The sequence below is a fragment of the Monocercomonoides exilis genome, assembly GCF_001643675.1.
Source record: "Monocercomonoides exilis strain PA203 chromosome Unknown scaffold19-1596985, whole genome shotgun sequence".
NCBI lineage: Eukaryota > Preaxostyla > Oxymonadida > Polymastigidae > Monocercomonoides > Monocercomonoides exilis.
In genome coordinates this window covers 797,447-1,041,239 of record NW_027150564.1, presented here as the reverse complement: position 1 = coordinate 1,041,239, position 243,793 = coordinate 797,447, and the positions used below count along the sequence as shown (strand labels likewise).

Here is a 243,793-nt window from a genome sequence, read left to right as displayed (position 1 = left end):
TGAATTATTTCCACAATCAGACGCAACAAATTCATTTCAATGTTCAAAATAAATTAAAAATAAAATTATTGTATTCAAACATGCTCAACGATCCATCTAAAAGGTTTTGAAATTCTAACGTTTTTCTTTTCCATTCTTTTCTATTCTATGCTTTTCTTTTTCTTTTTTCTTTTTCTTTTTCTTTTTCTTTTTCTTTTTCTTTTTCTTTTTCTTTTTCTTTTTCTTTTTCTTTTTCTTTTTCTTTTTCTTTTTCTTTTTCTTTTTCTTTCTTTTTTTTTCTTTTTTTTTTTTCTTTTTCTTTTTCTTTTCTTTTTTTTTTTCTTTTTTTTTTTCTTTTTCTTTTTCTTTTTTCTTTTTCTTTTTCTTTTTCTTTTTCTTTTTCTTTTTCTTTTTCTTTTTTCTTTTTCTTTTTCTTTTTCTTTTTTCTTTTTCTTTTTTCTTTTTCTTTTCTTTTTTTTTTCTTATTTCTTTTTCTTTTTCTTTTTCTTTTTCTTTTTCTTTTTCTTTCTTTTTTTTTTCTAATCAAATTTTTCTTGACTTTTTAACTTATATTTTTCGGGATGCAAAACACTTCTTCTTCTCCTTCTTTTTCATTTATTCATAAATTCACGATTCAAAAATCTTTTTAATTTATTTTTCAAAAGGCTTTTCATTTCCAATAAAACTGAGAAAGGAGAAAAAATGATATTCAGAGAATTAGATTCTTTCTGTAAATGAAAATCAATATTAAACAGGTTCTTTTTTTCACAACGATTCAGAAATTCTTTAAGATGATATTTACAGAAATCTGAACACATTTTGTTTTGTGCAGTTGTCTTCCATTTTGTTTTTTTAATGATATTTAGATCAAAACCCCATTAGCAGCACATTTGTTTCAAAACAGTTCACATATCCTCCTTAGTATATTATGCACAATGAATAAACCACTTCCGCAAACATTATTTATCATTATTGTTTTGTTAAACTGTTTCTTTTCAACTGCTCATTGCAATGAAGCAAATAAAAATAAATTTTCTCAAATTATCACAAAAAGTTATTCATTGAAAGATGAGCAATGCAATACTCGTGTTTCATCTTGTTTCAAAAATGAAGAGTACTTTTTGTTAAACAAAATACAATTATCTTCATCAGAGACAAATGATATCCAAAATTTTTCTGAAACAGAAAATACTCCAACAATTGGCTGTTTTAGTCAGTTCAGAATAGATGATTGTTTGAAATCAAACACATATGAAATCATGAAGTTGAGTTGTGTGAGAGGAGAAATGATCTTGCTGAATTCTTCATTATTTGTCAGAGAAATAATTCTTGCCCAAACAAGCACCCCTTCCTTGTCGCTTAAAAGAGATGCATCGGAACTGTCAATGCATAATTGCTTTCTTGAATTATTCCCAACGCTTGCTGTCTCTCCTTTTGAGTGTTCAAATGGAATTGTCAATTTGATTAATATCTCCATCATAAACACAGTGCAAAGCGATATTTTGCCTTCTCTTGTCTCAACAAGCTCCTCTTCAATTTCTTCAACAGGATCAGTTCTCATTTCTTTCAGCTCGTTTTCATCGTTTTCATCTCAATTCGGAAACCCATTCATTGCAGATATCAATTTTTCGTTTTCTTCTGCTTCACATTGTTGTTTCCACAACATTTCCACTCAAAACAACAACATGCACTCAAAACACTTGCGTTCTAATCAAGAAAGCAAAATTGAAAACTGCTTCATCACTGCTTGCATTTGTCCGTTTTATGGAGTGATTATTTCAGGTTCACTAGGTTATGGTGATTTCTCCTCCACAAACACTTCTTTTATTCGTTCTCTAAACACCTATTCTCACAAGAATTATTCAAATACAACGCAATCATTTACAGAAGGTGATATAGCATTTGAAGATTGTACTTTTTCTGAATGCAGCGCTCTTCATGGAGGTGCAATTGCGGTAAGCGAAAATGCCAAGCTCACTGTTGAAAAATGTGTATTTTCAGAATGCATTGATACGTTTCAAGAAATATTTGCATATGGAGGAGCTGTTTTCAGCAATGGAAGCAATTGTGAGATTACAAACTCTTCATTTTCCAAGTGTGCAGGAATAGGATTGAGTTCAATTGGTGGTGCATTTGCACACATTTCAAATCGATTTTCTTTGATTCTTGGCTGTTCTTTTGAGAACTGCTCAGCAGCTTATGGAGGAAGTGTTGCATGGTATACTGGAGGAAGTGGATCAATTTACAACTCTATCTTCAAAAATAGCAAAGCATTGACATATTATGCTGGAACAATATTTCTTCAAGTTCACAAATATGATTTTGAAATATCAAATTGTTATTTATTTAAAGGGGATGCTCAAATAGGAGCAGGTGGCTTTGATGCTTCAGAAAATGTCAATAATAAGAGTCTTGAAATACAGTTTTGCCTATTTGAAAACAATACAGTTCAGAAATCAACTCATACAGCAGATATTTTTATTGGATCTTGTTACAATGATCGTACAATTAAAGAACACATCATTTCCTGTTTTTCTTATTCAATGGCTCCAAGAAAAGTTGTTCTTTGTGCTGAATATGCAGGACCCTGTAATGATAAAGGTGTTGCATATGACTCATATCTTCCATCTCCTCAGCCAGAAATACACATTAGCAATTCTGGAAGCGATGTGAACACTTGTGGAGGAGCAGGTTCGGAATGCCAAACGGTGGAATATGGAGTAACAAGATGGAATTCATATTTGAAACAGAATGTTTTGATGTCCAGTGAAGAATTCGAAGAAGACATTATTGAAATTGGCTGGAGGAATATTGTTCTCAACGGAATAGAAAGCAGCAAATCAGCAATAAAATCCCTTGAGATTTCGCTCACAGATCATCTCATCTCCATCGGCAATGGTTCGCTGAATGCAAAAAGGATTTCTTTTGTTTGTGTGTTTAACAGATCAGTAATAACAGTCGAGTCATCTGGTTCTCTGCAGCTGGAATTATGCTCTTTCACAAAAAGTGCTGAATCGAATCAGCCTTCAACTCAACCTCTTATTTATGCTGAAAATGGATATGTGACAATTGAGTCCGTAAATGTATCACAGTTTATGTTTTCACAAGGATGCGCTTTTGCAACTTCCGACTGCAAATCCATCACTATTTCGAACACTTCTTTTTCAGATATCGAATGTGTGCAAAATGGTGGATGTTTGAGTGCATCATGGAGTGAAAGATCAGATGGAACATTTTCAACTTCAATAAACAATTGCATCTTTAAGCGTTGCAGGGTGGTTACAGATGGAAATGGAGGAGGAGCATTGTTCCTCTCACTGCAAGATTCGTACGCTGCAACCATTTCATCATGTTCCTTTGAAGAATGCAAGGCACCTTTTGATATACATGAAGGATACGGAGGAGGAATCTTTCTGGATCTTGGTCATTCAGATGCTGCATTTGCCATCACCTCTCCTTCTTTTTCTGTGGAAAAGCCTAACAAAGCGAAACACGGAAACGACTTGTTTGTCCAATCACCAAATCTCAGAGAATCTATCACAAACGAAACACTTCCATTTGCCTATGCACTGGGGCACAACTCCTTCGACAGTTTGCAAGGGTTCACTGGGAATGACCACAAGCATTCAATTCCGTTGGTTTTGTTTTTGGAGGATGTTGGACAAACAATCCATGTTAGAAGCAATGACGGTGTTGATACTGTGGTGTGTGGATTCTCGGATTATCCGTGTCACTCGCTCAATTACTGTGTGGGGAGGTTAAATGAAGAAAACGCAAAGACAGTAGCTGTTCTTGCCTCAGCAACAATTGAAAACGAAACGACACTGCACAATTTGGATTTGAAATCATCAAATACTTCAAAAGCCGAAATCACTTGCATCAAGTCGCTGCAGGCCTCAACAAGAAAAGTGATGGCTTCAACAGGGGATGTGTCCGTCGAATTGATCCACTTTTTGCTTCCTTCTTCATTTGATACTGAGATCGAAGCCTTGATATTCTTGTCTTCTGGAGGAATGCTGACGATGAAATCTTGCTCATTCGGGATGCAACAAGGCGAGCTCGGCCAGATGGGTTACTGGCTGTTTCAGATTTGTGGAGGAATACTAAATATCGACAGCTGCACCTTGAGTTCAGACTGCCTTCAGCGCGCGCCCATAGCCGTGTGCGAGAGCAACACAAGCACTCAAGCAACAATCATTTCATTGAATGTGAAAAACACAGATATTGGTAATCATCCTCTTTTCCATGTGATTCCAACATCAGCAGCAAAACTCCTGAATGGTGCCACAACGAGCAGCGGGATCATATCTCTTGTTTCATGTTCTTTCCAAGGGATGGTCCGTGCAAATGCAAACAGTGCAGTGCTGTTTTCATCCCATATTTCAAGCTGTGTTAAGTGCTCCCATTGGAATGTCACGAATGTCAAAGGCACTCAGAGTATCGAGGGAGGCGCGATGAAAGTTGTAACTGATGCTGATGGCCAATTCAAGATGGAAAACGCAACATTCACAAAATGTTGCGCTGAATGTGAAACAGACGGAAAAGGAGGAGGCATCTATTTTGACTGTTCGGCTTCCAATGTGTTCTCCTTCCAGCAGATGACCTTTGATCAGTGCTCTGCAAAACACGGGAAAAATATGTTCTTTCTTTCATCAGACCTGAATGTTTCCATCACAAACCAGTCTTTAGCGCTTGAAGTGAGTGAGACAGCAAGCGATACAAATCTGTTCATCGGAAGCGACTCCACAAAAGCAAACTTCGATCTGTGCCGATTTCTGATTGGATTTGCTTCTCAAGAAATTCATCTCAGCAAGAACAGCGGCTGGGATGTTCTCCGCTGCGGGAGCGAGAGCGAGCCATGCACAACAATGCAGTACGGCCAGAAGCATTTCTGTGCTTCAGATAATCCAGCACAAGCAAACATGAGTATTTTCCTCGTCGTCGATGAAGTTCAAGTGGATTGCGAAGTCGACATTTCAAACAATACTCTGACCTCTTCCGATATTGACTCTCACTCTGCTCTGTTATTCGCAGCAGCCATTTCGCCGCAACCAGGAAAGCAGCAACATACTGACTCTGTGCTGACAAACACTGGCACATGCTCCCTCTTGAGCATCGATGTCTGTTGTGATCATGGCTCAGGATGGAACCAAACATATTTGATAAGCACTGCTGCTGGCGCTTTCTCTGCTCAAAGTTGCTTGTTTACCAGCACCTCTGGCACAGCAATTCCTTATTGTGTCGTTGCCTGCTTTTCTGGTACTTGCGAATTGTCGCTTTGCTCATTTCAGTCCATCAAATGCGAAGGTCACATCTTCATTGCATCGTGCGGAAGCAGTTCTATCTTATCAAATGTCTCAATGAGTAATGTTGAACTCATGGGCAAAAGCATTGTGGAAGTGTTGCCGCAAGTGATGCCGCCAGCAATGACACAGGAAATCAACGAAGACATTTGCCCAACAGTGCAACTCAAATGCTGCACCCTTCACTCGCTTCTTCAAAGTACCCCTTCTGAACCCTCCATCATCAGCTCCTCTGGCAGCCAGCCTTTTAGCGTGTCTGCCCAAAACACATCCATAAAGAACTGTGGAAGCAGCCAAAGTGAGAGCGGAGGATGCATAACCATGAGGTTAGATGAAAAAGCATTCTTTCACTGCTCTTTATCCACAATCTCGGAGTGCTTCTGCTCTGCGACTGGAAGGGGAGGCGCAATATTCCTGGATTGCTCATCAATCACGAGCGATAGCGCGCTGCCTTTCCTCTTCAAAAACATCACATTCTTGGAGAACAAGGCTTTCAGAGGAAGAGACATATATGTGAGATGCTCCAATGTGGAATCCCAAATAAGGAGCGAGCTATTCCAGCTCGACTTCAGGCCACCATACAACCAGGAGCTCGCCATTTGGGGATGCACTGCACAAAACTATGCTGACGAGCAAGATCTCTTGCTCCTCGTAATTGTATATCAGAGTGAGACAATATTTACCTCTTCTTCAGCAGACAACACCTCAGATTCACGCCAGTGTGGAGCTATCAATGCGCCCTGCTCTTCCTTGAATATTGCATTGTCTCACATCATTCCTTCTGTTTACAGCAACTTGCTCGTTGACGAGGTTTCTCTGGTTTCTGGTGAAATAAGCATCCATGATGTCTCGATCAAGTCGCTGGAGCAGGAAAGCGACAGAGGGACAATCCTCCTGAACAGGAGCATTGAGAGCAGGATGAACAGCCTTCTCACGTGTGCATCCAGAGTGAAAATCGAATTTCTGAAGTTCATGTTCGGAAGCGCGTTTTCTTCTCCACACCCCAGCTTATTATCCCTGACTGATGGCAGCTTGTCAATTACAGATGCACTCTTCTCCCAAGATGATTCGAATGATTATCCTGAAATGAAATTGAACTGCACCATCATTCTCGTGGAGAATGGCAGGCTGCTGATCAACGAATGCACTTTTGCTTGCCTCCATCTCAGTTCTTTATGCGTGGAAGCAAGAGGGGGACAATATTGCTCATTTATGAACTTGAACATTTCTGATGTGAATTCTGGTGCGTTATTGGATTTCCGCAATCTGGCGAACCTCTCCATGCAGCAGGTGCTTATTTCCAGTTGTGAACTTGAACAATCCGCTCTGATCCTTCACAACTGCAAAGATTCTCAGCTCCAAAAAATTCAAGTCAGAAATGTTGAGAGCAAAGCAAGCTTGATTGCGTTTTCCTCAGATGGTTCTGGTGCTTGCTCGAACATCCGGTGCTATCATTCCGAATTTGATGCCATATCTGTGCTGTCTGGCTCCTTGCTTTCCATCGAATGCCAAGATGCAAATGTCGAGATGAACAATCTGTCATCGACAAAAATAGTGCTGACAAATGGTTGTGCTGTGAACCTTGTATCTGCAAATTCCTCATTAAGTATCAGGCAATCATCGTTTCAAAACATATCCAGAGATTCAATGGGCCCATGCTGCCTGGCTGCTTCACTTTCATCACCATCGTTCGAATTGGAGAACTGCTCATTCAGAAAATGCGTCTCTCCCTCAGATAAAGGGAGCATCTCTGCTTTATCTGGCCAATCCAATGCAAGCATAACTTCGTGTGCATTTGATGGAGAAACTGACCCACAACAACTCAGATCCAATGCAGATTCATTCAAAGGTTTGTGCAAGTGGAATGGCTCCATGATCGATCTTCTCAATTGCTCGGGAGCAACAAAAGATACAACAGTTGCCAATTCGTCCAAGGGAGGACTGTCGATCTCTGGCGGAAACATTTCTATTCAGTTTGGGATGTTTTCTGGCAACAATCCAAACGCTGCTGGATACCCATCCATCAGAAACAACGTTATCTGTTCACACAACGCACTCCTGAACATCGTCAGCCTCAAGGGAGGAGATGGCTTTCTCCCCAACACCTCAATGTGGATTGCAGGCGACGATTGCATTCTTGCAGGCTTGGCCTCAGAAAGGTTTTCTCCATTCTTCATCCCACAGCTGCACTCAGTTAACTCACATATCCAAGGCGATGCACTTTCTCTGGATCTCATCGGCTCTTTACTCCTCCCCTGCCACCTGTTCCTCCAGATCGATTTTATCGAAGGCTCCCTCCATCAACTCAAGACATATCCGCTGCAAGCAGAACTCTTTGAAAATGAAACAGAAATCCATGCAGTCATCCCAGCCTCAATCGTGACTTCGGTGCCTGACACCACAGAAGTGGCTGTAAGCATCCTATTTGGAAGCCCAAATGCTACAGCATCTACAGCACAATTTATTTTGAAGAACAGGAGCGAGATTGTGCAAAAAGAAGATGAAAGAATCGTTGAAGGAGGAAAAGAAGGGAAAACATCATGGGCTATGAAAATTGCAGTGATATTTGTTGTTTTGTTTTTGATTGTTCTAATCGTTGCAGTTGCCTTTATTGTTCGATGGAGAAAGCAGAAGAGACGGACAGAAGAGCTTGAGGTGATTGTGGAAGAAACAGTGAAAAAGGATCCAAAACTGATTGAGATGGTGACGATGGAGATGTCTCCTGAGGAGCAGTGGAGGAAAGCAGAGAGAGAGGCAGAAAAGAAGAATGAAGAAAGAATGAAGAAGAGGGGGTATGAGAAAAGTTTGGGACATTCAGAGTCTTCAGAGCATCTTCTCTCTGAAAGTGGATCAACAGAATACATTCTGGGGAGAGATTCAGACAAGATCCCTCAATGGGCTCTGGAGAAGGTTGATGAGAAAGAAGAAGAGGAAGAGATAAGAAAGAGAACACCATCACCTTCCATCTCATCCACTTCAACAACAGACACTTCAGACACTGAATCCACTTTTGTTCGAAGGGAAGATCTGTGTCCAACAACCTCGTCGATGTCTAATCTGGTGGATGCAATGGCCTGCTCATCCCCCCATGAAAAGTTGATTGTTGATCTGAGGGATTCTTTGTTCATGCTGCTGCATGGAAGAAATGAGAAGAAAGAGATGGCGATTGGCTCTCTGCAAGAAAGAGAGATGACAGCTGCCCAAATCCTGTTCTGGGTGGCTAATCTTGCACTTCACTCCTTTGAAGACGAAGAAGATGAACTCTCTTCGCTGGCCAATCTCAGCCCTCACATTGTTCTCTTTTCCGAGCACATGGTCATATGCATTGCACTTCATTCCGATTGCTCCTCAGACTCAGACACTTCATCCATCTCTTCATCAACTGTTGTCACATCAACATCTGATTGCTCCACTGTGAACAGAAATGGGAAAGACTCGCCACCGCCATCATCAGCATTTGAGGATGAGGATGATAATAGAAAAGAATGTATGAGATGGAAGGCGCCAGAACTGCTAATCAACAAAAAGATGGGAGCAACAAAGGAATCAGTTGTGTTCTCGATCGGGATAATGCTGTGGGAGTGTCTGACGCTGGAGATCCCGTTTGGGGAGTATGAGGCAGAGGTGGCGGGACAGAAGATTGTGAATGGGGAGAGGCCAAATATCGACAGGACCTGCAGTTCGTCTTTTGCCAGTGTGGCAAAGGAATGCTGGTCGCGTGCACCTGGAGACAGACCATCGCTCGAAAGCCTCAAGAGGATCTTCATTCAGCACTTCCCTGCAGGCGCTGTCATGCTCACAATGTCTGATGCTGTCGACTTCGAGGCTGACACCGATTATGGATATCGTGGCAGCTTCCTTCCCCAATCTGCCACTGCTTCATCAAATGCAACAGCAACAGTAACACACGCAAACACACAACACAATTGCTAAGCAAGCATGCTCCTAATGATTCCTCGATTCAGTAACGCTCTTGAGCCTTGCTAACAGTGAAATGCTTATTTTCTGTTATTCGCTCATAGGATTCAAAATGATACAATTCCCAAGAATGCTTCAAAGCAAGTCTTTGAAGAGACTGAAATTACAAATTCGCCAAAACACAGCCAGATATATAGTAGCATCAGATCATTCATCTTTCAGTGCATTCCATTGGGTATTTGAATGATCAGCAGCAATCTGCAGGTGCAAATCAGCAGCTTTTGTTTTGAAAAATGAAGTTGATAGTTAAAAATGAAGCGCTGTCAGAACACTTCCAATCGAAAAAGAAGGAAAGTCATGCATATGAATGAAACGATCACAATTATTATCAAAGAAAAGTCAATTCTGAAACAGGTGAAAAAAACCGTTGAAAATTCTGTTGTCGCAGCCGAGATGCTGCACACCAGTTGTTGGAATATCCTCGATTCATTTGTTGTGTTTTGTTGAAAGTTTCATCGCTGTTATAATTATTGTTATTATTTTCGAATTATTTTTCTTTTGAGTATTTTTTGATGTTGGGCATCGAGTTGCTTGCTGCTCCATCTCATCAACTTGCTGGACTCTTTGCTCAATTTCCAATTCAGATCAATTTATAAAAAAAACTTTCTGCAATATACCTGTCATATTTGCCTTTATCTCTCGACTCAACAATCCATGAAACTGCGTAGCTTCTTCTTCAAATGATCACAATCCCCAATTTCATTGACCTCTCAAAACTTCCTTCGATTTTCCTTTTCCATTATATGTCTTTCTTTTATTTTGGCTTTTTCTTCCAACAAGCAGCCGAAAGCACCTCCCCTTCTCGATCTCAGTCGTGCCATCGCAAAATCTCTGGCCAATTGCTTTCGAATTGTTAGAAATTGAAATGAAGGCTGCTGTCCAATGAGGCACATCCTTTGCAAGATGTTTACCTTTTTGTTCATTTTTGAATTAAAAGAAGAGGCGAGGCAGCATTGAAATGATTAAAAAAAGAATTTCTATTCTTGGCATGATAAGTTTCATTTGCTTTTGTTCCTGAGTAACGCTTTCAAATCAAAAATCCAAACTCAAACAAGAAGATATTCCAGTATGATTTCAGCACTTATATCACCGCTGGTCTTTCATTTTATTTTCCCCTCTTTCGGAACTCCTCCCATTGGATAGTTTTTTCCCCTGCTTTCTTCAAGTATTTTTTTTTCCTCTTCAAGATCGAAGGAGCTGAAATGCTTCTGTATCTTGCACTGGTTTCACAAATAATCCAGGATTGCACACCCTTGAACTGCTTATCATATTTCCCGCAAAACGCAGCATATTCTCTCGCGTCATGAATCAGCTTTGAACTACAGCCATCCTTCAAGTCATCTTATCCGTTCCAATAAAAAATTATAATTGTGAAGTTCGCTCGCACCTTCTGTGATTTCTAGCTCATTCAAAAGTTGTATTTCTCTGAAAAATGCAATTTCTGCTGCCATTTTGATCTGAGTTCTGCATTCTAATGGTGATCCATTGACTCTGATGAGGCAGATCAGAGCAAAAGAACAACTGCTTCCACACATATTATTTTGGTTGTTTTTTTGTGTAAATTGCAAGATGTTGTTGCTTCTGTAACCAATTTGATAACTTCGTTAAGTCTTGGCAAAGCCTTCTTCTTACATAAGTTTTTTCTGTTAAAATACAATTTATTCATTCATTCTGCCTTCTACTCCGGTTCGATAACCAAATAGAAAAAATTGTGCATGCGATGTGTAAAGGATTCCAGAAAAAGAATATATTTGACCGCCTTATGAGCACGACAACTCCAAGTTAAAGAACCAAAACTGAAAATAATAAATAGTGGGTGACGAAGTAAAATTGAAATGAAGATTAGGAGAAACCCACAGCACAATGAATATATTATTCTACACAGTGCCCCATGGTTTTTCAAACCGAGAATGCTTTGGATGGATCACAATATTCATATTTATTTGATTCTATAAATTCTGCCTTCCAAAATCCACTTTCCTTTTGAAATCCATTAAAATCGAACAAAAAAATACAAGAGAAGGATATGTTGTGCTCTAAATGCGAAAAATTGTCTTCAATAGGGAAATACATTACAAAATTTGGATCATCAATCCATATTTAATTGTTTACACTTATCTCCTTCCCCAAAATCAGAAATGGAATTTTCAACAATGATACAAGAAGTAATAAGGAATATAACAAATGGATTTATCATGATTCAATTTTTTTAAAAACTATTGGAAAATACTTCTTAAATTGAAAATCAAAGTTTTAAAATATAATAAAAAGAAAAATAAGAGATAATATGAACATTTTGAAATTTGATGTTGGCTCGAACAAAATATCAATTGATTCTTCGAAATCTGAAATATGAATAACATCAAGAACAAATATTATATTACAACACGCAAAAAACATTAAAACAGAACAATAAACTCGGCTATAACTGAAAAGAGAGTGAAAAAAAATTCGTTCTCATAAAACATGTTGTTGTACCTACGGAAAAAGATGCTGCCTCTTTTCATTTCTCAAACGTTATCTTCAAAATCAGCTTCAGCTTCTTTACCTTTCAGCATCCTCTTCAATCTTCTGCACAGAAATTGGTAATGAAACAGGAGGCGAAGGCGGAGGCGAAGTTGGAGGAGATGAAGAAACACTTTCATCAGAAGCCAAACTGTCTTCTCCTCCATTTTCATCTGTTTCTTCTTCTTCCTCCTCTTCTTCCTCTTCCTCTTCTTCTTCTTCTTCTTCATATTCTTCTCCATCATCTTTTTCGGTCCTATCTTTTTTCATTGTGCCTTTGATCAGCTCTTTCGCTGCTGCCGATTTCAATCTCAGCTCTTTTTCCATCAATTTGTATCTGAGCTTTTCTCTAAGTTTCCGTTTAAGGATCTCAGTCTCAATATCATCTGCATCATCATCTTCTTCTTCGTACTCCTCCTCTTCTTCTTCCTCCTCTTCTTCTTCCTCCTCTTCTTCCTCCTCCTCTTCTTCTTTTTCCTCTTCCTCTTTTTCCGTATCTTCAATCTTCTTCTTTTGATTTTCATCTTTGTTGATTATTTCATTCTCCATTTTGATGTTTCCAACTTCATTTTCTTTGCTTGCTCTTGAGCCATCTGTTTTGTTCCTTATTCTTTCTTCATTCTCATTTTTCGTTGATTCCTTTTTCAGATCGCCCATCTCATGTGACTCTTTCTTTTGATTCTCATCTGATAAAGTTGATGTTTGTTCAATTTGCGATGAATAAGACGATGTTAAAGAAGAAGAGGATGAAGAAGAAGAAGAAGAAGAAGAAGCTGACGACGAAGTTTCATTTGGAGGAGAAGGAGTTAAGTTCGAAATGGGAGAAAGCGAAGCAATTGGAGAAAAAGACGAAAGCGAAGGGAGCATTGGTAGGGCAGGAAAGGGCACTGTTGGAGAAAAAAGTGTTGGAACATTTTCTGAAGCCTTTGAGTCACTGAAAGAAACAAATGAAGGGAATGACGAAGTGAAAGGAGGAAGTGAAGATGATGCTGATGAACTGGAAGAAGTCGGAGAAGAGGAAGAAGAAGCAGAAGAAGAAGACAACGATGATAGCGAAGAAGGTGGAAGAGGAAGAGGGAGAGATGGAGAGGCGAAAGAATCTGATCCAGTTGTTAACAAAGGAAATTCTGGAGGTGAAGTTAATGTTGAATGCATTGCTACACCAGGTGAAGACAAAGTGCTGGCAGAGTGCGACGGAGGAGTGGAAGAGTCAAAGCCAGCCTGTTGCACTGAATCGATAATTGTCCTCTGAACTTGCTTTCCAGCTGATGCTGATGAGCTTGCCGGAGATGAGAATGAAGGCAATGGCGATGCGAGAGAGGGAGACGATGTCGAAATGGACGAAGGCAGCAGAGACGCTGCATCATCAGTTGCTCCGATCGCTGCCCACAATTTGTTCTCGGCATCATCTTTTTGCTGTGAATTGAATGCTTCACCGTTGGCTGCTGAGTCTGCTGAATGCTTTTCTTGGGAATGCTTGGCGCTTTTCAATGCCTTGACAGACTCTGCAGTGGATTGTGTGTTTGACGTTTGCTTTTTGACAGATGAAGAAGGAATGGAAGCAGAAGGAGTGATTTCCTGTTTGTCTTTCATGACTGAAGAAGTGACAGCAGAAGAATCTGTGCTTGTAGCTTCACTCTTAGAGGTTATATCGGAAGATGTTGAAGATAACTTTGATGTTGTTTTAGGTTTTGTTGAGTTTGCTGTTGCAGTTTCTTTTGATTCAACCTCCACGGCCTTCTGAGACGTTTCAATTAATTTCTTTTCAGGCCGAGTTTCTTGTTTTTGTGACGTTTTATTATCAACTTTTTTGCCTTCTTTTTCATTGCTCCTTTTCTGAGTAACTTCTTTTTGTTTTGGTTTCAATTTTTGAACAGTTTCTTCCTTCTTTTCTGTTGTTGCTGCTTTGATTATTGAGCTCTTTTGCTCTTTCTCTTTCATTTCGTTGGAATTATTAACTTTCATATTCCTTTTTTTCTCCGCAGCTTTCGCTTTAATCACAATTTTTTGCTTTGACTCATCACTTCTCGGTGGATCGATCTCAATTATTGTAGCAAGTTTTGTGTTATCCCATATTTCCACTGTTCCTTTTGCCTCTTTCAAACCTTTTTTCCCACCAACTTCTTGCGCGGTCCACACCTCTACACACCTCCACCCCAAGTCCTGTTTTTCTCGAGATCTAAAAACATCTTTTGATTGCATTGGAGCATATTTCCTTTCAAGCTTTATTTCCTTCACTTTAACTTTCTCGGTAATTTTCTCGTTCTCGTATTCTTGTTCAATTTTCCCATCACCTTCTCTTGTTAGCTTTTTGATCTCTTTTCCTTCTCCTTTTCGTTCTCTTTTCTTTTTGTGCTCCTTTTTATCTGTCTTCTCTTTCTTCTGCCTCTTCTCCTTTCCGCTCTTCTTTACTTCATCGTATTCATCGTCTTCGTGCATTCTGTCTGTTTTGTTTGCTCTATGTCTTCGAGAACTACTGCGTGAATAATGTCTTGCACGCTTTTTCTTTAATGAACGCTTATGTGACTTTCTATGTGATGTTGAACCTGAATAGCTCGAATCTGAATCTGTGTAAGAATAAGCTCCTGAATATGAAGAAAAAGAAGAAGACGAAGGAGAATGAGAACGAGAATGAGAACGAGAACGAGAACGAGAGCGTGCACGCGAATAAGAGGACGAAAAAGAAAAAGAGTAAGAATAAGTTGATGCAGTGGCTGATGAATCCCTCGAGTATGTCGAAGCAGTCGATGCAGTCTCGTAAGCGCTGAAACGGGATGAATCATCCAATTTGGTTGTTTTGCGAGTCTTTCTGGTGCCCGTGACTGATGCTTTCCTTTCTGTTCTTTCTAATTTGTTTGCCTTTTTGGTTTCTCCTCTTTTTTCAATCCATTCGTCCCACCATTCAATTCTCCCTTTCACCTTCCTCACACTCAGCACTCCCTTCTGAACTGCATGGCGTGCCATCCATGGCTCCTTGAACCACACGGCTATCGTTGCATCTTCGCAACTATCTTCACTTTCCTGTGTTTCATGAGATCCTGCGCTTTGAGGAATTTCGTCACTTTTCATTATTTTTTCTCTTCCTCTTCCACTCATAGCTTTTTTCTTCTGTGCATCGCTTCTGCTTAAAATTGTAAGGTCTGTAATCACATCTTTCCCATTTTCCTCGACAATTCTCCTTTCCATCTCTCGCTCAGAATTTGTGTCGATTATTGGAGCGTCTGCCATTAGAGACAATGCAATCTCTTTGGCTTTAAGAGCACTCAGCATATCCGAAGAAGTTGACCCTTCCTCATGTGATTGAGATGAGAATGTGAAATTAGCAGTATTTTCATACGAAAGTTGCTTTGATTTATCTCCTTTCAACAATTTTCCTGATTTATTAGCTTTTCCAATCAGTTTGACAAGAGCCGAAACAATACTTTCTTCTGATGGTTTCTGAAACTTATCAAACGAAATACAACCAATGGTGCAAGTTTGAGGATTATGAAAAGAAGTTGATGGAATGTTTGCCTTTTTTGTTGTTTCTTGATGCGTTGGTAACGAATTTGGCAGAGAAGGAAATGAGGATTCATCCAAAATTGGCTTAACATCATGCGGCCGCGCTTGTAAAGTTTTGCCTTGATATTTATAATCTGAAATAATCACTTCATCTCGGGTAAACCTGTGTTGAATCTGCCGAATTACAAAAAGTCGATTTTGTGTATCTTGTTCTTGTTCAAGAACGAACGAACTTGTGAAAATTGTTGGAATGCTTTGTGGCTCAAAGATCCATCCGTTAACAGATATCAAAATGTAGTGCTTAAATGCAATTGATTTTACAAAATGTATTTCTAAATCAGTGGGAAGAAGAGAATTGAAGTAATCTTCTAATTGCTCTCCGTCATCGTAAATGTTGGTGACTTTGCTTGTTTCATCTATTAAAACTGCATTTTTAGAATAGAATCGAATCAAATCTGATGGACTATTCTTTAGTGTGTGATAGTATTGTTCCGAAAACTTTTCTCCAATTTTATTAACTTGAAGTGACATTTGAATGATTATAAGTTCTTTAAATTGTTACTATAACAAATGTATTAATATTACTTAATTATCAAAATATACTGTCCAACTATCCTCAAAAATTCGATTAAAAATAATATCCAAAATGAAATTATTGTTGATAGGATCAATCTTATGAGACTGAAGAAGAACAATTGAATTCGATAAAATCCTTTATCACTCTTGCGTGGAAGTACCTTGTTAATTAAGGTATATTTTCTTGAATATAAAGTTTCATTTTTCCTTCAGATTGTTAAAATTCAAAACATTTTTTGATGATTAAAAAAATAATTAAATATAATAATCGTTTGAAAGAGAATTTTTAAATTGCAACGCAATATTGAAATAAGATATTCATGATAAGTTAGCTTAAAAATATTTTTTTCCTTTTACTTAATTAAAACCAAGAAGATTTGAATGTAATCCATTGAAATAGAATGATCATTAAATCTTCAGTGCAACGATTACTCGAGCAATGCAACAAATCAGGTATATTAAGGACTTAACTTCTTGACTGAAGCATTGGCTTGCGCCCAGAACTCGTTCATGTTCACCAACTGCGTCTTTGTGGGATTGACTGTAATCTTCCACATGTTCTTGTCATCAGGTCCTGTGTAGCCCACAGAAGTCATGTAATCCTCCCATGTTGCATAGTTAAACATCGGTGATCGCACCATTGTGCAGAACACCACAAATTGAATAATTATTTTTAATCTTTTCTTTTCTTTTTTCTTTTTGATTCGCATGTGTTCATATAAAACATGCAACAAATCTGATATAAAATTTAATAATCATTCTGTCGCCACTAATAACTAAAATAACAAAATTTTATTATTTTCTTTTTGATTGCTTGATCTACATATATAATAATTAAATGGATAGATTAAACAGATATATTGCAGCTCTGGAACGGTTGGGTGGGGTGCAAAACACAAAAGCGCTGAAAGGTAGCATCCAGGCGCTTCTGAAAACGGAGAGACCATTCCCGGGAAATCACCCTGTAAGTTTGAGGCAAGCAGATTTGATAAAATTTGGACAGTACGAGGTTTGAGGCTGCTATTATTGTTTTAATGTTTCGGGCTGAACGAAAATTTATTATATATCTAATATATTTGATGTGGAGTACTATGTTGCTGAAAAGACGAATGGAGTGAGATTTTTACTTGTGAAGGTTGCCGGGCAGGGAGCAACATATCTAGTTTGCATCTTATAATCTATTATTTTTGCGCCAATAGTGTTGCGCAATTACATGATGTTAACAATATTTTTTTTTAAATTTCTATTTTTTCTTTGCAGTTTGGTCGAAAAGGAGAGATGATTCGAGTGATGCTGCAATACCCCATGTCATGTATGCGCTGAAGAGAGAACATTGGAAGAGAGAACCCAAAGAAAATTAATTATTTTTTCTTCGCTTTTCTTTAACTTTCATTTTTATTTATAAAAATATTTTTTTGTTTGATTCAAATAATGTTTGAATTTACTGTTACATGATGTTGTGGGATAGGCATTGCAGAGCCTCTGATCCTGGATGGAGAGTTGATCCTGGATGAGACTATGCACCCGGATGCAACGATTGGGAAGGTGGTGGTTCCACGTTTCTATGCGTTCGATGCTCTTGCAGTCGATGGGAAAGTGCTTGTAGATCGGGACTTCTCGCGGCGGTTGGGGTATCTTGCGCAGTGGACTGAGCGATTTAATGGGATGCATCATCCGGTGTGGCTATTCCCAGCGAAGGCGCAAGAGTATGTGCTGGACGAGCGAGCAGAGGCGTTTGAGGTGGTGATGAAGAAGTGGAGCCAGCTGAGCAAATCGGAGGAGATCTGGGCGAAACGTCAAGAGCTGCCGCATTCATGTGATGGGCTTGTGTTCACGCCAGTGGAGCCTGGATACGAGATGGGGGTTTCTGTGGATACGCTGCTGAAGTGGAAGCCGCCGGAACTGAACACAGTTGATTTTTTGATCAAGCAGGCTCTGTATGTACACACTGAAGGGCAGGTGCTCTCGCTGTGGGCTCTGTACATCTCGTCACAAGGATCCGCGAAGTTCTTCCAGTATGTTGCTGTTGATAGTACTGGAATGGGAACTGCAAAGGGTGAGAACAGCGGAAGCGGCAGCGGAAGCGAGGCAGGTGCAGGCTCAGGTCCAGTCAGCGCAGAGGAGCAGCTTGGGATCCGGGACTGGTCTGTCGTGGAGTGCAGGTTTGATCCGGAGTATGTGCACCCAGTGGTGGATGTACCTCCGGACGTGCTGGGAAAGCAGCTGTTCAGCGTGCAGCTGAAGAGGGAGTTTCTGCGGAGCCTGAGAGTGGAAGGGGGTGGTGGATGGCGTGTGCTGCAAGTACGTACAGACAAGGAATCTGCGAACGACGAGCGAGTTGCACTGAGCATCATCGACAGCGCCCTGAATCCTGTTTCAATTGAGGATGTGATGCGGCAGTGGCCGGCACAGCAGCAGCACATGAGGATTGTTGAGGAGGAGAAGAGGAAGGAGAAGGAGCGGCAGCAGGCTCTGATGGCAGGGCAGATGCAGCAGCAACAACTCCAACAGCAGCACATTCACCCGCAATTTCAGCAGAACCTGCAAAGTCAACAGCCGCAGTTATTTGGTCAGGCGAATGTTTTTCTATCGCCTTTTGAGATTCCGCGGATGGAAATCCCGGCTTCTCCACCGCCTTCGGCAGCAGTGCGCAACTTCCGATATCCGTTTCCATCTTTTCTGGCAAGCTTTGTCGCGGTTAAAGATGTCTTGGCATCAGGCAAAGCGCTTTATTCTTCATCATCTCCTCTTTCATTTTCTGCGCAAGGATCTGCTGCATCCAGTAAGAAGTTTCCGAACAGAGGCTCGGGATCTGGCCAACTGGGAAGCAGCATTCCTCAAGATTCAAGGAATTCTTTGCCAGGCACATCATCTACGCAGTTGAATGTTCCTCAGACTTCTTTCGGAGCAGGCCAACCTTCGCCAATTCCTGGTGATGACTCTTCTTTCGGGATGGGAGCTGCACAATCATCATGTCAGACACCACACGCATTACCAAAAAATTCTTCCTTTTCTTCTTCTCATCCTCCTCTGCCGCCTCCACCTCCTCCTTCGTTTGGAGGTCGGACAAAAGGGCTTGGCAGGACTGGAGGAGAGGCAGGGAAAGGAATAGGAGGAGGGTGGGAACGAAGGGTGGATGATGAAAGCTTTGGAGGAGACGAGGAAGATGAAGGAGAAGGCGGAAATGAGGAGTTTGAGGATGGATATGAAGGTGATGAAGGATATGAGGAATATGATGAATACGAGGGACATGAAGGGAATGATATGGGAAAGGAAAATAGTGAAAGCATTGAAGGGAAAAAAGGCGAGAAGAAGGAAAAAGAGAATGAAGGAACAGAATCCACTCAGAGTTGGAGCGAAAAAGAAGAGGAAAATATGAAAAGTGCGTTTGAATTGGATAGAATGATGGGAGGGAAGAGGAGGCGGGATGAAGAAGCAATCAAGGAACTGCGAGCACTTCAAGCTCTGAATTCGCTGCGTCCGCAGATGAGCATGGATGGTTTTGGAGTGAAAAAGGGAGAGGAAGAGGAAGAAAATTATGACTAATTTGGGGAAATGAAGGGCTCAATAAGAACAATTTGTGCCAGTATTCGTTTAAGAGAAATATTATTTGCTTTGTGTGTTTAACATCTTCAAAGCTTTGACAATAAGATTTGAGATGCAGAAAATAGCTGTATTGTATTTGTTTCATGTTTGTTTTATAGATGATCAAAATGATTCGAAACTGCGATGATGAAATTTGAAATTTGCGATCAACAGCATAGTAGAAACGAGATTTTGAGTATTTTTTGGAAAGAAAAAGAACTCGATAGAAAAAATGGAGAAACTGTCTTTATCACAAACCAAATCACAAGAATGAAATAAAACAAATGTGAAAAAAGTTTTATTATCTACTCAAAAAAGAATCTTATATTAACTGTGATTAATTCTTTTTCCTTCAAAAAAGGAAGTTAATTCTCGTTGTGTATGTCCGTTTATGATGGCTTTTTGTTTTTTTGACATTTTTACAGAATCATTTCAAGCATTTCAAGGGAATCAATATACTGAATTCATTTCTGATTTTTTCATTCAGTAATCTTCAACCGAATTGCATTTGTAGCACTTCCAAATAACCAACAGTCCTATTCTCCTTTTTGCACATTAGCTTCAAAACAAACAAATTCTGTTTTTTTTTTTTTTTTTTTTTTTTTTTTTTTTTTTTCTTGTTGTTGTTTGTTTTTATTTTTGTTTTTTCTTGCAGCTTTTGTCTCTCAGTCAAAACAAATTTTCTCATTTGCTCTCCTTCGCTTCATCTTATCAAATTAATTGTGACCAATCACATTTGACTTTCAACAAAATCTTTCATTGACAATGTGAGTTTGAAGTTAGTGTGCGTTTTCACATGAACTTTCTGAGTTGTTCGTTTCAAAGCATATTATTCATTTTCGCTGTAAAATCAATTTCATTTGGCCTTGTGCAAAATCGCTTATTTTTTGTGCAATTTCTTTGGTGAATTTTGAACAACTTTGATATATATTTCAAAATTTTCAGATTTTCATTTGTTTTTCATTCATTTTATCTGAGAGCTGTCTGTGTAAGGTTCAAAAATTACACAGGAAAGCAGCAAGAAAAACTTCAATAATCTGTAAGCAATGTGTATTTTCGTTTTCGATCCCACTTTTCCTTATAAAATCAAGAAATGCTTTTAAAAAAAAAACGTTTGGTTGTTTGCAATTTCTTTTTTTTAAACTGAATTTGTGCATCATAAATTAATTCCATTCAAAAATCTAACAATTCAATTCGAGAATGAATGTTATCTCATATGAAATAACAAATAACAATAATTTAGTTTTTTAATGGATCGATCAAATCGAAATAAAACTTGATTCTCGTCTTTTCCAACAGTATCGAGGTTTTTCTTTTTATTTTATTTTTTAACCAATTATATAAAGAAAGGAGATTAGCATTGTATTGATAGTGTATCATTTTTTACAAGATAATTAACGATGTTTGTGTTTATTGTTGTTCAATTAAATATAAAGCTTTACACTTCTAATTGTAACTATTTCGCGATTTACAGAATGACATTGCGCATAGGAGATAAGCATTTTGATAAAATTCAAAAGTTACAAACAACAGAAGAATTTTTGAGTTTGTACAAAAAATTTGATCTTTTAATTGTTCTGTTTCTATTTTTTTATTGATCGTTGAAGAATTGTTTTCTGACCTGGATTATTGCACTGAAATTGATCAAAAACAGAAAATTCTTGAAATGTATCCATTGATAGAAGAAATGAATAAAGATGAATTTAATTCTGTTTTCAACGAAGAAATATTCAACAAAATGGACAAAATGATTGAAGAAAAGAAAATGTCGATTGAAAATGCAATTTTGCTGCTGAAGCATATTGGATATTGCAAAATATTGAAAAATGAACGGAATCCATTCTTTTATGCATCTTCATTGAGCGAAAGACTTGAAAAGGTGATTTTTGATGAAAATGAGAAAAAAGAGGAAAAGAATGAAAAGATTCTTGCTTATCTTTGTGAATGCTATATTTTGTTTGAAGAAAGAATTTCTTCAGAATTTCTTTTTATTTGTGTGCCTTGTCTTCTGAAAGTTGCCTTAAAGAAAGAGGAAAACGAAGAAACTCAGAAAGAAGTGGAAATAGCTTTACTGGCTTTAAGTCATGTTAACATATATAATGTATGTTCGCTTCTATTTCCATTTTGATACTTTTGCATTTTTTTCTGATTTTTATTAGAAAATTGAACAAAAACTATATTTGAATGGGATAACAGAAATCATCGAATATCATCAGGAACATCGCAATCTTTCACGAGTTGCCTATATGTCTGCTTGGAAATTTTTAACGAATAGAATTGGTCTCGCAAGAAGTCTTATTGGAGTGATTGGAGATGAGCTGCATTTGATAAGAGAAGCAACAAGAGAATTGAATGAGCTAACAAGATGTGTCGATTGGACGAAGAAAAAAGGAGAAAGAAGAGGAAAAAAAGAAAGGGAAGAAGAATATGTTGTGATGGCATGGAACTTGATAGTGACAAATGTTTTTTTGTATTTCAATTTTTGGAACGAAGAAAACGTTGCATTGATTCGTTGCATTGTCAGGCTGTGCAGAGCTGCAAGAGAGAATGAAAAAGATATTTGCGGAAAATGCATTTTTGCTTTACGAGCTATGGCAAGAGACAAAAGTTCCAAAATTGATTCTTTTTTGGATGAAGGGGCAGTTAATCTTGCTTTGGATGAACTGAAGCAATCAACATCTGAAGACGAAATTGCACACCGTTGTTTGGAATTCTTTTTGATAATTGCAGAACAACTGATAGGAAAGGCAGATGGAGAAACAGATGAAGCGAAAAGAAAGATAATCAAAAGGAGATTATTTGAAAAGATGGAAGAAGAAGGATATGAAGATATCATAACAAGTGAATATGAATTTTGTAGTTTTTATAATAAAAAATATTATTATTCATTATCATTGAATATTTCTAATTATTTCGTGAATATTTGAGGTTTTGAAATGCTTTGAATTTTACAATTCAAAATTTTTGTTTTTCAATTTTCATCATTTCACAATTCAACAAGCATTTGTAGTTTTATTTTAAAAAAAACTTTATTTTTAACTTCTTCAAAACTCGTCATAACAATTGCAAACACACGTGAAACCTTTGAAAAGAAATAAACGAACTTTTATTTTCTTCAAAACAACATTTTCAAATCTTCACGGTTTTTAATTGAAGAATTTATTTGTGACGTCTTAATTGGCAAAAGACGAGATTGAAAGAATTTTTTTTGTTAATCAACATCAGAAAGAATATATGTTATCAAAATAGTTGTTTATTTTTTCTCTCAATTTTATTATTTATTAATTTTAAAACTTTTTGAACTGTTGATTTTCACACACAAGAAAGGAATATGTTATCCATCAACGATTTCATTGATTAATTTTTATTGTTCACAAAGGTGAAAAACAAATTCAAGTGAATACTCTCATTTTAAAACTTTTTTTCTCGCCCATCAATTTTTTTTATGTGAAGTGTTTTTTGATTTTTGGATCAGTTGGGATGAATGACGGTACAAAAATACCACACACAATTTATCTTTGCATGGGCGAGCGAAATAAATTGATTTATCTGAGTGATCCAGATGTTTCTGTTGTTGCTGATGTTTTGCAGGTTACTCAGATGGTTCTGGAAGATGATCCGGTTGGTGGCGTGACAGAAATGGAATTTGGATCATGGATTTTTAAATTTTTAATAAATGATCAGTATTTTTTAATGGTGGCGACTGAAAGTGAAAAGGCAAAATCATTTTTATCTGCACAGCTTTTCATGATGCAAAAAATTGTGACTCTTTTCTTTGGAACGAAACCAAATTACAATAGCTTGTTTGAATTCTATAATTTGTTTTTTCTATTGATTTCTGTAAATTGAATCATTTATTGATGTATTTAGCACAGTGTTACAATTTGAAAAACTGCAGACTTTAATGGGAGATATTCTTCAGACATATAATAGATTGTTATTTACAGATCCATCTTTTGCTTCATTTTCTTTTGATCGCAATAAACAACTTTTTCCTGCTTCTGCTTTGACAAATCTTTCAAATGCATTTCCTTCTTTTACGCATGCATTTGTAATTGCAAGAACAAAAATTGCAGCTGAAATACATGCCCAGAATCAGGTCTCTCTACCCGATGAAGAACTGATGTTTCTTTTAACGTATGTTGAGGCTATGCTGACTAATAGAGAAGAACAGATTCTGAAAGAGATAAATGAAAAGGAAGCGAATGAGCGTGCTTCGTTGGAATCTAACAGCACTAGTAATAGCAGCGCCTCTGACCCTTCGTTTTCGGAGCTTGAAAAAAGCAGCAGTGGAAGTCTGGAGCCCGCAGAAAAAGATTGTGTGCTGGTTTCTTTGAGCGACGGGTCGTTGGGCAATGAAGATGTAGACAAATCAAATGCAGATATCCTGTCAGCAAAGAGAGATTCTGTGATATCAGCAGATGATTCAACATCAACGATTAGCAGTTCTTCAAGCGTACGTGCTGATGGTGAAGGAAATGAGGCAAAGGCTGAGGGAAGTTTGAAAGAAATGAATCCATCTGAAATGAAAGGAGAAAACAAAAAAGAAGAAAAAGTTGCAGAGGAAGATGAGGAGGAAGAAGAAGAAGAGGAAGAGGAAGAAGAAGAACAAACAGAAGAAAGAGACAAAACAAAGGATGAAGACGAAGAATATGAAAGTGAATACGAAGAGGAAGAGGAGGAAGAGGAGGACGGCAGCGAAAAAGAAGAACTAGAAGAAGGGGAAGACAAAGATTCACCAAAAGAAAAACAAAGTTCAAAACATAACAACATAAGAAAACACACAGGAAAATCACTCAATCAACAGAAGAGCAAAGAAAACAGCAGCGTTCCATCAACTTCAGAAGCATCAGAAATGACAAATGTGGCAAATGCATCAAGTGCATCAAATGATCGACAGGCGGAGTCAAAGAGAGATTCATTGGAAGCAAAAGCAGATGAGTCCAACACAGAAGATTCAGACAGAGCGATTTCTTTGTCAAATCCAGAAGGCAGTTCTGCTGGATTGCAAATGAATGAAGAAGACAAAAACAGAAAAAGCAGGAAAAGCAGCACTGAATCAGAAGCAAAGGAAGAGGCAGAGAAGAAAGAAGCAGAACAAGAAAGCAATCTGAAACTCCTTCTTCCTCAGTCATCTGTATCTTCCAATGCCACAAACACTGCCACTTCCTCGCTTCTCCAGCCAGACGGATGCAAAGGCAGCATCGTAAAGTCCTCTCTGATTGATCCGCCTCGTTCAGTTTCAATGTCGGAGTGCATACAAGCTCGCACACAGAGTGAATCTTGTGCTTCTTCTTCTTCTTCTGTTTCTTCTATTTCTTCTTCTTCCATTTTCAATGCAGTTGCTTATTCTTCCTCTTCCTCTTCCTCTTCTGCATCTCCCTCTCCTCTCCCTTCGCAGCCCAAGCAGCGTCCGTATTCAACCACAAGCGCCATGCCTCCTGTCTCCTCGCTGCTCAGCTACACAACGTCGACGTCAGCTTCAGCATCAGCATCAGCATCAGCACCAGGCAAAGAAAAAAGAAGCAATCATTCATCGAATCTATCTTCTTCAATGACATCTTCACACAGAAGTGATGCAAAAGGGAGAGAAAGAAGCCAGTCGATTCAGCCAGATGCAGAAGATGTAGAAGAAGGATTGAGGATATTGAGATCGCTGCCTGCATGGACACAGAAGTTCCACTTCCATCACGACCAGAAAAAGGAGAAAAAGTATTTTTCTTTTTTTATTATTTTGTTTTTTATTTTCTCTGTTTCTCTTTTTTTTCTTATTTTTTTTTTTTTCTTATTTTTGTTTTGATATTTTGAAATCTTCCTGTATTCATTTTTTCATTTTAAAACGATTATTTTGCATATTTTCTCTTCTCTTCTCTCCTTTTTTTTTAACTTCCTCCTCATAACCCTCACCAGATATGCTTCTATTGCAGGTGATGTAGAAGTCTATCTCTTATCTGAGAATGTTGTTCTTGCTGTCATTCTGAAGCCAATTCTGCCCAAAACGAAAGCTAAACACTCGAAAGGATGGTTTGGCACAACAGTCACAGCACCAGAAGAAGATGCACTTCCACCTGGAATTACTCCAACTGTCAATATGCTCAACAAGAAGCTGAATGATTCGCCTTTTGGAGCTTCTTCTTTGTTATCATCGTCTTCTTCTTCTTCTTCTTCTTCTATTCCTGAACTCACAACTAACACTGTTAATGCACTTGGAAAGCTATTTCATGGACTGAATTCTTCACAGAACAAACAAACATTAGAAGGTCTATTGAAAAAGTATGTTTCAAACGAAATTTTTCATTTAGAGATGAAAATTAACATCAATTATTTGTTGGTCTTTCTTTTCTTTTCTTTTCTTTTCTTTTCTTTTCTTTTTCAACTGATGATATTTCTTTCAATCTCTTTCATTAATAAAACAAACATATTTCTATCTGTAAAAAAAAACATTCATTCTTTGTGTGCATTCAATTTTAGGTTTCATTCACACACCATCGATTCGTATCTATCTTCCAACGCATTCAAAGGCCTTCTTCACTTCCTGTTTGTGAATAGATCTACAAACAATGCCCAGTCTCCTTATCTTTCGCTTCCTAACACAACTATCACTTCACTTCTTTCACCCTCTGCATCTTCCTCTTCTTCTTCTTCTTCTTCTTCTTCTTCATTGTCTTCATCCACATCAGCACATCAACACAACCATCCACATTCACATTCCCTTTCATCTCATCCTCACCCTCATCCTCATCCACCACCTCCTCTTTCTGTCTCTAAGAAGCATCCAGCAGTGGACAAAGAAAATTTAGCGGCTTCTTCAGTTGCTTCTTTTACTTCATCTCCTGCATCTCCTTCAGCATCATCTTCTGCTTCTTCTGCTTCTTCTTCCACTTCTTCTTCAACAGCACTTCATCCAGAACCCCCTCCTTCTCTGATTCCTGTTACGCAAAGTGACAAGCTGTATCTGGAGTCATCCAATTCATCTTCTTTTTCCTCTTCTACTTCTTCTTCAAACTCTAATCGCAACAAAACCTCGCTTGTGGCTTCATCTCAGACTCGAACACAAATCAATCCTGCAACTTCTGCTTTATCTTCCACTTCTTCCCTCTCCCGCCCTTTCGCTTCTCCACCAGCAACCGCTCCACTTCCTCCTCCTCCGTCGATAGCGCCTCTTCTTCCCTCTGTGACCCTCCAGAATGCACTGTGGGATGCGCTTTCTTTGACGCTGCCTGCTTTGTCAACAGGCTGCAATGCCACAGCTGTGCGTCTGCCTCCTGTTCTGATGTGCTATTCAATCCATCTTGTGCAAATAGACAAGACGCGCCTGCGGCTCCTCCCGCCACCGGCTGCTGCGCAGGCGCTGAGGTTTCCGGGGGATCCGAATTATTTGTGCTCGATCTATCGGATTTTGAAGGACACGAAGCAAAAGGGGATAATCTGTGAGGTTGTTGCGGTGTATTCGAATGACACCACGGTGTCTGAGGCACTGGACAAAAACAAGCTGCTGCTTTCGCGATGTTTGTGGAAGGAGAAGAAGCTTGCGTAGCATCTGAAATGGCACATGAATTGGTTGGATACACAAAAAAATAAAAAAAAATAAGCATATTTCTTTATCTCGGCTTGGAGAATATGTTGTTTGTTCAGTTTTTGCTTTCTTTTTCTTTTATTCTCCAGAAATACTGCAAGAACGGGAAAATATGAAAAATACATTAAAATATTAATTATTACATTTCAATTTTTGAATGCTTTCTTGTTTAATTTTTATTTTTAAAATGTATTATTATATTATGAGCACATCGTCTTTGAACATTTTATTTTTGAAAATATGCACGACTCTTATTGAGAATATTTTTTGTGAGCATTTCTTTAGCTTTGCACTCTTAAACTTATGCAATTTATTTGAGCGTAGTAGCAAGTGTGAAACAGGAAAGAATTTCTTCATGCATGGGTGATTATTAAGAAAAAAAATTAAAAAACAATATTCTTTTTGCCTAAAAATGAGATTTTTATTTTAATTATTCAAAAACATGAAAATCAACCCAAAAAAGGATCAATCTTTTTGGTGTATTATTTGATTTTATTTGTCAAAAATATTTATTTTTTTTAAACAATAACGATGAATTGAACATTTGGATGATTGTTAAACGTTTCAATTTTTCTCTTTCAAATATTTGTAGATGTCACCTTTGGTGGATCAACTATTTTTTGCGTATTATGAATGATTACAAAAAATAAGCAATTTGAATGTTATTGACACTTGTTAAATGCATGCGGAAAGTTGTTACAATCAAAAAAAAAAAAAATAAAAAAATAAAATAAAATAAAATAAAATAAAATAAAATAAAATAAAAAAAAATAAAAAAAAAAAAAAAAAAAAAAAAGAATAAAATGATAATAATAATAATAATAATAATAATAATAATAATAATAATAATAATAATAATAATAATAATAATAATAATAATAATAATAATAATAATAATAATAATAATAATAATAATAATAATAATAATAATAATAATAATAATAATAATAATAATAATAATAATAATAATAATAATAATAATAATAATAATAATAATAATAATAATAATAATAATAATAATAATAATAATAATAATAATAATAATAATAATAATAATAATAATAATAATAATAATAATAATAATAATAATAATAATAATAATAATAATAATAATAATAATAATTATAATAATGCAGATATCGCATTAAATACCGGACATCGCACAAAATACCGGACAAGATCGATTTCACAATAACTGCAAGGGGAATAATTCTGACAATTTTCCTCAAAATACATCTCATTAATACAAACTCGTTTGATATACAAAACTTTCAAAGAAGCTTCATTTGTGCTCAGAAAAAATAATTAATTGAAATCTCGGAGAAACTCATTATCTAATTACTCCGAGATTTCAATCAATTATTTTTTCTGAGCACAAACGAAGCTGCCCTGAAAGTCTTTTATGTCACGCGAGTTTGTATTGATGAAATATATTTTGAGGAAAATTGTCAGAATTATTCCTCTTGCAGTTATTGTGAAATCGATTTTGTCCGGTATTTTTTGCGATATCTGTATTTAATAAAAAAAATAGCAAAAGGAAACAATGCACCACAACCAAATTTCATTTTAATTGTGTTCTGCTTGTTAATATTCGTTGTTTTATAACATTTCCGGTATCTACCAACTCCGGGTTTTGAAGAAAAACAATAATGAATTTTTATTGAAAATATATTATTTTGTGTCAAAATGTAAATGAAAAAAATTAATATGTTACAATTCATACTCGGATGCATCGACTCCATCTCCCGCTCCTAAAGAATCAGATTTCATCTTCAGTTTCTTCAAAATTTTCATTTAAAACCAGCACATCACTATCATCAGATTCTTCTGTACATCTTTTTCGGTTTTATCAATTTTTATTTTCAATATTAAAGGGCATATAAACGAGTAATTTTTGAATGAAATCTTCAAATTCAAGTGCTTCTGATTTTTTTCCAACAAAGCTAGTCACAAAGTCATCAATATATTTTTCTTTAATCCCATTTTTCGGAAAAGATTTACGAAAACTTGACCAAGTACTTTCAATCAAATATGTGCGATTGCTTCTTTCTGGATCCACAAAATTGTATTTGTGACAAACAGTGTGATGATCATAACCTGAAAATGATAAAGAGCTGTAGGCTTTCCACTCATCTGAGTGAATAGTTGATCCTGGAATTGTGTTATCTTCGATAATTGGTATTAATGTTTCTTTTTTTATTTTTTCACTCTCACAATTAAACATTTCCCTTTCTTTCCATCATGTTTTCTTTCTATCATTCCAAATGACCATGTCTGTTTCTTTCTTCTTCCTTTTCGAAACATTCTTATTCGTTGAATTGCATTATCTATTTCAATAATAATTCCTGTCCCACCAAGCTTTTCAAATAGAAAGCAACACTGATTTATTTCTATGTTGATCCAGAAACACAAAAATAAATCGATATTTTCTCTATTGGAATTTTATATAATTTTCAAAGGAGTTAATCCCAACAATGAGCAGTATTTTCCGCGTCTGTAACACCTGTTATTTCCGCAATTATATCGAGCTTCTATGGAGAAAATCTTTCATGCACTTAGGGCATCTTCCGTTCACTGCAAATGGCATAAATCTCATTATCCAATTCCACGTTGCTTCATCATCTTGGAATGGTTTTGTTTTTTGAAAAATATTTGATTTGCGATCCGGAATGTGAGACATCAATGCGATCAAATTTGACCCATCCTGTAAAAAGTGGATTTTTTCCCAAAAATTAATAATACCATTTCTCATTAACACGGATGTTTGAGATGATAATTCTTTTTTGCAAATGAATAACAGGTAATTATCTGCTTGAATACACAGGTTTTGAATTGTGGTGTATTGTTACCCTCTGTAGTATATATTTCTTTTAAAAACATCATCATGTGCTGAATATATATAAACCGTGGAAGTTCATTTTTATAAAATCCCATTGAAATTAAATTTTTGATCAAAACTCGAACGAAAGAATGATTTTAAAAAGGATCAGCAACATATGGGACAAAATGTTTTTCTTTATTAATTTTGTTTAATGCAATATTTTCAAAAATTTTTCTCAGTTTTTGTATTTTTCATTTATTTTTTGCATTGTTACAGTTGATTTATAATGAAATGATAACATGAAAAGTTTGGAACAAATCTCAGTGTTTTTCATAAATAAGGCAAAATTTTTTTATTTATGAAAAAAATTATGTTTTGTTCCAAACTTATTCTGCACACATATCACAATGCATATTACATTATGATGCAAAAAAATATTTGCAACGAAATCCGTAATAATAATTTATTTTCATTTTTGAAAACAAATATGCTTTTTAAAGAAATATCAGGAGAATATTCATGAAAGGTGTGATTTGAATATTGTTTGCATTATAATATTATTTGAACTGGTCTTGAAGTTTCACTGAATTGTCTATGCTGCAGATGGAGATTTAATATTAATCGTTAGTATTTTCATCAAATAACTATCATTGAATATTGAAAAAAAACTTTCTCAAACTGATAATTTGATGAAGACACGATAATATGAGGATTTGTTGAATTCTCGAAATTTACATGAAATATTTAAAAGAAGAAGAAAAATCATTGTCTGTATGGAGATAGCTTCATTTCCACCTTTATCATTATCTTCTTTTTTTCCTCTTTCTTTCTACTATTCTTTTCACTCCTTTCAAACACATTCGTCCCTCTCTTCTATCTTCCGTGTTAGTTGTTCACTTTTTTATATATTTTCGTAGAGTGGTCTGTATTTTCCATCGTCTTCTTCATCCTCGTCTCAATCTCAAGCATTACTGCGCAGTCGGCGAGGTTCTGCACAAAAGATTTCTGCTTTTTGATGATCGTGTTTAAAGGCATTGGTATTTCCTTGCATGGCTTGCGTGCTGTTGTGGCGTCGAAGAACGACTGGCTCGACAGAAAAATGGAAAGTGCCACTGATGCACTCTTCTGCTGAGGGAAAGGTGAAGTGCGCAAATGCATGGAAGAAGATTGGGCTGTTGAAGGATGAAATAAAAGACATCAAGAGTGGAAGAATAATGAAATTTAGGTTTAAACAAAAAGGTTTGTTATTTTTTAATGTTTTTTTTAACAATTATTTTTAAAAAAGAAATAGCTTCACGACTTCATTCAATACTCATTAATATTTTCGTTCATTTTCATTTTCATCATCATCATAAACATTTTTATCATCAAAGCCAACACATCACCGAATTTATTTATCCACACTCTCCCACTGCAACACTGAAACCACCAGCATCATCTGCCACTTCGCTTATGTCTCTTCTCTTCAAGCACACTTCTGCTTCCCTGACACTTCTCTTATTTCTCTCTGTCTTCACTCTCTCTGAGATATCTGCCTTTGCAGAATGCACTTGTTCTTCACATGCTAGTTCAGCGCAACCATTAGATGTGTTTGTGGAGCATGTCTTACTTCTTTTAACAGATAAGAAAAACGACAAAATAATATTGCTGCTGATTACACTTTGATGTTTCATCGTGTTGAATGGGCTTGTGCTGTTTGCAGTGGGGAAGATATCTTTTCGGAAGAAGAAGAAGAAGAAGGAGAAGGAAGAGAAGAAGAAGATAGAGGAAGAGAATTTGAAATATCATCCGGAAGAAGAATGGAAGAACGATCGGGTAAAGACTCAATTGAAGGAAGAATAGAGGAAGGATCAGGAAGAGGGAGAGAAGAAGAAGAAGAAGAAGAATAAGAAGTTAGTGAATGTTGATAAAATTGTGAAGTGTTTTTCTGAAGGAAGAGGAAGAAAAGGGTTTTCGAAAGAAGAAGGAAAAGAAGAAGGAAAAGAAGAAGAAGAAGAAGAAGAAGAAGAAGAAGAAGAAGAAGGAGGAGAAGGGGAAGGAGAAGGAGAAGGAGAAGATGATGATGAATATGCTTGTGTAACTGTGCATGTCACAAAAGATAAATGCACCCCCATCCACTTTTCATTCATCTCTCTATTTTGGGTACACAGCAACTCTTCTGACTTGAGGAGCAGCCAGCCAACCCCAATCTGTGTCAAATGCTTCTCCAAAAGCTAAAGATATGACTTATGCTCAGCAACATCGGGACGAATGGAATAAAAACAAGACAAAGCGAGAGAACAAATGGAAGCAACGTGGCTGGGTGCTTTTGTCGAAGAAAAAAAGAACATCACAAAATGACTGCGAAATGATCGAATGAAATGCATCTTCTTGTGAAATTGGAATAGATGGAAGCGAAATTGTGGAAAAGGATGAATCCGAAGCAAAAAGAGAAGTAGGCTTCGTTCCTTTCAAAATCATAAGAATGGAGAGAGAAACAGACGCAGACGGAGACGGGACATTATACAAACAAGAAATGAGAGAGGCCAACAACGCCATTGCTGCTTCACGCGGAACCGGAGGCAGCTCATCCTGATAAGCACTGTTACCATCCAGAGGAGCAAGAGAATACAGCGACTTCACTGCATATGTCCACTTTCCTGACTGCTTTGACAGAGAAGGAGAAAGAAAGTTCTGGCAACGCTGAGGGGAATTGGCGAGGAGGAGCAGCAAAGAGCAAACAGGAGACAGAAAGCAAGCATCGCACATGAAGGCGAACAGATGGACGAATTGGATGGCTTTCTTCTGCTTGGCAGGCAGAAAATCGAGCAGCGATGTGAAGAAGTTGAAGAGCTGATGGACCAAAATGGAGAGGTGTTGCTGTGACAGAGAGGCATCTGTTTTGGACAAATACACTGAGACTGACTTCAGAACAGCAGAAAGGGAGCAGAGGAGCACGCGGAAAAAATACAGACGCAGCTGAGTGTCTTCGCAGCGTAAGAGAAAGGCCTTCGCAATCGACGGCGCACCTGCAATGTCTTCAGCGTCCAGCTTGTTCAGCTCAGGAGCAGTCATTGCACACGCTGCGGTGGATGCAGTTGAACTCTTCTTGTTTTGCTTCCGGGCAAGGCAAGCGTCCCACTCTTTTGCTTCTCCGCTGAGCTACTCAGTTGTGATGTTCTTGATCAGTTTGAACGACAAGTCTGGCGAGCGGACAAGAATCTGCTCCAACTCCATGTTCAACTGCACAAATAGTGCATGATGCACTGAATGGGAGAAGGTGTGAAACAAAAAACGCACCCAGAAAAACATAAAGTCGCGAGAAAAGGTCGGATCTGCCTTTGGCATATTCGGAATACGCATAGCCAGAGAAGCTGAGGCAGATGAGGATGAAGATGATGAGCTTTTGCCAGTAAGTTTTGTTTTTATCAATGATGTGGCAGGTGTTGCAGATGAAGAAGCAGTTGACGATGATCTGGCGTTAGTGGCTGTTGTTGCTGCTTCCTCTTCTTCAGCGTATTGCTCGCATCCAAACTGCTCATACAGCCTTCTCACAAACGCAAAGAATGTGTTTGAGAAGATCTGTCTGTCTCTCACGATGCCCAGCTGTCTCACCAACACACTCTCATCCGCACTACTCATCCCATCTGAAGACGATTTCATTAGCGAATGCTCTGTCAAGGTAGAATCTGCGAACACATCGTCATTTAAAGGAGAACGCATCTTCAGCGGAGACGTGTGGGGTGGTGGAGGATGCATTGCGAAAAGAGGAAAAGAGCCGATTTCTTGTGATACAGTTGGAGGCAGATGGCTCCCTCTTGTCAGTTCATTCAGCTTTGCCGGTGGAATCTGGCTGAGCAGCTGGCGCTCGAGGCTCCAGTCGTCCACAGGCTACTTCCGCTCATAGATGAGGATGTATGCCGAGTACAGCTTGACCGTGTCTGCCTCGCTCAGCAGGCCTAGGCGCTTGTTCTTGAGGATCTCGGGATCGATCAGCGCGGTGTCATCCAGGAAGCTCCCTCCAAAGGCCTCTGCTTTTAGTGTCTCGATAGCAGTTGAAGGGAGCAGCCTGACTCTGTCGTCATTGAACTCATCCCACTAGTGCGGTGCATCTCTTTCTCGTACAAATGAGATGTAGTGTCCAGCAATGGCTGTCCCCGAGTGGTTGATGATGCCCTGCAGACGGTATTTGAAGCAGCTCTCCGGACGCAGCTCGTCTTCACTTTCGTTGTTATGCGGCACCTGCAGATTCTTCAGATTCTCTTTGCGTCCAATCTTTTCCAAGGTGATTGCTGTGTCAGCTATGGAAAACCGCTTCATACTGCTCAGTTTTTCTTCCCTCACCTGCGTCGCCTCCCACGAAAATGGCTCGAGATCCAAGTCCTCCTCAATGGGGAACTCAAACTTGTCGTTGATCTTCACTCTGTTCCCTGTCAGCGGCTGGTAGTCAAAACGCCTGAGGAGAATAATGTGTGTGTTTGGCAGGTCTCTCAGAACTGTCCGGTTGATCACATCAACCGTGTGATTCTTGCCACACTCTTTGCATTCGTAATTCCCAATCTTCGATCCAACAACCATCGACGTCAATGACTCCACCAGACTCTTCTTCCCTTTCACTTCCACCTCGAGCACATTGAAGCCATTCGAATACTACCGCTCGTGCCCGTATCTGCAGACATGCAGGTTCATCATGTGACCCTTCAGTTAGCGCCTGACAATGTTTGGAGCAGCCACTGCGTCCAAATGCATCTCCAGCTTGTCCACAAGACACATGAAGAACTCGTGGATGTCACTATGCACGCCATTCACCACCTGCTTCCTGTCCTGGTAGAGATACACCTCCAGAAACTGCTCAGCATCAATAAACTCCTCCTTGTTCGGATTGTCCTGCAGCTCCCAGAAGAGATAGAGAACAACTCTCCACACAGCGCTGTTCTGCACTTTCTCCTCCTCTGTCACGCTGTGCAGCCTCATCTCTGACATCTTCGTCTCCAGCTCGTCTGGTGGGAGTGTGCTTGTTTATTTGCTCTTCTGCCACTCGCTCAGTACATCTGCTTGTGATGGTCTTGCCAGCTTCTCTAGGGCGCTTCCTTGAAACTGCTCTCCTTCCCACAGAAGAAGCGTGGAGCGCAGCTGAGTGTGCATAAACAGCTGTATAAACAGAGAATTCATGTAGCACAGCGTGCCTGGATTCACAATGCCTCTGTATTTAACCTCTTCGCTTTTCTGAACCCTCTTCTCTTTTTTGTGCAACTTTGCAATCTGCTCGGCTGGTGTGAAGTGGAAAGACGGGTATGTGTTCTTGTCGTTCATAATCTGCATCTCGTTCAAAAGATGCAGCAGACGCTCTGTGTTTGCCTCATTTCCGCTGCACAGCGCAGCAATCAGACTCAAAATGGCCTTTCTGCTCTCTTCGTCTGCCACAAAATGGCTCTGGATGAGTGCCACTTCAGAGTTGCTTCGTGAATGTGACGAGGTCAGCTTCCTCTGCGAATCGCGCTGTGCAATGTTTGAGGGCAAATATGAAGAAGAAGAAGAAACAGAAGCAGAGGGACTGCGCAGCATCTCTTTCCCAGCCATTCCTGGTGGTGAAGCACCAGTTGGAGCAGCAACAGCATCGAATCCAGCAACCAGCTTGTCCATCCACAGATAATCAATGAGCATCAGCCTAAAGGACTTCTCAGGCAGCTTCAAACCAACTTCTGTTTTGATCCATCTTTCCAGTTTTCTCCAGTTATTTTCTGTTGTCCGGTTGTATGCTCAATGAAGCTGAGAAAGCTCGTTTAGAATGACTGTCAGTGCCACTGAAACAGGCAGAAGAGACATCTGGCGCTTCTTTGTGAGATTATTCAGAGAAGACAATGAAGAGGAAGAGAATGGGGAAGAGGAAGAAGAAGGTGATGCTCCTGACAATACATTGATATTCTTATCGTCATCATCATCATCATCACCTCCCACTGACAGACACCTCGGAACATCCATAATCACATCTGCCTGGTATTTTATTACAGCGCCAAGAGACTTAGCCACCCTTGCTGGTATCATCCCTGGCCACTTCGTGTTTATTTCGCTGTTGTTCAGTGCAGAATTCAGCAGCTCAAAGAGCGAAGAGAACAAGACAGCAACGTGGAGCTTCTGCATTCCCCAATGCAAACATGGCCTGCCGAGAACGATGGAGGCAGAGGAGATGTCCAGGAAGGAGGAGAGGAGAGAGACAAGAAGCGGCTCGTGTGGTGTGGAAGGGGCGCTGAAAGGTGAAAGAGCGTAAAGAGAATTGAAGAATGAAAAATGAGAAGGAGAAGGAGGAGAAGAAGAAATTGGCAGTGAAACAATAGCATTTTGAAAAGCAGAAGCAGAAAGTGGCTGAATGACGTCAGCAGCGTCGGAAACAGCGCAGAAGAAGAGAAGGGGAAATGGCTAGAAGGCGCTTGAAAGCAGAAGAGGAAGGACAGAAGAGAAGAAAGAACGGGGCATCACTATGAGCAAAGCAAACAGTTGCTGAATTGTTTCTTCGTCGCTTTCAAAGGAAGATGGAAGAGTTTCAGTAGAAACAGACTTTGACTGCTGAGAGGAATGGCCGAAGGAGGAAAACAAGGAAGAGGAGGAAGAAGATGATGATAATGAGGAGGAGGAGGAGGAGACAGAATGTGAAGATGAGCCATTTGAAGAGAAGCTGACAAGAACTCTTGCAGCATCCAGATAAGATTCAATGAGTGCTGTTGATGAAACTTTTAGTTTCTTCACCAAAGAATAACCAGGAGCAGATAAAGAAGAAATAGATGATGAAGATGAAGATGAAGAAGCAAATGAAGGCAAAGACAACATTTGCCTATTAGCCAAAGCAGAAGACAACAAGGGATTAGCAAAGATTCCGTTGCAATGTTTTCAAACCCATCCTCTTAATGAAGTTTCTTCTTTGATCCTTCTGTCTATTTCCTCTCAGAATCAGCAGTGAGCAAGAGAAGCAGACGAGGCACACGCAGTTCGGGCGGAGGGACACACAGTTCAGCATTCAGAGAGAGGTAAGAGATATTCAATGGCTGGATAGCTACGGGGCATAGGTCGCTGAAAGCGAAAGAGGAAGAAGAGGGAGAAGAGGGAGAAGAGGAAGAAGAGGAAGAAGAGGAAGAAGAAGGAGGAGAAGAGAAAGAAGGAGAAGAAAAAGAAAAAGAAAAAGAAAAAAGAGATAACAAAAGAGCGAAAGTTTCCTCGAAAGCAGAGAGAAGCACACGGAGCAGAGCGAAAAGCTTGCGAAAGAGAGAAAAAGAAGATGGAACTTGTGATGGACAGCCACGACACGCTCGCAAAGGAGGCACAGGTGATAAATATGGCAGAGAGCTCGCTTCTTGCTTGCATTCTGATGCAGCTTGTGAATCAATACGGAAAAGTCTAAATGATCTCCCCGAAGAAGAAGCCAGGTGTGACCAGAGAGATAAACGAAGCTGCTATTTCTTTTGAGATGGAAAAAAAAGCAGGCTATCTCGAACAGAAAGCGGATCAATGCATTCGATTTCGTCTGCCTCTCGTTCGTTTGATTCGCTAACTTCTTCAATTCCCAGGCAGCCTTCATCATCTTCTGCGCAAATGTCGAATTATTTTTCTCCTTTTTCATCATTTTCACATTTGTCTTCGTCTTCTCATTCTTCTTTGCCTTTTTCTGCTTCTTCACCTTCTCCTCTATAGTCATTATAACACTTTTCCTCGTCTTCTCCACTTCTTGCTTCTTAATTTCTTTCAACTGCTTCAACTCCTTCCTCTTCATCCCCGACATCACCTTCAGATGGAATATCTCCAACTTCTCAGGATTTTGCATCTCCACCCCGAGACAAAATACACAAATTATTTTTCTAACTCTGTCGGCGACTCGTTCGAGTTCTTCTACCAAATGCCAAGGATTTTCTTATTCGTCAGGAGGAGCAAATGCTCATTCATCATTGGACTCCTCGACTTCATTCGGGATGCCTTATCTTCTTTTCCCACCGACTGGGCCACTTCCAATTTCCCAGCAGATCCCCTCAAATCGTTACAATCGACATCCACAAGGATCATCTTCACAGAGCGTGTCTGTTGAGAATGTTGTGCCACTGGGTGTCTCTTCTGCTTCATTTATTTCGTCTGCTAATGTGGCTGAGAAGATTCCGTCTGTGATACCCATAGCAGGAATTTCTGGAAACCCTCCGCTGACAGGTTTCACCATACTTCTAACACAAATGACGCAAGCTTTCCTGCCTCCTTCATATCCCTCTCGAATAGCACCATTCTTTTCTCCTTCTGGGCTATTCCACCGCACAAATCACTCATCATTCTCGACCTTTTCTGCTCTTTCATCATATTCCTCCACTTCATCATCTCATCCACCAAATGGAGGCAATTTTCTTTCGAGTTCTCAGAAAACATCTCATCAAGCTAGAGATCAAACTGATAAGAACATCCAAAAACCATCTGCTTTCTGTTGTTTGTCATCATCTGCAGCATCTGAATATAAAAGTATTAATAATAATTATTATAATAACTGCAATAACAACAACATTAGCAACAAGCAGATTTCATCAACCGAAATGAGCAAAGGAAAGGAAACAGAAGCTGATGGCAATGCAAACACTCATATCATCAGCATAAACACTGCACAATCATCTCATGATTTATGATCCACTTCGCAAAAATCTTCTTCTTCTTCTTCCTTGCCTTCTACACAACCCACATCCACTTTGCATGATGGCCAATCCCTCAGCAGTTTATTCTGAATAAAGGAGAATTGATTAATGTGAACAATTACACATATCTGATGAGGTTCAAATTTCATCGAAAAAAAGGAAGAAAATAAAAAGGAAATACAAATGATTCGCAAATCAAAAGTGTGTTTTTATTCACTGTATTTATTTTGTCATTTTCATTAATTATTTTGTTTTCCATAATTTTTTCCCATCAAGCTGTTGATGATTGGAAACTTTTTTGACTTGCCTCGTGCAAGCAAAACTCGTAAAGCCGATAAAGTTTTAGAAGCTTTGGAGTCCGCTGCACCATCCGACCCCGTGGGGTGTTTTCTTTATTTTATTTTTCACTACAAAAAAGGAAAGCCATTCCAAGAGGCAATCCAGACCCGCTTTGAAGGTTTTTTTTATTTTTATTATCATTAAAGCGTTAAACAAATATATGTGTGATTATTTTTGAAATCATAACTTTTTTCGGAGTGTGAATAATTTATTGGTTTTCTGCTATTTGCTCAAAGGTTTTGATTCAAATGTTCCGTGCTTTTCAATTGTGACAAACGCTGATATTTGAGATAAAAATTATATGCAATAATCTGTTTGTTGTATTTCCACTTTTCAAAATTCATTCAAAAACATTTGATGCTTTTTTTCATTCCGAAATTGTTCACAGAAAAAATCTAGTCTCAAAAATAATTACCCATATTTTATTTTTTTATGTTATTATTCTTATTATTATTATTCGTTAAAAGAGAAAACCACAAAATTTTTATCAAATATCGGTGAAGTGCGTAAAAGAAGCCCCTTGAACCTTCGGGTTCAGCTTCTTTGTTGTGCTTCTTCGTTGTTTTCATATCAAGAATTGAATCAAGAAGGCTGAGGTATTTCTCCCGGAGAATATTACTATTCACGGGAGAAAAACAAAGCCCCAGCACCTACAGCTTTATCAAGCAGTGATAAAGATGTTCTTTCAATAAGAAGTTTTTTTTTAATATTTCCTTATAATATTAATTTTTTTATCATTAATTATTTTAATTATTATTTTGTTTCTAATAAAAAAAAATGTGTTTTATTGAATGATATTATTTTTTTGATGAAAAAGAGTTTCGAATGGCAGAAAGCTGGCTTTTTATCCATAGCTCTTGCAGCTGCGAAAACTCAAGAAGAAAAAAAAACAACTTTGATTTTTGTTTAAATTTTTTTTCATTAATTTTTTTTAAAATTATCATTTATTATTGTTTTTGTTGAACTTTCAAACATTTATTAAAGCGAACAATTTTACAGAAAAACAAAATGCAGAAGTTAAGAAGCGATGTTGTGAAGCATGTTTAAAAAAAAATAAAAAAGAAGAATTAGAAAAAGAAAATTTTGAAAAGAAAAAACAAAAAGAAATAAAAAAGAAAAAAAATTTATATAAAAGAAACTACATACAATAAAAAAAAGTAAGAAATAAAATATATGAATCAAAAAAAATAAATTATGAAAAAATAACAACACAAAATAACAAAAAAGAAAATGATCAAACAAAAAAATTAACAATTAAAAGATGTATAGAAAATAAAAATAATAATATAAAAACAAACCAAATCAACATAAAAAATATTCCATATAATATTTCAATCCATGCAAGTAATTCAAATTCATGTGTTTCAACAATCACAAATAAGGATGAAGCTTTTAATACAACAAATCAGCTCATGGATAAAAAGTTATCAGGATGCATTACAATAGTTGATGGAGGGGTTTCTGGGTGCATTACTGGAGTTGATGGAGGGGTTTCTGGAGGTGCAGTTGGAGTACTAAATTCAATTATTGAAATTTTCTTCAACAATGCAATTTTAAAAAATTAATTTGCAAATAATTTTTATTTAAAAGAGAATTATTTCGATGACAGCATGAATAAAGTCAAAACCATGAAAAATAATATATCAATTAATGACTTTTATACAATAAAGATAAGAAAAAAACTTATAAAAGAAAAAATAATAACAGAAAAAAAAGAAAAAAAAGATAATGAATTTAAAGAAGATAAAAAAACAGATAATATAATTAACATCAAATTAGAAAATAAAAAAACCAATACACATGATAATAGTATTTTATCTCAATATTTATCTTTGCAAAATTTTTATTCAAATATAACCTTTTGTCATACTAACATTCACAATTTTTCCTTCGACGGGGCCGATGCAACAAACTGTGAAGCTGCAAGCGAAGCCAATGCTGAAAGTTGTAACTCTGCGAGCGGGGCTGGTTTGGATGGATTTGGTGCATCGAGCGGGGCAGACGTGTTTGGAGCTGGAGGTGGAAGGGATGTTTGTGGGCTTGGAGCTGGAGGTGGAAGGGATGTTTGTGGGCTTGGAGCTAGAGGTGGAATGGAAGAAGAGTTGGATGGAGGAGAAGGTGGAATGGAAGGAGGATTTGATGGAGGGAGGGATGAAGGAAATGTTGAAGGAAATTCAGAAAATAATATGGGTGATTTTTTTTGATATCATAAAAAAATACGACATTTGATCATAACCATATTAAATATTTATCAGTTAAAAAAAATTTATCTTACTGGTTTATTAACAAAAAATTACAACTTTTATTATGAAAATGATAAAAAATAATTGGTTATTTTTTAATGTTGAATAAAGTTCTTTAAAGGTACTTGATAATGTGCATCTTTGTGTTTTCAAAAACTTGAATTTTAAAAATGTCGGAATTATTTATCCAAGAAATTTGGTAACTTCATTTCGGCAAATACGTGAATGAACTGCAACAACAGTACTTTCTTTCAATGAATAATCACTTATAAAAGAAATCCTTGCAACAAGACTGGTTGTAATGAAAACGAATAACGATTTCACTTTCATTCCATCAAATAAAGAACATTAATAAAAAAAAGTCATTTTGTTCGAAAAACGTCACCAAGTTTGATCCAAACAAAAAACTGCAATATCTCATAAACCTTGATTTAACATTAGATGCTATTTGTTGTTCATCGTTGATTCACTCGCTTCAGGAAGTCACAATTCTCGATGAGCTGTTAGTTGAGAAAAAAAATGAAAAAGAAAGAAAGAAAAGCATGACGAAAAATAATGAATTGATCATCAATTCCATTCAACAAATGCATTAATTGTGCAAGGGCCCAAAAGAAATATTTTCAAGATACGCTGTTTGTTCGAGATTCTCTGTAATAACAAAATAACAATAACAAAAAACATCAAATAAAAAATGAACATTTAACCAATCGAATAAATAAACAAATAAACAAAGAGAGAGATAAAGAGATAGATAGTCAGAAAATTATAAACAAAAAAGACAAATATGAATATCAGAAAAACAACTGATGCAATAATAAATATTCATTATTGAGATCGACAAAAACAAAAAACAATCAAACAAATGTTAGAAAAGAATAGAAAATATAATAAAAAAGAAAGTTGTTATATCAATTCTAAAAAAAAAGAATTGATAAAAATACAAAAACAAAAAATGAAAAAGGGAGAAAAAATCAAAGGAGAAGAAAAGAATGAACATAGTAATAAACGGAAAATAAAACACTGAAAGGAGAGGAAAGAGTTAACAAAAGAATAAAATGAAAGAAAAAACAGAGAAAAAATGGAATATTGAAAAAAAAACATGGATTGTAAAAGATAAAAACAGACAACAAATGAAAAATTGGATATTAGATGTTTGGATAAAAAATATTAAATTTGGATATAAAATAAAAAAATAAAGTGAAAGAGAAGGAAAAAATAAAGACTTTCAGATAAAGGTCAATGATAATAGAAAATTTAATAAAATTGGGGATGAAAATAAATGAAGGAAAAAATTTTTGGAAAATAACGAGAAACTGAAGAAATGAAATAAAAAATGAAAAAAAAAAAAAAAAAAACAATTATCGTGGAGACTTTCAGAAACAAAACAAACGAAAACAAAAAGAAAAAGAGAACAAGTAAATTGTTTGGGAAAGGTGATTGAAAAACTATATGACGAAAATTAAGAAAAAAACAAAAAAAGAACAAGTTGAGTTCATAATAAATACAAAAAGAAAAAAAGGAAAGAAGATAGATAAAAAGGAAAGGATAGGGATAATTTTTCAAAAACAAAAACAAAAAGAAAGGTCAACACTGAAAAAATATATGAAAAGATGAAAGAAGAGAAGTGAATAGAAGAGAAGTAAATAGAAAAGAAGAGAAGAGAAGAGAAGAGAAAAGAAATGAAGAGAAGAGAAGAGAAAAGAAGAGATGAGGAGAGAAGAGAAGAAAAGAGGAGAGGAGAGAAGAGAAGAGGAGAGAATAGAAAAGAAGAGAAGAGAAAAGAAAAGAAGAGAAGAGAAGAGAAGAGGAGAGGAGAGAAGAGGAGAGGAGATAAGAGAAGAGGAGAGAAGAGGAGAGGAGAGAAGAGAAGAGGAGAGAAGAGGAGAGGAGATAAGAGAAGAGGAGAGAAGAGGAGAGAAGAGAAGAGAAGAGGAGAGAAGAGAAGAGAAGAGGAGAGAAGAGGAGAGAAGAGAAGAGAAGAGAAGAGGAGAGGAGAGAAGAGAAAAGAAGAGAAGAGGAGAGGAGAGGAGAGAAGAGGAGAGGAGATAAGAGGAGAGAAGAGAAGAGAAGAGAAGAGAGAACAATATTTATTGATAAGTGTTTATCATTATCTGAGTTGTTTTTTGAATAACAATAATTGTTTGAATCGCGCACCTGGGAGGCAACAGGCCGTATCCAAGTCCGTATATGAAAGCAACCACTTTCATATATATTGCCTGTTGTCATGTCTAACATCAAACCCTATTTGAAGTTGGCTGAGCATACGCAATCATGCCTCGTTATGTGTTAAATGTTGAAGAACAGTAAGAATCAGAAGAATTAAAGGAAAAATCTTGAAAAGAATTGTTTGAAATATTACAAAAACCAAAAGCATCACAAACACCGCAACAATTGAAACCACCAAAACCTTTCCCCAACAAAGAATTATTGCATTTATAACAAGAACAATTATTAAAAAAAGAAATCGAATCAAAAACAGAACAATCTCGAACAAGAACATGCCTTTTTTCAAATAATTCTTTTGTAGTCCTTGACAACGAAAAAGCGTTTGTTGGTTTGATTTGGTTATCAAAAGTTTTTCTTTCGTTTGTTGTTTTTTCTTTCTTGAACACTGTTTTCACCTCAATTAAAGCTCGCTGAGATAAATGACTGCTCACCGAAGCAGATATGCATTTTCCTTTTCTTTCGAAGCACAAATAACATTTCATGTGATCAATTATCAATGAGGGCCAAACGGATCTGTTTGATGGTATGTATTCTTCGAAAAATCTTTGATGAATTATACTTTTCATGTCATTTTGAAGGATATTTGATGAAATATGTTGTTGATGTTCATTAGCCAGTCTTCGATTGCCACAAAAATTTGAAGAGTTGAAATGAGCTGAAAAAAAAGACAACAACTGAGGAAGTGTTTCAATATTTTCATCCACGTTATTGTTTATTAAGTTAACCAAAGTTCCGAATTCTCCATCGCAGACATTTTTGCCATGATGCTCTGCAAAGAAATTCAGCTCTGTATTTTTTTTGTGAAATACTTGTGAGTTTGGAGAAAGAATAAAACTCAACAAGAATCGGTTCCTATTATGTGGACCAGAATCACAAAAAAATTTGACTGTTTTCACATTGTTGTAAGCAGGCCTTTTGAAAATAGATTCGAGACAATCAAAAACGAAGCGATGATCATTGGTTAAGCAATGAGAGAAAAAGTTATAAGTATATTTGGATAAATGGCAATCAACAAATTGATATGTGATAACTGTAAACTGAGATATTTGGTTGTACTGGTAGAATTCTTGCTGAAGTTGAACGTTTCGAAGTGGAAGCTTCCATTTTTCTTTAAAATCAAATACACAAACAACTTCACCTTCTTTGACATTATGAACGCATTGATTGTAGTATTCCCTTTGCCAATTTGCAAATAGTTTATGTTCCTTTAAAGATTTCATTGTCGATAATTCCTTTTCGGTCAGAATTTGTGAGGAATAGGATAATTGATGTTTCTTTTCTAAAGATTGCAAATGTTGACAATAACCACACATGTCCGTCCTTTTCCTTGCTTTTACAAAATTTTTTGTAAGTTTGTAAAAGTATGATAATGATAGTTTGATACTTGTTTCATTAACAAAATCTTTCCAAAGCTGATTTTTTGGAATGAATATTAGTCTTTTTTCCTCAGGAGAAAAAATCAGTGGGACATGCCTTGAATTTGTGAACAAATTCTGTTGAAGAAAAGTTGAAGATGTGTTTTTAGAAACAGAGGAAAAAATGTTGCAATCGATTGATGAAAATTGAGCTCCTTTTGAAACAGATGAGATTTTGCGGAGTTAAGAAGAAGAATTGGTAGCTGAATCAAGTGAGGAAGAGAATGGAAGAGTTGAGGATTTTTCATTTTTAAATGAAGATGATAAAGAGTTGATTGCCTTATTATTGTTATGATATGTTGAGTGAATTGATTTGTTAAGTTCTGGTTTTGAAGAATTGTCGTTTTCATTTGAAAATAATGCAAGGGAAGAACATGATGGTTTCCTCGGACAAAACGAATGAGTTGTGTGATGTGATTTTATATTGCCTGAAAAATTCGAATGAAAAAGGATATTCAATGAGTTTTCAATTGATTGCAACGAAGGGTGAAATGAATCGAGCACAGCATTTTGAGCTTTTGGCGAAAGAAATAAGTGAGGTAATTTTGAAGAAGCATTTCCTTTTGTTGAAGTGTAATTCTGCATCTGAACATTGTTTGAGATGAGTGGACTGGTAGTGTGAATAGTGGAAGGTGAAATGATTTCTTTATTATACAGGTAAACAACACTTTTATTATCATCTTCGATTTCATTTGTTGTTTCAGAATCCCTTCTTGTTTTATATTTCAAAATTGACTTGTCTACCAATGGATTTCCAACCGAATAAACAGAGGTGATAATCTGATTGTTTTGGGAATTAAGCTTTTGAGATGGAGAAGTTGACAAAGTTGAAGTGAGATTTGAAGGAGGTGAAAAGGATGTACGTGAGGATAATAAATCTTTTTCTGAATTTGAAAAAAAAGAAATAGATGAATTGAAAGGATTTGGATTATGATCAAAGAATAATGAAGTTGTCGATTTCCCATTTTTATCAGTTGATGAGAGACGGTAATTTCTTATTGGTTGAAATGAAGATTGAATTGATGAAGATGATGAATATGAAATGTTTGAAGAGTCACAGTCTTTTGGTTTATTATTTGGATAATTGGAAGAAATAGTTTGTTGAGTTTCTAACGGTTGAGATGAAGAATCAATTGATTTTGTTAACGGATTTGGAGATATATCATCAATTCCTCCTTTGAACAAATTGTTAATGTGAGTGGAAGATTCTTCAATTAAATAAAGTGAAAATGATGGTCTATATCCTTCTTTGAACAATAATTTCCAACTGGAATCATATTCTTCCTTTCTCAAAGTTCGAGTGCAAGCATCATTACATATGGTCCAATATTCTTTTGATCCATCCTTTGAAAGAACAAATGATATGTAGTGGCCATGGTTTTGGTCTATTCTTTTGAAAAGAATTTGTCCCATAAACTTGTAACATGCATTTTGCATTGATTTAACTGAAGGATTGATTCTTGAAAAATGTTCGTTGCACGACTTGTGAACTGTTTGACAGTTATTTTCGTCTGAATCAAAAATTCTCATCTTTGGGGGAATGACGTTAGGAGAATAATTGTATTCGTGAGATATCCCTAATAGTTTCGGAAATTTTGATATGACATTCCATTTTTGAAATTCACACTTTTCCTGACATTTTTCACAGAACACTTTGTTTGGGTGCCTCATTTTTTCTTTTGCAAAAAAATTGATAAATCCTGTGTAAATTGAAGCATTGTTGATAATCACATAATTAGAAAAACCTAAATTGCTTGACGACAAAGTACCGCATTTCAAACATTTCTTGAAAATTAACCCATCGACGCTCGTCAATTGTTTGTCAACCAAATCGTCTTTCAAAAGCATTTCCATTAAATGATCAAATGCTTCACAAACATTTTGCTGCTGTCTTTTGCCTCGCGAAAACGAAATGTCCCACTTATCAATTAATTCTGATGTCCAAGATGAAATAGGTGAGTGATTGCAAATGAGCTCATTACAAACGTTTATCAACTCCGCAGAAATTCCACTTCTCACGTTGTAATTTTCCTTTATTATACAGGAATGCATAACTGTTGATAAACATTGAAGAATTGATGAAAGGTAACAAGTGTTCCCTAAATTCCTTAGCCCCAACCTTTTGGTGATGAAATGATCGCTATTAACAATTGCCTGCTCTTTGATTGCAATTGATTTATTAGTTTTTATTCCACAGTTTTCGTTCCTTTCCTTTGAATCTTTGTCTTCTTTGCTGATAATTGAGTTCATTGTATCAAAATGCATATCACTCCGAAAACAGGTTTTATTTTCTTGTGATGATTCTGTATTTTTAGTGACCTTTTGAATAAGAATTGGTGAGACGAATGAAGACGTTGATGCTGGATTGAAATATCTTTCTTCTTGAACATCGTGATGAAGCACTAATTTTGAACTGGAAGAATCCGTTCTAATTAAATGATCTAATTTTTTGATTTTGAATGCATTAGCATTTTGATGTTTCAAATTCTTTTCTAAAAAATATCGAAGTTCATGAGGCTTCACAAGTGTAGGCGAAGGAGGAGCATGAAGAAGATTTCCGTCATCAAAACTTTGGTTCTTGACTGATAAATTGCTGGATGTTGAGGATTTTCTGTTGACATTTTTTGACTGATCAGTCAATGAGTTAACATGCTGATGCAGTTTATCATCTTTAATGTGAGCGACATGATGATCTATTTCCGATTTCGTAATGTTAATATGTAATTTGGGTTTCAAATCGAATTCAGGCTTTATCTTGATTTCTTTATTCCAAATTTCTTCGTCCAAGCTCTCTTCATATTTTTCATATTTTTGCTTTTTCTTTTTCGTAATTGATGATGAAATTTCTGATGAATGGTTTTTCATCCATTCATTCCCCACGCACCAATCTGAATAATTCAAGCCTTTAGAAAATGAAAATCAGACACAATCATAGAAATGAAATGAATGAAAACCAAATACCTTTTCTACGTGAAGGAATTTTTGGAGGAATGGGGATTTTTATTTCGTCTCGGTTTTTTTTTCTCGTTTGCTTTGCATGATTTATTTTTCCTTGTGTCACGTCATACCCAAAGGAAAGCAAACGATCGCAATTGTGATGTTTTGATAAAGCTTGCTTCATTGTCGTTTGAGTGTGAACTGGGGCGTTATTGTAGGCTGTTGCTAGCTCTTCAAGAAGTTCATGAAACTCTCCTATTTTCACGTTTGCATTTAATAAAAATAAAAACAAATCAATATAAAAGTGCATATAAATGAATTTTCGCATAACTTTGAAATCAAAAAAATAAAGAACCACACCATTTATCCTCTTTTTCACTTCTTCCGCAAAGGATGCTGCGCGGCGGTTCCTTGTGAGGATATACAGCAACAGTTCCACCTTGTCCTTTCCCCCAATGCGCTCAACCTCTTCCCACAAAACATCTGCTCTTGAATAAAGAGTTGATCGTTGAAGATTTGATGTTGAAACATTCATTATGATTGCGACCTTCTTATGGGATAAAAGATTTTTTTCTTGAAGAAAAGCAAAAAGAAAATGAATAAATATCCTCTTTAAATTAATTAAAACAAATTCTGCTTTGAAAATTTTACGAAATATGATTTTCGCATCCAACTGAGGAAGCAGTTCAATCGAAATGCATTTTTTTGATTTAGACAATTACAGATCAATACGGAATCATTGTTATTCAATAACAATGAACGTAAATGAATATTTGTTCTTTCAGAAGGATTAATGAAATCAGCAGCTGGAGAAGAAATTGGTAGTTGTTTTTGATATGAAAGGATGATTTCACACAACACTCCACGGGAACAGTGGATAAAAGAAGTTCATTCTCTTGAATCACTTTTTGAAAACACTCTTTTCAAAAAAGGTTAATGAAAAATAGGAGAATAAGAGGATGAGACAATTTTGAGTGAAATACATGAAACTGTGACATTTCAAAAAAAAAAAAAATATATGCACTGCTTGAAGAAAGAAGAATGCGATTATTGAAAAGAGGAATTTTCGACGATCTGTTTCGAACGGAACCAGGAAAAGGAATACGAGTCGAATGCTTCGTGAGTATTTGTTCACCTCTCTTGAAATATAAACGCCTATAGCGTCTGCAGAAAGAAATTTCAACGCAAAAGCATTTTTCTCCATTTTCTTTTTGGAATTAACCGGAAGTTATTCGAAGGTATGTTCTTGGACTGTCTGACTATCACGCATCACTAGATCTGCAAACGGCTATGTGAGCTGTCGTGTGAAATCAGGGATATGAAAATTGCAAGCATAAGGTCTAACTGACAAAGTGATTTTGGGAGCAGCATCCATTTTTGCCACATGAAGAGCACAGTCTTCAGCTGTCTTCAGGATTATCGTTGTTCAAAAGAATTCACATAGCTTCTTTCATCACAAAAAGCGTCCACAACTTGTGCAAACAGAAAAACTATCATCTGAGTCATGCATCCTCGTGCTGGACAATTCACAAATGTTTCTTCATCCACTTCATCATTGTCACTTTCGTTCCTTTTTCCATCCTCAATCTTTTTTGATGATGAAAAAAGAAATGATTACTTTTATTTTGATTCTACTGCTAATGTTCCCCTCATTTCAATTGATGTTGGAGACGAAGAGAAGAAGATCGTATGTTTCTTATCTTCGGTTTTTGCTTCCACTTAATTGAGAAAAGGAAGCTTCTTCAGATCCTCAGAAAATGTTACCTCTTTTGTTGCATTCAAAATGTAACAGCAATGGATATGATTCATTGTTATTATCATATTCTTCTTCCTTGACTTCTAATTTTCGCTTTTTTCCTCTTCCTCTTCCTCTTCCTCTTCCTCTTCCTCTTCCTCTTCCTCTTCCTCTTCCTCTTCCTCTTCCTCTTCCTCTTCCTCTTCCTCTTCCTCTTCCTCTTCCTCTTCCTCTTCCTCTTCCTCTTCCTCTTCCTCTTCCTCTTCCTCTTCCTCTTCCTCTTCCTCTTCCTCTTCCTCTTCCTCTTCCTCTTCCTCTTCCTCTTCCTCTTCTTCTTCTTCTTCGTCTTTTCTCCTTCGTTCAATGCCATCTTTAACGGTGACTGTCTTTTCGTTGCGTTCATTTGCCTGCTCATCTTCTGCTTCACTTAACTTCATCTTCTGTTTGATCAACACTATTCCTGCAGACACAAATAATTCATTCTCCAAGGAGGGCTCAATCACTTTCTTGTCAGCTTTGGCCTCCTTTTTCCACTCCTCCTCCTCCTCCTCCTCTTCTTCTTCTTCTTATGAAACAATCTCCTCTTCTCTCTTCTCCTCCAAAAGATCCACTCTTGCGCACTCTTGCTCTAAATGGTAAATCGAAAGTTCTGTTTTATTAGTTGAAAAGGCAGGTATGATAAAGAGACTGGATGTCTGCCGAAGCAACATCCACAGTTGCTTCAAGCTCTGCTTTCTTTCTGCTGATGATTTGGAATGGATCTTTGTCTTTTGAGAAGGTGAAAAAGAAGAAGAAGATAGATAGAACTGGCTCAGAGAACAATGGTTTTGAGACATTCATATTTATGATCTCCACACCAACCATCAACAGTTGCGATAGCGGAACTATTAACGCTGACGCTACATCTCGTTTCCTGAAGAAATATTCGCGGCGATCACAACATCCTCCAATGAGAGTAACCCACTCCCATCAGACACCACAACCACACTCGGTGAAGTTTCTGCTCTAGAGTTACAATCAACTCTCAAATGACTCATTCCAAGATGACCTGTCGTCACACTGAACAGCGCTTCTGCTGTTGAAAGTGTTCCTGTTCCAATCGAACATTTCTCTTTGTCTTTCCCAATGACTGAAATCTTCTTTTCCCCAATATCAATTGTTTCTGTCTCGCTTGTGTGATTCCCTTCCATCAGCGTGACTGACAGGCTCACCTGGATAACGCTCTTTTCAACTGCAACACCAATGGTTCTGCATGCATATGATTCATTCGCCCCACAAAACTCTTCTGCGTTTCCTCCGCTCACAGCCACAAATCGATTGAGAATCCCTCTCTTCAGCCAATCCTTCTTTTCTGTGTGCTGAAATGTCCAACCCGTTGAACTCGAATAATCATGTCCATAACACACTCTCTTCTCGTCTGTGTTTGTGGTGTAGCATTCATAGAACGGATTGTCTGAATTCAAAATGATATTATAATAATCCAGATATACCATATCGTGGCCAAGTAGGGGATTGGCTGAGCATTTGCATCCGTGGAAGAAGAGGAAATAACAATAAACTCTATCTTTTGATGCTGTTGGTCTGTTTGGATGCAATCTCAAACCTCCTCCATGTGATGCCGCTGAACATGAAATAAACTGAATGCTCCTCATTTTGAATTGGACTGGTACATTATATAAACTAATACCCCCACCATATGAATTTGTAACCGAACATGAAGTGAAACCGCAGTCAAACATACAAGCACTCTCCCCTTCTCCATTTTCTGTTGGAATGCATCCTATTCCTGAAACATTAAAATTATCAAGATAAAGTCTTCCTCCACCACTTCTTGCTTTGAAAGTCTGGAATTCACATCCGCTGATCCGAACACACGATGAAATTACATATATGCACATTTCTCCTCCAATCCATGTTTGAGCAGTGCATGCATTGAATGTGTTATTTTCGATATCCACAGAATTAATGCTATAGCAACTAATACCTCCACCGCACCAATGCGCGACACATTCATTGAATGCACAATGCGAAACTGAAACAGCGGCCGACGACTGGCTGTACATGCAGATTGCCCCTCCGCTCGATATTCCATCGGTATACGAGTCGCTTTCTCCTGTTGTCCTCGATCCACTCCACTCACACAAAATAAATGAATTAGCTCCATTGAATGTTTCGTTCTGTCTGTCTGGCTTCAATGGCGCCTCTGTAGTTCCTTTGCATACAACATTCCTTGTCCGACAACACCCAATAAATGAGGTGTTTGAGGCAGACAAGGAGGCCAAGGGATTGTTCAGAGAGGGAACAATTCCGCCATCATATGCATCATAGACCGATGAGAATGAGCAGCTACTCATAAAACATGTGGTTTGGGTTGACATAGTTGCTGTAGATGAACATGCATCATTTGCTGTTGAGATGTTGAAAAATGTCAGGAGAGAGAGATACAAGTGGCATTGAGGGTGATGAGAGGAATGCGGCTGAAGATGAGATAAGAGATTCGCATATCGAAACACTTCCTTCTTTGCCTCCTTCTCTTCTCGTTGCTCTTGTTGCAATAAAACTATATATCCTAATGTGGTCGTATCCCTTTTCCTGCATTTTGCACCTTCTTCATCGTCTGCTTTCCCCATATCCCTTTTTCTTCTGTTGTAATCTTCTGCTTGTTTTCAAAAATCCATTTTCTTTCATTGCTTTTGAATGTTCGCGCAAAAGCCCCTATTATTATTTTTGAAAGATATTCAACAATACAAAAATAAAAATACAAAAATACAAAAAAAAAAAATAAATAAATAAAATATATATGTATTTAAAACATAAAAAATATAATATGAAATATGAAAACCTCTGTACCATTTTCTTTTTGAAATCTTCTGATTCACCTTTCGCCTCTTCCTCTTTTTCTCCTCAAATTCATATCAAATATCTTCTTCAACCATTTCTTCAATTTTCTGATTTTTCTTTTATCACATCTCCTTCTTTTCAAATCGCTGCAAAGATCATTAATTCCCTCCTCTTCTATCAATTTCGTTTATTTCCTCTTGCTCATTCATCTATATACCCTTTATTCGTCTCCTTCTGCAATCTTTTTGCAATGCATGTGCTTGCATTCGCATTATCCCAGCGATAATCACAATACCTGAATAATGCAATGAAAATAAGAAAATATATTGCAATCCGAAAAAATAAAATGATGAGATTTCAAAAAATTAAAAAAAACGAAGAAAGAAAGAAAAGATGAAAGAAAAAAAGAATAATATTGCACACATCCAAAATATGCATAAATTTTGCAGCATCTTTTTCAACTCATCAAATCGAGAATCTTCTTCGGCGTCTTCCGTTATTCCCTCATTTTCCCCATTACAATCTAGCAACCCTCTTTTCTCTTTTCACCTTAATCAATCCATCCCTTCCTCTTCTGCAGCATGCCCTCCTTCTCCCTCTTCCGTTTTCCTCTCAAATCTTTCTGAAGTCTCCGAAAATACCAGCAGATAAAGTAATAATCCTAACTATTTCCGCAGTTTCACCAAAAAGCTTCTCTTGTTCATGTTTCTGCTTCTCTCTCCTCAATCTCTCTTCAAAACAGTCTCCATTTATGCTTTTCTACTCCTTCCTATGCCTCATCTTCCTCGTCTGCCTCTTCTCCTCCAAAACAAATCCAAACTCTCTTTTGATGAGCAGCATCCACTGCGCGCAAACACCAATAGATGCATCGAGCAAAATGCTTCATTCTCTAGTAAAAAATGATATTCAAGCAGAGGAGACTGCAATAGCAGAGGATAAAAGTTGATGATATCTTTCCCCTCTCATTTGCCGAACTCACAAATGCTCTTAACAGTCACAGCGATTCAGAAATAATCAAAAAGAGCACAGAAATGAAGACGATGAAAATAAGTTAACATAATCGCGAAGATGACGAAGACGAAGAAGAAGAAGGAGAAGAAGGAGAAGAAGGAGAAGAAGGGGAAGGAGAAGAAGAAGAAGAAGATGATGATGATGATGATGATGATGATGATGAAATATTCTGATGCGTTGAAGGTGAAATGTGAGATGAAGAGGGGGAGAATGAAGAAAAAGAACTAAGTTGATTTCCAGAAGAAGAAGAAGAGAAGGATGAGGAAGAAGAAGGTGAAGATGAAGTTGATAAGAGAGGAGCAATAGAAATTGTGCGTTTGTGTGAATGATTTGAAGCATAAGTGTTGGATAAAGAAGATGTTGTGTCTTGATGAGAAGAGGAAAGAAGCAGAGAATGAGGAAGAGAAGAAGACAAAACGTAATTTGGTTGATAGATTGGATTATTTTATGCTGAAGAAGGAGAAGTCGAAGATGAAGGCAAAAATGAAACGCGAAACGAGAAAGAAGAAGAAGAAGAAGGAAACATATTGGATGAAGTTGGAGAAGAAGCAGCAAACGAAGAAGAAGATGGAGAATAAAAAGAAGAAGCAGGAAAAGCAAATCCTGAAGCGTTTTTCAAACCAGATGATCCAAAAAACGGCAGCATTGATTTTGAGACTTGATCATTCAGAGAAAGTCTTCTCAATTTGTCTGCATCACACAACGAGCAGACATCTCCTCCGAAGCAGTTCAACGAAGAGTCCTCTCCATCGCTGAATGAGTCTTCCTCATATTCATCTGCATATTCATCGGAATCTCTGTTTTTGCTCCTCTTGCCGTTGTCGCTTCCGCCTTTCTCTTCGTTGCTTTCGTTGTAGAAATTGCTGTTTGCTGAAGAAGAATCTTCACTCAAATATCTTCGCTCTGTTTTCTTCTTGTTGTTCTTTTGATTTTTTTGGTTTGTCTTCCTTTTGTCTCTCTTTTCTTTCAAAGAAGCTCCTTCGCCTTTTGAGCCATTTTCTTTCTTTCTCCTCTCTTTCTCTTCTTCTTCGCCTCTTCTCTCTGCTGTCTGGTTAAGAATCGGGTGGGTCTGCGGTCTATGTCGAAGAGAGGGGACATGTTCTTGTGCACAGAAGGAGAAAGGAGCATGTTTGTGGCATTGGGCAGGGTGCAGAGGAGAGTGAAGGAGGGGAGACAGGAATAGAACTTGAATGAGGAGGAGGAGGAGGAGGAGGAGGAGGAGGAGGAGGAGGAAGAGAAGGAAGAAGAGGAAGAAGAGGAAGAAGAGGAAGAAGAGGAGGAAGAAGAGGAAGAGGAAGAGGAGTTTGACGAACGAAGAACTAAACAAGGAGCAGATGAATGTCTAATCAGCATCTTTCCCAAAGCAGGTGGCTAAGTCTTTGATTTTGGTATGACTGGAATGGAAGAAAAGGAAGAAGAAGGAGAGGAAGAAGAAGAAGGAAAGGAGGAAGAGGGAAAAGATGAAGAAGGAAAAGAAGAGAAAGAAGGAGCAGAAATAGAAGAGAGAGGAGGAGAAAGAGTAGGAGAAGCCAAAGAAGGAGATGTTTGCTGATTGGAAGAGCGAGAAATGAAAGGAGGAGAAGAGGCAGGTTTGATGATTGGACGAGATTTGCTGGTGGAGCTGTTAAGAGAAGAAGAAGAAGAGGAAGAAGACGAAGAAGACGAAGAAGACGAAGAAGAAAAAGAAGAAGAAAGCTGATCCACCTGTTGCAGTTGGCGGCAGATATGACAAAGTCGCTTTGTTGCCATCGCCCGCAACAACTGTAGCAAAACAGCCCAACCCTATATTAGCAGCCGAACAGAGCCTCAAAACATACTGAACTTTGCCTGCAGAAGTCGAAATACCGTTGATGGAGATGGGCAGAAGATAATTCCCAACTCAAATTGTTGAATGCTGCCCATGACAACAAAACGCCAAGCTTTCCACTCGCCCTTGTAGCAGCTCGGTGAAGGTTAAAGAACGGTAACAGCTGCAGGATGCTTCACTTATCTTGCCATTCTTGCAGGAACACAGGCCGAGACTGATGCTTTTGTCACAAATTATTCTTTTTCATTTAAGCACGAATTTTTGGAAAGTCTTGCTTCTCTGCGCATTTTCCACAAAACGCACATGCATCTTTCCAACGGCAGCAACAGCTGTTTTACTCCCATTGATGTCCCTGATCTCCATTCGGATTGTTTTGCAATATTTCCATTCCTTTTATGTGATTAATATCCTTCCCTCGATATTGCCAGCCACTTTCCTTTCCAAAAAACTGTTCCACTGCATTATGCCCCCAAATGCTATATAATTTTGTGCAGATTTTATCCTTCACAGAATTCCATCCATAAATCTTCATTTTATAATATAACAATTGAATTTGTTTTCACCTCTTGAACCAAATAAAAATTTATAAAAATCGTATATCTTCCGTAACTTCATTTATTTCCCAATGCCTATATAATAATCTGCTCCATTTGCGTCGTATTGCTCTACAAAGCGGAGATTGGCCATTTCAACAATAACTCATATTTCTGCGCTTTGGAAAAGATACAGAAGGAAATATCTTCGCAATCAATAGAACAATATAAAATACATACATTATGTCTTTTTGTGTTATTGATGAAATTGTTGTATTCCCCTTGGCCATCCAATTACCAAAAATTATGATTTAGAATTCCAAAAATATTGCATCTCCACCATTGTCTGTTGACACACAGGAAATAATATTTCTAGTTCTACAGATAATGCTCATTCACGGTAGTCTCATTCTGTGAATGGAATAATCCTTTCTTTCAAATCTGATGATCACAGAATCCATTACAAAAAAGACTCAAACCAACAAATCAATTTTCATAAATGTTTATCATTCTTGAAATATGCTCATGGTTGCAAGGTTATCAATTTGAAATTTCATTTACGTTATTATTATTATGAATAAACTGATTATTTTCAAAAAAAAAAAATGCACTTATTCATCAAATTTTTGATTCAAAAAATAAAAAGGCTGAAATCAAGAAGGAATAAAAATAAATGACAAATTGTATCATTATAAATTTCAATTTAGTGAAAAAATCAATTTTTCAAAAATACCATAATTTTATTCCTTTTTTCGAATTTGATCTTTTTTATGATATCAAAAAAGATCACCCATATATGTTATTTGAAAAATATGAAAAGAAAAAAAAAGGCTTTGGAGTTTTTTCTTTAAATGAAAAAAGATAAATAGAAAAGACAAAAAAAGACTTATTTTTTAAATTGAAAAAAGAAATTAATATAAAAATGTCTTATTCAACATTCTGCAAAAAAACAAGAAATTTTAAAAAATCAAAGAAAAGGACAAATTTGTGTGAGATTTGTGAGAGAGGGAATTTTTAGGAGAAGAAAAAGAAAGAAATAGAAAGAAAAGGACTTAAATTGGGCCAAACTGAAGATGATGAATTGAATTTAATAATTCATCATCGAAAAATGGACCAACATCAAAGAAATTATTTTTATGAGAAGAAAGAAAATTTAAAAAAAAATGAAGTTTTTATTTTAATGGATTTTAAAGAGAATTGGTGTTCATCAATTTTTTATAATGAAACTGGAAAATCATTTTTAAACAAGAAACAAATTTCACATTTGTGTTTTGTTGTTTTTTATGTTGATAATTTCGGAAATCTGAAAAAACGTTGTTTTAATTTTTTATCTGAAATTTTATCTTATGATTATCGTTTTGTTTGTGAATGTTTGAAACAACTTTTGCAATTTGATATTTTTTTTTAATGTTAATTCTTTTAACTTTTCTTGCGACAATGGTCCGCATTTTTGTAATTCTTATGTTTAAAATTTAATATTTTTTGATAATTCTTTTTTATTTAAAAATAAACATTGCTCACTTTCATTTTTTACTGAACATCACGGTAAAAATGAATGTGATAGTGAGTTTGGTTTTTTAACAAATTTAATAAATAATAAACTTGGCAATAGAGTTTTAAATAATATTTTTGATTTAATTGATTTTTTTTGTTATAATTGTAATTCTTATTTATTTAACACAAATTCTGAAAATTCATCTTTTTTCATTTCTGATTCTTTTAATAGTAACTTTAATTATTCTTCTAATATTTTTTCTTCTTCTTCTCAAAATCAGGTTAAAAACAAGAATGAAACGAAGCATTATTTTTTACGGTGTGAATTTGTATTTTATTATATTATATTATATTTATCTATTTATCTATTTATTTATTTAGTCACAAAGAATTAAAAGAAACAAACTGGAATGAAATGAAAATAAAAGAGATGAAAAATTATTTGTTTTTTAAAAAATATTCAGGGAAACTTCTCGTTTCGCCAATCAGCTGCGAAAATAGCTCAGGTATGTTTGAAATGGAATATAAAATTTTGAAAAAATAAGAAACAAAAAAAGAAAAGTTTATGAAAAAAATGATAATAAAAAAAAAATAAAATTTTTATTTTAGAAAAAGGAAAATTCGGAAAAGGTGTGAAGAAAGTAATTGAAAATAGAATGAAATTTTTAAATTTTCATAAAAAAAAAAGAAGTTTTGAATTTTAGTATTATTGTTTTAATAATTCAAATAATTCTTTGGATTCAAATAGCTTGACAAGTGAAACAGGAATGTCACATGTGTGTAATTTAAATTCTGAAAATACATTTTCTGATTCATTTTCTGATAATTATTCTTTTAACGATTCTATTGATAATTCTTTTTCAAATTAAAATATTTTTTTTGCAAAATGTTCACTGCATAATTTGTAAAAAAATGGAATGAAGGGTTTTTTTTTCTTTTTTTTTTTGACTATTGTAAGTGATTGATAATAATTTTTGTAATAAACAAACTATTAAATTATTTAGTATTTAATTTCAATTTTATTCATTATTTTTTATTTATTTATTTTTTTAATTTAACTAACTACACCGAAAATAATTCTATTTCGAAAAATAGTAATTCATATTCGGAAAAAAATAATTCAATTTCGAAATTAATAATTCAAAATCGAAAGAAAATAATTCAAATTCGAAAATCATTTGTTTTCAAATTTTTAAAAACTGTTTTTTTCTTAATGATGTTGATTTTTAATAATGAAATTATATTGAATTCATAAATAAACAATAATTAATGATCACAAAAATATTTTGATCGAAATATTTTAAGTTATCATTGTTTTCAAAGCAAATCAATCAAGTGAAGAAAAGAAAACAACAAAAAGAAAAACTTCACTCATTCATTAAAAAATACAAAAAATTAAAATTAAAAAAGCAATTTGTTAGTCAACATCCATATCGTTGTTTTTTTCATTTTCATGAATTGTTTCCTGTGACGAATTTGAATCAGGAACCTCAATCACAGACGAAGGAAATTCGGGGTCTTTTTGAGAAGAGAAATGTGCATTACCATGTTCAAAGCTGTGATGAACGTGACAAGGAGATACAGCAGAAGAAGCAGAAGCAGATGCTGATGAACAAGGAACAATTTGGTTATCTTCTATTTCGTCAGTAATATCCTCAATTCGTATTTCGCCAGAATCCAGTCTTTGAAAGAAGAATAGTTCACTCAAATCCTTTCCCTGTTGCGCCAAAGGAAGGTAGTGGCATTTAACCAAATTTAAACATCTGGAGACTTCCTTTCTTGGAATTGTTTCCAGTGATTTGCTTAAATGCGTAATCAGTTGTTCACTTGTACGAACGGTTGTTGGAATTGTCAAGCGTGATTTCCATATGCCAAATACATATTCAATAGGATTCAACTCACACCTATTTGGAGCAGTGTAAAGAACTTCGTAATTCTTTGAAGATATTAAATCAGTCACTTCTTTTGTTTTGTGTTATCCAACATTATCCATCACGAAAACGAATGATTCTTTTTCAAATATTTGAAGCTTTTCCATTAATGATAACAAGAACACCTGAAAACTTTGATCGTTAACAGTTCAATCAACAAATGTTTCATGCGTTATCCCGAAGAATTCACATATCGATGTAATTGCAGTTTCCGTTTCAACTTTCGTATTCTCACGATACTGAATTCATCTTTGGCCTACTCGTGAATGCCCTTTTGTTTGCAGTTCAAGCTTTTGAAATCCTGTGTCATCTTTGCAAATTATCATCCTTCCGTCTTCCTGGCTTTGTAAAAATCTTTTAACGTATTCTTTACTAAATTGCATAGTATTTTCATCTACCCTTTTATTTTCATATTTTCTTTATCTTTTAACTGAGAACACCTGACATTCATGCTCTTCCATTTTTTTAGATTTTATATGCTTTGTAACTGCTGAAGCCGAAGGCGGTGATGAAGAAACATCTGCAACAGAGCTTGCCAATTCTTTTGCTGTAACCATTGGTTTTTGTAGAATTATTTCTGTCATTTTTTTGGATGCCTCTTTTGTAATCTTCTCGTAAACCTATTTTACTCGCTGTTTAGGAGGCTCATCTTCGTGCACTGTCTTTGAAACTGTTGAAATGCTCACATTGTATTTTTCTGTTAATTCTGCGAGAGTCTTTCCATCCTTCTTGTCCGCTTTTAGCAAATTCCTTATGTTATTAGGTAGCTGATTGTACTTTTTTTTCTCTTTTGCATTGACAATTGGAACCACAGCTTTTTTCGGGTGTCCTCGCGGCATAAGTGTAGAATAATACCTCCTTCAATTTAAAGATATTTTGAACAATAATAGCATGGAAATAAATAGCATAAAAAAACAACACTTTTGGGTGGAGCAGTTCTTTGAAATATCTTCAAATTTTTATAAGAAAATAATTTTTGATCAATCCCATAATTAAATATTTGAATCTGATTTTAAAGTTTTTTGTGCGAACGCGGAAGAATTGAAGGTTGATTGATGTATTAAACAATGCACCGCTTATAGTTACACAAATTATGTTTGACTTTGCTATATTTTTTTCTCTTTTTTCATGTTATTCTTTTTATTTGTAACTTTCCAAACTTTATCAATGACATTTAATTTATTTTCATCGAACTGTTCATTGAGCATTTATTTGTGATTGAAAATATAGAAAACTCCAAACAATTATAATTGGGACATTATTTTCGAAATCATTAATCTGTATTGAAATTTTTCGGATATTAAAAGTTGGAGAAAATTCGAGATAATATGATAAAATTCTAAGTTATTATATAAAAAAATGACATTTTTCCCAATAATTTTGAAAAAGGAATACTTTCAAAAATTTTTTCAAAAAAACAATTGATCAAAGAATAAATAATTTTATAAAATAAAAAGCAAATGCTTTTTTGCATTTTTTCAAGCAAAGAATAAATAGTTCGAAGAGGAGTTATGTCCAATTGTATCAGCTATTAATGATCTTTATTAAAAACCAATTTTTGAAGCATATTAAGTTATCGTATATGAGTTCAAGAGTAATTGTTAAAAAACATTCTTTTGGAGTTTCAATTTCTTACAAACAATTTTAACATAAACACGTGATGAAAAAACATATTTCATTTCTTTCTTTTTCTGTGATTATCCAATCAATGTTATTTATTGAGTTATATGTGAAAATAACAATAATTCTTGTTCGAAGACAAATAGTTGACAGAAATTAAAATTTGTTATTAAAGTGATAACATTTTAAGAATTTTTTCACAAAATCTTTTTATTTTAAAAAGAAGAATTAAACGATTATTGAAAAATGAACATAACTTTTATCATTATATTTTTCATATAATCTGATTCTTGGCATTTTGTTTGCTCAAAGTTCGAAAATATAGCGAATAACAATAAATGAACAATTATTTTCTTGAAATTGCATTTGTTGTGTTAAGTCAAGCCTCGCCCTCATCAACACCTCCTTGTGTGTGAGCCATCTCAACCTCATCCCTCTCACTGGTTGTCCACTCCTCACTGCCCAACACCACTCAGCTGCCACCATCTTCTCTTCTGCTTGCCATATTCATCCAGCAACAAACAATCAACTTTTCCTCTCTGCCCATTCCTCCCTCTCCCTCACAAACTTCTCCCTCACCACCCACCAACCAGCCATCTTCTCCTTCCCCCTCTTCTCCACCCCAAACAATCTCATCCCACATGCCCACTCCCCAATCCCTGCCTCCTTCTCCATCTCCCGCTCCTCTTTCTCCTCTTTCGTCTCCCTCATACAGCCTTTCCTTTTTTCTCCTTCTTCCCTTTCTTCCCCATCCCCTTCTCCATCTCCTTCCCTTTCCCCTTCTCCTTCATCTTCCTCATTCTCATCCTCATCATCTTCTTCCCCTTCCCCTTCTCCTTCCCTTTCTCATTCGATTTCCTCTTCCTCTTCCCCTTCCCCTCTCCATGTCTATCACCAATCCCATCCCCACCTCCAAATCCACCTCCATCTCCATCTCTCAAACACCCTCTTCTCCAACATCTCCTCTCCCCAATCTCATTCATCTCTTCCATTCCTTCCCTCACATTCACTCAACCCATTCACCTCAATCACCTCTTCCTCTTCTCTCTCTTCCACCAACACCAACACCAAAACAATCCCTTCCTTCTCTCTTCATTCATCCCTCTCCATCCATTCAACCATCTTTATCCACACTCACAACCCCATCGATGGAACCATTCTCCCAAATCTCAACAGCCCATTCACTTCTCTCTCTGCCTTCAATGTTTCTTTTCTCCACCAAGCACGATCTTCTCCAAATGATCTTGTAAAATATTACGGATCCGAAACCCAAAGAGCGAAACCTGGTAGATTGTCCTTTACTGAATTGAACAGCTATCTCTTTGAGTGGTGCGAATGGAACGATTCGTATAGCGGAAATGGATCTGCAGGTGGTGCACTCTTTGTTGTCTGTACAAATGCAAATCTCACGATTATTTCTTGCTCATTCGATAATTGTTCAAATACAAATCATGGTGGAGCGTTATATTGCGATTATTTGTTAAAAGTTGATATCGCAAAATCCAATTTCACAAGCTGTTCAGCTGCTCATGCAGGAGCTGCTTATTTGTATTGCAATCAACCTAATTCTGTTTGGATATTCTCAGAAGATAAGGTTGAAAATTGTTCAATAGCAGATTGGTGTGGAACGGGGTGGTATTTCAAGCTCGAAAACATGCCGTCAAATACACAATTCCTGTTTTCGAAATGCAAGTGCATTTCAAACTCAGGTGGCGATTCTGCCGGTTCTTTAACATTTTGAAATCCCCCAGGAATCAACTCAACTCAGTTTTTGGTTGATGATTTCCAATTTACAAACAATAAATTGACTGCTTCTTCGACATATGGAGGAGCTGCAATTTGCTTCCTTCCACCATATTCTTGGATGAATGGAGTAAATTTCATCACATTCTGTTTTTTCGATGGCAACACTGCGACTAATGGAAGGGGGAACGATGTGTTCTTCAGTGGAAGCAGCATCACACAATCTCCATTTGAGAATTGCGGTTCAACAACTCTAACGCAAAGAGTCTGGAATAACAATACAACTGATAACACTGTGTACAATGGCTGGCTCCCCCTCATTGCTCAGAACAAAATCGTTGCCAGCAATGGAACTAATTCTGATGCCTGTGGCAGACACCAACAGACCCCATGTGCTACCATCGAGTATGCCCTCAACGGCTTCATTTGCCTCCTCCAAGATGCCTCTCTCACCCTCCTCACCTCAACATTTGTTCCTCTTCAAACATTTACCTTCAGAGCATCTGATACAAAAATCACTGAAAACGATATCCTCTTTCTAATTTCATATTATTTCCTCAATTATTTCTTATCCTAATTTTTTTAAATTTTCCATATCATCGAAAAATCTTTGCACCTTCATTGCATTTTCAACAAGAGCATATATCATCACTTATCTTTCATAGAGCCCAAAATCAGCACAGGTTATATTATTTCTTCGTCATTTTCCATTTAATTTAACTTTTTCATCAAATGAAAAAAAAGCTCGTTGCTAAAGCAATCATCCGTTTTCATTTCTTCAATCATATCAGAAAGTTCTTCAAAAACATTTATTTCTTTAACTTTTCGATTTCAATATGCATTTATCCGATTTGCTCCAAAAAATCATATGATTTCTCTTCAAATAAGCCTTTTTCCTCAAAAGCGCTTTCCCTTATCGTTTCATCTTTTCAATTCACAGTGGTTTTGAAGCAGTGAAGCATGTCGAAGACTATTTTTGAACCAATCCATTCAAAACAAAAATCATTTCAACGTTCATTTTTTTTTCAAAGCCTCTTTCAACTTCAAAATGAATAATCCGATTTGATCTCCGTTTTCTGTTGCATGCCTTCTGATCAGCTTTACTTGATTAAACAAAGAATTCTTTTTGAAGACTATTTTTTTTGGTGTATCTTTTGAAACAGAATGTGTTAAAACTTCGGATCCACTCCTATTAAAGAAAAATTTGATTTTCTGATCAATAATGTTAAAATAGAATGAGAAGAAATTTTCAGTGTTCCATTATCTAATAGAAAAAGCTAAAACAAATGAAGTGATTTCGTAGATGACGAGATAAAAGCATTGAGAAAGAACAGTTTTGCTTTATAGGTTTATTTCTTTTTGTTCTTTTTAATTAAAAAATGGTTAAAATTCCAAAGAAGTGAAAGATAGAGGTGAACAGGCTCTTTTGTCGAGAGATTTATATATCTTTGTTGTTTGTTTCATAGATACTCTCAAAAAAATTCTTCCGCATATCAAATCAGTCAGACTTCCATTCATTGGAGTTTAATTCGAGAAATATTTTAGCATACTGAGATTATCAAAAATGAAACAATGCCAACTGCAAATATCACAATTCTGCATTATTAACGGGTTGAAAGTGTTGATCAGCATGAAGCTGTAATTGTGCTTCAGAATTTGGACTTGAAAGAACAAGTGTTGAAGGTGAACAGATCTGCGTTGTGTTGTCTGATTCATCATCTGCTTCAGAGTTGGCTTATGGAGATTTCTGCTGAAATGAATTAAGCTCTGACATATTTTTCTTTTCAGCAATTATCTGAATGAGCAACTTTGTTTGAACCAATCTTCTTATCTGCCTCTGATGGCAAGTTATTCAAGCTTTTTTCTTTTTTTTTCTTCTGCCAAAGAGATGGAAGCAGCGCAGAACAATCCAATTCTTTATTTCTGAAAAAGAAGAAATATCTGCAAAAGTTTTCGAATCCAACAAAGATGAAACGATTGGAAAAGTGATCACATAAAACTCATAAATTTAACAAATTTTAAACGAATCTGACTTCTTCTCAGAAACAATCGAGATAAATGTCGCGAAGGCCTTTCCCATTCGGTTTCAGATGGTTTCTTCTGCGATTGATAAACAATGGAAGTTTTGCAATTGCAGCTCATTGTGTTCTGCTTCGCTTTGCAAAATGAACCTTCAAACAACTCCAGATCATTGACAACAACAGTCAAGAGGCCCCATCAGCACCTTGCTCTTCTTGCTCTATCTGAATATGCATCTGTCTGCTTCTGATGTTGCTGAAAAGGCTCTTCCTCTTCTTTTTCTCCTTCTTTCATATTATCTTCAATGTCGTCCCAATCACATTTTCATCTTTTCTTCTTCATTTTCTTTCATCTTCATTTTTTTTCTTTGGCAAAACACACTCTTCTCATTCAACACCTTCAAAAACGCCTTGTCAATCTGAGCCAAACGCAGAATATTTTAATATCGGCTGAATGTCATCTCCTCCATAATTCTTCATATTGCAAATGTCTGACACTATCTCTGAAATCTCAATCTGCTTTTGCAAACACTTGATGAACCTTTTCTTCATCTTCCTTTCTCTCTTGCTGTTGGCACTCTCCATCCCCAAGAACGATTGTGAGTACGTCATCCAAACGAACGAAGATTGCCTCAGTTGAATAAGCTCCTGACAGAATCTCAGCAAATGAAAGTCAATAAGTGGGTTGAGCGGGCATTGGATGGAATCAACGTCTCTTCGATTCCCATCTGCTCAATTGTGATGTTCCCATCGGAAAGCTGGCAGCGCTGGATGTTCAGCAGCGAGCGTTTTGCAGAGGACATCCAGCGAGATTGGAGGGCATTCACAGACTGAATGGCAACAGACAGGAAGGGGTAGAAGGAAGGGAAGGAGCGAGAATGGAGAGAAGGGATGAGATAGAGGAGCTCGCTGTTGAGGGGAAGGTTGAAAGAAATGGTGAAAATGGAAGGGAAAAGAGATATTGAAAAGGGAAGAAGAAATGAAAGAGACAGGTTTATTTTCTGAGGAAAAGAAATTTCTTTCATGACTCTCTTATTTTGCGTTTTTCATTTTTTTCGCTATTGAATTCTGTTCATCAAAAGACGTTGTTCAAGAAAGAGCGCTGCTTGCAGTTTATTGCACAGTTGATTTATGTGCTTGATGATCTCAAACCAACTTATGAAAACAGAAATTCCAAGATTGAAAATGTTGACTCTTGGTTCTTTAATAACGTTTAACAAAAAAACGTTAAAATTTGAATGAATGAAAATTTATTTATGTAAAGATGAAGGAGTGGAAGCCGGGCATCTGCTGCAGAAAGTTAGCGGCTTCAATGGAGAAGTTACAGATGGAGATAGAAAACGAAGAAAAGAAGAAGGAGAAAGAAAAGAGGAAGAGATGATAAAGCAATTGTTGATAATGATGAATAAACATCAATTTCTGTGAAAAACGAAGAATGTTTTGTTATTGAAGAAGACTGTATAAAAAATAAAAAGGAATCTCTTCAACTGAACTGACTGAAATGAATGCTTCATCAAAATCTTTTTTCTGTTTGTTTGCATTCCCTGATAATATTTAAGAATTTGTGCATAATCAACTGAAATTGGAGTCGAATGACTAAATGTTCAGTAAAATGACGAAGATAAAGAGGAAGAATGAGATGAAAACAAAAGTGTATCGTCTATAAAAAAATAGGAAATAGCTATTTCAGTAACCTTATGGAATTCTTTAATTCTTTTCAGTTCATACTTTGTGAAAGCTTAGCAGTCTGAATGAAGTGCTTCCTTTTATTTATTTTTTGTCACTCTCATTGCAAACCAAAACTTATTCTTTTTTCATAACATCGAATGAATGTTATCATTCTCTTTCTTCGGATTGTTTGCTTTTGCGATTATTTGGGCTTTCATTAATATCATTTGCTTTGGAAAACATGTGATTAATAAGTCTGCAAATTGTTTTCTTCTAATTATTTTGAAATAAGATGAATCGATCAGTGAATTGAAAAAAATATTATCATTGACTCTATAAAACACAAAAAGTTAACTAAAAAATATATGTGAAATTCAAGTTCTCCACAAAATGAGATTGAATAATTGCAACACTTCTATGCAATCTGAAATGAATTTCATTGAACGAAATATAAATAATACAACAATTCCCTTTAATTGGACCTCTCGTTTGCTGAGACATTTTTTTCTGAACTCCGAATGGAAAAAAAGAAATTTTCATTGCTTTCTCCATCAAGAAAAAGCGAGAAGTGTAATGCTGTTTGGGAATATTTGAATGACATATCAGGGGAAGATTTAGTTAACTGCTTGACTTACATGTTTGCTCACACAAACAAAGGAAAGAAATTGTTTTCCGAGTTGCAAAATATATTCAACGGTATTTTTTTTTTGTTGAAAGAAATATATTCATTTTTTATTATTATTCACTGTTACATAAAGAAAAGGATAAATACGTTATTATGCGTCTTGCATCGGCATACAATACAGAAGACAACGCTCATACGAAAGTCACTATCCTCAAGACTGTGTGCCATGAATATTCATTTCATCAGCTGCAAGACTTTGGATTCCACTGCACGCAAGGAAATTACAATTATTCTAAGCAAAGCAGCTCTTCAACATCTTTGGAAATATCTCGAGCACAAAAACCAAAAATGCCTCCATCGAAAAGAAGTTTGTTTTTTTGTTTCATTTAATTATAAATTTCTTTTTTTGAAAATTTCATAAGAACTCAGCAACGAAGAAGAAAAAAGATTTTCTGAATTTATTTTTGCGAATTCGACTGAATCATCGGAGACATCACGAAGAATTTTAAGTACAAAACCCAGTTTGCAATATTATGAAATTTTGATTAAATGAATATTATAATTTTGAAAAAATGCATTCAAATTTTTCTCAAAGAGGAAATTATTGAAAATGTCAATGATTTTGCGATATTGAATGGAGAAGACAACATGGAAATAGACATTGATCCATTGGGAGATTATTTTCAAGAAAATAGTTATTTTGAAGAGAATAATATTATCTCTGGAACACACATCGATACACATCCAAATGATAACAATAGCTTATCAGATATACACGACATTTCAAGGACACATACTAATCTTCGAGGAGAACATAATCATATTTCTCAAAGTCATTGTCAAAGTTCACAAATAGAGAATTTCTATGAGAATGAGGAATATCAAGAAATTACGGAAAATAATGATCATAGCATATCAATGGACGTTGAAGAAGATATAATTAGTTACGATTCCTCTGACATAATGATGGATGTGCTTGACAAACATTCAGATCAGAATATGATTGTTGATCAGGAACTTGCTTCTCGGGATAATGAAAACGAAGATGAAGGAGTAATTTTTTTCAGCTTACCAAATTTTGGAAACAGTTGTTATATGGCTTCACAAATTCAAATATTTCGAGCAATTATTGTTCAATGTCCAGATTTACCACTTCGAAATGGAACGTTCACTTCTTATTTTTCAAATCTTTCATATCTCGTTTCTAAAGTAATAACTATCAAAACAAAGAATTCACAATTGAAACAAAGATGGTCACCATTATTTCTTCAACAATTTGAAAAAAGGCATAAACTCAGAGAAGGAACGCAACAAGAATTCTATGAAACTTTCTTGGATTTATTCAATGATTTATCGGTTATCCTTCCGAACTTTGCACATCAATTGAATACAAGATTGTCATTTCCAAGACAATGTTCAAAATGTCATTGCGTTATGAATGGCCCATGTGAGCCAACTCCAATAATTCGACTCGTTGGATCCAGTTGCACCGAAGCGTTTAATGCTTCATTCAAAATGGGGACCAGCAACCAGAACAACAGATATGCTTTCTGTGAGCGCTGTCAGTCAGAAACTTTTCAATATTCTCACATGAAAATGGAACAATTCCCGCAAATATTATCAATAACCATGGAACCAGAAATAAATGATAGATATAATTGTTTCAAAATTTCTGAATATTTATCATTTTTCAATGAAGGTGATTCTTTGCAAGTCTGTGAAAGCTGTGAAGGAAGTGTGTGTTAACACATTTTGATTGCACAACTATTCTATCAGGGAGATAACGAACATGGACATTTTTACTCAATGTGCCGAAGTGGAAAGTGTTCCAATATACCAACAGAAAATTCAAGTGTATGGTTCATGTGCAACGATGAAGCTGTTACGCCCGTTCACGATTACATAAAAGACGTGATGGAAACGCAAATAAATATGGGATCGAATCCAATTCTTTCTGTGTACAAAAAAGTTGACAGCAATGTTGAAGCAATTGTACCAGATATTTTATCGCCTAATTTGCTTGACTATCATTTTTCGAACGATTATTATCAGCCTATCACCTGTCACAACTCTCACTCATTTCATGATGATGTTGCTTTTCAAGTGAGCAATGAAGAGAGAGGGCAAAATAGAGTTCAATCACTTCATCCACATCATTCAATATCAAAAAACTTCACTTCACCAACAGATGTTTCATCCAGCGAATCATCTTTGATATCCCAACCACTTCATAATTCTCAAGTTTCATCAACGTCCTTCTCTTCATCATCACAATCAAAATCAAACAACACTTCAGAAGAAAATAGAGACAATTTTCCTAACATTTCATTTCATGATAAGCATGTTCATCATTCTCCAACAAATCGGAAAGACACAAATGCTCCAAAAAATGCTTCGTCCAATAATTTTGAAACAATTCATTCAAACAATCATTCGATAAACAACATTTCAAAACATGTTCCAAATGAATCAATCGATTCTTCAAAACTATCATTTTCGACAAGAAATCCAGTGAACAACACAGACATCAGAGAAATTGGAAAAACTCTTATTCCTTCACATGAACAAGAAAATCTTCAATGTTCAAAGCAACCTATCAGGATTATCAATGTTCCAAAATCAGAATTATATGAAAAGTTTGTTAAGGAAACAAAGATAAAAATGTCAAAAAGTCAATTCTACAAAAGGACCCTACGCTTAAAAAGAGCAACGAGAAGAACGGACGTCTGTGATTTGTGTGAGGTGTACTCTTCACTAAAGAATAAGGAGAAGCTTTTATTCCAACGTTCTGATCAACTGAACAACGAAGAGAAAGCAACAAAACAACTGATTGAAAAACACCGCATATTGGCCAATAATCAACAACAATTCTTTCGACACTTGAAAAATAATTTAACACAGGATGAGGCTCTTCTATTGTTTGATTACAAAGAAAACTGGTCCTTACCCATCAGAAAGAATCAAATAAGTCGAGATTTTTACAACAAAGTCGAAGTGTCTCAATTCTGTGTTATAGCGTACTTGAAAGATGAAAACGAAAACAAAGTGAAACACATTTTCAACTTTTTTTCTAACGTTTTGTCCCATAACTTCAAGTTCACAATAGAATGTCTGCAACAAGTCTTATTTAATCCGATTTTTGAAAAAAAGAAAGTATTTCGATTCATGTGTGATACAGGATCACATTTCAGAAACTCTCAACTGATGCACTTTCTTCTTTCGAACAATTCTTCGTTTGCAAAGGATAAAACAATATCTTTGTCATTCTTTTGCGAAAAGCACGGAAAGTGCGAGTGCGACGGAGAGTTCGGGCATCTTTCGCAATGCATTAATAACAAATTGGATAACAATACTGTAATTGGCAATATCGATGAACTTATAAAATTTTTTGAAATTTATTCCTGTCACACGGGTTCATGTGATGACAACCATATTTCCAATTGTTCCAAAACTCACCGTAACTTTCTGAAGTTTGCTTTTTATTTGTTTTCATTTTTAATTCACTTGCATTTTTATTTGAAACATCTTTTATATGTTTTTTGATTAATAACAGGCACAACCCATCCAACAAAATTCTATGGAAAAAAATGGTGGTCAGTTCTTTGAAGACATATTTATTTTATGAAAAGCGCGGAAATTAAATATTTCGATCGGTTTCATCTCCATTCAATTCAAAAGGAATATTTGCAACAGCATTTCGAGAAAAAAGAGAAAGAGATGAGCGCCCAAAAAAAACATCAAAGGAGTATTATCATAAATCAACTTCTTTGTCACCTGGAATAAACACGAAAAGAATGTACAAAGAGAGGGAAAAGCTTGATAAATTATAGTTCTTTAATCCAGCTAATAATATTTGAGTATTTTTGTTGTGTTTTTATGAAATTTTGTTTATTTTTTTGATGAGTTTTTTGAAATGTCCGCTGCTCAAGCTCAGATATAAATGTGTAAAGCATTTTTATCTGGGTACCCTTATATTTGCTTATATGCAAAAATGGGGCTAGGCTGATTCCGTCCTGGGATTGTGCTGTGACCGGTCCAGCACAATCCCTTGAAGGCTTTGGGTCCAGAATCAGCCTCCCAGGGTGGACTTTCTCTTAACTCATTGAAAAAACAAACAAAATTCCTCGTTTGCAGTTTATTATTCAATATTATTGTTTTCGTTTATGTATTTTTTCAATGTCGACATTGTTTTTATTTATCATTATCTGTGTTTATCAATAAATTTTCAATGAGAATTATTACAATAACTAATTTGATTCGAAAGAAACATTGGAATCATACGAAAAAGAGTTCTCCAATATGTTTCGATCTTAGCGTTGCTGAAACAAAATCGAATGATAACAACGAAGTGGGATCTTAAGAATGCGCATAATTGCTTGAAAGAGTAGAATGAAAGGCAATGAAGATTCAGGGTATTGCCAAGTTCGGGCTGATTAATTTCATTGTTCCATCGTCATTCGCAAGCGGAGCTAAAACTTTGCTGCACGTTTGTTCAAGCAATGGATTGTTGACTGTGAAGGACTGTTCATTCACAAAAATGGAAGAAAGCGGAGAAAACATGATCAACTTTGGGCTGATCAGAGCAGATGGAGGAACTGTTCAATTAGAATTTGTGACAATACAATCACTTTGTCTTACAAAAGATATAATTTCTGTATTATCTTCAACGATTTTGAACATTAAGAACTCGACAATGAAGAATGTTGAGCTGGATGGGGCAAGCGGATTGAGCATAACAAAGAGTTCAAGAAGAGAAAGCGACGAATTTGAACAAGATGTTGTTATTGAATGGAGTTCATTCGAAGAAGTCACTCAGAATACAACCGATGATACTCCCATCATTCGGAACAAAAATGATGAAGAGCCATTGAAAATGGTTGTTAGAAACATAACGATGATGAAGTGCGGAGGGTTAAAGTGTGGAAAGGGAGGAGGGATGTTTTCTGTGTTGAATGAGGGAGGAAACTTTGACTGCTCGTTTTGCACGATTTTTGAGTGCTTCTGCTCAACCACAGGAAGAGGTGGCTGGCTGTTTCTGGAATTCACCTCGACAGCTGAGCAGCCTCTGAACTTGGTGTTATCGAATATCACATTCAGAGACAACTCTGCATTCAGAGGGAGAGATGTGAACGTTCGATGCCACTCAATTGATGCTCAGATAGTGGATGTACAATTCTTGCAGGATTTCAGAGCTCCGTTTGAGGAGTTAGCGATATGGGGCTGCACAACAGACTCGTTTATTGGCGAAGAGGATCTTCCGCTGAGGGTTGTGAAATACCAGAGAGAGATAACACTTGTGTCCGTTACTGTAAACAATCACGCAGACATCAAATAATGTACAGAGTTCTGTGCTCCTTTTGATTCCAGAATGTGCGAGCGAAGCATATCGTTCCATCGTATTTCTCTCAGCTGCTGATCAAAGAGCAAACTGTTTTTCTTGGTGTGTGAAGTGTTCAAGATATTAGCATCCACTCTCTTCAATATCCTTCATCAGCTTTTGTATGCTTGAACTTAACAACCACCAATGACTGAGAAAGTATCATCACAACGTCAGAGAGAGAGTTTGGATAAAGAATGTGAAATTCAATTTATGTCAGTCATTTTTGTATACGAGCTTATCATTCATTTGAAAAGCAAGTTTCAGACTTTCTCTTTTGGTTGTTTATTTTTCATTTGTTGAACAATCGAACTGCACTCAACCTGTTTTTCCAAACTCAACTTTGTTGAACATCAAACATAGAATTCAGCATGTTGATAACTTTTCAGGAAAGATGTTTTCATTCAAGAACCCTTCTTTTCTGAGTTGAAAGGATCAGATTTCGTTGACAAATGGAAAACAAAAGAAGATTGAATCAAAAAGAAAAGTTGTTATGCTTCGAAAATAAAAAAGTGCTTCATGAAATGGAGAATCTGCAGATGGAGTGAAATTGACTGAAGGTTGTGTCATTGCGATAAACGATTTGTCAACAGGAGCAGTTTCTATTGGAAGCTGCTCATTCAATAAGTGTTCAAGAAATTCGGAAGGAGCTTCTGTTCTCTCAGCTTCTTCCACTTCTGCTCAAATTGTTCTTTCCAATTGCTCTTGCTCAAACTGCTCGTTCACAAATCAGACATCATATTCCACAAATGCACAGACCATTGATCTGTCCAATAATGTTTCCATCGAATCTTCGTTTTTTGAAGGATATCAAAATGATGCAAATATCATTGATAATTCAGCAATTGAAGATGCATGTCATTGGAATGGATCGTTGATGTATCTTTCTGATAGCACCAGCCGCTTGAAGGACACAATCATCACAAACTCTTCAGAAGGTGGCATATCAGTTGATTGTGGGAATGTTGACATCACCATGGGGATGTTTGTGAATAACACGTCTTCCATCCTGCAATATACATCAGCTCGAAGAAATGTTGTCTGCACAGGCTCTGCTATGGTGGATTTGGTGAGTCTGAAAGGAGGAGATGGATGGAAGGATAACTCTTCTCTTTGGATGTTGAATGATGTGTGCAGTTTTGAAGGGATTGTTTATGAGAGGGATTCATCATTCTTCATTCCTGTGTTGGAAAGTGTGGAAGCAAAAGAAGAGACAGATAGAATGAAGTTGATATTCAAAGGAATGCTTTTTATTCCATGCAATATGTCATTCTCAGTTGTGAAGAGGAAAGGAGAAGAGAAAGAGATTGAGCATTATGATTTTGATGCAAGTGGGTTAATGTCAGAAAGAGAAGTTGAAGGAAGTGGGGGAAAAGATCTCCTTAGCAATTGTGGAAATGAAATAGAAGTGAGTGTGCATGTTTTATTTGGGAATTCAGAATCTCCATCTTCAACACAGTCATTCGTTTTGAAGAATGCAAGTGAAGCAAAGGGAAATGGAGATGAAAGGATTGTTGAAGGTGTGAAAGAAGGGAAATCATGGGCATTTATAATTGCGATTATATTTGTTGTTTTGTTTTTGATTGCACTTATTGTTTCCATTGCTGTGACAATTAGATGGAAAAAGCAAAAGAGAAAAACAGAAGAGCTGGAGGTGATTGTGGAAGACACAGTGAAGAAGGATCCAAAAGCATTTGAGATGGTGACGATGGAGATGTCACCAGAAGAGCAATGGAGGAGAGCAGAAAGGGAGACAGAGAAGAAGAATGAAGAGAGGATAAAGAAGAGGGTGTACGAGAAAAGCCTTCAACATTCAGAGTCATCAGAGCATTTGTTGAGTGAGAGTGGATCAACAGAATACATCTTGGGGAAAGATTCAGACAAGATTCCAGAATGGGCATTGGAGAAAGATGAGGAAAAAGAAGAGGAGGAAACATGAAAAAAAAAACACCTTCACCATCAATTTCTTCAGCAGTCTCAACTGATTCAGATTCATCATTTGATCGAGCTTAGAGCCTGTGTTCGACAACTTCTTCAAAATAAAACTTGAAGGATGTGATTGAATGTTTTCATCAACATAAAAACAAAATCTCTCAAGTTAATACCGAGCTTTTCATACTGTTTCATCAGACGAACGTGAAAATGGAGATAGATAAATTTCACAAGTTAAATAGGAAAAAAAAAACAAAACAAGTGACTTTTTCTGAAAGCTACACAAATCATTTCGAAAAACTTCTCCTCGAAGGTTCATTGAATCGAATCAATTTTCAAATCACAATTGTTTTATCCTGAACAACATTGCAAAATACAAAGTGTAAACGATAAATTGTAAAACATATGTATTGAGCAAGTTTTTCTTAAACAAAACATGATTTATTTAAACTTTGAATTTCCAGTAATTTTGGAATAAACTCAAAAAACAAATGAATCCATCACCTTTTTCTTTAAAAAAAACACTCGTAATAAACGAAAATAAGAAATGAACACAACTTAAATCTATATTCTATCCGAATAAAACCTTTCAAAATGTCATATAAGTAAAACAAACAAACAAAAACCGTCTTTGACTATTTTGTAATCGATTCTTTGATTTTTGTGCAATAGATAACTTTAACTTTGTTAATAATAATACTTATTGGTAACTCAATTAGTGAAAATCATATTATGACATGCATTAAACATGATTTCCACACCTGGAAATACTTCTGAAGTTCTTTCATGAAAATACAAATGAGAGTGATACTGTGACTATTCTTTGTTTGAATATTTGTTGGAATTCAAAAAAAAAAAAAAAGATAAATAAAATTCAAAAAAAGAACCAATCAATCTTATAAAATTATTCAGTAGTCAAAGAAATAACAAAAAAAGTTTAAAAACTGTAATGAACTCGAAAAACATGATACTCAGCTATTGAATCAATTTAAAAAAAATATTGTTACCATGTTTTTTAATAAAATTAAAAGGGCTGTGAGACATTAATAATAAATTTCAAACAATCAAACATCAACGAAAATAATCAAGCATTCTCATTTCCTTTGTGTATATAAACATAAACATTCGTGAAGTTAACTTGTTTGTTGAAAATCATTAACAATTATTCATTCACTTACAGCTGACAAAAAGTCCATCTTCAGAAATGAAAAATAAAGTATTCCTCAAATGATCTTTTTCGAAAAAAATATATAATCCAAAAATAATGAACATAAAGATCAAATATCGATTCAATATAATATGTTCTTGCTTTCAAAAGACGATATTTGAGTTTATAAAGCAGAAATCAAGATTCATTTTTCAGAAAAAACAACTGCCGAAATTTATTATGATTTCGAAAATAATGTCCCAATTTTTTAACAAAAATGGAGGAGTGAATTGTATTATTTGGCTGCAATCAGTCTTATTCATGTATTTTCAGTAAACAGAGTGGAAAGTTGTTCAATCACAAATTGGTGTGGAACTGGGTGGTATTTTAAGATGGGAAGTACACCAATAAATGCTCAATTCCTTTTCACCAAATGCAAGTGCATTTCAAATTCTGGTGGTGGTTCTACTGGTTCTCTAACATTTAATTATCCTCCAAGCAATAAACCAGAGAAATTTTTGGTTAATGATTGTCAGTTCTTTAACAATAAATTGACATCAACTTCATCAACATGTGGCGGCACTGGTATTTATTTGGATGCAACCTTCAATTGGACGAATGGAATAAAATTCATCACTTTTTGTTTCTCAGATGGAAATGCAGCAACAAATGGCAGAGGAAACGATGTATTTTTCAATGGAAGAAGCATCATTCAATCTCCATTTGAGAATTGCGTTTCGGCTACCATTTCATCAAAAGAATTGAAAGCCAGTCCTTCTGGAAAAGAGGTTATCAACGTTTGCTCCCTTTCATCTATTCTCTCCATTTCAACTTCAAAGAAATCCCACACGTAATTTTTCCTCCTTTTCTTCTTCTTCTTCTCCTTTTCTTCTTCTTCTCTCTCTCCTCTTCTTCCAATTCCTTCCACTCCTCCTCCTCTTCACTCATATCTTCGTCTTCCTCTTCCTCCTCCTCCTCCTCTTCTCCTTCACCTTCCCCTTCCACAACTTCTTCTTCTTCCTCAATCGAATTCGAAAGATCCTCCAAAATGAAGAAGAAACCCAGCGCTGCTTCTGCTTTTCTCGCTGCTTCGCGTGCGAAAGCTGCTGCCTCCTTCACCATCACTCTGTTCACCACACACGAACACGAAGTCACTTCTGCTTTGTTTGCGCCTTCGATTGCACCTCCAACTGTGTTTGAGCACAAAAAGAACGTGCAAACTTCAGCTTTTGCGCTGTCGACAGGAAGAATTGAGACGACACCTCGCTCTCCTGCTGGCTCGTTGACTTCGCCGTCTGCGGCAACTCCTGCTTCTTCTTCTTCTTCTTCCATCATCTTTTCCGGAGGAAGTGGTAATTTCATAACTTCTTGGCTTGTGACTTCTACCTCTTCTTCTTCTTCTTCTCCTTCTTCTCCTTCTCCTTCCTCTTCTCATTCTCTTCTTCTTCTCTTTCCTCCTCTTCTTCTTCTTCATCTTCTCGAATAAATGAAATATCATCATCTTCTTCATCCTCCTCCTCCTCTTCTTCTTCTTCTTACCCCTTTTCCTCTTCTCTCCCTCTCCTCCACCCCTTTTTCCCGCACAAAACAGCCCCTCCTTTCCTCCTCCTGACCTTCAGCAAGCACAGCGCCTTGTTCACTTCAGACGGAACATTTCTAGGCACATACGGTGTTCCTGTGATGCCTCTGCAGGCTTCGTTGGATTTGACAAATTTGGCTTTGAAGAAGAGCTATGTGGAGATGTGCAGGTTGAATTGGGGTAAAGCAGAGGGGAATAGGGGAGGGGGTGATTGTGGGAAAGGCACGGGGAAAGAGTGCAATTCTTTATCATCATCATCTTATTATTATTATTATAATTATTCTTCTTCTTCTTCTTCCTCTTTCTCCTTTCTCTTCTTCTTCTTCTTCCTTTTCTTCTGCAACATTATCACAGTTATCTTCTAATTCAATTTCTTCTTCTTCCTACATTTTTTCTTTTTCTTCAAATTCATTTATTATTCATAAATAATTGGAGATGAAAAAGATAAAAGTGAAAGCCTAAATGCATTCAATTAAACTCATGCTTTTCATTCTTTGAATTATGTCAATTGTGGGATGAAGAAAACATTGAGCTAAATGGTGGAATTGCGTGTGGTTTTCGATCAGCAAAGAGAAACAACAAGGCAATTTGCATATGAATAATTCTTTTATGAAGGAGCATTGCAGGTAACAAAACTTTGTTTGTTGATTTCTTGCTGTAAAGAGCAATTATCGATTTCATTTTGGATAAGATACAGTAACAAATACTGAATAACAAAATGGAATCTGAATTCTAAACGTTTTTTTAAAGATTTCAGTGAGAAGAAAAGAAGGCAAGAAGATGAAATGAAAGAAAAGAAAAGAAAATCAATTGATATTGATAAGTTTGAAAACATGAACAAATTTATATTTTTGATAAAGTTGTTTGCTTTTCAAATTCAATTCATAGATTTGTTTGTTATTGAATGTTATTGAAGACTTATTTTGGATTCTATAAGTTTTTGAAAACAATGAATAAAAGTAATTATTTTTTTTTTCTCATCATTTCTTCTACGGAAACAACGAAGAAATAATTCCTATTGATTAAAATATTTTATTCTTTTCATTCTGCTGAAACGAATCAACAAAAAAATTGAAATACTTCTTTGATAGCATATTTTTTTGAATACAACAAAAGATATGAGATAACTTAATAAAAGTGAAATGTAAAAGAAAATAGGTATTTTCATACGTAAGAATCTATTGATTGTTATTTAAAAACGATAAAAATGACAGCCTATTTCTCAATACAAAAGAAAAATTGTTTATTCGAATTTCATTGTCATTAAAATAACAAATTTTCGAAAAAATGAAAAATAATTGTATTGAAACGTATATTTAAACTTTGAAATTATTTGTTTATATTGATTTAAAATGCTAATAAATCAAATAAACTTTTTAATGTTGTCAGAGAAGTGAAAGTTACAAATAAAAAGAATAACATGAAAAAAGAGAAAAAAATATAGCAAAGTCAAACATAATTTGTGTAACTATAAGCGGTGCATTGTTTAATACATCAATCAACCTTCAATTCTTCCGCGTTCGCACAAAAAACTTTAAAATCAGATTCAAATATTTAATTATGGGATTGATCAAAAATTATTTTCTTATAAAAATTTGAAGATATTTCAAAGAACTGCTCCACCCAAAAGTGTTGTTTTTTTATGCTATTTATTTCCATGCTATTATTGTTCAAAATATCTTTAAATTGAAGGAGGTATTATTCTACACTTATGCAGTCCTCGCTTCCTTTTTGTTTTTGAAACTTTTCATTCACCTAATTGGAGGCAATCATCAGGAATGTTTATAGGTTCTTGTTCTTTTGCAGGTGGTATTTGCCTTTTTTTTTCCTTCAATGACTTCTTCTAATTCTTGCGAAGATCTTTTAAGTTTTGAGTTGATTTTATCAGTTGTGTAATGCAAGGCTGATTCTTGTTATCTTTGATCCAACTCTTCAATAGAATGCTTTTCCTTTTCGTTAATTTGGCTCATATGTAATTTTTTTCATTCCCATTATTTAGAAATTCAAATATAGTAATTAATTTTCCATATTGATATTAAATTGTAAATTGCTCAGTAGTTGTAATTTTTCATAGAAAATTTTTTGACATGAATTTATGGGATTTAATCACCATGTAACCCACCAGTTTCTTATGAAAGTCAAATGGAGGAGAAACCCCCCCCATTTCCCCCCCATAAGAAACATGTTTCATGTCAAAATACATTTATTTGTGTATATGGAGAAATGATATATACAAAAAATGAAGTGAAAAATATAAATAGCGGGTCGAAAAGAAATTATGATCTAATATGAAAAACACAAAATGAAACAAAAAATATTTTTAAATTGAGTTTATAACAGTCCAAATTTTTGTTAAAAAACATTAATTCAACTTGAAGTTATGGAAAAAAAGATGAAAATTATTTCTGATATCAAATAACAAAGATTGAAAATGATCAATTTCTTTTTATCACATGAAAACTTGAGTAATAAAAATAAAAGTGATTCAAACAAGATAAAAACAAAAATTTGACTTTATTTATCGTTTGAAAAAAGAAATCAATAAATTTCCGAATAAAATAACGATATTCATATCTTTTTCTTTTCTTCTTCTTCTCTCTCAATCACTTTATCGCTTTCTTTCGCATCCAGTCACATCATATCAAATCCGCAACAATCTTAAAAAATATTTGAATCTCTGTATTTCTTGTTTTCTTTCCTTGTTCTCATGAAATGTCAATCCCCTCCTTTTCTTCAGAATTCTCATTCTCTTCCAAAAAATATTCTTCTCCTCTCAAAAAAAAAAAAAATACCCCTCTTCCATTTGAATATTTCACAGTTTTCCTCTTCTGTCCCGCTTTTGCCCTCTTTTCTTTCTTTTCAAAATCCATTTATCCAATCAACAATTGACACATTCCCCACCATCCTCAGCAACTTCTCTATGTATTTGCTATGTTATCTTCTCAAAATCCCCACCCACTCTTCACCACCCCTTTGTCTCAGAATTTCTTTAATTCAAAAACCCCTCTCGAAATATTAACATTCCAAAAACCACTCAACTCCCACCACCTGCCACAAATAATCCTCTTCCATCTCTTCTCTGCACCATATCCCTTTTGTGCGTGGAGTTGATGAGATTAACATCAAATACTGCTTTGTGTTATTGAGAATATTATTAAAGGAGATGATCATGCCAAAAACAGAAAAAACCGCTCTGGACATCAGCCACAATGTGAATGGGCTGAGAAGACTCTCTAATGAGATACACGATGCATTTTGTGGAAATGTATTTTGAGCTACAATTCGACCATTCTGAAATTGAAATGAAGAGATTGCTTTTTGAATGATAATAGCTGTGGAGATGAGGCTGTTGGCAAAATACACCAAAAGGACAGTTTGGTATTTATTTATTATTCTTTATATGAATATTTGTCAAATTTTTTTTGAAAAGTTCCTTTTGTTTAATTTTCAAATAAAGAAAAAATTTCAAAATTCGATCAAATTCATGTTCCAACGAACGAAACTTCACTCAAATGGAAATAAAAACATTGTCAAGATTTTGTTTTTATAACAGCAAAATTTGGTGAGTGGAAACAGAAATTTGATCGAAATAAGAAATTTTTATTCTATTTGAAAATTTAACAAAAAGAACTTTTCAAAAAAATTTAGACATTTATCTGTTGATTGTTTTTGTGTTGTTTTCAGGGGAGGAGGTGGAAAAGAATGAAAATGAATGAAAGCTTTTTTTCTCGTTGTGCAGGGTGGGTATGGAGTTGGGAGAGCGAATTCATATGGAAAGTGCCCAGGATGAAGGGGTTGAGAAGGGAATTGGAGATGATATTTTCAGACGAAAAACAATGATATTTTTCAATGAGAAAGAAGGAATTTGAGCAAAATGCATAAATTTCACATTTTTCAGAAGAGCAAGATATCGATGCACTTGATGGAGAAACAACTGATGGAAAGGATGATTTGCGAATCAGATGATGAAACACTTGAAAACGGAAGGAATAATGAAATTGATAAAGAAAACAGGTGCCAATAGGATAAAATATAGACATTGGCTTAAAAATATGTTTAGTAGGTTTGCTGTCGTTATTTTTTTGAAGTGATTATTATTTTGTTTTAAGAATGTTGAAAGAATGAGGGATTAGGTGGCTTTGAAGAAGAAAAATAAAAGCAGGGAAGAAAAATGAAATGAAGATTGATGAAATGCGAGATATTATGAAGATGCCTGGCATTGTGCTTTGGCGAAGAATTGGTTTTTGAGGAATGATGATTTTTTGTGAAAGAGGGGAAGCGAAAAAGGAAGAGATGGAATGAAAAAGAGATTGACGCGTGCTTTGTATTTATTGTTGGAAAGAGGAAAGAGATTGAGCTGAAAGTGAAAGGATTCAGAGGTTACATCTCTGCAGAAGAAAAATGAACATAAGACGGGAATTTCAATGAATTTTTCCGTTGATATTTATTGGATCTCATCTTCTCAATTTTCAACAATTAATCAACTCGTTCTATTCATTCATCTTCTTCTTCTTCTTCAAACACATCATCGACATTTCACACAAATTCATCCCAATCATTATCATCCTCTTCCTCCTCCTCCTCATTGTTCTCATCATCATTGCTTCAACTGATTGGATCACTTTGCATTCATCATCGGAATCGACGATAAAGAGGAAAATGAAGAAAAAGAGCATTTGTTATGAAATAAAGCAGAAACAAAAATTAGAAAGAGAAAAAATGGAAAAGAAAGAAAAGAGGGAAGTTTGATGAGCAAAGTGAAAGAAAACAAAGTTCCAGATTTTATTGAATATTATGAAGGGAAATGTGGTCTTGAGGATTGAAGGGATTTTTTGAATGAAAGGAAAGAAATGGATTGGGAGATGCAAATGAAGAAGAAAAAGAAGAAGAGGAAGAAGAGGAAGAAGAGGAAGAAGAGGAAGAAGAGGAAGAAGAGGAAGAAGAGGAAGAAGAGGAAGAAGAGGAAGAAGAGGAAGAAGAGGAAGAAGAGGAAGAAGAGGAAGAAGAGGAAGAAGAGGAAGAAGAGGAAGAAGAGGAAGAAGAGGAAGAAGAGGAAGAAGAGGAAGAAGAGGAAGAAGAGGAAGAAGAGGAAGAAGAGGAAGAAGAGGAAGAAGAGGAAGAAGAGGAAGAAGAGGAAGAAGAGGAAGAAGAGGAATTTGAAGAAGAAGAAGAAGAAGAAGAAGAAGACGAAAAAAAAAAGAGGAAGAGGAGAAGGAGGAGGAGGAGGAAGAAGAAGAAGAAGAAGAGGAGGAGGAGGAGGAGGAGGAGGAGGAGGAAGAAGAAGAAGAAGAAGAAGAAGAAGAAGAAGAAGAAAAGGAGGAGGAGGAAAAGGAAGAAGAAGAAGAAGAAGAAGAAGAAGAAGAAGAAGACGAAAAAAAAGAGGAAAAATTGTACGTTCAATTTCAATGAATGAAAAGGGGGAGAAACAATGAAATGGGGCAAACTCTCACACCCTTATTTTTGCAGATGTTTTGTCATTCCACACTATTTTTGTTGGAGTTGTTGAGCCACAATTTTCAAATGGAGATTGAGTGATGCTGCTTCCACCGAAGAACACATCATTTCCTCTTACATTCGTTGCTGATTGCCTTCGAAGAAACAGAAAGTGATGAATTTTGTTCCACTCATCCAGGAAAATGTTTTGGTGCAGCAAATGCCAGCACCACCAAAAGTGCGCGAATTTGTCAATTTATTATTTATATACTGACACTCTTCAACAAAAAATTGCTTTTGTTTATTGTTTGGAGGATAATAAAATGTTGGAGAACCAGCAGAATCGTTACCAGAATTTGAGATGCACTTGCATTTGATGAACAAGAATTGAGCATTTGTTGGAGTTCCTTCAAGCGTAAAATACCAGCCAGTTCCACACCAGTTTGTTATTGAGCAAATTTCAAATTTGTTTTCTGAGAATGAATAAACAGAATTTGATCGTGGCCCACTGACATAAGCAGCTCCTGCATGATTGGCTGAACAATTTGTAATATTCGATTTTGTGATATCTGTTTTTAACAAATTTTCACAGAATATCGCTCCACCATGATAACTGGTTGAACAATTATTGAATGAACAGGAAGTGATTGTGAGGTTTGCATTTGTGCGGTTAACATAAAGCGCACCTCCATAACTTGATCCACCAGTTGAATCATTCCATTCGCACCACTCAAAGAGATAGCTGTTCAATTCAGTAAAGGACAATCTACCAGGTTTCGCTCTTTGGGTTTCGGATCCGTAATATTTTACAAGATCATTTGGAGAAGATCGTGCTTGGTGGAGAAAAGAAACATTGAAGGCAGAGAGAGAAGTGAATGGACTGTTGAGGTTGGGGAAAATGGCACCATCGATGGGGTTGTGGGTGTGTTTGAAGATGGATGAGTGGATGGAGAGAGATGAGTGGAGGGAGAAAGATGGGATTGTATTGGTGTTGATGTTAATGTTTGTGGAAGTGGAAGAGGAGAAAGAAATGGTTGAGGTGAATGGATTGAGTGAGTGGGGGGGGGGGGGGGAAGAGATTGAAGAATTTGATGAGGTTTGGAGAAGAGAAGAAATGTAGAAAAATAAATGAAAGAGAAGAACTGTCACATAAAAAAATCCAAAAAGAATGGTGAATTTTGAAATTGCAAAAAAGTTCAAAATTATCCAATCATTTTTTCAAATATTATTGATTCTGAAACATATAAGTATCTGTATTTTCATCAATGAAATAACAAGAAAATAAGTGAGAAAATTTAATCAAGCAAACTCAATTTTTTATGAATTAAAAACATCTTCAAAATTTCATTTCTCTCTTTTTTTCATCGAATAATATATATTTTTTGAAAAGAAAAAAAACATGTAATGATTCTTCAATAAGCGTACGACATCGGATTTTAATGTTAAACAAAATGATTCTATTCATTTGAGAAATTCCGAATTTGAATTATTTTCTTTCGAATTTGAATTATTTTCTTTCGATTTTGAATTATTAATTTCGAAATCGAATTATTTTTTTTCGAAATAGAATTATTTATGGTGTAATTAATGAATAAAAAATAAAAGTTTAATTGGGTGATTTTTTTTGATATCATAAAAAATTCCGACGTTTGATCAAATATATATTTCATTAAGGGTTGGGCTGATAAGAAAAAATTTAGAAAAATTATGTGAAAAGACGGCTGAAAATATTATTATTATTATTCATTTATAGATATTAATTATTTAATATTTGTTTTTTTCAGTTTTAAAAAAAAATTTTAAAATTATCATATAAATTGCATAACTTTAATGAAGAGAACTTATCACGCGTTCAATCGATTATAAACATATCTGGTATAATATTCATGACAAATAAAACTGTTTTTTTAAAAAGAAATGCGGTGTTGTTGGTTATTGAGGTATTATAAACTTATTGGTTTTTTTTAAACAGTTTTTATTTATTGTAAACTCTCAATATAAAAAGCAGTTTTCATTTAAAATGATTAAACAACAAATACATTATGGTAAAGTGTAACTTATTGGGTCCGAAAATTTTCATAGAAATTATCTTGAATTGTTTCTTAAATATACTTCATTGTTGAAAATTCGATTAATAAATGTGTAATTAAGTTTCAACGATTAACAAATAAGTTGTGAATTTCAGTTTCATTACCAAAAATAAAACCAGAATTTACAAATATTTACAGAATCATTAAAATCTTCTTCATTCTTCAAATTATTTTCTACTTTAATTCACTCAATTCACAAATACCTAAATAAAATAAGTTGCTATTTACAGAATCTGAAGATTTTTCATCATCATAAAAGTTTTCTTTTCATTATCATCAAATAATTTTCGAATAAATTTGTTCCACCTTTTGAGTGATAATGATTTAAAAATTATGTTATGATAGGATTTTTCAATAGAAATCATAATTTTTTTACAAAAAATATCATTTGATGAATGATGATATTCGAATGTGTTAAATTTGGTGAAATATTGAGAATAATTTACAGTTAAAATCGGGACCCAATATGTTACATCTTACCTACATTATCACATCAGCAACAGTTAGTCACTTTTTTTTAAATAAACAAATGTTTCTCAATAAGATATTGATTTAAAAATTTGATCCAAAAAAGTTATAGAAAAATTATTAATGAAAAAATGTTAAGATAAGAATCTATGCAATTCAGGAAGTTTTTCTTCAGACAAATCAAAAGTTCCCTAAGCGTTTTTGCAACTTCCTAACAAACATCCACACTTCTTTTCCATCATCTTCCTCTCTGACAATCCTTCTTCCGCTTCCTCCTTTTTTATGCTTCCTTCTGTTATCTGGACCTCAACATCGTTCAATGCTTTGCTGCGATAGCTGATCTGCCTGTTTGCTAAACTTCTAAATTCACTGATAACTCTGCATCAATTGATAATAAAAATCTTTCTGACTTATCGTTTGAGTCAGAAGTTTAATAGCTTTTGGTGCATTCTACCACTTGCGCAGCTTCCAATACTACTGGCCATACCAACAGCGTAACTCATGTTGCACCTGGAAACTTTGAGATGTGGAAAGACCATTTATCAGGCAGATATTATTAAGCTCTGAAATGCCGATCCTGAGCGACTTCGAAATGCAATAAAATATGGCATGCAGTTTGTTTTTATAAATACAGCATGAAAGCAGCAATGATGTTCAATGAAGAAAATTGATTTCTGAGCGTGTGCCGAAGTGGAGTTGAGATGGCGGGCTGGTGAATATGGCAGGGGTTTGAAGAGGCGATGCAGTGCAGGAAATGAGGAACCAAACGAAACCCAGAGGGATAGGGTTTCAGCTGAGCTGGCGGCAGGGGCTGTCCTGCTGACAAACGGCTCATCCTTTGGGAGTGTGCCTCCTTGGATATGAGAGGTGAGGCACAGAGCCATGGCTTGGGCGGCGAAATGTTCTTGGATGCAGCCGATGCCATTAGGTTGTTTGCCCTTGTGCATGTGATGTTTGCTGGATGCGATACGAGGAAGGACAAATAGAAGTTGACAATATGAAGCATGCTTCAGGCTGTGGTGGATATAAGCCATTTAAACAGGATCAAGTTCTACGCAAACTTGAGCTTTCTCAATAAGCTTAACGGATTTGAGTTGGACACAGCTGATTCGTCTCGCTCGATCTCTCTTGTGAAGTATTTCTGGGCAATCATGGACAACAAGGCATTTGTGAAAGAGGACACGGGCTTCGATTTCCTCGCAAGTGGGCATTCTGCTGAACAATATTAGGAGATACTTCATTCCATTTTACCTGGAGTAGCTGTTGGGCAAATTATCATAAATCCTCACATAATGCATCTGCTCCGGCTTAACCATCAGAGGCAGCGAGATGTTTGTCGACTGCACCGAGTTCGAAAATACTCTATCCATTTCCCTATCTTTATCCACAGCTGTGCATTGAACGACGCCTTCGTGGATGAGGATGCCTTTCTACAGTGCTCCAGCAACCACTACCAAATCAACGTGCACCTCTTTTCCCTCGACTTCACCCAGCCCTCCCTCGCCACAAACACCTCCATCAGCTGCTCCGACTCCTCCCACACCAACACCGTCCCCGTCCTTGATCTCCCCTCCTCCCCTTCATCACCTTCTTCTACACCCACCAGATATTCGTCGAATAATATACTGACTCCTCTTCCTGCCAGTACTGCTCCCCGCTTGCCCCCTGCGCTTTCCTCTCCACAGTTGCACTCCATATCTCCCGCGCCATCTGCAACGCCTTCTGAATCTTCGCCTCCCACTTCTTCGATACGCCGATCTCCCTTGCTTTCATCCGAGTCGTTAAACCTCGGGAAATCTTGTACTTGTTTTCTTTTCCGCAACTTTCTCATTGCTGTTGTCGCTTTTCTCAACAACTGCATCCTCACCTTCTGCAATATTTCTTTTCACTCTTCCTTCGCATCTGCACACTCTTCCCTCTTCTCCTCTCGACGGATCCCTCACTGCATCCTCTTCCATCTTTTCTGCAGCCGACAAGTATGTCCACCTCAACTCCGCACTTTTTTGTGTTTTCATGAGAAAACTTCTTCTATCAATCTTCTTTTAAAATTTCGTCCACCTCTCCTGCCCCACTCTTCGTGCTCTACATACTTCTTCATTCTTTATCTCCCACGCCAACCTCTCCGCCCTCAGCACTTCCTCTCCGCTGCTCGCGTTCGACGATGGCTCAAGCTCCTCCATCCAGCATCTCAACGCCAATGATCTCGCCGTTGCAGCTGACAGCGTTGTTCTTCTCAATACCCTCTGTAATTCTTCTTCTTCTTCTTCTTCTTCTTCATTTCTGCAAAATCAACAAAAGAGCTTTTTTATTATCAGTATCTCCTTCTTTTGTAACTACTTCTCCTTCACATCTTCCTTCTCGTATATTTCTTCCTTCTCAGATACACCTCCACCGACCGCTTTGAAGCTTCGCTATTCTAGTCAGCCAAGCTCACATCACCAGAAACAGAAATCCTCTCTTCTTTCTTGCATTAACCTCCTCTTCAACTCCACCACATTTTCATTCGGCCGTATTAAAACACACCGCCAGCCGAATCTGCGTGCCAATTTTGTCTTGTGCGCCTTCTTACGACATCTTCAGTGAGAATACGAAAGTGAAAGAGCAGAAGAAAGGAGTGAATCTTAAGATAGAGACGAAGCAGCGAAGGGAATGGAGGCTGGAGAAGGGGATAGAGAGAGGTAAAATAAAACCAGGAGAGAGGAAGAGAAGGAGATGGAGAGAGAAAGTGAAAGAAAAAGAATGAATAGAATTAAAAATTTATAAACTTCCTTTTTAGACTTTTCACTTTTCAAGAAACGCACACACAAACAAACAGACAGGCAATTCTGTTGCTACAACAGCGTCTTCATCTTCATCTTCTGCTTATTTTATCTTCTCCTTTATCTTCGTCTTTGCCACCTTTTTCTGCGTATTTTTCAGGAGCCCAATCCCGTCGTTCTCATTCAAACATGATCCTTGCTCCAAACCACGATTCACTTCCTTGACACCAGACACGCTACCAATACCTACCGTGTTTGCGTATTGTCAACCGAGAAATATAAATAAGTCAACATCCCAATCTCCGAATGCCTCTGTTCTATCATGTCCAACAACCGAGTTGTCTTTTTGAGTGATGCTTCTCATGAAGGCGAAGGAAGACTCGTTCACAGAAGCAACAAGGGATTCTCAAACAAAATACATATTACTTCCGACACTGGCTTTGTTGGCTGAAAACACGATATTGGTGATGGAAAAGGTTGTGGATGACACTTCTGAATCATCCTTGTACTCGATCATGAGAGCGCCGCCTCTTCCTCCAGAACTTGTATCCTCGCTCACAGAGCAGGTGGAGAAGGTGGTGTTGTTCACAGAAAATGTGTTGGCAGGGGCAGATGAGGCGAATGAGATGCACCCGCCATTGGCGGCAGTCTGTTGGCTTTGTGGAGCTGTGTCTATGTTGGTGATGGTGCAGTTGGCGAGGGAGAGGGAGAGGGCTGGGGAGGTGGCAATTAATGAAGAAATAAAAGAAGAAAGAAGAGGAAGCAAAGGATGAGCGGAATGAATTCCTTTGTGAATTAAGGAGAGATATAGTGAGTATGTAGAATGAGAATGTTAAAGAAACAATAATGGAGTATTTTGGATGAAGAACAAAGGGGATGGAGATAAAAGTGTATAAGTTATAAGATCAGGAAAAGAGAGAGAAATAGATAAAGAATCTGCATCAGCTATCGTTCTTGACGATATTTTCTTTTCCACAATTCCATCCAGTCACTGAAACACTAAACTGGAACGGATAATTCGTAATGTTGAAACGAAATAAATTAAAGGCGATAAACTATTGTCTTTTTTTGAAAATCAAAAATTATTATTTTTTACAAATTTCAAACTTTTCCGATGTTTTTTGTTTTAATTTTCCAATTGTTGGTATTGCTAAGTTTGTCTTGAATCTTCAATTATTTTTCTGAAGTTTTATTCATTTATTTTAAGTCAATTTTTATTAAACTTGATCAAAAAATTCTCTTTCATAAAAAACATAAAAGAGGTATGTTTTTTGCAAAAGGAAATAAAACAAATATATGTTACAAAAATTGAAGCTAAATACTTACAAAAAAAAATTGATTTAACTCTTTGATCAAAAAATGCCACAATCGATTTTATTTTTTCGATTTTTGATCTTTTTTTATGATTACAAAAAAATCACCCAATTAACTAAGAAATAATAAATATTTGTTTATGCTTATCCAATGAATCCGAATTATATTCGGCTGAGGACTAGACTGATTCAATCCTGTTTCTTAATTCTTTTTTACTAATTGAGAAACTTGAAGGACTTGGGTCCAGAATCAGTTTCCCAGGTAAATTAATATTTGTTATCAAAATTTTCATAAAAATAAAAATAAAAAAATAAATAAGTGTATAATTAAATTACATATTGAAAATTTTGTTTAAATGACGGGTGGAACAAAATTTGGAACAAGAAAATTTGGCAAAAGGGTATTATACAGGAACATTCAAAAGCACTTCCAATCTATAAATAACAATTTGTAATATATTATTATGCTATTTAAACTTGTTAATTTTGTGCGGAAACTCGTTCAAAAAATTTTTGAAAATATTATGATCAAAAAAATTTTAACAATTTAAGGGAAGGAACAATATTTTGTCATGGCTGAACCAAATTTGATCTTGAAAGATAGAACAATTTCATTGATGAATCGCTCAATTTATGACAAAGAGAAAGCATGGAATTGGTATTTCACAGTGCTGCGAGATGGAATTGCACCAATATGTCGAATACACAAAATAGAAAAAAATTGCAGAATGGAAGAAGGATACAGATATTGGATTTGTCCCAGATGCAGTAAATTCAAAAGTTCCGTTCATGAAGGAACAGTATTAGAAAATATGAAAAAGCCCCTTGGAATTACTCTGCTTGTATTACTATATCTCTGGTTGAAAATCCCAATCAAAACTGTTTTAATGTTATTGTCCGTAAACAGAAAAACAATATCATATTGGGCTAGTGCAATGAGGTGCTGTTGCATGCGGATTTGGAACAGAAACCAGCACAAAATCGGAGGAGAGGGGAAGATTGTGGAGATAGACGAAGCAGTCTGGAGAAGAAGGAAATACCATAAAGGAAAAAAGAAGAAATTGATTTGGATTTTTGGAGGAGTCGAAAGGTTGGAAGGTGGAGGAGCAGGTGATAGATTTTTGATGATAGTACAAGACAGAACCAAAGATACACTGATTCCGATAATTCTGGATCACATCAAATTCGGAACAAAGATATATTCTGACGAATGGAAAGCTTACCAATGTTTGAGTACGTTTGGTTATTTACATGAAACAGTCCGCCACAAGCGGGAATTCTTCAATAAAGAGAATAAGGCTTGCACAAACACAATTGAAGGGTTATGGAAGCATTTAAAATCATCTTTTCCTCAGTCCGGAATGAGAATAAAATATCTCGCCGATCAGATTGCAATGTTTTCGGTGAAAAGTTCATTGAAGCTTGAGTTTGAAGATGTGATGAAAGAGTTGATTCATTATGAACCTGTTGAATTGATCGAAGAGGAAAATGATAATATTGAAGAAATGGTTGAAGAATAAATCACAGATGCAGATGATATTCTTCCTGAAATTAAAGAAGATGATGATTTTGATCCATTTGGAGCAGGAGACGGAGAAAGTTCGACTGAATAAAGCCCTTCAGAATAATTTTTCATTGCATTTTCAAATATTTTTTTCATTATTTATATATAAAAATATCATGTCCCAGAATGATTTTTTATTATTATTTTGAAAATTTTTTATTTCAACACAGAATGATTTCCTCACTCTGATATTTTGTATGAATAAATATAATACTATGATAAATACTTTTATCGTAAAATATAGCCAATTCTGATGTACCGGTATATTACCCATTTGCCGAAAATTTTGCCCCAAATACAAAAAATTTGCCCTATATTAAATTCAAATTTCGATCGAATATATTATTAGAAAATATATATATTTTTTAACAATTGAATTTTTGTGTGAATTACTTAGAAAATGGGCAATTGGATATGTTTTTGGAGTTCTAAAACTAAAAAGCAAGCTGATTCATCGGAAAAGAATTGTGATCCAACAGCTATCGATGAAGATGGAAGAACAGAAGCAATGCGTTGGATTGTTTCCAAAAAGTCAATGCCACCTAAACAAATCAGATATAATGCAAAATGGAAGAGGACAATTGCATTGAAAGTTTTTCATCTCTTAAGATTTAAAACGCCAGAAAGTTTGATACACGAAAATACACTTACTGATAAAAATGGATGGACTTTGGCAATGTTCTGGATATATTGGATAAAAACAGAACCACCAGAAGAAATAAGACATGATGTAACACTTGCAGACAAAGAAGGAAATACAATGGCAATGCAGTGGATTGAAAATGTTCAAACAGAACCGCCGAAATGGATGAGACACGATATCACACTTGGTAATTGCGAAGGGAAAACAATGGCAATGCAGTGGATCAAGTATGTGAAAGCAGAACCACCGAAATGGATGAGACATGAAAAAATGCAAAGGGATAAAGAAGGGAAAACAATCGCAATGAATTGGATACAAGAGGTTAAGACCAAGCCGAAAGAATGGATGAAACACGACACCACACTTGGGGATAAAGAAGGGAAAACAATGGCAATGCTTTGGATCAAACATGTGAAAACAATTCCACCTGAAAGCATTAGACATGATAAAACATATGGTGATAAAGAAGGGATAACAATGGTAATGCACTGGATCAAACATGTGAAAACAATTCCACCAAAATGCATTCGACATGAAAAAACTATTGGGGATAAAGAAGGGCTTACAATAGCAATGCACTGGATCAAACATGTGAAAACAGATCCGCCAAAAAGACTGAGACATAATAACATGCATGGTGACTTGAATAGAAGAACAGAGGCTATGCATTGGATAAAAGAAGTCAAAACAGATCCACCCGAATGGATGAGGCATGACAACAAACTTTCTGATAACAAAGGAAAGACAATGGCCATGTACTGGATTGAGAATGCAAAAACAGATCCGCCAAAAAGACTGAGACATAATAACATGCATGGTGACTTGAATAGAAGAACAGAGGCTATGCATTGGATAAAAGAAGTCAAAACAGATCCACCCGAATGGATGAGGCATGACAACAAACTTTCTGATAACAAAGGAAAGACAATGGCCATGTACTGGATTGAGAATGCAAAAACAGATCCACCGGAATGGATGAGACACGGCATAACACTTGGTGATAAGAACGGATCAACTATGGCCATGCATTGGATAAAAGAAGTCAAAACAGATCCACCCGAATGGATGAGACATGATATCACTCTTGGTGACAAAAAAGAGAAAACAATGGCGATGCATTGGATTGAACTTGTGAGGATAGAACCACCAGAATGGATGAGACATTGTAACATCCTTAGTGATAAGGATAAATGTACGATGGTCATGCATTGGATAAAAGAAATCAAAACAGATCCACCCGAATGGATGAGACATGACATTTCTCTGAAAAATTTGGATGGATTCACATCGGCAATGATATGGATAAAAGAAGTTAAAACAGATCCACCGGAATGGATGAGACACGGCATAACACTTGGTGATAAGAACGGATCAACTATGGCCATGCATTGGATAAAAGAAGTCAAAACAGATCCACCCGAATGGATGAGACATGATATCACTCTTGGTGACAAAAAAGAGAAAACAATGGCGATGCATTGGATTGAACTTGTGAGGATAGAACCACCAGAATGGATGAGACATTGTAACATCCTTAGTGATAAGGATAAATGTACGATGGTCATGCATTGGATAAAAGAAATCAAAACAGATCCACCCGAATGGATGAGACATGACATTTCTCTGAAAAATTTGGATGGATTCACATCGGCAATGATATGGATAAAAGAAGTTAAAACAGATCCACCGGAATGGATGAGACACGGCATAACACTTGGTGATAAGAACGGATCAACTATGGCCATGCATTGGATAAAAGAAGTCAAAACAGATCCACCCGAATGGATGAGACATGATATCACTCTTGGTGACAAAAAAGAGAAAACAATGGCGATGCATTGGATTGAACTTGTGAGGATAGAACCACCAGAATGGATGAGACATTGTAACATCCTTAGTGATAAGGATAAATGTACGATGGTCATGCATTGGATAAAAGAAATCAAAACAGATCCACCCGAATGGATGAGACATGACATTTCTCTGAAAAATTTGGATGGATTCACATCGGCAATGATATGGATAAAAGAAGTTAAAACAGATCCACCGGAATGGATGAGACACGGCATAACACTTGGTGATAAGAACGGATCAACTATGGCCATGCATTGGATAAAAGAAGTCAAAACAGATCCACCCGAATGGATGAGACATGATATCACTCTTGGTGACAAAAAAGAGAAAACAATGGCGATGCATTGGATTGAACTTGTGAGGATAGAACCACCAGAATGGATGAGACATTGTAACATCCTTAGTGATAAGGATAAATGTACGATGGTCATGCATTGGATAAAAGAAATCAAAACAGATCCACCCGAATGGATGAGACATGACATTTCTCTGAAAAATTTGGATGGATTCACATCGGCAATGATATGGATAAAAGAAGTTAAAACAGATCCACCGGAATGGATGAGACACGGCATAACACTTGGTGATAAGAACGGATCAACTATGGCCATGCATTGGATAAAAGAAGTCAAAACAGATCCACCCGAATGGATGAGACATGATATCACTCTTGGTGACAAAAGAGAAAACAATGGCGATGCATTGGATTGAACTTGTGAGGATAGAACCACCAGAATGGATGAGACATTGTAACATCCTTAGTGATAAGGATAAATGTACGATGGTCATGCATTGGATAAAAGAAATCAAAACAGATCCACCCGAATGGATGAGACATGACATTTCTCTGAAAAATTTGGATGGATTCACATCGGCAATGATATGGATAAAAGAAGTTAAAACAGATCCACCGGAATGGATGAGACACGGCATAACACTTGGTGATAAGAACGGATCAACTATGGCCATGCATTGGATAAAAGAAGTCAAAACAGATCCACCCGAATGGATGAGACATGATATCACTCTTGGTGACAAAAAAGAGAAAACAATGGCGATGCATTGGATTGAACTTGTGAGGATAGAACCACCAGAATGGATGAGACATTGTAACATCCTTAGTGATAAGGATAAATGTACGATGGTCATGCATTGGATAAAAGAAATCAAAACAGATCCACCCGAATGGATGAGACATGACATTTCTCTGAAAAATTTGGATGGATTCACATCGGCAATGATATGGATAAAAGAAGTTAAAACAGATCCACCGGAATGGATGAGACACGGCATAACACTTGGTGATAAGAACGGATCAACTATGGCCATGCATTGGATAAAAGAAGTCAAAACAGATCCACCCGAATGGATGAGACATGATATCACTCTTGGTGACAAAAAGAGAAAAACAATGGCGATGCATTGGATTGAACTTGTGAGGATAGAACCACCAGAATGGATGAGACATTGTAACATCCTTAGTGATAAGGATAAATGTACGATGGTCATGCATTGGATAAAAGAAATCAAAACAGATCCACCCGAATGGATGAGACATGACATTTCTCTGAAAAATTTGGATGGATTCACATCGGCAATGATATGGATAAAAGAAGTTAAAACAGATCCACCGGAATGGATGAGACACGGCATAACACTTGGTGATAAGAACGGATCAACTATGGCCATGCATTGGATAAAAGAAGTCAAAACAGATCCACCCGAATGGATGAGACATGATATCACTCTTGGTGACAAAAAAGAGAAAACAATGGCGATGCATTGGATTGAACTTGTGAGGATAGAACCACCAGAATGGATGAGACATTGTAACATCCTTAGTGATAAGGATAAATGTACGATGGTCATGCATTGGATAAAAGAAATCAAAACAGATCCACCCGAATGGATGAGACATGACATTTCTCTGAAAAATTTGGATGGATTCACATCGGCAATGATATGGATAAAAGAAGTTAAAACAGATCCACCGGAATGGATGAGACACGGCATAACACTTGGTGATAAGAACGGATCAACTATGGCCATGCATTGGATAAAAGAAGTCAAAACAGATCCACCCGAATGGATGAGACATGATATCACTCTTGGTGACAAAAAAGAGAAAACAATGGCGATGCATTGGATTGAACTTGTGAGGATAGAACCACCAGAATGGATGAGACATGACAGTACACTCTCTGATCAGGATGGAGCAACTTTGGCAATGCACTATATAAGATATGCCAAAGCAGAACCACCTGAATGGATGAGGCACGAAGTCAAACTTCGTGATAAAAGAAAAAGAAGAATGGCGGATTATTGGAAAACAAGTATAAAAACAAGACCACCTCGTTGGATGCAAACTGGTTTCAAAAAGAAAATTTATGATTTTCTTGCACATGTTTTGTTATTTTTGCTTGGATTATCTTAAACACTTAATGAGCAAATTAATAAATACATTCATTGATCCAAATATTGCAAATATTTTGTATTTCCACTTTTCATTTGTAACAATTTTTGATTTTATTTGTTTTTTTCTTGTTTTTTAATTTTTTAGCCAAATACAACAAAAAATAAGTTAAAATAAGAATTTTTTTTATTTGAATAAAAAAATTTTTTAATTTGCTATAAATTACATTTTTCAAACTTTGAACAACAATATCAAAATGGATATAGAAAAATGTTTTCCTTATCAAAATCACAGCTGACCCTTTTAATGACAAATTGTGAAAAGAAAGAGAATTTGCGAAACAGTATTTTCCTTTCACAAAAATACTGTAATTCTTTTTAAACCATTTCTGTTATCAAATCACAGGAAGTTTAAAACAATTTATCAAAAAATGAAACAAATCTTAATTATGGTTGTTATATATTTGTCATTTCAAAAAAATCTTTTTTTTTATTTTCTTGCTCTTCATTTTGCGTATTTCATTGTTATTTTTACATCAGTTTTCTTTTGAAAAATTATATGACTTCTGTCAAAAAAAAAAACTCTATCTTCTTCATTTGCAAAAAATGAGCACTAAAGATAAAAAGAATTTGATTCGCTTTTCAACTCATTACATTTTTTGGATTCAAATTGAAGCCTGTAATTTTTCATAAAGTTTGAAAAAATTGTGTTTCAATAATTTTTTTCAGTAAATTTTTTAATTATTAACCGAAAATGAAAAGCAGACATGTGTTTCAAATAATTGGTAATAAAAAAAAATAAATTAATACAAATTGAAAGATGAGATACAAAAAATAAAAAATAATTTAAAAGTTTTGGATGCTCGCTTTTCTTATTTCGAATTGTGAATAATTACTCATTATGAAAAGTAACTTCATTGACTTAGGGTAGCAATCTTTAAAAAATAGATGTGCCTATATGATAATTCATATAACCATGAAACAGTAGTTTCTCATTAAAAAGCTGAAATTCCTTCTTCAAAAAATTTTTTTATTTCAATTGAAATTTAGGGTTTCATCCAATATGGCAGGCTATCCCCAACAAAAATCTTCCAATACGATGTTATTGTCATTCCATCCTGATCAGCAAGTGAATCATCATGCCTCATCCACCTTGGTGGTTCTGATTTGACAAATCTTATCCAAAACATGGCCATTGTCTTATTATTCTTGTCAGCAAATGAAATGCTGTGACGCATCCATTTTGGTGGATCTGTTTTAACATTTTCAATCCAAAGCATGGCCAATGTCTTTCCATTCTCATCGGAAAGTGCATTGTAATGCCGCATCCATTTTGGGGGTTCTGCTTTCAAATTTTCAATCCAATACATTGCCATTGTCTTATTATTCTTGTCTGATATTGTATTGCTATGCCTCATCCATTTTGGTGGATCTGTTTTAACATTTTCAATCAAAAGCATTGCAATTGTTTTTCCATTCTTGCCAGATATTGTATTGCTATGCCTCATCCATTCTGGTGGATTTGTTTTCGTAGATTGAATCCACTTCATTGCCAGTGTGAATTCATTCGCATCGATATCTACATTGCCAGTATTCATTAGCCTCGGTTTTCCATAATTGAAGTCTTCTATTTGCTTCTTAACTGTTGTTTTTTCATCAAATTCTGCGCATATTATCGAAATGAAATATACGAATATTGTTCCGATAATAATTAATAACCACTTCCATTTTATAATAATTGGTTTAATTTCAGTTATAAATTGTGAAGCAGTTGCATATCCATCTTTTAATAAATCTTTAAAACAATCCATCCATTCTTTCAGCTTTGCTATATTTTCGGAGAACCAATCTGAAGTCTTTGTTCCCTCATCCTTATTGCTAAGCGTTATTTTGTTATCTGTAGATCCCAATTCATCTGTTTTTTCCCCTCTTTGATGCTTCTCATTTCCTCCTTTTGTCCGTTCTTATCCTTATCCTCTGGATCACGATGTTTTTTAGGTTGAATCTGCTTTTTGTCGTTTATATTCTCCGCCGGTGTACTGTTTAAATTCATTCAATTGCTTCAGTTGTAATTAAATCGAAAGTTGAAATACTTTATTTTCAATTTTTGGATAATGAGTGTGATCACTTTTTCGCCTTTTAATAACTGCCAGTTTTCAATTTATTGTAGTTCTAATTTAAATTTGAGTCACAGATAAAATATTTTATGTCTTGTCCGTCAGTTATTTGAAATCTGCGTCAGTGAAGGTTTTTTTTTAAATGAATTTTTTATTTTTCACTGATTTTTGGGGATTTCGTTTCATAAATTAATTTTTATTTATTTATTCATTTCACTTTATTCTTCAAACTTAACAATGTTTCATAAAAAAATTAAAACTTTCTTCCCAGCCAGATACTGACTCCTTTGACACTTCCTAACTTCATTGACGGTCCCATGATCATAAAATGTCAAATTTGAATTTTTATTTTTTTTTTTTTTTTTTTTTTTTTTTTTTTTTTTTTTTTTTTTTTTCGAAAAACCTGTTTTTTTTTTTTTGCTTATTTGTATTTGTGTTTTATTATATTTGCATTTTGAATTATTGATAAACCTGTGTGACGTAATGAATTCTGACGAGAAGTTTTACAGTTCTGACGTTCAGTTTGTACAAAAAATACAGGACATCGCAAAAAATACCGGACAAGATCGATATCTCAATAACTGCAAGAGGAATAATTCTGACAATTTTCCTCAAAATATATCTCATCAATACAAACTCACGTGACATACAAGACTTTCATTTCTTCCTCGTTTATGCTCAGAAAAAATATATATCGAAATCTCGGAGAAACTCAAAATCCTATTTCTCCGAAATATTAAAAATAATAATAACTCTGAGTACGAATGAGGCGATTTTTAAAAGTCTCATTATCAATTGAGTTTGTGCAGACGAGATGTGTGTTGAGGAAATTTAACAGAAATTTTCTTCTTGCTGTAATTGAGATATCGATCTTGTCCGGTATTTTTTGCGATGTCCTGTATTTTTTGCACAAACTGTCCATGGAAAAAAATTTCGCGTTAGTAATATTTTGAAATTAAAAAGTTTCGTTTAAGCTCAAAAAAATTAAATATTTTAATTTATTTTTCCAGAAAATATTTTTTTGCACAAAAAAATGGCATAGGTGTAACTAGGCCTCTGCGACAGACCGACATTTTCAAAACAACTCGACAACTCGACAACTCGACCGACAATTTTAACGAGTTTATATTTTTTGGATATTAAAAAATATAAAATATAAAATTTTTTTTAGAAAAAAATGAAATAAAATCTTTTTCAATATTTTTTTATTTATAAATGTAAATTATTTTATAAGGAAATGAATGATCATAATTTTTTCTTTTTTTTTCTGAAATTCTAATAATAAAAATGAATTATCGACAGATCTTTGTAGAGATCAGTCGAACGACAAAGATCAGTCGTTTGTCAAAGATCAGTCGAGTTGGAAGATATAAATGTGTTTAAATGATTTTTTAACAATAGTTTATTATTTTTTATTTTGAGACTTTCACTCACTTAAAGATTTCACTTTTTTTCATTTTTGATTCATGCTTGCTTTGATTTCTTATTTTGAAGTTCAATGATTTGGTTAAATTTTATTGCAAATGTTGCATTGCTCAAACAAGGCTTTTTGATTATTATTTATATAAGGAAATGGGGTTAAGCGTATTTCAAACAATTCTCTTTTATCTTTTTGGTTTTGATTTTTAATACAAATTTGATCATCGTTTCAAAAATAACATTTGATTGTTGTGGCAATTTTATGAATCGATAAAATGGTTGTTTGAAGACTATTATTGTAACTAACAGTTGAAAAAATCTTTTGTACAAAGTTAAAATTTGCACAAAAACGTATGATGCGATTCTTTTTCTGTTTCATGAAACGGTGATAATACATTTGTGAAGGAATTTTATTTTCTAAACAAAAAAAGTGAATGAAACGAAGTTCAGATAATTCCGTATTATCCAGAGAATGAAATGTCACTCTATTGGAGTGCGTGAGCGAGATGACATGAAAATTAGGAAACTGCAATGGTGATGAAGGATCAGACGGAGCTGAATGCGAAGCCTAAGTGGACTTTGGAAAATAAGGTTGCAGAAATGATAAAATAGTCTGATGGAGTGAAGAACATTGCATTTATCGGAAAGAAATTGTTTGAAAGAAGAGAGAAGGCAAAGGGGGAAGAATGAGAATGTGATGAAGAGGAAGAAGTGGAAGAAGAAGACAATGAAGAAGAAGAAGAAGATGATGATGATGAAGATAAAGATAAAGGAGCAGAAGAAGAGGTGGAGAAAGAGGAAAAGGAAGAAGAAATGATGCTTGTTGGTTTGTCTCCTCTCAGCATCATTTCATTCAAAACGATGTTTTGCCACAAGATTAAATCATTTGCTGATTATTGAGAGTATTTTGCTGTTCCACTTTGCATTCTTCCTCTTGTTTGTTCTCTTTCTCTTTGAGAGATAGAAAGAGAATGAGAAAGAGGACGAGAAGAAGACAATGAAGAAGAAGAAGAAGAGAAAAGAGGACGATGAAGGAAAAGTGTTTTTTTGCTTGAGTTTTTTCTCTTGCTTCCGCGAAAGTTTTTATTTGCTTGGCTTGTTAAATGCTTCATTATCGTCATCATCATCGTAATCATCTTCTTCATCGCTTTCATCATCGTCACTTTCATCCTCATCATTATCTCTATCCCTCTTCTCCATCTTCCTCGTCTCCTTCCTCTTTTTTATCTCTCTCTCTCTCTCCGAACTCGCCTCAATGGCCTGAATTCCTTCCACACGACACATATTTTCCTCTTTTCCTTATCTGAAATCATCACTTTTGGCGCTTCATATCCAAATCTACCTTCCTTCGAAAAGAAAAAAGAGCCGTCTGAAACAGGTAGATGGGGAAGTGGGATCGGAATGAGCAGTTCAAATTCAACTTTAAATATCAGTGTCAAAAGCTGATGTGGACAGCAAAAGCGAACAAAAGATGTTTTTTTGGCTTTTGAAGGAGGGAAGTAATTGACAATGTTCATCTTTTTTCCATCTTTGAGTTGCATCGAAGAAGCTTTGCCTTTCACAAGAAAATTCGAAAGAGGCTTTTTAGACAGCATTTTGTGGGTGTTGTACACGAAAACACGAAGGGTGCGGGAGAGGATGGTGACAGACTGATCATCTGATGGGAAAAATTAAATTTATGAATAAACAAAAAATAAAAATAAGAAGTTAATGTAAATGAATTATTGAACATAATCGCTTCAAAAGCACAAACAATTGTCTATTTTATTCTCTACCAGTCTGATGAAATTCACTTTTGTTCTGATCTGCTCTTCGAGTGATACATCCATCTTCCCACAAACATTCTCCAATTTCAGTGTCGGATGCACAACTTCAATTGGATTCGCAAAGAGGTTTTCAAAGAAGAGCGGGCGCTGTGTCACAACTGCACAAATAGTGCGACAATCAGAAGGGAAGAACGAAAGAAAGAGTGTGCAGAAGCTGAAATCTTGGTTCCTCTCTTTTGTCTGCTCCTTTTCTGTAATGCTGGGCTGTTCGCAGAAGTCGCCAAGCTCCCAAAAACTCTGATCCAGCCAGGATGAACCAAGAAAGGGAACGTATTTTATTTTTGACTTCGACTTCGACTTCGACAGATCTTCGAACTTGTTCTCTTCGCTTGGCGTTGCTTCCTCGTCTTCTTCGCTTTCTTTGCCTTCATCGTCATCATAATCTTCTTCTTCTTCTTCATTTCTTTCATACTCTCCTTCGTTATCTTCCTCTTCCTCTTCTTCGCTTCCCTCATATGATATCCTTCCTTTTATCTTCGATTTCTTTCTCTTCAAATGTGAATTTGTTCTTTTCATCTGCCCACCCTTCTTCTTCTTCTTCTCCTACTCCTTTTCCCTTTCCCTCTTCTTCTTCTTCTTCTTCTTGTTACACTCTTCTTTTTTGTCATGTTCATGTCGTCTTCATCATCTTCGTCACTTCCCTCATATGATATCCTTCCTTTTATCTTCGATTTCTTTCGCTTCAAATATGAATTTGTTTTTTTCACTGCTTGCTTTTCTTCTTCTTCTTTTAAGTTGCTTTCTTATCAGCATTTCCTTTTGCTATTTTCTGCTATTAAATATTTTCCTTTGTGAAGGTTTCGATAATCTTTTGCTTCTCTTTCATTTCTTCTTCTTCTGATTCTTCCAGGACCGATATCATAAGATTCAATGTCCGCTTCAAAATCAGAACTTGAGGAGTTTTTCTGCTTTAGAATGAAGCATTCTCTTTCATTTTTCTTTTTTTCTTTCTTTTTCTTTTTTTCTTTCAACTGGCTCGTCTTCATTTTCCTAGTTCTTTTGTCTTTCACTTGTCATTTTGATGAAAATTTGTCACTTCTTTATTTTGGATTTCAGTCTTCTTCTAACTCTTCCATGTTTTCAGCTCCGCTTTCATCAGCATTTTGTTCTTCTGCTTTCTTTTTCTTTCGCGAAGGATCCAGTTCTGCTGGCTCTGCTTCAATGAAGTCTTTTTGCTCGAGCAATTCTTTCTTCATCGTCTGCTTTTAAATCACTCAATGCGCTGGCGATACGACGCCCATCTGTGACAACGATCCATTTCGCTCGTTGATGATCATATACAAAAGAAACACATTCATGAGCTTTGCAACCATCTTTTGTTAAACAAATGTGAAAGTCAGTTCTGATTCTTGAATTGGAAGGAGATTGGCTGAAAAACAGAAAAAAACAGTCATTTTTTGAACAATGACGCAAATTAGCAAAACAACAAACATTAAACACAAAGACATGCTTGAACAAATATCACTTGCAGCGAACCATATGACAGCTTTATAGTTTAAAAATCGAATAAATCAAATAAGAAAAATAACAACACACTTTTTTTGTCGCCTAAGAATAAAAAAGGAAATATGCAGAAGTTTCAGTGAATGATCAGTCATTTCAGCAAAAAGCGAGTAAACCTCTTCTCACAATATCTTTTTGGCTATTCAAAAATACACTTCGACACATTGATGCTGCTTGAAATAAGCACAACTATGAGAAAGAGAGAAACAAATGGAAGAAAAAGAGGAAAGAGATGATGATGATGAAATAAAAGAAGAAAAAAATCGAAAATGGAGTATAAGATAAAATTCTTTTAAGAAATTCTTTTTTTTTTTTTTTCATTCTTCTTCTTTCACACAGAAAACAAAACAAAAAAAGAAAAAAAGAAAAATTTTCATTTTCTTTATTGTTTTGAAGAAAATGATGAAGATGAAATAGAATTCTTCTCAAAAACGATGGAAAAGCATACGAAAGTTAGTTTTCTTCTGATTTTGCCGAGGAAATGTTTGAGATGAAGAGAAAGGAAGATTTGAGGAAGAGGAGGAGGAAGAGGAGAGTTGGAAGAATTGCGTGGGAGAAGGAAAGAAAGAAAGAAAGAAAGAAAGAAAGAAAGAAAGAGAAAGGAAGAAAGAGAAAGAAAGAAAGAGAAAGGAAGAAAGAGAAAGAAAGAGAGAGGGAAAGAAGGAGAAGAAAAGGAAGAGAAGGAGGAGAAAGAGAAAGTTAAGGCACTTGTGATATGAAAGATGGAGTTGAGGAGTGTAATGTGAAATGCTGTGATGAAGTGGAATGAAATGGAAATTGAGTGTCAATGGAAGATGGCTGTGATGAAGCGGGCGGAAGCAAATGAACTGGTGAAATTGAAGAGGAGGAAGAAGAAGATGATGAATAGAATAATTCTTATTCATGAGTAAATTTTCTTCGAGTATTTAAAATAGCAACGTTAAAATTATCGCAATTAATCAAATCCACATCAGCAGCAATGGTATCCCAAAAAACTTCCATTCCAAATCATTATACTTTGTAAAAAACAACAATCTGTTTGATTCCTTTCACATGTCTTCTCCAGTTTTTTCAAAATTTTCTCATTTGTTTTCAAAACACAAAGTTAATTATTATTATGGTGAAAAAAAAAAAAAAAAAAAAAAAAAAAAAAAAAAAAAAAAGGGTGAAGTTTAGGAAACTTTGATATATCCATGAAGTGCAAAATTAGGGAAAAAACAATCATTTCAAAATTTTCGACAAATGAAAAATTTCTCGACCGACAAATTGCACTCAAAAAATGTGTGTCGCAGAGGCCTATTAATAAACAATGTTAAGCAAGTTATTCTTTTTATATATTTTCAGATCAAGAATGGTGTTAAAAATCTGGTGAATTCAATTATCTAAATTAAATTCTGTTTATTCAGAGGAAAACAAACACATGTACTGCTTTTTCTGAAATGAGATGAACATCATTTTATTGATGTTTTTCAATTATTAAACAACATAATAATAATCGATCATAAGCCTTCATTCAAAAATAAAAATTTGATCAGGTCTTAATTTATTTTGTGAAATTGTTCTTCCAATTAAAAAATAAAGCAAAATGAGTTCTTCACAATCTATTCTGGTTATTTTAGGTGTGAGAATTGTTTTATTAATATAAACCAAGACATTAACAAAACTTTTTTATGAAAATGATGTTAAGATCGAATCGACCATCTTGACCGTGATATTTCATATCAGGGGCTTCTTGACCTTCTCAAAGAATTTGAAAATTCACATTTTAAAGTTCAAGATGAGGATCGTCTTGTTTGTCTTGAATTTTTTATTCAAGTTATTTTCATTTTTCCATAGATACGTTCATTAGTTCCAAAAACGTTGGATACAGGCGTTATCCAAGAGACTGCGCTTAATTGGTATAAATGAATTATTTATTTAAAAATTTACCTTTTTATTTATTTCTCCTTCTTTTTTGATGTTAAAAGTCTTGCACACCTTATATCTGGAGGACTTGATCACAAACTTATCGAACTGATATCACAATCTTTTCTGCGAACACTTGATTCACCTATTCCAATTTATAGAACAGCTGCAATTGAAGGAACAAAAACAGTTATCAATTCAGTTCCATTGCACCAAGCAAGATTTTTCACTTCACTCACCACTCAACCACTAACAGTGCTCGTCATGCAACCAAACACTCAAGCTCTAACACTTGATCTGCTAACAGACTACCTTAAGCGTTTTGGTTCGTTTATAGCTGAAGATCACGAAACGTTTCTCGCACTGTTTTTAAGTCTTTTATCTCCGAGCGTTACAACAACGACAAGAAGAAAGGCAACTGCTGCTTTAGCGCAGCTGGCAATTCATTTGGACGACATCCATTTAGAGCAGCTTTTTGACTTCTTCCTGGAGGAGCTTAAGCCATTTGCCTCTGTGTCTTTTACCTCTGATTCTGCCCTAAAGTCACGACAAACAGGCTCTGGCCCAGGTTCGTCTCATGCGCTTATTCCAAATGCCATGCAGCGTCTGAAGTCGACACAGGGAGTTGTGCGCACGCTTTGTGTGTTGTGTGTCACAGTAGGCAGCAGAGTGACTGTGTGTGCAGAGAAAGTGGTTGGAGTGATGATTGGATGGGTATGTGTAGTAGAAGCAGAGGCTGATGATAGCGAAGAGGACATTGTGGCAACAGCTGCAGATGCGATTGATTCTCTGCGCTGTTTGCTGTGTGCGTGCGACGGGGCAGCGATGGAGCCACTGCTGGCGTCTGTGATTGACTGCTGCGAGCGGACAATGGCGTACGATCCAGACGAGGTGGAGGTGCTGCGGATGGAGCGAATGCGGGAGAAGAGAAGGAGAAAGAAGAGGGAGCTTATGCGGAAGCGGCGCATGAATATGAGGAAGAGGGCTGCAGGGGGTGCGGTGATGGCTGGAGGGAAAGGGAGAGATGGAGCAGGAGCAGGATCAGCATCAGCAGCGATGGCAGATGAAGAGGAATCAACTTTCTCGTCGGTGCTATCTTCATCTGAATGTTCCTGTGAAGACGATTGCTTTCACAACGGGAAGAAGAAGAAGAAGAAGAAGAGCAACGACGGAGAAGGAGACGATGATAATGACGATGACAGCAACAATTCATCATCTCAATCAACATCTTCTTCAGAAGCAGATTCCGACAGTGCAACAGACGAGCTCAGCAGCACATCTCCAACCTCCTCCAGCGACGAAGAAGAGGAGTGGGATTTAACGTGGCGGTGCCGGCGGAATGCAGTGCGCTGCCTGCAGACGTGTGTGGCGGTGTTTCCGGGGCATCGAGTGTCTCTGCGGAGAAGGCTGCTTCCGCTGCTGTCGCTGAGGATTAGAGAGAGGAGGGACAGCGTGTGCATAGAGATTGTGAAGCTGATACAGACGTTTGTGGCAGACTGTGCGGGGGCGTGTGCGTGTGTGTATTCGGGGCAGATGGGAGGGATGAGTGTTGGGGTGGTGGGGAATGGGAGTGTGATTGGAGTGAGAGAAGGAGAATGTGGAGAAAGTGGAGAAGAGGAAGAGGTGGAAGGAGAGAATGAAGAAGGAGAGAATGAAGAAGGAGAGAATGAAGAAGGAGAGAATGAAGAAGGAGAGAATGAAGAAGGAGAAAGTGAGGGAGAAGGAGAGCGAAGGAAAGAAGGAAAGGCTCATTCATCTCCAGTGGTAGCATCGAAGCAGAGGAATATCTTTTGCCAGCTGATGTTTATGAGTGAGAAACAGTATGGATAATTGTCCTGTGATTGACTATATTCAATATGCTTACAATTTCCTTTTTTTATAAAAAACCCAAAATAACACTAATTTCATTTTTTTATGACTTTTTCATTGAACTTTAAATATTTTTCTTTTCCTTTTTTTTCTTTTTGATTTATTTATTTCTACATTATTCATTTATAATTTATGAATATGCATGTGAATATGATATATTGATTTGATTGAATTGTAACCTCAACAGACTTCGCAGTCTCATCCGTCGTATTCTCCGCCGGCACAGGCGATGCAAGAACCAGCCATTGAGCATAGCTCTGCTTGTATGCTTGACTCAACTGGCACCACTCGCATTTGAGACAACAATTGTTGTTATTCCTTCTTCTTCTTCTTCTGTTTCTTCTTCTTCTCCCTCTTCCTCTTCTTCTTCTTCTGATATTGATTCAACATTATCTTCTTCTTTGTTTGCTCCGCTCACAAGCAAATCAAGCAGCCCTTCTTCATTCATTTCATCACCTTCATCATCATCTTCCTCTTCTTCTTCTGTTTCCACCCCAATCGCCACAAGAGAACTAACACCTTTGTCTTCTCCACGCAACTTCTCTTCTCCTTCTATCAATTCATCATCATCATCATCATCATCTTCTTCTTCTTCTTCTTCTTCTTCCTCTCCTTCTTCCTCTCCTTCTTCCCCCACGCCCACACAATACTACACCTTCCATTCTCTCTTCCTCCCTTTCCTTCCTTTCATCTTCACCCGCACCATCCCATCCTCCGTCAAAACAACCCCCAATTCTCTTCCCCTCACCTCTGCTGCCTTCTCCTTCTTGTCTTCTCTCTTATCAGTTCTTCCGTCTTCCTCCATCGTCCCCTTTTCCTCGCCCATCATGCGTATTATGATGTCTGCTTGCTCTTCTTCCACACACTACAAGATCGCTGCCATCGCTATCCGCACCATGTCCCCTTTTATTGCCTCTCTTTCTCAGTCTCTTGTGTCTTCGTCAGCTGACTCACCGTTTGGAGCGTCGCTTGCTACAGCCACAGCGTCTGCAGCGCTTTCAGAAGATGCCTGTGGGAAACAGGTGGAGGCGGTGAATGGATTGGGGTATGTAGGGGAGAGAGAGAGAAAGAGAGAGAAAGAGCGGGAAAGAGAAAGAGCGGAGGAGATGGGGTGTTATGTTTAATATATTTCTTTTTTGAGTCAATATTTATTTATTTATTTATTCTTCTGTTATCTTTCCTTTATTTTCTATTCCGCAATCAGAACCAGAGTGACATCTCCTACACGCAATAGCGACAACACTCCAATCATCCTTTCCTCTCCTAAATCCTTCCACACGCCGCCATCATCAGCATCTTCATCATCAACTCCATCATCATCATCATCTTCTTCTTCTTCTTCCTCTTCTTCTTCCTCTTCTTCTTCCTCTTCTTCTTCCTCTTCCATTTCCTCTTCTTCCTCCTCTTCTTCCTCCTCCTCCTCTCTCAGCACCACCCCCAGCCACGTGATCCTCACCCTCTTCACGCACCTCTTCCAGCGGATGACTGAAGTGGATGTCGACCAAGAAGTGAAGAACGCCATCATCACCACACTCTCTGTGGCTTTATCGTTAGCTCACTCAATCTTGTCTCCTTCTCTTGCTCAGTCAGCGTTCAGTGCGATTGCTGAGAAGATAAATGTCGATTCGCTCAGATTGGCGGCAATTGCAGCAGTTATCCGCATTCTGTCGCCGAAGAACGAGGAAGAAGAGGAAATGGTGCTGAACAGCCAGCACACGCAGACACAAATGCAGATGAATCAAATTGCACAAATGAATCAAATGAATCAATCAATGCAGGAGAAGATTGGGAGTGGAGGGAAAGAGGAGAAAGAGAGAGAAAGAGAAAGAGAAAGAGAGAAAGAGAAAGAGAATAAGAAGGATCAGTTTTATATGTTGCCTTTGAATTCTCCTCCTCCTCCTTCTTCTTCTTTTTCTGCATCTTCTTCTTCTCCTCTCACTCTATCACCAGCACCTTCTCCTGTTTATTCGCCTTCCTCCCAGCTTTCTGTACCCAATTCTATGAACAACTTGTATCTTCCTCCTCCTCCTCCATCATCATCATTATCTTCTTCTTCTTCCTCTTCCTCTTCTAATCAATTTATTTCTTCTTCTTCTTCTCTTCTTCAAAATCCAATATCCACACCTCTTCGCCATTCCTCTTCCTCCTCTTCTTTCTCCTCTTCCTCTTCCTCTCCTCTCAACCCTTCTTCTCCTCTTATTTCTTCTCCTGTCTTCGCTGGCGCTTCTGCTTCATTGTCCTCTAACACAGCCCCCGTCTCTTCTCCTCCTTTTTCCACACCTAACCCTTTGCCTTCTTCTTCTCCTTATTCTTCTTCCTCCTCCTCCTCTTTCTCATCTTCTTCATCGTTGTCTTCTTCCTCTTCTTCCTCTTCTTCTCTTTCAATCCGTTCTACCTCTTCCGCCTCTTCTTCCTCTCTCCTTCCTCACCCTCATTCTCATCTCCACCCCCACCCCCATCCCCACCCTCTTAATTCTGCCTCCACCTCCACATCCTCTTCCACTCCTTTCCCTTCCTCCCTCGTCTCTGACGACATGCTCCTCTTCCTCGTCCAAGTCTCCTGCTCTTTGCTCCGCCAGGCTGACGATTCATTAGTTTCTTCTGCTTTGCTCTGCCTCGACGCCCTCATGTTCCGCTTTGCCAGGAGATTAAGCCTCTCTTTCTTCGACAAGTCTGTTCTTTCGGGCTTAAGCCACGTTCTTTCTCCTCTCCAGCAGCAGCTCCTGCCGCGCCCTACCGCACATATCGCTGCTGCCATCCAGATCTCGTGTGCTCTCCTCGAACACGATGAAAAGGGAAGGAAAGAATGCGTTCATTTGAGTGGAGGAGCAGAGAATGGGTCGCTGATGCTGGTGTCTTTGGGCTCATTGATGGAACGGTCGCTTATGCCGCTGATATTCTCACTTGTGTCGAATCAGAACTCGCCGTTGAATCCAGACAGTGCAGGGGGTGTGGTGTTTGTGGGAGTGGGAGGAGGGATGGGAGAAGAAGAAGCATCAATGGCGATGTGTAAGGCTCATCAACAGCAGCAGCATGTATCAAGATCGCTGAATAGAAGATCAGGAAGTGAAAGCTCAAACGCAAGTGTAAGTCAAAGTGTTGGAGGAGGAAGCTGTGGCAAAGAAACAGGAAGAGAAGGAGGAGAAAGAAGAACAGGAAGTGGAATGAGAAAAATGGCAAGAAATCAACATATTCACTCACCATGTGTGGCATATGACCAGCGCTATTACAACGCATTGCTTCCAAGTGTTGGACTGTCATCTTCTTTCTCTCCTTCTCTTTCTCCTTCTCTTTCTTCTTATTCCATTTCTTCTCCTTCATCTTCAATTTCTTCTTCTTCCTTCTCCTCCTCCTCTTCTTTCTACCTCTCTTCCTCTCATCCTAATCAGTTTATCGTCCCCTTATGCGCTTGCGTTTCCCTCACTGCATTCCCTTCCCCTGCTGTTGCTTTAGCTAACTCCACATGCAGCTCTTATTTCACTTCTTCTGCTTTTTCTCCTTCTTCTTCTTCTTCTATTTCTCCGTTTTCTATTTCTCCGTTCTCTTCTTCTCCGTTCTCTTCGTTTTTGACTGCAACACAATCAACTTTCGGTTCTATACCTCCTTCATTACTGACATCATCATCATCATCTTCCTCCTCCTCTCCTTCTTCTTGTGCTTCTTCTTCCTTGTCATCTTCTCCCTCTCCTTCTTCTTCCTCGTCTTCCTCCTCTTCCCAATCCCTCCCTTCTCTTCTCACCAACATCCCTCCTTCTTCTCTTCTTTCTCTCGTCGCCTCTTTCTTCTGCGCCCTCGTTTCTGCTGGTGAATCTGTCGAATACATCGAATTTGTTCTTTTTTCCCTCCTCACTCGCAAACAGCTTATGAACAATGGAACTTCTTCTTCTTCTTCTTCTTCTTCTCCTTCTCCTTCCTCTTCTCATTCTCCTTCGCCTTCTCCTTTGCCTGCTGGCTCTGCTTCTCCTTCCCCGTCCCCTTCTCCATCTTCGTCTTCCTCTCCTTCTCCTTCTCCTTCTTCTCTTTCCATTTCCAAATCAAATACACCTGTAAATTCATCATCATCTTCTTCTTCCTCTTCTTCTTCCTCTTCTTCTTCCTCTTCTTCTTCCTCTTCTTCTTCCTCTTCTTCTTTTCTTTCTTCTCATTCTCGCACACACTCACACTCACATACACATTCACATTCTTCTTCTCCTTCTTCTCCAATTCCTTCTTCTTCCTCTTCTCCTTCTTCTTCCTCCTCCTCCTCTTCCTCTTCAATGAACATCACCCCTCAGATTGTAGCCACAATCATTGCCTTGTTTGCTATCAACTGCAGCCGTCCCAACAGAGAAAGAACAACATGGCTCTGTTGTTCTTCTTCTACTTCTTGTTCTTCTTCTCTTTCTTCTTCTCGTTCTTCTTCTTCCTCCTCCTCCTTCTCTTCTCCCTCTTCCTGCTCTTCTTCTTCTCCCTCTTCTTCCAATATTCCATCTTATACCTTTGATAACATCACCCCTCAGCCATCTCCCTCACTCACACCAGAATTGAATGGAAGGATGCATTCGCCATTGTCAATGATGGCAAACAGACAATTGGCTTATTCTTCTTCTCCTTCAAATAATTCTTCTTCCTCCTCCTCTTCTTCTTCTTCTGTGAAAGAAACAACAAACGAACAAGAAATGAATGTAATGACACCTGAACCTACTGAAAGAAATTCATTTTCGCCTTCATCATCATCATCATCTTCTTCTTCTTCTTCTTCTTCCTTCACATCCCCTTCTCTTTCCCCTCGTTCCATAACCCCTTCCTCTCCTTCTTCTCCTTCTTCTTCCTCTCCTTCTCTTTCTCCTTCTCTTTCTCCTTCTCTTTCTCCTTCTCTTTCTCCTTCTCTCTTACCTTCTGATGAATATATTCCTCCAATCACCCACCAGATGAAGAGGGTGTTGCATGGCTGTGTCAAACATCTTATGCATTTTGCAACTCGAACACTGAAAGTTAACAGAGAAGCAGTGAAAATGCTGAGAAGGGAAGGGAAGAAGAGGAGGAAGAATAAGAATTTGAATAAGAACAAGAAGAGGGATATTAATTTGAATATAAATAAGATTGAGAATGGAAGAGGTGAGGATGAAGGGAAAGGGAAAGGAGAAAGAGAAGGAGAGGAAGAATATGTTAATAATGAAGAAAATGATGAGGAATATTTTTATTATTATGATGAAGAAGACGAAGACGAAGAAGAAGAAGAAGATGATGATAACAGCTTAATCAAAAATGCCAGCTTAAACTGCAGTTGCAACTGTAACTGCACAGTTGACAGTGATCCGTCACAAACTTCTTCCTCTTCTTCCTCTTCTTCCTCTTCTTCTTCATTGAATGACGAAAATGAACGCAAATTGCCGAATTCTGCTGCATTTGCCGCAGCGACACAAGCAAATGGAATGTCAACATTGTCATTTGCAATGCCAAAACTGTTTATTTCTTCTTTTGCTTCTTCTCATAATTCATATTCTTCTTCTTCTTCTTCTTCTTCTTCTTCAATTTCTACTACTACTTCTTCTTCTGCATCATCAACTTCCTCTTCCTCTTCTTCCTCTTCCTCCTCCTCCTCTCCTATTCTTCTCTCCCCTTCTGCTTACATCATCCCTCCAAAATTAATCTCAACTACACCCAAAAACGAAGAAATAACAACAAAAAACACACAAAACACACAAAATAACAAAAGTACTAAAAATAACCAGAGTTCTCGAAATTCTTCGGTTAATCCAAATTCTCAGGTTAATCGTGGTTCTCAAAGCACACAAGCAACAGAAACACAAAAATCATCATCACAAACAAACATTACAAATGATGTTAAAAATTCTTCTTCTTCCTCCTCTTCCTCTTCCTCTTCCTCCTCAATTGATCAACCTTCCGAAACTGAACTAGAAATTCTTCAATCATCTTCTCCTTCTTCTCTTTCCTCTCCTTCCTCTCCATCCTCTCCATTCAACCCATTCAACATCTTCATCCTCAACCCCCACACCACAAAACCGTCTCAATTCGAAGTCTTCCTCAAACTCGAAACTCAAAGCACAATTGTTGCTTCCTTGTGTATCATTGGTGTTATTGGCACAAATATCGATCTTCTGAGTGAATACAGCATTCCTATCTTGTCAGCGGTGAATCCGTTGTTATCGTCCCAGTTTGATAAGTATATACAAAGTGCTGGTATGTTGTGGTACTTTTTTTTTAAAGTGAATTGAATGAAATGGAATGAAATGGGATGTATATGAATTTTTTGTTAATTTTTTTGATAATTTATTAATCTTCATCATTTTTCATTCCTTCTTTTTTCTTCTTTGTTTCTCCTTATAATCTTTTTGTATTGCATTTGAACCATTCAAAAAAAATGATTTTATTTATTTATTTATTTATTAATATCCTCTTCCTTTCTTCTTCTTTTTTTCTCAGCATCTTTCTGCCGTGGCTCTCTTTTCACATCAGGTGAAGCAGGGCATATGGAGCATATGCTGTCAATTGTGGAAGAAACAATGGAAGAGCTGAAGAATATGTATGGATATCAACAAGGGAATAAAATTGCTAATAACATCTCGAATAATAATAATAATAATACTATTAATTCCATCAATGAAATCAACGAAATCAATGAAGATCCTATTCAACTTTCCAATTCTTCCTCTTCCTCCTCTTCCCCTTCTTCCCATCCTCAGCACAACCAGCTCTTCTATGCCGTCGACTCAGCCACTCTCCCTCTCTTTGGCGATAGCTCCCACGCCACCGCCTCAAACTTCTTCTTCCTCTCTTCTCAGCTCATCCATCTCCTCATCCTCCACACACACTCCATCCACACAGCGATTGTTCAGCTCAGCAGAAGAGATTTCAAATCTCAGCAGCTGCTGAATGCCCTCACCCCGTCCATTTTTGCGCTCTTGTGGAAGCTGGCTTCGCTGAACTTGCTGTTTGCCAGCGAGAGAAGAGGAAGAGATAATGGAATGACGATTGCTTTATCTTCTTTTTCTTCTTCTTCGAATTCTTCTTCAAAATTACTACCACATGTGAATTCTTCATTGAAATCTTCTTCTTCTTCCTCTTCTTCTTCTTCTCAACTTCAATCTCCTTCCTTCCACACTTCTGATTGCCTTCATTTGGGACAAATTGCAATCCAAGCGATCGTCTCCCTCTTCTTCGTCAACCCCACACTTGTGTCGACTCTCATAAACGAAGCTATTTCTTCTCCTTCTTCTGATTCATCAGCATCTTTATCAGCATCAGCATCATCATCTTCTTTGCTTTCTCCTTTTTCTTCCTCTTCTTCCTTATCCACTTCCTCCTCCTCCTCCTCCTCTTCTTCTTCTTCTTCCTCCACTCAGCAGCTATCCTACCTCAAAAAGCTCCGCCGCCGTGAAATTCCCATCACCCTCCAGAAGCAGATGATTGGCATAACCTGCCTCAACAACGCCCTGCGCGCCTTCGCCTCCATCGCCCCTCTCTCCAACTTCTCCTTCCTCTCTTCCCTCTCTCCGTTCATCAACCTCGCCACACACCCTCCTCTTTTCTCTGATGCTGCTTTGTTGCTTGCGTCCACTCTGAAACTGACTGCTCTTTGCTTCCAGCACAACGCAGCTGAGCTGTTTGCGAATCACAATGTGTTCGCGTTTTTGCTGCAGCAGCTGAAAATCGGTGCACCGGGTTCGTTTATGACACCAATGATGGCGTCAAATTCATCAAATTCATCATTGTCTTCTTCATCATCTTCTTCCTCTTCCTCTTCTGCTTCTTCTTCTTCTTCTGATTCTAAACCGACAACCAAACAATCCATTGCTTTTGCCTCCAATAGCTCGCCTGCCCGCTCCTCCGCGCAGTCCATCAGAGACAGCAGCAAAGCAAAGAGCCAACTGCATTCTCAATCACAAATACTGACTCAACCTCAGTCACAATCACAATCGCAATCACAATCCCAGCCATCTTCTTCAGACATTTCCACCCTCCGCCCGCTCGCTGCTGCGGAAGCAACATACAAAACCGCCATTTTGGATGCACTTTATCCTGTTCTGATTCATTTGCCCCATCTTCTCGACATCCATTCTTTGCTCTCTTCACTCACTTCTCTTCTTACTGTCACTTCTCCTCCTTATGCCCCCTTGACATCCTACTTTGCGACTTCTATGCCATTTGTCGATTTGTGTGTCTTGTGCCATGTTGTCCTCTGCCATCTCTGCCAGAGCCATCCACAGCACACACTGGAACACCTGCCTCTGCTGCTGGACCCAATCATCAGAACAATCGACAGCAGGCTGAAGTCGATCCCGTATGATGCAAGTAGCTATCTCCTGCATTCGTCTGTGGGCGGGTCACAGGGTGGTGGTATTTCTGCTTCTGCTTCTGGTTCTTCGTCTTCGTCGTCTTCTTCCTCTTCTTCTGCGTCTAATTCTCAACCTTCATCATCCTCATCCTCATCCTCTTCATCTTCCTCTTCTTTAATTAACCCCTCTTCCTCTCCTTCTTCTTCCTCTTCCTCATCTTCCTCCTCCTCTTCTTCTTCTTCCTCCTCCTCCTTCTCTGACCACTCACCCGATGAGCGTTCCAGTGCTCCGCCCAATCCTCTTTCCAATGACCGTGTGCTCCGCTATGCCCTGAGAACAATAGTGGCAATGGAGAGCATTCCAAACATCAGTTCCTTCACTCCATTCACAGAATTCATAAGGATGAAGATCAACACAGGGATTATATCGTCGATTGTAGCGTCTATTCGGTCGGAGATGAATGCGAGGCCTGGATGTTTTGAGTATTAAATGGATTGTTCTGAAGAATTCTCTAACAAAGCAAAACAAAACAAAACGAACAAACAGAAAAAGCAGAAAAAGCAGAAAAAACAGAAAAAACAGAAAAAACAGAAAAAACAAAATAATAATAATAATAAATAATAATAATAAATAATAATATTAAACAATAAATAATAATAAATAATAAATGTTTTAACAAAACAGAATTGAATTGGATTTAAATAAAGATTTGTTGCGTTTTTTTAATTTTTGTATGGCGCACATTGTTACAGTGTTTTTTATCTTTGCTTTTATTTGAAAATATCTTTAATTATTTCCATTTTTCTTTTCTTTTCTTTCTTTGAATAGACTTAAGTGTATGCTTTTCTTTATGTTTTATCTTAACTTTCAACTTCAGTACATTTCCAAAGCATTGCCTTTTTATTTTATTTTATTTTATTTTTTCATTCAGCATTTCTGAATATTTGTAATCATTGTTACTTTCGCAAATTTATTCATTTTCGATACCTTTTCGGTTTGATATGAAAATTGTTGAAATCAGTTTTTATTTTTTGGCACCGATCTTCTTTTCGCAAAAAGAAAGGGATAATATCCAATCAAAAAAGGAGGAAAATAAAGGACTTGTTTTATGACAATCTTTATTTAGAAACGAAGTACATGCATAGCTAATTTGTTCTCAATCTTTATGAAATATAAACAAACAAACAAACATATTAAGAATTTTTTATGTGGAAATTGACAACTATTCTAAATATTGACAGCTCTTCATTCGAAATACAACAGTTTGGGAAATACAAAATTTTCTGTTGTTGGGCATTTGGATAAATCAATTTCATTAAATAGCTCGAATTTCTTCTTGATTGCTTCGTTTTCTTCAATATTTGGATTCATATCTGGCTTTGCTTCATCTGTCAGAGAGTGAAATAATGGAATTTTTCGATTGAACAACCTTTTGCTTCGATGGCGATGGCGACTTGTTGTGCGTTGTTTGTGTCCTAATGCAAAATCTGTTTTATGTTTTCTAATCTTCATCGAGTTATTTGATTTTTCGGATTCTGAATACTTTTCAGAATCATTTTTAACGCTTGTTGTCGAAGATATTGAAGTTGAACTTAACGAAGATAAAGAAGAATTTGAAATGCTTCTGTCTTTTTTCATTCTATTTGAGCTTTTTTTTATTCTTTTGCGCTTTCTTTTAATAAGATTATTGTCTATTTTTTCTTCATGATTTTTTAAAAAAAACAATAAATAGTGAATATTGTAGATTTACAAACCATTTTTGCATTTTGATTCTCGTTGAATCGAAGAAGTTGCCAGCTTTTCGCTATGCAAAGGGATAGAGCTTTGTTTATCCAATGATTCTTCTTTTTCAAGAAAATCGCTTTCTGAAGATGTATCTGAAATATCAATAAAAGAATTCAACTTTTCTGCTTTCTTTTTCTTACGTTTCTTAACTTGTATATCAGTTTTCACTTTTTGCTGTAAAATTGTCGAGCCAAAATGTTGAAATGATTGCTTGTCGTCTGTAAGAAGTTCAGCAAAAGTTTTGAATGACTCATCTATTGGAAGAATTATGAGAGGCTGCTTTGGATCGATTTTCTTCGGATCAAACAAAGTCATAAAGGGGAAACAAAGCTATTCAATAAATTAAATGATATAAATGCAACTTGCGAAAAGAAAGGAATAAATTTTAGATTTTTAGAAATACATATAAATGCATGCAAACTTTGATGGACCAGTGCTCGCCACAACTTTTATTAAAAGAAAATGAGCTTGAAAATATCAACAAAAATAAATTATGGGATAAGTATTTTTTTATCAAGATGGATATATCCTCAAGATTTCTAACTTTCAGATGTGTAGTGAATATATATGAAACGTGCTGTTTTGTGTGAAGCTTCAATGAAAAAAAAAAGCACGATAAAAATACTTCAACGTTTTTTTCAACCTTACTTCAATTTCATTTAAATGAAATAATGTCAGGAAAAGGACTAACAATAAATAAAATAAGCACTGAGGACCTTTGACATATGCATGTACTTATAATCAAAAAATAGACCATATAAGCTCACAATAAAATCCTCATAACCTTCCTCTTCCAAATTTGTGAATAGCTCTCTTTTAATTGATTTGAACAGTTCAACTATTTCTTTATCTTTCTTTCCTTTCAATTTTCTAACAAGCTTTTCAATGAAAAATAGGCTACTGTTTGTTAATTTCTCTTCGAAGATATTTCTCATTAGCTCCTCCAAAACAATATCAGCTGCTTCTCTCTTTATTATGTCATATGCAAAAGCTAATGACTGCTTTGCTATTATCGCTTCAAACACTCTTATGAATGCTAAGTATATTTCGCTTTGGTTTTCTTTTGCTTTTTTACATATTCGTGTGATGCAGTCAGCCAATTCAACGTATTCTTTTCCTCTCAATTCTTCCAATTGAAAGTATCTTTCAATTGTTTCAGCCCAGCGAATGAGGACTATTGCTTCTTTTGTTTGTTTGGTTTTCTTTTCACTTTGCCTCCAATCCACACATTTTTCAAGCTCTTCCAATTCATTTATTATTTCTTTTGTCAAGCATTTCTCGCTTTCAAACGATACAGTCACGTCTCTACCATTATTCAGCATGTAAACATAAAGGCTCCAAGCTGACTGATTAGCAAGATACGTCAGATTGCGGTGTTTGCAATTATATTTGATTATTTCCACCAGTTCATCGATATCGCATTCTGTTTTCACACTCTATTTCCAATGACGAAAGGGGAAACTGAATGAATTCAAAAAATAATTCATAGCACACACCACATCCCATCCAGCGTTGCTCAAAGCTAATAAAGCCATTTCAACTTCTTTTTGTGCTTCCTTGCTTTCATCTTTTCTCAATGCAATTTTCAAAAGGTATGGAACACAAATTTGACTTAAGATCTCAGGGAAAATGTTATTGTTTTCAAAAAAGAAAAAGTAGCTTTCACAAAGATCAGTCAGCAGCTTTTCGTTCTTTTTCATTTCTCCATTTGTTTCCCAAACAATCAACGCTTGAATTCTATTCCACATTAAATAATGGCTGAAACAAACAGAGTTAACATTTTTCAAAATCTTATAATATCCAAGATGCTTCAACAACAGAATTAGATTTTCCAACGATGTTGTTCTTTCCTTTATACTTAAATAAATATAATTATACATTTCGAAGGAAAAGACTTTATTTAGTTCTTTTTCATCCATCCTGTCCATCAACAAAACCATTTCATAAATTTTCTGCTCTTGGTGTGCAAAAGACAAATGTTTAATCTGAGAAAAGATGTCTTTGAATAAAAAATAAACATATACACCAATGTTACTTTAAAGTCATATCGCAATTGAATCAAACCGAAAAAGCTCCTCACCAACGATATTTGCTTTTCAGGTTCATTTTCTTCGCTATTAATTAAAGCGTTATCTTTCGTTTGCAATTGGCTCATAAATACAAATATTGAAAATAAGTTTTAACTTCAGTAATTTTATTTTTAAAATTATACGTTAAACGATTTTTTCATTTTTTTGAAACAGTCATAAAATCGAAGAGATAACATTAATTGAAAATTTGCAACAACAAAAATTATAATAAAAACTACCGTATTCATGTGGATTGAGGAAAAAAGATCATAATAACCATTTGCAGCACTTTAATAAATGTTTGTGAAAAATGAGATTTATTCAATTATTTAAGATTATTTGGATTTATTTTTTCAACTATACATAATTCTTATTCATTTTTGCTTCATGTGTAATTGTAGAATTTGACTTTAATGATCCGTTTATTGCTCGCGCTTTCGTTTATAATAAACACAGCAGTGTTGGATATTAATGCACCCCAAGAACTGTTCCAGTCACTAGAAAAATTACCGAAAACAGGAATTCCTCCTCCTAAACGACAAGGCGCTGTTTTGGAAATGCCTCTTGATGACAGTGGGCAATATTTTTATTGCTTAAGTGGAACTAATGAAGAAAATGGGTACATCGCAAGTGTATTTCGCTATAGTTTTGGAAGTTCATCTCCTTCATGGGAAAAGGTTCAGAATTGCGGCCTGGAAGGAAATCCTGCAAGAGGATGGTACGCTCATTTTTCCACAAAAACGCGACTATTTTGTTGGGGAGGAGAAAGCCCAGAAGGGCAGCACAATGATATGTATATTTTTGATTATTTGCGGAGTACATGGACACGTAAAGAGTCAGATAAAGCTCCATCTTCAAGGGAAATGATGCAGCATGCATTTAATGCAAATGCTGAAAGGTTTTACATTTTTGGGGGAAGAGGATCAATAGACAATTATGGAGATCTCTGGGAATACGATGCTCAAAATGGTGAATGGAAACAATTGTATGATCCGGAACAAGCAGCGAATTTAAACGCCCCAACAGCTAGATATGGAGGGGCGGCACATTTTTGGAACGGAAATTTGTATATTTTGGGTGGATATCCATCGACAGAAGAAGAAACTTCAAAATTAGTTATTTATGAATTTAATATTGGAGATAAAAGTTGGAAAAAACATGTGTACGATGACATCACATCATGCAGAAGCGAAGTTGGTTACAGTTCACTGGAATCTGAGCTCTTTGTATATGGTGGCGCAAGTTTTCACAACGGTGTTCGGCAGAACGTAAATGAACTTCTTCGAATAAAATTTGAAGCAAGTAAGCCAGTTGTCAAAAAGTATCAATTTCCTTCCGGTGGAAATGTTGATTATTCTCGCCGCTCACCAGGATTCATCGCTGTTAAGCAAAGTGGAAACACCGAAAAGCCAATCGCGTGCTATGTGTTTGGTGGCATTGGGAAATCGGAAGTTCAAGGAGATTTGCTTCGGATCCAATTAACGGCAAGCACTGAAAGCAATGAAAATCTACTGATCGAGCAAGTTACGAAAGTTGTGCCTGACACGCCTCCTCCGAGAACACATCATGGATCAATCAATGTTCTGGGAAAGATGTGGATCTATGGCGGGCTTGGCGAAGGAGAGGAGACATCTCCTCGTTCGTCTATTCCTCTGAATGACTTGTACTCATTCGACTACTCCACAAGCGAGTGGGAGAAGCACGAAGGCCTCGGAAGCCCGCCTGCGCGCTCTGACTTCTCGATAATTGAGCAGGCAAGTCGGCTTTTCCTGTTTGGCGGGTTGGGGACGGACAGTCCGATAGACGATCTCACGTCGCGCAATGACATGTGGCAATACTCAATTGTGCTGAATGAATGGTCGAGAGTTTACCCCACAACATCACTTCTTCCTTCCCCTCGCTCGGGAACATGCGGAATTGTGATTGGGAAGTGGATCTACTACTTCGGCGGTAGGCTGGAAGATGGGTCTGTTACGAATGAGGTTTGGAGGTTTTCTCTTGTGACGAACGAGTGGAGGAAGATGAATGTGTACTACTCTCCAAAAATCGAGGTCGGGGGCAGCAAGTTCGAGGACCTTGTGTTTGATCCCAATGCTCCAGGTACAGTGCCCGTCAACGAGAACTCCCGCGTTCAGCTGCAAAAGAGGGAGAAGATGGCTGCTGTCAGAAAGGATGTGTGGATGGACGGGGTTGAATACCAAGTTGTGGTTATTGCTGGAGGAGTCACCCGAACGCGAGACCCTTCATCTAAAATTGATGTTGTTCTGATTCCACCCTCATTCGACGCAGAGGAAGGGAAAGAACCCGAAAATACAGACCCGTCTATGTTCAAAGTGTACATAACAGATCCCATTGTGCTAAATGACGAGAATCTACCAGAACATCCATTTCGCTATGGCAGTCTGACTGTTGTGGGAGACCAGGGATTCATATCGCTGGGTGGTGTGGATGAGGACATGGCGACAAACAACTTCCACTGGGTGGATGTGTTGGATCTGAAGAATGTGAAGCACACCTGGCACAACGGATCTACAGGATCTACAAAACTGCCATATCTTTGCGGAGGAAGCGTTCAGTACTTCGGCAGAAAGCTCTATGTCTTTGGAGGAAATCTCATGATCAACACATATCCATCCGACAAACAGTATCAAAACGACTTGTATGAAATAACACTGAAAAAGGAGCATTTTGTATGTTCACCAGGAACAAAAGAAAGAAGCAACGGGGATATTGAATGCGACTCTTGCCCAGTCGGCTCGTTTTCTTGGAGGTTTGGCTTGACATGGGACTGCACATATTGCTATGCAGGTTCAGCAAACAAGTACGTTGGCGGGTCTTCTGGTTATCATTGCATTGCGTGTGCTGCTGGAACATACAACGACAAAAGCGGGCAGAAGTATTGCACCAAATGCAGCGACGGAAGCTATTGTCCCATTGGATCTGCCACAGAAAACACGACACGACCCACAAAGACGAAGGAGAACGACATCCAGCCACAGCTGTTTAAGTCGCGTGATATTGATGCCATGTATATTCTCATCGGGTGCTATGTGGGCTTTCTGGTGGTTGGCATTGCTGTTTCCATTTGCTGTGTGTGCTGTCCTGTGCGTGTGTACATGTTCAAGTTCGACTTGTATTCGTCTGAGCACGACGAGGACTTCGACCCAGAGACGCATGCTGCACCGAAGATACTGAGGAAGAACCGTGTCGGTGGTTTTGTCTCGATCATCTTCATCTTCTTTGCTGTTGGCGCTGCTGCCAGTGTTGTTGGTGAGTTTGCGATTAACAACAGAACAGAAGTGAAGTCTGTGATCGCTGCTGCGATGGAGACTGAGGTGAATGTTGAGCAGCTTTCAATGAAGCAGTTCGAGACGTCTGTGACAATGTTGGATTACTGCGGAGGATGTGTGACAGGGCTGAATGACACAACAGTAGAGACGGATTGGATGGAGTGCAACTCACAGCTTTTGATAAAATTGACTAACATGTATCAACTTGGTTTGTGAAATTATACTTTTTGATTTTTGTTAACGTTCATGTTAACTTCTCTTTTTTTTTCTTCATTTTATTTTGTTCAAAATTGTTTATAATTTTGCCTTTATGAAATTTTCTTTTCTTTTCTATTCTTCTATTTGATGGTTCTCAGATTACTCGAAAGACAAGAAAAATCCGACTGCCTCGCCTCTTGTGCCTATGTGCAAGCAAACTCCCTCAAAAAGCAAGATGATCAACCCCGTGGCAAACTGCATGGTGCGAGTGAAAACAGACAAGCCCACTGTTCTTTATTTCCCTTCTGACGGCTCTTCGCCTGTTCTATCCATTTCAACCAACTACGAAAAGGGCCATGCATACTCTTTCCTGGCTGATGCTGTTCTGGACACTGGAATTGTGCACGACTACGGTAAAGCCAGCGACAACCCCATATCTTCCAGACAGCTGCTTGCCGTCTCAGGCAACGGCAAGCCGTTCAAAGGGGTAAACATGACAGAATTCAACATGAAGGTTATTCCGTCTGTGTTTGTGAACGAGAAGCAGGAGAAGACGACGGGATATCAGATAATCTCTTCTTCCACCACACTCGGTACTACTGCGTCTGAAGATGAGCTCAACACGGCGTTTGGGATGAAAGTGAAGCTGACGTTCGATCAGGACACGAACGTGGTTTTGACGACGTTTTCGATGAGGCAGTCTGTTGCAGCGTTTTTTGCGAACATTATGTCGACGGCGATGGGGTACATGGGCATATTTGGGGTGCTTGTATCGTTTCTCGATATGGTGACCAGCCTAGATCTGCCTTGCTCGATGAAGATGCGGCTGATCATGTATGGAAACACAGAAGAAGCAGAAAAGAAGAAGCGGAAGAAGAAAATTGATGAAGATTTGACGAAAGGGGTTTATCACAATACCGACGAAGATGAAAGAGAATCGGTGCCGCATCAGCTATATAAGCCTGTGGACTTTTCGGTAAAGAATGAACCAGACGAAGAATAAAAAGGAATTGATAATGTATTTTGATAGGTTTCTTCAATGTACAAATGAAATTGGTATTGTTAAGGTTTTTTTATTTTGTAGCTTCTTTATTTGTAAATAATATGCCTGTACAATTGTTTTTATTATTCATCAAAATTTGAATGCACAACAGTTATTTTTTCTTCACAGCAACTTTGCTTCACAGAGATTCCAGTTCTCCATTTGAAAAACTGAATATAAAAGTTTCGTTTTCTTTATTATTCGGTTGCTTTCTCCTTATCAATTCACGCTCCGTCTTATTCAGTTTTCAGTTCTTCCATCACTTATTTTTTTGTTCTTAATCCTTTTTCAAGTTCTTTTTGCAATCTATTGTTTTATTTTCATATTTAACATTAAATTTTCATTTTGAATATGTTGAAATTGACTGTCTAGTTGTTAAACTTGTTTTGTGCTTATTTTTTTTTTGATATATCAAAAATGATTGTGAAGCGCTCGACCGTTTTAATGGTTTCAATGCTGTCACACTGTTTTATTTATTATTTCTAAGCTTTCATTTCTTATCTATTGTTATGTACATTATAGCACAAGTTCAATGGCATTGATAATTTTCTTTTATATGTATTGCAGAAGTTTACTGCTTTTCTTTTATTAACATTTTGCAAATTCTTTTTTATTTTGAAATAAATCATATTTGATTTTGTTTTGATTTTAAGTAAAACCATAAAACTGGGAGAAAAAAACGAAATGTGTCGAAAAAAGAAAATAAATTTCTTTTTTCAATCGATCGTTTTTCAAATTTTGAAATTGAAATGTTGTTTACTTTCTCAAGTGAAACAACATTTTTAATGAAATTTTAAGTTGAAAAAAAATAAAAAAAATAAACTCGATTTTATGATTCAGATTCCAAACGAAAAAATGACTGGAACTTTCAAAAAACAAAATTCTTTTGCAAAAGTTTTGATTTACAAAATTTGGCTTTCCTTTTGAGATTGCAGGAATTTGATAAGTGCTTCTACTCCAGGGCTTGGTGGAGTTGAAAAAGAAGGAGGCGATGGAGGGAAAGAATGAGGAAGAAGCAGAGGATTTGTGTGAATAACTTCATTTTCAGTATCTGATGCTTCTTTTTCTGTCTCAGTCCTTTCATTTTGATCAGAAAATGTAGGAACAGATAAAGCCAGATTACTGCTTCCTGCTGGGATTGGTCTTTGCATCAAAGGATTCTGAGACGAAGATGGAGAAGAAGAAAGATTCTCACTTGGTGAGTTATACAACGCATTATTAGAAGAAGAAGGCAATTTATCAGAAAAAGTCTTGTGAAATGGAGGAGGCGTTGGAGAACGCTTTCTTTCAGGCGGCATATCTCTTTCTGGAGAAGCAGGAGGAGACTTCACATTTTTGGACTGCGAAAAACGTTGTGGAGTGCCAATTGAATCAGAAGAGAAAGCGTTCAAATGTGTAGAGAAGGTTTTGGAACGGCTGTCTGGTGATTTTGAAGGTGTGCTAAATGATGGGAAAGAGTTAGCGAGTGAAACGCCTGAAGAAGAAGTTGGATGCTCTTTCTCCCTTTCAATGTTCTCAAAGAAGCTTTTGGGGATTATCTGCTTGTCACTTATTGCAACATATTCATCAAGCTGTGAAGTTGTAAAACCTTCTTTTGATGGATCATCTTTCGAATAAAAATTTGAATTTGGACCAACTTGAAAGTCTTCTTCTTCTTGTTGCTCTTCTTCCTCTTCCTCTTCCCATTCTTCTTCCTCTTCTTCTCCTCCTCCTTGATTCTTTTCTTCTTCTTTAATTTCTTCAATCTCCTCCTCCTCTTCCTCTTCCTCATCGTAATAATCGTATTCATCTTCCATTTCTTCCTGTCTCTCATTAATAATCCTCTTTCTTATATTTTCAACAGGAAGATTTGTTCTTTGTATCATTGAAATGGAATCTAAATGAGTTGAAGGAATTATCGCTGAAGAAGAAGGAGATGAAGGAGAAAAAGAAGAAGGAGCGATTAGTCCAGATCTTGCTGAAGAAAACGAAGACGGTGAAAGTTGAGTCACTTTCTTTGTTGGCTTTGGCTGAGGTGTGTTTGAATGGGGATAAAGCGAAAACGAAGACGATAAATCAGCAGAAGATGGATGTTGAGGACTTGATAATGTTTGTGATGATTCCAAAGGAACAGAAGCAAGCTGTTGAGAAGGCAATGAAGGAGAAGGTGTTTGGAGAATTTGTGGATTTACAGGAAGTGATGGAGAAGAAATAGAAGATTGTGTGGTTACACTTTCTTTAGTTGAGGCAAGAGGAGGAGGAGATGAAGAAGAAGGAGAAGAAGGAGAAGAAGGAGAAGAAGGAGAAGAAGGAGAAGAAGAAGAAGAAGAAGAAGAAGAATCACCTAAGCTATCAGGGATGATAGGTGGCTCCGAAGAACATTTTTCAACAGGAAATGAAACACGTTCAGACGAAACAGTTGGCTGATTCTGTTCTTGAGGAACGCTTGTATTTTCAGTTGGATGAACTATTTCTGCCTTTTCTTGAGAAGGAGCACTTGAAGCAGTTGCAAGCGGAAGTTCAGGATTTGTATCAGTTTTTGTAGGAGTATCAACAGAAGAAGAAGAACTCGAAGAAGAAGAAGAAGAAGAAGAATTCGAAGTGGACGAAGGAAAAGTGGGCTGTGCAGCTAATTCCGTAGTCGATGCAGAAGAAGCAGGCGTCTGAATTTGGGATGCTTGTGGAAATGGAGAAGACGGAAAGGCAAGTTGAGAATGTGGATTGGATGGAGTTGAAGTTGGAGCAGATATTCTTAAAGAGCTTTCAGCTGCAACTTTGTTATGAGAAGGCGTTGCAATCATTTTGTGAACGGAATTAAGAGGAGTGCGTGGTGAAGGAGAATATGTGGGGATAAAAGATGTTCTTGATTCAAGTGCACTTAACGGAAGATGATGTATATCTTGATGTAATGTGGAGGAAGAGGAAGAAGAGGAAAAAGAGGAAGAAGAATGAGAAGAAGAAGAGATTGGCGTTGATGTCGTGGTGGTTAGTGCTTTTTGAGGAGAAGAAGAAGAAAACACTTGAAAAGTCTTCGAATCGGATAAATCTCCTTTTTTGTCAAAGCTGTTGTTATTCAGAACATTTTCAAAAGTTATTGATTTTCTTTCAGTTCCATTCAATTTCAGTCTGCCTTCTCCAAATTGCAGCTCATTTCTTTCTTCTTTTTCTTCAGAAACTGCATGTTCTTTGAATAATCGTGTTCGTGAAGTTAAAATGCCTTCTTCAGATTCTGTCAAAATCTGTGGAATTGTCAATGAATTAATTGGCAGAGAGAAATTCTGCAAGAATGGAGAAGAAGGATGTGGAGAAGAAAGAGAAGGAGAATTAGAAGCAAGAGAAGAAGAATTATGAAATGGAGTATTTGGTGCTGGAGATAAAGAAGATTGTGCTGCTCGTTTAAAGGACAGTGACGAAGGAACAAGAGGAGCAACTTTCTGTACATCTCCAGAAGATGTCACAGGTTGTGCCGATAAAGATGAATCTGGAGAAGAACTTGAAGAGGAAGAAGAAGAAGAAGAAGCAGCAGAAGCAGAACGATGAGGCGAAAGATATTCAACAGGAAGGTTCGAAAGCACACTTTCTGCAGACACTTTTGATGGGCTTGTCATAATCAATGACTTCGAGGAAGGTCCTGCTTTGGAATTTTTGCTTGTCGTTTTCTTTGTCTTTGCTCCTTTTGCTTTCTTTTCGTGCTTTCTTTTTTTGTGCTCATGTTTTGCCTTTTCTTGAATCAAGCCTTCATCAGCATGAGATTTTCCACATTCTGCATTCTTCTTTTCAGTTTTATTTTCTTCTCCTGTTTCTCGTTTCTCTTCGATTCTATATATATCTTCCTTTTTATTTTCTCTTTCATTTTCATTCGCTTTTTCTGTCTCCTTCTTCTCCTCCTCCTTTCCTTCATTTTCAATTGTTTCGTCTTTATTCTTGTAATCATTCCTCATATCTTTTAATAACTCATTTGCATAGTCCTCTTTCTCTTTTGAGTTATCGTTTCTTTCTCTTTCTCTTTCTCTGTCTTTGATGTTCTTATCTTTCTCTATTTCTTCATTAATATCATTTGATGTGGGTGATTTTATCTCACAAAGCAATGGAGGATCTGGTTTCTGTTCGTTCTGCTGGATGTTGGAAAGGCACAGTGGAGTCATTGAAGTCGAAGTTGGAGTGGAAGAAGTGGATGCAGAAGGTGTAGAAGGAGCAGAAGGAGGAAAAGGAGGAGGAACAATTGCAACAGAAGAGGCGGAAGAAGAAGGAGAAGAATTTGTGCGAAGTGAATAAATAGATGGATGTATTGGAGGAGGCGGTGGCAGAAAAACAAGATGAGAACTATTTGGTGTTGCAGCGAATGAACGGAAAGGTGAATGAATTGAAGAAGTTGAGCTTGGAGTGGAAACAGTGTTTGGAGAAACTGGATTTGAAGATGTTGACAATGAATGAGCAATTGTGCGTTGAATCATGGAGGAAATAGGTGGAGGCGGTGGAAGTAAAAGTGGAGTTGAAATTGAGGCGGGCAAAGTAGAAGGAGATTTCGAAGATACAGGTTCGTACGTTTCTTCGGTTGAGGAGAGAAAAGAGGAAAAAGATGGCTTTGAAGAGGAAGGATGTAGATCATCGTGCATAGAGACTGGTATATAAACAGATGTATCTTTGTCTGAAGCCTTTTGTGTTAGAGGCGCTTGAGATGGGACTGCGTCGCTGTTAGATAACGTAACGTTTGAATGGGAAAACAATTGAGAGAAGCTGGAATCGTTGGCTAGATTTAACGAGGCAGTTGATTGAAACTGCTTTGGTTCAGATGTCAATGACACGCTTCTGTCTAGTTGACTGATATCATTTGAATCGCATTCTTTTGAGTCTGCTTTTTGAGCATTTTCAGCAGCGGCTTTCGGCTTTTCGCTTTGAGAAAATTCTGCCTCAAGTTTTTGCTTTGGCTTGTTCTGCTTTTGTGTGGCTTTGGAGTCGTTCACTTTTCGAGATATTCGTTTTGGCGAAGCAGTTTTTCGTCTTTTTCTGAGATGATCAGGCTTTGAAGAAGTGGAAACGTAGTGGAGAAGAGTGGTTTCTAATGCTTCTTTCACTGCTTTTTTGATTATTTTTTCTTCCTTTCGCGATTTCTCTCCGCTTTCTCTTTTGTTTTGAATTTCATTTGAACGATTATTTGAATTCGAGTTTTTCGCAATATCTTTATCTTTATCTTTTATTGAATCTGATTCACTTTTTTGAATATCTCTGAATTTATTATGCTTGCTGAGAGAACTTTCTATTTCATAATCATCAAGAGCGGAATTTTTATCAGTAGAATTTTCTTTTCTTTTTGTTTTATTATCTTCAGAAAATGAAATCATTGAATGATGTTCTTTCAATTGCATTTTATCTGATGCTATGCAAAATGTTGGTGACTGTGACTCTTGCATATAAAGTGAATCCTTTTCCGTTGAAAGAGATGAAAGATGTTGATTTATTTTGTGCTTTGATATTTGATCATTTGAAATAATTAATGAATGTGATGATTTCACTGAATTTTGAAGTAATGGTTTATATGAATAAGAAGAAGGAATAAAAGATGTGTGAGACTTTTCAGATTGCGAAGTTGGTGTTGAATTTTCGCTTTGGGGAATCAGAAAAGAGGAAGAAAATGTTTGAGTGGGAGAAAAAATAGGAAAGTTTGAAATATGAATCCGTTTTTCTGTTGATGGCATTGACCGTATACTTGTTGGCGTTGATGTAGGTGTTGAAAGTTCAGGTTTTGTTGTTGATCCTTGTTCGCAATAAGGCGATGTTGATATTGAATGACGAAATAAAAATTGCTTTTGAGATAATTCGTGGCTTCTTTTCTTTTTAGTTGGAAGCTTATCATTAGATTCATTTTTATTCATTTTTAGTTTCTTGGATTCATTTTATTCATTAAAAAGTCAAAAAAACAAATGAATTATTCAAAAATTATTCAAATACTGAATTTAATAAGTCATACTTCTCGTTCGCTTCGTGTATTTTTTTGACTTTCGTTCATCAAATTTGAAATTTCTTTTAAATTGCTGCTCATAAAGAAAAATAAAGCTCTCTTTTCAAATGAAATTTTATTAATATGGGAGGAGTAATTCTTCCAAAATTTTTGAAAGGCTGTATTCATCATTAAAATGGGAATTTTCCCATCTTTTGAATTTGTTGTCATTTTTCATTAAGAAATAATTAATTTATTTTTCTCTTTCAACTTTAAAATCAGATTATCATCACCGAACAATTTGACTGAAAAGAATCAATAACTGCATCGGTTCAATTTATAACTTTTTGAAATAATCACAGTTATTTCCTGTCATGAATAAGAAACATTATGCATTTCATTCAGAACTTAATTTTAAAAGGAAATGTTTTCAATAGAATGAATGAATGATATTGCTAATCATATCAAATAAAAAGAAATAATCAGTTTTGAAAAAAAAATTCATAATCATCAGTTCATGATTTCTTTTATTCGTTATCAAAACAAAATTGTTATAAAAAAAATCCTGAAGTGCGTCTCAAATCACTAAGCAATAAAATAAACACAAGTCGAAAGGAGATAAAATAATGAAAATAATTAAGCAATTAATCAAAATATTTAAATGAAAAGTTGGAGTAAAAAAAAAAAAAATAATTGATTGATTCAAAAAGATCAATATGATTTTCATTTCAATCATTGCATGGAAATTATTCAGACATCCACATTACAGAACTATCAAAACAATCTTAAAAAAAAAAGAAAAAAAGAAAAAAATAAAGAAAAAAAGAAAGAAAAAAAGAAAGAAAAAAAGAAAGAAAAAGAAAAAGAAAAAGAAAAAGAAAAAGAAAAAGAAAAATAAAAATAAAAAAAAAAAAAAAAAAGAAAAAGAAAAAGAAAAAGAAAAAGAAAAAGAAAAAGAAAAAAGAAAAAGAAAAAGAAAAAGAAAAAGAAAAAGAAAAAGAAAAAAGAAAAAGAAAAAAAAAAAAAGAAAAAGAAAAAAAAAAAAAAAAAAAAAAAAAAAAAAAAAAAAAAAAAAAAAAAAAAAAAAAAAAAAAAAAAAAAAAAAAAAAAAAAAAAAAAAAAAAAAAAAAAAAAAAAAAAAAAAAAAAAAAAAAAAGAAAAAGAAAAAAAAAAAGAAAAAGAAAAAGAAAAAGAAAAAGAAAAAGAAAAAGAAAAAGAAAAAGAAAAAGAAAAAGAAAAAGAAAAAGAAAAAGAAAAAGAAAAAAATAAAGAAAAAGAAAAAGAAAAAGAAAAAGAAAAAGAAAAAAGAAAAAGAAAAAGAAAAAAAGAAAAAGAAAAATAAAAAAAAAAAAAAGAAAAAAAGAAAAAAAGAAAAGAAAAAGAAAAAGAAAAAGAAAAAGAAAAAGAAAAAGAAAAAGAAAAAGAAAAAGAAAAAGAAAAAGAAAAAAAGAAAGAAAAAGAAAAAGAAAAAGAAAAAGAAAAAGAAAAAGAAAAAGAAAAAGAAAAAGAAAAAGAAAAAGAAAAAGAAAAAAGGATTTCAAAGAAAGAATCAAAACCACTCAAATTCAATCATCCCCTTTCATCCACTCAGGAACCTCGAACTCAACATAATTTTTCCAAAATGTCTTCATCGTCCATCCAACCTTGTTGCTGATATTTGTATCATGCCTCATCCATTCCGGCGGCTCGCTCTTAACATTCGCAATCCACAGCATTGCCATCGTCCTCCCGCTCTTGTCCACTTGTGTCGCGCTGTGTCTCATCCACTCTGGCGGAGATGTCTTCACCCACGTAATCCAGTGCATCGCCATAGTTATTCCATTTTGGTCACTAAATACTGCCCCGTGTCTCATCCACTCCGGCGGCTCGGTTTGCACATCCCCAATCTATTGCATTGCCATTGTCCATCCGTTTCCATCCCCAACCGTTACCTCATGACGCATCCATTCTGGCGGTTCCGCTTTGACATATCTGATCCAGTACATCGCCATCGTCCACCCGTCCTTGTCCACTTGCATTTCCTTGTGCCTCATCCACTCCAGAGGTTCTGTTTTCACATTCGCAATCCATGTCATCGCCATCGTTCTCTCATACATATCCCCACGCCCCACACCATGCCTCATCCATTCTGGGGGTTCACTCTTCACATTCTCTATCCACAGCATCGCCATTGTTCTTCCTTCCTCATCCACAACTGTCGCATCGTGCCTCACTTCCTCTGGTGGCTCCGCTTTATTTTCAATTATCCAGTGCATTGCATCTGTTCTTCCATTTCTGTCTGCAACTTTCGCTTCATCCTTCCATTCTTCCAAATCTCTCTGTTTTTTCTCATTTTCATAGCTTGCTCCTTCCCTTATGTTTTCTTTATCCAAAGGCGCTATATCTTCCTTCATCCGCTCTGGAGGGTTTGTCTTGATGTGCTTTATCCACAGCATGGACATTGTCCAGCCATCCTTGTTCACAAGAGTGGCATTATGCCTCATCCATTCAGGTGGTCAATTTTAACATTTTTAATCCACAGCATGGCCATTGTCCAGCCATCCATGTTGCGCAAAGTGATGTCATGCCTCATCCATCCTAGAACGTCAGTTTTAACTTTTTCAATCCAGATCATGGCCATCGTCCAGCCATCATTGTTCGCAAGTGCAGAATCGTGTCTCATCCATTTCGGTGGAGTGCCTTCAGTTATATTGATCCATTTCATGGCTATTGTTTCTCCGTATTTATCGCGAATTACATTACAGTGCCTCATCCACTCCGGTGGATCTGTCTTTACAAATTGAATCCACATCATGGCCATTGTCAGTCCGTTGATGTCGCTCATTGTGAAATTATGCCTCATCCATTCTGGTGGCTCTGTTTTTCATCTTGAATCCATAACATTGCCATCGTTCTTTTGTTAACATCAGTTACTGTAATGTCATGCTTCATCCATTGCGGTGGTTCTGTCTTCACATATTCAATCCATATCATTGCCATTGTTGATCCATAATTGTTGCGAAGTGTGATATCGTGTCTCATCCATTCTGGTGGCTCTGTTTTGATCTCTTGAATCCACAGCATGGCCTTTGTCAATCCGCCTTTATTGTCAAGTGTAATATCATGTCTCATCCATTCTGGGGGTTCTGTTTTGATCTCTTGAATCCACAGCATGGCCTTTGTCAATCCGTCCTTATCAGTAAGCGTAATGTCATGTCTCATCCATGAAGGAGGTTCTATCATTACAAAATCAATCCATGTCATGGCCATTGTTTGCATTTTAATACCGCCTGTAAGTGTAATATCATGTCTCATCCATACAGGTGGTTCTGTCTTGACAGATTGAATCCACCACATAGCCATTGTACGTCCATCTTTATCTGCAACAGTACTGTCATGTCTCATCCACTTTAAAGGTTCTGTCTTTATTTTTGCAATCCACTTCATCTCCATTGTCTGTCCTTCCTTGTCCGCAAGTGCAGCGTCGTGTCTCATCCATTCTGGTGGATCAGCTTGAACATACTTAATCCAGTGCATGGCCATTGTACGTCCATATTTATTTCCGATTGTTATATCGTGTCTTATCCACTCTGGTGGTTCTGATCTTTTCTCTTTAATCCAACGCATAGCCTTCGTGCATCCATGAAAATCTTTATCTGAATTCATCACATCAACTTCGTTTCCCATTTACTTTCTTTTTCTGTTAAATAGATGTTGTTTGTTGCAAGCAAACACGTGATTCAACAAAAACGTTTGTTCTTTTTGAATTCTGTTTTGTTATGGGACGAATTGGAAAGTATATTTTTCTATAAATAAAGAAAAAAAATGCTTCATATCTTCTTCGTTTGCATATTTTTCATTCATTGGAAATGAGTTTTTGTTGTTCATCTGAACGGTGAATTTTCTTCTAATGATTTAGAACAAAGTAGAAAATATATTTGTTCAAAGGAAAAAAAACAAAAATCACTCGTGAAATTTATCAAAAAAATTAATATATTCATATAGATTGCGGACATAATACCGGACAAGATAGTTTTTTCGGCAAATGGAGAGTATACGATCACCTAAAGAATACGCTTCATTATCGATTCGAAGAAAGGTGTTGCTATTCTTGATCATTCTGTCGTATTTTTATTTTGCGCAAATAACTTGTTATATTTTTATGAAAAAAATATTTCACAAATGAAGAAAAATACGGACTTTCAAGCTTTTTAGCACAAAGCATGAAAAAACTGTTTCTCTTTCATCATTTTTATACTTTGCCAGATTTCAAAATAAATTAGTTTATCATAACTGTAAACAAACATCATCGATGAAATAACAAAATGCTTTGTGAACTCACTTGTATTTCAAAAAATAAACCCCTTAATTACTAATTTTTTTTTTGATCACAAAAAGTTCATCTAATGTACATAATTTTTCAATGGCAATGCCCGAAGTCAAATATTTTGTTCCAAATTTTGAATGTAAAATGGGTGTATATAATTTCAAATAAAATTTTTTTGAAAAAAGCGTATGAAATTGTTAAAAAGAATTAGTCATCTGACCATTCTGATGCGTCTGCTCCGTCATCTGCACAGAAATCAGTATCTTCATCAGAAAGATCATCTATATAAGGGATTTCTTCCTCCTCGTTAGCCTTTTCTGGATTATTTTTGTCTTCCTCAGCAACCATTTATATGCTTTCGATGTTCAAATGAATTGCGGATTTAACGAGTTGAACAAAAGTCAGTAATCCCATCGAACGAACAAAGAAAGATGCTATGTATTGTTGAAGAAATCTTGTTCGGATTCCAAATCTGGGAAGATATTTCCGAAAGTGCGCCCAAAAACCTTCCACTGTGTTTATATATACTGATTTATTATCCGGATTGACAAAATGTCTCTTATGGTAAACCAAACTGTGAATAAAACCTTCTTCATCCAGACAATTATAGGCCTTCCATTCATCGCTGTGTATAGTTGTGTGAGGAAAAACGTGCTCTTTAATAGCTGCTTGAAGAGTTTCCTTGTTCCTGTTTGGAACAACCATTACACAAGATCTTTTGTGACTTTCTTCAGATCTTTCTGCACCACCAAAAATCCAAACTTGCTTTTTCCTTTTTCCTCTATTGCATTTCTATCTTCTCCATAACATTTCGTCAATTTCCACCTCGTTCCCTACTCCTCCTATTTTGATTGGATTCTTGAACAGCACATCGACACAAACTTCCCTGCAAATATTTTAATAGTATGAAACGGTGTTTCTATCCAGATATAACAAAAAACAAGTTTGCTTAATGCTTAATTCCAGCCAAAACAGTAGAAACACATGCATAATCTTATTAATTGTTGTTATAGCCTTTGATAATGTTGTTCCTTTTAATACAGATGTTGTTTTTCGGCACTTTTTGCACTTTAGAAAATATGCGTTGTCTCTTTTTGCACAATAATTTTTTCATTTTGCAATGTTTGCATTCCCCAGTGTCAGGAAGAAGTCTATGCTCGAAAATCCACTTCCAAATGCGAACCAAATTAATTAACAAGAAATTCATGTTTGAGATCACGTCTATTGTTTCTGGTATCTTTGACATTTTTTTACTTAAGATTTTTGATCTCACCCGTTTTTTGTGAAAAAATTACTAAAATAATTAAATCATTGTTTATCAACAACTCATTTCCGCAAGGTCAGGTTTGTGCGTATGTTATTAACAATTAGAAATAAATAAATCATCAAAGTTTCAAGCGAATTCGAGAGGAATGCGTATATTCTGCTCATCCCGTTTTTTCAATAACTTCAAGAGGAATAAATCTAATAGTAACTCTCAAAATAAACCTTATCCAAGTTAACTTTTGTTACGCACCAGACTTTCATTTTCGTTTCGACTGAATACTGAAAAAAATATAATAGAAATCTCGGAGAAATTAGTTTTTGAGTTTATCCGAGATTTCAAAAAAATTTTTTCATGAGCACATATGTGGATATTTAGAAAGTTTTGGACATAAAATGAGTATTTATCAAAGAGATATGTTTTGTTAAAACTTATCAGAATTATTCCTCTTTTTTTTTTTTTTTTTTTTTTTCTTTTTCTTTTTCTTTCTTTCTTTTTTTTTTTTTGAAGAAGAGAAATCGATCTTTTCTAGTATTTTGAGCACAATCAATACACCATTTATTATTTATTTTGCAACACAATTTATTATTCGAAATTAATAAACTAATTATTCGAAATTGGAAAACTTCTAATTCAAAATTAATTAAATTGAGTATTTTTATAAAAAAATTTTATTGCGAAAAATTGGTTTTTGGCTGAATGTTAAAAAGTGATTAAAATATTATATCATTTTATAATTCGTTAAAAGGATGAGAAATTGAACCTCTAATTTTATTATTTGTCGAAAAACATGAAAATTTTTGATTTTTCAGAAAAAAAATCATCATCAATGAAATCGGATAATTTACAAATGAATTCACCTCATATTGTCCGATTATGCATTATTCAATCAAGAAAAGTTATTTGAAATTAATGATCTTAAGATAAATAATTAATATCTATATAAGAATTCCGAAAATGCATTCATGGATTTTTCAGTTGTAAAAAAAATTAATACTCAGTTTGTTAAATAGATACAAAAAATTCTTCATGATTGGATAATCTGTAATCCAACAATATGAGATGTTATAATTCAAAAATTATCCGATTTCCATGATGATGATTTTTTTCTGAAAAATTTGAAATTTTCGTGTTTATTCACAAATAGTAATGTTAGAGGTTCAATTTATCATCCTATTTAAGAATAATGAAAAAACAAAACATTTTTTTATCACTTTCCGACACTCAGCAAAAAACCAATTTTTCACAAAAATTTTTTTGTAAAATAATATTCAATTTTATTAATTTTAAATAAGAAGTTTACCAATTTCGAATAATTAGTTTAATAATTTCGAATAATAAATTGTGTGGCAAAATAAATGAAATAGAAAATAAAATTTCAATCACATAAAAACCCGATATTGAAAAACTCAAATCTTTCAGAAAATGCAGCTAGAAAAGGTTAGTATTATTATATCAAGAATTAAAAAAATAAAGTAAATAAAAAATTGATCTAGACCATATAAAAATGAACATGCAACAAAAAGAGGAGGAATTTATAAAAATTACTGGTAAAACTCGGATGGAAGCCAAAAGATTTTTGGCTCTTGCAAAGGGGGATCTAGAGGTTAATTGTTGGATTTTGTTGTAAAAGCATTTGACATTTAAAATTTCTCCTTTTGAAAAGACTGCAATTTCTTATTCTTTTGGAGATGCTATTCCTGACAGTACTCCCGAAGAACACTCAAGCCACATCCAACCTATGTTCTTTTTTTGATATGCTTTTTGTTCTTTTTGATCAGTTTTTGCTGATACTTTATCAAGGGAGCAACCACCTCCGAAATGGGGCTCGAGCAATAAAAGGCGCAAAGGATTTAAAACTATGGCAGATGTTGCAAATGATGATTCGCAGGACGATGATGATGGTACGTTACTTTTGAAAAATGTTCTTAAAATATTATTTTTAAAATACGACATTTGACTTTTTTTTTTGGGAAAGATACGCAAAGATATATGTCAACAGATGGACAAAGCGGAAGATTGACGATTGATCCATCAAAAAAAGAAGGAAAGGAAGATATCTACTCAAAGCTTTTGAAGCAAGCAAAACCGTATGTCATTTTGCTTATTTTTTTGAATATTGACAACGATTTCGATATTGAAAGAATGACCGAAGAGCAAATGCATAGAAGCGCGATGGGCGATGGTGAAGACGAAGATTTCATTGATCCTCATTTCACAAAGAAAGGAAGCGCTGATTTTTGGAAAATGGGAGGCTCGTCACTTGGATCAACAGATACTCCTTCTGTGACCATTGACAACCCTTCACAGCCTGCTGGTGGGGCTGGACGAAGGCCCGAAAGAGTATTCGTTGATACTTTGTTTTTCAATCCATTGGATTATATTTGAATTTATTTATTTATTTATTTATTTATTTTTTTGATTGATTGAATTGAAAAAATTTTGCTTATAGGGAAAACAAAATGTGATAATGATAAACATGTACAAGAATGGATTCACTGTTAATGACGGCCCTCTTCATTCCAACGAAAACCCGCAAACGCAACAATATTTGGCTATGATTTCTGCAGGGTTTGCAATTGCAAATACAACTCTTTCATTTTTTTTGAATTCATTTGCTATCATTATTTAATGCCTTACCTGTACATTTTTTTATTTGAACAACTATTTCTATAGTCAACTTCCTCCTCCTCTTGTTCCAGCTGGAGCAACTCCGCCATTCACAGTATCTTTGAATGATAGACGAGGAGAAGAAGCACCGAAGCCACCAAGAGATTATTTCCAAGAACAGGGGCATTCATTGTGTGTATTTGATATTTGAAAAGAAATGGAATATTTGAGCATATTAAAATAAATAATCTGCTTTTTTATTGGAATGTTTTATTTATTTATTTATTTATTTATTTTATAATGTTATATTACGTTAATAATTGACTTTGATTACACGAATATCAAAGAGGTGGGCAATCGTCTGCTCAGCCAAGCAAAGCATTTGTTGGAGCGTCTGCACGCTCCGATGGCCCTTCATCGACAGTGAAAGCTGCTCCTGCAGTTTCGCAGCCCACTTCACAGCCTTCTTTATCTGATCTGTCACAAGAGGAATTTATGGTGCAATGCCGTTTCGAGTCTGGGCAGACACAACGATTTGTCTTCAACAAATTCAGCAAGTTGAGAGAGCTGGAGATAAAAGCACAGTATGACTAATGATTTTGTGAGAGGAAATTAGTGATTGTATTTTTTATTTTACTTTTTTCTTTCTTTTTGTGAATGCACATGCGCGTGTGCGTGTGTGCATATGCGTATGTGTTGTGAAATGTTAATTTCTTCTTCTTTTCTCCTTCAACTGCTTCATATTTTTACTGATAAATTGATTGTCATTGCCAATCTGCTAATTATTCGATATTTTTTCCAAACTTTAATATAAACAACAACAATGTTTTTTTTTTAGGCAAGTGCTGAATCACACTCGCATCGAGATCTCTCAGCCATTCCCTCGCAAAGTGTACACAAAGGATGACATGAACAAAACACTGGCTGAATTAAACATGAAGAATGCATCTGTGATTATCAGGGCGTTGTAAACAAAGTAAGCATCAATCAGACTTGGTTTATGTGAAAGGCATATTTTGATGATTTGATTGGTATTTGGAATTTAACGTGCATTAAATGTTTATCTGTTGAAAGAAAATTGCGAGATTCGTGGAGAAAACAACAGAATGAATAAAATTTTATAATGTAGAAAATTATACAGAGGAAAAGCCTTTCACAAATCAAGTTTCTTCTTTAAATCCTTTTAACATCTTTCTCAAATCAATTCTCAAATATTCAACGTTTAATTCATTTTTCTATTCTTTTCTTTTTTTTTTCTTTTTCATCTTTTTTCTTTTTTTTTAACTTTGCACGTCATGCAAGATCTCTGGAATTTTTGAGGAAATAAGCATTTGTTTTCTCACTTTTACGAGGAAAAAAAAGGATGTTGATTCAAAAATGAATGAAAGAAAGTGAAGCTAAAATCATAACTGAGTTCACATATATCACAGTGCATCCAAATGTTTGCTTCACATAACATGCAATTAACAACAACATGAAGATCAATCAATTTCACATTGAAGAAATCGTTGCAATCAATTGAAATAAGAAACAATTCAATTCAAAAAACATGACTGACAAAAATGTATCTGGACTTAATAAATAAAACATTCCAATTGAGAGAAAATGAAAAATATATAAAGAAGAATGAGAAGTCATAGAAATAAACATAAAGAATGCAAAAACAGTCTTTCAAGATAAAAGCTGGATGAAAGAGAGAGAGAAAGAGAAAGAGAAAGAAAGAAAGAAAGAAAGAAAGAAAGAAAGAAAGAAAGAAAGATAAAGGCAGTTACACTGAATGAATAATCAAAAGACGAACTTTTGGTTTATAATTTCCATTGCTTCCATAAGCAAATACAATCAAATAATAACATTTTGCAATGGTCAGATTCATAAAAGACTATTTTATTCAAGGCCAACGTCTCACAATATTTGAATGCAAAAAACAAAAATAAAAAGAAAAAAACATTTTTTAAATAAAAATGCATAATAATAATATTTCTCCGTTAGTTCTTCGAAAAATAGAAACAAAGAAGGAAACTCTGTTTATTCTTCTCCTTTGATCAGAGATGCTTCGTCACTTGCTTCGGTTTCCTCTTTAGAATCATCATCGTCGTTATCATCATCGTTTCCAGTCGAAGTTACACTTTTCTCGATCTTTTCATTTTCTTTTCCTTGTTCTTTCTCATCTTTTTCTTCATCATTCACTCCATTTTTCTCTTCTTTCTCATTTTGCTGCTTCTTTTTCTTTTTTCCTTCGGCAGCTGACTTTCCCATTGCTTCTCTCACACCTCGAACTCTAGCTGCTCTTCTCTTTGCCTTGTTCACCTTCGGCATTATATGCCTGTTCACTTTCAGCAGCATATTAAGCACAGCTCCCATCGTTGGTCTTTCTGCTGGCTCCTTCGCCCGGCATTTCTCTATCAGCTCAACCAGCATCGTCGCTGCTTCCTCATCAAACCCTTGCAGCATCGCACCGGTCTTCGCTGCTTCTGCACTCAGCGGCTCGCCTCGCTTGATAGCCTCAACAGCTCCAGCCACATCGAGACTGTCGTACGGAGTCTGCAGCGTCAGCATCTCCCACACAACAGAGCCAAACGCAAAGACATCCACAGCTGTCGTCACTAACTTCGCTTCCTCTGCCTCAAACTGCTTCTTTTCCTCCTTTTCTGCAAGCCTCTCGTCCGTCCTGCCTCTTTCTTTGTTCTTCCCTCTCTTTATGTGGTACTTCAGACCTACAATCTCTGGAGCTGCCCATCTTCTGTTCTCGTCTCTGCCAACTGTGTCCCACTCGCCAACCAAATGGCCCGACTTGCGGATGTTGAGATAGAGCTGCCCAGCATCGTCGTACAGCACCGTGTGTGTAGACAGCGTGCCGTCCATGATCGCCTTTCCGCCCTGGTTATGCAGCGTTGCCAAAGACCTGGCAATGTCATTCAGCGTGGGAATGATGGCAGGGCGACTTGTTCGCATTAGATACGGGATCGCCTGATGCGAACCGATATTTGGAGCAGACGACGATGAGCCAGACGGTGATTGAGAGCGGTGTACAAGAGCCTGCAGATCAATCAGCGATGAGTCAGTGCTTTTCATTGCTGTTGTGTGAAGCAGCACATGAAGAGAATATTCTGGATTGACAGCATAAAAGATCCAAGGCCTGTGCGAAGGGAAGCCGGGAACATACGTAGAAGGATAGGGAAGAATAGGCCCGGGGTCTTCAAATTCAGCTTTTGCTTTTTTGACTCCTTTCTTATTTTTTCCTTCTCCTTCAGTCTCATCTTTTGCTCCTGCTGTGGCTGCCGCTACTGCCCCAGGAGACGCAGAGTTCGCAGGAACAATTCTACCATTTGGAGACGAAGGAGCTTTTTTAGATGATGAAATCCAAGGAAGTGCAGGCTTGACCTTCATTTCCGGGCGAGATTGCCTTTTAGGAACAACTGGCTTTAAAGAAACTGTTGTAATTGACGAAGATGCGGGAGCTGTCTTAACTGAAGGTTTTGAACGAGAAGCAACATTCTTTGGTTTTGATAATGGCTTATCAAACAAAGAAGTATCCTCTTCAACAAGACCCGTTTCATCATGTACTGAATGTTTATTTTCTTTTGACTCTTCAATCTCCATTCTTTCATATTCACCAAGTTCGACTTCCCTCCTATTTCTTTTCAATTTTCTTGTTTCTCTACGCCCTTTCCAGCATTTGTAAATCCAAACAAGAAATGTGATTGTCATGCCAATACCAACAACAACGGAAACAATGGTAATAATCATTGAGATCTGTTTTTTCTTCACTTCTTCTGTGACCCCTGAACGTTTAATTATTTTTCTAATTTCTGACAACTTTTCACTGTCTGTTTTTTGTAAATCTTAATGAGCAAAACATAATTATCATATATTTCAAATTATTTCAATCATACTTTCATTATTTTCAAAAATAAATATTTCAACATAATTAATAATGCAAACCCGTTGTCAACAAATTTTGCATTAGAAGATAAAGTGATGCTTATAATTGATAAAAGAAAAGAAATCATTTTGTTTATAAAAATATGGTGATTATGATCTTGCCCACCATTAAATATCATCTGTCCATCCAGAAACAAATTGGATTTTCTGATGTGAAGGAGTTGATTTCAAATAATCCTTAAAAAAATAAAATATTATTGTCTTTTCCGTTTCGGATATTTCAAAAGCAAATAGTTTTTCTATGTTCTGATTGATATTAGCAGACATCTTACAGATCTGTGCTTCATTTCAAAAGATAATTTCCTTCAACGCATGAACTAATGTTATTAAAAGTGCATTTGATGTGTCAACCTCCTTCTTTAATTCATAAAACAAATTTTCATTTTTGTTGAATTTTTTTAAATTTCATTTTTCGAGAAAAACCTCAAAAAAGATATCATATTCTTCAACATTAAAAAATTGCTCTCTATCTTATTTATTAATTTGCTTCAATGACTTGTTCAATGTTGAAAAGGAGATTTCAGATTATTGCTTGAAGCATTGGTAATTGTGTTATGCACCAAAAAAGTGATGAATGAATTCATTACTTCAATTGACAATTCACTTCGATCAATAATACAAAGTTTGTCGAATTCTTTTCCTGGACAAATAATACCATCCCCGTCTTTGGAAATAAAGTCAACTGTTCACCAACTTTGAATGCTTCTTCCTCATTACAGTGTTTCTTTCTTGTAAATTCACTGCCGGAAATGGTTAAGAGAATGAAATTCAAGGAAAATCGATGAAAAATGGTAAATATGTCAAAAAGAAAAGAATGAAGAAATTGAAAAGAGTTGAAAAATGTGAAACAGGAAATACACTTCATCGGATGGATGTACAATAGTCACTTTTCAAACAAATTTTACAATGAATGGCTTGAAAATAGTCAGATTCGCTCTGTCATCTTCAGTCATAATACTATTCTCCATTTCAATAGCTTCTCCATTTTCTATTGATTTCTTTGTTGTTTATCTTACTACAAATGCAGTTGTTCAATGTGTTAAATAAGAAACATGCAAATGTTTAATTTCCATGTTGCACTTTTCTAAAAATGTCTTAAGCAAACATCGACCAGGATCACAGTTAACTTTTTGCACATATGTTTGATCGAGAAAATTTGTATTCGAACGCACTTCATTCACTATCACATAACAAACAACACAAAAGACCTATATTCTAAACAAAAAGAGAATCCATTAGAATTTGCAGATTTTATTCAAAGATATGAAAGGAAGCATCAAAAAGCAAATCGTGGGAATTGAAGGAGAGATTGTTCGAATGAAATGTAAATTAAATGAAAAAAGTTATTACAGAAAAAGTTAGAACAGACATATTTCAGATGAATAAGTGAATGAAGTACAAACAAATCAAATGCAAGAAAATTTTTTCTTTTTGATAAATGCCTCATCGAGATGCAGAACGTTGTTGTGATGTCATTTCTTTTTCAAATAAAATGGCATTTGAAATGATGATAAAATCTTGCTTCACTGATTAATGGACAAAGATCTATCAAAAGAAAAATATTGCTCATTGTTAATTTTTGCAGCATAACACTAATGTTATGGATTATAAATGATGAAGTGATGCAGCATATTATAAACATTCTCACGTTCTGTTAAATATTAGTTTCATGTTTTGTTTGATGTATCACTTATTCCTCGATGAGTCATTTTTTCGAGAGTATGATTAAACGTTTCGTGTGAAAATGAAGTTGCATTTTTCCTGCAAGCGAGATCAATCACAGCCTTCTGGATGAATGCATTCACCAACTGATAAGATGAGAATGAATGAGCTTCTTTCGTCATTTGAACGTGAGAAGTATTTTCTGTTTGCAATATTTTTTTTTATTTCCTTTTTCAAATATAAAAGTGGATCATAATGTCGAAAAAAAGAATAATAGCATTCTCTCGTCACTGTCAAACTTGAGAATCATCTTCGTGTTATCGATCATTTTTGTTGTTATGCATGTATCCGGTTAGTTTTCTGCAGCTTGAATATCTGGTGTTATCTTTCAAAGAAAGAAGATTAATATCTTTTAGTGAACATTTTATGAATGAACATTGCTTCCAAGTGTTTAAATCTGCTCAATTCAGAGTTCCGAAAACCTATCCAAATTCTTATCATTCTATCCATTTCTCTTTAAATTTTAGGTGAAGGAAGATAGAAAGAAAGAAAAAAAAATAATCTAAGAAAAGTTGTTTATCACTCAAAAAATCCGATAGAGTTGATTTTCATATGCTATTTCAGATATTTAATTTACCAATATTTTTTGTTGAAACTTTTCAATTTTGAAACTCTTTTAAATAGATGTGAAATGGAGTGATACAAATATGACTTGTGGAAGTTCTTGAGACGATGAAATCCAAAACATTACAAGATATCCAATCACCGCATCAGCATTTTTGAACAATACAACATTGATCTTGTACAATTTTGGAAAAGGGGAGTTTTGAGTGAAGTTTCTTGCATAAAAACAAATGATTGTGAAAATAAAAGAATTTTCGATTGAATGATATTAAGAAACACGAAAAAAGAATTCTTGCAAAATATGTATCAACTATCTTATTTTTTCTCTTATCACATTCATAAATATTTCTGAACAACATATTTCTCTATACAGAAGTTGTTTATTGTTTCTGAAACAAACAATAAAAATATGTCACTCTTTTCTTAATTCAAATATTCAAAACAACAAAAATGATATTGTTATGAAAATATTTTGTTTTTTAAATGCATTTTGTTTTTCATTTGATTCACTTTTCATTAATACGGATCAATTTGATTATTTGAAACCACAATTTTTTTGAAGAAATACTCATGGCAGCGATTACGCCTGTCGATGCAGAAAGGGTCGCATCTGACATATCTAAGCAACTTACCGCAATTATCTCAGACGTTAACAGGATTCTTCATGAAGTTTGAAGTTGCTGTAGTTTTTGCATTGCGATTTATTTTCACTTTTTTTCTTCTTGCAAAAGGATTGCAAAATCACAGGTGCGCACATGGACCTGTGCAAAGTTTCAATGGAAGAACTATTGACAGAGCTTACAGAAGATGCAACTCAAATGGAGGGTTTTATTTTTAAGATGCAACAACTTCTAGCTGAATTGAATAGTGTTGAAACTCTCGCAGTGAAACTGTATGAAATTTTCTTCACAATTTGACAGTTTTTTTTTAACATTACAAATGCGATTTTGTTCTTTAGAAATGAAATAAAAGAGACATTGGGAACGTTGGAGAATTTAGCAATGCAAATACTTTAAAAACAAAGCATTTCATGGGTCATCCATTTCACTGATTTAGTATTTTGTTGAATATTTTTTGCTGATGTTTTTTGTTCGAGTGTCTATTTTTATATCACTGTTATTGTTCATTTTTTCATTTGAAGGATAAACGTTTAGAACCTGCTGTTTTCGCTCATATTTATATTTAGGAAAATCGTTTTCTGCTCTTTAAAGTCAAAAACTTCGTATTTGAGAGATGAATGATTTTCATAAATAATAAATCGTTTGATTCAAAATTAGAACATTTGCTATCTCGTTTCAATGCGAAAAAAATACATTTTTTCAAATTTTCAAGACCAGTTTCGTCCATTTTTCAATTCTTAATTTTTTTTAATTTTAAGTTTTGATTGCTTGTGTTTTAATGGGGGATATTCGAAAAAGTTTCTGTGCGTGATGGTTTTTGTTTTTTTTTTTCAATTTTTTCGATGAAGTTTCTTTCGATGCAGTGAATTCGAAAATACTCATTCGTGTTATCATCCATTAAGAGCCATTCTCACGTACTTCATTTTATGGTTCATTGTGAATATGAACAAATTTAATAAAAGGAGTACAAACTGCAAAAGAACTTATATATTCGTTCCCAATAACGGTGAAAATGTCAAAAGATTGTTTCCCCTTTTTTCCACTTATAAATTTGGAAACAAATAACATGTTTTTCTGTCCAAATTGTATTTTATTCTTTGTTAGAAATATGAGAAATTGCATAATATTAGAATATAATTCTTTTCATTTTCTCTTATTAAAGTCTTTATTTTTTCACAACAAACTTTAAAACTATTTAGCATTATTTTCGAAAAAGAAAGAAATAACTAATTTGTTATATAAATCGATCAAACTAATTTTATCTTTTGTTTTAAAAAAGAATTAAAGATATGATTTGGGTTGGTTATTTGGTACTAGGAATTGCTGGAGTATCTGTTTTCTTGCTATCACTTTTCTTGGCAAAATGCCTCCTCCGAAAAGAAACTGAAAGCCAAATTTTAACAATAATAACCATGGCGTTATCTCTAACACTTTCAATTATATGCGTCATGCTTATTCCCGTGGATGTCTATAATGTAACAACTGTCACAAATGCTAAAGGAGAACTTCTGAAGAATGTATCTTTTAAAGACCTTGAAAGCAGACAAACTGCACTTCGTGTAACATACTATGTTGTCTTTGCAGCTATTTTTATTGTTGCTTTCTTCCTTGTTCCTTTTTCATATTGTTTTTATGAAGAGGGCGGAGATGACAAAGCTACATGCGCAAGAAAAACTTGCAGGTCAATGAGATATGTTATAATTATAATAATAATTTTTGCGGTCATCTTCATTGCGGGACTTTTTATGAAATCCGAACCTCGTGCGTCTGCAAAGGACGAGTGGATTAAAAACATGCTTGACTCAAAAAACAAAGGGCAGGGTGCCATTGACTTCACGCTTGCTGTTATGATGTTTCTTGGAATACCATTTTGGGTATTGTACGGACCCTGCGGGATGAGCATTCTGCCTGTCTCACTTCTCGCTTTATGCAATAAGAAGCAGGATGACTCAGATGACGAGACCCTCAACAAAAAGCGAAGGATTAAGAATGAGAAGTCAAAAGCAATAGCTTCAAAGTATGCAGATCGCGGAGGGAGCAATGCCCGCTCCATGGACAAGCGGGACCGCAAGGCGCTGTCAAAACTTGAGCGAGAACGCGCAGAACTGGACGATACGCTGCAGCTGCGGAAGGACTCGTCAAACGTCGAAAAGAAAAGCTGCTTGCGCAACTGCTGCTTCGTGTGTGCGTTTCCGCTGCGCATCATATTGGGCCCGATCTTCCTTCTGCTTGCGATCTTCTTCGTGGTGTCGCTTGTGTTTGCCGGAGTCACATACACAGTGAAGCTTGCGTCGAACGCAAAATGGAGCGTGACGTCATCCGGACAGCCGATGGATCTGGCCTTTGTGGAGATGGCAAAGGTGTTCCCGATCGACTTCATCATGTTTCTTGTGCTGGTGTCCTTTGTGTTCCTGTCGATCCTCACCACGTTTTTGGCCATGGGCATCTCGTGCCCGTGCTGCACATGCTTCCGCGTCCGCATTCGGAACACGCGGCAGCAAGGTGTGCTGCTTCTTGGCGCCCTGATGATGTTCATGTCCCTGGGGTTCCTTTCTGCCGTGCCTTACATCATGCCCCAGTACTACACATTCGGAAAGCAAACATACGAGGCATACGAAGTGAAGGCGGCTGCTCCTCAAGTTGTTGGAACAGAAACATCATTTTTGGAGCAGACACAGTTGTCTGATGGTTCAAGCTCTCTTGCAATGACATCAGAACCAAGCAGCTTATCAGAGTTTATAAGCCTTGCAGTTAGTCAACTTTCTGAATATTCTGAAGAGCCAACAGAAGCTTCGTTGAGCTCAGATCCTGCTGTGGATCAAACAGATCTCTCTTCTTCTGTTTCTTTTTCTTCAACCAAAGCCTCTTCAATTAAGCTTTCTCAACCAGTCAGCAACGAAGAAGATCGAGTCAGAAAGATCTATGCCTGCGATATTCCTCATGCAAACCGCACACAAACTGAGTTGGAGCAGAGTGGATTTTGTGTGATGACCGAATTTGCGATGATTATGACGAGAATCCAAGTTGGAATGGCCTTCTTCGATTCTGTCTTCTTTGTAGCTCTTTTTGCGTTCAGTGTTATGTTCTTGCTGGGATTGTTGGTATGCTGTTGTTACTTGTCTTTGTTGTTTTGAATGCTTTTTGGGTCTTAATGCTATTCGATAATTTTCTTTTGAAATCACTTTTTTTTTGAATTTTGTATTTTGTGTTTATGATTTAATTTTGTTTTATTTTTCATAATTCTTTTTCTATCTCTCTATCTCCATCTGTCTATCTCTCTTTCCTTCTATCTCTCTATCTCTCTCTCTCTCTCTCACTCTCTAAATTTTCATCATTTTCCCCTTCTCAAAGCGTGCAATGTGCCGCTGCTGTGCGCACAAGCCGCTCTTCCGGCTGATTGAAGCAGTGGCTGCAGGCGACGAGGAGGACTTTGACAACGAGTTCACCGACGAAAAAGAGTGGGGCAATGAAAGAGGGGCAAAGCTGTTTTCGAGGGGAAAGATGAGAAAGAGGGCAGATTATGACGACGAAAGCGAGCTGACGAGGAATGTGAAGAACGGGACGGGCATCTGGGCGTCTGGCTCGAAGTTTAGTAAAGACACAGGCAGCACAGCTTCTTCTGGCTCTGGCTCTGGCTCTGGCTCTGGTTCTAAATCTGCGTCTAACTCTTCGTCTCGTGGATCTTCTTATGGTGATTCTCCTTCTTTTTCTTCTTCTTCTGCTTCTGGCTATTCGAATAGCTCAAGTGGCAGCTATTCTGGTGGAGGTTATTCAAGCACAGGCTTTGGAAACACATCGTCCTCTGCTTACGGCGGATTTGGTGATTCTTCCTGGTAAATTTTAGAAAGAGAAGTTTTTAAAAAGGTGAAAATTTTCAAGCTGTACTTATTTTTTTCATTTTTTGAGTGTGTTTAAAAAAAGTTTAATTTATTTATTTATTTTCTTTTTCTTTCAATGAAAAAACGATAGTTTGAGTTTTTTTTTATTATTTTGTTTCAAAAAACGCTCGTTTTAATTTTTTTTCTTTTAAATTTTTTATTTCTTCTATCTGATGTTTGACTATTGTTTTTTGATACAATCTCTTTCTTTGTTCTCTCAAAAAAAATTAATTATTTTTGTATTTTATGAGGTTTTTTCTGATCTTGCTTCTTCTCACATCACTTAATAAAGCAATCCTTTTTTACACAAGTTGTTTCTCATTTTAGAAAAAAAAAGTTTTATTCATAAAATGCTCTTGCTTGATTATTTATTCGTATCTTTCCCTTGCTCTTCCTTCATTGTTTGTGGTCATTTTTTGAAAATTTTTATGAAAAGCACTAAAATTTGAACTTCAATAACTTATTGACAAATGAAAATTGAAAAATATCTTCAGAAATATTCCATTTGAGATTCATTCTAATCTTGATTTTGTGATAAATTGTAACTGATTCAAAAGTGCCAAAATTCATTTGATGTTTTCGTTTGCACAAATACGATGTTCATAATCGATTAAACTAATGTAGCAAATCTCTCAATTTATACAAATTGTTTTTTCTTCAATTCCTTGCTGAAAAGCAATAATCTCTTTCAATATTTAACAAATAAATTACTGCTTTCACTTCAAAGAACAGTTTTTGAAGCAATTGAAGTTGTTGAAGCAATTGAATAACCAAAAACACATAATCCAAGCAATTTGTCGAATGGTTGCAACATGTTGAAGTTGGGGGGTGATTTGGAAAAGCATTAAATGGAAATATTATTTCACGGTGCAGACAAAAAATAAAATACACCAAAGGAAATCGCACCATTTCAAGGCATCAAACACACATACTCACACACACACAAGCAAACAAACATAAAACTATATATTTACAATAACTAATGTCCAATCGGAAAAAGTAAAGAAAAAGAAAATTATTATTATTATTTTTTTTTGTCTTGCTGATTCTCCCGATTGTCAAGTTCCCCGATTGCAAAATTAAACAACGAACCAGCAAGCATTTTTAAATATTCAACAATTCTTGTAACACTTAAAGTGACGACACTCCTGCTGCTATCTCCAGCACCTTCTTCGTGTCTTCTGCCTTAAGCTGATACAACCCCGAAATCGCTCCGCTCTTCTGGTGCGCTTGCTCAATCTTCACAATTTCTTCAATGTTTTCTGCTGTCAATTTCAGATCCTGGAGCGTCATTGGTGTTCCCCAGAACGCAAACAGTTCCTTCAGCTTCTCCAGCGCTGTTTTCACGTCTTTTGTGCCATAAACCGTCTCTGCCCATTCCTCAAACATTTCTCCGCACATTCCCTTCTTGTACAGCCAGGGATAGTATGCAAGCGACACAACTGCCAATCCTTCTCCGTGTGCAATCTTGTCATTGAAAGCAGAGATGGCGTGTTCAATCCAATGCACATTCCAGTCTCCTGGAAGCAGGAACGATGGCAATCCCTGTATTGCCAGAGAAACTGCCCAGCAAAAGTTTGTGCGTGCCTCGATATCGTCTTTGTTCGCCTTTATTCTTTCCATCGATCGAATAAGCGATTTTTGCAATGCCAAGTTCACTTGGCGTGTTGTTATGTTTTTGTTGTCCGGAGAAAAGTATTGCTCCATCAGATGAGACATCGAATCCACAGCTCCGCACATAATCTGGCGCCAAGGCAACGAAAGCTGAATCGCCGGATCCACAGCACTTGCCACGGGGAAATTCAAAAATGCTGGAAGTTTTGCGTGTTCTTCTGGGTTCGATACAACAGATCCAGTGTCCATCTCAGATGCAGTGGCTGATATGGTTAGAACAGTGTAAAGAGGCAAGAATTCTGATGGGGTTTGAGCTTCTTTCTTGTACAATTTCCACACATCCTCAGTCATTTTTGCTCCAGCGCAAATTGCTTTCGCTGAATCAATGACGCTTCCTCCTCCAATGGCAACAACTGCTTCAATTCCTTTTGATGTGTCTTTGCATATGGCTACCCCCTCGCGAATTTTGGAAATAAGTGGATTTGGCTGAACACCCCACAACTCTTCATCGGATATCCCATTTGCAGCCATAGCCTTCTTAACACGGTCGTGTACGCCATTTGTCTTTGCTGATCCGCTTCCAAACAAAAGCAACACTTTTTTAATTCCGGCCTTTTTGATTTCTTCTGCAAGTTGCTCAACTGCTTGTGCACCTAATATGTACTATTACAGGAGAAAAAATCATAGTGTGCAAAACAATATAAAATAATTGTTTGGTTCGTACCTTAACTGGATTGTAAAAAGTTTGCGTTGACATGATAATTATCTCACTAAAAAAAGCGGACCATAAATTATATTTTGTTTGAAATGTGAAAAATATTTATTTATGGTTTTCGATTTGAATGTTTATTTCAAGTATTAAAATAGTTGATTAATTAGCAAAAAATAAAATAAAATAAAATAAAATTGATTGCCTAGTTTTCATTATTATAAACATGACACAATTGTGAATGAGAAAATGCAATAATTTTTCAGGACGAATCAGATTTGATATTTTGATGTTAAAAACTATCTAATTCGATGAACAGATAATTTAAAAAATAAAAATATATTTATTCTTCAATAACAAGAATTTTAATGACATGCACATTGGTATAATACGCCGGACAAATCTGTTTTCTCAACAGTTATACAACTAATAGTTCTTTTTATTTTTGAACAATTTTCCTTATCACAGCAAACTTGAATAACGCTACTGATTTTATTTTTATGTCATTTGTTAAATTAAAAAAATTACTGTTGAAGTTTCTGAGAAATAGGATTTCGAGTTTCTCCGAGATTTCAATATTTATTTATCATAACAATAAGATGTGTAATTCTTTTTGAAAAGTCGCAAAAGTTTAACATTCAGGAATAATTATTGTTGATATTTTTCAATCAATTTTTGCAATCGTTCATTTGAATTTCACAGAAACATTGGCAGAGTCAAACAAATATTACTTGCACGAACTGCTTAGTATTTTGGTGTTGTTTGAAGTTTCAGTACCAGAAAGAATTTGAAATGTCAAATTTTGAAAACCTGAAAATAAAATTGCAACATTTTTTAACAATTATTGATTTTCATTATTCACCTTTGTTTTTTGTTCAGATTATTATCGGATGAATTGATATGGGGGAAAATATGGACTTTCATGCTTTTTTTGCACAAAACATGAAAAAATTGTTACACTTATATCATTATTAAACTTTCTCAGATTTCAAAATAATTTTGATTTTCATGTCTGTAAACAAACATCATTGATGTGATCACAAAATGTTTTGTGAACTCACTTGTATTTCAAAAAATAAACCCCTTAATTACTAATTTTTTTTTTGATCACAAAAAGTTCATCTAATGTACATAATTTTTCAATGGCAATGCCCAAAGTCAATAATTTTGTCCTATATTTAAATAAAACTTTCAAATATTGAAGAATGCATAATTATTTCTTTTCAAATCGTTGTTCGAACATAATGCAATCGTAAATTTTTTAAAGTTTTTTCACATTTGATATTACCATGTTTCAATCATTCATTTAAAAAATTTTTTGATTATTTTCATTTCATTAGTGCAAATATGTTTTTAAAAATGTTGCAATTTTATTTTCAGGTTTTCAAAATTTGACATTTCAAATTCTTTCTGGTACTGAAACTTCAAACAACACCAAAATACTAAGCAGTTCGTGCAAGTAATATTTGTTTGACTCTGCCAATGTTTCTGTGAAATTCAAATGAACGATTGCAAAAATTGATTGAAAAATATCAACAATAATTATTCCTGAATGTTAAACTTTTGCGACTTTTCAAAAAGAATTACACATCTTATTGTTATGATAAATAAATATTGAAATCTCGGAGAAACTCGAAATCCTATTTCTCAGAAACTTCAACAGTAATTTTTTTAATTTAACAAATGACATAAAAATAAAATCAGTAGCGTTATTCAAGTTTGCTGTGATAAGGAAAATTGTTCAAAAATAAAAAGAACTATTAGTTGTATAACTGTTGAGAAAACAGATTTGTCCGGCGTATTATACCAATGTGCATGTCATTAAAATTCTTGTTATTGAAGAATAAATATATTTTTATTTTTTAAATTATCTGTTCATCGAATTAGATAGTTTTTAACATCAAAATATCAAATCTGATTCGTCCTGAAAAATTATTGCATTTTCTCATTCACAATTGTGTCATGTTTATAATAATGAAAACTAGGCAATCAATTTTATTTTATTTTATTTTATTTTTTGCTAATTAATCAACTATTTTAATACTTGAAATAAACATTCAAATCGAAAACCATAAATAAATATTTTTCACATTTCAAACAAAATATAATTTATGGTCCGCTTTTTTTAGTGAGATAATTATCATGTCAACGCAAACTTTTTACAATCCAGTTAAGGTACGAACCAAACAATTATTTTATATTGTTTTGCACACTATGATTTTTTCTCCTGTAATAGTACATATTAGGTGCACAAGCAGTTGAGCAACTTGCAGAAGAAATCAAAAAGGCCGGAATTAAAAAAGTGTTGCTTTTGTTTGGAAGCGGATCAGCAAAGACAAATGGCGTACACGACCGTGTTAAGAAGGCTATGGCTGCAAATGGGATATCCGATGAAGAGTTGTGGGGTGTTCAGCCAAATCCACTTATTTCCAAAATTCGCGAGGGGGTAGCCATATGCAAAGACACATCAAAAGGAATTGAAGCAGTTGTTGCCATTGGAGGAGGAAGCGTCATTGATTCAGCGAAAGCAATTTGCGCTGGAGCAAAAATGACTGAGGATGTGTGGAAATTGTACAAGAAAGAAGCTCAAACCCCATCAGAATTCTTGCCTCTTTACACTGTTCTAACCATATCAGCCACTGCATCTGAGATGGACACTGGATCTGTTGTATCGAACCCAGAAGAACACGCAAAACTTCCAGCATTTTTGAATTTCCCCGTGGCAAGTGCTGTGGATCCGGCGATTCAGCTTTCGTTGCCTTGGCGCCAGATTATGTGCGGAGCTGTGGATTCGATGTCTCATCTGATGGAGCAATACTTTTCTCCGGACAACAAAAACATAACAACACGCCAAGTGAACTTGGCATTGCAAAAATCGCTTATTCGATCGATGGAAAGAATAAAGGCGAACAAAGACGATATCGAGGCACGCACAAACTTTTGCTGGGCAGTTTCTCTGGCAATACAGGGATTGCCATCGTTCCTGCTTCCAGGAGACTGGAATGTGCATTGGATTGAACACGCCATCTCTGCTTTCAATGACAAGATTGCACACGGAGAAGGATTGGCAGTTGTGTCGCTTGCATACTATCCCTGGCTGTACAAGAAGGGAATGTGCGGAGAAATGTTTGAGGAATGGGCAGAGACGGTTTATGGCACAAAAGACGTGAAAACAGCGCTGGAGAAGCTGAAGGAACTGTTTGCGTTCTGGGGAACACCAATGACGCTCCAGGATCTGAAATTGACAGCAGAAAACATTGAAGAAATTGTGAAGATTGAGCAAGCGCACCAGAAGAGCGGAGCGATTTCGGGGTTGTATCAGCTTAAGGCAGAAGACACGAAGAAGGTGCTGGAGATAGCAGCAGGAGTGTCGTCACTTTAAGTGTTACAAGAATTGTTGAATATTTAAAAATGCTTGCTGGTTCGTTGTTTAATTTTGCAATCGGGGAACTTGACAATCGGGAGAATCAGCAAGACAAAAAAAAATAATAATAATAATTTTCTTTTTCTTTACTTTTTCCGATTGGACATTAGTTATTGTAAATATATAGTTTTATGTTTGTTTGCTTGTGTGTGTGTGAGTATGTGTGTTTGATGCCTTGAAATGGTGCGATTTCCTTTGGTGTATTTTATTTTTTGTCTGCACCGTGAAATAATATTTCCATTTAATGCTTTTCCAAATCACCCCCCAACTTCAACATGTTGCAACCATTCGACAAATTGCTTGGATTATGTGTTTTTGGTTATTCAATTGCTTCAACAACTTCAATTGCTTCAAAAACTGATTTTTTGAAAGTGAAAATACGTGCCTTTTTGGTTGAGCTGACGTTACAAATAATTATTCACTGATATAAAAAGGACAAATACGAGAGTTAAAACATTTGAATGGCTTGTCATAAAGATATATTTCCATGAATCGCTGAATAATATCATTCTGAAAAAGGATGTTTCACGCTGTGGTTGGAAATTGATAAATCAAATTATTTTTTACGGTCCTTTCATTGCTTTTCTTTTCAAAAATGATATTCCATCAAAGTATCTTTTGAAAGAAAACTTCAAAAATTGAAACAATGAAAATAAAAAAGGATTTTAATAAAAGTTCGAAACATTTTTGGAGTCAAAAAAACTTCGACAAATGGTCATTTTGTAAGTTTTTCGTTCGTCTGAGAAATTTATTACTTCTTATTGATCATATGTGCAATTATCCCTTCTTTAATTAATGCAGGAAGCTCTTTCTCAATGCTTGTGGTATCAAAAGTTACATTATAGGATATCTTTTCGAAATTATATACAGCAAAATATAACAGTTCCAACTATTCATGATCGTTTGCGAAAATCCTTTTTTATTATTTTGTGCAACATACGCTTTTATTGAAACAATTAGCTATTGAAGATGCAAAAGTTAAAAATAGGCAGATTGATTTGGATCATTATTTGGACTTTTCAAAGAAAAAGAAGGAAACAGTGAGAGAGAGAATTGAATATGTGATACACGGGCAGTATGCATTTTATGGATTTTTCACTCAAATATTTACTTCCTTTACCCTTTCAGCGACAATATAGAAGAATTGAAACGAGAGTTGATCGAACAAGAAGAAGAAATCAATGCGTTTTTTGAAGATATTTTGAAGAACAATTCACTATTAAAAGGACTTTGTGACGAGCTGCAAGTAGCTCAAAATGAAAGAAACAATACACTTTCAGATTTAGAACAGACTGAAAGAGAGTATATATTTTATTTTGCTTTCACACAATTTAAATGATTGTTTTAGATATTCAATTGTTCACAAAGAAGCAGAAGAAAAGGTGAACAAAGCATCTGAACTTACTCAAAAAAGGACTGCACTTACAAATGAAATTGATTCAAATGATGTTTGAAAATTTTATTTTTTTATTTGGCTTTTGACAAGAAATACCAATATTTTTTATAGAGGGCAAAAATTGAAATTCGAGTAAAATCAAAACGGAAGCGCGATGACATCAATAACATGGCAAAGCAGCTTTTAGATTTATATGCGGATGCACTGGAGTATGAATCGACTCTTCTGCTTTTGAAGGAACAATGCAAGGAATTTGAAGATTTCGATGAATCGAAGAAAGAAAAAGAAAGCATAAACATTTGCAAAGAAAGTAGTTCTTGCGACGACATCTCAAAGAGTGCAAGTGAACAGCATTTGAGCGACGGAGGAAAAGTGGAGCAATTCAAATCAGAAATGAATGCGAATGAAAACGAAGGATGCTCTTCATTGACATCACAAGAAAAAGTGTCTGAGAAAGAATCTTCTCAGGAAACAGGATACAATGCAACGGCGTTGCATCATTTTTCAGTCTCTACATCAGCCTCAGCTTCTTCTTCTTCTTCTTCTTCTTCTTCTTCCTCATTTCCTCCACCTCCTTCTCCTCCTTCAAATCCTCCTCTATTTTCTATCTCTTCTGCTTTAGAACCCAACACGAACAAAGAGAAAAGCATCAGCGAAGAAGAAGTGGACGGCTTTGTTGTTGTTCAGGACGACGACCCAGCGCTGTACGATCAGATTTCTTCAATCAAGTCAACACCAAAATTCCGCTCAAGACACACGTTTTCTGCTGATCGCTTGCCCCAAACAGGAACACGACCATCGCCTCCTCCTCCTTCATTTTCATCATCATCAACCTCATCTCCTTTTTCTCATTCTCCTCCTTTTTCTCCTTCCATTTCCTCCACCAGCTCGCCACCGCGAACAGCCTCTATGTCTAATCCTCCAATGCCACTGTCAAACGACTTCCAAATCAGAAGCTCCAAAACGCCCCCTCCTGGCTCCTCTCCTTCTGCCTCGTCGCTCTGCTCTTTCCCTTCAAGCACTGCGCTAACACCCGCCTCTGCTCATTCAGCTTCTTTGTCCTCTTTCCACTCACTTGCAACCCCACCCTCACAGCAGAAGCTGGGTGCTTCGGCTTCATCTCCGACATTCCAGCAGTTTCCTCCTCACAGAGCGTATTCATGTGTTTCATCATCATCATCATCATCATTTCCATCTCCGCCTTCATCGTATTCATCGTCTTCTTCATCGTCTTCTTCTTTTTCCTTCTTATCATCACAGTCATCTCCTGCCTCGCCTGCTGTGCCCCATTTCTCTTATATGAGAAGTCAATCTTTGTCAAATCGGAGGAATTCTTCATATCAGCCGTCCTTTAGTGAAGATGAACTGAAATCTGCACTTCCTCTGTCACGTCGTTTTTCGCATGTTTGCATTCACATTGAAAAATTTGTGAACTTTGATCATTTATAATTTGTGCATTTTTCTTTTCTTTTCTTTTCTTTTTTTCCTTTAATGCTCGAAGTCAACTGGGATTCCGATTGGATATGTTGTTGGAGGAAACGCCTCTTCGCTGTTTGCGAGTGTCAATGACTGCTCAAACAGCCACGGAATGGCTCACAACACTGTCACATTCTGGAAAGTGGAAAAAGATAAAGGTTTGAGAAAAGCATCATTTTCTGCATATTGGAATATTTTTAATATTTATTTATTGAAATACTTTGCGTTTTTAATGTATTATCTACCATTCCATTTTCTTTTTTCGTAAATAATCATTACAAATGAAACATCCATTCGAAAAAATGCAAAAAAAAAAATAACCAACATATTTCTTCAATCACTCATTCTTTCTTATTCATTTTCTCCTCTTCCATCAGCCACTCCCTTCTGCACCACAAAACCCTATCCGTATTATCCATCTGCTCTTTCCTTTTCCAAAGACGATTCGCTCTGTGCTGTTGCTGAGTCAACCGCACAGCCAGTCGGAGGCAAAGTTGACCCCAGAATCCCCGAGTCTGCAGTAAGTGTGTATCGGATCGGGCAGAAGATGACTGCTATGCAGGCAAACCTGAAGGAAGTTGGAAAGGAGACTGCGAAACATCTGCTGGACGAGCAGAAAAAGGGGCGAGACGGGCACATCAAGTCGTTCTCGGCTGTTGTGAACGAGCGGAGGAGCGCTGGAGACTCAGTGCAGATGCGCCGGCGGTCGATCTTTGGGCATCTGAAGAAAGTGGAGCGGAAGGAGTCGGCAGAGAGCGTGCTGATGATCGATGCGAAAGGGTGGGCGGGGCTGGCAGCGGGGTATTCAGACGGAGATGTGGCGCTGTTTGACACAGAAACAGGGATTAACGTCATCACGTGGGAGGTGGATAGGAACATGTTTGCAAATGCTTCGGCTTCGAATGCAGCAGCAGCGACAACACCAGCTGCTTCGCCTTCGATGAGAGGAGGAGGAAAGTCGAGGGAGGAGAAGGAGAAAGGAAGGATTCCGAGCAGAAGAGACAGTGCCAATCTGACAGCGGCACTTGCTGCACCAATTGCGTGCCGTGCGCTGGCATTCAACGAAGATAAAAGCACGTTGTTCAGCGGAAACGATGATGGAGGTGTGAAATTGATTGTTCATTTAATTTATTGCTTATTTATCTAAAAATTTTATGAAATTTTATTGTGAAATATAATTTTGATATGACTTATTTTTTAAAAAAAATGTTTTTATATTGAACATTGTAAAGTCATTCGTATTTGGGACATCCGAAGCCCAACGATGGTTGGAGTTGCACCTCATCTTCCATCATTTGCTATGGCAACCGCTTCTTCTTCTTCTTCCTCCTCATCATCGTCTTCCTCTTCCGATGCCATCAAGAAGCCAGCTTCCATCTGCAGCCTCTCTGTCCATCCATCTCAACAGGATCTTTTACTCGCAATGTCTTCGAATGGGTCGGTGTCTGTCGTCGACCTGCGGATCAACAAGCCCATCATCAACTGGAAGATACCTGAGTTTATTCCGGCGCGCAAGACAAGCAGCGCAACGTGGGTTCCCTCAACACACTCGCAGTCGTCTTCGATGTCGTCGATGCTTTCTTTTGCTCCTCTCTTCTCAAATGCCGGCACATCACAGATGAGTCTGTCTTCTTCTCCACCGCCTTTTTCGTCTTCTTCTTCATCGTCTTCTTTCTCTTCGTCTCCATTTACTTCTCATTCTTCCAAGTATTCTTCAGATTTCCTCTCCAGCTTCAGTTCTCTTTTCACTGGAACGACTTTTGTGGCTGGGTCGAAATTTGGATCGTTGCTTGTGGGAAACACGGGGACAAGGTCATACGAATTGAAGCAAGTTGCACAAGAATGGTTTGATTATTTTTTTCTTATTTTTTTGCCTATTTCATTTTTAATATTTCATTTGTGTATTTTATTGACTTGAATGTAAATTAAAACACTCACTTTCATTCGACATTTGAATGAAAATATCACATTTTTTTATTTCTGTCCAAATATATTCCATTTTTTTCTTCGTTTCTTCTTCTTCTTCAATTTTTTAATGTTTTATTCTTTCATCAGTCCACCTCTTCCTATCATTGGTAATTGGTTCATTCCAACTGAGCCTGCCCTGATGACCGTGTCAATGGACACCATCACTGTTTGGGACTGCCACGCAAACGAAAGCTTTTGCGAGATGTAAACTGAATTCATGTGAATTTCTTTTTCTTTTCTTTTCTTTTTTTTAAAATTTAAAATGTACTCAATTATGCTGTTTTTTCAAGTGTTTTCCATTTTTTTGCTCTTTCAAGCAAATTTCTGTGGTGTTATTTTGTGAATTTTCAATGAAACAAAAATCAATTTATCAAACAAACGAAATTAAAGCTTCAAAAATGTCAGTAAAAAAAAAAAGAACATAAAAATTCTAATTTCAATGTGAATCTAATTTTGATGAGAAAAAATTGCATAAGCCGGCTTCTATCTATTCAAGCGAGCAACGTAATTCTTCCTTTTTGATAGGCATCGTCTTATCTTCCATTTGACAAGCGCTCTGCTTATTGTTCTGTTTGGCATGCTCAGCACAGCCACGGACAAGGCACAGATAAGCAGAAGGGCAGCATCTCTGCTGAACACAACTCCATCCAATCCCAAACAGAAGAGGATGTTTATGGTCACAAGGAGAGGGAAGTATACATAGAAAAAGAGCAGGATGAATGAAAGTGAATGCCGCGTTAACGATGGGAAGTGGGAAAAGAAGATGTACTGTGCAAAGACGTTGGAGATGAGATTGTTAAAAAGAAGGAAGAGAAGAAGGAGAGACAGCCAAGTGGGAATGAAAAAGATCACAGATGGAATTGAACGAACTGTGGAGAAAATGCTGTTGTCGAATGAATAAGCAGTGTGAAAGCTCAAAAGTGAATGCAATCTTTTTGCTTCGGTCTCATTTTCTCGAAGAATTGACAAGTCATTGAATTTTTGTGAAGGACTGCAGACAGAAGAGGAGTTTACTACAAAAGGAACAGTCAAATGTTCATTTCTTTTGTGCAGTTCTGAATCAAAATGACAAATGGAATTTTCAGTTTGTATGAATTTTTGTTCAATGGGTGATGAAAATGCATGACTGTTTAGGCTGTTTGGAGTGATATATGGAGAAGGAGAAGGAGAAGGAGAAATGCGGATAAAACATAGCACAAGCTGAAATACAATAAGAAAGACCATCAGAAGCACAGCCACATAATGAAAAGAAGACGAAAGGCGTTGCGTGAAAGGTGGATGAAGTGATCTGCTATTTGTGATGTGTTTGTTTGAGGAAAGACTAAAAGATGAATCAGAAGAAGATAAGCTCGAAGAAGGAGTGAAATTAAGACTTGTTTTGTTTGCTTCTTTTTTGTCATGTCTATTCGAATTTCCAAGCTTCGTTAACAAACTGTAAATTCCTTCTTTTGTCTGTGTACGAGACACAAACAAAGGAAAGAGAAAGCGAAACAGGAATATCACCACTGCAAATTCCATCATAAGAGGAATGACAATAAGAAGTGAATTCACATCAAACGTGCTGACGAAATTCCAGATGGAGTCTGCAATTGTTCGAATAGCAGGACTTATCTGCGGCCGATAAGGAGGAGAACCGTCAAAACTGTTAAACGAAGAATTTGCCATTAGTTCATTTGGAATTTCTGTGATATTCTTGCTTCGACCTATCAACGAACGCAAATAATCAAAAGTATCTGCCAAGCTATATTTCATCTCCCAGCTTGGCTTCCACTCAGCCGACAGCCCGCCTTCATTCAAACTGATATGTGCACATATTGCAATGGCAAACAGGCACAGAGATGGATTGCCAAAGATCGCCACAAACAAAACAGACTCGTTGTACAGCAGAGAAGCTAAGACGTGTGTCCACACGCCCAAAGCAGCTGCCAGCGAAAGCACGCCCATGACAACCACAAAGAGCAGTGCAAGAACAAACAGAGGGACAAACACACACAACCAGTGGATGCGAATGAAAGAGAGAAAATGAAGGAAAGAAGAAGCAGCTGACATAAGAATGTCATTCGAGGCAAATTGCTGAGGAGAATTGAAGTTTTGAGTCGTATTTTGTTTTACCCACAAAGGTGGATAGGACATTGTGTGATTGATCAGCCCGGCTCCTCTGCTTTCGATTCTGACTGAGTCGCAGGTGATTTTCAGAGCGAAAAAGAGGAAGAACAAGATCAGCATGAGGTTAGTTGTTCTGGTGACGAACTTAAAAAACGAGCGGTGAGTGAAAGGAAATGGTGAAGGATGCGAAACAGAAGCAGTAGCAGCATCATTTTGTGTGAAAACACTGGCAGTTGGCTCTGAATCTCTCAAGTAATCGAACGACAAACCAGAAGAAGACGGCACAATTGGCAGATTTTCATGAGCACGTGAATAATCTTTCGCATTGACTTCACTTTGCTCTGTTTCTGAGCTTGATAAAGATGAAGATTTTATTCCTTTTCCTTTCAAAGATGCTCTTTTGAGTGTCGAGCGAAGCCATTTTTCGTCGTCGTTGCTGCTTTCGTCTGCGTCTTGCAGTTTTGTGTGATTTTTGCTGTGGAAGCGGAGAGATGTGATGAGAAGAGGAACAGGCGGATCATTTGAAGATGAGGAAGTGGAAGAAGAAGAAGAAGAGGAAGAGGAGGAAGGAGTATTTGAAATAGAAAGAGAATTGGTATTTGAATTGGAATTAGAAGAAGAAGCTAATGAAGAAACAGGAAAGACATAGGAGTGATTGAGATTGCGAAAAGATGAAGACGAGGATGAAGATAAAGACAAGGATGAAGTGGTAGAAAGAGGCAGTTGAAGATCAGACAAGGAAGAACGACTCGAATGATGATGTGGAAGAGAAATAGGAAGAGAAGAAGAAGAAGATGATGATGATGACGAAGATGAAGAAGAATGCGCAGGAAGAGAAAGAGGAGGAGGAGCTGGGGAGAAGAGAATAGAGGCAGCATACGCAGGATGAAGCAACACAAACAGAAGAGTTGAACTGATTGACACAAAAGTCGAACAAATTGAAGCAGCAGTTTTGTTGGCATTGTCATATCCTTCTTTCACAGCTTCTTTCAATCTGTTTGCTAACACTTTATAAAAAGATGTTATTGGATGAGAAGTCAGTTCTCCACTATTTTTGTCATTTGATTGGGAATTTCTATTTGAAATGCTGTTGTTTTTTAATGATTTCTCTTCAGATTGGCTTTGATGATGCGAATGATGTGAATGATGAGGAGAAAGAATAAGAGGAGGAGGCGGGGGAGGAGGAAGCGGAGAAAGAGGAGGGAACAGATCAAAAGCAGTGACGCTTTCAGTCGGCTCATGATCAGAATAACAGGCGCAATTGCTGAAGTTGAAGAACTCATTCACAGCAGAAGCAGCTGAAGACGATGATGATGAAGGTTTTGCAAAGAAGCTCTCTTCTTTGCTGATGTCGACGTCAAATGACATGTTTTTGAAGGAAGGGAAAAGCCATTTTAAAAAGCGGTTGAAAATGATGAAAGGAAGACACATTACTAACACGATAAATGAAACAACACTGAAACATTTGTTTATAACAAAGTTCTTCGCTCTTTGGAACAAAGTTTTATTGTTCTGGTTAGAATGCAAATCAGAAGAAGAAGAAGAAGAAGAAGATGCAGAAGAAGCAGCATAACCCTGCTGAAACAAATCCTCAGGTGCAATATATGAATGGCGTGGTGTGAAGCTCCTGGAAGACGCAGCAGAATACATCGAAGAAAGAGAAGGAGTCAAAAGAGGTGACGAATACATCGACGAAACAGGAGAAGATGTGAATACCGGCAGCGACTCAGACGAATGAGACAAGCCAAAATACCCAGCCGAGTTCTGATTGAACGACGGAGACAAAGAGGAAAGCGAATGAGCTGCGGGGGACTTCAGACTGGAAGCCAAATAAGAGCGGTCAGAAGAGGCATTGGACATCCTGCGTGTGGGCGTGCGGTGGTCGAAACCAGAATATGGGGTGATCGGCACGTCTTCGAACACAGCCTCATCGAGCGAGGTGGAGAAGACGGTGTCGAGTGAGAGAGAGGAGAAGAGAGTGGGAGAGTGAGGGAATTGGAAAGAGGAAGGGAGAACAGAGGGGGAGGAGGAGGAGAAGGAGAAGCGGCGCGCGGGGGAGTCGGCGGATGGGGTGGTGGCAGACAAAGAATTGGAAGAAGAATTTGAAGAAGAAGCAGCAGCAGAAGAAGAATTTGAGGAAGAGGAAGAGGAAGAGGAGAAAGATATGTTGTGTGATTGTGCAGAAGCAGAAACAGAAGCATTGCGTGATGCTGAAGAAGGGTCCATCGTTGAATCCAACGTGAAATTCGAATAAGAAGTGTCGATTTTACTTAATTTTTGTTGCTGTAATTTAGCCTTGTTCAATGAATCGGTTGAAGAAGTGGAAGTTGAAGAGAAAGAGGATGAAGAAGAAGATTTCTGTGGAAATGACGTGTTATTCAATTCCAGAGTAGAAGATGAATCTGTTTTCTCCATTTTCCCATTTATTTCTGTTGCGAATGGAGGTCGAATATGAGGAGAAAGATGAATTGAACGTTTGTTGTAGTTGGCTGAATGCTTTGGAGGTGACGAAGAAGAGGAAGAAGAAGCATAAGAAGCAGAAGCAGCAGCAGCAGAAGAAGAAGATGACGATAAAGACGATGAGGAAGAATTTGAAGAAGAAGTTAACGACGACTTAGTCGGAGGCAGTGGTTTTGGAGCGTCTGAAGCATACGACGGGTAAGCCAACAAGTTTTGGCTCTGCTGAAAGGGGCTGGTATTCGGTGCACGTGGAGACAGCACCTGCGCAGAAGGAGGTCGAGTGAGCACCAAGTTGTTTGCGGTGTGTGCAGGTTCGAGAGATAGAAGAGCAAGAGATGGCAAGTTTGCATAGATGTGTTCAGGAGTGGAGAAAGTGAGTGATCGCACTTGTGAGGTGTAATCACTGTGTCCAAATTCTTCATCTTCTTCTCCTTCTCCTCCTTCTCCTACTTCTTCTCCTCCTTCTTCGTATTCTCGATGCGTCAAAGATGTTCCACTTCCTCTTCCTCCTCCTCTACCATCACCATCTCTACCATACCCAGCTTCTGTTCTCATCCCTCCATTCCCCATAGAAACTGCGCTGTTCCCCTCTGAATTCGAGTAGAACATGGTGCTTCCGAATGATCGCACTGAAGATGCTGAAGCAGAATGCCTGTCTCTCAGCGATTCAAACGAGTAGGAGCGCCGCAAAGGCACATTCGGCTCCTCTTCTCCTTCAAAAGAAAGAGCAGCAAACAGCTGAGAATCCATCAGATGCCCCTTTGATGAGCGGAGGGGTGTGTTGAGTGGAGATGGTGCAAGGCTGTGGGAATAACCTTGTTTGACAGCGTCTTCAATGGATAAGAGCTGAGAATGAGTGCGAGTGAAGTTGCCGCCGAGATAAGAGTGCTGCCCTGTCCAGTCGTCGTACGAGGCTGGCTGCAGCTGCTGGTGCGACTGTTGGTTCTGCGCAGTCAGCTGCTGCAGAAGGAGATGGTGCTGAAGCTGAAGCTGAAGCTGCTGTTGCTGTTGTTGCTGTTGTTGATGAGTCTGATTCTGATGCTGTTGATGATCTGTGGGATGAAGCTGCAATTGAGACTGAGACTGAGAATGAGATTGAGAATGTGGCTGAAGTGGAGACAGAGTGTCTGAATGCTGTTGAAGTTGCTGCTGCTCTTGCTGCTCTTGTTGTTGTAATTGTTGCTGTGACAGTTGCTGCTGTTGCATTTGTTGCATCTGTTCCTGCTGAAGTGACTGCTGCGACAGCTGCATCAACTGCCCCTGATGCCTCGGGGTAGTAGCAGAAGTCAAGATTGGCGAGTTCGCAATTGGTGTGGGGGTAGGTGGATGCCCCAATTTCACCCTCCGCAGAGCTGTCTCTCTGTCGCTGTCAAGCTCACCACGAGGCACAAACACTGTGTCTGCTGATGAAAATGACTGCAGAAAGTACTTGTTGCACTCGCCCAGAGGAAAAGGGCTCTGTTCGCCTTTGTATTCACTGCCGTATTCAGAGACAGTATTCTCGTCGCTTTCTCTCCAGCTGCTTCCCTTTCCCACGTATGGCGGAGAGGGAGAAGGAGAGGAAGAAGACGGAGGAGCAAAAGTTTTGGGCGCTTTGTGGGGCAAATGCGACTGAGAGAATGAGGAGGCGAAATGCGTTCCTTGCTCAGAACGAGGGGAGAAAGGAGCTGTTGGAGAAGAAGGAACAGACACGGGAACATTATCATTGCCTACAATCACCGTCTCATCAACAGACATGGAGCTGCTGTCGAGTGGAAGATGAATGGGGCTCTTCCTCTGCGGAGAAGAAGAAGATGGCAATGAGGATGCAACGTTGAATGCAAAATCAGATGCAAAAAAGTGTTTGACAGGAATTGTGTCTGCAGATGACAATGATGCCATGCTGCGCAAGTTGTCTGGCTTCTGCTGATGTGCTTGCGATGATACAGGAAGTGGTAAAGGCAAAGGCAAAGGAAGGGGCAGAGGGGAAGGTGAGTGTGAAGGAGATGACAAAGGGATTGAAGACTTAGGCGTATCCAAGCTGGATTTCAGAGAAGGCGACAAGTGAGGAAGTGAACGGGAGCTCAGTGTGTCAGGCGATGGATGTGCAATTGTTCCAGAAGCAGGAAGCGATTCATGTGATGAATGCAACAAATGCAATTCGTGCAAGTCATGCAAAGCAGGCAATTCCTGTGATTCATGCGTATCATGCTGATTTTGCAGATCATGCGACATATGCAACTCCTGTGATGAAAGTGAACTGCCTTCTGAAGCAGGCTTTCCAAGTGAAGAAACCATCGGAGAGCCATTTGCCGAAGATGGCAGTGACGGAGAAGGGGTGCTTGTTGAAGTGAGCATATATGCAATTGAGATCGGGTTCGTTGCAACATCATTGTCATTATCACTGCCACTACCACTGCTGCTGCTGCTTCCCTTCCTCAGCGCCTGCGGAAGAACCGGGTAGGAGACATAGTGAATGTTTCCCCTTTGGCCTTTAATCCCAAGCTGCTTCATGATTGTCGAGCACACTGGAAAGTCTCTGGAAGGGAGCGATCTTGGCGAATGAGAGATGAACGAAGAGCATTTCAATTGAGAATCAGCAGCCGACACACTCCGGCCTTTGTAGTCAGACGAAGTTGGGCTTCGCATTCTGAGCATCTTTGCAATGTTGCCCTTTTCGCTGACTGCCAAAGACACAGGAGAAGTTGGATATTTCTTCATTCTAGTACAAAACGGCGGGCTGTTCTCTTTGTCTGAATGCAGAGAAAAGCGAGGAGAGGTTAAAGAAGGCGACGAATAGTTCGAAAGTGAAAACTTGTTCAGCTTCTTTACGAAAGGCGCAGCTGATCTAATCAGTGCCAGGTGTCCCGAGTGTGACGAAGAGATAACCAGATCAGCCAAGTCAGTCGAGGCCCGCGAAAACGACGCTACAAACGACGAAGACACACCGCTGCTGGGCGACGAAAGGGAAGGCAGCACACCAGATGGATGGGCAAATGCCTCTGTGCTTGCATCGCTGGTGGGGCTGGTCACAGGGCTGCAGATGCTCAGCTTCGACTTGTGGCGAGAATGCACCCGCCGTTTTGTCTCCCTCTGCACATTGGACGACTGCTGGCGGAATTCTGGTGAGTTCTCTTTTCTTCTGCTCCTTCTCTCATCTCTGCTTGCCTTCTCGGATGAGCGCACAACAGACAGCGCAACTGTCTCCGCATCTGTGTCGATTGTCTTCACTGACTCACAGCTCCTCAGCTGTAGCGTCGATGTGTATTCTGGCGACAAGCGCGAGTCAGGTGACTTAAAGTCTGTGAATGATGACTGGCTGGAGGTGATCGTAGAAGAGTAGTTCCTGTCTGAGTGGATGCTTCCCAACTGGCTTGCCAGCAGCTCTGCAGGAGGAACAGCAGACGGAGGTAGTGAAGTGTGAGGAGATGCCTGAGAAAGAGCCATCAGCACATGCGAGTCTATTTCACTCTGTTCTTCAGACAATGACGAGCGAAGAAAAGGGAAATGTGCAGCAGCAGATGGATCAGCCAGCGGGTGGATGACAAGCGTGCCTTCAGTTGTTGAGTGGTGCATGTTCTTACCACACAACGACTCTGAACGCGAAGCATTATCGTCAGCAGCATCATTTCCATCATTGCTGATGTTTATTGCTTGAGCTGGTCTGCCCATTCCGAAACTCTGCTGCTGCTGCTGCTTTTCATGGCCTGCCACTGATGAATAAGAAGGCGTAAATTGTGTGTTTGATTCAGTGCCTTCGCCTTCGTCTTTCAATCGACACTGCATTTCGAGCTCTTTCAGCCTCTCTTCCATCTCTTTTTTCTTTTCGGCTGCTTCGGCATTCGCCATGAGCACTCTCAGATTCCGCCGCTGCCTCATTTTCATGCGCATTGCAACTGACGACGGAGCCTTGTTCGAAGGGACAGTCTGCCACGAAGGCGCAGCGATGCTGACGTTGCTGTTAGTGTGTTCTGTGTGCTCATCATGCTCAGTCTGCTTAACATGCTCATTGATTGAATCTAGCGCCTCTTCTGTCTGTGGCTGCATCTGCTGAGATGTCTGCTGAAGTGACTGTTGAAGTGACTGGCAAGGTGATTGCTCTACACATTCCATTTGAGGATTGCTTGTGTTGTTTTCTGAATTGAATGAATTCTGAACAGAATCCGCTTCCACCTCTGCTTCTTCCTCGTATATCGTTTCCACATCGTTCTCGTGCTCCTCCATTCCCAACATGGCCTCCTGCTCTGCCTCCATCATAAGTCTCCTTCTCTCCTTCTCTCGCTCTTTCTCTCTTTCTCGTTCTCTTTCTGCTGTTATGGCATAGTTAGAAAGCGACTTCATCAGCCGGCGCAAAGAGAAGAAAAAAAGCAAAACAAAAAAGATGAAGGCTGGTAGGAGGATAATTGCAAATGACAGGCGATATGAAGTGGATGAAAGTCTGACAACAAGAAGGATGTGTGACAATGATAAAAGATTCCATAAAATTGGAGGGAAGGCATCGTGATTGTGTTTCAATGATGTGAATGAAGCGGTATTTGGTGAAATGGTTGAAGATGAAGAATGATGTGATTTTGATGAAGAAGGTTTCAATACGTTAGAAAGGAAATCGCTGATGGTCAGAATGAAGATCCAAATTTCAAAAATTATCAATGGAGAATTTGCTACCAATGGTGAGATTGAAGCAGCAAATATTTGCTGAGAAGGAAAAATGAAGCTCTTAACCAAAGATATGAATGAAAGAAAAAGCTGATGGATAGTCGATAGTTGATTTCTGGAAGAAGTGTGAAAGAAGATAGCTTCATTTGCATTTTGCGCATCATACCGAAGATGCACTGAATCAGAAAGAAAAGATAAGAAAGTGGTTGAAAAAACAGCTATGAAAAATAGAAAGGCAATTATTTGCCTCCCCATTTGTCCATTTGATATAAGTTTCAGTACCGATGTCATTTGATGAATTTCTCCAAGAAGAAGAAGGAGAAAGCAATATTGTGAATGAATTTTTATAAATCCATCAAGAGTTAAAGAAAGAACAACCGAAAAAAGAAAGAAAAAAGGAGAAGTTACTCCTGTTATCGCCATTAATCTTTCTTCGATTAGAGTCTTTATTTAAAAAACCATGAATTTGAAAAAAACAATATATATTCAAACCGATTCCCACAACACCACAGTCTTTATATTTCTTGCTATTAAAACAGTGGTCATAATAAATAACATGAACAAAAACCAGGTCACAATTGGTAATTGGACAACAATCCATTTCCAAGGTACAATGCTCTCAAGTTTATAGATTAGTAAAAAAGACAAGAACAGCAGGACAAATGATCCCGCAAAAAGGAGAAAATTTGAAATAATATCCACTACATTTGTTCCATGAGCATAGACCTTTATATATGGTGCCGATGGAGTCAATTGAGCTGGTATTTCCATTCAAAAATATATTTGGGTTTGATCAGTTTTCAAAAAAAATTCGTTCAAGCTCCATCTAAATCTGCATCGAACTCCAGAGAAAGATTGTCGCTGCTATCACTTTTTGAATCAAGAGAAGGTAATGAAGGGCTTTTGACAATATTCATCTTTTCTTTTCGACTTTGTTTGTCATCTTCTTTCTTGCTTTGAACTTGAGATCCACTATCTTCGCTATTCCTAACTTGAATTGACTCTCCAAGCGAAAATGGCAGAGACGAAAATGCTCGATGCAATTGCCTAAGTCTTTCCTTCATCAGAAGTCTTTCCTTCTCACTTTTCATCAGCTCCTTTTGCGTTTTGAGAAAATCTTCTTCTTTTTGTTTTGCCTATTTTACGATTCAAAAAAATAAAAGAAAAAAATGATAAAACAAAGAATAAAAATAAAACAAAGACCGTTAATTTAACATTATTCATTTTCAAAAAATAGTATCACACTTTTTGAAGAGCATTTTTGATTGACCTATCTTTTTCCTTGATGATGCTTTGAAACGAATCAACTGTAGCTTCTATTTCTTTCACTTTTTCGTGCAGAATTAAACTTTCATTTTCCTTTTCCCTCATCAAATCTTCATTCTTTTCAAGTCTTTGCTTTAATTCCGCATTTTCTTTCTCTGCTTTTTCCGCATTCGATTTTGACTTCGACAGTTCTGATTGAATAGTGCCAAATTCATGCTGAAACGCTGTCAACTAATAATAATAATAATAACAATGCAATCATTATCGCAATCATAATTTCTTTAATTATAAAAGGAGAAAAAGAAAAACAGACCTCCTTTTCGATGAGATTCAGTGCTTCGTCCTTTTCTGCATTTTGCTCTTTGAGTTGGCGCAATTTATCTTTCAGAATGGATTTGCTTTCGCTCAACTGCTCGTTTTCGTTCAAAAGATCCTCAATTTCCTTGAATGCAATTCAGAAAAGAAGGAAATATCAGATTTTTTTTGAATAAATAAAAGACAAATACACATTCAAAAATAAATAAAGAAAAATAAAAGAAAGTGTTAAAAACATTACAAATAATTATTAATCAAGATCCATTTACACACCTTCTCTTTTTCACTGATCTGTTCAAACAATCTCTCTCTCTCCTCGTCCACTCCTCCGTTCCTCTCCTTTGCAGCACTCAAATCCTTCCGCAGCTTCTCCAGCTCTTCTTTCTGCCTCTGCACATCGCCCGCCTGCGCATCACACAAAATGTCTTTCACTTGCAACTTTTCAGAAATATCTGACATTTTCTTCTCAAGTTCGGTTTTTTCTGCTTCGACTGCTTTCTTTTTCTCCTCTGCTTCACGAAATCTCTTAAGCGCTTTATCTCTTTCCTCGTTGGCTTCTTCGACCTCTTTCTTCATCCGTTCCACAGAAAATTCAAGTTCCATACGCTCTTTCTCAATATCCACCAGCTTGTCCATCTTTTGCCGCATCTTCCCGATTTGCTTATCACATTCTATTTGAATGTCACGCAACTGCTGTTCCAATTCAGATCTTTTCGCCTTCTCCTCTTTCAGCCTCTTTTCGTGCTCTTTTTCTGCTTCGTCTGCTTTTTCTTCTGCCATCTTCAGTTTTTTCTTCAAAGACAATCCAGTTTCGCGCTCAGATTCGATTTTCCCATTCAAAACTCGCTGATTCTCTTCTGCCTCAGACATTGCTGCTCTCCACGTTTCCTCCTTTTTCAGCCATTCAGCCAACACCTGATCATTTCAATTGAAAATAAAAACGAAATAAAATAAAGAACACAAAGAAGAATAAATTGGGGAATAAATAAAAGTGGTTGCATAAATGTGAAAATCATTGAAAAAATAGAACCAAAATGCCCAAAAAATACTCCCAATTTAACAACAAACTTTCTTCATCTCTTCAATTTTCACTTCCTTTTCGATCAACTCATTCTCAGCTGTCTCTAATGCATCCTTAATTGCTTCCTTCTTCTTCTTCTCTTCTTTCAATCTCTCTTCCATTTCAGCCACTCTTTTCCCTTCTTCCTCCATCCTCTCCATTTCTCCTTCACTCACTGAGAAGCACAGCCTCTCTAACTTCTGCTGCATCATCCCAAGTGAATGCCCATCCAGGTCTGCCAGCATCTGAAGTGTGTCTTGCTCTTTCTTCTGCGCCCCTTCCTTCCACTTCTCTTCCTTCCCTATCCACTCACTGATTTCACTCACACTGCTTTTGATCTTTTTCTGCCCTGTCCCACTCTCTTTGATTTCTGCCTCTTCCTCTTCCAGCGCACGCTCCATCCGCTGCAGCACATTCAGAACGCGGTCTGTGCCGATCTCCATGTCCTGCACCACACTCCGCGTGTCTGCTGCAAATCGGGCAGCGTTTTCTGTTTCGCTCTTTTTTTCTCTCTGAAGACGGCTGCACTCGTCGCGCAGATCGGATAATTCTGATGAAATTGACTGTTTGCATTAGCAGTTGTGCATATTTAATGAATTACGGAATTCGGACATTTGTTCAATGAATTCATTTTTGATCACAATAATTATAAAATTTCCATTTACAAATAGAAGAAAAAGAATAAAAACAGTGAAAATTATTTTAAAAACAAACTTTGTTTTGTTTCTGAGCAGAAGTTAATTTGTCCTTGAGCTCATCTATCTCGTCAATAAATTCATCTCGGCGTGCCTTTTAACAGCAAATAATAGTTGAAGAATCCAAATTTAAAAGAATAGAAGAAAAAAACATCAAAAATTCATTCAAATTGAAAAGCACGAAGAGCTTGCAAACCTTTTCTTCTTCAACTTCTGCTCGTAACTGCTCCAGCTGCATTTCTTGATCTTCTTTCTCTTTCAGCTTCTGCTTCATTTCTCGAATGCTTTCTCTCATTTCATTCATTTCACTTGCAAATTTATCTCTTTCATTTCTTGCTTCCATTCTGTTTCGTTCCAGTTCTTCGCATAATTTCATCTTTTCTTCAAGCTCTTCCTTGACTCGTTTCAATTCGTCTTCCATCTTCCTCTTCTCCTCTTCAAAATAAGCTTCTTTCTCATTCATCATATTTGCAATTTGCGCTTCTGCTGCTTCCCTGTCATAACTCTGCAAAGTAGGTGAATGATAAGGCAAATTTTGTGGTGGAGCTACAGAAGGAGCTGCCTGCTGCTCAACAAGCAACGGCTGTGAGGAGAACTGTGGAAATTGTGGATAGTTCTGTATATGTCTAACAGATCTGACAACTTTTGGCTGGCTGATTATTCTGATCTCGTCATTGTCGCTTTCGAAGAAGTTCTCTGGCGAAGATTCAAAAGATGCAGATGACATTGAAGAAGCAGAAGAATCAGAAGAAGCAGAAGAGGAAGAAGAAGCTGCATCGCTTTCATTCACACTCTGTTCATCGCATGAAACAGGCTCCCATTTCAATCGGTGATGACGTCTTTTAGCTGAGTCAGAGCGATGGGCTTGCTTGTTCTCTTTTGACCTCTGCTTTTCTAACTCCTTCTGCTGATCTTCCATCTTCTGCCGCACACTTTCCAATTCCTTCTCTCTTTCTCTTTCTCTGCGAGCAAGTTCCTCCTTTTCCCTTTCTTGCTCTTTCTTGATCTGATCAATCTTTTCTCTTTCTTTAGCCAATTCATTTTCTTTATCTGCTAATTCTTTCATTTTCTGTTCTTTCTCTTTCTCTTTCTCTTTTTCGAGTAGGTACTTGGCTACTGCTTTATCAATATCCTCTTTCATTGACTGCTGTTTCAGATTTGATGATGTTCCTTCATTATCCATCTCATCATCACAGGCACGAAATTTGTTTTCTTTAATTGAACTCTCAAGTTCATATTTTTTGCTATTATCTTTGCTTAAATCAGCTCTTTGTCTTTTGCTTGGAGATTCTCGAGCAGCTTTCTCTTCTTTTGGCTGCTCTTTTTCTTTGATTGTTGTTAATCGTGAATGAAACGCTGGAAGAGAACGAGGAGGAGATTTAAAGACAAGAGTCGCCGATCCGTCAAGATCGGCGAGCTGAGGAAGCATTCGAAGAACAGATGATCGATACCCCACAATGCGGCACATTGGGTTGGAAAGGAAAGGAATTCCATCACTTCCAACAAGCGTCATGTCTTGGAGAAGCAAAGTTCTCAGATTCTAATTTAACAAAAAAAAATTGACATCAAAAAATAATGGCTTGCATACAGAAAGACTTTTGAGAGGTGACAGGTCTTGCACTAAAGATAATTTATTGTCCGTTAGATTTAAATACTTCAGCGAACAATCAGTTGGAAGATCAAGAAAGCCAGAAATATCGTTTATTTTGTTGTAAGAAAGGTCAAGCGATTCTAAATTACTCAAAAACTTTAAGCTGCATATCCTTTGAATCTATTTTTGTTTGAGTTGACAAATGCAAAAAAGAAATAACACACATTATTGTTCGAAAGAATTAACACTTTCAACTTTCTTAATCTAGCAATTGGACCAAGTGATACAATTCCATTTTCTGAGAGATTTAATTTTTGTAAATTGACAAATTTATCAATTCCTGTAACATTTTTCAACCCACGATTATAAAATGTGCACGAAATATATTGATCTGGAGGATTTCTTGGATTTTGAATGACTTTTCTTGCATCTTCTGATAAGCCGCAAGTCAATTCCATATTTTTGAAAGCCTTTAATTTTTCAGTAATTAATTAGAAAAGAATATTTTTAATTATTTATTGTTATTCATATTATAATGGTTCATTTTTCGACTTTTTTCCTGATAAAAAATAGATATTTCATGTTGTTCATTGTATGTTAGTAATAACAATTTAATAAATAAAAATATTTTGAAAAGTGAAGGATAAGAAAATTCTATTCATTTTGGAAGTGAATTTTATTTTAAACAATAAAAGTATATCAAACATTCAGAAGAGAAATGAAAGAAAAATTTGATTAAAAATGAAATTGAAGAAGTGTAATGAGAATTGTGAAGTGATTGAACTGTTGATCTATCTTTCGTCAACGTTCCCCATTGGTTGCCTGATATTCTCAAAGGATGAGAAGGTCTTTTTCATAAGCCTATCAACTTCAGCACGTAATTTGGATATCACTTCGTTCTGTTCTTTTATTTTCAACTTCATATTCCCTTCAGACATTATCTCTTTCATTCTAATCTCTGACCCACGATGATCGTCTTGTGCCACTCTTGATGCTTGTATTTCATAGACACGTCTTCTCTGTGAAACGGAAACTGATGCTTCGCGAATACGATCATCAAGCTGTGCATTTTCAAGCTGAAATAATAAAATACAAACAGATTGAAAGCAAAAATAAATAATTATTGTAAGAAAACATTAAACAATAGTTAAATGTTCATTTCAGAAAAAAACATGAAATTGAAACCTGTTTTGCTTTGATTTGCGCCTCCAGTTTCTTCTGCTGTCTCCACAGCTCATCGATCTTCTTTGAAGCAGAGTCCTTGAGATACTCTCTCTTCTTTTTCAGCTGCTCCTCCTCTCTTTTGTGCCTGCTGTCATCTCCTGTCCTCACAATGTCCTGCAATTCTTTCGTCACTCGCATAATGTGGAACTCTGATATCGTGTTTGCCTCGTCCACAATCGCCATCGTCGCTGCCTGAATCTCCCACTCTCTCCACTTGATCGACTTCAGCAGCGTGCCTGCATGTTTCAGCAGCTGCAGTGAGTGCTGTGCTTGCTGTCTCAATCTCCCATTCAGTGCTAAGATTTCATCTCTGTGAACAAGAAGGGCATCTGCATAGGATGTGATACAGGGCTGTGGAGGAACCTCAACCTGCCCTTGCAACAGACGCAGAATGAGCACAAGATCGATGTCTGTGTACTTCGTTTTCTCTGCACAGCGCTGCTGAGCTCTCTTCACTTCACCCATCTCTGCCTCGATGGCGCTGATGCGGTCAGTCAGATACTGTTTGTGCGACACAAGCTCATTCATGTGCTGCTGAAGCTGCGTGATTTCCTCTTCCAGTTTGATTCGCTGCTGCCTCGCTTCGTTGATCGTCCGCCACAGCTGCTCGTCGTCTGCTGGGAGAACACCTGCCCCATCCACTTCTGGTTCCAATGGCACCGCCTGCGTCTTCGCCCGCTGCCACGCCACAAACGCATCATGCGCTAGAAACGGGTCTAAATTCGACCGAATAACAGAAAGATACATCGCTGCATGCTCTCCAAACACCTCCCGAAGCCATTTTTCGTCGGAGCGGATTTCACGTAGGTATTTTTTGAGCTCTTCTCTTTGCTGTCTCCGTTTCTCTCTCTCTTCTCTCGAGACATCTGCTTTTCCTCTTCCACCAGTTCTTCTCTTTTTGATCCTTTTCTCTCCTTCTCTTCCCACAAAATTGCCATTTTCATCGTACATTTCTTGCTTCCCATCACCTTCCTCATTCTCCTCATCGTTTTCTTCTTCACTTTCCCCTGTATTTCTTCCTTCAATTGTTTCATCTTTCTTCCATGCCTCTCTTCCTTTAGCTGCTTCCTCTTCTTCCTCTCCTTCTCTTCCATCCACAAACCTTCCTTCGCTGTCAAGAATTGTTGGAAGTCCTCCTTCACTCGCCAGCTGATGCACAGCCCATGCTTTGACACTCAATGTATCGTCTCTGTCTTCTCTTCCTCCTGTCCTCATCCCATTCATTCCACTCATCTCATCAATTGCTGAATCAGCTCCTCCTGCCCCATGCAGTTTGCCTCTGTATGCATTCATTGCCACGCTCAATGCTTCTGCACGTGATTGCTTGTCTCCGAAGAATCTTCGCACTTCTCTTTCGAGCATCGCCTTCGTCTCTGCATCAACTTGCTTCACTCTTTCTTTGATGTGCGCTGTCTCCTGTTTGATGACATCGATGTGCCGTTCTGTTTGCTGCTGCATCGCTTTTCTCTCTTTCTTCTCTGAAGACAACTGAGCATGTTTCATCCTCAGCTGTTTATCTTCTCTCAACTGCCCTTCCTGTGCAAGTATTGATTCAGATAGCTTTGTGATCCACATCTCGTTCTCAAAGCACCGCTTGGACACTTCTATGCGCTCCAAAAGCAGCTCTTCCAGTTTCTCGTCAAACAAACGAAGCGACTCACGTGCCGTCTCCGCCAGCAGCTCCAGCTCGTTCTCCTTCGACTTTCTGAACTTCGCAACTGTCTCCTTCTTCTTCAGATACTCTGCCATTGCTGCCTTCTGCTCGTCTGTGTACTTCTCCGGTGGAACAGTGTCCATCCAGGGCTCTCTCACAATCTGCATTGTAAGCAGAGACTCCTCACTCTTTGCCTGTAATGTCCCATCCATCATGTCCATCAGCGCACGCTTAGCCGATTCTGGGTCAAGAGGCGCTTGTGATGTGTTCCAGCCTTCTGAACCACCAGCAGACGATGAAGAAGTGGCACCTAACGTCGCAGCAAGCAATGAAGCTGAAGGCAAAAATGAGTTCTTTGCTCCGTCTTTTTGAGAGGCAGAAGAGGAAGAACCTGTCTGCCCAGATGAAAGTGAAGCTTTTGCAGCTCTTTGCTCCAATTCTTCAATTACCTCTCCGTCTGTCACACTCCACACCATTTCTGGCTTTTCCAGCGGATGTAGATGAAGAAACGGTGCAAAGTTAATCTTCTTTCTTGCTTCGGCTGCTGCTTGTGCTTTTCTCATTCGCTTACCATCTGATCCAAGTTGTGACTGATTTCCTTGAGCACCTTGTGATCCCAAAGGAGATCCAGCCATTTGAGAAGAGCCATCTCCACCGTTCTCATTGCCCTGTGTTTCATCTTCATCTTCCTCTTCTTCTTCTGCATCTGGCCCATTGCCTGCCTTGTCCGATGCCTCCAGCTGTTCTCTGATATCGTCAATTTGCTTCTGCAGCCTCGACACCTTTTCTATTGTACTCTCTTTCTCCTTTCGCATCTGCTCAAATTTCTCGTTGAATTCTCTACGGAGCTGCCTTGTGATCGATGCCAAAAGTGCCATCTGCGTGAGCTTCCTCTGCACAGACACAAGTTGCAGGGGATGATACAACAGCAGAGTGTCATGTTGTGACAGCTTCTGCACATCCATCAGCACATCTCCAGACAAGTCGCTCTGTTCATCTGCGCCTGTCGGAACAAGCGCGGGATTCTGAGCAGCAGAGCCTGAAGCAGATGCACCTTGTGACGCATTCGATGAAGAAGAGGTTGATGATGAGGAAGCAGAACTGCCAGGAAGTGCAATGTTCAAAAGATTGGAAATGTTGTTCGATTCTGATCCTTCTCCCGCGGCTGTGTTGTCTCCATCTCCACTTCTCCCTCTCTCGCTGCCACTTTTGCTCCCAGCAATGTTCAGGATGTTGTCTGCATTGCGATATGCATTCTTCGACAAGCCCAGCTTGATTTTAATCGAGTGTTCAACAGGAAGAGCGTGCGATGTGAGCGAATATTCTCCGTTCTGAAGTGAAAGCTGTACAGCGCCAGAGCTATCTGCAGAAGAGGACGATGCGCTGAGCATCGCTGTAACAGCTGCTGGCTGCCTCTTCTCCACCAAAGTGCGGAAGAGTGTGTCTCGTGGCTGCCTGTGGAATGAAAGAAGTTCCATTCGTCGCATTCTTCGGATGATATCCAACTTCCTCAGAGTTTGCGGTGACTGCTTGGCAAGAGCAAAATTATACACTCGCAATTTGGGTAGTTTTGAGGAAGGCAAATAAGAAGCAGAAGAAGTGGGAACAAGCGCAGCGGAATTTGAAGATTGCTGGCGTTGTTGCTGAGGAGACAGCTGAGCCAAAGGAGAACTTGGATGTTGCGATAATAATGTCTGATCCATTTGCACTGTTGCTCCCAGCTGAGCATCTTGTTCATTGTTCTCTTCCGCTGCATTGTCAACTGTGTTGAATGCAACCAGTGCTGATCCTTGCACTTCCATCGTGTCCCAACACAGCGCTTTGATTCGCAGTGTTCGAATTGAACTCATCAGCTCCTCTTTCCTCACCTCAGCAGTCACTTCTCTTGCCTGCCTTTCACTGTCCTTCTTCAGCTTTTCCCTTAGCTCTGTGTCAATCACAACCTCCAATCGATCCAACCTTTCTGCTTCAGGCGCGTTCTTGTTGCGAGCAATAAGATCAGAAAGAGCCTGTCTTATTCTCTTCATCTGCTCCTTCAACTGCTCGTTGACTGACACATACTGCCGTATTTCCTCTTCCTCCTGTTTCCGCTGCTTCGCCTCAAAGAACAGCGGCTCTTCATCGTCTGGTGTGAGGATCTCATCTGCATCTCCACTCGGCATCAGATGTGCTGTTCCCGCACGACGTGACATGGCTCCATCTTCCATTGGACTGTCTCTTTCGTCTGAGGCGTCTCTTCTTCTGTGCCTCGAAATTGGAGTCGACAGTTCGTCCATCCGTCCAGTGCTGTTCTTTCTGTCTCTATCTTCTCCTTCTTCATCCATGTCTTCTCCAACAAACCTTCTTTCTCTTCTTTCCCTTTCTCTTCTTTCTCTCAACTCATTTCTCATCTCTTCTCTCTGCTTCTGAATAAACTCGATTCTCCTTGGTACCTCCTTCATAATTGCTGATGCTGCCACTTCTGCTCTCGTAAAGTGCTCATTCGGAGTGACTATCCCATTCAACGATGTTGTCTGTCCACTTCCTCCAGCCGTTGTCTGCGCTCCAAAAGCGCCTCCTTGTTTGAATGTCTGTGTGAGGTGCGGCTGATGCCCCATGATTGGCACAAGCTCAGGAGAAGGAAGAACAGGAACCTCCCATCCGAATGCACACCCATCGTGTCCAGTGGAGATGGCGTGGGTGGATGTGGGAGAGAATCTGATGCAAGCACCTCCCCCGCGGAATGGATCGTGTGATCTATGCAGAAACAGAGGATGCACTTGAGGAATGCCCATTCCTCCACCAATACCAGGAATGTCACCACCAGCAGCGAGTGAAGCCTGCTGCATCTGTGAGCCAAGCATCTGAACTGAATGAAGTGCCAAGCAGCCATCTCTGCAGACAGCTGCAAGCAGCTTTCCGTCTGGCGAAACAGCTAGTGAGTCGACTGTTCCGTTCTTCTCCATCCCTCCACAGGCGCCCGAACACGCAAAGAACGAGGCTTCGTCTGTGGACTCGCTCTCCTCCATCTCCAGCGGCAGACAATACAGCCGAGCAATCCTGTCTCGTGTGAGTGCAAACAGCGAGTGCTCATTCAGTGAAGAGAGATACACAGCCTGATGATTGAGCGACGCATTCTGCAGTGCTTGTGCTGCAGCTGCTGCTGATGCGCCTGTCCCTGCTCTTCGCCCAGGTGCTGCCTGAGGAATGGTCGGTGGTACAGGAAGAGGCAGCGCAGCGAGTGAGTCTGCAGGATATTCAAGATGCACAGCAGACTTTTTGATCAAAAACGACGGAATTTCGTTCTCTTCGCTTGTTGTGTCGAGTGGAGGTGGGGTGATTCGGAGCACATCTCCATTTGACAATCCCACCAGAGCTTCAGAGCGGGTGCCGTTTGTTGCCCATGACAGAGAAAGTGCAGGGTGCTGCAGTGTCACATAGCCAAAGAGAGAGAAGTTGCGTGCTGGCCGACCGTCCAAAATGAAGAGCCGGGAATCATCGCTGGTAACACCAATGTATTGGCCATACGGATGGTATCTGAGACACACCACAGCCGATGTGAACAGTCGAACACGGTGAAGAAGACGCAGTCCCTTCTCTTCATTTTTCAGAACTTTCTTTTCATTGTTTGTAGTATCTTGAGCTTCTGCAGGTGTCAACTTTGCCAGAGACTGCGAGTGTTGTGAAGAAAACGACTGATTTCTCTGCATCTGCTGTTGAAGAGGCGTTCTTGAGCTACCTGGTTGATTGCCCATTGGCGTTCCTGGTGTTGCACTCCCTTCTTTCCCATCTTCCAGTGCACAGAAGTCTCTTGCATCATATATCCTCACTGTTCCACAGTCTGTCCCAACAACTAGAAGTCCAGCACCACTGCAGAACGACATTGCCTGTGCTGACACACCTAATCTTATCGTTGCTACCATCCTCACTCCATGGCATGCAGTACGCGGTGCAGGCTGCTTTGTGGGTCTTTGATGAATGCGCCTTCTCTTCGTGTGCGGGCCTTTCTTTCCAGACCCTTCTCCTCCTTGTGATCCTCTCCCTGTATTTCCCCTTCCTGCTCCATCGCCATCAGCTGCATCGCCTGCTCCACCGTCCATTCCAGGGCGAGAGCGTGTTGACCTTCCAGTCTGCAGCACGTTTGAAGGGTCATTCAAATCAGCTCCGTATTCGTCGTTGTCTCCTTCTCCGCCAGCTCCGCCCATCTCATCTTCATACCCTCCCCCCATCCTGCTGGCACCATCGCCTTCGTCTCTCATTCCTTCATTGTTCCCATTCGCACCACTTCCTGATTCTCTGTTGCCTCCTGCTCCTTCCTCGCCTTCACCTCCTCCGCTGTTCATCGAGTCTGACTGGATGATCTGCACAATCGGTGAAGACAATTCATCTCCTTCTCTTCTGTCGCGTGTGGAGTCGAGTGTTGGGTCAGTGGTCAGATGAAACGGAACGCCAACTGCATCAAACCAGTCAAGATCCATCTGCGATGACATCAAAATCAATTCAGAAAGAGCTTCTTTATCTTCGCTGTCATTAGAATCTGACCTCGCAAATTCGTTGTTATTTTGTTCATTTCCTTTGTTTGATGAGAAATCGTCTTCATTTCCGAGTGGCTGAGGAGGTGCAAAAGAAGGATCTTCATCGGAATATTCCTCATTTCGAGCAACTTGTCCGTTTTTGCGCCTAATGATGTTTGAAAGTACATTTCTTTGAGTTTCATTCAGTTCCGCCGCATCCAACTGCTCAGCAGTCGCAAAGCTCTTTTCCATCTCCTTCAGACGCTGTCGAAGCAGCCTTCGTGGTGCGAGTGTGTTCAACATTTCGCGTGTGCCTTCAACAAATGACACATCGTTGCCTGCGTTGTGCTGCTCCCAAATGCGAAGCGTAGCATCTTCCCCTCCGACTGTCGCAAACATCGTCGGTGACAGCCACTCAACAGCTGAAACAGCTCCGATGTGGCGGTCCATCACACGCACATACCTCAGCTGCATACGATCAATTGCTCGAAGATGCTGAGAGAATTTGCCTTTGGATGTATTTCTTTCGTTATCATCGATCAAATCATCTGAATTTCTTTCTGTATTTCTCCTTTTGGAAATATCTTTTAGATTTCGCTCTTCACTTTCATCTTCATCTGCATCATCATTTTCATTGAAAAATGAATATGATTTCAGCAGATCATCTGGGCCGATTGTTGTAACCTCTTCTATTTCTCCATCATCCATTTCTAACTCATTTTCATCTTCTGCATTTTCTTCTCCTTTTTCATTCAAAACGCCTCCTCTTCCTCTTCCTCTGCGCATCACCCTTCCCAGCTCTTCCCAAGAAACAAGACGGTATTTGTTTCTTCTGATGGCATTGTTTCCTCTTCCACTCACATCTCCTCCAATCTGAGACGATGCTCTGGCCAATCTTTCTTCACCTTTATAACCATCTACTCCATCTTCACCGTTTCTGTTGAGTGTTGCATCGTCGACTGTCCTCTCCTTCCATTCGCTGCTGTATCCGCTTTCTCTTCTCTCGTCCAGCTCCATTTCTGCCATCTGCTCTCTCATCAGCAGCTGCCAGATGCGCCGCTCTTCGAGTTCTTCGATGTCTTCCAGCGCCGCAAGAAACGACGCGCCAGACGCAGAATTCACAAGAAGCAGCTGCATTCGTGCATCAGTGTCGAGAGAGAGAATGGATGTTGCACAGAACGGGAGGGAAGAAAGAGTGGGATCGGAATCTGTTGAAGAAGAAGAAGAAGAAGAAGAAGAAGAAGAAGATGATGATGAATTGGGCATAAGTGTGAGAGAAGGCTGATGTGGTGAAAGAGCAGAAATTGAAGTGGCAGCACCGAAGGAAGTGTGATTGCTGGATGATGCAGAAAAGGAAGGAGAAGAAGCAAACGATGAAGATGAGGCAGAAAATGATGGAAGACTCTCCAGACGAAACGAGTGACGCAAATGCAGAAAAGGGCAACTGAGATACAGCAGCTGCCCGTCCAAACAGCCAGCAAATAAGCCGTGCTTGGTGAGTGCAAGTGAAGATATCGGAGAACCAGATGGGATTCGCGTCTCCTCAGTAAATGTTTCCTTTTCCGAAGGGCTTCCGGAAAGCTGTCTATCAGCATCATATCTTGTTTGTGCTTGATCGGCATCTAACGATGATTTCCCGCGAAAATGCAACTCTTCTGCATCAAAACGAAATATCTGTCCCTTTGAGGTGCCAATCAGAATACCCTGGGATTGCGGAAGCCACACACAACATAGAGCATCTCCCATTTCATCAGGAATGCGGTACAGCCCAGGCGTGAGGAGGCATGTGAGTTCGTGAGGCACCATCGACATCACAAACACATATCGATGGGATAACACACAAATTTCATATCTATTTTCAGGGTTGAAAATAACTGTGTGCCATTGAGGAGGATTAAGCGACATCTCCAGCATATCAACTCCGTTTTTTGAATCTTGTCCTTTTGATTGAGAAATTGCAGAAGGAAGCGCTAACCCTGAACGCTTTGTCGTTCCGAGCTGTCCTCTGCCTGTTGCTCCAAATGACTGCTTGTCTTTTCTTTGTACATATAAAGGATTTAAACAAATATCTTGAGGTTGTTTTTCTCTATTCAGATAATAGTTACAAAGATGAGGCTCTCCATCACGATTCCAATCCCATATCGTAAGCTTTGCTTCGGGTAGAGACGATAATGAAGCGAGAAAACGTCCATCGCGAGAAAATGCCAAAATTTCAAATGGAACGAGAGGATAACCTTTAATAAATTTAGTTTAAAAATAATTAATATTGATTATCAACAAAATAACAAACCAGGAAGAACTTGAATCAATTCCATTTCAGGAGATTTTAAGATGGAAATCGATGGAGTTGAATCTCTCGAAGCAAATGCAATGTGAAATGAGGATTGAGAAACTGCAAAGCAACTGATTCCGTATGAAAGACCCCAAATATGAGACATTGAGCCTTCCTTCAGATTTGAAAGGCATACAGATGTACCGCTTAAATAAGCAAGTTTGTTCTCAAACAGCTTTGGCGGGGTTGTACTCCCAAGTGAAAAGCTATATGCGAAAGTTTATTAAATGTAAAGTTAAAAAAGTCTATTCATACCTCAATTTCGTGGGAAACGAAGCCATGATTGAGCAAATAATAATTCAAAACGGTTGATCAAATGATACCAATATATGTTTCTCAAAATTATTTGAAGATGATTAATGATGCCAATACTCTCACCCAAAAAAGCATAATTTTTCAGAAACTTTTTTTTCAAATATTTTAACAACCCAAGTTTATTTTTATCTGGCATTTCAATTTTTTGAAATGATAATAAACAACTTTTTTCTCAATTTACAAATAACCCTCTAACTTTAAAACAATCTGTTTTATTGTGTTTAAAAACACTATAAAAAACAAAAATATGATAACTTGAAATGTCAGAATTATGCACGTTCAGCTCTGATTCTTCTTGCTAATTGCATATCTTTTGGCATGATTGTAACACGTTTTGCATGAATTGCACACAAGTTAGTATCTTCAAACAATCCAACGAGATAAGCCTCGCATGCTTCCTGAAGAGCTGCAACTGCTGAGCTTTGGAATCTCAAATCAGTTTTGTATTCTTGTGCAATTTCACGAACAAGACGTTGGAATGGAAGTTTTCTAATCAAAAGTTCAGTGCTCTTCTGATACTTTCTGATTTCACGAAGCGCCACAGTACCTGGACGGAAACGATGGGGCTTCTTCACACCACCAGCTGCAGCTGCTGTTTTGCGTGCGGCTTTTGAAGCGAGTTGTTTGCGTGGAGCTTTAACGCCAATTTGTTTACGAGAAACTTGCTTTGTTCTAACCATTTTGAATTATTATTAGTTTGATAAAGATATATCAAATAATTTTTTGTGAAAGTTTTCTTTCAGATTATATATATAACGATAAGTATGAAAAGATCAATTTGTACGCAAAAGTGATCAATTGTCATTATTAATATATTATATTTTAGATCTGTTTCGATTGAAAAATGATAAACTGATTTCATTATGTGCAAGTTCAATAAACATTTGAACTTACTTATTTCTTATGCATTAAAGCATTGACTTTGATTTTAAGGTGTTTTTTCATTTTATTGATTTCGATTTTCTTATGATGTGAACTGTTTATTTAAAACAACTCAAAAAATTTTTTGATTCATTTGACAAGCTATTTTCAAAAGTTGTTAATGCTAACTCAATTGTATCTACTTGTTATTGCAGCTTCTGTGTGTGCTTCGACAAGAAAGCAACATTTGATGAAAAATGATACTGACCTGAACTCAAAACCTCTTTGCTGTTTACAGTTTCATAAAAACAATTTTCTTTTATTTTTATTTCATTTTTATAGGCTCCATGGGATATGGGTTTGGAAGTCCATATTTCCCCGGATTTGGCATGGGATATGGAATGGGAGGAGGAATGGGAAGCGGCTTTGGAATGGGAAATTCTTTCATGATGTATGGAGGAGGCTATGGTGCTTACGGAAGCGATCCATGCTGTTGCTGTTGCCCAACTCAGGCAGCGATGCCAGTTAGCTATAGCGTTGCTTCTGTTCCTGTAATGGCTTCCATTGGGTCATATGGTGGATGTGGTGGAATGAGCTCTTATGGAATGAGTGGTATGGGGATAAGCGGTGCGTCAATGTATCCTTCTTATATGGGAGGTTACGGAATGGGAGGTATTGGAATGAGTGGATACGGAATGGGAGGATTGGGAATGGGAAGCTATGGAATGGGAAGCTACGGAATGGGTAATTATGGAATGGGAGGATATGGAGCAGGAGGATATGGAACAACAGTCGCAACTGTTGCACTTCCTGTTACAGTTCAAAATACTTATCAGAGTTTGTTATTTTTTCTTTGTTAATTTTCTTTTTTCATTTATTGAAAACTGTATTTTGATTAATACAATTAAAATAAGCTGCCATGCCTGTGACAGTTGGATATGCTGCATCAGCAACTCCTTCTTGCTGTTGTTGTTGCTAATTAATAATCTATTGTGTTTTACTTATTATTTCTTCAAAATTTTGATGAAATGACAATTTTGTTTCAATATATCAAATCTTGATTTTATTCATTTTGACATACACTTTTTAAAAGCTTGATTGCGAATAAGCATGCACAGATACATTTTAGGCGTCTAATAAGCCAAAATTCTTTTATTTGATAAACTATGAAATCAAAAATAAAACATAATTTGTGGTTGTTTTGAAATTATTCTGAAAACTCAATCTTTGTTTTAAAAAATAGTTGGTTTGAACAGAGGATAACAATCACCAAATCATTCCATAATTATTCTCACATCAAGCGAAAGAAATTAATATTATAAAGTAGATTCACAAATTGAGAGAGAGCTAGCGAAACAAAAAATTCTTTCAACTCAGAACATAATTTGTTTTCTGATTTCTTTTTTATTTGAGAAATTCAATGCAAGGTTGGTGATGCGCGCATTCATATCTTGGCTCTGTATTTTATAAACTGCGTTCAATATTTTTTATTTTTTTAAAGTTGTATTTTAAAAAAGATTATTATTTTTTCAAAAACTCAAAAACTATTTGAATATTTCCAATGAAATGAAAAAATATTTTAACAAAAATCACATGTTCATGAAGTGAAAGTAATATTCACAAAAAGCAGACATAAAAAACACTTTTCATTAACTAACTTTCTCCGCAAAAGCCTCACCAACGTCAATTTCCTGCTTTTTCTCAATCGGTTCTTCATCAATCGGAAAATGACTTAAAGAAGTGTGACTCCTTGATATCGCAAGGAGCCGACTCGAAAGATTAAACAGTGAAGCCTGTGCTCGTTTTTTATTCAAAAAAGCAAAAGAAAATAATTTTTAGAAATATATTATGAAACATTGAAGCATGAAACTGCTTGATGGCAAACCCTAATTAATTCGGATGCGTGCAAAGTTTCAAGTTTGCTCAGAAATGTTGCAAAGGAAAAAGAAGGTGCAACAGATTGGCCCCACAAGCAATATTTGTTGAGAAGATCAATGGTATATTTTAACTAAAAAAGAATTAAGATGATTTATAAATAAGGAACAAAAAATGTAAAATAATGTAAAATAAACTTATATATAAGTCTATGATACCTCTCCTCCTTCTGTGCAAGTTAGATTTGCAGAAGTTATTGAATTCACAAGTTTTTCAAGCCCACTTTTGCTTGAAACAATAGCTTCAGGAAAAATCTTTTTTCGAAAAACTTTTGGCGCCTTCCTCATATACCTCTCTTCTTCGAGAGCTTCATTAACACGGAGCATCCAGGAATGTTCATTTGGACCTTTGTCAGTTTTCACCTTTTCTGCATTGGTCATGTGAAAATCGTCACTTACATCATGAAATTCTGATAAATCATCCTCGTGGGTTGCATTAGTCATGTCTCGCAACAAGTCATTACATTTTTCCTTTGTGTAGTGCACTTTTTCAAGAGGATTTTTTTGTTTCGAATGAACAATTACCGAATTGAAGATATTTGGTTTCTCGCTCCCTCTTTCATACAGGTTCTCTTTGCACTTTTGATCAATGGTGTTTGTTATGTCAATCAAATGTTTCGATTTCGTCTTCATCCAATTTTTTGAAGAATCAGGTGTTGAACTCGAAAATATTGAGGTTTTTTCATTATCCGACGTTTTTCCCTTTAGTTTTGATGCATGCAATTTTTTGACGATGGGGAATTTTGATGAAGATGAAATGAAATACCTCTTTTCATTATTCATGCTAAACCTTTTTTCCTGGCTTCTCGCAATTTGAGATATTTGAAATGACAATAAAAAATAAATTATGTACTCATTCCAAATTTCATGCTAATTTCATGATATTAAAATTACATTCTTTTCTTTTCTTTTGAAAAACTCATCGTTCACTTTCAAATAAATGTTTTCATAAATCAGCAAATCAATAAATACAAATTTCATTAAATTATTATATTTTATTAATGAAGAAAATTAAAAATTAAAGATTGAAAATTTTGTGAGATGGCATAATAAGCCTGGGTGACTTAAGACTTTTGTCTTAAGGAAATCTACTTTTGACTGACTTTAAAAATGCTTGAAGTCAAAAAGCATTTATATCTCATCAAAATTATTCAAAAGTTTAACAGTTTATCGTTCATACACTTAATTAAATTAAAGAAATATGAAAAATTTTAATTGAACATAAAATAATCGACACTTTTTTTATGAAATAAAGAACACGTTAATGGGTTTTGACCGGATCAATTTTTTGGAAATTGCCTAAGTCACAGACTGGTCGATCTTTTTTTGACTTTGTCAAATTTTTGTGTCAACACCCAACATAATTGAATGTTAAAATCATTTGAGTGAATTTCAGAATGCCTTTATGGATAAACATATTAAATGAATCGTTTTTTGATTGATTTATTCACTTTGAATAGCTAAAACACACTTTAAAGTGTATCTTCAAATGACCGGATTAACAAAATAAAGTGAAAAGAAAAAAGATGAAAGCATTCATGAGTCTTTTTCGCTTCCTTCAACAACTTCCTCCTGCTCTTCTTCTTCTGAAAGTTTTTCTTCGACATGTTTGACATATTCTCACATCACATTTTTCTTAGATAATTCTCATGACTTAATTGAAGATTCAATGGATAGTTGAACAGATGAAATAGAATGTGGCGTAGATGATGTGGAGGTGCTGTTTTCAAAACAGAAGATCAATTTGATTTCCAGTCTGGAACCAGAAAAGAGAAAGAAGTTTGTGATCAAGTGGTGTGTTCAATATCATCTTGCTGGGATACACGAATAAGACAAAGTTTTGAAAGAGATGTTACAACGGTTTTATCAAATCAATCGAAAGAGATCAGGGATTTATGCTTCAAACTGTTTCTGGAATTTTTGAATGAAGCACCAAGCTTCATATTTGAAGACGACATACAAAAGTTCTACGCAGAGATCACGAAGAAAGAACTTATTCTAACAATTCTCTCAAACATCTTTTTTTCATTTGTTTTATCTCAATGCAGCGAAGCAAGCTGCGAATGCGTCTTTTCAAGAACAAAAAGGATCTCTGGTGACAGAAGGCATTCTCTATCTTTGAAGCACTGAATGATTTTTTAACTATTTTGTCTTTTGACAAAAGTTTTTTCATTTCACAATACAATCAATTAATTTTAGAAAACACAATAAATCATCTGTTTTCTTTTTTGATTTTCACAAAAATATCAATCAATATTTTCATGAATATACTGCACATTTAAAAATAGTACTTGTGAAGCGTTAATATCAATGAGCAAATAAAAAGAAGAACATCTGAATGAGAAAACTGAAAGCAATATTCGTGATGGAAGAAAACGAGAAGGAGAATATGTGTTGCGTCTCTCGCTCTTTTCAATAAAATCCCACTTCTTTTCTATGATAATGTTCGAAGTGCTTTAATAGCTTTCAACATATCTTCTTTGTCATGCATTCTGTCTTCCACACATCTTTGTGAATATCTTTTCACTTTCTAAATTCAGTTATTGTTTGTTGATTTTTCAATTTTATTTTAACGCTTCACAGATATTTCCTATTCTATTACAGCATCTTTTCCTTCTTCACCATCTTCTTCTTTTTAACTTTCTTCTTCCCCAACAGAGCTATTGTCCTTTCACACACCCACTCCACCGATCGTTGCTATGTTTCCCCTCATCCCACAGCCAGTCATCCATCTCGTTTCATGAGATCAGCTGAAAGAGGATGTGCTGTTCACCATCGACGACTGCTTCTCTCTCGGCAAAGACGACCTGTCGCTTTTGAGGGCAGCACTCATCACGTCAGACATCATTCCCATTGGAATGGATGAAAGCACAACAAGCGATGAAGAAGAAGGTGTTGAAGAAAAAGAATAAATGAAACAGCAGAATGACTCAAGTGATAAATCGTCATCGCCATCATTATCATTGTCTTCTTCTTCATCTTTTTCCTCTTCCATTTCGTTTCTTCTCAGTTCATCAGTCGAATTCCAAAGCGGTGCGTTTCATCTGCCTTTTGTATCAACCACGCTTCACTCTCCAAATGCAGCACCTGATCTGTCCAGTTGTGGCTTTTCTCTCTTCTTTAATACTTCAACCCCGAATGACGAGATTGCTCAAAACAGGAATTCCAATGGCTCTTATTCGCTTTCCTCTTCCTCTCCTCCCTTTTGCGTATCTTCTTCTTTCTCTTCTTCTTTCTCTTCTTCTGCTATCTCAGATCTGTCACCTTCTCTCTCCAATTATAATTCCATATCTCCAGTAACATCTTCATCCTATTCGTCGGTTGTTGGATCACCTCGTGCTCATCCCCTTCTCTTTCGTAATGTTTCACGCAAACAGCCAGCTCCTCAACCTTTTATTCTTCTTCTTCATATTCCTCTTCGTATTCTTCTTCGTATTTGTTATTTTCTCCACACAATTCTTCAGTTTGTCACTTTCCTGTTGCTTTTTAACCTTTGCGCACTTGTCTTCTGTTGTGGTTTTAATCCGTTTGAGCACATTCAGCTGAGAGAGAGAATGAATAATGGAAATTGAAGCGGAGAAGTGGAAGCTGTGATGGACGATGCAGAGAGAGAATGAGAATGAGAAGGAGAAGAAGAGGTCGAACATTCATTTGCCATTTGAAAGGATTGCGAAGATTGCACATGTTACAACGAAGCAGACACACACTCAAATAAGCATAAAAGTCATTCATTGTTCCATATTGAAACAACAAGCTGCCGAAGATAGAAGGTAGTTGAAAGAGATACAAAGCGGTTTTCTGAATCATGTGGCATGGACTTAGCTCCTCCTATCTCGTTTGAGTTTCCCTGGTATCATTTCTCTTTTTCTCGCTCTGTTTAGTACCTTTCGCAGTTTGTGGCTGGCTCTCAACCAGCTTCATGTTCTTCTTCATCTTCGTATTCATTATCATCTTCTTCCTTTCATTCAAAAAACCCTCTTCCATCTTCTCGATTCCATTTTTTTTCAAAGTCCCCCAGGAAACAGTGCTCTTCATTCTCTTTCTCCTCTTCTTTCGCCTTCAAATTTTAATTTTTATTTGTAATTTTTTCCTTCATCAATATATTTCTTCGTTTCCATTTCATTTTTGTCTTTATCTCTGATGCAGATATCAAATGTGAAGAATTACATTCAGATGATGTGAATAAAGAAGAAGAAGAAGCGTGTGAAATGTTGTTGATAATTTGATGAAGATTTTGAAGGTGTTGAATGAATGAGTTGATTGAAGGTTGAAAGTTGAGAACATAAGTTTTAATTTTCATCAACGGAGAAATTCATTGAAATTTTCTTCTTCTGTTTCTTTTTCTTCTGACAAATAATAGTCTCTGAACCTTTTTCACTTTCAGCTCAATCTCTTTCTCTCTTTCCATCTAAAAATATGAAAAATTGATCGATACATTTTTCATTCCATTTCTTCATTTTTCACAAAAAATCATCTTTCCTCAAAAATAATTCTTCGCCAAAGCCCAATGCCAGGGATCTTCGAAATATCTTGAATTTCATCAATCTTCATTTCATTTTTCTTCCTTGCTTTCCTTATTCAAAGCGATCTAATCCTTCGTTCTTTCAGCATTCTTAAAACAAAATAATAATCACTTCAAAATAAATAACAACATCAAACCTTCTAAACATTTTAATAAGCCAATGTCTATATTTTATCCCATTGGAACCTGTTTTCTTCAATACAATTTCATTATTTCTTCCTTTTTCAAGTGTTTCATCATCTGATTCTCCATTTTCACTTTTACGTCTCTTCTTCCTGTGGACTTTCTTTATGAATTCGTTAAGCAAACTGGATATTCATCAAGGATAATAAGATATTCCACTATTTGTTTATTTTCGAAAATTTCCACTGATTCACAAAAAGAAAAACATTTATAGATAATAGGCAAATACAATAATATGCAAACCAATCAGCGTTCATATACTGCAAGCGTGAAATTGCAAAATTATTTTTCTCATATTGAGCGTTATAAGAATTATGGTTCACAATATTTTCTTTCTTTTGTGGAAAAAAGAAATTCATTATTAATTATTTCAAAAAAAAGCCATACATATTTATTCAATAAAATTTGTGTTTATTACCTCTTAAATCAAGAGAGAGAGAAAAAAAGCCTATTGACGCGAAAATATTCCACTGACTGACGTAACCGTCTATTTTTCAATCCGTCAACCAGGCCTATGGCATAATATCAAAATGAAAAATTTTCATTTCAAATGAGATCAACAAATTGAACATACATATGTTATTTCATTATTTTCATGTTTTACGAATAGGAAATTGATGATTTGAAAAAAGATTGAAAAATACAAAATTCAAAAAAATAATTTGTTTTTGGTTTAAGATTGAAATGAAAAAAAAACAATTAATCTTCGCTCCAATTTGATGCACTAGCATTACAGATATCTCATCGCTTGAAGTATTATCATCTTCTGGAACAGAAATTTCATCGATATCGTCAATATCAGGAACATCATTTTCGATTTCTTCTTCTTCTTCAATAATTTCTCTCTCATTTTCTCTTCCATAGACGATGTATCCCACAATATCCAAAAAAGAAACTTTCACCGTTTTTTTCACCATCCAAAAAGAAAGATAGTCTCAAATATATTTCTCCCTTAAGCCATGTCTAGAAAAAAAAAGATCTCAGATTCTGCCACATTCCTTTTGCTGCATTTGCACATGCATGCGTTATTGGATCCCCAAAATTCTTTGAACTATTGACTGTTCGATGAATATAACCATGATCCTTCAAGCTACTATAAGCATGTTATTCATCGCTCATTATTGGAGTTCCAGGATGAATATGGGTGATGATTTTTGAAATCATATTTTTTCGTTCAAAAGTTTCGGTTCAAAATTTGCCCTTGTGTATTTGGAAATGACAACAAAAATGTGAAAAGGCTTATGAAACACAAGTGCCTCTTTTTCTTGCAAAAACAATTATTTTTTTATAAAGTTGTGATTAATTAACAATTATAATTCAAAATCTCTTCCCAATGACTAACAACCTTAGAAAAATCTACAAACCGAAAAAAGATATGATTTTAAAATTATCTCCCATATATAACTGTGAAAGAGCAAAGTTCATAGAACTTCGATATTATGCTATAATGCCTTTTCTTTTGAAAATTCGTTAACTCTGCGAAGGAAGAAATGTTGCAGACAAGTTAATGAAAAAGTTCTCATTTGCAAGAGGCATCAATTATCTTTTCGAATCCATTGTGTCAAGAAGTTGTTTGGTACTTTCCACTAGAAAGAACAGTTTCGATTATTTATTTGGGTGATTATTTTTGAAAACTTCCATTCGTTTAATTATCGAATAAAACAAAAATTTCATATAATCATCTAATTTCTGTTCTCTCTCACGAAACTTCACCATAAAAAAAATAACAATAATTTCAAGTTTTTTCTTTCATCACACTAAAATTTGGTGAGTGGGAACAGAAATATGATCGAAATATGAAAAATTTGTTTCATTAAAAAATTAAGCAAATGAAAGTTTTTCAAAAAAATTAGCCACTTTTTTTATAAAAAATTTCAGTTCGTGAATTTATGTCAAATATTGATAAATGAAATCAGAAAAGTTATTGCTCCTAAAGAAGATCATTTTTTCATATAAATTATCTCTTTCATTTTAATTTGAACAATTATCTCACATTTTCCCTTAAAAATGAAGAATTCTTATTAAAAGAAATCAAACAATAAAAAAATCCACATACCGAAAATAGTTATGTTTATTAAAAGAATCACCCTTATATACTATTTATGTTTGTATATTTATGTATATTTATTTGAAAAAATTAAAAATAAATTGTCCAAATAATTAAATATACACAAATAATGAATCAAATTCACGAACAATATTTATTTTCCTAATTTTTCTATTAATTTCAAAAAATTCTTCCTTTTCATTTTCATTATCATCTTCTTTCACTTCGAATTTTCACTTTATTTTTTTCATTTCAACCAAAGACTCTAACTCATTATCTTCTTTTTACTCTGCTTCTTTCATTTCTTCAGAAGGATTCTTTTCATCGTCAACTTTTTCTTCTTCTTTTATTCCTAAATGTTCACTCCAATCATTCAAAAGCTTCTCATCAGTTATCAATTTGCCATTGAAGTCTAATCTGTTTGAATAAGTTGAAGGAAGATATTCAGATGTTTCTGGCAGCTTCATGAGAATCAATCCAGATTCAAAATGAAAAACTCCACTTGTTGCGAAGGATTTTTTAATTACAGCAGATGAGAAAGCGTGATGAATTGCTTGAGGGAGAGCATCCACAAATGCTGTTTTTTTATATGAAGATGTCGACGAAGACGGAGGATCATATTTTGTTTGAAGTTCTGTTTTGAGAACAGCGAAGACTTTTCAGTCAAGAGGCTGTGCGATATGTGTGCTATGAGGAATGAAGGTGACAACGTCGATACTTTCTTTTTGAAATTCTCTCCAGATTGTCCGATCTGCGCGAGAAATGTGTGAGTCGATGAGAAGCAAGCAGCGAGAGTTTTCCAGTGACATGCGCTTTCTGCGATCGATAATTCCTTGAAGGAGTGTTGTAAGAATGTACTTTTTGAATTGATTGCAGCCCATCCAACCACTTCCGTACGGACAGATATCAAGAGTTTGTGATAGGAGCGGCTTCATTTCATCATGAAAGCTCTTGCTAGGCCATAGAATCACAGAAGGAAGAGCAAATCCATCAGCAGCCACAGCAGCAACCAGAGTTGTGTTTGCTATTTTTGGTGGTTCTTTAGGAAATACTGTATTTTCATTTTTCGGATGAACCACGCTCAGTTTTAAAGTGGCTGGAACTCTCATTAATGAATCATCCATATTGAATATTTGTTATTTTTATTATATATATGGGTGATTCTTTTTGAAATCATAACTTTTTTTGAGGTGTTGTTTATTTTGAAAATTCTATATCATATGCCAAAAAATAAACAATCAAATGTCAAATGTTTATGAATCGTTTTTTAATCCAACAGTTGATGAAAAATTTTTATTGAGATTTTCAAAATTTCGCGTTTTGACTTTTCAGCGTTTCATTATCTGTATTCAGAAATTATTCTCAAACATAATATTTTGATAGAAAAAATATGATTTCAAAAATAAACACACATATATTCATGTGAATCGTCGAGCAATGAATACTAGGGCTGCAGAATACTTTGGCCCGACACCGAAAGGTTATAATCATCCAAATTTTTTGAGAGTGCTTCTTTTCAACTTTGGATTGCACTTCACAAAGTATTTGGCTGTGGTTATTGAAACATTTTCATAAAGCGAGTTTTTGTCATTTGAAACGTTTCATGAATTTTTCCTTTATATTTGTTTTTGTGAATTTCTGATTATAAAAGTGGAACAAACCAGTTTGCAAACTTTCCAAATGGGTGATTCTTTTTGAAACCAAAATGATGATCAAAAATCGAAAAAATAATTTGTTTGTGGAATTTATTGATCAAAAAGAAAAATTGATTTTTCAAAATTATGAAGTTTTCATTATTATCACATGTATATTCTTTTTCATTTATTCCGATAAAAAAATGAATAAAAATGAAGTTGAGATAAATAAAACTGTTCCTATTTTTCATCTGAATTAAAAATACATTTTGAAAGATATTAAATTTTTGAAGATAAACCTTTGCGACATCTGAAATAGAAATAGTTCCTGTAGGTCGAAAGAAATAACTTGTGTCGAAACGTTTTTTTTTCTTTTTTTTTTTCTTTTTTCTTTTTTCTTTTCTTTTTTCTTTTCTTTTCTTTCTTTTTTTCTTTTTTTTTTTTGTCATGTGTATGTTTGCCTACGTTGACCAATTCGATTGTACAAAAACAAATATTTTTTTAATTTGAAGTTTTTAAGAAAAAAAGCTTTCTTTTGCAAAGATCTTATATGCTATAATAATAAATAAATTCTGCCTCAATATGGGTTTGATCAAAATTATTTGTTGTTTAACTGATGAATTGTTTAATATATAATGTTGTAAACAATGCATTTTATTAATTATTATTACATATATTTTTTTTCGATTGTCTGTTTTTTATTTTCTCGCTCACATCATTTTGTTCTCAACAATATTTTTTCTTTTCAAACAATAATTTCAATTTCGCGCTTTTAAATAAATAATCAATCTAACAAGTTTGAGAATTTTTATCATTTGCGAATTTCATGAGTGGAGGCTGATTGTGCATAAATTAAATAAAATCAAAATAAAAATGGTTTGTGAAAGTTTGTTCAATTTCTAATTGTTTCTGTTTTTTCATTTTTTTTGTTTTTGAATAGACTTATATTGATTTTGTGAAATAAAGGCAATTTCAAGATGATGATTGCATAAATGCAAATTATTTCTAGAAAAAATTAGATATTTGTGCTTGAAAATTGTGTGAATTATAATAAGTTTTTACAATTAATTCTTCACTATTATTACAACTCTTTCATTTGATGAAATATCAAAGAAGAAACGAAAAAACATAAACAATTATAGGACGATACATTTAAGATGGATCAGAAGGTGTTTGAGATGAAAGAGAAGCAGACATTGCCCAGGTGGTAATGAAGGAAAGTTGATAGGGATGCGAAGAAGAAGAAAAAGGATTGAAAAAATAAAGTTTATGATATGTAGATTTTGCTTTCAAAATCATTTGAGCATCTTCTTATTTAAAAGAGATCTAGAATATGCAACAAAAAAAGTGATTCCAACAAGATTTCAGAATTGGCATTAAAAAAATAGGCAGATAAAGAAGAAGATATTCAGAGAATGAGAACTCCTTCACCATCAATCCCATCGAATTTGTCTACTGATTCAGATACAACGTTTGTCCGAGGAGAGGATCTGTGTCCAACTACTTCGTTCATGTCGAATCTGGGATGCGATGGCATGTTTTTCTTTTCATGAGAAGCAGATTGTTTAATTGAGGACTTCGCTGTTCATGATGCTCCATGGAAGGAATGAGAATGAGATGAAGATTGGCACTCTTCAGGAAATGGAGAAGATTGGAGCTCAAGTTCTGTTCTGCGTGGCTAATATTGTGCTTCACTCGTTTGAGGAGGAAGAGGTTCAACTTCTGTCATTGGCCAATCTGGATCCTCACATTGTATTATTCTCGGAGCACATGGACAAAGCTGCTGCATATCGCTCTGAATGCTCTTCAGCTTCAGACATTTCGTGCGCATCTTCAGACTCCTCAATTGTGTCATCAACATCTGATCGCTCATCAATGAATAAGAAAGGGAAAGGCTCACCAACATCATCATCTTTATTTGAGGACAAGGATAACATCATAAGGAGTTCTTAATATGGAAGGCATGAAAGCAACTGAATTCCACAAAGAAGCATGAAACGAAAATGTCAGCTTCATTTTCTGTTGGTGTCATTGAATGTGTGTGTGTGTGTGTGTGTGTGTGTGTGTGTGTGTGTGTGTGTGTGTGTGTGTGTGTGTGTGTGTGTGTGTGTGTGTGTGTGTGTGTGTGTGTGTGTGTGTGTGTGTGTGTGTGTGTGTGTGTGTGTGTGTGTGTGTGTGTGTGTGATGTGCAGATCACATTTCAGAATCGTGAAAAATGCAGTTTTCCTTCAGAAGAGCATTAAAATCATCAAAGTCAAATCCAGCTGTGCACATTGCATATACATTGCAAGAAGGGACATTTTGAACACGAACAAAACACAAATGAGTCAACACAGAGAAAAAAGGTGTTCAGTATAAAGATGTAAATGGGTGATTCTTTTTGAAAAGTCATAAATGTTTTATTTTCAAATAAAGTTAATTTTCATTTTTTGCTCAAATTTCAGTTAACTAACATCAAACTTCACTTCAATCAAATCTATTCATTGATAATGCTATTTTAAACATTCTTGAGGAGATCGGTGAGCTGAAACAGAAATTTGAGCAAAATATGAAAATTTAATTTTGTTTGAAAATTTAACATTTGTGACTTTTCAAAAAAAATCACCCAAATTATTTTTCTTTTTTTAATTCACATCATGTTGATTTATTTTGAATAAAAATATAATGAAATAACTGTTTTATTGATTATGTTAGGAACGTTTATTTAGCAAACATGATAGCATGAATTTCAGCTCATAAAATCCATCTTTTCGTTATATCCGATGAGAATATAAGTCTTCATCACATTACTTCGTATTCAAAAAGTCTGAAAAGCTATTTAAAAAACATTTGTGAATAGCTGTGGTTTTAATGATCTTTTATAAATCTTTTTTTCTTTAAAGTGATAATTAGTTAATATATGAATTTCCAATTTCTCAATAAAATCAGACAACAAACAGTTGGTAACATAGCCACAACCAATATCTTCATTGGAGAAAATCGCTTAACGGGTTCCCTAAATTGAAAGTTATTATTATAACGACAGCTTTTCAATTCGGGACAATCAGCATCCATTTCAATGAATTAATTGAACTTTCAATAATTTGTGAATTAACAAAACCTGTTGATATTAGCTAATTTTTCTTTTGAATTTCTAAGAATTATAAACTGTCTTTAATAACTCGAAGGTTCAACGAGAAAAGGGTGAAATTGTCCACAGCCAAATAAATTACAATTAAGTTTTCGACACTTTTAAGAGTAAGTATTAAATGAATCAACCTTCAAAAGCAGTTTTCTCAAAAAATAATTTTCCTGTGTTGAGAAAGAGAATAGTTATAACCTCATTATAAAAATCAAATAAATATTTTTGTTTTCTCGATTTTCTTCATCTTCTTGTTCATCGAAAACAGATGGGGGAAAAATGAAACAGAATGATGATTATTTTTCAAAAGATGGAACAAAAAACCTCTAATTTAATTTAACACAACTCCCATTCACTGCACAAAAATGATGTTCTTTTTATAAATCCTGCATAAAACAGTCTTTTTGTAAATTTTTGATAAAAAAAATATCTCTATAAATTAATGAGGTCATTTTAATCGATAGGTTCGACAGAAATATCTTTTTGACAGACTGATCTTTGTCTTTGACTGATCTCGCCAAAGATCTGTCGATTTCCCATTAAAATGTTTGGAATATTTTTATCGGTATATAGTTTATTGCTCATGAAAAAGAATCAAGATGATAAAATAATAATATTTTACAAATAATGAGAAACAAATAATAATTATATTGTTTTTTCTTTCATTCATAAAAATTATTAAAACTGTTTTTCTGCTCTGTCTGTCGATTTATCGAAAGTGTTTTTAAATGTTGGTCTGTCGCAAAGGTTTATTTGAAGAATAAACATTTCGAATAAAGATTTGTTTTCGAAAGGAATCACTTATGCTTATAAATAATGATGAGATAATGATTGAATAGACTTATGAAAGAATTTTCATTAAAAACTCATTCCGAAAATAATTAATGATTAAAAAAAGTGATAACTGAATGTTGTAGGAGTATTTTATTTTTCAAATTCAACACATCAAACCCGATGAGTATTTTGGTGATTATTTTTGAAATCATAACTATTTTCGGAGTGTGAATAACTTATTGGTTTTTTGTCATTCTCTCAAAAGAATTTATTCTTATGTTCCATGTTTTACATTTGTTACAAACGCCTCTGTTTGAGATAAAAATAGAACTCAATAATCTGTTTGTTGAATTTCCACTTTTCAGTATTCATTCAAAAACATGAGAGACAATTATCCATGGAAAAAGTCTGATTTCAAAAATAATTACTCATTTTTTTTCCAACAAAATATCTGCATGCAAAATAAAAAAAGAAATGAATATTCATCATTTGCGTTCATATATGGTTTATTTTGTCTTTTCGATTTTCTCAAAAATTTCTATATTCCAATTAACTCACATATGTTAAAACAAATAATTTCCGATTTTAATTTAAAAATTTCGATCTAGAATTAATGTTTTTTCATTTTGGAATATTTTTGGAGAATTTTAATCAACAAAAATACAAATAAAAATTCGAATAATCAGGATGAATGTTTAATCTTTTCGTTAAAAAATTTATTTCCAACCTTTTTTTGTTTCATTTTGAAAATATATGAAGTGGATTCAAATCAGTTTTTGATTCAAATAATAAATAAATAATCTTCCAATCTGCAATTGCAGACAACTTTCTGATCCATAAATTGTCCAAAGTTTTTCATCCTAAAAATTGCAAAAAGTATTTCAATTTTTGAATCCAGATCAAAGACTTGTTTCTTTTCCAGCGAATATTTCATTCAAAGCATTTTATTAATGATATCATTCAACAATATTTTCTTGTTGTTTCAATTTGTTTCATTTTTTTTTTCCACTTAAAATTTCCACACATCACTCATTTTTCTGTTTTTGATTGAAACATGATAATCAGAATAAATAAATATTTGTTATAAATTTTCGAAAAAATGAAAACTGAACATGAAGTCATTTCTATTTTTGATTTGTGTGAAGTGCTGAAATGAAAGGAATATTTCTTGAATCTGAATGAAAAAGTTAGAATGAATAATTTTTAAGTCATTCAAATTACCAAATATCCACAATGAATATTCATTTTAACATTCAATAATCAATGCATTATAAAAAGTATATATTTATTGGTTCATAATGTTCTTTTTTCTAACAAAAATGAAAATTTGTCTCTGAAATTGAATTTTTTTAAAAAAAAATATGAAATGTGAAAAAAAACGGTTCGAAATAAAGTTGGAAAAGAAAAAAATACATATTTTATAAATAAAGAGATTTTTTATAATGTTATTGAAGTTTCAAATATATGATTTTGAATATTAGACCGAAAAATTGCATGTCAACAACCAAAACATTAAAACATCATTATCTTTGACAATTTTCACAAATAGGAAATATTCTAGTGTTTTCTCTTCATCATTAAATTTAATAAAACAAACACTTCTGGTTATTTTTTAATTTTCAATAGGTTTGCGTATAGCTGCTGGAACGGTGAAAATGAAAACGGTCAAGGAAAAATATATTCCCAATAAATTTATTATTTAATTATTGTATTAATTATAATACGAGTGATTGTTTTCGAAATCACATTTTTTCTTTCAATATTTTTGGTTATAGTATTTTTCTATGAATTTTAAAAATGCGTATAGAGAAGTTGCGAACCATTAAAAAAGATTTTCTTTTTCATGATAATAATCTTAAACATCGTTATTTTCAAACAATTGTCATTTTTATTATTTATTTTCTCATATAATTTTTTTTGATTTAATTTTTTTATTTTATTTTTTATTTTATTTTTTATTTCATTTATATTTATATTTATATTTATATTTATATTTATATTTATATTTATGTTTTTATTTTTTATTTTTTTATTTTTTATTTTTATTTTTATTTTTTTTTTTTTTTTTTTTTTTTTGTGTGTGTGTGTGTGTGTGTGTGTGTGTGTGTGTGTGTTAATAATTTTTCTTCAAGGTAAATAAATCTTTGAAGAATCAACACCCACCAAAAAATTTTATGATTTTTCAAATAATAACTCAATTTTTTTATTACAACAAAACGCTATAATTGAATGAATGGAATTGGTTAATGTTCAGGTTCAAAGTTTAAAATACAATACAACTATGTTGATGTTATTTAATCAATTTTCCTTTTATTAATCTCGAAACAAAAAGATGGAGAAAATCTGAAAAAGTTCGAATCATATCAATTTGTTTGAGTCACATCCTTCTGTTTAAATGATGGAAGTTCGATCCACAAATATAATATTCATTTAATGGGAAATATTGATCCGTTAACAAAGTTTGTTTTTTCGCTCATGTCTCAAATATCATTTCTTGAGGTTTTGAGTTCCATCGAAAAGCGAAATGCAATTTCAGAACACGTTGAAGTTGAGAAAAATGTGACAAAATAATTTGTCAATGATTTAGCAAAACAGTTAACAAGTGAACCAATATATCATTCTTCTACACAGATTTAGCTCATATTGAATTTCATCTTTTTGTTCGACTTCTGAGCGATGAGATATCTCTCCGCAGAGGAAATGAAAGAGCAGAAAATGCATTCAGAGATCAGTTATTTCTTTTGACGAATTTTTTTTCATTATTGCTCTTAAACATTAACTAATATATTTGTATCTTCTCACTATCTAATAAAAAATTCAAGAGTTAAATTGCTTCACTCAATTGTTTCCGATGTTAAAGAGCCACTTGCCCTTTAATTTTTGACATTTAAAGAGAATCGCTTAATCGAAATGAATGATGTTGATATTGTTTTGGAATGCACTGCTTTTCCAATGAACAGGACAGGTGGTAGTCTGATGAATATTCAAAAATTTCACAAGTGCAAACATCACATCTATTGTGTAAAGGTCGAAGTCGGTGTGAACCCTGCTGTTGGAACAGCCTGCACAATAAGTTCTGTTCATACAGGGTCCACTCATGATTTTACAGTGTTTAAGGAGCATTATCCGTATTTCAAAGATCAACTAAAAGGATCGAAAATTCTGGCTGACTCCGCCTATATCTGTGCAAATCCAGAGCTTGATGTAATTATGACGAAGCCTGAATGTACTCAAGAGTTGGCATCGTTAAGAGTTATAGTAGAATGGTTTTTTGGAAGGCTCTTGACGCTATTTCATTTACGGAGGCAGTGGCCTTTTGAGCCTGAAAGAATATTAGATTGTTTTATTGTTGCCTGTTGTTTAACAAATTACCATATTTTGAGAAATCCTTTGACTACTCACGATCTGGATGCAAATCAACGTTTTTTGATAGTCTGACAGGTGAGTCTTTGAAAAGATAGAAGGCAAAGAACACTGCAAATGAAAAATACAGAGTAAGGATGAAAAACAGACTCAATTTGAGTCAAGTTCCTTCACCAAGGTTAACAATACTGCTTATGCAGGCAGATAGTGTGTTTTTTATTTTCAAACCCATATTGTTCTTTTTCATGATATTTATTCTTTATTTAACATTTATATGTTATCACTTTTCACTTTCAGATGATTAAGAAGATCATCAAGAATAAAAGGAGGAATGGATGGAAGAAAATGTTTTGAAAGAAATGAAAAAGAATGTTTTCTTTGAAGAAAAATAGAAAAGAGATAAAAAAAAACTGAAAAAAGAAAGTGGAATGATGAACAAGGAAAGAATAAATCACTATCGTCGACATTTATATTATGTCCTAAACCAATGGATATCAAATCGTTTATTATGTGTGAAACACTATTACTCAACCTCTTCATCAATATTTTCTTCGAATTCTTCAAGTTAACATCAACCCACACACCCACCTTTTCAATTTGGGTAATTCTTTTTGAAAAGTCGTAAATGTTTAATCTTCAGATAAATCAATAATTTCACATTTTTGCTCAAATTTCTGTTTCCACTCACGAAATTTCTTCAGAATGAATGAAATAGCATTATCCAGAAATATATTCCATATTAGTGAAGTTTGGTGAGTGGAAACAGAAATTTGAGCAAAATATGAAAATATTGATTTATTTGCAAATTAAACATTTGCGACTTTTCAAAAAGAATGACCCATTTATTCTCAAAAAAAGTGTGAATTTGAAATTATTTCAATCTCCACTTATCATTAATTATTAACTTTTTCAAAAACAAAACATAAAGCTTTAAATAATGAGTCCTTGAATTTTATTTTAACTTTATTTAACAAAAAATTTAAAGGAAAATACTGAAATGCTTTATAATAAGTAATAAACAAACAAAAATTGAAAATTTCATTAAGAAGAATATTTTTTTCAACAAATGTATATATTCAATCGATAAATTTATCAATTTTATAAAAACAAACATGGTAATTCAAATTAATGTTGAATATTGTCGAATTCTGTGTTAGGATATCTGGCTAATATGTTATTTTCAAAAGAAGAATCAATATTGAACATATGGAACAAAATATTTAACTTCAGGCATTTTCATTGAAAAATTATGCTCTTTTCATTGACTTTTTTATATCAAAAAACACAACAAAAATGGGTCCATTTTTTGAAATTTGTGAAATGTTAGAAAACTTAATTTTTTGATTAAAACGATGCATGTTTAAGGATATGAAAAACAAATTTTTTTCCAAATCTGAGAAAGTGAAAAAAAGTAATGAGAAAAGCAATTTTTTTTGTGCTTTGTGCAAAATAAGCTTGAAAGTCAGAATTTTCCCCCATATGAGTAAAAATAATCCAAAAAATTAGATTGACTCATTTTCAGAATAAGATAGAAAAACATGATCGAATGAATTCATTATTAAAAATATTTTTTGTGATCGTTTTTGTTACACCTTTTTTATTAAATTCATAGTGAAAGAATCAAAACGTTTTGTCCATGAATTTTTTTTGTTTTTGTTTTTGAAAAAAAGAGATTGATGAATCCCATAACAAATGACAATTACACAACGTTTAAGTTCTAATTGAACTTTAACGAATAAACCTGATAAATCCAAGTTGTTTAAATTACTGCTGAAACATTGTTTCTCATTAGTGATGATTTTCAAAGAAGGTGTTTTGCTTTTCTTTTTTATTATTTTTTTTATTTTCATTGGTTGTTTTCGATATTAATATAGGTGAAAATTTTTGAAAAATCACCACAGATCAAAAAATTCAATCCATAATTATTTATAAAAAAAAATTTCTTTGCAAGTTCAGCCTTTAAAAGCAAATGTTCGCAGAATAAACTGGACATGAGAACTATAGAATCATGTTTATCGATAATTTGAACAGCTCGTTTTTTATTGTATTTTCTGATCAGAATAAATGCAATATTCATTGAAATTGACACATGCAAGAAGAGATAGATTTTCGTAGATAAACTGTCCGTTATTCTTTTTTAAAACCAAACTCATATTTCGAAGCGTAGTAATTTTAGAATGTTTCAGTTAATTTTAATTTGAAACATTCGCATTTTGTTTATTTCAGATGGTTTGATTTTTTTATCGTTCAACATTTGTCTTCACTATTTATTTTAATTGCAGATAAACAGACTGAAATGATGGATTCAAGAATTTTTCACCAAAAATCTGTATCCCAAACATGAAAATATGCAACAACAATTAACTGAAAAGTTCGAATTCATTTTCTTCTTCTTCATCCTACTCATCCTTAATTTTTTTTAGAATAAAATTTGTGAAGGTTATTTGAGCGGAAGCAGAATTTGGTTTAGGCTGTTAAAAAAAGTTTTTTATGGCAGCAAAAAGGAAACGAAGACGAGACAGATGGGTTTTGTGAGCAAAACAAGGCAATATTTGGAGAAGAAGAAGAAAATTTGAGAAGAATGATTATCATTAAAAGAATAGGTTTGCTTATTATGATTATTTTTAATTTCATAATTTGTTATTATTTTTGTTGAAATTGGAATATTTTTTCAGGGATATTTACTGCGAATATATGCCTATAGAATATGGAAAGAGAGGATATTAAATGCATTAAAGAAGTCAGAAAATTATAATTGAAGGGTGTATGGCAGAATGAGAAGGAACAAAAATTGAAGCGAATAGAGGAGGAGGTCTTTGATGGTTTTGGAAGGCGTATCTGGTGAATCAAGTTAAAAGCAAAAAGAGAGAGCAGAAAAATTGATGATGCAGCAGAAGAAGGAATTTGGCAAATGATTGAAAAGAAAAATATGTTTATAAGAAATTTGAATGAAAGAGATGATTTGAATGAAAAGGAAGAAAATATGAAAAATAAAAATAAAAATTTGAGGAATTTTTGAAAATGAGTCAAGGGAAAGGGAAAAAAGAAAGAAAATGAAGTAGTAGAAGAAGAAGAAGTATAAAAAAAAAAGGATATTGTGATGGACATAATAACTCCGATGAAAATGAAGGAGGAGAAATGGAAGGATCGATCATGCCCGATGCACACCCAAAGGACAGCAGCATATTGTTGATTGTCAATTCTTAGCAATTCAGAACATGTTTTTGCTGTGCCGAAGAAGCAGATACTACTGATGCATGACAAGACATTGACTCCTCGCTCTCTCCCTTGCTCTGCCACTCCAAAGCCTCGTGGAACTGCTCCACACGCTGCACATTCACCGGCAGCACCCCCAAAGCAGATTGGCCTTCCCACCTCGTTCGCTCTCCAGCTGCCGCCCAACGAGCTGCACCAGCATCATCAAAATCCGGAACAGCACCCACAGCCGATTGGACCAGCATCAACACTTCGAATCAGCCCTGTCCCTGTGGATACCACAGAAAGCACTCTCACTCGGACATCCAGCACAAGTTAATTGTCTTCACAACTACGCTGTTCTGTGACAGGAATAGATGAGATCTGCGATTGGCAGCATCTCTAAAATCTATATGTATCAGACACAGCGTGAAGAAGCCATTGCGCAGGTCCGCCTCCAGCACAACGCAAACGACGAAAGACAGTTCCGCGGAAGCCTGTTCTTATCGCCTAAGATCTTAAGCGACAATGCCTGCGGTGTCTGTGGATAACACACACAGAGAAGAGGCTCCATATCATCGTTCGCGATACCTCAACTAGTCACGCCCGATGACAAGGGTGAAGACGAAAAAATCGATGCATTTTCTTAACATTTGGAGTCATACAGAACCTTTCCTCCTCTTTCAGCTTCGCTGCTTCCACTAGATCGAAGTTCGGCAAGACCATTAGAAACACAGATAACTCTTCCTCACCTTTTTCAGACTGCAGCTTTCTAAACAACATCGAATAGATGTTCTAGAAGAACGGCAGCGCGTTTACCGTGAACTCATCCTGCATAAACTTCCCTAACAGGCAACACCTCCACAAAGTCCTTCCAGAACAGTTCCACCCCGAAGACAATCGTCCACCGCTCCACCTCGCTCTTCTTCTGCACTGTGTCCTTCTTCTCCATGCATATGCGCACAAAGTTCTCAAACTCCTGACTTAGAATCGCAACTCTTGCAAAGGTCAGCTGCGATCTTGTCTCCGCATATTCTTCATGATCGTTGACAGCGTCTGCATTAGCGAAGGTTATTGCACCTTCTTATGTGGAGTCAGCAGCAGCTTCACTGGAACTTCTAACAATGCATTCATTTTCTTTTGCTCCTGCTTCTTATAAATACAAGCGCCATCTGCTGATTCACAATAACCTTCTTGAATAGAGCCTTCTGTACGCATATCGTCTGCTCCTGCGTCATTACAGCGAAGTCAGCATCTTCGTTTCATTCTTCATTTTGCTAATCTTCTACCGTTCAGTTGCATCTGCTCTTCCACCACCGCAAACACTCTTTCCCTTTCCGATGTTTGCCCCTCCCACAACATTCTCCTTGTTCCCAACTATCACAACAACATCATTTCAATTGATATCCTGTTTAAGCATAAAAGAACTCCAATCACCGATGTTCGCTGCAAACTTCTCGTGGCACTTTGTACACAGATCAAACAGCAGAATTAATGAAAACGAAGACGGAATCTCCGCGACATACAAAAGCCAGAAAGATGGAATGGAAAGCGAAAACCACAAATTATCCAGCTTAATCTCGCTTTCACCACTCACCTGCTCTATTCACTGTATTCAGCGCTTATTCACCTTCTCAATCCATTCATCCATTGGCTCCTCTTTCTCCTTCATCATTGACAGCTACTCATGCCGCTCCTTCACCTATGCGTTGCACTTTCATCTTAGCTTCAAAATTTTCCTCTTCTTCATCTGGGTTATTTCGTTCTTCTCGTTCAGCTGCTCGACCAACCCGCTCTTCTGCTTCTGTATCCTCTCGTTACATCGAATCTTTTGCAGCAGCATAAAAATTTCCGAATAACTTTTCTCCTTCCTCCGGCACTGCAAGTGCAATTATTGCAGACTTCAAAACTTCACCACACATTCTCAGTCCCGCTACCTCCAGCATCTTCACCTCCTCCTCTTCTCCACTTCATTCACTGCAACCCTTTGCACCATCACTTCATCATCCAGCTTCGCATCTGCAAGCCTTTGCTGCAGTGGTTGTGACATCAGCCGCCCCTTCACATATAGCATCAGCGATATAGCAAACTGACCATAAATTAAAGTATGATCATTATCATTCACCCCGCAAATATCCGCTTGCTCCATAACTTCGTGTCTGCAGTCACTACAAGCGATAGAAGCAGAGTAACTGGCGTGACAAAAAGCATTGTAGAAAGCGCACAATATAACCCCTCTGCGTCTGCAGCACTCTCAGAAACAGCTTCTTGTGTTTGCATCCACTTCAGCTGCAATAGGCACCACAATCCGTAGCTGTCTCTCGATGCGGTTGATCGCTGCTTCCGATGTGAATGACACAAATATCACCTTGGCATACGAAGGGTCATAAGCAAGAACAGATGATTATCCAAATAAATGCACAAACACATCGAGAACCTTGATCTCTCCGCTTTTTCGCCTTTATGATGACAAAGCTGTTCTATGAGCTGTACGTATTGAAGAAGATGAGAAAAGTTAAAAAAAAACGAAGAAGTCAACTGCTATATGAATAATAAGAGATGAAAAAAACAAATGATTCATTCCCACTTCCTTTTCTGTATCTATCTGGGTGAAAATTTTTGAAAAATCACCACAGATCAAAAAGTGATACCATAATATTATTATTTTGAAATATTCTTTTATTCCAAAATGCTTTGAGCTCGTTTTATCGATGGAAAAAACCACATTCGAACATTCCATGATAATGTTTGTAAACAAAAATTAAATTTGAATTTTTATTGCATATTTTGATCAAAATAAATTATGATTTTTTTGAAATAAACTCATGCAAGAAGATTTGAATTTTCGAAGAAAACCTGTTCATAGCCTTTTTTAAGGATAAAGTGATTTTTCAAAGGACGGTAATTGTGGTGCGTTTCAATTGATTAGGTTCTATATTTTTTTGACATTTTGTGTATTTCGGATGGATTGAAATATTTATCGTTGAACATTTTCCTTCACCGTTTATTTTTTGGAAGGAAAATCAACATTGATAATGGATTTCGCAATTTTGCCAAAAATCCGCATCTCAAACATGAAAATTTGCAACAACAATTAACAGAATAGTTCGAATTTATTGTCATCAGCATCTTCTTCTTCCTTGTCAATTTTTTATTTGAATGAAGCTTGTGTGGTTTTTTGAATTGAAGTTCACCAAGGATATTAAATAAACGATTTTTGGGAGCAGAAGGGAAGCGAAGACGAGTAGGATGGGTTTTATTGGTAGAACAGAGAAATATTTGAAGTTGGAGAAGAAAGTTTGCGAAGAATGATCATTATTAAAAGAATATGCTTGCTCATTATAATCATTATTAATTTCATCATTTTTTATTATTTTTGAATTAGGATTTTTGTAAGAATGTATAATAACAATGAATGAACATGAAATATAAAAAAATAGCACGTTTGGTGCTTTTTTATAATCAGGATATAGCAAACGAAATGGGCATAGAGGAATGAGCCGGATGAAATATTAACGCAAAGAGAAAAAGATATATTTTCCAATGTTTTGAAAGACATTTGTGGTGAATCTTATAAAAAACTAAAAATAAGACCAAGGAATTAATGATACAGCAGAAGAAGGTATCTCGTGAAAATAATAGCGAAGAGGTAAATGTTTCTTGGAAATATGAATGAAAGAGATGATTTGAGTAAAAAGGAAGAAAAAGGGAAAAGTGAAAAAAGAAATTTGAGGGATGTTTGAAGGAAAGTCAAGAGAAAGGACAAAAAGAAAGAAGAAGAAGAAGAATGAAAAGAAGAAGATGGAAAAGAGGCGATTGCGATGGAAATGAAGGAGGAGAAATGGAAGGATGGATCACACAGGATGCACACGCAAAGGACAGCCGCAAATTGTTGATTGCCAATTATTTGCAATTCAGAGGATGTTTGTTCTGTGCCAAAGAAGCAGATACTGCTGATGCATGACAACACATTGACTCCTCCCTCCTTCCCTCACTCTGCCGTGCCATCGCTTGTGAAGCAGCTGCACACGCTGCACATTCCCCAGCAGCACCCCAAAGCAGATTGGACGTCCCACCTCGTTTGCTCTGCAGCTGCCGCCCCACGAGCTGCACCAGCATCATCACCATCCGGAACAGCACGCACTGCTGAATGCGCAGCATCAACACTTCGATTCAGCACTGCACCAGCTAGCACCACCGAAAGCACCTACACCTGATCATCCAGCGCTGGCTGACTGTCTTCACAACCGAGCTGTTCTGTGACAGGAATGGAGGAGATCTGCAGTTAGCAGCATCACACACATCTGGATGTGTCAGATGCAGTGTGAAGAAATCGTTGCTCAGGAACGCCTCCAGCGCAGACGCAAACGACTGCAGACAGCAGCTAGACAGTCAGTTACGTACTAGGAAGATCCGCAACAACAGTGCATGTCGCATCTGCGGATTGCACACACACAAAAGACACTCTTTCTTCGAGAATGTGAACCCTCTGCATACTGCCCCTGGCGATGATGACGATGTTGATGATGAAGTCGATGGGGCGCCATTGTATATCGCATCATACAGCGCCTTCATGGCCTCCTTCCGCTTCTCTGCATCAGCCATGTTGTAGTTCTTCAAATACCTCAGGAACACATACGCGTTGACCTCTCCCTTCACCGAATAAAATCACTTAGACACCCCAAAAAACATCTTGATCTTCTTTTCCAATGCCCCTTCAAGCACCGTGTTGAATGACATCAAAAATGACAGCTCTTTTCAAGAAAAATCCTCCAATGCAGACACATTAAATGGCTATATCAAAAGAAAGAACTTCCGGAACAGCTCCAATCCGTTGATCATATCCAACCGCGCTGTTTCGCTCTTCTTCTGCGCCGCATGGTTCTCCCATGGACACATATACACAAAATCTCCAAACCTCCCAGTCGGAAGCACAATCCCCGCCTACCCAAGACTTCCCCCGCTTTTATATGTCACGATCTTGTCTCCGTATATCCCCCGTATCTTCTGTATTGTTCACGCTAGCAACAATTGCAGCACTGACAACAGCAAATTCAGCGGACGCTGCACAGATACAGACGATTGTAGCTGGTGTATCATCTGAAGTACATGTACTGTTTCAAGCTCCACCTGCGTCAGCTACTCAGAATCAGTTTTCATCAGCCGCTCCATCACCGTCTCCAGTGCTGGCGGAACCACCACAGATGCCCCAGACAACCCTGTCCACGTTCAACCCGGTGACTTCTCAGGCCACTTCGACTCTTCCCGCTCTTTCTTCGGATCATCGTGCGGTGACAGCGGAATCTCAGACAGCGCGATCGCACTCTTTCTTTTTCCTTTTCATCATCATCCACATCCTCGCCACATTTTTATCTGCTCCATCTTTCCTGCCCATGCTAAAGTTCACATCTCCACCTGCTCCTCCATCTTCTTCACTTACCCAACAAGCTAATGCACTGTCTCTTGATTCTTCACCTTCATTTTCGTTAGTTCCACCTTTTTTTCTACAAGTGCTGCATACTGCTTTTCAATTTCCTTATTGTTCAGCTCCTTCTGCTTGCTTATCTTCTGCTCCGGAACTTATGACAGCACCATCTGCATCTTCATTTCATTCTTCATTTTGCTCATCTTCTCCCGTACAGTTGCATCTGCTCTTCCACCACCGCAAACACTCTTTCGCCTTCCGCTGTTTCCTTCTCCCACATCACTCACCTCGCTCTCCACTTTCACAACAACCATCTTCCTACTCGTGTCTGGCCCAAGCAAAAAAGCGATGCCATCCCTGATGATCTCTGTTAACTTCTCCTGACACTTTTCGCACAGCCCCAACGGCAGAATCAATGACTCCGAAGACTGAACCACCACATTATACACACAAATTAATGAAGAAGATATGGAAATTGTAACCCCCGACCAGCCAGTTTCCACTTTCCATCCATACTCACCACCCCTCCTTGCTGAGCCCATCACTTCTTCTCCTTCCCCTGCTTCACCTGCATCACCTCTGCATTGTGCTCCTCGCTCAGCTCCAAAATCTTCTTCTTCTTCAGGATTATTTCGTTCTTCTCCTGCAGCTGCTCTGCCAGCCCGCTCAACAGATTCGCCTCCTTTTCCTTTCCAACTTCTTCTTCTTTTCCTTCTTCCAGCACCGCTTGCGCAATCGCTGCTGGTGACAGAACCACATCTTCCATCTTCGAACACACTGACTCCAGCGCCTTTCCATCACTCCTCTTATCCATTTCGTACACTGCAATCCCTCGCCCAATCACTTTATCATCCAGCTTCACCATTGCAACCCACGAGTTCAATGATCGCAATACCAGAAGCGCTATCGCCATATCTGCAGCGACGGGTTATGCAGATCGTTGATTGACGGGAACGCAGTCACATCAACCGTTGCAAAAATCCTCTTGCACCACGACTTCGTTCCCGCTGACTCCGCAAGAGAAGGAAGCGTCTCCATCAGTAGAACAGAAACCATCGTCGAAAGCGTAACGATATAACCTTGCAGCGTCTGCAGCGACCAAGGAAATTGATTCTTTTGATTTGAATACACACGAGATGCTTCAGGCACCACAATCTGCATCCGTTATTCGATAACTTCTTTCGCTGCTACAAAAATGAATGAAGCTGCTGGAACCAACGCATCAAAAGGGATGAACGCTGGAGCCGATAATTATCCTGATGACTGCACATTTACAGCTGCCTTCTTTTCTTAACTTCTTTGCCTTCGCACTGCCAAAGCACATCTATGTTCTTCATAAATTGAAGAATCTAAAGAAAGTTCATATAAATGAAACAGCTGACTGAGCTATGAGTGATATAAAATGAAAAAACGTATGAGCCATTCATTATTTCTTTGTAATTGCATTCTTCAAACCAAATCATAGACTTTACATATCGATCATTAATAACTTTAGTTTTTGTATAAAAATACCTTGTTTTTCAATTGTATAACTTTTATTGAACAGAAATAAACATTTATTCATTTTTGTACGCTTCATATTAATTCTTCAATAGTGTCAAAGCTGAAAAATTGTTAAATTAAACATTCAAAAATCTCCGGATATAAAACAAATATAAAATAAATACGTTTGCAAATAGAGATTATATTGATAATAATAGTTATATCACACATATATATAAGTGAAACTAGTTTTATTGAAAAATTAGCATAGAAAAATTCAAGTTGAATACATTGCAGTTTTATTACTGCAAAAAATACAAATAAACTTCAATTATTGTTATATACAGATAATGTTAATGATTAAAACTTTTCAAGGAAAGAATCAAATGCTTATGTCTGAAAAAAAATGAATGAGAAAATTGAAGGAGTTATAATTACGGGAAACAAGAATTTGCCTTTGAGTTATTGTGGGATAGATCAGGCTAAAAAAAAGTGATTTTTCAAAAATTTTCACCCATATGTCTTAATTTTTTTGAAAAGTTCCTTCTGTATAATTTTCAAATAGAATAAAAATTTCATATTTCGGTCAAATTTTTGTTCCCAATCATGATAATTCACAAAAATGGAAATAATAACATTGTCAATATTTTGTTGACATGATAGCAAAATTTGGTGAGTGGAAACAAAAATTTGATCGAAATATGAAATTTTTATTCTATTTGAAAATTGAACAAAAGGAACTTTTCAAAAAATTTTAGACATATGTTCTTTTTTTATTTTCTAATTAATTTAAACTATTTTTGAATATTTCAATTTCATTTTTTCTCAATCATATTTGTTTTCACAATAGCAAAACATTAATTATCTATTTTGATCAAATTTTTGTTTTTAAAAAAAAATATCTCAAACAATGTGACTGAGAAATGCGATATTAGAATTGACTGTGACCTTCAAAAAGATAATAGAACCAAAAAATCAAACTTGAAATAGATATGATTGAGTCTGGAACAATTCTCATTTTCATGGGAGAATGATAATAAAAATATTGTATATTCAGAAAATTGCTGTTATCTTCATTTTAAATATTTTTTTTGAATGAATCAATCTCAACTTTTGAATGCATTGGAGTGTGTGGGAAGAAGAAATGCAATTTCTTAACATTTTGAATCGACAAAAAGAAAAGAAAACTTATTAATTATCGAAACTGCATACAAAGATATGATGAACCGATTTTGAAAATTCTTTCGACTCAAGGGCTTTTTGTGATCTTAAGTTGACATGTCAATTAGGATTTTTCCAGATGATTCACTATTTCATCGTGGGAAGGTTGAAGCAATTAATTCTTTGGGGGAGCAATTTTTCTTTCTTGTTTATTATCTTCATCATGGTTCACTCACAATGACGTCGTTGTTGGAGAAATAAAAATATGAAACACAAAGTTCGGTTGTTCGTCTATTTAACTCTCCAGCATAATCAATCAAACATCAACTGACAGAACTTTTTGTTTCTTTTCGTCCTGATAATTTGGAGGAGTTGAAAGATGTGGGAATTGATGTTGATTGTTCAATAATACCTACAAATACACTTTGAGGAATGTTTGAATATGGGGAAAAGAATTAATCAACAAAGCATCACATTTCCGGTATTAAAGCGGAGGAGGAAGAAAACCCCAAGGAGGGAACGGCTAGCACTTGAAGCTTTTTTCATACTGGATCAACTCATGTTTTTGCAATTTTCAAAGAACACTATTTGATCTTTGAACATTTGTAGAGAAGAGCAAAGATCTTAGCTGATTCAGTTTTTGTCTGAGCAAAACCGGAGCTGGAAACAATCTAAACAAAGTTTGTTTTTACTCTCGATTTTGACAATATTCGTGTTATTGTGGAAAGATTTTCTGGAAGACTCAAAACGCTCCTAACAGTCTTCAGAAAACCCTGGATATTTGATGAAGTGAAGGTTTGCAAACTATTTTAAACTATGAACGCTTCCTCTCATATATGCATATATTACACACTACACACACAAAGAATGTTGCTGAAGCAAATTCAAGATTTTTGAATGGAATGAAAAGCGAATATCTTCGAAAACAGGAAGCGAAGAGCAATGCAAATGAAAGATACCTAGCCAGATAAGGAAACAAACTTAATCCAAAAGATTCATTAACTCCCACAATTACGTCTTTAACTGCAGAATCAACAAGTTTTTTGAACACTTAAATACCCATATTGCATTTATTTTCTGATTTATTGACTTTTTTTCCTTCTCGTCGCCCATATTAATATTTAATTTTAATTCAGATAGCTCAGATGAGACATTCGCAATGTAAAAAGTCAAAGAAAAAAGAGAAAATGAACAAGAGAAAGTTATTATCCAAAGAGAGCAGCAGAGATCAGATTTGCTGAGTAGTGGAAGGGACGAGCACATTCAACCTCAAAATACTGATAATTCTTTGTCATGGTTTAAGCCAAATCAATTGAAATCTGTAAGCAAACTTTTTCCACCTTCCTCACAACAGTTTCCTTCAATTCCATCATCTTCCTCATCCGCTTCATCATCTTCAACACAAAATTCAACCAGAAAACCTAATCAAACACCCCTTCAGTTTTTTCTGAATTGTCAACATTAGAACTGTTTATTATTATTATTTTTCATCTTTTGTTCAGGCACCTCAAAAAATAATATAACAATGAACAGTTTTGAAACTTTTCATTTTTTTCTTGTAATATATAAAAAAGCAATAAATTTCTTCATAGAAAAAACTCTTGTTTTGTTGTTTTCATAAAAAAGCATTGCAAACATTATTGATATTCATATTTTTTTGTGAAAAACACTAAAATCGCAATTAACAACAAATGGAAAGCTTCAGAGTTATATGGGGAAAACATAATAACTTCGTTTTTAAATTAGAAAACTCTCACATCTTCAAAAAACGTAGACTTTAGAGATAAAAATGTCACAGAATCAGAGTGAAAGATGATAATCAAACATTTCATAAATGTATCGCTAATAAATTATAATTACTGATTCCAGCGTTTCAAAACTTTGATCATTGTCTTTCATAAGAAATTATAAAGAAATAAAAAATTATGATCAGATAAAAAAAATAAAAAAGAAAATATCTGAAGATCAAAAAAGATTGACAGAAAACCGTTTTGACAGACTCAAAACTGAAATAATTGATTAAATACGAATTTGCAATAACAATATGTATTGATAAGATAAATTCAGAAAAATTTAACTAGAACTTGATTTGACTGCGTCAAGTGGCATTAGATCGGTCAACATCCAATAAGATCGATCTAATGCCATTGAGACGCAGTCAAATTGGATGTGACTCAGTCACATCCGATGTTTTCAATTCTGGGTTTCAAGATCAAAGAATTTTCATAAAAAATTAAAATTAAAATTAATAAATTGCGTTCAATTTTATATCATTTTGATTGAATATAATGATTTTTCATGCTAAATAATTTTTTATTCTTTAAGTTTTTTAAAATTTATTGCAATTATTCGGAAAAACCTGGAAATTCTTATTATTTTTGTTTGAGAATGATTATTGGTGATTAATAAAAATGATATAAGTTAATTTCATTTCATTTTTCAATCTTGAGAACAAGTTTCATTTATTTTAAACATTTCGAAATATTTTTCTGAAAAAAGAAAAAATACAAAAAAAGAAGCTTTAGAATCATATCTTCTTTTCAATTTTTATTCGAAATGAAAAAATATCAAACAATGATTGATTAATAAACACACAACAGTTAAGAAAACACAAAAAAGTTAAATTTTTTATAAATATTAATAATTTACAAAAAAAAGAATATGAAAATGTTTTTTGTTCAAAATATAAACAAATTTGACTCAATTTCAACAGAAAAAAGTTAACAACTGAATCACAATTGCGAAATTTTAAAGTTTCAAAAAACCAGAATCAAAATAAGAAAACAACAAAAAAATAGTTAAATACTAAAAATACATAATTTAACAAACAACATATCAAAAAATAAACATCAACATGATTTTAAAGGTCAAAATATAAACAAAACAAAAAAATGAACGATCACAATTTGTGATCATAAAAATTACAATTTCGCCCTTGGTGAGATTGAGAGAAATTCGATAAAAATTAGCAAAATTCGATAAACCAGACAAAAATCGATTTGACTGAGTCACATTTTCGTGACTTAGTCAAATCAATCAAGTTATACTTGAACTAATACGAATTTTTTTAGTTATATCGTATTAATATTTTCTTTTTGGTACGAGAACGATCTCGTACCAACAAGATTGACACAATACCGATGTGATTTAATCACATTCATAACTTATTAATTTGGACGTTGTGATCGATCAATATTTATTGGTTTATTTTTATCAAAATGGAAATCTTTTTGATTAATTTGTATTTATAACAAAATGAAAAAATGTTTTTATAATTATTTTACAGAAACTTTTTGAAATTAACAAAATCATAAAAAAAACATTTAAGGAGAATAAATATCTTTTAAATTTTTTCATAAAAACAACATTATTGCATAATATTGATTCGTTTTCTAGTGTTTCATTTCACTATTTTCTTTTTTCTTTAAGTGTTTGTTGTTTTTTAAAAATTCCTGAAAAAAAAGTTGAAAAAGAATAAAATAACAAAAAACAAAATATTTTATTAATTTCTCATTTGATTTATTAACAAAAATATAAAAAAATTTTTTTTGAGTGTTGAGTAAAAAACAAACAACAAATGTGAAAACCAAAAAAATTTAGGATCCTTTACAAAAAACAAAAACTCATCAGTTATTCAATCAAATATTCTTTTGATAGTTAAAAAGAATAGATTACAGTTTGATTCACTTTAAAAATAAAACTTGTTAACACAAAAAACCGATACAACAAGTTCACTAAAAAACTGAATCAAACTTGAAAATAACTTAAAAATCGGTTGCGCATGCAAAAACAATCAATAATACAACAACAAATCAAAACATCAACGACGAACATGTTCTGGTAGTATTTGAAAGGAAAACAAAAAAAAAATGAATGATCAAAAGTTGTGATCATAAAAATAACTGTGTCGACCATAAAGAGATTGAGGAACATCCAATGAGATTGAGTCACATTCAAAAAGTCAGATAAAATTCGTATTTCTTCAATCAATTCAGTGCGGCAGGGAAAATTCGAACAAGTTCAACTATATATAAGGGGATGTAGATCAATTGGTAGATCGTTCGCTTAGCATGCGAGAGGCACTGGGATCAAAGCCCGGCATCTCCAAATTTTTCGACTTGTTTTTGCATTTATTATTCGAAATTTGATTTTCTGGTTTCAAGAAGAATGATGTTTTTATATTAATATTAAATCGAAGATAGCGTATCACCTTTTAGAAGATATCTTGAAACAACTTTTTATTATTATTATTATTATTATTATTATTATTATTATTATTATTTTTGAATAAATGAAATATTGATTTTTAATAACAAAAATTTTGAACAAGGCTTATAAACTGTGTTTCAAAACATCTTTAAATATTATTCTTCAATTTCTGAATAAATCAAAATTTCATATTTGTTTCAAATAATGAATGTGATCGACACATACAGATATCGCATAAAATACCGGACATCGCACAAAATGCCGGACAAGATCGATAACTCAATAACCGCAAGAGGAATAATTCTGACAATTTTCCTCAAAATATATCTCATCAATACATACTCATTTAAAATGTCAAACTTTCAAAACTTCCTCGTTTATGCTCAGAAAAAATTATTATTTATATCTCGGAGTAACTCAAAATCCTATTTCTCAGAGATTTTCATAATTATTATTTTCTGAGCATAAATAAAGCGGTTTTGAAAGTCTTGTATATCATGTGAGCTTTCATTGACGAGGTATGTTTTGAGGAAAATTGTCAGCATTATTCCTTTTGCAGTTGTTGTGAAATCGATCTTGTCCGGTATTTTGTGCGATGTCCGGTATTGTATGTGATATCTGAATTGTTTATTTTTCACAAATATTTTATAAATCAAATATGTTTAATTTGTTCTTTTTGATCTCAAAAAGTTGAGCTACAGTTCGAAATTTATTTATGAAATTGCCTGAAGTATTATATATCGCACCATATGGGGAAAGGATAGGAGTTGATAAGAACATGTTAATTGTTTTATTCTGAAATACACTCTTAATGAAATTTATTGTGGTTTTTCGATTATTCAATTCTTTGATTATTATAAGTTCTTTCCCTTTTTTGAACAGCTCTTATAATCTTGCAATTTAAAACTATCAAAGAGGGAAAACTACTCAAAGAGATTGTGATTTTGTTCAGATTTTCAAAATATCCAATACACTCCTCCAGATCTCGATTTAAGTGTTCATGGCAAACATCATTGAATTCCAAATTAGGATCTTTGAATATAAAAGAAATATGAACAATCTCTCATTGAACAATTAAAATCTTCATCAAGATAGATAAAAACATAGGAATCAGTGAATGAACCAATTCTATTTCCTCAACATAAAAGTGAATGAAAATCAACCTCTGAAATAAGAATTATTTCTCATTATCTGTTTATTTGTATTGTGATATTCTCGTTCACGAAAAAAATATTGATCAAGCCTCTGTTCGATTGTTGCTCTTGATTCTCCATCACTTTAATTGAAATTTCTTTATCTCCTGTGCATCTTGGTCTAAGCAAGGCATCTGATGTAATATTCCTTTCGCTTGCGAAGGCGTTCATCTCGATGTTCACGTCTGAGATTCTTTCTTGATGTTTAAGCGCTTTGCATGTGATCTCGTAATCTCCTGCACGCTGGAGTCTTGATAAGGAGTCCGCGGTCTCGTTCTTTACTCCCTGGAGGTGAACCGCTCCCATCTGAATGTTCCGTTCTCATGTCATTTGTCGTATTTTCCTTAGTAGAGAAAGGAGATTCGTTCCCTCTGCCCAGCGAGTGATGTCGAAGACCACTGTCGTGTTGTCTGATCTTGGCAAGATTGTGTGTATGTGGCGCCCAAGGATAAGTGGGAGGAAGTGCTTGAGGGACATTAAGACAGCCAACATCTCCTTGAAGTTGGAGGATTGGCTGAAAAAGGCCTTGTTGAAAGGTTGGTGAAAGTGAAACAAGTCTCCATTGATCCTTAGCGTGGAACCACAAGCCCGGGGTGCCGCATCCTTAGTAAGAACCGCCAGGGGGGCTGCGAATGATATCCATGGCCTTTGTTCCTTCTTGGTTAGTCTTTTCTTCCATCCATATATTTGTTTGATGATAGAGGGGTTGACTCTCATCGTCGCATTCCATCGTTCCTTCGTCACAGCTCTGTTGAGGGCCTGGTATAGTCTGTTCATTTGAAGCGAAGTGTCTCTCATGACGAACCGTGTTGCGCTGATAAGACCTCCAAACGATGCAAAGCTCCTGATCCGGACTTCCGCGTTTCTCCTTACAAGCCTCATCCACCGTTTGCACTCCTTCCTCAGAGACCTGCATCTCTCTTGTTCCAAGCTGACTGTACCTTTCTTCGTCCTCCTCATCTATCCCAGATAGTCGAATGTCTGTCTCGTCTGTAGCCTGCTCATGTCGAAGTTGACCAACAGTCCAAGCCTTCCAAGCCATGCGGTTATCTCTTTCGTTGCTGTCTGAAGCTTGTTTGGGTCTTGATGAAGCAGTTCGATATCGTCAAAGTGAGCTAGGCAGCGCAGGCCCCATCTTTTTCGTATTTACTGAGTGACCTTTCTCATAACGCGTGTGAAAATGCGGCGCGCGTCTTTGTAGCCGAAGGGCTTTCCTTTGAAATCGTATGTGTCCTCTCTGAATTTGACACTAATAAATGGGGTGAAGTCTTGGTGCACCGTGATAAGAAAGTGGGCTTGAGAAAGATCGATTGTAATCGCATGGTCATTTTTTTTGAAAAAGCTTCTTCAATGTTTTGTGATCTTCGGATTTGAAATTGATGTCTTTTTTTTCCTTTCACAAGTGACTGTCAAACAAATTCTATTTAAATAATAACATTCTTCTTAAGAATGATAAACTAATGATTTATATAACTTTCAAATTTATCTTTTATTTCAGAAAAAAAACGTTGTTGTTTTCCACCTCAAAAAACAAAAACGTTCGTTCATTTATTTTCTTTGCAAAACACAAATTTTTTCTTTTATTTATGAGAATAACAAAAAAACTTAAGCTCTTCATAGAGATAATTAAAAAAATATTATTATAACAACAAAAATTAATATATTCTAAAATAACCATCTCGATATTTTAAATTTCATTCACAAATTTTGTTAAAAAAATTAACTTCAAAAGAAACAAAATCATTCAATTTTGCAAAAAACGTATTCGAACAATATATTCAACATATCTATTATAAACGTTGTGTGATAAATTTTGTTTTCTTTGAAAATGGAAAATATATTTTCACCAAAATACCAAATTAAAATTAAAAATTGAAATTAAATATTTAACATTTGAATAAATATAATTTTTATTTTGTAAAAACAGTAATTATTTGAAAGACAACAGTAAACAGAATATATCTAGATTTTTATTAACATTTTTTATTCTTTTTTGACAAAAATGTATTTTTTCTTAGGCAAATATATTTTTGTTATAAATCAAAGTTAATGTTTTCCATTTCAATCCCTTTTCAAATTGAATATTTTTGAAAGATATTGTTGAAAACTGAAATGAATAATGGTAATTTATATTTATTCACATTTTTGAATTGAATAGAAAGTGTTTTGGATTAATAATATTAATATTTATAGTTTTTTTGAAAAATGTATTTTGTGTTGATATAAGTTTTAAAGTTGTATTTTTGTGATTATTGTTCGTGATTTGAATTATTGAGAATACTATTTTGATAATTGATCAAGTCAAAAAATGGAAGTAATTGTTTTTGAAATAAACAAAAATGTGGATATATATTTTTAATTATTTATTTTTTTGATAAGAAAATAAATAGTATTATTTAGTATGTTAAAAATGAAGTTTTTTATTGAAGATTTTTAAATTTGTGAAGGAAAAATGGATGAGCACTTTTTACTGAAAATTGAGTTTTTTTTTTTTTTTTTTTTTTTTTTTTATTTTTTTTTTTTTTTTTTTTTTTTTTTCGAAATATAGTTGAGAAAACTGAAGAACGTACCATTATTATTACATCTGTATTAAAATTCGAGGGAGCATTCTTTTGTTTTTTCATTAGTTCTACCTCTAAATGGAAGATGAAGATTCAAATGTGACCACATACTCTCAATGGTTTGTGAATGTACTGTTTCATCAGCTGGATCAGAAAAATGCTCTGAATGATTTATTCTGTAATGCGTATATTCACATTGTTTAATTCCACTATAAGCAGACCATTTATCGCTATAGATTTCTGCTGAGATGTCAATGTTTTTCTTAATGAAATATAATTATGTGTCTTCTTTTCTGTCAGGAACTAATTCAAGTCTCAATTTTTGTGATTTAACCTCCAATTTCCTTTCAACTGCACCCCACAACCACTGTTGCTCTTTCACTCTGCCTTCTCCATTTTTTTCTTTTATGAATCAATGTTTCATCCATTTCCACTTTTCTATTCTTTCCAATTTTTTTCAAAATCAAAAGATTCAAAATAATAACAAGAGTTACGTAATCTTTCCGAAAAACTTCAAAACTGCACTTTCTGAAATTTCTGTTTCAGCAACAATTTCATCAACGGAATGCTTGTACCAAAAATGATAAAACAGTGACATCGTGCAAAATGGTGATATTGAAATCAGAAAACAAAAATTCTTAATTCCAACTGAATTCTTATCCACATGAGGAACATTTAAAGATATAATAATCGCTTTTAGGCTTTTGAATGGTAAGATTCATCAATTTTTCACATTAACAGCATTTAAATGCCTTTTTAATACATCTCATCGATAACAATATGTCAAGAACTGGTATGTTATTTCCATTTGACATCATTTGTGATTCACTGACAACCAATTTTTTAAATCTCTTCTTTGCAAAATTTAATTTCCATTTTTAGTAAATTGAAAATAAAAATTAAAATTGAATAAAAATAAAAAATAATAAACAAAAATTGTCGGTTAATTCTTCAGTTATTATCATAGGAAAGTAAATAAAATACAATTTTGTCTGTAATATCGAAAAGATGGTTGTATACAATATGGAGGTAATTATTTCAAATATGGGTTTTTTTTTTTTTGATAAAGAGTCACTGCAAATTGAAAATCAAATAGATGGAGGTCAATAATAAAACTATTCCTCTATGACCTGACAAATCACTTGAAGTCTCGTCTGTCACAAAAAAAATTTTTTTTTAAAATAAATAAAATTGTATTTGATAAAAATAAAACAAATGATAGCGAAAACTTTTAAAGTCTTTTTGAAGCACTTTGTAAAAAATTTATTGACAGCATCTGTAATATTTTGTCGTTTTTTCTCTTATGTCAGTGACCGTCAGTGACTGTCAATGACAAATTGTGTCAAAAAATTAACTGTCTAAATTTTTTTGAAAACATTTTTTTGTTTTTTTACAAATAGAATAAAAATTTCATATTTCAATCAAAATTCTGTTTCCACAAACGAAACTACATTAGAATAGATGTTAAAACTTGATAATGCTATTTCATACTTTTCAGTGAAAATTCGTGAGTGGAAACAGAAATTTGATTGAAAAATGAAATTTTTATTTTAAATGTAATAAAACAAAAGGAACTTTTCAAAAAAAAATTGAACAATTTATTTATATATTTGCTGAGTTGCAAGTTGAAAATATCAGAAAGCATAAAGTTAAAAAAAGAAGTTAATTCGAAGGATTTGGAAAAACAAAGAAATAGATTGAATTCATTATCACCGACAACTTCATGTTCTTCAGTATTTCTTAATAACGATTCAGTATAGTTTTTATTTTTTGATTCATATTGATGTTTTATACTTTGAAAAAACAACATTTTCATCAACAACATACCATCATTAATTAATTTGTGAAGTTTTAGTGGAAAGATGTATCCCATACTCAAGTGCAACTACAAGTGAAAAAGATAATGAAAAGAAAAAAAAAATGCAGGTAAGAAACGAGAAGAAAGAAATAGAAAAGATAATGAAAATCAAAGAAAAACTGAAAATGAACTTCACGATCATGAAAACATTGAATTCACTTCTTTATGACATCTTCCCTCTTAATGGAAATCTACAAACATTCACAAAGCTTCATCATCAATTGATTTTCCATCACTTTTTGCTTATCAAAATCTTTCTCAACTCAACATTCTTCAACTCAATTATCTTTATCTTCACTATTGCTATCTTATTCGGTATCTTCATCAATATTCTCGCAACTGTCTTCTCTGCTTCAACCAAACATGCATAATTTTTAAAACTTCACTCTTCCTTCTCCTTTTTGTGTATTTCCTCCTCAAAATTGTTTCTGACAATTTTTTTTGATTTTTCCAGTTTCTTCATGTTCAATTTCCACTCGAAGCAAAACTTCTTCATCTCAAATTTAAGAAATATATTTTTGAAAAACGAAATCAGAAAGAAGCTAACCATTATGTAATTTTTAAAATCACAGATCTGGATTTTCATAGAGTTTAATAATTACGTATTATTCTTTTTGTTTTTGAAACCATGATTTTCGAGTTATTGTTTAATGAAACAAGTTTGTTGGAGCCTGTCTCGCTTTCGGCGTTCGCTCGGACTCGTCTTCACCTTTGTGTGGAGTTTATCTCTCAATTAAGCATTATTCCGAACAGAATAGAAATAATTGATTTATTTGAACAATTTTTTTTGTGGGAATTTTTTGATAAAAAATCATCCATATGTTAATAGAATTTGTAATTCGTGCTTTGTACGCATTTCATCACACAAATGGGACAATGTATTTGTCTTCAGGAATTATCATTGAATAATTATGCATCGAAGATGAACTGTTTGTGATCAAAAAATTTAAAAAAAATGGGTTTATTTTTTGAAATACATGTGATGTCACACAACATAATGTTATCATATCAATGGCGTTTGCTTTCAAAAATGAAAATCAAATTTATTTGAAATCTATTAAAGATTAATAGTGTTATAAGTGAATCAATTATTTCGTGCTTTGTGCATAAAAAGCTTGAAAGTCCATATTTTCCTCCAATTTATATAGAAATGTGATTATATTTCACTTTCTATATTCAAATATAAAAAAATTTGTTTAAGTTGAAAAATATAAAAATTGATCACATCGTTCCGTATAAATGTGATTTTTATCAATGAAAACATCATTAGAATATTTTTTGTCAATAAAGCTTCTTTCGTGAAAATTGCTTGAATGTTACATGTTTTTAATTGCAAAACTAACAAATTATAAACGTAGCGGAATTTCAAAAATCGGTGTTTCATAAAGGTTTCATGATTGAAAAGTGATTTGTGTAAATTGAAGTAGGAATAGTGAAATATTATTAAGAAATATCAAAAGGCAACATGAAAATATTCCGTTTAATTGTTTATTGTGAACAATTAATTATCTTCATATTCTGAAGCATCCATTCCATCCCCAGCCCCTAATTCATCATCCTCCATTTCACTTTCGTCATTAACGACAAGAATATCATTCGCATCTGGAACTTCTTCGTCAATTTCTTAGATTTCTTTTTGATCAGAAATAATAATGGGCTGATTTTTAGGCTGAAATCAAATTTATTCAGAAAAAAGATCTTCGAAATTAACGTGTAAGTTGCGTTGAACAAGCCACATTGATGAACAAACTGCAAAAAATGTTTTTCTGATGCCATGGCAAAGGAAAAAATACCCTTAATAACTCCAGAGTCCTTTCACAGTATTCGTGTACGCCTTTGTTATTGGATCGACTATATTTCTTTTGTGACAAACAGTCAAGTGCTTGTATCTACATTTTCCGAGGCAAGAATAACTTTTCCATTCATCACAATAAATGGTTGCACCTGTGAAAATCCATTTTTTTAATTATCGGGATTAATGTTTCTTTAGAACGATCGGGCACAATCATTACGAAATTCCTCCCTGCGCCTCCACCTTCTTTTCTTTCCACTGAACCGAATGTCCACAAAAGATCCTTTTTTTCCTCTCGAAAATTTCCTCCTCCTCCATACTGCCTCTTTTATTTCCACCACTTTTCCAAGCCCTCCAATTTTCTTTATCGATTGATTCCATATCCTTGTGCAAACTACTCTTATGACGCTTTTCCAATAACCAATTGTATAGAAAGACACGTCTGTTAACATTTTAATATGTTTTGAAGCTAATCCAATCCAACAGAATAAAATAACAATCATAATTTTATGAAAAGGTCATTTGCTTTAGCTGAATACAGTTCCGTGCAAAACTCATCGTTTAATTCGGCAAGATGAACAATGGAAATTTATAAAACTATTTCGTTCGCTATTCATTTTCACATCTTTCCTGCATTATGAACATTTTTTCTGTTTATTCGAAAAAGCTTTTTCAAAAAACCATTTCCAAGCTCTATCAGTTTCATGAAATATGTTGGACAAAGCAGCAACAGAAATTTTTTTTCTCTATAGCTTCAGTAAATTGCATCACAAGAAAGATCAAAACCCATTAACATGTGAAAAACGAATATTTCATATATAAATATATATGAATATGAAAAATGAATTTTTTCAACGAAAAACAATATTATAAACAATCAATGTTTAACTTTGGTGTATTTTGAATACAAAAATATCTATATTAAATTTCAGCTATATTTTCAATATGCCGCAATATGTAGCTTTGACGCATCTGTGGATAATCAGAAAGCACATTTTTCTATTAAATTTTCTGTTGGATGAAGAAGGTTCCCAAAGGTGAGTGCTTGTGATCACACTTAGGAAATTAAAATGCATAAGGAAAATGCATGTATCTTTCATTCAATATTATTTTTATTCTATATCAATTTCATTTTCAACAAAATTGGCGATTACAATCTCCTTTTCTGATAATTGAACATTTTTTCATTCAATTATTGGAAATTGAAGTCTATTTGTTGTTCTTCAGCGAATTTCTTCATTTTCAATGAAAGATTGGAACAATTTAATTTTATTTCTTTTTTTGATGTTACGTTTATGTTGTTTTTGGAATTTCAAAAAATCTATAAATATTCATTTAATATTTTGTAATTTGATAAAAAATTCACATAATAACAATTGAAAACAGTTAATAATCAAAAGATCAGTTTTTTTTCAATTTTTCCATAATTTTGAAGCAATGTTAAACTTGAGCAAAATTTGTTCCTATGTTGTTAAGAATTGTTCTTCTAAGTTATTAAATGTTATTCGAAGAATTGGGAAATTGAATGATCCACGATCAGATAAATTACTCAACAAAAAATTGTACAATTTGAAAATAGAGACTTTCTTGATTATTAGACAAAGAATTTCTTATTACTACAATTATTTTGTATCATCCACAAAACAAATAATTCAATGTTTCTCTTTCCGAATGAAATCAAAACTAATAAAACAGAAAATTAATAAACAAAAGAAATTAAACAAACAAACATTAGTCATAAATAAATATTTGTCAAGGAAGTGTTATTTTGTAAAAAAAAATGTTCTTTCGAAATAATTATGTGATAACGCAAATGATGTTGAAACTATGATTGAACAAAACCGTGATAATTGAAAATCAACAACAGCAATTGCAACAAAGAACTGAAAAAATAGATGACGTTATATTTTCATGATTAAACACAAAATTTTCGCTGCGTTTGAATTCACAAATGCAAAAACCTTTCTTTCTCATTATGCGAAGACAAATTGACACACATTACTTATTTAAAAGTTGATATTGGTTTCTGTATGTATAATAATTTTTTTATTTTTTAATGTTTTGCTTTTTTTCTCCAAAAAAACAATATATTTAATCGATCAAACTTATTTTTATCATATATGAATGAAAAAAGTCAAGGATCAAAAAGAAATAAAAAGAAATATGGAAATATTAATGTGGAAAAAATTTCTATTTATTAAATAAGAAGCGAAATTATTTATTATGCATGAAATGAGATATTAAAAATCCAAATTGTCAAGATGGCTTATTTCGGAAATGCGTAGACAAAAACAGTTCGTTTTTGAATTAATTCTTTACATTCGATGTTCACAACCTTGTTTTGTTGATTTTCTCTCTTCTGAGGAAGTGCAATAAATAAATATTTACTGCAATGACATCTGCTCATGGCAACATACGGTTGACCATGAGAATAAACTGGGTTTGGAAGATACAACCCAACGTGTGAAAAAGATTGCCCTTGCGCTTTGTTAATGGTCATAGCAAAAGAAACCCGAACCGGGATCTGCAGGCGTTTGAGACAAAATGGCAGCGTCCTGCCTCTGGTTGTTATCAGTATTGGAGCAAGAATTACAGAAGAATATGTATCAAATGAATTCGAAATTGGATTGCATCTAAAACACTGCTTCCCCAGCTGCTCCACTATTAGTTTTGTTCCGTTGCAAAGTCCGTTTGCGAGGTCCAAATTTCTGAGTAGAATAACAATTGCACCGACCTTTAAATGAAGCTGGAGAGGGTATAGGTCTGAATTGTACCATTTTTTCTGCTTTGTTTTGGAAATTTTGAATTCAAAATTGTGAAATATCATAATTTTCTATTGCCTAAATCGATCGGAATAATAAAAAAAATAGCTTCACTTTATTATTTCGATTTTTTTGTATTGATCACATATCCCATAATAATATTAATATTTTTCACGATATTTTGATCAAAACCACAAAAATACATTTTGTTTTCCGATATTTCACAATTTGATATGTTTTTTGAAAAACAGAACAAATCTCGATATATTTTTTACAGTTTGTCAGTTTTCTTTTTATCTTTAAGTATTTTTTGAATTTGTGTTGTTAATAATTAAAAAGGACTAGTATCAAATACAAACATAATTGATTTAGATTTTGCATCAATTTCCTAATCAATATTCTGCGGAATCTGAAAAAGAAGCGCCGGGTGTTCTTTCTTCTGAATCAGACAATGCACAGCAATCAGCGCCAAATTCTTGCGAAGCAAATGAAGGAGATGAAACAGCACAAGAAGAGAATCACTTTTCAACTGACGCTTCAATTAGCTCATCTTCTTCTACTTCAGATCCAACAGGCTCTTCGGACTCCTCTCATTCCTCTTATTCCTCCGACCAGCCACAAACACCCAAACTAGACAAACAAAACATTCAGGAGCAGAAAAAGCGTTTTAGTGCATTTTCTGCTCTGCACCAGAAAAATACTTCGGATGTGCAGCGGCAGAGCAGCAAGCTCAAATCCACGAGCGATCCGGACTACCACTTCCCTCCTGCTGCCCTCACCAGCGAGGAAAACCTGGTTGCGATGCTGTTCCTGTCTCACTTGATGCAGCAGCCTTCATTCTTGCACACGGTTGTGCTTATGAACCAGACAGATGAGTTTGACATATCAGATAAAGAATTAATTCCGTTTGCTTCGCTTTCATCATCAATGACACATTCCTCTGCAGCCACTTCTTCAGCTACTTCTTCAGCTTCTTGTTCTTCCAGTACACACAACAAAACTTTTCAGCCTGGAATACTCTTCCCGATATCACTAATTCTTCACCACTTGTCTGAGATGCTCGAAAACTGCTGTTCCATCAGTCATGTTTCTGTCTTGCAGCTCGTCAAACTCTTTCCTTTGCATGCTCTGTATGACCTCACCCATTGCGATTGTATACTCCTCCTTCCAATCACCTCGGTGATGCTCGCAATTGCCTCATCGCTTTTCTCTGTCCCTGCAATATCTTCATACTTCCTCGACTCAAATATGGAGTTAAGACTTCTGTCTCTTCTCGAAGCAACGCAAACGGACAGGCAAAGCAAGAAGATAATCAACACAGCTTTCAGCGGATCCTCGTCAACTGTATATACTGAAACGAGTCATACAGGAAAAGACTGCATTCTTTATGCGCTAACCACTCCAATAATCACAGATGCATATTCCATCATTTGCTAGCTGCTGAATGCTCTGATGAAATATCAGAGAGACATGTCAAATGGCTTGACAACTAAAAACTCAGAGTCACTTCCATCTCTTTCTGACCGTTCCAACGCCATCAGGGAACAATCGAATTGATCTAAAGTTGAAGACGTGTGACTGTCTCCGTCTGCTTCACTTTCCAAAGTGTCATCGTTCCAGCGCTCCTATTCATCAACATCAAACTCATCTGGACCTGTACAAGAGCCCCCTATTCCACACTTTTCATCATCATCATTTTCTTCTTCTTCAATTCAAACTGCACTATCAACATTTCCCCTTATTATTGGTTATGCAGTCATTTCACCTCCTCCTCCTTCTCCTCCTTCTCCTCCTCCTTCCATCACTGATTTATCTTCCCAAGTTCAAACCAATCTTTTCTTTCGTTCACGCACTGATCAAAGAAGCTCACTTTTCAGCTCTGTCTTTCTCAACGATCGCCTTGTTCGTGCTGTCCTTCCAATTGTTTGCCTTCTTTTTGCAGCTATTCAAAACAATGCTCCTTCCAGAACTGCTTCGTGCGCCATGATTTCATCCTTCCAAGCGCAATTGAATGCTACACGTGAACTCGATTCCTCGTTTTTCTTTGATTCCTCTCCGTCTTCGCAGTTCATTTAGCTTGTGTCTGCTTCTCTTTACATCCTCACCACACTCTTGACTCCAGTTGAGTCCACAAGAGCAGTCGCCACGACTCTCACACGCCTTTTCATGGACAATCCAGTTGATTGCATCCATTTCTTTGTCTTTGCAGAACAACTGCTGGGTGTGGGGAAGGAGAAAAAGAAAGAGGAAAACGAAGAAAGCTCATAAAAAGAGAAAACTTATCAGCTGAATCCATCGGCAACTCCTGCTTTTTCACTGCTTGCTCCACCACCTGTGTCAGAGACAACCAAAAAGGCTTCTCCATTCTCCCTCTCTTTCCTCTCAGATATTCCTTCGCTTGAGCCGCCTTCCTCATCCTCTACTTCTTCTCTGCTTCTTCTAATGTTCGGCTCTTCCTTTGTGCGATGCTGCTACACTCTCTTATTCTCTACGCTTCCTCACAAAGATCTCCATTCGTTCTGCATTGAGCTTGCTCTTCCCACTCTTTGTCATCTACTCTTTGCTCCGCCAACACTCACGCCACTCTTGTCGTTCTCCGCGCTGCCAATGAGCCTTACACTCAGAGGGCGAATTTCACACTGGGACAGTTTATATCTGGAGGAGTGCAAACGCTCAATGACTTCAGGCTGTGCATCGATGGTTTCGCCGTCTGTTCAGAGCACTTTGAAAGAAAAGCTAGCAAAGTCAACAGCACAAACAGAAAATCAGACACAAAGCGAGAAAATTGCACAGCCATTGATTAGCATCCCATCACCAGACATCATCGTGCCATCATCTGTGTCTTCGTTTATGCCAATTGGTGCATCGCAGGCTTCAAATGCGAATCGGTCTCTTCAAACATCTTTGGTGTCTGTTGATCCCAGTTCATCTGTTCAGCATTCAACTTTGTCATCACAATCGTCGTCGTCCTCTTATTACAACCGGACTGGAGCGCCGTTGACTCCCACGCTGAACTTCATGTTTTCTTCATCCTGTTTCCATTCTGTGCTATTTTATCCGCTCCATTCGACAATTTCTGATCTTCTCACCACATTCTCCACAATCGACATGCAAGTGCGTTCTGCCTATCTGTTTATCACTCTTCTCTCTTCTTCGATTTCTCTCCTCAATTTGTTCCGCTCAACACCTGCTCAGTCGCCTCCTTCAAACCCTGCTGCAATGTGGATGTTCCATCGGCAGTTGGTTGAACAAGAACTCAGAAAAAGGAAGAGAGCTGTGATGGAAGAGCGAGACAGACTGAATCAGCTGGATGATGACAGCGACGATGAGGCTGAAGAGGAAGAGGAAGAAGAAGAGACAGATAAAGGATCGACAGGAAAGCATCTTGTTCTTGCAATGCAGAATATGATTGGGGGGATTGCTGATTTAACAACCGATGCGTTATCAGCAGTGGCAAACAAAGCAGCTAAGTTAACATCAGCCATCGGGGGCATGTTTTCGTTTCTCGGTGGAAAGAAGAATAAAGATGATGAAAATACAGATGATGAATCAGATGAAGGAAGCGAAGAAGAAAGAGAAGAAATTGAAACTGAAGCCAAAGGAAAAGAAGACAAAAGGCAGAAAATTTCAGAAACTCAGTCAACAGCCAATGAAGAGCAAGCATCACATGAGGCAAATGAATCTTCAAGTGATTCACAGATTGTTGCTGCAAATAATACTTTGCAGTCTCCTTCAAGCACATCTCAATCCATTCCAAAATCTCCCTTGAAAGAAAAGGGAGCAGCATCTTGTTCCACTTCCTCTCTTTCTCTTTCTGCTTCTCTGCCTTTATTCCTCCTTCCTTCCTTTGTCTATCGTGCAGATGGTATTGTTGTCCTCTGTATTCATCTGCTCACTCGAATAGCTTCTGTTGATTTCAGCCTGCTTCCACAGTCTCCTTCTAGAAAGTTGTATTCACATGATTCACGTAGCGATGATAGCGCATTGAGTCTTATTCACAAAGTGCTCATAACAAAATCATCTGAGCACACTTTTTCACCAAGTCAGCAAATTTCGAGTGAAACTATTTCTGGGCAATCAGATAAGCACAACAACCAAGAGTTTCCGTTCACCTCTCTTATGGCAGTCAGAAATTCGAAGAGATCTGCATCTTCTAATACTCCTTCTCCTCAAAAGGATGCTGTGTCACTTGTTCTGTCTGCAATGGAAATTAATGCAAGAAGATGAAGTGAAAGAGATAATTCGAATGATTCCACAATCGATTATGAGAATAATGATTATCCTTCTGATTTATTCACAACTCGAACTCATCAATCAAATAACGCTTCCCAAAATCCATTCAGTGAATTGAATTCTGATGGAGCATCTTCACTTGTCCAAGTTGTCCAAAAGCTTTTCAATCCGCCTCTTTCTTCTTCCCCCATCACTTTCATCACCTCCTGTCCATTCAACCAGGCAGGCCCGCTTCCTCTGAGGCAGAACGTGTCCATCTGGTCAGCTTCCTTCGACTTCCTCACGTCGCTCGAAAAGAGCATCCTCAGCAGCTCCACGCTGGGAATGTCACAGCACACAGACGTTGTCGCCCAGCTGGCAGTCAACGAGGCAGCAAACGGAGGCAGCTCGCAGTTCTGCTTTGAGGAGACGTGCGTCGGCTTGGAGATGATGAATGTGCTGTCCACATTTGCATACGTGCCTCCTTCGTCTGCACTATCTCTGCGTCTCCTCCGCCGCGTCGCTTACATTTTGGAGGGAGATCCAGAAAAGTCTCTTTTCACTTCGTTCTCTTCCAGCGAACTGCTGCCATCTTATGTTTATTCTTCCACGTTTAGCAAACAGCATTGATGCAAACTTGGATAGTGCTTTTTCTATGAGCAATGACGAACTTATTCAGGCAAATCGTCGGATAATATAAATCTCTCATTAATTTTCGTTCATTAAAAAAAACCCCTTCATCATTATTATATAAATTTTCAAATATAGAAATAAATGAAATTATGTTTGATCTTCAGAGAATTGTGAAAGATCTATTAATTGTGAAGTGAAAAAAAAAGAAGCATGTTGTGGTCGTTGATGATTTTTTTCAACTTTTGTGGGTTTTGTTACGGAAGAGTTATTGGCTTATTTGGTGAACCAATTGTTTTATTCTTCATTCAGCTCCTGAGAAGTTTAAATTGAGAGGATTGTTTTATTTGCTTCTTTTTTTTTTGAAACTTTTTTCTGAAGCCTTTTGACGTTGATGAACATAATATAGAGTCCATTCTTTATATAACTCTGATTCTTCTGTTTGAACATGTCTTGTTATCAAAGAGTTATACATGTTCATCTTTGTTGTTTGTGATAGTTCTTTCATTTCTTTCCTTTTCATCATTTGATCCTTGGATATTTCATCTGCATTTTGGTGATTGGACTTTCCTTCAAACTTCTTATGTTCATCTTCTTCAACGTGTTCATTTTCTTCGTGCTGAAAATCATAATGTCCGTTAAGTTCGTGCAGGTTGTAGTTCAGGTCATTCATTTTCTTTTTAGAAGGGTTGTATGCATCATTAGTTAAAGACAAATAACAAAGATCATCAGACGAACTATCCTCTTCAAAGAAATCATATAACGAAGATCAATCTTCTTCATCATTTTCATCAATGGAACATTTTTCATGATTGCTATCAGTGTTATTTGTTTCTTCTGTTTCTTTTTCATTGATTCTGTTTCTCTTTGTTTTTTTTTTTGGTAATTTATCAAGATCATCGGTATCATTCAAAACACATTCTTGATTTGATTTTTCTTCTTCAATTTTTTTCATCTCGTATAATTCATTCATCTTCTTCTTTTATTCTTTTTGAATAGTTTCAATCTCTTTTTCACAATCTTCGAAAGTCTTCAAAAATGTATTCAGTTCTTTTGCATTTACTGTTAATAAATCGCTTAGAAATTTTTGTTGACTTTTGTGAATATTTAATCAATATATAAATTTATATATATATACTTTTTTTTTGTAAATGATCTTCCCCTTTTTGGTATATTTTCTTTCAAGTGAGACTACATACACTCAATTGTTTGAGTATGTATTGTGTGATCGTGTTCATCTTTAAATCGTTCCGAGTGGTTGACACTTTTGAGTTCATATCCTTCTTTTTCTATTCCGCCATATGCTGACCATTTATCAGATTTTAGCTTCTATGTTTTGTCCACGTGCTTTTTCACACATTTCACTAATGTCTCTTCTGTTCTATCCGGATAAAATTCAACTTTCATTTTCTGATCCGTTTCTTTTTCTTTTCTTTCAACGATTCCCCAGAGCCATTGTTGCTCTCTTATTCTTCCAATTCCGTTCTTGTTTTATGTAATTTATGTTTCGTCAAGTTCTACGTTTCTTTCAATTCCTAATTTTTCATTTCGATTCATTTCAATAAATACACAAATTCTTCTCATCAGTTGGTTGAATTTTTATACAGAAAATTTCGAAGTATTTGTTTCGTCAACTGTTTCTTCCACAGAGTGCGTATACCAAAAATGGTAGATTAGGCACATAATATTAAAAGGACTGAGTTTTATTATTTCTAAGATTGAATTTTTATTCCAATAGTACTCTTTTTGACATTTCAATCATCTATACGAATAATTATTCTTCGCTTTCATCCCTTTTTTTAATTTCATTTTTCTTTTGCACAGTGGACAAGTAATTTCTTCACTAATTAATCCTAACTTCTTTAAAGTGTGTAACACATAATCATCATATCCTCCAGAAGCAATAAGAAATTCAGGAAATGTTATCAACGAAGGCTTTCCTTTTTCAGAAATCATTTCCACCGAAATAATCGATAGAAAAAAAATATGAAAAATGAGAATTTTATTATGGGATATGTAATCAATACAAAAAAATCGAAAAAATAAAGTGAAGCTATTTTTTTTTTATTCCGATCGATTTAGGCAATAGAAAATTATGATATTTCACAATTTTAAATTCAAAATTACCAAAACAAAGCAGAAAAAATGGTACAATTCAGACCTATGCCATTCCTTGTTCTCATGTGGATCGTGAAGAAGAATATTGTTGTCATTTAATGAACATTACGTTTCCATTGATGCCTCATCCCAAATAATACATAACACTTTTCTAAATGATCGAGCTATTTATAAATTTTGTTCCATTAGAGAAATTGCATTATGTTCCTCAACGGGCACAAGAAGAGGAAAAAAACAGTGAACATCTTTCCCTTTTGGAGCAAAGATGCAGCGATCACAGTCCAAGCAACACATTGGCATATAACTGAATGTGCAGACAAATAATGGAAAATCACTTTGCATAGAAAAGTTTCACCACTTCCACCTGGTCCATCCAAAAAATGACAATTGCGCACTGTTGAACCTAGAGATGAACTCAGGATTCTTTCTTTGATACTCTCAAACGCCTCCTTTTGTTTTTCATTTAGCAACTGAATATTTCTTGAAGCTAATAATATTTGATCATCTTGTGATAAATCATCAATGCATTTAATGGGTATAGGTCAGGGAGGGGCAGATAACAGATCTTCAAGATTTTTATTTTCGGAACGAAATAAAAAATACGTATCGTAGAAAGCTTTTAAATACGCGGAATTTTCCTCGTCTCCTTTCATCAAATAATCTTCGGACTTGTTCTTTTTGAATTTCTTCCACAACTCCTCTGGATTTACAACATTGTTGAAAATCAGAATTTGTGCGAATACCTTTCGGAGTTGATTTGGCAATCCAACTGAGGGAACTTCTTCCAAACATTGGTCCCAGTTAAAATCTTCTGACAACAAACCTCTGGATGCTGCGGCTTCCTTGAAAGTGTTATGAATGTGGTTGTCGTATGTTTTCAGATACTCATAAGATGTTGGACCTATAACATTCAAAAGCAGCAGACGAAGATAATATCTTTCTTGATCTCTTGGACTGACTGTGTACAACCTTGTGACAATTTTTGATTTGTAGCTTCGATATTTCCAGGAATGAATCTTTTTGTCGAAAATGAATTTGCTTCCAACCTCTGAATATGTCAAAGATCTTGAATTATGGGGATCATCTGAAATGTTCTCTCCATATTTCTTTTGACTCTCAGCTTTCAATTTAAAGAATGCAGTCAGCGTTGAATCTTTGTGTTGTGCCTTTTCCATAGCTTTATATTCTTTTCCCAGACGAAAGAAAACAAACTGCTTGTCAGGAAGATGAACAGCCAAACAAAATATAGTTTGTGACATTCTTTGAATTCATTATTCGAACAACCTCCAACATGCTTTTGGGGATCTGATATATCTCATTTCAATAAAGTTTCTGATTTCGTCTATTTTTTCTGTTTCTCTATTTTCTTATTCATTTTCTGTCTTCACATAATAAGAGATCGTTGAAGATGAATTCAATGTGGATGCGGATTAAGATGGAGAAGTGATTGTTATTGATCCATCTGAACTTAAAGAAATTTATTTGTTCAAAATTTTCATGCGAGCTCTATCTGGACTTTTGTGCACATATTTGTAAAGATATTTCCACTGTTTACAAAGGAACATATATCAACGTTGATATGAGTATTGAACTTTCGAAGCAGGTGGGGATTGTATGTAACGATCCATCTATTATCAATTTCTTTTTTGTTTAAAAAGACCACTTCACCTTTTCTTCTTCTGTATGTAATGAAACCTTGTCTATCCTTGGTTGTTTCTTCACATAATTTGTTTCGGAAAGAGCTTTTGATACTTTCCATCAGCGATTCATTGGGCATTTGGTTTATCTAACCCACATGATCTATGAACCATATGCATCAATACTATTTCTCTCAAATTATTATTTGATCCATCTTCACTGGGAAGGGGAATTTCTGCACATATGCGTTTGTCAATATCCTCTGATGTTATTGGTTTGTTTTGATCATGCAAAGTGAGAAGCAAATGGCAATGCGGTAGTTCACTTTTCTGAAACTCAATTTTATATACATATGCCTTGAGTGAACAGAATGGTATTCCCTTCTTTATGTCTCTCATTAATTCATCGAGCTTGAGTTTGAATACTCTTGCAATTAGATCTGGCCTATCAGCTTGGTGAATGTGCGGCGAAGCGATGTTCTCGATCATTTCAGTCCATTAAGGATTGTACGTGAAAGTCAGAAAGATATCTGGCTTTCCATATTTTGATACAATGCTCATGGAGTCCATATAGAATTGTTTTGATCACCTGGGACTTCCAACAAAGGAGGAAGGAAGTATTATTCTTCTTCCCAACAATATTTTTTGATACAAAGAAGATGAGGAAGAGGATAAAGAGGAAGATGATGAATGAGTATTAACATCGAAAACATTGTTATTTAACGCATCATTCAGTTGATTACAATTACATCGGAAAATTTGATGTTGATGTGTATGATAGTACAAAGTCTTCATTCCTTCTATTCGATGGAAGGAATCCACGATATATTGTTGAAACAGTTTTCCTCCAAGATGAATTGGAGGCCATGAATTTCTGATTGCAATCATGTTGAGTGCATGTGTTCTTATATTTGATCTGAATCTTCTTTTTTTTGTCTTCCATGATCTTTTTTTTCATTTTACTTTCATTATCTGAATAAGATTTGGTATTATCACTTTGTCTCTTGTCTGAAAAACCAACTTCATCATCATTTAATGAATTTTCTTCATTTTTGACTTTCTCCTTTTTATCGTTTTCGAAAACTTCTCCATTTGGAGAGATCAAAGAATAAATAAGTGGATCACACAAAGGATCGTTCATGGCAATAGTTGACAACTTGTCTTTTTCAGCATATATGGTTAATCGCTGCACAGGAGGCAGTCCATCGTCACTGACGAATACTGCAGTAACTTCGTTCGATTGCGGAGCAGCAAACTCTTTCCCAAGTTTTCTGCCTTCTGGATCAAAAGTGAGGCAAACTTTTTTCATTTTTTTTTTTCATTTCCATTGCCTTTTTCCGCTCCTTTGAGTAAACATCATTCATCATTTTATAGCTTTTTGCAAATGGATTGGAATTTCGGAACCATTAAATTTGAGAACAAAACAGATAAAAAGAAACTCGCTTATTATGTGTGTTTCTTTTAGCTTTTCCAGTTGCCTCTCCTGTGTCAAGAATATAAACTTTACCAAACTTTGGATCATTATTATTTAATGAATTCATAGGATAGGCTCTTCTCTTCGTTTCTCCTTTAATAGTGAATTGCATGGAGAAATAATCTGGTGTTTCTGCATAAAAAGAACCGTAAGCAAGAAAACAGTTAATTTTTCTGATGTTTTCAAAAAAAATTGTCACTTTCTGGATGCTCATGATTAAAAAGAGAACGGAGAAAATCTGGAAAGTGACAGATATCGATTGGAGGTTTGTGTAATCCACTCAAACAGTCATTTAAATTAAGATTTTTATTTCTCTTTCTTTGAATCTCTGATTTGAAATGCAGTGCTCCACATATAGGACATACAAATTCCATTGGACCCAAATAAAGAAATATGTTCGAAAGATTGGTTTGTCTTCTGCTGCACAAAATGGAAACTTCATGAATTTCGTGTTTTTCAAAAAAAAAATTTCATTTTAAAAATTGTTATTTGTTATTAATATATATTAACAACGATTTTTGACTTTTTCCATCACTTGAAATGTACACTCTCGTTTGTTTTCATCTTCACAATACAAAGATGATGAACTTTCACTTGTTTTTTTTTTCTTTATCAAAAATAATTTCATCATTATCATGGTCACAAATGGTAATTATTGTTTAATTTTTTTTCACTTTCAACCAAAGACTCCACTTCATTATCTTCTTTTTACTCTGCTTCTTTCATTTCTTCAGAAGGATTCTTTTCATCGTCAACTTTTTCTTCTTCTTTTATTCCTAAATGTTCACTCCAATCATTCAAAAGCTTCTCATCAGTTATCAATTTGCCATTGAAGTCTAATCTGTTTGAATAAGTTGAAGGAAGATATTCAGATGTTTCTGGCAGCTTCATGAGAATCAATCCAGATTCAAAATGAAAAACTCCACTTGTTGCGAAGGATTTTTTAATTACAGCAGATGAGAAAGCGTGATGAATTGCTTGAGGGAGAGCATCCACAAATGCTGTTTTTTTATATGAAGATGTCGACGAAGACGGAGGATCATATTTTGTTTGAAGTTCTGTTTTGAGAACAGCGAAGACTTTTCAGTCAAGCGGCTGGATGTCGTGTGTGAGGAATGAGGAAGCAACGTCGACATTTTCTTTTTGAAATTCTCTTCAGATTGTCGGATCTGCGCGAGAAATGTGTGAGTCGATGAGAAGCAGGCATCAAGAATACTCAAGTGACATGCGCTTTCTGCGGTCGATGATTTCTGGAAGAAGAATTGAAAGTGTTTTCTTTTTGTATTGGTTGCAGCCCATCCAACCACTTCCGTACGGACAGATATCAAGAGTTTGAGATAGGAGCGGCTTCATTTCATCATGAAAGCTCTTGCTAGGCCATAGAATCACAGAAGGAAGAGCAAATCCATCAGCAGCCACAGCAGCAACCAGAGTTGTGTTTGCTATTTTTGGTGGTTCTTTAGGAAATACTGTATTTTCATTTTTCGGATGAACCACGCTCAGTTTTAAAGTGGCTGAAACTCTCATTAATGAATCATCCATATTGAATATTTGTTCATTTTATTATATATGGGATATTATTATGGATTAAATGCATTTTCATTGGTTTTTTATGCCCTCCTCAATAAATGATCCTTTAACTCAAAATATTCTCTAAAATATAAATAAACATTTCATTCAAATACACATATAATATTTGAAGTGTTATTTTGGTATTTTGTGATGAAAAGTCACTGCAGATCAGAAATTTGACCCAAGAAAGTTAATATTTGATACTCCGTAACCATGAAACTTATGAAAAAATAAGAAATTCACAATGACGTTTGTTGGAACAATTCAGACTTTCTATTTCGAGAAAAAACTTTTCGGATTAACATATAATTTATCCAATAATTTGATCAAAATAAAAATTTCTGTTTAGGAATATGAAAAGGTATTATTTAATTGGATTATTTTTTATTGTTGATTCATGAAATTTTCATGGTTTGTTTCGATTCTTTTTCAAATAAATTTTGAGATTTGTTGATAGATCAATTTTTCATTTGGAGATAATATTTCATTGGACATTATGAATTTGAACTTTCAAGAAAGCAATATTTGCCACAAGTTTGATTAAGATGTTAACATGCAAATCATTAGGTCTTTATTCAGCTTTAATATGAATGTTTTTTTTAATTATTAATATTAATTTTTATAATTAAAAAGCTTAACAAATTCTCAACAGACAACAGAGAGCGTAATGTGAAAGATCTTGCAATGAGCGGTTTTGCAACAGATTCATTTGTGTGTAAAGAAGATCTTCTGCTGAGGGTTGTGAAATATCAGAGCGAGACGATATTTGTGTCTTCAGTTGCAGACAATCATGGAGACAGCAAGCTATTTGGAGAGATCAATGCACCTTGCGAGTCGTTGAATATGGGTGTGAAACATATTATTCCATCTCGTTATTCGCAGCTGCTAATCTCAAAGGAAACAATCATCAATGGAGAATGCGAAGCGAAGGATGTGATCATCCGCTCACTTCAATCTCCCACAGCTGCTTTGGTTCATCTGAACTCAACAATTGCCAACGAGGGAAATGTCATCACAACCTCAAAGAAAGTTCGGATTGAGAGATTGAAATCAACTTTTATCAATCGTTTTCATATTCTGGAAGTTCTGTCATTCATGAAGCGAGTGGGCAGCTATCTCTTTCATCTTTTGATTTTTCTTCGGTTGAACAATCAGAAAACATTGAATCTATTGTTCTCAACTCGACATTGTTGAGCATTGCAAAAGGGATTCTACATGTTGACAACTGCTCAGTATTACTCCTTTCATTCAAAAAACCATTTTTTCTGTTTTGTGGGGAAGAGATTTCATTGACAAATATGAAGCTGGAACAGATTGAATCAATAGCTGATATATTTGTGATTGGAAAATGTGGAAGTGTTGTGCTGAATGGAATTGATGCTGATGGAGTGAAATTGTCTGAAGGTTGTGTCATTGTGATAAACGATTTGTCATCAGGAACTGCTTCAATTGGAATATCCTCATTCAACAACTGCTCGAGGAATTCAAAAGGTGCCTCTTCTCTTTTTGCTTCTCCCACTCCTTTTCCTTCACATTCGACTTCGCTTTCTTCTATTTCAACAACCTCTATTTTTCGAGCGTTTTTTTAAGAAATATAATAGAAAATGAATAAATGTTGCATTCTCTATGTTAATTATATTATCATTTTTTTCAAAATAATTTTTGAAAGATAATTAACACAATAAGGAAAAAGAGGAAGAAGAGGATGAAAAAGAAGAAATAGAAAGAGGAGGAAGAGGAGAAGAAGACAAATGAGAAAAGTGTGAGGAACTTGCTGAGCCGTGTTCTATTTGTTTGTTGAATGAGGCAGGCGGAGGGTGGATGTGCGAAGATAAGGGAGAATGTGCCATGTCGAGTGCGAAGCGTAAAGGAGGCGGGAAAGGATGAGAAACAGAGAAAAAAGGGGGAGAGAAGGAAAGGTGTGATAGCGAATGGGAAGAAGAAGAGAAAGAAGAAAAGGAAGAAGAAGAAGAATAAGAAGAAGAAGCATTACAATATATTGGCTCCTCCTTTCTTTTTCTGCCATTCTATAGCCTTGTGAAACAGCTCCACACGCTGCCCGTTCCCCAGAGGCAGCCCTAAGCAGATCGCCCCTTCCACATCGTTCCTCTCCAGCAGCAGCCCCATTAGCTCCACAAGTTACCGCGCCATCCGGAACAGCGCCCGCCCCTCTTCTTTCTTCCACATCTGCGATTGAGCCTCCTCCACATGCTGTTTAAGCCCTACCCCTCCCCCCACCGACTCCCCTGAAAACACATGCACCCTGTCGTCCAGCGCAACTTCAACAGCGCCAGGTTCCGGCTCACCATCTTCATGATCGCGCAGTTCTCAGACGACGTCAGAGGCACCCGCCGGTTTGCTGCATTAAACACATCCGGTAGCAACAAGCTCAACATGAAGATATCATAGCGCTGGCACGCCTTCACCACATATTCGAATGACGGCAAGCAGTACCAAGACAACATGTGCGCATTCCGAAAGATCCCAAGCGACAGCATATGTTGAGTCTGTGGATAGCTATCATACAGAAGAGGCTCCGTCTCAGTATATGCGATGACTCAACAATCCACATCCAATGACAGTGATGGTGCTGAAGATGGTGAAATTGTTGGATTGCCACTGCATATCGCATCTGACTGCATCCTCATCGCATCTTTCCGCTTTACTGCATCAGCCAGGTTGTTATTTTTTAAATACCTCAGAAACACATCGCGTTGACCTCCCCTATCTCCCACTGTGACCCCCTCAAACTCCACAAAAGACATCTTGATCTTCTTCTCCAACTTCTAATCAAGCGCTGTTTGGACGCATTTCCAAAACATCCTGTTCAACATCATCAGGAAATTCTCGCACTCTTCAGCAAGTGGCTTCAACTGAAAACTTTCAAATTTTACTCTACAGTTGTCATGAAAACCATAGCACATCTCTCTTCTTCTTCTCCCGCACCTTCTTTCCAAACATCCATACCTCCTCATATTCCTTTGAAACAACTCCACTCCGAAGATCATAACCCATTGTGCAGCATCGCTCTTTTTCTGCAACTCGCACATCTCCCCCAGCCACATGAACACAGAGTCACCAAGTTCACATCTCAGCACTCACACACTTTCTAACACAAGAATGCATTAACTCAGGTCTGCTGCAATCGATTAATCATATATCCCCCGGATTGTCGGATGCACATGCACCAGCAAAAGCTGCAGTCCTGTCATAAGTGGAGTTAGCTGCCACTTTATCGAAACAGACAACTGCAGCTTGGGATTCATCCTAAGTACATGCACCATTCCGTATGCCAACTGTCCTAGAAACTTCAACGTTGGATCTATTCATCGATCCATCGCTGTCAATCCCACCAATAATGGAAACTGGCAGCCAAAAATGTGCCCGACCAAGATACACTCAGTGATATTATAGTCCACTGCGAAACATTTCGTTCGACCCTGTTTGTCATTTTCTCATTAAGCATATACAGCAGCTTCACTCTCTCTTCTAACATCTCCTTCGTTTACTTCTACTGCTGCTTCTTCAATGCATTTGAATTCTTCTGTCTTTTTATCATTTGATTGAACAGCTCCTTTTACTCTCTGATTGCATGCTCCTTCACTTTCTGCAGCTCCTTCAACATCTTTGTTTCCTTCTCCATCGTATTCATCTTCTGCCACACAGTTGCATCCGCTCCTTCTTCACCTCCTCCACCACCTCTATTGGCCCCGGCAATGTTCTTCTCTGATCTCTCGCTGATAAAAGATCTCGTTCCCCCTCTTCTGCCTCCTCCTCCCCCACTGCCGTTTGCTCCTCCCACAACACTCACCCCGCTACCCACTTTCACAACAACTCCTTTCCCGCGCGTGTCTGGCCAAGCCATAGCAGCTAGACTACCACGATGTTTGAGGAAAACTTCTCCTTGTGCTTTTCACATAGCCCTAACAGCAGAATAAACGAAGCAGAAGACAGAATCATCAATCCACACACAGAAACCAACAAAGAAGTTATAGAAAAAAGAAACCACAACCTTGCAAATCTACCTCTTGGTATCCCAATTCACTGCCTTGCCCTGCTGATTCAGTATCTTCTTCTTCTCAATCCTTTCCACAATCAGCTTCACCTTCTCTTTCATTACAACAGGCTGCTTCTGCGGATCCTTCGCCTCTGCCTTGTGCTTCTCGCTCAGCTGCAAAATCTTCCTCTTTCACATCCAGATGAATTTGCCCCTTTCCTGCAACTGCTCCACCAGCCCACCCATCTTCTTAAATATCCGCTTGTCGAACAGAATCTTTTGCTTCAACATGGGTGATTATTTTAGAAATCATTTTTTTCGAAGAAAATTATCTGTTCAAAATTTATATTTTGAATTTTTGTCAGTGAACGCAGAAAAAAATAACAACGACAAAAAACATCTCTGTCTTTCTTTCACATCAAACTTTTTCTTTCGATTCAAAAAAATGAACAAAACATTTCTACAAAAAAATATTTTTCGAATTCTTAAAATTTTCACAATTATCCACTCCCTAAAAAGAGTTATGATTTCGAAAATAATCACCCACATGATGAATTCAAAATACCTCTTCTTCTTCTCCCTTTTGTTCTCCCTCTTTGCCTCCCTCTTTGCCTCCCTTTTCTCCTTCCTCTGCTTCTTCCCGCTCCTCCAGCACAGCCAGCGCAATCGCTGCTGGTGACAGAACTACATCCTCCATCCTCAGCCCCGCCGCCGACAGCCCCTTCTCCACAATCTCCCCCACTTCACACACTGCAACCCCTCGCCTTATCACTTTATCGTTCTGCTTCACCACCATGCACCTCGACTTCGGAGATTGCGACACCAGCCGCGCTATCGCTGATAGCAGCAGCGAAGGGTCAAACAGATTGGAGATCCACTGGAACAAATTCATATTTTCATCTTCAAAGATCGGCTTGCTCCCCGAATTCGTGCTCACAAACTCTGCAAGAGCAGGAAGCTGCCCCACTGTGGAACAAAAAGCATCTCCGAAAGCTCCTCATCTTAGGTCCGCACATTATCCCCAAACAGCACAGCCCGCCTCGCCGCAACATATCCTCGCAGAGTCTGTTGCATTCTCAGTACGAATATTTGTGATTTTCACACATTTAAGATGCTTCACATACAACAATCCGCATCAGTCTTTCTATGTTGTTTATCGCTGCTACCGACGTGCATGAATCCACCACCACTGACACATCCGAAGGGTCAATTGCAGGCACAGATGTTGATGATGACTTATTATCTTCTTCTATTTTCTTCTCTTTGCTAATCATGTCTGTATGAATCGAGTGTGGAATTAACGTACTGCTCCAGTGAAGAAAATGAAGAAGTTGAAGTGTTCAGTAGACATCATTACAAAGAATACAGGAAGAAGAAAAGAAGGAAAGAAAATGCTTCAACATATGCAAAAGAAAATACATTCACAAGTTGCAAAAGTTGTGAAGATGAAGAGATCTGAAATACAGCAGAAATTGACGCATCTTTTGTAAACATCAACAGGAAACAAAAGCCAAACTGAAAGAAGAAGAACAAGAAGAAGAGTTTCCCATTGAGAAAAGAATTGAAGTTGTTTGTGAAAATGATATTAGCAAAAGCAGTGATAATTCTGATGGACAGAAAGAGAGAAGAAAAAATGAGTTCAACTGGAAAAAAAGAATTCTCAACAAAAGAAAACATATGAGGATAATTGTTTTGAAGTCAATGAATAATGCAAAGAAAAATCCAAAATAATTGAAGTCAAAGAAAAAAAAGAAATACCATTTAAAAAATACAGATGAGACTGAAAGAGAAAACAGAAAAGAAGAAAAGGAAAAAGAGAACAATGAAGTTTTGGAATACAAAGTAAATAAATAAATCAAAATCGAGAAAGAAATTAAATAAGACCAAAACGAAAAAGAGAAGTGATCCAGAAATAGAGATTCCACAAGAAATGGAAAAAGAGCAAAATGGAAAGCAGCATCCGAAAAAAGATCTGATCAAGAGGATTGCTGTGCTGGAGATTGCAGGAATCACACTTGATGGAGA

General features: G+C 36.2%; 70 protein-coding genes across 70 annotated transcripts in view; 32 read left to right on the top strand and 38 right to left on the bottom strand.

The window, feature by feature from the left end:
- Positions 1-414: 414 nt before the first annotated feature.
- Positions 415-9,215, top strand: MONOS_937 (putative Protein tyrosine and serine/threonine kinase; the record flags this gene model as incomplete). The annotated part of the gene is made up of 1 exon (XM_067879863.1): positions 415-9,215. The coding sequence occupies exon 1, from the start codon at positions 915-917 to the stop codon at positions 9,213-9,215; it is 8,301 nt and encodes a 2,766-aa protein (XP_067728560.1). The 5' UTR covers positions 415-914.
- A 2,061-nt stretch (positions 9,216-11,276) lies between these two features.
- MONOS_938 (uncharacterized protein) lies at positions 11,277-15,797 on the bottom strand (the record flags this gene model as incomplete). The annotated part of the gene is made up of 1 exon (XM_067879876.1): positions 11,277-15,797. The coding sequence occupies one exon, from the start codon at positions 15,795-15,797 to the stop codon at positions 11,805-11,807; it is 3,993 nt and encodes a 1,330-aa protein (XP_067728559.1). The 3' UTR covers positions 11,277-11,804.
- Positions 15,798-16,300: 503 nt separating this feature from the next.
- MONOS_939 (uncharacterized protein) lies at positions 16,301-16,552 on the bottom strand (the record flags this gene model as incomplete). The annotated part of the gene is made up of 1 exon (XM_067879887.1): positions 16,301-16,552. One exon carries the CDS (start codon positions 16,550-16,552, stop codon positions 16,301-16,303), a length of 252 nt encoding a protein of 83 aa, XP_067728558.1.
- Positions 16,553-16,671: 119 nt separating this feature from the next.
- Positions 16,672-19,901, top strand: MONOS_940 (putative mRNA capping enzyme alpha subunit). Its single transcript, XM_067879899.1, has 4 exons — positions 16,672-16,851; positions 16,930-17,004; positions 17,103-17,154; positions 17,311-19,901. Exons 1-4 carry the CDS (start codon positions 16,681-16,683, stop codon positions 19,386-19,388), a joined length of 2,376 nt encoding a protein of 791 aa, XP_067728557.1. The 5' UTR covers positions 16,672-16,680; the 3' UTR covers positions 19,389-19,901.
- A 3,006-nt stretch (positions 19,902-22,907) lies between these two features.
- MONOS_941 (uncharacterized protein) lies at positions 22,908-27,264 on the top strand (the record flags this gene model as incomplete). Its single annotated transcript, XM_067879910.1, has 4 exons — positions 22,908-23,230; positions 23,298-25,139; positions 25,338-25,700; positions 25,899-27,264. 4 exons carry the CDS (start codon positions 22,908-22,910, stop codon positions 26,962-26,964), a joined length of 3,594 nt encoding a protein of 1,197 aa, XP_067728556.1. The 3' UTR covers positions 26,965-27,264.
- Positions 27,265-30,873: 3,609 nt separating this feature from the next.
- MONOS_942 (uncharacterized protein) lies at positions 30,874-31,713 on the top strand (the record flags this gene model as incomplete). The annotated part of the gene is made up of 2 exons (XM_067879921.1): positions 30,874-31,049; positions 31,527-31,713. The coding sequence occupies 2 exons, from the start codon at positions 30,874-30,876 to the stop codon at positions 31,711-31,713; spliced, it is 363 nt and encodes a 120-aa protein (XP_067728555.1).
- A 1,124-nt stretch (positions 31,714-32,837) lies between these two features.
- Positions 32,838-33,710, top strand: MONOS_943 (uncharacterized protein; the record flags this gene model as incomplete). Its single annotated transcript, XM_067879931.1, has 2 exons — positions 32,838-32,991; positions 33,169-33,710. 2 exons carry the CDS (start codon positions 32,838-32,840, stop codon positions 33,708-33,710), a joined length of 696 nt encoding a protein of 231 aa, XP_067728554.1.
- A 191-nt stretch (positions 33,711-33,901) lies between these two features.
- Positions 33,902-34,381, bottom strand: MONOS_944 (putative Ubiquitin carboxyl-terminal hydrolase; the record flags this gene model as incomplete). The annotated part of the gene is made up of 1 exon (XM_067879942.1): positions 33,902-34,381. The coding sequence occupies one exon, from the start codon at positions 34,379-34,381 to the stop codon at positions 33,902-33,904; it is 480 nt and encodes a 159-aa protein (XP_067728553.1).
- A 126-nt stretch (positions 34,382-34,507) lies between these two features.
- MONOS_945 (uncharacterized protein) lies at positions 34,508-34,786 on the bottom strand (the record flags this gene model as incomplete). Its single annotated transcript, XM_067879949.1, has 1 exon — positions 34,508-34,786. The coding sequence occupies one exon, from the start codon at positions 34,784-34,786 to the stop codon at positions 34,508-34,510; it is 279 nt and encodes a 92-aa protein (XP_067728552.1).
- A 36-nt stretch (positions 34,787-34,822) lies between these two features.
- Positions 34,823-35,467, bottom strand: MONOS_946 (uncharacterized protein; the record flags this gene model as incomplete). The annotated part of the gene is made up of 1 exon (XM_067879960.1): positions 34,823-35,467. One exon carries the CDS (start codon positions 35,465-35,467, stop codon positions 34,823-34,825), a length of 645 nt encoding a protein of 214 aa, XP_067728551.1.
- Positions 35,468-35,563: 96 nt separating this feature from the next.
- On the bottom strand, positions 35,564-36,628 carry MONOS_947 (uncharacterized protein; the record flags this gene model as incomplete). The annotated part of the gene is made up of 2 exons (XM_067879972.1): positions 35,564-36,050; positions 36,297-36,628. The coding sequence occupies 2 exons, from the start codon at positions 36,626-36,628 to the stop codon at positions 35,564-35,566; spliced, it is 819 nt and encodes a 272-aa protein (XP_067728550.1).
- Positions 36,629-37,196: 568 nt separating this feature from the next.
- On the top strand, positions 37,197-38,451 carry MONOS_948 (uncharacterized protein; the record flags this gene model as incomplete). Its single annotated transcript, XM_067879984.1, has 2 exons — positions 37,197-37,332; positions 37,715-38,451. 2 exons carry the CDS (start codon positions 37,197-37,199, stop codon positions 38,449-38,451), a joined length of 873 nt encoding a protein of 290 aa, XP_067728549.1.
- Positions 38,452-40,208: 1,757 nt separating this feature from the next.
- MONOS_949 (uncharacterized protein) lies at positions 40,209-41,000 on the top strand (the record flags this gene model as incomplete). The annotated part of the gene is made up of 2 exons (XM_067879995.1): positions 40,209-40,296; positions 40,717-41,000. 2 exons carry the CDS (start codon positions 40,209-40,211, stop codon positions 40,998-41,000), a joined length of 372 nt encoding a protein of 123 aa, XP_067728548.1.
- An 8,434-nt stretch (positions 41,001-49,434) lies between these two features.
- Positions 49,435-49,767, bottom strand: MONOS_950 (uncharacterized protein; the record flags this gene model as incomplete). Its single annotated transcript, XM_067880007.1, has 1 exon — positions 49,435-49,767. The coding sequence occupies one exon, from the start codon at positions 49,765-49,767 to the stop codon at positions 49,435-49,437; it is 333 nt and encodes a 110-aa protein (XP_067728547.1).
- Positions 49,768-50,251: 484 nt separating this feature from the next.
- Positions 50,252-51,982, bottom strand: MONOS_951 (uncharacterized protein; the record flags this gene model as incomplete). Its single annotated transcript, XM_067880017.1, has 1 exon — positions 50,252-51,982. The coding sequence occupies one exon, from the start codon at positions 51,980-51,982 to the stop codon at positions 50,252-50,254; it is 1,731 nt and encodes a 576-aa protein (XP_067728546.1).
- A 1,262-nt stretch (positions 51,983-53,244) lies between these two features.
- Positions 53,245-54,557, bottom strand: MONOS_952 (uncharacterized protein; the record flags this gene model as incomplete). Its single annotated transcript, XM_067880028.1, has 3 exons — positions 53,245-53,570; positions 53,826-54,280; positions 54,391-54,557. The coding sequence occupies 3 exons, from the start codon at positions 54,555-54,557 to the stop codon at positions 53,245-53,247; spliced, it is 948 nt and encodes a 315-aa protein (XP_067728545.1).
- Positions 54,558-54,594: 37 nt separating this feature from the next.
- Positions 54,595-55,055, top strand: MONOS_17502 (uncharacterized protein; the record flags this gene model as incomplete). Its single annotated transcript, XM_067870429.1, has 2 exons — positions 54,595-54,747; positions 54,996-55,055. 2 exons carry the CDS (start codon positions 54,595-54,597, stop codon positions 55,053-55,055), a joined length of 213 nt encoding a protein of 70 aa, XP_067728544.1.
- A 3,400-nt stretch (positions 55,056-58,455) lies between these two features.
- MONOS_12586 (uncharacterized protein) lies at positions 58,456-59,526 on the bottom strand (the record flags this gene model as incomplete). Its single annotated transcript, XM_067865218.1, has 2 exons — positions 58,456-58,974; positions 59,410-59,526. 2 exons carry the CDS (start codon positions 59,524-59,526, stop codon positions 58,456-58,458), a joined length of 636 nt encoding a protein of 211 aa, XP_067728543.1.
- A 1,770-nt stretch (positions 59,527-61,296) lies between these two features.
- Positions 61,297-61,581, bottom strand: MONOS_12587 (uncharacterized protein; the record flags this gene model as incomplete). The annotated part of the gene is made up of 1 exon (XM_067865219.1): positions 61,297-61,581. The coding sequence occupies one exon, from the start codon at positions 61,579-61,581 to the stop codon at positions 61,297-61,299; it is 285 nt and encodes a 94-aa protein (XP_067728542.1).
- A 5,072-nt stretch (positions 61,582-66,653) lies between these two features.
- Positions 66,654-67,443, top strand: MONOS_12588 (uncharacterized protein; the record flags this gene model as incomplete). Its single annotated transcript, XM_067865220.1, has 5 exons — positions 66,654-66,714; positions 66,777-67,010; positions 67,066-67,164; positions 67,239-67,255; positions 67,405-67,443. The coding sequence occupies 5 exons, from the start codon at positions 66,654-66,656 to the stop codon at positions 67,441-67,443; spliced, it is 450 nt and encodes a 149-aa protein (XP_067728541.1).
- Positions 67,444-68,493: 1,050 nt separating this feature from the next.
- On the top strand, positions 68,494-70,881 carry MONOS_18616 (uncharacterized protein). The gene is made up of 2 exons (XM_067871651.1): positions 68,494-70,113; positions 70,197-70,881. Exons 1-2 carry the CDS (start codon positions 68,507-68,509, stop codon positions 70,282-70,284), a joined length of 1,695 nt encoding a protein of 564 aa, XP_067728540.1. The 5' UTR covers positions 68,494-68,506; the 3' UTR covers positions 70,285-70,881.
- Positions 70,882-71,042: 161 nt separating this feature from the next.
- Positions 71,043-72,317, top strand: MONOS_12589 (uncharacterized protein; the record flags this gene model as incomplete). The annotated part of the gene is made up of 1 exon (XM_067865221.1): positions 71,043-72,317. One exon carries the CDS (start codon positions 71,043-71,045, stop codon positions 71,976-71,978), a length of 936 nt encoding a protein of 311 aa, XP_067728539.1. The 3' UTR covers positions 71,979-72,317.
- Positions 72,318-72,897: 580 nt separating this feature from the next.
- On the top strand, positions 72,898-73,959 carry MONOS_12590 (uncharacterized protein; the record flags this gene model as incomplete). Its single annotated transcript, XM_067865223.1, has 1 exon — positions 72,898-73,959. The coding sequence occupies one exon, from the start codon at positions 72,898-72,900 to the stop codon at positions 73,957-73,959; it is 1,062 nt and encodes a 353-aa protein (XP_067728538.1).
- A 1,953-nt stretch (positions 73,960-75,912) lies between these two features.
- MONOS_12591 (uncharacterized protein) lies at positions 75,913-76,461 on the bottom strand (the record flags this gene model as incomplete). The annotated part of the gene is made up of 1 exon (XM_067865224.1): positions 75,913-76,461. One exon carries the CDS (start codon positions 76,459-76,461, stop codon positions 75,913-75,915), a length of 549 nt encoding a protein of 182 aa, XP_067728537.1.
- Positions 76,462-81,528: 5,067 nt separating this feature from the next.
- On the top strand, positions 81,529-82,110 carry MONOS_12592 (uncharacterized protein; the record flags this gene model as incomplete). Its single annotated transcript, XM_067865225.1, has 1 exon — positions 81,529-82,110. The coding sequence occupies one exon, from the start codon at positions 81,529-81,531 to the stop codon at positions 82,108-82,110; it is 582 nt and encodes a 193-aa protein (XP_067728536.1).
- Positions 82,111-83,009: 899 nt separating this feature from the next.
- MONOS_17501 (uncharacterized protein) lies at positions 83,010-83,231 on the top strand (the record flags this gene model as incomplete). The annotated part of the gene is made up of 1 exon (XM_067870428.1): positions 83,010-83,231. One exon carries the CDS (start codon positions 83,010-83,012, stop codon positions 83,229-83,231), a length of 222 nt encoding a protein of 73 aa, XP_067728535.1.
- A 2,298-nt stretch (positions 83,232-85,529) lies between these two features.
- On the top strand, positions 85,530-85,898 carry MONOS_17500 (uncharacterized protein; the record flags this gene model as incomplete). The annotated part of the gene is made up of 2 exons (XM_067870427.1): positions 85,530-85,600; positions 85,712-85,898. 2 exons carry the CDS (start codon positions 85,530-85,532, stop codon positions 85,896-85,898), a joined length of 258 nt encoding a protein of 85 aa, XP_067728534.1.
- Positions 85,899-86,119: 221 nt separating this feature from the next.
- Positions 86,120-86,500, bottom strand: MONOS_12593 (uncharacterized protein; the record flags this gene model as incomplete). Its single annotated transcript, XM_067865226.1, has 1 exon — positions 86,120-86,500. The coding sequence occupies one exon, from the start codon at positions 86,498-86,500 to the stop codon at positions 86,120-86,122; it is 381 nt and encodes a 126-aa protein (XP_067728533.1).
- Positions 86,501-87,781: 1,281 nt separating this feature from the next.
- On the top strand, positions 87,782-88,201 carry MONOS_12594 (uncharacterized protein; the record flags this gene model as incomplete). Its single annotated transcript, XM_067865227.1, has 1 exon — positions 87,782-88,201. The coding sequence occupies one exon, from the start codon at positions 87,782-87,784 to the stop codon at positions 88,199-88,201; it is 420 nt and encodes a 139-aa protein (XP_067728532.1).
- Positions 88,202-90,705: 2,504 nt separating this feature from the next.
- MONOS_12595 (uncharacterized protein) lies at positions 90,706-93,513 on the top strand (the record flags this gene model as incomplete). Its single annotated transcript, XM_067865228.1, has 1 exon — positions 90,706-93,513. One exon carries the CDS (start codon positions 90,706-90,708, stop codon positions 93,511-93,513), a length of 2,808 nt encoding a protein of 935 aa, XP_067728531.1.
- A 70-nt stretch (positions 93,514-93,583) lies between these two features.
- MONOS_17499 (uncharacterized protein) lies at positions 93,584-95,236 on the top strand (the record flags this gene model as incomplete). The annotated part of the gene is made up of 1 exon (XM_067870424.1): positions 93,584-95,236. The coding sequence occupies one exon, from the start codon at positions 93,584-93,586 to the stop codon at positions 95,234-95,236; it is 1,653 nt and encodes a 550-aa protein (XP_067728530.1).
- A 1,024-nt stretch (positions 95,237-96,260) lies between these two features.
- Positions 96,261-97,025, bottom strand: MONOS_9581 (uncharacterized protein; the record flags this gene model as incomplete). Its single annotated transcript, XM_067880097.1, has 1 exon — positions 96,261-97,025. One exon carries the CDS (start codon positions 97,023-97,025, stop codon positions 96,261-96,263), a length of 765 nt encoding a protein of 254 aa, XP_067728529.1.
- A 2,948-nt stretch (positions 97,026-99,973) lies between these two features.
- Positions 99,974-101,092, bottom strand: MONOS_9580 (putative DDE superfamily endoclease; the record flags this gene model as incomplete). The annotated part of the gene is made up of 2 exons (XM_067880096.1): positions 99,974-100,407; positions 100,504-101,092. 2 exons carry the CDS (start codon positions 101,090-101,092, stop codon positions 99,974-99,976), a joined length of 1,023 nt encoding a protein of 340 aa, XP_067728528.1.
- Positions 101,093-101,734: 642 nt separating this feature from the next.
- MONOS_9579 (uncharacterized protein) lies at positions 101,735-102,024 on the bottom strand (the record flags this gene model as incomplete). Its single annotated transcript, XM_067880094.1, has 2 exons — positions 101,735-101,945; positions 102,008-102,024. 2 exons carry the CDS (start codon positions 102,022-102,024, stop codon positions 101,735-101,737), a joined length of 228 nt encoding a protein of 75 aa, XP_067728527.1.
- Positions 102,025-103,643: 1,619 nt separating this feature from the next.
- Positions 103,644-115,080, top strand: MONOS_9578 (uncharacterized protein; the record flags this gene model as incomplete). Its single annotated transcript, XM_067880093.1, has 7 exons — positions 103,644-103,677; positions 103,746-103,849; positions 103,895-103,956; positions 104,026-105,783; positions 106,020-106,877; positions 107,037-112,015; positions 112,259-115,080. 7 exons carry the CDS (start codon positions 103,644-103,646, stop codon positions 114,598-114,600), a joined length of 10,137 nt encoding a protein of 3,378 aa, XP_067728526.1. The 3' UTR covers positions 114,601-115,080.
- Positions 115,081-116,238: 1,158 nt separating this feature from the next.
- Positions 116,239-117,676, bottom strand: MONOS_17498 (uncharacterized protein; the record flags this gene model as incomplete). The annotated part of the gene is made up of 5 exons (XM_067870423.1): positions 116,239-116,257; positions 116,318-116,363; positions 116,681-117,332; positions 117,393-117,507; positions 117,666-117,676. The coding sequence occupies 5 exons, from the start codon at positions 117,674-117,676 to the stop codon at positions 116,239-116,241; spliced, it is 843 nt and encodes a 280-aa protein (XP_067728525.1).
- Positions 117,677-118,366: 690 nt separating this feature from the next.
- On the top strand, positions 118,367-123,138 carry MONOS_9577 (putative member of the kelch motif protein family). Its single transcript, XM_067880092.1, has 2 exons — positions 118,367-121,463; positions 121,612-123,138. The coding sequence occupies exons 1-2, from the start codon at positions 118,379-118,381 to the stop codon at positions 122,454-122,456; spliced, it is 3,930 nt and encodes a 1,309-aa protein (XP_067728524.1). The 5' UTR covers positions 118,367-118,378; the 3' UTR covers positions 122,457-123,138.
- Positions 123,139-123,202: 64 nt separating this feature from the next.
- On the bottom strand, positions 123,203-127,840 carry MONOS_9576 (uncharacterized protein; the record flags this gene model as incomplete). Its single annotated transcript, XM_067880091.1, has 1 exon — positions 123,203-127,840. One exon carries the CDS (start codon positions 127,838-127,840, stop codon positions 123,398-123,400), a length of 4,443 nt encoding a protein of 1,480 aa, XP_067728523.1. The 3' UTR covers positions 123,203-123,397.
- Positions 127,841-129,977: 2,137 nt separating this feature from the next.
- Positions 129,978-130,223, bottom strand: MONOS_9575 (uncharacterized protein; the record flags this gene model as incomplete). Its single annotated transcript, XM_067880090.1, has 1 exon — positions 129,978-130,223. The coding sequence occupies one exon, from the start codon at positions 130,221-130,223 to the stop codon at positions 129,978-129,980; it is 246 nt and encodes an 81-aa protein (XP_067728522.1).
- Positions 130,224-130,298: 75 nt separating this feature from the next.
- MONOS_9574 (uncharacterized protein) lies at positions 130,299-130,853 on the bottom strand (the record flags this gene model as incomplete). The annotated part of the gene is made up of 1 exon (XM_067880089.1): positions 130,299-130,853. One exon carries the CDS (start codon positions 130,851-130,853, stop codon positions 130,299-130,301), a length of 555 nt encoding a protein of 184 aa, XP_067728521.1.
- Positions 130,854-130,891: 38 nt separating this feature from the next.
- Positions 130,892-131,212, bottom strand: MONOS_9573 (uncharacterized protein; the record flags this gene model as incomplete). Its single annotated transcript, XM_067880088.1, has 1 exon — positions 130,892-131,212. The coding sequence occupies one exon, from the start codon at positions 131,210-131,212 to the stop codon at positions 130,892-130,894; it is 321 nt and encodes a 106-aa protein (XP_067728520.1).
- A 38-nt stretch (positions 131,213-131,250) lies between these two features.
- MONOS_9572 (uncharacterized protein) lies at positions 131,251-132,078 on the bottom strand (the record flags this gene model as incomplete). The annotated part of the gene is made up of 1 exon (XM_067880087.1): positions 131,251-132,078. One exon carries the CDS (start codon positions 132,076-132,078, stop codon positions 131,251-131,253), a length of 828 nt encoding a protein of 275 aa, XP_067728519.1.
- A 3,411-nt stretch (positions 132,079-135,489) lies between these two features.
- On the top strand, positions 135,490-137,916 carry MONOS_9571 (putative UBX domain-containing protein 1; the record flags this gene model as incomplete). Its single annotated transcript, XM_067880086.1, has 9 exons — positions 135,490-135,588; positions 135,649-135,725; positions 135,786-135,886; positions 135,961-136,072; positions 136,127-136,325; positions 136,435-136,553; positions 136,659-136,784; positions 136,940-137,176; positions 137,431-137,916. 9 exons carry the CDS (start codon positions 135,490-135,492, stop codon positions 137,561-137,563), a joined length of 1,203 nt encoding a protein of 400 aa, XP_067728518.1. The 3' UTR covers positions 137,564-137,916.
- MONOS_9570 (uncharacterized protein) lies at positions 137,915-140,505 on the bottom strand. Its single transcript, XM_067880085.1, has one exon. The coding sequence runs from the start codon at positions 140,337-140,339 to the stop codon at positions 138,618-138,620; it is 1,722 nt and encodes a 573-aa protein (XP_067728517.1). The 5' UTR covers positions 140,340-140,505; the 3' UTR covers positions 137,915-138,617.
- A 2,867-nt stretch (positions 140,506-143,372) lies between these two features.
- Positions 143,373-144,254, top strand: MONOS_9569 (uncharacterized protein). The gene is made up of 3 exons (XM_067880083.1): positions 143,373-143,489; positions 143,552-143,712; positions 143,779-144,254. The coding sequence occupies exons 1-3, from the start codon at positions 143,391-143,393 to the stop codon at positions 143,834-143,836; spliced, it is 318 nt and encodes a 105-aa protein (XP_067728516.1). The 5' UTR covers positions 143,373-143,390; the 3' UTR covers positions 143,837-144,254.
- A 475-nt stretch (positions 144,255-144,729) lies between these two features.
- MONOS_9568 (putative serine/threonine protein kinase) lies at positions 144,730-147,277 on the top strand (the record flags this gene model as incomplete). The annotated part of the gene is made up of 2 exons (XM_067880082.1): positions 144,730-146,541; positions 146,792-147,277. 2 exons carry the CDS (start codon positions 144,730-144,732, stop codon positions 147,275-147,277), a joined length of 2,298 nt encoding a protein of 765 aa, XP_067728515.1.
- Positions 147,278-148,111: 834 nt separating this feature from the next.
- On the bottom strand, positions 148,112-149,711 carry MONOS_9567c2 (putative alcohol dehydrogenase). Its single transcript, XM_067880081.1, has 2 exons — positions 149,657-149,711; positions 148,112-149,595 (listed from the first exon to the last, which is right to left on the bottom strand). Exons 1-2 carry the CDS (start codon positions 149,687-149,689, stop codon positions 148,450-148,452), a joined length of 1,179 nt encoding a protein of 392 aa, XP_067728514.1. The 5' UTR covers positions 149,690-149,711; the 3' UTR covers positions 148,112-148,449.
- Positions 149,712-151,758: 2,047 nt separating this feature from the next.
- Positions 151,759-153,362, top strand: MONOS_9567c1 (putative alcohol dehydrogenase). The gene is made up of 2 exons (XM_067880080.1): positions 151,759-151,816; positions 151,878-153,362. Exons 1-2 carry the CDS (start codon positions 151,784-151,786, stop codon positions 153,021-153,023), a joined length of 1,179 nt encoding a protein of 392 aa, XP_067728513.1. The 5' UTR covers positions 151,759-151,783; the 3' UTR covers positions 153,024-153,362.
- Positions 153,363-153,860: 498 nt separating this feature from the next.
- On the top strand, positions 153,861-158,279 carry MONOS_9017 (uncharacterized protein; the record flags this gene model as incomplete). The annotated part of the gene is made up of 9 exons (XM_067879477.1): positions 153,861-153,966; positions 154,026-154,140; positions 154,194-154,367; positions 154,414-154,513; positions 154,573-155,865; positions 155,963-156,095; positions 156,315-157,040; positions 157,170-157,782; positions 157,993-158,279. 9 exons carry the CDS (start codon positions 153,861-153,863, stop codon positions 158,111-158,113), a joined length of 3,381 nt encoding a protein of 1,126 aa, XP_067728512.1. The 3' UTR covers positions 158,114-158,279.
- Positions 158,280-159,307: 1,028 nt separating this feature from the next.
- Positions 159,308-166,791, bottom strand: MONOS_9018 (uncharacterized protein; the record flags this gene model as incomplete). The annotated part of the gene is made up of 2 exons (XM_067879478.1): positions 159,308-159,410; positions 159,464-166,791. 2 exons carry the CDS (start codon positions 166,789-166,791, stop codon positions 159,308-159,310), a joined length of 7,431 nt encoding a protein of 2,476 aa, XP_067728511.1.
- A 1,130-nt stretch (positions 166,792-167,921) lies between these two features.
- Positions 167,922-172,567, bottom strand: MONOS_9019 (putative leucine-rich repeat and coiled-coil domain-containing protein 1; the record flags this gene model as incomplete). Its single annotated transcript, XM_067879479.1, has 9 exons — positions 172,258-172,567; positions 172,031-172,213; positions 170,639-171,982; positions 170,462-170,536; positions 169,756-170,310; positions 168,961-169,602; positions 168,686-168,814; positions 168,352-168,603; positions 167,922-168,242 (listed from the first exon to the last, which is right to left on the bottom strand). The coding sequence occupies exons 1-9, from the start codon at positions 172,489-172,491 to the stop codon at positions 167,922-167,924; spliced, it is 3,735 nt and encodes a 1,244-aa protein (XP_067728510.1). The 5' UTR covers positions 172,492-172,567.
- A 47-nt stretch (positions 172,568-172,614) lies between these two features.
- Positions 172,615-182,057, bottom strand: MONOS_9020 (putative cilia- and flagella-associated protein 43). The gene is made up of 4 exons (XM_067879480.1): positions 181,992-182,057; positions 181,695-181,942; positions 173,219-181,638; positions 172,615-173,109 (listed from the first exon to the last, which is right to left on the bottom strand). The coding sequence occupies exons 1-4, from the start codon at positions 182,015-182,017 to the stop codon at positions 172,825-172,827; spliced, it is 8,979 nt and encodes a 2,992-aa protein (XP_067728509.1). The 5' UTR covers positions 182,018-182,057; the 3' UTR covers positions 172,615-172,824.
- A 189-nt stretch (positions 182,058-182,246) lies between these two features.
- MONOS_9021 (histone H3) lies at positions 182,247-182,778 on the bottom strand. The gene has a single exon (XM_067879481.1). It carries the CDS (start codon positions 182,729-182,731, stop codon positions 182,321-182,323), a length of 411 nt encoding a protein of 136 aa, XP_067728508.1. The 5' UTR covers positions 182,732-182,778; the 3' UTR covers positions 182,247-182,320.
- A 97-nt stretch (positions 182,779-182,875) lies between these two features.
- On the top strand, positions 182,876-184,035 carry MONOS_9022 (uncharacterized protein). Its single transcript, XM_067879482.1, has 4 exons — positions 182,876-182,984; positions 183,075-183,202; positions 183,255-183,749; positions 183,827-184,035. Exons 2-4 carry the CDS (start codon positions 183,094-183,096, stop codon positions 183,889-183,891), a joined length of 669 nt encoding a protein of 222 aa, XP_067728507.1. The 5' UTR covers positions 182,876-182,984; positions 183,075-183,093; the 3' UTR covers positions 183,892-184,035.
- A 526-nt stretch (positions 184,036-184,561) lies between these two features.
- Positions 184,562-185,629, bottom strand: MONOS_9023 (uncharacterized protein; the record flags this gene model as incomplete). Its single annotated transcript, XM_067879483.1, has 3 exons — positions 184,562-184,705; positions 184,798-184,920; positions 185,006-185,629. 3 exons carry the CDS (start codon positions 185,627-185,629, stop codon positions 184,562-184,564), a joined length of 891 nt encoding a protein of 296 aa, XP_067728506.1.
- Positions 185,630-187,592: 1,963 nt separating this feature from the next.
- On the bottom strand, positions 187,593-187,841 carry MONOS_9024 (uncharacterized protein; the record flags this gene model as incomplete). The annotated part of the gene is made up of 1 exon (XM_067879484.1): positions 187,593-187,841. One exon carries the CDS (start codon positions 187,839-187,841, stop codon positions 187,593-187,595), a length of 249 nt encoding a protein of 82 aa, XP_067728505.1.
- A 4,416-nt stretch (positions 187,842-192,257) lies between these two features.
- Positions 192,258-192,707, bottom strand: MONOS_9025 (uncharacterized protein; the record flags this gene model as incomplete). Its single annotated transcript, XM_067879485.1, has 1 exon — positions 192,258-192,707. One exon carries the CDS (start codon positions 192,705-192,707, stop codon positions 192,258-192,260), a length of 450 nt encoding a protein of 149 aa, XP_067728504.1.
- Positions 192,708-194,819: 2,112 nt separating this feature from the next.
- MONOS_9026 (uncharacterized protein) lies at positions 194,820-195,185 on the top strand (the record flags this gene model as incomplete). The annotated part of the gene is made up of 1 exon (XM_067879486.1): positions 194,820-195,185. One exon carries the CDS (start codon positions 194,820-194,822, stop codon positions 195,183-195,185), a length of 366 nt encoding a protein of 121 aa, XP_067728503.1.
- An 8,558-nt stretch (positions 195,186-203,743) lies between these two features.
- Positions 203,744-204,025, top strand: MONOS_9027 (uncharacterized protein; the record flags this gene model as incomplete). The annotated part of the gene is made up of 1 exon (XM_067879487.1): positions 203,744-204,025. One exon carries the CDS (start codon positions 203,744-203,746, stop codon positions 204,023-204,025), a length of 282 nt encoding a protein of 93 aa, XP_067728502.1.
- Positions 204,026-207,676: 3,651 nt separating this feature from the next.
- MONOS_17497 (uncharacterized protein) lies at positions 207,677-208,290 on the bottom strand (the record flags this gene model as incomplete). The annotated part of the gene is made up of 3 exons (XM_067870422.1): positions 207,677-207,873; positions 207,988-208,069; positions 208,183-208,290. The coding sequence occupies 3 exons, from the start codon at positions 208,288-208,290 to the stop codon at positions 207,677-207,679; spliced, it is 387 nt and encodes a 128-aa protein (XP_067728501.1).
- A 975-nt stretch (positions 208,291-209,265) lies between these two features.
- MONOS_9028 (uncharacterized protein) lies at positions 209,266-209,975 on the bottom strand (the record flags this gene model as incomplete). The annotated part of the gene is made up of 2 exons (XM_067879488.1): positions 209,266-209,538; positions 209,679-209,975. The coding sequence occupies 2 exons, from the start codon at positions 209,973-209,975 to the stop codon at positions 209,266-209,268; spliced, it is 570 nt and encodes a 189-aa protein (XP_067728500.1).
- Positions 209,976-210,013: 38 nt separating this feature from the next.
- Positions 210,014-210,271, bottom strand: MONOS_9029 (uncharacterized protein; the record flags this gene model as incomplete). Its single annotated transcript, XM_067879489.1, has 1 exon — positions 210,014-210,271. The coding sequence occupies one exon, from the start codon at positions 210,269-210,271 to the stop codon at positions 210,014-210,016; it is 258 nt and encodes an 85-aa protein (XP_067728499.1).
- A 7,089-nt stretch (positions 210,272-217,360) lies between these two features.
- On the bottom strand, positions 217,361-218,197 carry MONOS_3339 (uncharacterized protein; the record flags this gene model as incomplete). The annotated part of the gene is made up of 2 exons (XM_067873332.1): positions 217,361-217,680; positions 217,771-218,197. The coding sequence occupies 2 exons, from the start codon at positions 218,195-218,197 to the stop codon at positions 217,361-217,363; spliced, it is 747 nt and encodes a 248-aa protein (XP_067728498.1).
- Positions 218,198-226,106: 7,909 nt separating this feature from the next.
- MONOS_3338 (uncharacterized protein) lies at positions 226,107-227,565 on the top strand (the record flags this gene model as incomplete). Its single annotated transcript, XM_067873331.1, has 2 exons — positions 226,107-226,121; positions 226,501-227,565. 2 exons carry the CDS (start codon positions 226,107-226,109, stop codon positions 227,563-227,565), a joined length of 1,080 nt encoding a protein of 359 aa, XP_067728497.1.
- A 2,682-nt stretch (positions 227,566-230,247) lies between these two features.
- Positions 230,248-230,970, top strand: MONOS_3337 (uncharacterized protein; the record flags this gene model as incomplete). Its single annotated transcript, XM_067873330.1, has 2 exons — positions 230,248-230,324; positions 230,472-230,970. 2 exons carry the CDS (start codon positions 230,248-230,250, stop codon positions 230,968-230,970), a joined length of 576 nt encoding a protein of 191 aa, XP_067728496.1.
- A 6,435-nt stretch (positions 230,971-237,405) lies between these two features.
- MONOS_3336 (uncharacterized protein) lies at positions 237,406-237,726 on the bottom strand (the record flags this gene model as incomplete). Its single annotated transcript, XM_067873329.1, has 1 exon — positions 237,406-237,726. One exon carries the CDS (start codon positions 237,724-237,726, stop codon positions 237,406-237,408), a length of 321 nt encoding a protein of 106 aa, XP_067728495.1.
- A 453-nt stretch (positions 237,727-238,179) lies between these two features.
- MONOS_3335 (uncharacterized protein) lies at positions 238,180-239,990 on the top strand (the record flags this gene model as incomplete). The annotated part of the gene is made up of 3 exons (XM_067873328.1): positions 238,180-238,182; positions 238,405-238,800; positions 239,805-239,990. The coding sequence occupies 3 exons, from the start codon at positions 238,180-238,182 to the stop codon at positions 239,988-239,990; spliced, it is 585 nt and encodes a 194-aa protein (XP_067728494.1).
- A 1,358-nt stretch (positions 239,991-241,348) lies between these two features.
- Positions 241,349-241,636, bottom strand: MONOS_3334 (uncharacterized protein; the record flags this gene model as incomplete). The annotated part of the gene is made up of 1 exon (XM_067873327.1): positions 241,349-241,636. One exon carries the CDS (start codon positions 241,634-241,636, stop codon positions 241,349-241,351), a length of 288 nt encoding a protein of 95 aa, XP_067728493.1.
- A 688-nt stretch (positions 241,637-242,324) lies between these two features.
- Positions 242,325-243,042, bottom strand: MONOS_3333 (uncharacterized protein; the record flags this gene model as incomplete). Its single annotated transcript, XM_067873326.1, has 2 exons — positions 242,325-242,645; positions 242,893-243,042. The coding sequence occupies 2 exons, from the start codon at positions 243,040-243,042 to the stop codon at positions 242,325-242,327; spliced, it is 471 nt and encodes a 156-aa protein (XP_067728492.1).
- A 656-nt stretch (positions 243,043-243,698) lies between these two features.
- MONOS_3332 (uncharacterized protein) overlaps positions 243,699-243,793 on the top strand; it is a gene marked incomplete at both ends in the record, with an annotated part of 273 nt that continues 178 nt past the window's right edge. Inside the window, one exon of the mRNA XM_067873325.1 lies at positions 243,699-243,793. This exon is cut by the window's right edge and continues 178 nt beyond it. Within this exon, the coding sequence (XP_067728491.1) occupies positions 243,699-243,793 (95 nt within the window).

Coding starts and splice junctions, on each gene's coding strand:
- MONOS_9567c2 (XM_067880081.1), bottom strand. CDS start 149,689: ATGTCAACGCAAACTTTTTACAATCCAGTTAAG. Junction 149,596..149,656: donor CTTTTTACAATCCAGTTAAG/GTACGAACCAAA, acceptor CTCCTGTAATAG/TACATATTAGGTGCACAAGC.
- MONOS_9022 (XM_067879482.1), top strand. CDS start 183,094: ATGCTAACTCAATTGTATCTACTTGTTATTGCAGCTTCTGTGTGTGCT. Junction 183,203..183,254: donor GAACTCAAAACCTCTTTGCT/GTTTACAGTTTC, acceptor TCATTTTTATAG/GCTCCATGGGATATGGGTTT. Junction 183,750..183,826: donor AGTTCAAAATACTTATCAGA/GTTTGTTATTTT, acceptor AATTAAAATAAG/CTGCCATGCCTGTGACAGTT.
- MONOS_940 (XM_067879899.1), top strand. CDS start 16,681: ATGGATAGATTAAACAGATATATTGCAGCTCTGGAACGGTTGGGTGGG. Junction 16,852..16,929: donor TAAAATTTGGACAGTACGAG/GTTTGAGGCTGC, acceptor TTTGATGTGGAG/TACTATGTTGCTGAAAAGAC. Junction 17,155..17,310: donor GCTGCAATACCCCATGTCAT/GTATGCGCTGAA, acceptor GTTGTGGGATAG/GCATTGCAGAGCCTCTGATC.
- MONOS_9577 (XM_067880092.1), top strand. CDS start 118,379: ATGATCCGTTTATTGCTCGCGCTTTCGTTTATAATAAACACAGCAGTG. Junction 121,464..121,611: donor GACTAACATGTATCAACTTG/GTTTGTGAAATT, acceptor GATGGTTCTCAG/ATTACTCGAAAGACAAGAAA.
- MONOS_9570 (XM_067880085.1), bottom strand. CDS start 140,339: ATGATTATTACCATTGTTTCCGTTGTTGTTGGTATTGGCATGACAATC.
- MONOS_18616 (XM_067871651.1), top strand. CDS start 68,507: ATGTGCAACGATGAAGCTGTTACGCCCGTTCACGATTACATAAAAGAC. Junction 70,114..70,196: donor ACTCACCGTAACTTTCTGAA/GTTTGCTTTTTA, acceptor GATTAATAACAG/GCACAACCCATCCAACAAAA.
- MONOS_9020 (XM_067879480.1), bottom strand. CDS start 182,017: ATGGCTTCGTTTCCCACGAAATTGAG. Junction 181,943..181,991: donor TCGTTTCCCACGAAATTGAG/GTATGAATAGAC, acceptor TTTCGCATATAG/CTTTTCACTTGGGAGTACAA. Junction 181,639..181,694: donor ATTGATTCAAGTTCTTCCTG/GTTTGTTATTTT, acceptor AATTTATTAAAG/GTTATCCTCTCGTTCCATTT.
- MONOS_9567c1 (XM_067880080.1), top strand. CDS start 151,784: ATGTCAACGCAAACTTTTTACAATCCAGTTAAG. Junction 151,817..151,877: donor CTTTTTACAATCCAGTTAAG/GTACGAACCAAA, acceptor CTCCTGTAATAG/TACATATTAGGTGCACAAGC.
- MONOS_9021 (XM_067879481.1), bottom strand. CDS start 182,731: ATGGTTAGAACAAAGCAAGTTTCTCGTAAACAAATTGGCGTTAAAGCT.
- MONOS_9569 (XM_067880083.1), top strand. CDS start 143,391: ATGGCAGCGATTACGCCTGTCGATGCAGAAAGGGTCGCATCTGACATA. Junction 143,490..143,551: donor TTAACAGGATTCTTCATGAA/GTTTGAAGTTGC, acceptor TTCTTGCAAAAG/GATTGCAAAATCACAGGTGC. Junction 143,713..143,778: donor GAAACTCTCGCAGTGAAACT/GTATGAAATTTT, acceptor TTTGTTCTTTAG/AAATGAAATAAAAGAGACAT.